The sequence below is a fragment of the Mesoplodon densirostris genome, chromosome 12, assembly GCF_025265405.1.
Source record: "Mesoplodon densirostris isolate mMesDen1 chromosome 12, mMesDen1 primary haplotype, whole genome shotgun sequence".
NCBI classification, from domain to species: Eukaryota; Metazoa; Chordata; class Mammalia; order Artiodactyla; family Ziphiidae; genus Mesoplodon; species Mesoplodon densirostris.
The window spans coordinates 88,774,159-89,062,516 of NC_082672.1; the positions used below are offsets into that span (position 1 = coordinate 88,774,159).

The window sequence follows — 288,358 nt, forward strand, 5'->3', positions numbered from 1 at the left end:
CTTCTGATGCAATTCCTTTGGATAGGGTAATGCCATGTGCAGGGAGGCTTCGATCTAAGTTACCTGGATCAATAATGATGATGTGGGAGAGGAAGGATTATCTTGATTGAGATAAAACAGTCGAGACCCATGTCAGATTCCAGGTGAGGAGTCAATTCCCTACAGATAATAGAGGTGCCACACAGTGGTGATGGGAAAGAAAGAATGGTGGGGAGGTACCCACATACAGTTTCCAAAAGTATGCTTTGTCTCTGACCTTTTCTCTGTGCTCCAGACTTAAATTTCCAACTATATATTTGACATCTCCTTATGATATAATCAAACTAGCACTCTCAACTCTCTGCTACCCCCATCTCCCCTCAAGAAATCCACTTTTTTCTCCAATATTCCCTTGTCAGTAAATGGAACCACTACCACTTTGCAAAAGACCAAAATTTAGGGATTTTCTTTGTCTTCTTGCTCTTCCTTACCCCGTAATCTACTCCACCAACAAGTCCTCTTGGTCCTATGTCCCAATTATATATTGAAGCTACTTATTTCTCTCTCTCCCTCCACTGTCACCTTTTAGATTCAAGTCGTCCCTATCTCTTGCCTCAACTACTTCAGTCACCAACCAACTGTTGTCCTGATTTCTTTCTTGCCCTCTTATTATCCATTCTCTACACAACCTCCAGAAGTGGTCTTTCCAAAGTATCAGATCATTGCCTTTCTAAAGGCTCTTCAATGTCATTGCCATTTTTTTTTTTTTTTTTTTTTTGGCAGTATGCGGGCCTCTCACTGTTGTGGCCTCTCGCGTTGCGGAGCACAGGCTCCGGACGCGCAGGCTCAGCGGCCATGGCTCACAGGCCCAGCCACTCCTCAGCATGTGGGATCCTCCCGGACCGGGGCACGAACCCGCGTCCCATGCATCGGCAGGTGGACTCTCAACCACTGCGCCACCAGGGAAGCCCCTCATTGCCATTTTTAAATCCCTTCAGTGGCTTCTCAACCTATTTAGATGAAAACCTCAACTCTTTATATGGAGGCCCTACCACATCTGGCTCAGGCCTACCTCTCCATCATGATCTCATACCACTTCCCCTGTTCTCAATGCTCCACACACAGGCCTTTTTCACAGGCTGCACATGGTAAGCCTGTATCTACTCTCACTGTTGAATTCTCAGACCCCAACAGCCCATTCTTTGACCACAGCTTCTTATCCTCCTAGTCCCCTCCCTCTTGCTTCAGTCACTCCTTATGTCCTCCAGGCCCTGACTCTTCCCTGATCCACAGTGTATCCATCCCTCTACCTGCTCTTCCTTCCTGTCCAGCCAAGACAACATAGAGAAGATTATACAACCATGCAAATTAGTGCCATTGTCTGATATGATCTTAGGCATTGACTCTGCCCAACACACTCTTCGACAGTCTTATTCACGTCCGAAGACAGATCCTCTTTCATCCCCTTCGTAATTGTCATCAATCCTCAGTCATCCCCTCTCTCATCATCTAGCTTCTTAAGCCACACACACACAAAAAAGCTCCCTCAGTCTACTGCCGTTTTACCCACAAAATAAGATGTCGCTCTATCTATTTTTAATTGTTTCTACCTTATCACAGAAAGAGGCTTTTTAGTTTGGATGATGTCTGCTGTAAGTACCAAAATATTAAAATGAATGGGGTCTAAACAGCAAGGAAATATAAACCTTCACATCACAAGAAGTCTGGAGTTTCAGGGCTGGTTCAGTAGTTTATGTCATCAAGGACCCAACTCCCTTCCATCTTCCCACACTTCATTCCTCATCAGGTTGGCCTTCCTCTTTAGGTATCACCTCCTCACTCAACACAGTCCAAAGGCAGAAAGGTTAGTATTGAGATCTCTTCATGTATCTGTCGACTTAAAAAATATTCACAACCTAGACGTTGAGAGTGACGTTTTATTGGCGTGACTTTTTAGGACTTCAGGCCCGGAAGGCAGCATCTCAAGTGACCCCAAGAGAGGTGCTCCGAGGAGGTGAGGGGGAGCCGTGTCATACTGTTTGTTTTATGACAAAGGGCAGGTAGTCTGAACGTCAAAAGATTATTGTTAATTACAGAAAACCAGATATCCCAAGTTAAATTTAGAGCTTCTCTATATATGGGAAGATGCAAGAGTCTGGGCTCGCTGAAATTATTCCTTTGATAGGCACCTCAGCTATCTGGGGCCAGTGTCCTGTATTTGCACATCCTGAGTTTCCTCAGGGCCCACTGTGGGGAGGGGCTGCAGTCTGATGGCTGCTAGATGGCAGGTATTCTTTCCTTCCTGAGTTTCCTCAGGGCTCACTGGCTCACATTAAAGGGCTGCAATCACTGGTGACTGTGACATCCTTTGTTTACTGATATGGCAGCCAACATTCCATCTATCATATCTCTTTCTTCAAAAGGAACAAATCCTCCCCAGGAGCAGCCAGGTATACTGTACCCAGGGTCCATCACCAGGAATGGATCACATGCATTGTATGCTGGTCAATGTTTAACCATTAGCTCTCCATGAAAATGCAAATAACCCCCAATAACTTATCTTCAGTCAAAACTTCTTTTTTTCCTTTTAATTCCAGATCTACATATCCAACTATCTTTTATATATTTACATATTAAGATCTCCCAAGCATCTCCAAAGCTACTGCTGCTGCTTTGCTAGTGTCCATGGCTGACATCAGTTATCCAGACGAGATTGTTGAGAGTCATATTACACCCTTCCGTTTCCTCTACCCTTATTCCAAGGAAAACCCAGTATTGCGAGTCTCCCTCCTAAATATCTCCCAAATCCTTACTCAGGTGCTGGATCCATGTTCAGGTACTCATCGCCTCTTTCTGGACCATTGCAATAGCCTGAGTGTTCTCTGTGTCTCTAGATTTTCTTGCACACGTTTAATCTGTCCTATCCAATTTTTCTAGAGAGGTATTCCTTTTTTTCTTTTTTAAATTTATTTACTTATTTATTTATTTTTGGCTGCGTTGGCTCTTCGTTGCTGCTGGTGTGGTTTCTCTAGTTGGCAGCAAGCCGGGGCTACTCTTTGTTGCAGTGAGCGGGCTTCTCATCATGGTGGCTTCTCTTGTTGCGGAGCATGGGCTCTAGGAGCGCGGGCTTCAGTAGTTGTGGCTCGCGGGCTATAGAGCGCAAGCTCAGTAGTTGTGGTGCACAGGCTTAGTTGCTCTGTGGCATGTGGGATCTTCCCAGACCAGGACTCGAACCCATGTTCCCTGCATTGTCAGGCAGATTCTTTTTTTTTTTTAACATCTTTATTGGAGTATAATTGCTTTACAATGGTGTGTTAGTTTCTGCTTTATAACAAAGTGAATCAGTTATACATATACATATGTTCCCATATCTCTTGTGCCTCCCTCCCTCCCACCCTCCCTATCCCACCCCTCTAGGTGGTCAAAAAGCACCGAGCTGATCTCCCTGTGCTATGCGGCTGCTTCCCACTAGCTATCTACCTTACGTTTGGTTGTGTATATATGTCCATACCGCTCGCTCACTTTGTCCCAGCTTACCCTTCCCCCTCCCCATATCCTCAACTCCATTCTCAAGTAGACCTGTGTCTTTATTCCTGTCTTACCCCTAGGTTCTTCATGACATTTTTTTTACTTAAATTCCATATATATGTGTTAGTATACGGTATTTGTATTTCTCTTTCTGCCTTACTTCACTCTGTATGACAGACTCTAGGTCCATCCACCTCATTACAAATAGCTCAATTTCATTTATGGCTGAGTAATATTCCATTGTATATATGTGCCACATCTTCTTTATCCATTCATCCGATGATGGACACTTAGGTTGTTTCCATCTCCTGGCTATTGTAAATAGAGCTTCAATGAACATTTTGGTACATGACTCTTTTTGAATTATGGTTTTCTCAGGGTATGCCCAGTAGTGGGATTGCTGGGTCATATGGCAGTTCCATTTTTAGTTTTTTAAGGAACCTCCATACTGTTCTCCATAGTGGCTGTACCAATACACATTCCCACCAACAGTGCAAGAGTGTTCCCTTTTCTCCACACCCTCTCCAGCATTTATTGTTTCTAGATTTTTTGATAATGGCCATTCTGACTGGTGTGAGATGATATCTCATTGTAGTTTTGATTTGCATTTCTCTAATGAGTAATGATGTTGAGCATTCTTTCATGTGTTTGTTGGCAGTCTGTATATCTTCTTTGGAGAAATGTCTATTTAGGTCTTCTGCCCATTTTTGGATTGGGTTGTTTGTTTTTTTGCTACTGAGCTGCATGAGCTGTTTATAAATTTTGGAGATTAATCCTTTGTCAGTTGCTTCATTTGAAAATATTTTCTCCCATTCTGAGGGTTGTATTTTGGTTGTTTATGGTTTCCTTTGCTGTGCAAAAGCTTTGAAGTTTCATTAGGTCCCATTTGTTTATCTTTGTTTTTATTTCCATTTCTCTAGGAGGTGGGTCCAAAAGGATCTTGCTGTGATTTATGTCATAGAGTGTTCTGCCTATGTTTTCCTCTAAGAGTTTGATAGTTTCTGGACTTACATTTAGGTCTTTAATCCATTTTGAGCTTATTTTTGTGTATGGTGTTAGGGAATGATCTAATCTCATACTTTTACATGTCCCTGTCCAGTTTTCCCAGCACCACTTATTGAAGAGGCTGTCCTTTCTCCACTGTACATTCCTGCCTCCTTTATCAAAGACAAGTTGGCCATATGTGCGTGGGTTTATCTCTGGGCTTTCTATCCTGTTCCGTTGATCTTTATTTCTGTTTTTGTGCCAGTACCATACTGTCTTGATTACTGTAGCTTTGTAGTATAGTCTAAAGTCGGGGAGCCTGATTCTTCCAGCTCTGTTTTTCGTTCTCAAGATTGCTTTGGCTATTCGGGGTTTTTTGTGTTTCCATACAAATTGTGAAATTTTTTGTTCTAGTTCTGTGAAAAATGCCAGTGGTAGTTTGATAGGGATTGCATTGAATCTGTAGATTGCTTTGGGTAGAGTCATTTTCACAATGTTGATTCTTCCAATCCAAGAACATGGTATATCTCTCCATCTATTTGTATCATCTTTAATTTCTTTCATCAGTGTCTTATAATTTTCTGCATACAGGTCTTTTGTCTCCTTAGGTAGGTTTATTCCTAGATATTTTATTCTTTTTGTTGCAGTCATAAATGTGAGTGTTTTCTTAATTTCACTTTCAGATTTTTCATCATTAGTATATAGGAATGCCAGAGATTTTTGTGCATTAATTTTGTATCCTGCTACTTTACCAAATTCATTGATTAGCTCTAGTAGTTTTCTGGTAGCATCTTTAGGATTCTCTATGTATGTATAGTATCATGTCATCTGCAAATAGTGACAGCTTTACTTCTTCTTTTCTGATTTGGATTCCTTTTATTGCCTTTTCTTCTTTGATTGCTGTGGGTAAAACTTCCAAAACTATGTTAAATAAGAGTGGTGAGAGTGGGCAACCTTGTCTTGTTCCTGATCTTAGTGGAAATGCTTTCAGTTTTTCACCATTGAGGACGATGTTGGCTGTGGGTTTGTCATATATGGCCTTTATTATGTTGAGGAAAGTTCCCTCTATGCCTACTTTCTGGAGGGTTTTTATCATAAATGGGTATTAAATTTTGTCATAAGCTTTCTCTGCATCTATTGAGATGACCATATGGTTTTTCTCCTTCAATTTGTTAATATGGTATATCACATTGATTGATTTGCATATATTGAAGAATTCTTGCATTCCTGGAATAAACCCCACTTGATCATGGTGTATGATCCTTTTAATGTGCTGTTGGATTCTGTTTGCTAGTATTTTGTTAAGGATTTTTGCATGTATGTTCATCAGTGATATTGGCCTGTAGTTTTCTTTCTTTGTGACATCTTTGTCTGGTTTTGGTATCAGAGTGATGGTGGCCTCGTAGAAAGAATTTGGGAGTGTTCCTCCCTCTGTTGTATTTTGGAAGAGTTTGAGAAGGGTAGGTGTTAGCTCTTCTCTAAATGTTTGATAGAATTCACCTGTCAGGCAGATTCTTAACCACTGCACCACCAGGGAAGTGCCTAGAGAGGTCTTTCTATTGAACATGTTGGCTCAAAATTCTTCAGTGGCTCTAAATTGCCCAAAGGGTAAATTTGAGCCTCCTCTGATTTATGCCTGTGTGTTCTCATCTTCTGTCTCCCCTTCCTTTCCTCCTCACTCTAATCTTACTCTCTCACCATAGTGAACTGTTTGTACAGAACACATCATACTCTCTCATGCTTCCATTCCTTTGCACACTCTCTTCTCTCTTTCACATGTACTTTCCTCACTTATATACCCAGAGAATTCTCAGTACGTATCTTTGCCACTGTGAAGTCTTCCCTAAGTCAGAGAAAATACGGGCTTCTCCTATATTCTGACTGCCCTTTACATATATCGTTATGAAAGGAATTTCTCATTATATTATAATTCTTGGTTTGTAAACTTTTTAAGGACAAGAACAGTTTCATCCCTGTAACCCCTCTGCCCAGGACACACTAAGATTAAATAAAAGCTTGTTGAAAAATAAAATAAACAAATATATTAATACTGAATCTCTAGAATAATAATTGGTGCTGTTCTAAAGAGAACAGAGGTTGATTTAGCAAAACATTGCTGTAATGAGTCCCAGATCAAGAATGCCAGTCTTGTAAAGATCAAATAACTCTACTCATCTCCTTGCCAGCTAGCCATCAACTTTTTGCCAACAATATGGGAATATTGGTAAAAATGTGTCTACTGTGCAAAAAATCAACTGCATGGGGACTTCCCTGGTGGTGCAGTGATTAAGAATCTGCCTCCCAGGGCTTCCCTGGTGGCGCAGTGGTTGGAAGTCTGCCTGCCGATGCAGGGGACACGGGTTTGTGCCCCGGTCCAGGAAGATCCCACATGCCGCGGAGCGGCTAGGCCCGTGAGCCATGGCTGCTGAGCCTGCACGTCCGGAGCCTGTGCTCCTCAATGGGAGAGGCCACAACAGTGAGAGGCCCGCGTACCGCAAAAAGAAAAAGAAAAAGAATCCGCCTCCCAATGCAGGGAACACGGGTTTGATCTCTGGTCTGGGAAGATCCCACATGCTGTGGAGCAGCTAAGCCCGTGCACCACAACTACTGAGCCTGTGCTCTAGAGCCCACGTGCCACAACTACTGAGCCTGCGAGCCTAGAGCCTGTGCTTCGCAACAAGAGAAGCCATGGCAGTGAGAAGCCCATGCACCACAACGAAGAGTAGCCCCCTTTCACTGCAACTAGAGAAAGCCCATGCACAGCAACAAAGACCCAACTCAGCCAAAAATAAATAAATTAATTAAAAAAAAATAAACTGCATGTTCTATTGATAATAGGACATTATTATGTACAGTGGAAAGCACATAAAAACATATTTTGAGATAAAATCAGGTATGCAAAACACTTCTAGAAGCTAATTCATCCATTTCCTTTCATCTAAGTTGGTATTAGGCCAATTATATTAAGATATATCTCATTTTTAATCTTTTATAAACCCCTGCAACCTTCCAGTATGAAATTTTTCTATTCTACATTTGGAACCTCCATGCTGAAGGGACTGCTGATTCTCTACTATTGTGCCTTGATTTTTTTTTATTGCTTGGAGAGCAGGTTTGGAAAAAAATATGACTACTTCTATTTGATAATGTTTTGCTTGAGATGAAAGGATAAGATTGGCCCAGATGGTCATTGGATGTGGGTCTGGAGCTTAAATTTACCCGTTTCTGTTGCTATCCATAGTAAATGATGTCACTGAAAAAGTTCGTGAATGACGGGGTTTGGGTGAGTTTGTGTTTCTATCATGTAGACTTTTCTCTCTTTCTTTGTATCCTAAAAATTTTAGGTTACAATTTCTAACTAAAATCGGAATCTTTTAGTGTGTAAACATTAACAGTGACTCAAGATAGTTGCGTACAAAGTGATGGATTGACCTTCTATATAATTTTCTCAGAAAGCACACATCAAAAATCATGTAGTTATTGGGACTTCCCTGGTGGTCCAGGGGCTAAGACTCCGCATTCCCAATGCAGGGGGCCCGGATTCGATCCCTGGTCAGGGAACTAGATCCCATGTGCCGCAACTAAGAGTTCACATGCCACAACTAAAGATCCTTCATGCCACAACTAAACACCTGGCACAGCCAAATAAATAAATAAATAATTTTAAAAATCATATAGTTATTAAATTCAGCCTTAATTAAATAAGTCTTCAAATTATTTGGAATTTAGAAAGAATGGAAGTATGAATGTATTGATGGAATAAATAAAGAACAAGAGGGCCTCCCTGGTGGCGCAAGTGGTTGAGAGTCCGCCTGCCGATGCAGGGGATACGGGTTCGTGCCCCGGTCTGGGAGGATCCCATATGCCGCGGAGCGGCTGGGCCCGTGAGCCATGGCCGCTGAGCCTGTGCGTCCGGAGCCTGTGCGTCCGGAGCCTGTGCTCCGCAACGGGGGAGGCCACAACAGTGAGAGGCCCGCATACCGCAAAAAAAAATAAATAAATAAATAAAAAAAATAAAGAACAAGAGTTGAAGCCTGAGCGTTTCTTTAAAATATCTTCAGGAATCCTTCAAAAGGTCTCAGATTGCTCAGAAATAAAGTAATTTATGGTCAGATCATTTTAAAACTAAAATTGCTAATCTACTTAGTGAAAAGTTTATAGCCTCACTAGTTACCATTTTGGCTTACTTTAACCTGAGCTAGGGCCACCTAAGAAATAGTCTCCATTGCCATCAGAGTTGAAATTAAAATTAAATAGATGAAATGTGTGTTAAGTTCTTATCAATAGAGTTTTTTAAATTATAGGCACTTTGAAAGAAACAAAATCTTAACAAAATTTTATTATAATCCAGTAGGGAATATGAAAAAAAAAAAAAAACATGACTCTGACCCTTTATCTTTTCTCTACCCTGAATTCCCCTGAGATGGAGATAGTTATTCAGTCTTTTCTTCTTTCTGACAGAACTGTCCCTAGATGGATATGCTCCCATGGCAAGCCATGGGAAGCAAATGTATGGATACCAAGGGGTAAGGGGGGGGGGGAATGAATTGGGAGATTGGGATTGACATACATACACTACTATGTGTAAAATAAATAACTAATGAGAACGTACTATTATAGCACAGGGAACTCTACTCAGTGCTCTGTGGTGACCTAAATGGGAAGGAAGCCCAAAAAAGAGGGGATATGTGTATACGTATAGCTGACTCACTTTGCTGTACAGCAGAAACCAACACAACATTGTAAAGCAACTATCCTCTGATTAAAAAAAAAAAAAAGAAAAAAGAAAGAAATGCCATAGGATTCATGCACTATAGTCTCCTTGTTGGGGGCTGAAAAGGGATTCATGGGAAGAATTCAGGCTGAGGGGAGGTGAGAATGAAGAGAAGGAGAGGAGGAGAGCCCCCTAGAGAAGCTCATAAATATGCAGACAGAAACTCACAAACCCCACCACGAGGGACAAACTGGCACCCTGCCCAGAGCTACATAGCATCCTTTGTGTCTTCTTTCTGCACTGTCCAGGGGAGACACCACGTACATAATACTGTTCACTGGTGGCTGCGCAAGGGTGTGGGATGGGAAAAGAAGAGGGTACTAGACATTGTTTTTTGCGGATTTAAACTTTATTTAAATATTAGTGTATACAATTTAAATATGTCCAGTATAACACTCATTAAGTTTTTTTCGCTTAATGTTTTTAAGATTTATTCATATCAACATGTGAAGCTCTAGTTCACTTATTTTAGTTTCTATATTGTTCTATAGAGAAGAATGGACATTTATGTTGTTTCCAATTTTTTTCTTACAAACTGTTGTAATTAGCCATTTTATATATATGTGTCTGTGTGTATTACATATGTATAATCTCCTTATACACATGCTACAAGAATTTCTCATAGCTTATACAAGTGAAGTGGATCAATTATAGCCTAAGCACAATTCTTCGACTTTACCAAGTCCTGATATGGCAATTTGCGCTCCTCTCTGGAGGTACCGGAATGCGCATTGCTCTGCCATCACTCAGGACTTTCTGACTATAACATTTTGCTTATCTTTTGAGTCTGAAGTGCATCTCATTGCTGACTGCGTTTGCATTTATCAGAGTAGCATGAGCTTGAGCAGCTGCATATTTGCTTTATTTGTTTTTCAAAAGTATGCAGTTAAAGTGTACTCATTAAACAGTTGAAGAAAGAAAACTCAGGAAGAGAAAGGTCACCTATAGGAAAGGTTCTTGGGATAGAGGGTCTCTATTGTTATTGCCAAGGGAAATGGAGACACAGGGCACGGCAGAAAGAAAGACAAATTATTCTAGTAGGGGAAGGTGGGAATCAGTTCAGAAGCGGCTCATAGGAGGAGCTGTGCATCAGGAGATGTGGATGCTTGTGCGAGGCTGGTGTTGGCATTCCACAGAGGTTACTAAGACTCCACGGACAGGCATTTGAATCTGAGGTAACTGAGGAATCCTCAGAGCAAATTTAACCTATGATCCATCACCCTGTTGGACCAGCTGGGGTTAGAAACACATTTCCATCCTGCTTTCCAGACCCCATCTCCATAAGAAGTTAATTTGCATCACACAAGCCAGTCTTCTGGCTTTGACAGAGACATTTCATTTTTTAAAAATTAGCCCAAATATTTATAGCTTGACTAAGCTAATTTAAAACACACAGCAAAAGCGTGCTATGCCTCACGTTCACTGGGCTGCAGCTGTGGAGTGGCCGTGCATCTCGAAGCCAGCGATGACCTGTCAGGGCCACTCAACTAAGAGCCACACTTTCTAATCATCAGGACCGCTGCTCAGGTCACCTAGGACCTCTTGCTCGCTAGGTGACCATCCAGCGTGGCTGCCACTGTTTCCTGTCACTTGTCCTTCAGAACCTAAACTTTTGAGGCATTTGGGCCTGGAGCAACAGTCTGAGTGCATCTCAGATTGAGGCATGTCATGTCCTGACCCAACAAAATATTTTACAGTCCATGTCCTAATCCAGGAAAAGCTGAGTCTTACCCTTGTATAAACCTGAAAGTTTGCCCTGAAAAATGAAAGCAATGAAATCAAACAATTGGGAAAAGATAGCCTTTGTTCTGCCGAGAAGATTCCACATATGCTCCAGGGCTGTAGGCAGCCCCGGCCAGCAGGAGTCACAGCCAACATCTGAGGGCAGCCAAGGCTGCCCAGAGCACCTGAACCAGACACCAGCCATTTCTGCATCTTCTCCTTGGTGCTTCAGTGGAAGCAGGAATTATTATGAGCTTCTTTAATATTAAGAGAGACACCCAAATGTTCACAGATCTCCAGAGAATAGGAATATCAGTGTAGGTATACTGGACAAACTCTTATTTTTCTGATTAAACTAGTTAAATTCCAACTGGAAAAACTTTTGTCAGACATTAGAAAGGGCATGCAAGGAGAAATTTTTTTTTAAAAATTTTTAATGGATTCACTTTGCTGTACACCTGAAACTAACACAACATTGTAAATCAACTCTACCCTCCCCCCAAATTTTTTTAATTTAAAAATTTTAAAATTTAAAAACCAAAAGATTTTTTCTGCTCTGAAATGTCACATGAAGAAAATAAAACCGGAGGAAGGGAGCAGAAGGGGGCCATTAGGAAATGGGAGTGACCAGCAAAGAGCCACGTTTGTTTTGAATAGTTCTTGAAGCAGATGTTGACTTCACAGCCTGCATTTAATTCACACGTGCCTCCCGATAAAAGCAAAGAGAGCAAAATGACCAAGTCCAACACTTCATCACCATCAAGGAATATGCAAATTACGGTCTTAAAATAAGGCTTGGGAGAGGCCTGGGCAGCTTCACCCACATGAAGGCCATTTCTTTGCTCTGTTCTTATTGTCTGAGTATGCTCAGCGCCGGTGAAGTGAGCCTGGAGTTCCTACCAAGTGCAGTGTAGTGACTCATGACATTTAACAGATGAGGAAGGGCCTCTCCAGAAATGAGCCACTGGGCTGAGACTGGGCAGAAAATAGCCTGAAATGAGTCACACCATGTAAGACGGTACAAAAGATGATTCACCAGGTCCCAAGGAAAATAAACAGGAGGGGATGCTTGTGTACCCAGGGAAACTCGGTCCCGGCGGGCCAAGTTTATTGGTCTGCATCACACCGGAGCCTGTCACCAGTCCCTGGGCTGCTGCTGGGGGCGTGCCGGGCCGGGACAGCGAGCAGCACCTCCTGGGGTGGTGGCACCGCAGGGGTGGCTGCTCTTCGGTCCGAGATCTTTGAGGCCGGGGGATGCATCTGCACTCAGTGCACTGAAGAGGGTGGTGTGAAATGATTTATCCAGAAGGTCGCACCGCTGGCATCAGAGAAAACATTTGGAATCATTTTCGATGTGTGTTACCTAGAGGCAGCATTCTCTCCCCAGTGCTGGGTGTAAACCATTCCTGTCATTTCGGACTCTCTATTGAAACCTGTTTCTCCTAGAATGTCTCTGTCTTGGAAGTAGCATGCGACCCCCCTATAAAATGGAAGAGAATTTGAAGCATATAAGTCACCCGTTCTTCTGTCTCCCTCTCTCTGTACACACACACACACACACACACACACACACACACACACACACACACAGCCCTCTCTTTTAAGGAAAAAAAAAATTTCAGGACAGAATAAAGAATGCATGGAAGCGAGAGGGATGTGCTTCCCAGGACGGGGAGGGGCTGCTGGCTGGAGCCTGCCGACAGCTCCCAGGCGAGTGGCGCTGCCTGACTCATGCAGAAGCCCCAGGGACATCACCGGTTTCCTCAGTCACCCTTTAGGAGAAGAGAGACAGCAAACGTGATATTATAAACGTTCCCACGAATCATAGTCTTACTGGGTCCAAGGGAACCACAGGCTTACCCGGCTTCTCACCGTGCTGGAGAGTAAATCAGCTGACGAGCCCTACATAGCTAAAGACCTCACAGAAACCGTCTCTCTCTCTCTCACACACACACACACACACACACACACACACACACACACACACACACACACACGAGATGCAAGATCCAATGGGAAAGTTTACAGTCTGATAGAGTGTCCTATTCTATGCTCGAATATTACAGCAAGTTTTGAAAGCTCCCAGTATTTTCTGATGCAATTTAAAAGCAAAGTCAATATGTGACTATTAATACCCTTATCTCAGCTGTAGATCCCATGACTGTTTCAAGAAATTAAAAACCAAGTTTTAGCAGAACTCGGGAAGAGTTCCGGTTTGAAGTCTCCTTGCTGTTGGTAGACGGGGCCTTGCTCGCATCCCTGATGATGATAGCCCGCAGTCACGAGAACACCACGTCTTCCACTCTGCCCACATGGCCTGGATTCTCATGGTGAGGACGCTGCTTCTCACCCAAGCCCTTCAGTGCGCCTGGGGGGAGTTAGCTGAGGAACGGGATGCTATTGCAGGGGGGCCAGGAAAAATGCCTAGGATTCTGCGCAGTTTGTAGCAGTGCTCGTACATGTCTGTAAGCACAGGACAGGCTTAGCGAGCTTTATCTTGTCTGAGTATCCTCCTCCGCCCACCCCATCCCCAGCTCCATGTGGCTCAGAAAGAACATGTGACTAAGTGCAGGCTTCTAGCCCCCTCTCCTAAGGAGCAGCCCAGCAGGGTACGAGCAGCCCTTATCACACTGGCTCAGTGAGAAGTGGGCAGAGTCTTTGGCTGTTCTCTGCTCAAGGCAACAGCCTCTCTGAATACTTCCTTAGAGAGTCCAGACACTCCAGGCTGCTGGGTCTCTTGAGTTTCCAGGGTTTTCTATCAAAGCCTTTTGCAGAAGTGCTGTTACCACTGTGCGCTGAGGTCTCGGTGTTCAGTAGATGCGGCTGGAAGCTTCCACTTGACGTTTTAAGGGATGTGACATAAAGCCACTAGGGAAGCAGGTGGTTCTTTGTCGGAAGTTCTAGATGCCTACATCATACATCACTTCAGGTGTCAGTCTTCTTCTTAAGCCACGTCATCAATGCTTCCAGCCTTAATTAAGGCAAGGAAACCACCTGCAGTCCTCACACTGCAGCTAAGAGCTTTAGCCTTCCTGAGGTTCTGCCATGTTTTTCACCCATATTAAGTGTCGCTGAAACACCTAATCCCCTCACATGGGTCTTAGTGAGGGACTTGCCATCGAGAGGATGTTTTCTGAAAAGTCAAGCCATCATTGACAATCTAGTGTGTCTGAGCATGCACTGGTGAATGCAAATTACTGTTTTGTATCACTTACCACATCAGCAATACTTTGTGATGACGGGCCTGCACATTGACCACAAGATCAACCGCAAAGTCATCTGTGGAATGTCACCACCTCCATAGTGACAAAGATGAGATTGCTCTATTATCCAGCCAAGATGTGCAACACGGGCTCTAGCCTACAACTTGTACTGCTGCTTATAAATATCTTCTGGGTGGAGTTAGGCCAAAGTCAAAGTTACTGTTTCAAAGGTTGTACGAATGCAGGCAGTCCAGTCCCTGCTTGGTCACTAAAATCTTTACTCAATGCTCAGAACCAAGATGGATTCCCTGCTGATGTTCAGAACATACACAAAATCCATATCTTCTCTTCGATTAAAACATGCATTGATTAGCAGAGCCTGGCAATACGTAGTCAGTCACGGAAATTTTTTTTTAAGTACCACAAGATGATTCATAGACAAGAGTCATGAAACCAGGACTCAGAGTCAGATATAAAATGAAGCACAATTCTTCAGCATATATTTTTCCTAATAAAAAATATCTGCCGAGCTCTCCTTTTGCCATAAGAAATAGTTTTGGTTCTTCAGAAAGCTAGTTTACAATACTGGCTATCTCCTGAGGGTTTCCAGTACCCCTGGTCAGGGCTGTGCTTTCTACAGAGGAATCAGGGTGACCTAACAGATGTGTGTGAGGGGGACTCTGAGCTGTGCCCTGGGACTTCCCTGGTGGTGCAGTGGTTAAGACTCTGAGTTTCCAATGCAGGGGGCAGGGGTTCGGTCCCTAGTCAGGGAACTAAGATCCCACATGCCACGCGGTGTGCGAGATTAGCTATGCCCTAGGGCCTGGGCCAGGAATAGCCTGTTTTAGAATAGAAAATAAAAGCGAATTCCCACTTCGAGAGCTCAAAGAGCTTTGCAATTTTAAAAAACTAACTTTGATGGCAACTCACTGAGATAGGGGACAAGAGTTAACCAGATTCTTGTTGGAATATTGCAGTTCTAGGCAGGGGAGGGGATAGTAGGCCAGCCAACAGATTTCAGCACAAGCAACTGGGCTTAAACCTCTTTGCACTAATTTCTGGTCTGTGTGCCACCAGCCTGGCTTCCTGCTGAATTCAGAATCATCTTCCTATGCGTGTAAAAAACTTCTGCTAATTGAAACCCTGGCCTTCATAGACACTACTGTCACTGTTAAAATACAGCCAGGGTGACGCTTGGTACCACTTGATGTTATGTTCTAATGGAAAAATCTATATGAAATATATGCCAAATTTAAAAGCCATAAGGGCAGCTGAACAGGTGCATTTATCACTGCAATGATTATCCACAAATGTTCTGTTGAACTAAGAGCGTGTGTTTCAGTAGCGTCCTACACTAAACCCAAGATTGGGAAGCACTGCTTATTCAGCAGCCAATGAAAACAGGCCTCTCATCTGTGTGGAAACACTGACTATCAAATTGATTTTTTTAATGTCCTCTATGTAAAAGCCAGACGATCACTAGAGATCACATGAGGTCCTAAGAAAGGATTTGGACTGTGTACCCAGTAGCTGACATTTCTAACATTCAAGTAGGGGACTGAGTCACAGCTGTGTATGGGCAGGAGTGTGGAGTTGGGGCAACTGCAGGGCCATGGAGGTGGCCTGGACGAGACGCTCTTCCGGGGATGTGGTGGAAAGGCGGGACGCTGAGTAAGACAACCAGCATTCATTCCTGTGACCATTTACAATATTTTTAAAATAAATTTTATTTATTTATTTATTTATCTTTGGCTGCAGTGGGTCTTCGCTGCTGCGCACGGGCTCTCTCTCGTTGCGGCGAGCGGGAGCTGCTCTTCGTTGCGGTGCGCGGCCTTCTCACTGCGGTGGTTTCTCATCATGGAGCACGGGCTCTAGGCGCGCGGGCTTCAGCAGTTGCAGCACGCGGGCTCAGTAGTTGCAGCACACTGGCTCAGTAGTTGCAGCACACAGGCTTAGTTGCTCCACGGCATGTGGGATCTTCCTGGACCAGGGCTCGAACCCGTGTCCCCTGCATTGGCAGGCGGATTCTCAACCGGTGTGCCACCAGGTAAGCCCCACATGACCATTTACAATTAATGAGAACACACGCTCAACCTGTTGGCCCAGCCCCATCTCCTGGGGGGCAGGGATGGAAGGAAAGAGCAGGTAACACTACGGTTTACTATCTTGGAAAGTGAACAAGAGACCTACTTGGTCAGGGAAATTTTTAAGTCCAGATACTTAAATGTACTGACATAGATTTTTTTTTTTTTTTTTTTTTTTTTTTGCGGTACGCTGGCCTCTCACTGCTGTGGCCTCTCCCGTTGCAGAGCACAGGCTCCAGATGCACAGGCTCAGCAGCCATGGCTCACGGGCCCAGCCGCTCCGCAGCATGTGGGATCTTCCCGAACAGGGGCACGAACCCGTGTCCCCTGCATCGGCAGGCAGACTCCCAACCACTGCGCCACCAGGGAAGCCCTGACATAGCTTTTTGGGGGGATTGCGTTGCGATTATTTTGAAAGCTCTTTCTTGTTCAAAGAAGCATGGACAGTGTCCATGAAGCACATCGACACTCAAAACCCTCCCTCTGTCCAAGAAACAGAATGACTTCAGGTCACCGTATGTGGTTTGATTCTGCCTAAGTGTAACCTTAATCTTGGTAAAGCAGTATCTCAGTTCTATAAGAAGAGGTACAGTGCTTTGCAAATTGGAAACATGTTTAAGAAAGGCAGTGGTAAAGGAAAGGAGGTGAAGCCTAGGATTCCTTGGAAGAGAAAGTGCCCTAATTCTCTTTGTGCTTTGACCCTCGCTTGATTTCTGTCTGCATTCTCTGGCGCCTCCCCGTGAGGGGTCTGTCTGAGATCCAGGGCTCTTTTGACAGTCTGTGCACTTTACCTGCCTCTGGACCCCACGCTGCAGGACTTGGTGATGAGTCACACAGACAGCACAGGACCCACTGGCTCAGATTCCCTCTGCCACCAAAGCTCCTGGGGTCTGCCGAATCTCAGGCTACCCATTCCCTTCTCTAATTTGGCCTCATTTTCAGGATGGGATCTCTGTCTACATTTTCCTTTAATTTTTGTCAGTTAATTACCCATTCTAGTAGACTCTTCACCCTCAAAGACAGACACTACATCCTGAGCCTGAGTTAATGGAGTTGGCGCCATGACGGTCTCACCAAACCGTGTCTGGGGCCTGCCCCGTCCTCTCAACCAGACATGGGGAGATCATCCAGGGTCACAGCTCTTGTTTGTTGGCTCCAAGAGCCCGAGTTCTCAGTCTCTGCACTACTGTTTACTCACTTAGCTGCAGGACTATCTAACTTGTCTCCAAGATGGTGGCAATAATCCCTCTCATCCCACATGCACTTTTTTTTTAACTTTTGTATTTTGAAATATAGATTCACAAGAAGTTGCAAAAATGATAGAGTCCCATGTAGCCTTCAACCAACTTCCCCAAAGTATGATATCAGAAGTATAGCTATAGTATGACATCACAATTATAGGACAGTAGATAGTGATGTAGAGCAATATCAAAACCAGGAAATCGACATTGGTATATTACCGTTAATCGGACTATAGACCTTACTCAGTTTCCATCATTTTTTAACCTGTATTGATGTGTGTGTGTGGGTATGTATAGTTCTATACCATTTCATACCATGTATAGATTCACATAATGATCACCACAGTCAAGACGCACAACCGTTCCATCACCAGAAAAGCACTCCTCTGCGCTGCCTCTTTGTAGCTGTGCCCCCCCTCTCCTAACCACCCCCTTCCCACCCCAAGCTTCTGTCCTCGGCCTACCATTAATCTGTTCTCCATCTCTATACTTTTATCACTTTGAGAATCTTTTTTAATATTTATTTGTGTATTTTTGGCTGCATTTGGGTCTTAGTTTTTTATGAAGATTAAATGAGATAACGTATATGAAAATACTCAGTTTAATAAGTAGTGATTCAATTATGGGATCGAATTATGAATCATAAACCAATGCAAAATGTATATTTTAATATAAAACAGTTCAGATTTTTCCTATTGCTTCACAGTTGTCTTTGGTGACATACTGCCCAGTTTTCTGGGCTTGTTATTGTACATTCTGCCAAAGAATTACAGTGGCTGCATTTGTGAACTCTCCTTCTCCAATTAATGCTGTTTTGATAAGTCAGCATTTTTGCTGCTTATAATACGCTATGTTCTTTACATGAACTAGCAGTCTCTAATATTCCCATTAGGTAGGAATTAGTCTTCTTAATGTATAGGTGAGAACCCAGGCCTCAGAGAGGTAAAATGACTGGCTAGTTTGTCTAATTCCAGAGCTTCTATATCTAACTTTGATGCCAGTGTGATTCAGATATTCTCCATAGAACTCCAGTCCCTAGGGATATTGCTAAAAGAAAAGAAAAAGAGTTCATTGATTAAATGAATTTAATATACATGTTAAAATGAAGCATGTTATAAAAGTTCCTTCTTGAGAGTTTTCAATGCATAGTAGCAAACTAAAGGTTCTGAGAAGTCCTGTGGTCTTTAACCCAGCATTTCCCAAATTAAATTAGCCACTGGGCTTTTTAGAAATATATAGAACTATCAACACCCCTCAGAATTAGCATTCCATAGAAAACATTTTAGGGAACTCTGCTCTGAGCATACATTTCTGCCCTATTTTTAAATGTTTGCTATTTCTGTAAACTGCCTAATCCTGTTGTGATACCAAACTGCTTCAGCCTCACAAGAACTCTACAAATAGTTCATTTATATAGCGTTATAGCATCTTACTGATGAAAGTAATAATCCTATGGCAAACTTAGTGAAATTATATATATAATATATATATATATATATTATATATATATGTCTTTGGTTTCTACCCTAGAAGAATAGCAAGTTTACACCAACAACTCTGAGGGCAAATGATGTTAAAGAGAAAATAAACCTTCTTTCTAAGAAGTCTGCTTTTCACCTTGAATGGTGTACAGTTCCAAAAAGTTTAAGAGAAGGTCATTTGGAGGTCTCTATTTAACTAATGCAAAATAAATGTATAATATACAACCAAAGAGCAAATTTATTTTCTTTCTTTAAATTAATTATTTATTCATTTATTCATTTATTTATTTATTTGGCTGCGTTGGGTCTTAGTTGTGGCACGCAGGATCTTCGTTGTGGCACATGGGCTCTAGAGCGCACAGGCTCAGTAGTTGCAGCGCACAGGCTCTCTAGTTGTGGCGCTCGGACTCCAGAGCGTGCGGGCTCAGTAGTTGCGGCACACGGGCTCTCTAGTTGTGGCACGTGGGCTCTACAGCATGCAGGCTTAGTTGCCCCGCGGCATGTGGGATCTTAGTTCCCTGACCAGGGATCGAACCCGCGTCCCTGTCCCCTGCATTGGAAGGTGGATTATTAACCACTGGACCACCAGGGAAGTCCCAAATTTATTTTCTTTAAATCTCAGCCACTACCTTTAATTATAGTGCTTATTTCCAATATCCCTTCTTATAGGTTCTTAGAACATACTACATTATATTACTTCCTGCCACTCATCACTCAAACATCAGTCCCTAGGCAGGAGGGCTACATGCTATTCCCTGTCCTTGAATTCTACTCTCTATTTAAACAAATGCTTGGTAATGAGTGTGATGTTGATGGTTTTAGATACATAGTTATGGACTTACATCTAATATGAACCCATACTAAATGGCTCTTTGCCTCTAAAAGTTTTCCCTTTCTAATGACGCAAAATGAGTCTAATACACTATTCTATTTTATGGTAACAGAATCAGAGTAATGAGCAAACCCAGGCTGGTCACTGCTATGTTATTCTTAGAAGGTAAAGGAAAATTCATCTTTTCACTCCAGCTTAATGTTATTTCCATTTCACTGGGATTGAAAATAAAAGGAATATACTAGAATTACAAAACTTCAGTGTTTTTCTATTTTTTTTTCTTATGAGCACATCAGCTTTGACTTCTTGAAATTAAGAAATTGATCACAAGGTAATTTTCTAGCAATCAGCACAAGCTGGTCTACAGACAAGTCACAAGATGGAGCTTGATCTTACGGAAATTAAGGAGGTGATACACAGAGATTAAACTGAGGGGTTAAATCAGTGCACTTAAAGATGATCCAATGACACAGCCTTTCAATTTGTCAACATTTTGCTTTTGATGATGCTGGGAAAGAGTAAGCAGAAAGCATGAAGCCAAAACTTCAGGATCAGGTCGGCAGCCTGAATTTGTACACAACAAACCACAGGGCAGTTATCGATGTGGAAAATCCGATGATCTTCAGCAGGCCTGTCACGGAAGGCAGGTTTCTCTCCCAGAAGGTGTGGGTGATTTCTACAGCTGGAACATCCTCTGATTCAGGTTCTTGGGCCCATATGTCTTTCTTTGCCGCCTTCCCCAAAGCATTCAAGACCTCTCTAGCTGCCCGTTCTCCGGCCTCTACTGCTCCTTGCATGTGACCGCGCCACTATGTGGCAGTCTTCGTGCCAGCAAAGTAAATCCTGCCTACGGGCTGGCGAATCACCCTTCCGTACTGAGCCATGATCCCAGGGGGGAAGTAGGCAGTGTAGCAGCCCCCGGAGTACCCCTCCTCACACCAGTTCTTCTCTTCATAGCGCACTGTTGTAAAGCTTCTTGGGATCCTGGTCCTTTGGCAGCTCACAGATTCTCCTCTTCCTTAGTTCTTTATGGACCTCAGGAAGGCGGTCAGCTTTTCGAGCAAGGATGAAGCCCATGAGGGTGGGCAGCGATCCATCTAGCTTGGTGTCATCCAGGGTTATTGAAATCGGAGCTTCCTTATCTTCGATGATCATACAGCCGCAGTAATCCTTTTTCTTCCAAAAGGCCTCCTTGTAATACGTCATGCACTTAATGATAGCCCCCACTGGAAGACGCTGGATTAACTGGTTTCTCTCTGAAGGATGCTCTGGTCTGAAGTGTATCTTGGAAGTCAAAGTTGGAGGGATGGCGCTAATTACGTATCGGCACTCATAAAGTTGATGATCCAACATCTCTATCATGATGTTGTCACCTGACTGGTCCACATAGGTGACAGGACACCCCAGCTTCACTCTATCCCCGAGGAGGTGCATTATCCGCTCGCTTGCCTGACCAGATCCGCCTACAGACTTCCGTTCCTGGCCCCGTTGGTAATGGAGAATATCCGAGTGGTGCCTCCACACTGCTTCACATACCACAAGAACCACAGGGCAGACATCTTGTGGGGTTCAGAGGTCACACTGATATTCACAAAGAGAGATGCAAACTGCCTAGCAGTCCTGTCTCCCCTCACAATCACTGTGGTTCATGCCTCATGATACCACCCTTTCACACCATCCACTCTTCCTGTAACATCCATTTTTCTATTTTTACTAATAAGTGTGATACAATTCACAACTTAAAAATTCTAAACTAGTATGCCATCTGTTGCTATGAATATGAAAGATAGTGCCTCATTTGGAGACTTTTATTACATTAAAGCATGAAATGTGGACTCGTGAACTCCCAGTAACCTGTAAAAATCTCTAATTTCTAATTTTGGAACACCTTTAGGATTCACATGCTCCCTCTTTTTTTTTAATAGATATTTATTGGAGTATAATTGCTTCACAATACTGTGTTAGTTTCTGTTGCACAACAAAGCAAATCGGCCATACGCATACACATGTCCCCATGTCCCCTCCCTCTTGAGCCTCCCTCCCATCCTCCCTATCCCACCCTCTAGGTCACCGCAAAGCACCGAGCCGATCTCCCTGTGCTCTGCTGCTGCTTCCCACCAGCCAACTGTTTTACATTCGGTCGTGTATACATGTCAATGGTACTCTCACTTCGCCCCAGCTTCCCCCTCCCACCCTGTGTCCTCAAGTCCATTCTTTATGTCTACATCTTTATTCCTGCCCTGCAACTAGGTTCATCAGTACCATTTTTTTTTTTTAGATTCCATATATATGCGTTAGCATACGGAATTTGTTTTCCTCTTTCTGACTTCACTCTGTGTGACAGACTCTAGGTTCATCCACCTCACTACAAATAACTCAATTTAGTTTCTTTTTATGGCTGAGTCATATTCCATTGTATATATGTGCCACATCTTCTTCATCCATTCATCTTTTGATAGACATCTACCTCGGTTCCATGTCCTGTCTATTGTAAATAGTGCTGCAGTGAACATTGTGGTACATGTCTCTTTTTGAATTATGGTTTTCTCAGGGTATATACCCAGCAGTGGGATTACTGGGTCATATGGCAGCTCTGTTTTTAGTTTTTTAAGGAACCTCCATACTGTTTTCCATAGTGGCTGTATCAATGTACATTCCCACCAACAGTGTAGGAGGGTTCCTTTTCACCACACCCTTTCCAGCATTTACTTTTTCTAGCTTTTTTGATGATGGTGATTCTGACCGGCATGAGGTGATACCTCATTGTAGCTTTGATTTGCATTTCTCTAATAATTAGTGATGTTGAGCATCTTTTCATATACCTCTTGGCCATGCCATCTGTATGTCTTCCTTGGTGAAATGTCTCTGTAGGTCTTCTGCCCATTTTTTAAATGGATTGTTTGTTTTTTTGATACTGAGCTCCGTGAGCTGTTTGTATATTTTGGAGATTAATCCTTTGTTGTTTCATTTGTAAACATTTCTCCCATTCTGAGGGTTGTCTTTTTGTCTCGTTTATGGTCTTCTTTGCTGTGCAAAAGCTTTGAAGTTTAATTAAGTCTCATTTGTTGATTTTTGTTTTTATTTCTGTTACTCTGCGAGGTGGGTTAAAAAAGATCGTCCTGTGGTTTATGTCAAAGAGTGTTTTTCCTATGTTTTCCTCTAAAAGTTTTATAGTGTCTGGTCTTACATTTAAGTCTTTAATCCATTTGGAGTTTATTTTTGCATATAGTGTTAGATAGTGTTCTAATTTCATTCTTTTACACGTAGCTGTCCAGTTTTCCCAGCAACACTTATTGAAGAGGCTGTCTTTTCTCCATTGTATGTTCTTACCTCCTTTGTTGTAAATTAGGTGCCCATATGTGTGTGGGTTTATCTCTGGGCATTCTATCCTGTACCATTGATCTATATTTCTGTTTTTGTATCAGTATGATACTGTCTTGATTACTGTAGCTTTGTGGTATAGATTGAAATCGGGGAGCCTGATTCCTCCAACTCTGTTTTCATTTCTCAAGATTGCTTTGGCTCTTCGGGGTATTTTGTGTTTCCATACGAATTGTAAGTTTTTATTATTCTAATTCTGTGAAGAATGCCATTGGTAGTTTGATAGGGATTGCATTGAATCTATAGATTGCTTTGGGTAGTATAGTTATTTTTGAAATATTGATTCTTCCAATCCAAGAACATGGTACATTTCTCCATCTGTTTATGTCATCTTTGATTTCTTTCATCAGTGTTTTGTAGTTTTCTGAGTACAAGTCTTTCACCTCCTTAGGCAGGTTTATTCCTAGGTATTTTATTCTTTTTGTTGCTATGGTAAATGAGAGTGTTTGATTTTTCATTGTTGGTGTATCGGAATGCCAGAAATTTCTGTGCATTAATTTTGTATCCTGCAACCTTACCAGATTCATTGATTAGCTCTAGTAGTTTTCTGATGGCATCTTTAGGATTTTCTATGTATAGTATCATGTCATTGGCAAATAGTGACAGTTTTACTTCTTCTTTTCCAATTTGTATTCCTTTTAGTTCTTTTCCTTCTCTGATTGCTGTGGCTAGGACTTACAAGTGTGTTGAATAAGAGTGGCAAGAGTAGACATCTTGTCTTGTTCCTGATCCTAGTGGAAACTTTCAGTTTTTCACCATTGAGTATGATGCTTGCTGTGGGTTTGTCATATATGGCCTTTATTATGTTGAGGTAGGGTCCCTCTATGCCCATTTCTGGAGAGTTTTAGCATAAATGGGTGTTGGATTTTGTCGAAAGCTTTTTCTGCATCTCTTGAGATGATCATATGGTTTTTCTCCTTCAGTTTGTTAATATGGTTATCACTTTGATTGATTTGCATATATTGAAGAATCCTTGCATTCCTGGGATAAACCCCACTTGATCATGGTGTATGATCCTTTTAATGTGCTGTTGGATTCTGTTTGCTAGTATTTTGTTGAGGATTTTTGCATCTATGTTCATCAGTGATATTGGTCTATAATTTTCTTTTTTTGTGATATCTTTTTCTGGTTTTGCTATCAGGGTGATGGTGGCCTCGTAGAATGAGTTTGGGAGTGTTCCTTCCTCTGAAATTGTTTGGAAGAGTTTGAGAAGGATGGGTGTTAGCTCTTCTCTAAATGTTTGATAGAATTCACCTGTGAAGCCATCTGGTCCTGGGCTTCTGTTGGAAGATTTTTAATTACGGTTTCAATTTAAATACTTGTCATAGTTCTGTTATTGTCTAATTCTTCCTGGTTCAGTCTTGGAAAATTGTACCTTTCCAAGAGTTTGTCCATTTCTTCGTGGTTGTCCATTTTATTGGCATAGAGTTGTTTGTAGTAGTCTCTTATAATCCTTTGCATTTCTGCAGTGTCAGTTGTGATTTCTCCTTTTTCATTTCTAATTTTATTGATTTGCATTCTCCCTTTTTTTCTTATGAGTCTGGCTAAGGGTTTATCAATTTTATCTTCTCAAAGAACCAGCTTTTAGTTTTATGGATCTTTGCTATTGTTTTATTCATTTCTGTTTCATTTATTTCTGCTGTGATCTTTATTCTTTCTTTCCTTCTACTGACTTTGGGTTTTCTTTGTTCTTCTTTCTCTAGTTGCTTTAAGTTTAGGGTTAGATGGTTTATTTGAGATGTTTCTTGTTTCTTGAGATGAGGTTGAATTGCTGTAAACTTCCCTCTGAGAACTGCTTTTGCTGCCTCCCATAGGTTTTGGGTCGTTATTTATCATTGTCATTTGTTTCTATGTATTTTTTCATTTTTTGTTTGATTTCTTCAGTGGTCTCTTGGTTATTTAGTAGTGCACTGTTTAGCCTCCATGTGTTTGTGTTTTTTACAGTTTTTTTTTCCTGGAATTGATTTCCAATCTCATAGCAATGTGGTCAGAAAAAATGCTTGATACGACTTCAATTTTCTTAAATTTTCCGAGGCTTGATTTGTGACCCAAGATGTGATCTATCCTGGAGAACGTTTCATGTGCACTTGAGAAGAAAGTGTATTCTGCCACTTTTTTTTTTTTTTTTTTCTTTTTGCGGTATGTGGGCCTCTCACTGTTGTGGCCTCTCCCGTTGTGGAGCACAGGCTCCGGATGCGCAGGCCCAGCGGCCATGGCTCACGGGCCCAGCCACTCCGCGGCATATGGGATCCTCCCAGACCGGGGCACGAACCCGTATCCCCTGCATCGGCAGGCGGACTCTTAACCATTGCGCCACCAGGGAGGCCCAATTCTGCCACTTTTGGGTGGAATGTTCTATAAATATCAATTAGATCTATCTGGTGTATTGTGTCATTTCAAGCTTGTGTTTCCTTATTTATTTTCTGTTTGATCTGTTCATTGGTGTAAGTGGGGTGTTAAAGTCCCCTACTATTATTGTGTTACTGTCGATTTCTCCTTTCATGTTTGTTAGTATTTGCCTTATGTATTGGGGTGCTCCTATGTTGGGTGCATAAACACTTGTTATTGTTATATCTTCTTCTTGGATTGATCCTTTGATCATTATGTAGTGTCCCTCCTTATCTCTTGTAACAGTCTTTATTTTAAAGTCTATTTTATCTGGTATGAGAATTGCTACTCCAGCTTTCTTTTGATTTCCATTAGCATGGAATATCTTTTTCCATTCCCTCACTTTCAGTCGGTATGCGTCCCTAGGTCTGAAGTGGGACTCTTGTAGACAGAATATATATGGGTCTTGTTTTTGTATCCATTCAGCCAGTCTGTGTCTTTTGGTTGGGGCATTTAATCCATTTACATTCAAGGTTATTATTGATATGTTCCTATTACCATTTTCTTAATTGTTTTTTTTTTTTTTTTTTTTTTTTTTTGCGGTATGCGGGCCTCCCACTGTTGCAGCCTCTCCCGTTGTGGAGCACAGGCTCCGGACGCACAGGCCCAGCGGCCATGGCTCACGGGCCCAGCTGCTCCGCGGCATGTGGGATCCTCCCAGACCGGGGCACGAACCCGTGTCCCCCGTATCGGCAGGGGGACACTCAACCACTTCGCCACCAGGGAAGCCCCTTGGGTTTGTTTTTGTGGGTCTTTTTCTTCTCTTGTGTTTCCCACGTAGAGAAGTTTCTTTAGCATTTGTTGTAATGCTGGTTTGGTGGTGCTGAATTCTCTTAGCTTTGTTTGTCTGAAAAGCTTTTGACTTCTCCATTGAATCTGAATGAGATCCTTGCTGGGTAGAGTAATCTTGGTTGTAGGTTTTTCTCTTTCATCAGTTTAAGTATATCCTGCCACTCCCTTCTGGCCTGCATAATTTCCACTGAAAAATCAGCTGATAACATTATGGGGATTCCTTTGTATGTTATTTTTTTGTTTTTCCCTTGCTGCTTTTAATATTTTTTCTTTGAATTTAAGTTTTATTAGTTTGATTAATATGTGTCTTGGTGTGTTTTTCCTAGGGTTTATCCTGTATGGGACTCTCTGTGCTTCCTGGACTTGTGTGACTATTTCCTTTCCTATATGAGGGAAGTTTTCCACTATAATCTCTTCAAGTATTTTCTCAGACCCTTTCTTTTTCTCTTCTTGTTCTGGGACCCCTATAATTCGAATGTTGGTGTGTTTAGTGTTGTTAGAGAGGTTTCTGAGATTGTCTTCAATTCTTTTCATTCTGTTTTCTTTATTCTGCTCCTTGGCCGTTGTTTCCACCATTTTGTCTTCCAGCTCACTTATTTGTTCTTCTGCCTCTGTTATTCTGTTATTGACTCCTTCTAGCATATTTTTCATTTCACTTATTGTGTTGTTCATCTCTGTTTGTTCTTCAGTTCTTCTAGATCTTTGTTCAACATTTCTTGTGTTTTCTCAATCCATGCTTCCATTCTATTTCCATGATTCTGGATCATCTTTACTATCATGACTCTGAATTTTTTTTTCAGGTAGCTTGCTTATTTCCTCTTCATTTATTTGGTCTTGTAGGTTTTAACCTCACTCCTTCATCGGTGACATATTTTTTTGCTGTCTCTTTTTTTTTTTTTTTTTATGAGTGGGATTGTGTTCCTCTTTTACTGGTTGTTTGGCCTGAGGCTTCCAACCCTGGAGTTTTTAGGCTACTGGGTAGAGCTTTGTGTTGGTGCTGATATGGGGACCTCCGTGAGCCCTCACTCCGATGAATATTCCTTGGGTTCTGAGGTTCTCTGTTAGTCCAGTGGTTCGGACTCAGAGCTCCCACTGCAGGAGCTTCCCCCCAACCCCAGGCTTGCAAATCAAGAACCCGCAAGCCATGTGGGGAGGCAAAAAAAAAAAAGGAAAAAATAAAATTAGACTAGGAACCTAACACACATGTTAGAAAGAACGTAAAAATAAAAATATAGATGAATCAACAACTGGAAGGTACATCAGTACCACAATATTAAAAAAAGAGGAGGAAAAGGAAAAAAGGGGGGCAAGGCCTTGGCTGTGGGGGGCAGGGCCTAAGCAAGGGCGAGGTCTGGGTGGTGGGCAGGGCCAATGCTCAAGACCCACAGGGCTGGAAAAGGCCCTGGAGGCTGTGGGGCGTGGGGCTTAGGCTCAAGGAACAGAAGGGGCCCAGGCATGCCCCCCACCCCGGTCTCAGAGGGCAGGGGACCTCACCTGGGAAACCAGCAGGCCTCCTGGGCTCCAGTGGGCAGGGCAGTTGCCCTCCTCTCCTCTTCTGCTCCTCCTGGATGGCCCCTCCTGCCTGCCTCTCCTGATCTCCCTGGCCACAGGGGCACTGATTTTGTCTGGCCTCCACGTTTCCTCTCCCCTCGGTCCCCCTACATCCTACCAGTTCACTTTGGGGTTCCTCCCGTCTCCTTGGGCATCAGAGTCCCCCACCAGCGGCCAGGCAGGCGCCCTAGTTGTGGGGAGACGCTAACTCCGCGTCTTCCCACACCGCCATCTTGACTCCTCCCCACATGCTCTCTTAAAAGAGCAATTCCAAAGAAGACTCTGCGGCTCAAATCAAACACAAAATTAAAACCAGCTTTAAACGTGCTTAACTTTAATAGAAATCAATGTGAAGGCTTCATAAATTTTAACTGACTTTAATTTCCTGCTTTGTATTTATTTTCTTTACTGATAGTCCATATAGGAAGACCCAGCAATTAATATGATTATTAGAAGAGGGTTTATTCAAATCTGCTGTCTGCTGCTATAAATATATGGCACATATTGGTAACTTATCAGAACCCACAATTTACCTCTTTTCATATAATTAATACATCATAATCGGATTCAGAAGTTTAGTTTTAACAAATCTGAAGTGTACTCAGGAATGGGAACAAGATTTTATATATGTAAATAATCTACATGTTTGTTACATTCCACGATAGATTTACCTTAAAATACCTAATGCAGTTACAGTACATCAGAGTGAAGATAGATGCTTTATACTTGTACGTTTTCTGAAACTGGGGCTTATATTATGAAGGAAACTTGGCTTAATAATTAGAACTTTCATGTTAACCAAGTTTGGGGCACTTATTTTATACAGTCTCAAATTTTAAGATTAAACACAATTTCAATCAATATTTATACTGAGCAAAAATTATGTCTGGTTCTCTTTTCTATAAAACCATCAATCTACTTACTACATTTCTGAGCTTATAGTTAACTTTACAATCTTTAAATTATTATATAAGTAACATACACTTGCAGAGCTTAGAAGTCAAACACTGCTAAAAAGACTTGTGCCAAAAGTGGCCCCTAACCTCAGCTCAGAGGCATCACTTTCAGCTTTTCTGTTCTGTTTTTAATTGTTTACTTTTAAAACCACTTTACTGAGGTGTGATTGATATGTAAAAAGCTGTACGTTTTTAATGTATACAACTTGATGAGTTTGGGAATAAGAACACACCATGAAAACATCACCACCGTCAAGGCTGTTGACAAATCCATCATCTCCCAGTTTCCTCCCACCCCCTTTAACAGTAGTATTTTGCATGTGTATGGTAACAACACATGATCCGCGTGTTTTTAAGTATACAATCATACTGTTAGCTACAGGCACTGTGCTGAATAGATCTCCAGTACTTATTTTTGCAAGGTAAGTTAATTCTGGCCCCTTCCAGTCAACTGGGGAAGGAGCACACACACACACAGACACACACACACACACACACACACACACAATCACTGCAGGGAAAGTGAGGCCGTGCTTTGTGGGCTGCAACATGGCAGTGATCAGTAGAACAGGTGATGAGCCAGTGAGATGCTGGCCTGGGGTCCACCTGATATTGAGATGGCTTGGGCCACGAGCAAGCAACATGCTGAAGATTATTACAAGCCAGTTTCATCAGGTGACCTACAATACCTGGAACTCACCAAAGTGGATGACCAAATCTACTCTGAGTTCTGGGGAAAGTTTGAGAAGCTCAGGATAGATGTATTGGACCCAGAAGAGCTCAAATCAGAACCAGCTGAAAAAGGAAAATAGTTAAAGAACAAGGGCTTCATGTAGTTACAATAAGCTAATAAAAGTGGAGGCCATTCTACTAGAAGTTTCATGGGACCCACACTCATTCTGTCTTCCTACACTGTGGTGCAGTCTTAGAGATAGCTCCTGATTTGATCAAAAGTGAACTTTGTGTTTGCTTCTTGCTTTTCTTTTAATTTAGAGGTGATTTTTCAAGAGAAAGATGAAGATGTCTTTTCTCTATCCTAAAAGTAGAAATCCTAGTGCACGCTAAATTGTGCTTCCAAAGTCTCTGTAAGTTAAAAAAAAAAAAAAAAAGTCAAATCACATTTTTTTCATCATCTCATGTGCAGATGAAGGGATTGAAGACTCCCTTAATATTTTTAGCCAAATCTTAAAAGGTACAAAATATTTGCCATCTATTTCAAATGCCATCTATTTTAAAAGGAGAATATTTGTAGGATTTTATTTTTTAGGAGCTCCAAATACACACTAAATTAAGCTCCATAGCTAAACAAAAATTTTAAGCATTTGGAAAATTGTGTGCATTATAAATTCATATTCACAACCACTTAACAATGTATCCAGTTCTTCATTTTCTATGCAAATTAATTCCAAACTTAATTATACCAGGTATGGAATCCAAAAAGACTATATGCACATAATTAAATGTATAAAAGATAGGTGAAGGGAGACTATAAAACAGAAGACCTGATTACTTGAGAAGTCACAGTCTGTCTTGAATATTTGAAATTGAGTTTGGCCCTATAATTTTTCCCACACAGTCTTAACTTGGGCTATTTAATTTTTATTTTCAAACAAAGAATGGTGCTAGAAATTTTTTTATTGAGGTATAACTGACATAAACATTTTATTAGTTTCAGGTGTACCACAGAATGGTTCAGTATTCACATATACTGAGAAATGATCACCACAATAAATGTAGTTAACATCCGTCACCATACAGTCACAAAAATTTTGTGTAACAGTGCTGTACATAACACCCCATGACTTACTTATTTTATAACAGGAAGTTAGTACCTTTTGAATCCCTTCACCCATTTTGCTCACCCCTCACCTCCCACCTCTGGCAACCACCAATCTGCTCTCTGTCTCTATGAGCTTGGTTTTCTTCTTGTTGTTTTCTGTTTTTCCTAGATTACACATAGTAAGATCATACAGTACTTGTCTTTCCTGTCTGACTTATTTCACTTAGTATAATGCCCTCAAGGTCCTTCCATGTTGTTGCAAATAGCAAGATTTCCTTCTTTTTATGGAATATTCCACTGTGTGTGTATGTGTGTGTGTCTATCACATCTTCTTTATCCATTCATCCATCAGTGGACACTTAGGTTGTTTCCATATCTTCACTATTGTAAATAATGCTGCAATGAGCATGGGGCTGCATATATCTTTTTGAGGTAGTATTTTCATTTTCTTCAGATAAATACCCAGAAGTGGAGTTGCTGGATCATACAGTAGTTCTATTTTTAATTTTTTGAGGAACCTCCATACTGTTTTCCATAGTGGCTGCACCAATTTCACTTATACCAACAATGCACAAGGGTTTCTGTCTCCACATTCTCACCAAAACGTGTTATTTCTTATTTGATAATAGCCATTCCAACAGGTGTGGGATGTCTCATTATGGTCTTGACTTGCATTTCCCTGATGATTAGTGATGTTGAGCACCTTTTCTTTTTTTTTTTTCTTTTTGCGGTATGTGGGCCTCTCACTGTTGTGGCCTCTCCCGTTGCGGAGCACAGGCTCCGGATGCGCAGGCCCAGCGGCCATGGCTCACGGGCCCAGCCGCTCCGCGGCATATGGGATCCTCCCAGACCGGGGCACGAACCCGTATCCCCTGCATCGGCAGGCGGACTCTTAACCACTGCGCCACCAGGGAGGCCCTGAGCACCTTTTCATGGCCGTCTCTATGTAGTCTTTGGAAAAATGTCTCTTCAGGTCCCCTGCCCATTTTTAAATCAATTTTTGTTGTTTGTTTGTTTGTTTTTTGCTAGAGTTGTATGAGTTCTTTTTATGTTTTGGATTATTCCCTTATCAGAAATATAAGTTGGAAATATTTTCTCCAATTTAGTAGGTTGCCTTTCCATTTTGTTGATGGTTTACTTTGCTGTGCAGAAGCTTTTTAGTTTGATGTAGTCCCACTTCTTTGTTTTTGCTTTTGTTGCCTTTGCTCTTGGTGACAAATCCAAAAAGCCATCGCCAAAACCGATGTCCCCCCTAGTTTTATGGTTTCAGGTATTTCATTCAAATCTAATCCATTTTAAATTTTTATATGATGTAAGATAGTCGTCGTTTCATTCTTTTCCCTGTGGCTGTCCAGTTTTCTCAATGCTGTTTATTGAAGACACTATCCCTTCCCCATTATATAATCTTGGCTCCTTTATCATAAATTAATTGGCCATATATGTGTGGGTTTCTGTTCTGTTCCATTGATCTACGTGTCTATTTTTATGCCAATACCATTCTGTTTCAATTACTATAGGCTTAAAATCAGGAAGTGTGATGCCTCCAGCTTTGTTCTTTCTCAATATTTCTTTGGCTATTTGAGTTCTTTGTGGTTCCAAACAAAATTTTAGGTTTGTTCTATTTTTGTGAAAAATGCCATGGGAATTTTGATAGGAATTGCATTGAATCCAAAGATTGCTTCGAGTGATGTGAACATTTTAACAATATTAATTCTTCCAATCCATGTGCACAGAATATCTTCCCATTTGTGTCTTCTTCAGTTTCTTTCATCAGTATTTTAGTTTTAATAGGTCTTTCACCTCCTTGGTTATATTTATCCCAAAGTATTTTATTCCTTTTGATGCAATTATAAAAGGGATTTCCTTAATTCCTCATTCTCATAGTTCTTTATTAATGTATAGATTCACAAGATTTTTATATGTTGATTTGTATACTGCAACTTTACTGAATTCATTTATTCTAACAGTTTTTTGATGGAGTCTTTAGGGTTTTCTGTAAATAATGTGTTACCTGCAAATAGTGAAGTTTTACTTTTTTCCTTTCCAATTTGGGGGCCTTTTATTTATTTATTTAGCCTAACTGCTCTAGGGCTTCCAATACTATGCTGAATATTAAGTGGTGAAAGTTGGCATCCTTGTTTTGTTCCTGATCTTGGAGTAAAAGCTTTTAGCTTTCAACCACTGAGTATGATGTTGGCTCTGGGCTTGTCATAAGTGGCCTTTATTCCCTCTAAACCCACTTTGTTAAGAGTCATCACAAATGAATGTTAGATTTTGTCAAATGCTTTTTATCCATCTATTGAGATGATTTTTATCCTTCATTTTGATTTGCAGATACTGAATCACCCTTGCATCCCTGAAGTAAATTCCACTTCATCATGGTGTATTAGCCTTTTAATGTATTGTTGAATTCAGTTTGATAATATTTTGTTGAGGATTTTTGTTTTTATATTCATCAGGGATATTGGCCTGTAGTTTCTCTTTTTCTGTGGCATCTTTGCCTGGTTTTAGTATCAGAGTAACGTGGCATGCAACAGAATCACCTGGAGGCCTTGCTAAAACATCGATTGTGGGGATCCACTCTACACGTTTTGGATTCCATAGAACTGGAGTGGAGCCTGATAATTTGTATTTCTCTTAAGTTCCCAGTGATGTTGGTTGCTAATGTGGAGACCAAACTGAGAACCACTGATCAATGATTATCCTCAGTTTCTTCCCTGCAGTTTAGGAGAAACAGATAGTACTTCTCTCCTTTCCCACAAGTTTTACTTTGTACTCTTGATTCCATCTTCATCCCCATTCTGCAATTATTTACTCTATTCCCAGCACCTCCAATCTCTTTCTCTATGCATTGAATTCTCACCTTCTGCTTTCTTGATGCACAGACTTCCATTTTTAAAACATAAAACAAGTGACCCATCTATCATTTCTGTGTCTCATGCATCTACCTGTTCACTGCCAAGTTTCTAAATGAAATATCCTTGAATCAAAACCTCTACATTCTCTTACTATTCTCCATTACTCGGATCATCTCTAATCAATTAGAGTCCTAGCAGGAAACAAACAGCACTCTCAACTTGGGTAAATTACTGAAGGACTCTTTATAATGTCGGCAGGATATAGAGAAACTACAATGAATACCGCAGTAACCTGGGCTAGAAATAATGGGAGATCTTTTGCCATTCCTAGAACTGAATGGGTAAAGGGAAACAGAATCTGGAGAGAAAAGTGCTGTGTGGAGAGTGAGCTACCTGATAGGAGCCTGTGAGACGTGTGGCCCATAGCAACACCATGGAGGTAAAGGGCAGAAAACAAAAAAGCTTTATCTTTCCTCCTGTCAATATGCCAGTATTCTGCTAGTGTTCCAAATTGGCTAATGTAACCGGAAGCCAGAGGTTGCCTAACCCTGGCTGGTAAATAAGCTGACTGGTAAAGTCCTAGAGTTCAACTCCACAAGACACAGTAGAGGGGAGAAGAACAGAGAATGGATCTGAGGTGCAAACAGAATATATCCAGCACAGACCACTCCTTTTCTTCTTCAGCATCTATTCTTGTCCTTTATTTAGGCAACAAATTTATGTCTGCAACATAGGAAACAGAGACCTGTAAGCTACCATTTCATAAGAGGTTGATGTCAATTAAGTCATACTCTTCTCCTGAATACAATGGAACTTTCCATATGTTAGATGATAAGACATGTCTCAAATTTAAAGGACTGAAACAATAAAAAATAAGTATTCCAAATTTAACAAAATTATATTAGAAATCAACAACAAAAGGATATTGGGGGAAATTCACAAATATTTTGAAATTAAACAATATAATTTTTAAATAATCCATGGTTCAAAGAAGAAATCAAGAGGAAATTAGAAAGTATTTTGAACTGAATGAAAATGAAAACACAACATATAAAAGTTTATGTAATGCAGCTAAAGCAGTGCTTACCAGCAAATTTACAGCTTTAAATGCCTATGTTTTGGAAAGAAGAAAGACCTTATATCAATAATCTAAGCTTAAACAGCCAGAAAAAGAACAGCAAATTAAAGCTAAAGCAAGAAGGAAAAAAGGAAATAATAAAGATCAGGGTTGAAACAAGGGGGATGCAGGCAAACTAGGGAAAGATCAAAAGGATCCATAACGTTGGTTCTTTGAACAGAACAATAAAATTGATATGATCAAAGAAAAAAAGAGAAATGGACTACCAAAATCAAGAATGAAAGTGGGGACCTCACCACCAACTCTACACAAATTAAAAGGATTAGAAGTAAATGCTATGAACAACTTTATGCCAACAAACTAGACAATTTAGATGAACTGGAAAAATTCCTAGACACACAAATTACTGAAACTGACTCAAGAAGACAGAAAATCTCAAAAGACTTACATATAACATGTAAAGAGAAAGAAACTGAATTAATAATTTAAAACCTTTCCACAAGGAAAAGTCCATAACCAGATGGCTTCACTGGTTCATTCTATCAAATATTTAAATAATACCAATCATTTATCAACATCCAGAACACAGAGGAAAAGGGACTACTTCTTAAATCACTCCATAAGGCCATTATTAAACTAATTCTAAAGCTAGAAAAAGAGAGCACAAGAAAACCCACAGACCAATATGATGAATTATAGAAACAGAAATCCTCCATGAAATACTAGCGAATCAAATCCATCACCTCTTTCCAAGAGACTGTTAATGGTCCATTGCTTGACTTACTGGTATATCACTAAAGTAAACCTTTTTGTCTTGTGTTAGAGTTCAAGATTTTGAAGATTTAAATACACACAAATACACACAAGAAAGAAAAAAGTGCCTAGCCTATGCCTTCAAACTATAAGTAATAGTAAAAGTAAAAGACAAACAGAAAAACAAAAATAATGGCAGAATTTGACAAGTTCCCTAAAAGATATAAAGTGTTAAGAGAGAATGGGAACATAATTGATCCATGTATACTAATACTTTATTTTGGTTTACTTTTGAGGAGGTATGAGAAGGAAAAAACAAAAAGTTTATAAGGAAAATAAAATTGGGGTTGCCTTTATCATGGACGGGTAGAATTTCAATAGGTGAAGAGAAAGAAAAATTTAGGTAGAGATCTACACAAGCAAAGCTTGAAGCCTATTTGGGAGAAACATCAGGTCAGGTTTGGCTCCACCACTGTGTATAGATTTTTTAAAAAAAGAAAAAGAAAAAGAAATCACTGGAAGCCCAAGCTGAGGGAATATGAACTTAAAGTGTAGAGGGAGTAACTTAAGTTTTCAGAGCAGGAAGATATGCTTTGGGGGTATAAGTTTGAGAGTTAAGAATTTAATGGTCTTGGACCAGGAAACAGAGAATGGGGTGGCAGTTAAGGGACTCAACAATTAAGGGACTTAAGCAGTTAAGTGGACCACTTTCTCGACCTTTCAGGAGTTGGCGAGGTCAAAACTATTTTCATAACATGTTACCTGCCTTTTTCAATCTCAGTCTTTCAAGTTTCCAGACACTATGACATTTGTTTTCACAACAGATTAAATGTGGAAGCAGATATGAGAATGTAGGAGTCCTCTATTAAACCAGACAGTAAAGGCCTAAACCTGAAATACTGAGTTACATATTTTCATATATATGAAAATATAAAACAAGCTCACTCTTCTAATTTTGTTTTGTAAAACAGTTACATTTTCATTAAAAATTTTATTTATGTTAGTATGTGTTGGCTTATGATTTTTAAATGAACTAAATTTTAAAGTTTGTTCTAATTTGCAATACATTATATGTGATAGATATGTAATGAATATAAAACAAAAGCTCTTTGGGGTCCTCAATAATTTAGTCAGTATAAAGGGATCCTGACACCAAAAAGTTTGAGAACTTTCAGAAAAACTCTAGGACCTAAAACAGAGTAGTAGTAATGTGAATGAAATGAAAAAAATTAGATAAAAGATATTGCAGAGACAGAACTGACAGGAGTTGGACAATAAATGTGGGGACAAAATGGGGAAAGAGACAAAGAAACCAAAAGTTTAGCCTTAATGATTTAGGAGAATGACAGACTAAGAGATAAGGAAATAAAAAAAGATCAGAGAGTTTGGAAAAGGCAAGAATCCAGTTTTGACACAAATAGCCAAGCAGCCAAGTAGAGACATACAAGAAAATGAAATATATATAGGGTCTAAAATATAGTTTGATGGTCATGTGTATAGGAAAGACCAGGTTGTTTTGGCATCTTACATGATTGAACATCACCTCAAGCAAAAAAGATATACATCAACATTACCATGAATATCTTGGATACACTTGTCCCCAATTCCCTGGTGGGAGGTTGCTGCAGTTTCTTCTGAAAATAGCTCTTAAATTGGTAATTCTGGAAGCTTCTGGGTTATATGTATTTTTACTAAGTGCTTTTTAATATTTTCTTAGTCTTGGCTAAATTGCTACAGACATTAGTGATTTCTAAGAGGCAGTCTGGTGTAGTTGTAGGTGGACCAGACTGAAAAGACAGAAGATTTCAATCTCATTAGTCACTTTCTCTGGAGTTCATGCTCTTCAATTTATATAATAAAGCAAATATACAGGGTCAATCTACAAGGACTTCCCTGGTGGCGCAGTCCTGATTCATAAGAATCTGCCTGCCAATGCAGGGGACATGGGTTCAGTCCCTGGTCCAGGAAAATCCTACACGCGGTGGAGCAGCTAAGCCTGTGCGCCACAACTACTGAGCCTGCGCTCTAGAGCCCGCAAGCCACGACTACTGAGCCCACGTGCCACAACTATTGAAGCCTGTGCTCCATAACAAGAGAAGCCACCTCAGTGAGAAGCCCGTGCACCACAATGAACAATAGCCCCCACTCGCCACAACTAGAGAAAGCCGGCGCACAGCAACGAAGACCCAACGCAGCCAAAAACATAAAGTTTTATGAATCAGCTGTCAACCCCCTTATCATGAACTAAAAAATACAACCCAGCCTCCAAAAGAGTATAGAACCAACCAAGATATTAACTAGCAATACCTTTCTCAACTATCTGTTGTTGTTCCTCTATAAAGATTGTCTACAATTTATTTTAAAAGCCACCTCTTTAGACTTTACGAGAAGTCCTGAACCCTAGTATTTTGTCAACAAATACGACTTTACCTGACTGGTCTTGACTTTGCAAATGTTAAGCATATTCTGCTCTGACACCTCTACCCCCAATCCCAATTCCCCATCCGATCAACACCTTTCTAAGCTAAGGAGTTCTATGATTGTTCTGGTCAATCTTAAAAACCTCTTCATCCTACTGATCCCTTAAATTGCCCATTTCTAGAGTCTTAAGACTTTCTTGAAGTCATGCGATTAAAGATGAGTTAATTATTGTAGGCAGAATAATGTTAAGGAAAAAACCCATCACTTTCCTGGGCTTTTTGGTCACAATGTATCAGGTTGCTATCTTCATGTAGTTTATAGCAGTGCTTACCTTTCATTTTACTAGCAAAAGAACTTTTTTCTCCCAAATGAAGTTTTATATAATACCCCACTATATAAAACAGGTCGTAAAGTGCAACTGCTCTGAATGAGGTTTGTGAAGACCTAAAACCCCAGACTTGGTCAACCCTGGCCCCTCCTTCACATCCCACTCACCAAAGGCCCTTAGGGTGCTTTCCAGGCAGCATGGGGTACACCAGGAAAATCATCACTTTATGGCATCTTTAAAGATGCCAAGAAGCATGGAAGAATCAAAGGTTCAAATGAAATAAATCAATTACTTCAGAAGATCTCTTTACAGCAACATCCATAAAACATTATAAAATTAATTGCTTCTCAATTTACTCAAACATACAGGTGCACTTGAGGAAAACTGCCCTTTTTAAAGTAGTTAAGGAATGGATACAGCATCAACTTCAACAAATACTGGCTACAATATATGATATTAGGAGGAATCATTAGTAATTCCTCCTATAACAGATGTCAATATAGTATAAGATATCAAACACACAGTAACAGTGAAATGGATCAAGATTATTTTTTATTGCACATTTGCTTACAAGTTTGCTGCTTTGGGTGGAGCTAAAGCTCAAGTGCTGAGTTAATTTCAGCCATATTTTCGTCAACCTAATTATAGCAGTGATTTGCCTGTATGTTCCCCTTGGCTTACTATTTCTCAGAAACATTAACTTTCCCAATTTGTCTAGGTGCTGGAGCACAGATTTAACATTTGTTTTTTAAAATATTTAACCACTCAAAAACAACCCAAACAGCATACTGTAAAGAGAACAATGTTTATGTCTATTCATATAACCCAGGCTCAGAGAATTTCTGATTATATAACATTGTAAAGGTAACTGTAAACCAACCTTCTTCCAAACTATTCATTCTTATATGTATAATTAAGCATTTATTTTAGAAAACTGTAACACTTTCAGAAATGGATTCTGTCACAATAAGGCTTTTATAAGGTCTCCTCTCCCCATCCAAAAACAATCCCCACAATGACTCCAAATCTTATAAGAAACTATTATCTTAGACTAAGCTGCTCAGAATAGTATTCTTATTTCCTTTCCACCATACTCCACAGTTCAATGCAAAATGGAGAATGTGCTGTTGAAACCGAAATAAAATGGCATTCAAGCAGCTCAAGCTTTAAAAATCAGGCCAGAACGTTCAAAGCCTGATGAAAAAGACGCAAGAATGGAGGCATAACTACTATAGCAAACACAAAATTTTGGCCATTGATGGATCAAAAGTAATGGCTGACACTCCTACTTTAAGCTCATCAATGTCACACTAAAAAAAAAAAAAAAAAAAAAAAGATATTTGGCAAAAATCTTCTAAATTATTTATCCCAAATTCTCAAATGGAAAGTTAATTTTTAATGCATCACTCTTAAATTTTACACTTCAATCACTCATGTTTTCCTTTTAAGACTATTCAGAAAAATAGTTCTATTTAAACTTAACCTAGTGTTTCCTCTCACACATTTTTACACAAAAGGTTACTAAAATCACAATTCTGAGGGATTTCTTCTTAATCATACAAACAGTATATGCTTAAAGTTTAGTAAAGAAATTAAATCCTTTCTTATTCTACCTAGAATGATCTGTTACCAAATTTGTAAGAACTCTTTTTCCATAGCATTTATTTATAACAGTCACAACTTATGAAAATTGTATCTCAACTCCATGGTGAACTAGCATCCATGCTTATTCCACATAGGTACTGCCAGTGGTCCCTGTGGTGTCCTTTCAACAATGACAAACTCATCAGGGTTGCCAAATGCTTCATAGAAAATCAATAAATCTTGTATCGCATGCTCCTCAATCTGAAAGGAGGAAGGAAAAAAGAGAAGTTGCTTTACTCCTTCAATTATAAACCGAGCAGGATTCTATTAGCTTTCCAATTTCCTTTTGTGGAACTACCACTTTCTATGCATACAAGACAGTGGAATAGGTATCCTGCTATCCCCTTCAAAAGGAGAAGGGTTGAGGCCTGAGTTAGAATAATCAGATACCCACCTTCCCTTGATTTTAATCTAGAGCAAGGAAAAAGAAACTGAAGATAGCTGTTGGAATCCATTCATTCCAATTGCTCATCCTGTGAGATACTTTCTGTTGTTGTACAAGTCTAGTTCTTTAAGCTCTTTAGGACAACTATGAGTCTTGTCTGTTTCCTAAGCCTGGCTCTCTGGTTTTCAGCTAAGTCTGTGGAATCTCAGTGTCTCTCAAATAAGTTCTCTTCTCCTTAAGTTAGCCTGACTTAGTGTCTGTGGCTTACAACCTAAGAACTCTTACTGATACAGAAGCCAGGTGTAGAGCTAGATAATGCCAAGTTCTCTACTGGTCACTTTTAAGAACAGTCCAAAGCATCACCAGTGCTAAAAATATTAGCTTTAGCACAATTTATTAGTTGTAAATTAATTATCCTGAATACCTTCAATTAATACTTGCTGAATGCTTCAGTTTTGTTTTACATTGCACTCACATTTTAATGTGATAAATACATGCACCTCTGCAAAGCAAACAGAGAATTTTCTTAAGACCTAAGAATGAAATGTAGTACAGTTCTTACCCTAAATTAAACCCAAATAAGCATGTTATTTACCTGAATCAAAGCCAAGGGTTTTTCTCGACTTCTGATAAGAGCTGCTTCCTGCTGTAGCTCTTCTTCTACAATAGATGCAAAAGTGACTGGGGCTAGCAGGGAAGGAGCAGGCAATGAAGAACATAGCCAGGGACTGAAAGAAAAGGAATTATAAGTTTTCATTCATCTTGCCAAATTTTTGCACACAAAATCTCCTCTGAAATACTCTTTAACAGTGATACGTTTTTTCCTTGTGACCTATAATATAAGGGGACCTGGAAGCTTTTGTATTCAACTTACAGAATGACAAAGTGACAAATAGAAACAAGGAGAACTAATATTTTATTTGGATTGGTACTGTAGAGAAAACTTTGGAAACACCAAAAAGTGGAATGGAGCAAAGCTATATAACTAAACAGAAAGGTAACTCAAACTGTGGAGCAGAAAGTATTCAGATAATACATTCTACTCGATATCCTACTATTCCCAATTTCTTAATATTCTCTCTCAGTGCTAAAAAGCAGTCTAGCTTTGAGGTCCCAAAGCTAATCAATTAACCTTACTTGGGACTATCTAGAAGTGGTACATCTGAAACATGGTTGCCTTCTGGTCCTGGGGAACCATGAGTAGAACATCTGCAAAACAAGAAAAACTGAAGATTAAAGCTTCTAGTACCATTAGTAAAATCGCTTATTAATAGAAATACAGAGGAGGAATTGCAAGGCCCTGACTCAGAAGACAAATTAATATATGCGATCAGACTTACCTTTAAAATTGTAAGTAAAGAACAAAAAAATCTGTAGGTGGTTATAAAATCTTGTGTATAAAATACCATGGGGAAAGATCTTGCAAGAAATGGTCTGTTTTTCAGAAACAGAGACACAGATGTAGAAAACAAACTTACGGTTACCAAGGGGGAAACGGGGTGGCAGAGGAATAAATTGGGAGACTGGGATTGACATACACACACTACTATATATAAAATAGATAATTAATAAGGACCTACTGTATAGCACAGGGAACTCTACTCAGTACTCTGTAATGGCCTACACGGGAAAAGAATCTAAGAAAGAGTGGATATATGTATATGTATAACTGATTCACTTCGCTATACACCTGAAACTAACACAACACTGTAAATCAACTATACTCCCCCCCTCAAAAAAAATGGTCTGTTTTTTCTAATAATATTCATATAGCCAATTTACTGTAATCAAACATATGTTAGGACATATAGACAACTTTGTGAAGAATGTTTTATATTGGTAACATTTATGAATAAGAGTGACACATTAGCACTGAGTTTCAAAATATATAGAAACAAGATAATTAGCAGCCAAATTTTGTGACTATAATATAGCCTAAATTTTGTAAGCAAGAAAAATACAGTAAATACTCCGATACTCTAGGGATTATAGATAGGACAGAAATTTTTTTTATTGAAGTACAGTTGATTTACAATGTTGTGTTAATTACTGCTGTACAGCAAAGTCATTCAGTTATACGTTTGTATATACACACACACACACACACACACACATTCCTTTTTTTAAAATGTTCTTTTCCATTATGGTTTATCATAGGACATTGAATATAGTTCCCTGTGCTATACTGTAGGAGCTTGTTGTTTATCCATTCCATATACAATAGCTTACATCTGCTAAACCCAACCTCCCACTCCATCCTTTCCCCAGCCCCCTCGGCAACCACCAGTCTGTTCCCTCTGTCAGTGATCCTATTTCTTAGGTTCATTTGTGTCATATTTTAGAGTCCACATATATGTGGTATCATACGGTATTTGTCTTTCTTGTTCTGGCTTGCTTCACTTAGCATGATCATCTCTAGGTCCATCCATGTTGTTGTAAATGGCATTATTTCATTCTTGTTTATGGCTGAGTAATAGTCCATTGTTTATATATTCCACTTCTTTATCCATTCATCTGTCGATGGACATTTAGGTTGCTTCCTGTACTGCTGTACTGTACTGCTATGAAACTAGGGGTGCATGCATCTTTCTGAATTACAGTTTTGTCTGGATATATACCCAGGAGTGGGATTGCTGGATCATATGTAATTCTATTTTTAATTTTCTGAGGAACCTCCATACTGTTTTCCACAGTGGCTCCACCAGTTTACATTCCTACCCACAGTGTAGTAGGGTCCCTTTTTTTCCACATCCTCTCCAGCATTTATCTGTAGACCTTTTAATGATGGCCATTCTGACTGGTGTAAGGTGGTACCTCATTGTAGTTTTGATTTGCATTTCTCCAATAATTAGCGATGTTGAGCATCTTTTCATGTACCTATTGGCCGTCTGTATGCCTTATTTGGAGAAATGTCTCTTTAGGTCTTCTGCCCATTTTTGGATAGGGTCGTTTTGTTGTTGAGTTGTATGAGCTGTTTGTATATTTTGGAAATTAAGCCCTGTCAGTCTCATAGTTTGCAAATATTTTTTCCCACTCTTTAGGCTGTCCTTTTTTTTTTTTTTAATGGTTTCCTGTGCTATGCAAAAGCTTGTACGTTTGATTAGGTCCCATTTGTTTATTTTTGTTTTTATTTCTATTGCCTTGGGAGACTGACCTAAGGAAACACTGGTACGATTTATGTCAGAGAATGTTTTGCCTATGTTCTCTTCTAGGAGGTTTTATTGTCATGTCTTATATTTAAGTCTTTAAGCCATTTTGAGTTTATTTTTGTGTATGGCGAGAGGGTGTTCTAACTTCATGAGTTACATGTGGCTGATAGGACAGAAACTTAAGACACAATCTGCCTTCTAAGAACTCACAAACTAGATCAGGAAACAACATATAAAATGACATAATACAACAGAAAAGAATTTAAGAAAACAAAAGGTCTTCTGACTGACTATAAGGACTATAAAAACCATGGAGAAGACAGTAAAAGGGCTATAGAATGAGGGGGGCGGTGGTAAGAAGCATTCCTGTAAGGAGAAGAATTAACAAAGGAACTACAGAGCGTGGCCTAAATGTGGAATTCTATGCTTAGAAAAATACCTAGAAATTACTTAGATTAATCCAATGCCCTCTTTTCAGCAATAAGCAAATTTAGGTCCAGCTGGGTTTAACAACAGAAAGTCAAACAGCAAGTGAACAAACAGGGCCTAAAATACTGACTTCCTGATTCATTTATGCACATTTATTAGGTTTGTTTCAGCACTATGGTACTGAAAATCAGGCTGATTAAAACTCAGTCCCCTCCACTAAAAAAAACTCTGGTAAAAGAGACTTTAAAAGGTATTTAAGAATGATAAAGCAATGTGAGAGTATATAATTAATATTTATACCAATATGTACCAAGTACTATGGATTCACAGGAGAAATTAACAATATGGAGGAGGGTATAAACTCTTGGCTTCACTGAGGAAATGACATTAAAGCTGAGAGGAGTGGCACTGAGATAGGGTTTTGGTCATACAAATACATGGAACAGTATAAGATTTTGTTGGCTTAAGTAAAGGTAGGTTGTTCTCTTCAATAAACTGAATGATTGGATTAAGAGATTAGGAGGGAAATAAAGTTAAAATGAAATAGTAGGGTCAGAGTACAAATACATTAAGAACTAAAATGATTAAACCTGATGTGTGAGTGGGCAAACAAATTTACTGAGAGTATTTTCATCTCTCATTTAATCTTTGTAATACTCCGTGAAGAAAGCATGCATTATTTCCATTATACTGATTAGTAAACTAATACTCAAAGAATATTCAATAATTTGCCTGACTCGCAAATTGGGGAAATGCTAAGGACAGAACTCACATCCAGGCCTTTTTCACTCAGAATACAGTGTACTTTCTATACACTATGGTGTAGAATACAGTCCATTAAAAATGTCGTCTCATTCTTTAAGGACTGGTTCAAATATCACCTTTCCTCTTTTTAGAGCACTTCAATTACTGTTCTAAAACTTCACACACATCTGTCTTAACTGCTAGACTAGTCTCTCAAGGTACAGGACTCTGTTTCTTTCATCTTTGTATCTCAGTGTCCAGCAAAACACCTGGAACATAGTTGTTTGTAAAAAAAAAAAAAAAAAGTAATTAGAGAATAAATAACTGAAGCAGAAAGCCAAAGGATTTAAAATATGGGACAGAATAAAAGCAGAGTTTTTCTTTAAAAAATTCCTCATTCTTTCGAATTACTAATAACTTCTTCCTTCCAGATGTGGGTACTGGAATACAAAATGAAATGAAAATGGGTACTCATTAGGTTCTTAGTTTTAATGAAGTGCTATGACTTGAATCCTGCTGGATACCTGACCTATGACATCCAAAAAAATAAGGGAAGTCTCCAGGATGAAGTAAAAGACTTAAAGCCAGAAGAAAAATGAAGCCAAGGAGATGAACTAGAAAGCTGTTGGGATAAACCTGTTAGGAAATGATGAGAATCTAAACTAAAATGACTATAAAATAAACGGGAAAATTCTATGTTCTAATGGTATAGATAACTACCTTGGACAGGCTAAATGCAAATCCCCTTGGTTAAGTTCCTTGAAAGGTCCTTAAGTCAGGGCTGGAGATTAGAGGCCTTCTAGGACAATAAATTATAACATAGCATAACAAAACAGATAATGACTAAACTGGTGCTCAAAAATCATCCTGGTGTCTAGGGATCAGCTAAAGTGTTTTGACACGTTCAAAGAAATGCAAAAATCATGTAGAACCAATTATTTTTTCATTGTTAAGTAAGAAGCAGCAACTATAAGCCCTATCTTTGAAAATGATGTCACTGGCAAACAGAACTGAATATAAGGACTAAAGTATCTTGTATAGGCCTTGTTAAATCAAAGCCAAACAATCAGAGCTTAAGCATAACAATTTTATCTATGTAACATTCTGTAGTTCATAAAGTACTTTCATATGATAGGCATTACTGTTCTCGTTTCAGAAAGGTTCACAGAGGGCTGCTGTAAGCATTAGACTTAAATCTGTTTCATAAGATGTTAGAATTCTTTCCATTAATGATTTTCCTATGGATAATCTCATTAATTATAAATTTACTTAAACAGCTATAAGTCTGTCAAAATTTCATCTTACAATGAAGCAAAATTGCCAAATAAAACAGAGCTATGACTAAACAAATATAAAAACAGTATAAGCTTTCCAAAAATAAATAGCATTATTAAGCCTTAGGTATTTGCAACACAAACAGACATCCCAATAGATAATCCATATAAAATTTAGCCTTCTGAAAATAAAACCAACATAAAAGAGCTGGCTAAAATCTTTCAAAGATTTTTGTTCAAACTGAAGAATATTAATCTTGCCAAATTTAGACTTCAAGAGAAAAACTAAATTACTTTTTGCTCACATAGTTGACTATTTTAAAAAAGAATTTTATATTATCCCAGTTACAAAGATTTTATATAAAATTAGAGCTGATATAATGATTCTGTCTCACACATAGTTTTTCTTACTAATTAGAAACACAAGATCACATTTTCTGCCTAGAATTACATAAGGAGGTATTTAAGTGAAAGGAAAATGAAAGAAAACACATTAAAATGAAAAAGAACACAGAAGTAACAATAAACAAACAGAAACGGCATTAATCCTTCTTTTCACATCAATAAGTAACAACACTGCCATTCTTCTAGTTCCCTAGCCTTGGGGCGGGGGGGGGGGGAATATCACATTTCCTACAATTAAAACAAGAATTTATTATTTGTGGAATTTCCTGAGATGAGCCCTCCACCCCTGTCACCCTGACTCCCTAAAGAATCATAAGCATTCTTGTCTTCTTGCTTTAATTCCCACCATTTCATCTGTTTATGCTGCCGTTTCTCCTCTCTTCCTTTAAAAATCCCATCCTGTGTTCAAAAGCTAGTAGCAATGAAGTGGATCGATATTTTTCTAACACTATTCATATGGCCATAAATATAACGATCAAATATTTGCGACTGAATAGGAAACGTGTTTATGAACGTAATACTCAAGCCTTTCCTCCTCAATGAAGTTTTTCCAGACAACTCTAGCCCACTGTCATTTTTCCTTCTCTGAACCACTCATACAGCACTTAGTCATATATTGCTTTGGGACTTCTTTAACACTGTTATATTATACTGCAATTTTATTCTTGTTCTGTCAGTTAAATTCTGTGTGTGCATAGACTTACCAACTTGATTTCAAACATAGTTAAGGATGCACCTGTGTATTATACTTCTTTTATATATACCCAAGAGAAGCCAGCAGAATACTGTACGTATGTCAAGTGTCCCATAATTTGCTGAGTTAATATTTTACTTTATCTGTTATGTTTTATTATTTCCTTAAAAAAAAGCTCTCCTATGATAACATATTTTCTATGATGAAATTAAAAATGAAACCCAAGCTGTTTTCTTTCTCAGTGATCAGATGATAACAAACAGCTATTTAAAACATTAACTTCCACTTGCCAAACACCCAAGCTATGGAGAGCATGATACTATCAGATAGCATACTATCACACACTCCTTTAACTAAAATTTGCAAAGCAGTCTAACAGCACAGACCAGTTTTCACAATTAAGAGCCTGATGGTATAGCACACCCTAGCGATCAAGTATGAAACCACATATCCTTAAAATTTTTAAAGTTCCACGACAAATAAAAGTATTTATCCAAAGAAAATAAATTTTAAAAAATACATTCAATTTAAAATGTAAAAATATTACAAAAACAATTGTAACATTCATACCTTAACATTTATACATCTAAGGCATACAATATAACTCATTACATTAGAAGTAAATGGTACTTGAAACAGCTACAATTTTTTTTCATTTATTCTTCTCCTCATTCACCAGATGCTCACTGAGCACCTACCACATGCTAGGAAACATTCTAATCAGTGATGAGCAAAGATCAATCTTCCTCACTCTCATTGAACATACAGCTAAAAATTGAGACATTAAAATACTTGTATTTGAAAACATTAAACAAAGAATCACACCAATAGTAAGTTTACAGTAATTCCCCCCTTATCCACAGGAACACATTCCAAATCCTCTAGTGGATGCCTGAAACTGCAGACAGTACTGAACCCTATACATACCATGTTTTTTCTTATACGTACATACCTATGATAAAGTTTCATTTATAAATTAGGCACAATAAGAAAGTTACAACAATAATAAAATAGAACAATTATAACATATTGTAATAAAAGTTATATGAATGTGGTCTCTAGCTCTTTCAAAATATCTTGTACAAATATAATGCCTTTTCCATCTTAACTAGGAACTTACGCACTGTGGCCGTAACTTCTACATTCTGAGGTATGATAGCAAAACTGACATGAATTTCTTTTTCCTTCTTCATAATGTCATGGATAGAAGACTCATTTGTATCACAGATCTTAGCAACCTAAGGATACAGTTTTTTTCCTCTCATTAGGTTGAGAACTTTCAATTTTTTCACTTAAAGGAAGCACTTTATGGCTTCTCTTTGGCATATCTGAATTGTCAACATCACTACTCTTGTGCTTTGGGGCCATTATTAAGTAAAATAAAGGTTACCTGAACAAGCACTGTGATACCCTGACAATCGATCTGATAACTCAGATGGCTATTAAGTGACTAACAGGCAGGATACGCTGGACAAAGGGATGATTCACGTCCCAGGTAAGATGGAGCAGGATGGCGAGAGATTTCATCACACTACTCGACAGCATCCAGTTTAAAACTTAAAAATTGTTTATTTCTGGAATTTTCCATTTAATATTTTCAGACTACAGTTGACAACGGGTAACCAGAACCACGGAAAGGAAAACCGCAGATAAGGAGGGACTACTCTAACTGTGCTAAGTGTGATGAGTGAGAAGCGCTATGAAGATGTAATAACAGGAAACTGACCCAGTAAGAGAATACGAGAAGTCAGACTTCTTCAAATACAACTGAACAGAGATCCGAGGAGAGTCGACTATTCAAAGGGTAAGTAAGTGGGAAGAAGTAACTGGTATTTGAGAAACTAAGAGAAGGCCAAGGTGGCTAAAATACAGAGATCATATTAAAAGGTAAAGCTAAAGAGGCTGGCAGGGGCTAGACTATGTGGGCCTTGAAGGCCATATAAGAACCCTAGCCTAGCTTTTATCCTACGAGGTTAAGATTTGCATTAAAAAAAAAAAACAAACCACCACACACACTAGCTCAATATATTGTAGAGGAGGAAGAAAGGCTACGACAAGACCAGTTAGGAGGCTTACTCAGATGGCCCAGGTGAAAGATCACAGTAGTCTGAATGAGGGTGATGGCAGTGGAGATGAGGTTTAATACATAGATCTGAGAAATATTTAAGAGATAAAACTGTCATGTCCTGCTGAAAGAATGGAAATTGCTGAAGAAGATGGACATGTCAAAGACTTGCAAATGACATTTACCGAGGAAGAGAAATCAAGAATAGGCTGGTTTTATGTTTTGTCTGTGTTTTTGTTTGATTTGGTTTTATGATAAGGCTAGGAGGAAAACATTGTTTGGTTGTGGACATAAAGTTTAAGGTATTTCTGAACATTGGTGATATCAAGAAGGCAGATGGAGAACAGAGGTGGACAGGCAGTTTAACTTTGAGTCTTTAGGGTATAGCTGGTAACTCAACATAGAAGCTCAGGAAATATCAGCATAGAAAGAATATAAGTGAAATGAGAAGACGACCTATAAGTGAACTTCAAGTACGACGAGTCATGTAAAAAGTCCGTGGTGTTGGCAATATGGAGGTCACTGCTGAACTTATTAGCCTGAACTGTTTGTTTAGTAATGGGATTGGAAGCCAGAATGGATTGAGAAGTGAGAGGGTGCTGACAGCTCTTTTGAGAAATCTGGCTGTGAAGGAAACAGGAAATTGGTAACAATAGGACAATTGCTAGAAAACACGTGGGGGATAAGTAGGGGATCGATTACCCCACCCATTCCACGTGTGAGAGACCTGCGCATATTCAAAACTAGACGGGAAAAAATCTACTTAGAAGGAAACCGCGTAAGAAAAAGAGAGGGATATTTAATAGTTGAAGCCTTCAGAAGTGGAAAGGGGTTAAGATACAAGGTACAGGTATAAATCCTAGCCTTAGATGGGAAGGATAACTCTTCTACTGTAAAACAAGAAAGGAAGATAAGATGAATACAAATAGAAGCAGATTTGTGTCTTGAAGTAGAAAAAATAAAGAAGTTATGTCTTTCTATTTAAAAGCATGGTCTACAGGACAACACTCATCATATAACTTACCATATAACTTACGTTTTTTCTTCTATTTCAGAAGACTATTCATTTTTTAAAAAATATAATAGATGTAGGGTCATTACAGAGGATGATAAACAACCAATTAAAATTTTTTTCTAATTAAAAATTTGAATAGAAAAACCTCATGAGATGTGTATACATATGTAATGCTACATTTATGAAATAAATATATATAAAATATATATGTATAAGTGTGTGTATGTTTACAAGGAGCACTCAAATGTAGTTTGGACATGGAATGCCAAGGAGTTGACACGTTAATTTTGAATGTAAAAAAATATATAAAAATCTACCTCATAAATCTTTAAAGATTATTTCAGGATACAGAACCACCACAGCACATTTTAAGGTAGGAAAATGATTATTACCTTACAACTTTTGCAGCCTGGGAACTTTCAATTCCTTTAAAACAAACTTTTTTGACATGATCTCCTGAGCTTTGGCCAGTAATAGATTTTTTTTCTTCTAGTAAGAAATCCCGGAATGACTTGGATGAAACTGAATGTAGAGAAGATGCCCTGTAAAAAAATCAATAGAGATCATGTAAAAAACACTCCTTTTTGCTGGAAGTGGCAAGGGGATAATGGAGAGAATATATACCAAAAATTTTACAATGATATAATTACAGTTTTCAATGTGATGTTGGATCCCTGCTGTCAACTGTAGACTAATCAAAACTGTGTGATAAGAAAAAAACAATCAATGGAGACCAACACTGGTGATAACCCAGATGGTGAAGTAAAAACAGCTATTATAACTATGCCTCTGGTAACAACAAAAAATATGGTCAGAATAAATTAATAAGAAAATCTGTATAGACCTATACCTCTTTTAAAAATTGAATTAATCCCACCAGCTTTTTATTGTAGAAATGAACAAAGTGATTCTATAATTTATATGGGAATACAAAAACCTAGATTAGCCAAAGTCGTCGTAAAAAAGAGATACAAAACTGGAAGAAGATAAAACAAGGTACAGTAATCAAGACAGTGGGGTATTAAGGATCAATGGAACAGATTAGAGAACCCAGTAATAGACCCTCATGTAGACAATCATTTTACTTTCAATAACAGAACTGCCAAAGCAACCCAGTGGGAAGAATGTTTTCTATAATAAACAAATGGTTTATAGAAGGAAAAAAACCCTTGACCTTTACTTCACACCATACCCCAAAATTATTTCAAGATGAATTATAGAACTAACATAAAAGCTAAATATCCTGGAAGAAAACAGAAGACTATCTTCGTAACTCAGTGGTAAGCAAAGGTTTCTTATTAAGAAAACAGAAAATATTTGTAAAACATACATCTGGCAAAGGACTTCTACCCAGACTCTCAAAAGAAATCCTAAGGACTTCCCTGGTGGTGCAGTGGTTAAGAATCCACCTACCAACGCAGGGGACACGGGTTCAAGCCCTGGTCTGGGCAGATCCCATGTGCTTCTGAGCAACTGGGCCCGTGCGCCACAACTACTGAGCCTGCACTCTGGAGCCTGTGCGCCACAACTCTGAGCCTGCTCACCACAATGCTGAAGCCCGTGCACACTAGAGCCCACATGCCGCAACTACTGAGCCCACACACCACAACTACTGAAGCCCGCGTGCTCTAGGGAAGGTGTGCTGCAACTGCTGAAGCCCACGCACCTATAGGCCGTGCTGCACAACAACAGAAGCCACCGCAATGCAAAGCCCACACACTGCAACAAAGAGTAGGCCCTGCTCGCCACAACTAGAGAAAGACCACGTGCAGCAATGAAGACCCAACACAGCCAAAAAAAAAAAAAAAAAAAAAGAAATCCTAGACCTAAAAAAACACAAATATAGAAGACAAGGCAATTTCAAAAGGCATACAGAAAGGATCTGAATAGACACTTCACAGAGGAAGAGGAGAAACCACTACACGCCCACCCAAACAGGTGAAATTAATTGACAACACCAAATGTTGGCAAGGATGTGAAACAACCAACAGTCTCATAAATTTTGCTGGGAGGATAAAATGATACAAATGCTGTGGAAAAGATCTGGCAGGTTTTTTTTAAAAGTAAACAAACATGCATTTTCTGTAAAATCCAGCAATTCTACTCCCTAATGTTTACCCAAGAGAAGTTAAAATATATGTCTACAAAAAGGACTAAACAAGAATGGTCAGAGCAGCTTTATTCTTAAGAGCCAAAAACTGGAAAAAGTCCAGGTGTCCATCAACAGGAGTAAACACAAATTATGGTATATTCATACCTTGGAATACTACTAAGTAATAAAAAGGAATAAACTGTTGGTATACACAATCCAAATAAATCTGAAAAACATGCTGAGTGAAAGAAGCCAGACACAAAAGTATATTATGTTTCATTCTAATTACATAAACTTCTAGAACAGACAAAACTCAACTACAGTCAAAAAAGAAAAACCACAACAATGGTTGACACTGGGGTGAGAGGGGGGGCAAAGATAAAAAGAGAACTTTTTGAAGAAAATTTTCTGGGATAATGGTAATGCTCACCAATTTACTAAAAAGGTAATAAACAATGACCAAGTGGGCTTTATTTAATGCAAGGTTGTTCTAACACTCAAAAAAATTAATATATTTCATCACATAAAGGAGAAAAATCCTATGGAAAAGTTCTATGATCCAGTCAATGGATGCATCAAAAAAATTAAATATTTAGGGATACAATTAACAAAACTTGGATGGACATGATACATATATTTAAAACTATAAAAGACTGCTGAGAGATTTTAAAGAGAATCTAAAGGATACCATGTTCATTCTTAGGGGACTCAATGACCCAATATTGATAACCTGTCAATACTCTTCAATTCATCTACAGATTCAAAGCAACACCCAACAAATCCCAGTAGGCTTTTTTTTTTTTTTTTGACAAGTCAAATCTAAGACTTATTTAAACATGGTCAAAACTAAAAATAGAAAAAATAATTTTGAAAAAAAGAACAAAATCAGAGGAATTATACTATCTGATTTCAACACTTCTTATAGAAGCTATCATCAAAAGCACATACATATAGGTCAAACAGAACTGAGTAGAGTCCAGAATTAGACCCACACACACATCATGGTCAACTGACTTCCAGCAAAAGTGCCAAGTAATAAAATGGAGCAAGAACAATCTTTTCAACAAATTGTGCTGGAACAACTAGATATCTGTATGAGAAAAAAAAAGAATAAACAAAAACCTTGATCTCTACCTTACCCACATATAAAAAGAAAATCACAAACCCAATCACAAAAGCTAAACTTAGGAAACAGCTAGATCAAAACAAAAAAGTTTTGTAACCTTAGAGTCAAAGACATAAAAAGCCCTAACTTCCAATGAAAACAAACCAAAAAAATGGATGTAATGGGTTTTACCAAAATTAAAAACTTCTGCTCCTCCAAAGACAATGTTATTAAGAAATGAAAAACCAAAATACAGACTGGGAGATAATATCCACAAAACATATCCAAAAACATCCTTATTTTCAGAATATAGACTCTCAGAATTCTAGATTAACAAAATAGCCCAATAAAAGGCAAAAGATCTGAAAAGACATTTCAGAGATATGAAAATAGCCAATAAGTCCCTGAGAAATACAAAATAAACCACACCTACTAGAAGACCTAAAATTAAAAAGATTAAATATACGAAGTGTTGGAAAGGATGTGGAATAATGGGAACTTTTACATGCTACTAGTAGGAATGTCCAATGGCATGACCATTTTGGAAAACTGTTTGGTACTTTTCCTAGGAAGTCAAACATTCACTTAACATACGAACCAGCAATTCCAATCCTAAGCATTTACTCAAGAGAAATAATAACATACGACTTATATATAAATAACTTTTTTCATAAAAATAAACTCAGTATTTCTCAACAATAAGAAAGGAAGAAATTATTGATACATGCAACAACATGGATGAAGCTCTAAACCTTTATGTTGAATGAAGGAAGCCAGACACAAAAGAGAGCATACTGTACTTACGTGCCATTTACAAGTAGTTCCAGAACAGGCAAAAACTAAGCTATAGTGATAGAAATTTCATCAATGGTAGCCGGGGGCATGGGTAGAGGGTGGGGGTTGGTCAAGATAGTGGGATGGTGGAAATATTTTTCTTAATTGGAGTGGTGATTACACAGGTGATACATTTGTCAAAACTCCCACTGTACCCTTGAAATTAGTGCATTTTACTGTATGTAAATTATACCTCGGTAAAGTTATTTCAAAAAAACAGAATACACAATGAAATCTACTGCACTCCTTCTGAATGACTAAAACAAGTTTTTATGGAAAGGAAGTGGAAAAAGGTCAACTCACATAACACTAGTGAGAGTGTTTAGTGGTATCTACTAGAAATGAATATATGCATATCCTGCAACCCGGTAATTTTATTCCTAGTTATATACGCAACAGAAATGCCAATATGTTCAACAAAGACGTGAACTAGAGTATCTACAGCAGCACTAACCCTAACAACAGTAAAACAACAAAGCTACTAAAATGCCAGCAAGAACTGAATGAGTGAAATAAACTGTGGTATATTTACACAATGGAGTATCAGACAGTACTCATCAAAATTTCATAAATATAATGTTGAGCAAAAGAAGCTAGAAACAATAATGATTGTGTGTGTGTGTGTGTGTGTGTGTGTGTGTGTGTGTATTAAAAAGGGAGAGATTACTCCGTGGAAGTAGAAGTCAGGATAGGGGACTTCTGAGATGCCGGTAGTGTTACTTCTTGATCTGAGTGCTGGTTGCACAAGACGTGTTCAGTTTGTGAAAATACAACAACCTACACACTTATGATAACTGCACTCCTAACTATACATTATGTTTCAATAAAAAGTACTTAAAAATTTAAATCTAATTTTACATGGAGAACATAGAGGAAATAAAAATTAAGTTGATCTAAATAATCAAATATACACAAAACTAATCACACCCAGTATAGGTGTAGTACTTTGAGAATTAGTTGAGTGGAATGCACTTTAGAATATCTACCAAAAAACAGTATACAAATTAAAAATCACCTTTACAGATTAATTTAGCTTCCAAAGATTGCATGCTCAGATTGCTATGGTATTAGAATCTTTTTATTCAACAATGTTTTACTGCAATCAAAAATGTAAAAAGGATTTGCAGGGTAGTAGTCAGGGTCAGGCACACAGGCTCTATGGCTGCTACTGCTGTAGGTTCAAATCTTGGCTCTGTCACATACCAGCTTTGACCTTGGGGAGATACTAACCTCTGAGCTTCAGTTTCCTCATCAGTAACATGGAGATACTGATACCATCTCCTTCCTTACAATGCTTATTATGAGGATCAAATGTTAACCTATGGTAAAATACTTAAACAGTACCTGATGCTATGTTAAGTCTGTTACTATCCACAATTTTCACAGCATTTAACATAACTAATTTAAGAGAAAAAGAAGACAGTGAGAACACAGAAATTCTGACATGAAGAAATATAGTCAGTTCATAGGCATAATATCTTTCCTTCCTGAAGTTTAACTTAGAAAAACTGATTCAGAAATGTAACCTTTAGCTATGATTTTGTATACTAGAACTACACTGTAACCTTAGCATCATTTTCAGAAACCCTTAATAAGTCAAAATTATGAATAACAACATGAGCAATTTCCTAGTATAATATTAATTTCTTCTATTTTATTTACTCAGAATACAGAATAAATATTTTATTTACTCAGAAAACGAAATGAACACAAATGCTAACCAGTTAATTCCCCAAAAAGTTAAATTCATACTTTGAAGAAACCATAAAATCCAAACCCAGATTAAATTCATAAACTATTTGGGGTTCCCCATAAAAAATTAGCAAGGCCTTCTAATATCCTGTATCTTGTCTGAATAACTCATCTGTACCTGATTCTGACCTAACCACCAAAACACTTTTACATGCATCATCTCATTTAACCCTTACAATAACAATCCTTAAAGATAAGTATTTTCATTACTACCTAAGTTTAAAAGAAGAGTACAACCAAAGGTGAGGGATCTGAATGATCCTAAGATCACCAGAGATAAGGCAGAACTGGGATCCAAACCCAGTTCTTAATGATCACAAAACTCACGCTTGGCCATCTAGTCTATCACTGGCTTCAGTAAGAAATGAAAACAATACTCCTTGTAAAGTGCCGAAGATGACACAGATGGGAGGAAAATAATGGTGATTCACACTGTTTTGTTATCATATGAACTAAGCATCCATTCATAACAAAATCAGCTAAAAACTTTTACCAAATTTTTATCTACTCAATAATTAAGTCAATACAAACTGCCTCACATAAAATTTTTCTAAGGAAAAAAACTAACCAATAACTTAATACATGTTAAAGAAATCAGTTAATCATGTGAACATACTACAGATTAAGTTACAATTTATTTAGTACATAATAAATGGTTGACATTTATACATTTGATTATACAACACTGAAGGTGCTAGGCTAAATGTGTTTCATTTATTAACTCAGTGTACTCTTCACAGTACCCCTGTGAAATACTGTGTTTAGCCCTATTTATGAACAAGGAGACAGAAAAAGATTAAATAACTGATCTGACAGAGAAAGATTAAATAACTTATCTGAATTCACACTGCTACCAGGTAACAGATTCACAATGTCAAGCTCAGGCAAGGCTCCCTCCAGAACCCAGGAGATCACTATAAGATCACCATATCAAGATCACTGTACTCTACTACTGTGTCCACATTTAAAAACCATTTACCCTATGTAAAATCTTAAATCATAGAAGGGAAATTTTCTTTACAGATTTACCAGAAACATGACCTACTACAGTATTCACGTGAAAGATATTTCTTCAAAAGGAGCTTACCTGACTTTACCACATAATTTTCTCCAAAGCACATACATATGCAGAACACTGAAAAATTAAATACAAAGAACCACTCTCCGTTTCCTTACCAACTCCTTTCTGCTCCCGAAAACACACATACCTGAAGGTTTCTACTGGCAAACAACGTAACTACGGTGGAAAGTACAGTGTCTCATTAGTCATTAGGGAACACTGCTGGCGAATACTCTGCCAAAGAAATCCGCTGAATGTCTTTTGTAAGTAGTTCATGTCTCTAAATACAGAAACTTCACAATGATCTGTGTAAGAACCACACGGTGTCAGATTCATCTTAGTGGTAATTTGGGAACTTCTAGATGTGGTAAATAATATACACACTAAAAATTTTTATTTCTTTAATGGCTACTTAGGATAACGTCTCCTTAAGAATAAATACAGGTAACAATGCTTACAAGACATCTTAAACTCACGTGTTCATGAACCATGCACAGTGGTTACCTATAAGATGTCTTATGCAGACTTCTTTAAATGAGCTCTGTTATTCTTTCCACTGATCATGCCATACTTTGAAACAGTGTTTGATTTCCAACGATTTTACTTTCCTAACTCAAAGGTTCTGGCTCTTTTCCATTTTAGCAGCCAGAGAAACTTAATGAAGAAGCATCTGTAGCCACATAAAAAAATTAATCAAGATTTTGTTCCTCAACTAAAGCAGCTGTGAAATTTTTGCTTTAATGAATAAAATTTCTAGCTCTAAAAAGTTAAATAATTGAAATTAGTTTATAATTTATAGGTTAGCTCTAAATGGAATTTGGAGAATTTACATTCATACATCAAGCCAGGCCACAAAGATTGTGCATTCTTCCACTCAAGATGACTGGTGAGAAATGTTGTATTATTTCTCCAAGTAAAATAAAGGATAATGAAAAGTGACCAACTCCCATGTACACTTGGCGTTTTCACATTAGATTTAAAAGTCAACTGGTTAGAACTTCACTGTAATGCAAAAACCAGTTATCTTTCATATTTAACACTGACACAAGGTGCGTGAATGTATGAACAAACTAAGTAAAATTCCTTACCACGACCAGAAGCAAACTTAGAGGGCTAATGTGTGATTTGCTAATGAACGGCACATTAACCTCATTATTAAGATAAACACAGTATAAAAACACCTTCTAATAAATAAATAAATAAAATCGCATTAGACGATTCATCAGGATGAAGATGTCCCTTTGAGAAGTATTTAAAAAAGATAAATCACTACAGTAATGAATATAGTCCATAAATACAATCTGTAAATCAGATTAAAATGCTAATTTCAGATTAATTTTCTACTCTTTTCAAAGCTGGGCAAAGTTTAAATTCTACCAACTTTCTATAAACCAATATTTACAAGAGATATTCTCAGGAAAACAAATCTATTACTATTTTATTTCTTTAAGCATATACCACATATATTTACAACCTATGTGTAACTGATTAAAAATGAAGTGATATACTAAACCTGCAGCCTTCTAAGAATTCAAGAAAGAAAATTCAACAACCTAAAAATGACTATTTCCATTTATACTAAATATACATCATAATTCAAGAATACCAAACATCAACCATTTTACATAAATATGTTCTTAAAAGTTCTAACAAGGGACTTCCCTGGTGGTGCAGTGGTTAAGACTCCATGCTCCCAATGCAGGGAGCCCGGGTTCAATCCCTGGTCAGGGAACTAGATCCCACATGCATGCATGCCACAACTAAGAGTTCGCATGTCACAACTAAGCAGCCCGCAAGCCACAACTAAGACCTGGCACAGCCAAATAAATAAATATAAATATTAAAAAAAAAAAGTTCTAACAAATGTTTTCTGATCCCTGTCATTAATTTATATGCATATATTATATACATATATACTTATATATGTAGAATTATATACATGTATTGACATATGTTACATACATATATTCTACTAAGTTAACTCAGCCCACTATTTATTTAATAACTCAAACAGTACATAAATTCAGAAGAATTTAGCAGAAATGAACTTTAAAAGATCCTTCAGATACCAAAAATTTGGTCTCATAAAGTGATAAAAAGGGTATAAATGATTGATTTTATGACAATTCAGATATCTCTCACTTTCATAAAAATTCAGAATAAATTACCTATAATTGGTCAGTTAGATAAATTTCTTTGGTTCCGTAAAATACATAAGATCCATTATTCATTTGTTTGTATTTAGATTTTCCAGTCGCATTTTCATCAACTAAATATATAATAAACATCACTTATAATTCAGTCACCAAATTACTTTTCAAAGAAAAATACCCTGATTATATTTTTGGCCAAATTTTATAGCATTCTTCCCCCCACGTTCCTAGAATTCTCCTTAATATGCCATAATATATTTCTTTTGAAATTTAGACAGTCTCTTCAACGTAGGAGTCTGAGTTCATATTGCTAATGATGGCTAGGGAAAATTTTTTCCTAAACCTGAAAATCAAAGTCTGAAGTTTCAGATAAATGATTACTCTAATCCTTTCCTCTAAAATCCCATGTTGAATGAACAAGAGAATAATCAGAAAGACATAAACCCACACAGGCAAAAGAATAAGGCATTAAGACAATGGCAAACTAAAAGTAATAATACACTATTGGAGGATAGAACAGGGCCAGAATGAACCTTGATGTAGTGGAGATAAAGAAAACCTGTCATCAAGTGGAGTGGGGGTAGAGTGTGAAGCTCGGAACCCTGAAAAGTCTCCTACGTTGGAGACATCTTAAGTATCAAATCCCGAAGTAGCCATGCAGATGAAAACAGGAATACTGGCTCAAGGTTTACTTGTGGAGTGGCAGAGAATGCCAGATGCCCCCCCACATCTCCACGTGGTCAGATGACTGTACTTCCTTCACCTTGGTAGGAGGAGGATTTGATTGAAAATCACCAGTATACAGAGGCAGGTAGGACTAAACTGCTGTGTTTAAAATCTATATACTAAATGATGAGATATGTGAGAATCTAGACCAAATTGTGAGAACCTCAGTCCCAGGCCTAACTGCCTCACCCTGATCAGCTTCCAGAAGGCTGGCAACCAAATACAAAAATTAAAAGGCTTCTCCTTAGAGAAACTGACAGACCAAGGAGAAAAAACACAGAGACAGTGGTGCGGGGGTCCTCTAAGGGCACCGCTGGGTCACCCTGCAGTCGCACCCATCAGTCAACCTGTCCCACACGGGCACACAGGTTCCAACCAGGACTTAAACAATCCACCAAATAAGACAAAACGTAACGAAAACATACATGAAAAAAGAGTGAATACACATCAATGTAAATCAATGACTATTTTTAACTTTTATAAATGGAATCATATAGGGTTTTTTTTCTGATTGGCTTCTTTTGCTCAATATTACATTGATGAGATTCATTCACACAGTTGTATTTAGTCCTAATTCATTTTCATCATTGTGTAGTACTCTACTATACTAATAAACTATAATTTATCCATTTACTGCTATAGACATTTAGGTTGTTTAGTTTTTGGCTTTTACAAGTAAGGATGATACAAATATTCTGATACATTTGCCTGGTGCACACATACATATATTTCTGTTGGATATATATTAAAGAGTGAAAAAGGTTATAGAGTACAGGTATCTTTAACAGTTGAATATTGAACAGGATACTAATAAAAGGGCACTATTGGCAAATAAGAAAGAGCTCTTGGCAATTAAAGATTTTAGTAATTAAAACATTCAGTAGAAGGGTTGAAGATAAAGTCTGGGAAATGTTCCAGAAAGTATTTAGAATAGGAAGATAATTATATGAACATTAGAAGAGCAAAAGTAGGAAAATTAGGGAAATCCAGGAAGAGCCATATCCAACTAATGCGATTTCTAGAGAAAACAGTACAGAACAAAGTATCAAATAGAATACAAGATGTTCCTAGAACTTAAAGACATGCTTTTCCCAATTAAAAGAGCCCATCAAAGTACCCAGCATAATCTATAAAAAAAGAACCCACGTCAAGGCACATCACTCTGAAATTTTAGAACGCTAGAGATAAAGAAAAAGGGAAAGGGGGGACTTCCCTGGTGGTCCAGTGGTTTAAGAGTCCTCCTTCCAATGCAGGGGACGCAGGTTGGATCCCTGGTTGGGTAACTAAGATTTCCACATGCCCCGGGGCAACTGAGCCCACGTGCTCCGGAGCCTGTGCCACAGCTAGAGAGCCCAGGCGCCGCAAGGAGGAACCTGCATGCCGCAACTAAGACACAATGCAGCCAAATTAATTAATTAAAAAAAAAAAGAAAAGAAAAAGGGAGGAGGGGAGAGGGAGGAAACTGGTAAACATAGTAGGAGTAAGGAATTAGAATGGCATTAGACTTCACAACAGCAATAAGAAAAAGGAACTCTACAAATGATTTGCAACTCAGAATTCTGTTCCAATCTACCAGTCAAGAATGGTGAGAATAAAAACATTTTCAAAGATATAAGAGAGCCCGCCTGCCGATGCAGGGGACAAGGGTTTGTGCCCCGGTCCAGGAAGATCCCACATGCCGCAGAGCGGCTGGGCCCGTGAGCCATGGCCGCTGAGCCTGTGCGTCCGGAGCCTGTGCTCCGCAACGGGAGAGGCCACAACAGTGAGAGGCCCGCGTACCGCAAAAAAAAAAAAAAGAGAAAGAGAGAGATGCCTCCAATAAAAAACAAAAGTAATAAATTACCTGGTATGTTTCATCATAATGGAGAGAGAGAGAGGTATGTTTTAGAGAGTTTTGGGGGGAAAATTAGTGATGAGTACATAGGCAGTACAGGAAAACTGACAGAATTAGTTATTCTAGGGAAAAAACAGAAGAGTGTAAAAAAAGGAAATAAAATCATCCTCACAATATGACTCTGTTGTGAATCTTAATTAACCAGTCATAAAAGAGAAAGTTTGGGGCAGGGCAGGCAACTGCTATCTTTCATGATAAGAATCCTTGAAGTATTACCATACTATTAAATATTTTAAACTATGTGTTTTGATTTAAAGAATTATTTTATTGGGGCTGGAAAGAACTCCTATGTTTGAAATAGATGCTAAACCAAGAGTATTTGTCCAGTAGTTGGATTTCCTAACTTGAGTGATCATTGTTTTGTTCCTTCTTTTGTTCATTTACTTTTTATGTTTAAATAAGGAAACTGGTTGATGGCAGGGCTAAAACTGTATTTACTAATAAGCCCAAAGCTTCCTCATGTGCTTAGCTAATTCTCTCAAATTGCGACATATTTAGTATCTTGAGAGCTAATCAACAAACTTTTTTTTTTTTTGGTCTTTTCCAGACTTTTGTTTAGGGAAAACATAACTCAATATTGTAACAGGGGACTTCCCTGGTGGCACAGTGGTTAAGAATCTGCCTGCCAATGCAGGGGACACAGGTTCGAGCCCTGGTCCAGGAGGATCCCACATGCTGCGGAACAACTAAGCCCGTGCACCACAACTACTGAGCCTGCGCTCTAGAGCCCAAGAGCCACAACTACTGAGCCCGCATGCCACAACTACTGAAGCCCGTGCACCTAGAGCCCGTGCTCCGCAACAAGAGAAGCCACCGCAATGAGAAGCCCACACACCACAACAAAGAGTAGCCCCTGCTCACCACAACTAGAGAAAGCCCGGGCGCAGCAATGAAGACGCAACACAGCCAAAAATATATTTAAAGTAAATAAATAAAATAAATTTATATTTAAAAAATATATTGTAACAGCTACTCCATAAACCCTACAGAGGCAGTGATTTAATCAGTTTTGTATATATTGCCTTATCATCAGAAACTAGAACAGTGCCTTTCATGTAGAGAAGGTGCACAACAAATACCAATGAATTAAAACATTCTACTTGGGCTTCCCTGGTGGCGCAGTGGTTAAGAATCTGCCTGCCGGGCCTCCCTGGTGGCGCAGTGGTTAAGAGTCCGCCTGCCGATGCAGGGGATATGGGTTCGTGCCCCGGTCTGGGAGGATCCCATATGCCGCAGAGCGGCTGGGCCCGTGAGCCATGGCCGCTGGGCCTGCGCATCCGGAGCCTGTGCTCCGCAACGGGAGAGGCCACAACAGTGAGAGGCCCGCATACCGCAAAAAGAAAAAAAAAAAAAGAATCTGCCTGCCAATGCAGGGGACACAGGTTCGAGCCCTGGTCCAGGAAGATCCCACATGCCGCGGAGCAACTAAGCCCGTGAGCCACAACTACTGAGCCTCCACAACGGGAGAGGCCGCGACAGTGAGAGGCCTGCGCACAGCGATGAAGAGCGGCCCCCGCTCGCTGCAACTGGAGAAAGCCCTCGCACAGAAATGAAGACCCAAAACAGCCAAAAATTAAAAAAAAAAAAAAAAAAAATTCTACTAAACCCATTCCCTCAAGTTTTACTCTCTTTTCTTTTTCACTTGGGTTTTCTCACCTCTTGTTTTCTTTTTCTGTGATCATGTTTTAGATTTACTAGTAGGTCTGATATTTAGTCCTATTGGTGGCAATCAAAATAAAATGAGTTGGGCCTCCCTGGTGGCGCAGTGGTTGGGAGTCCGCCTGCCGATGCAGGGGATACGGGTTCGTGCCCTGGTCTGGGAGGATCCCATATGCCGCGGAGCGGCTGGGCCCGTGAGCCATGGCCGCTGGGCCTGCGCGTCCGGAGCCTGTGCTCCGCAACGGGAGAGGCCACAACAGTGAGAGGCCCGCATACCACAAAATAAAATAAAATAAAATAAAAATAAAAAATAAAAAATAAAAAATAAATAAAATGAGTTGCCACTCTCTTCAAAACAATTTACATTTTAATGGGAAAAATATTCCCTCTTACAAATAGAAAAAAGTGGCATTAGAAGTAATGAAGGGATTCCCCCAAACCAAGAGTAGTCTCTAATACCCTCTTCAACGCTTGTGAGAACAACAAGGTTCTACTGATCTTTCCTGCCCTTCATACTATCCATGTATTTTTTCTCCTAAAATTGATTTCCAATTATTATGATATTAGTTACCAAAAAAAGGGAGGATGGGAGGGGAGCAGAAGTACGACCTATTTTTCATATGTCAAAATTGCTATCTGACCTCTTCAGAGATTATTCCTATTAATGTTGCATTATGGGTAAATTCTAATTGAGAAAAGTTATATAACACAATGTTAAGTAAACAGCCCTGCTTAAAAGTGACAATGACACGCTATGATTATAAAAATTTAAAGATATTCATGATGCATACAAGGAATATACAAAGAAATTAGGGTGCTAAAAGAAAGGTGTTTGCTTTTATCAAACTTCTCTATGATATACATTTTTTATAAAAAATGAAAAAATAAGAATGTTCCCTTAAACTGCCTTAGCAATAAACATTAAAATACCAAGAAGAAATTTTATCTACACATATGAAAAAAATTCAAAAATCATGATGCACTTCTCAAAACAAACAAAAAAATAAAGTATTTCCCAAGGTCCAATTTTTAACTTGAAAGCAAAGAGGGGAATGAAATATTTGAAAAGACAGGAAGGAAAAAAAGAAAACACCCAAAGCCAAGAACTACCTTAAAAGCTAATGTACAAAGCTTATTTTAATAAAATTAGAGCATACCATGCATTCGTTGGTTTGGGGGTTTTTGATGGAGCACTCAAAGCTGTTTCCATGCTATTCATTCCTGAATTATTATCTTTGGTAGTCATTGCAATCATTTTTCGTTGCTTCTGAGACAGTTTAACTCCATGAGAAATCATTTTTCTAGAAATTAAGTTAAATTAAACCGATCAGTTTCACCGCTTCTGAGAAACTTTAATTCCATAAGAAATAATTTTGCTAGAAATTAAACCAATTAACATTAATTTCTGCTCAACAAAGGTTACTGGTAATTATATTGCTCTGTGTTTATTTGATGGGATTTTACTATTACTAGATCAAAATGACCACAAGTTTCAACAGTGGCAATATATGTAATTAGTTTATACTATCAAGAATCAAGTAATAGCTACATGGGAGCCCTCCTAATACACTTGCATCACACTTGTAACAGAAACAGATCATTTTAGAGGCAAATTTCTGACATGTAATACCGTATTCCACAAGAGCTAGACTATCAACCCAACTCAGTCTTCAGCATATATTTAAGAAATAATGTTATGGAGGCCAAATTACCTAGAAAAGAGCTTACAACTAACTTTAACATCAAATGCAGAAAAATAATAGGAAAGGTCCAGTAGGTCTTTCCAGTTCTTTAGGGCAGAACTATAACACAACATGGTCTTTCCTTTTACATGATTTTGTAACCAACCCCAAATTTGTCTTTGGTGTAGCTCCACATTTTTGTCTACTTTCTTCTATTTGCATGATGGTTCTGAGATCCATAACAGGAGGGCTTACAGGACTAAAAGACATATAAAAGTTACTTTACAACCCATTCATTTATTCATGAAGTCCAGCACCCAAACATTACTGAAACTGTAAATTATATATAACATCATTAATGAGAGGATAATTTAGGTCTATTTTGTCAGCTGTGGCCAACTTCAAAAAGGATATTTTGAATGAAAGCTACTTTTATATATACATACATAATAATAAAATGCATTGAAAGTCATAATGTTAAGAGATACATGTTTAATAAAATAGTCTAACATTAGTGATTAGAAGATGCTTCCAGGTGTTCCCACAAATATGTTTACTTAGGAAAAAGGTGTCTACTTTCTGAACTATCTTTAGATCATGAAGCAGCATAAACCGGGACATCATCATCTTTATTCCAACTGTGCAAAATACAGCATATTTCAAAATAATTACACAAATGGCCCAGATGACAATATAATTGGTAAGTCAATTAACAGTCTTAGCCTATTATAAACCATACTAGGTAAAAAAGATGAAGCATAAGCTCAATTAGCTCTTTGAAAGAATACTGTATGTTAATTGTACTTATTCCTTCAGTTTTAAAAACTGACTTTTCTAAGTAAAAAAATATGGATAGAATATAGGTTAAAACTACAGCATAACATTAAATGCATAGCCTCTGAAAATTAATTGTAACAACACATTTTGTGAGATCTTAAATACACTTTAATGTGCAAAAAAAAAAGATATAGTAAGCCTACAAATGACAAAATGGTCTTCCTGGGTGGGAGTTTTTACTAATATACACTATCCATTAAAAAAGAAAAAGAAGCTGATATCAAGTCACTGTGTGTGTGTGTGTGTGTGTGTGTGTGTGTGTGTGTGTGTGTGTGTGTGTGTGTGTGTGTGTGTGTGTGTGTGTGTGTGTTACAGAGTATTTTACTAAGTATTCCCTGATGACACTGCAAAGGCAACTAAATTCTGTCTGGAAAAGAGCCTATTTTAGCTGGTTAGTAATTTGTATGCACTTTAGCTGGTAATTTGTATGCATTTAGGTAATTTTCTCTATATTAGAAATTTATATTAATTTTTTAAATGTACGTCATTAAAAAGTTTCACTTGACTAAAAATAAATGATATTTCTCAGACTAACAAGTACAGAACAAAATAAAAATCCTACCTGAAAGAGCCAGAAACCCAACTGGAAGAGCTTGTAGTGTCAATTCTGTTACTGGGAATGGGCTGTGGAGCAGATAGTTTAAGTACTGGTGATTTTTCCCATGGTTTTAAATCTTCCCTAAAGTGTGCAGGAGGTGTACCATTAACATAGGATTTAATTTTCCCCTGGAGGTAAAAAAAAAAAAAAAAAGAAAAAAAAAAGTTAAAAAGTGAGTAATAGCAGGTACCCCTAGCACAGTAGCGAACACATAGTTGGTACTCAGTAAATACTGGTTAAACTATGTTAAAGAGTAAACCCTTACAACAATAATTATCTAGTAGTTTCAATTCAGTTCTTCTACAGTTTAGTATCTTGATCAATTCTCAAACCATGTCAGTGGCTATAACCCAATTATTAAGAGCTTTGGGAATAATTTTTAGGGACATAAGTTTGCATATCAAGTTCTTATTTACCTGAGCATTAAACAGAAATGTTAATAAATAAAAGTTGTTCAAATAAGATATGAAGCAGTAACTTTAAAATTAACATCCATGACTTTAAAATGAAACAAAATGAAGGTCTGATATAAATGTCATACAATTCACTCTGAATATAATTAAAGGACTCTGAATACAATTAAAGCCAAATAATATTGACACTTCAAAAGGGCCCCTAAAACTATTGCTATTACAATAGGTCAAGGAAGTTATTGAAATCACTGCCAGGATAGATTCTTCTACTATTGCCAAACATTCACAGTATGCCTTCAACCTTCTTTTAAACCTCAGCTGTCTTCCAGGCCAACCTAAGTGTAATATGAATTTCCCCCAAACTTCTACCTTACATAGAAAACTTTTTATGATAAACATTGGTTTTCCATCAACCCTTGAGGCCTGGAAGACTCTTAAGAAAGGGTCGATGTTCCGCTGTCTCACAATCTCTAGATGTTCTAACATACTCTGTGGATGTACAGAGGTTAGGAAAACATTACTCTATATCCGGTAAGTTTCACACTCTCCTTCCCTGTAGATTAACAACTACAGAATTAAATGTTAAGAGGTGTCTGAAACATGGCCTCCCCCAGAGCTGACCAGCCTAGGAATTCAGCAGCTTAGTGTCAATTATGCTAGACTAGGAGAAGAACTCCATTCCAGATTGCATTGCTCCAGTTCACACCGTGGCAGAAAGACACTAAACAGATTTTGGTATTAGGCTTACTTTCAAAATCATTTTCCTATGACAATTTTTAGCTGGTGTTAACTGACATTTCACAAAATATATTTCAAGTAATTTAGCTATGAATATATATTTCAATATGCCTATACAGTATTGCTATACTTTACATCAACATTACTTTTATAGCAGAAAGATCAGAAATACAACATCATAAAGGGCTCAAAACTGCAATTAAAGTCTTTAAAACTAGAAATATTAGGCAAATTTGAGAAAACTAACACTACATATATTATGTCATTAATTGTATTTTCTTATAAACCAGCCAGAAGTGTTTTAAAGTTAGAGTAAAAATAAAACTAAACTGTCTATAAGACTAAAATTTGAAGAAAATAGTGCATTAATAAACAAAGACAAACCTCAATCTTATCTGAATGAAATCCTGTTGTGAAATCAGGAGACTGTAAATCTCTAGGACTACCCACTCCTGCATAGCTTCCTTCAGAGTCTGATGTCAACAGTTCTGGAAGAGATTCCACAGAATTGGTCTTACCAGACTTTAGTAATCCTAAAAGGTAAAAAATTTTTCATATTTAAACACATATACAGTAGACATATAGGTATTACATTTAATGAACCAAATAGAACTAAAAGCGTCCATTTATCCAGATTTAGTAACATTTAAATTATAGTCACTGTACTAAAGTCTTAATAATTGAAGCCAACTGAAGAAAGAAATCAGTTGAGGTGAAAAACTGAAATGGAGAATTTTAAAACAACAGTTTTATTCATTTTAATTACACACCAATTAAGCAATAAACCTGAGGAAGATAGTTATTTGGTACCTAATTTAAAAAGTGACTCAGAACATTTTTTCCCCCATAAAGATTAGACAGCAAGACAAAATTAATAAACTCTAGACTCCTCCCTTTTCCTTTTCTCATATGTCTCTGCACCTATGCAAACAAAGGGGGATTAGTCCCAGTCTGTGTGGGAGAAGCATTATAACCTTTCTGCCACTCATCTAAGCCAGCAGACTGTCCAGGTAGCAGAGGCTTTGCAGAAGCCTACTGTGGCCTGTTTGAGGGTTTTCCCTTCTGCAAAATATCTGTGAATTGAGAGCTATTTTCAATTAGCTTATCACCTAAAGCATAAGTTGTTATGAAATGTATATACCATTTGTTCTCTTAGGCAAGCTAAATACCTGTCTCCCTGCTACAGTCTGGTTTCCTGGCTCATTAGCAAATCAGTCATTTCAAGTATAAACAGAGTAAAAAAAAAAACAAACTTTTGCTTAGGTTCATGTGTTTATTTCCACATATTTAAAATGTAGTACAATCTAAACAAAGTGGCAAAATAAATACATTATAAAACATATCTCATAAATTCAGTAAGTGTTGTTTTCTTTAAATGTAAATCACTGTGGGCTTCCCTGGTGGTGCAGTGGTTAAGAATCCGCCTGCCAATGCCGGGGACACGAGTTCAATCCCTGGTCTGGGAAGATCCCACATGCTGTGGAGCAACTAAGCCCGTGCGCCACAACTACTGAGCCTGTGCTCTAGAGCCCACGAGCCACAACTTCTTAAGCCCAGGCGCCTAGAACCCGTGCTCTGCAACAAGAGAAGCCATCGCAGTGAGAAGCCAGCGCACTTCAAGGAAGAGTAGCCCCCGCTCACCATAACTAGAGAAAGCCTGTGCGTGGCAACGAAGACCCACCGCAGCCAAAAATAAATAAATTAAAAAAAAAAAAAAAAAAGTAAATCACTGACAAGATATGTGCCTTTTTTGTTGTTATTGCTAAAATATAATTTGGAATAACATTCAAACTTTTCTCCCCCACAATGTTTTAAATATTTTTAAGAGTAGCATATTTTTATATAAGAGAGTATATTTAATACTGGGATGCTCCCAAAAGTCAATTAGAAACAAATCTAATAAATAAAGAAGACGATTAAAGTGGCCAACAATTATCTTTGATAAAAAAAACATTTTCACAGAATGACTTCTAACTTTAAGGATCAACACAAACAAACGTTAAGCCTTCATACAACTGTCCTTGATGAAATTAGCTTCTCCCAGAATAGGTTACTTTGGCCCCCAGTTAAATTTAACCTTTCAATCATTTTTTGCTTTGGCCACAGAAGGAATAGTGTAGCAGGAAGAATACCGAACAGGAATCAAGAAAATAAATTCTACCTCTGGCTGCTACGACCTGAAATCACTTCAAAGTTTTCTGAGCTTGTTTCCTCAAGTTTAAAGGAAGGGGTGTAAATTAATTCATTATTAAGGTCTCTTCCAGCTCTGAAATGCTAAGACTCTTAACACATGTGCTATCAATAACATTCTTTAAAACAAACCAAATATCTGCTTTTCCCATAAATCTTTTAGGTATTTGGAAAATCACTAGCTCCACGACTGTCTATCCATTTATTCATCCTGCCATCAATCCACCTATGCCGCCTTCTAAGGACTACAGGTAATTCATATAACACAGAGGATGCAAAATCACAAAATTTAAACTTTAAAAAGGTCCTAGGGGGCTTCCCTGGTGGCACAGTGGTTGAGAGTCCGCCTGCCGATGCAGGGGACATGACGGGTTTGTGCCCTGGTTCGGGAGGATCCCACATGCCGCGGAGCGGCTGGGCCCGTGAGCCATGGCCGCTGAGCCTGCGCGTCCGGAGCCTGTGCTCCGCAACGGGAGAGGCCACAGCAGTGAGAGGCCCGCGTACCGGAAAAAAAAAAAAAAAAAAAAAAAAAAGGTCCTAAACTAGGAATCAGGATATGCAGCAAATGAGAAAGACCTATAGACCTATCTTCAGTACTTCATCAATCAATTTAGGTATATTAGCTTTCTTTTTTAATATCTCGTGTGTTATCTAAAATGAGTATTCTTCACGTTATTTATTTATCAGACATGTCAAATACCTCATTTGTACTTTTCAAAGTTGCCTGTATAAGGCTGGCTGACCGTGAAAACACTGCTGATAGAAACTGCACCAGTTTGTGTTACGTCTGTAGACACACCAACTATTTCTGAAAGCCATGCTGTGCTGCCATTCCCTTTTGGTTACACTTCAAATTTTTATCTAAAGAAACTGTTAAAATTTAGGTCATTTAATCTGGATCTAATCAGATGAATCCAGAATGTGGGACAGTCTACAATACCACTGGCCTCAACTTCTGAAAACAAAACAAAACAATACAAAACAAAACAAAACAGAAAGGTGTGGTGGTGCTATTCTACTTAAGAGACTAAAAAGACATTAATAAGCAAAGACAGTGTCAACCCTGATACGACATTAGATTTTTTTTTCTTAATGTTAAAACAGAAAAGGCTATAAAAACATGTTTGGACAATTAGGGAAATCTGAGCACAGACTACAGCTCTAGATAATATTAATGTTAATTGTCTTTCAATGGGATAACGGTATTGTGGTTGTATAGAATAAGGGTTGTATCTCCCTTATGCTTAGGAGATTCATATTAACCTTGGGGGGAAAATGTCATGTCTACAGCTTAGTTCCAAGTGGATCAGGTTAAAAAAACAAGTGTGCGTGTAGAATGTTTGGAGGATGAGGGAACAGAGCATGCAAGACAAAGCCTGCAAGAAAAAGCAGATGTGGTAAGAGGTTAACAAGAGATCTGGATAATGGGTACACAGGTGTGCATGGTATTTTTCTTTCACCTTTTAAGTAACTTAAAAGATTTTCAAAGTTAAAAACTGGGGAAAAAAATTTGAGAAAAACTATATAACCTTACTTTCAAACAGGCTCACATAATGCCTAGATATAAAATGTGTTGTATTTTACTACTGGATTATAACCTCCTTAACACGCATGAATGGAATCCCATGTGGCATCTCACTAGAAGCACTGATATATATGAACTGAATGCACGTGTTAATAGTATCTCTGTCATGTTTTGTCCACCTCTAACCCTCTATGCCTCTAGACAGAGTGGTCTTTCTAAAAACATAAACCTTATCCAATCACACCCTGCCTTAAAAAATCCATCAATAGCTAACTGTAGCCTTCAGATTAAAGTCCAAATTCCTTAGTTTGGCATATAACACCCTCCAAAATCTGACCCTCTCCAACCTATCTCCTATCTGCACCTACCCGATATGGCTGAGCTATGCACAACAAACGTGCAGTCTTTCTACTTCCTCCAGGCTTGAAACACACTGCCCCATTCTCTTAGCATGTCAATCTGCCTCCTTTTCTTGGCTAAATCTCTTCACTCTTCAAGATCCAGCTCAGGTATCACTTTCCTCTAACAGATGTGCCCTGATCTTCTCAGACTAGTTTGTGTGCCCCTTCTGTGATCACAGAGCAAACGTCAATCACAGTACTTATCACAATACATTATCATTTTCTGTGGCCTCCCTAAGACAAGGACTGTTTTCTATTTCTGTAGCCCCAGCAGATGGCATAATAGTATTTAATACATGTTAAATGAATTAGATAAGGAACAGAGACATGAAAGATTAGATCAGAAAATATACCCTAAAATATTTTCCACTAACCTGTAGATGGTGGACTCTGAATAATATCTGAAAGGTTATAACCTCCAGAACTATCTGACCGCCTACGTGGCTTCTTTTTTGCTTTCGTTTTTGTCTTCTTGAACACACTTTCCCTAGGAAAAAAGCAAACATAAAAGTCATTTTTAAAAAATTAAGTTACAGGGCTTCCCTTGTGGCACAGTGGTTAAGAATCCACCTGCCAATGCAGGGGACACGGGTTTGATCCCTGGTCCGGGAAGATCCCACATGCCACAGAGCAACTAAGCTCGTGCGCCACAACTACTGAGCCTGTGCTCTAGAGCCCGTGAGCCACAACTACTGAGCCTGCACACCTAGAGCCCGTGCTCTGCAACGAGAAGCCACTGCAATGAGAAGCCCGAGCACCACAATGAAGAGTAGCCCCCACTCACTGCAACTAGAGAAAGCCCGCATGCAGCAACAAAGACCCAACGCAGCCAAAAATAAATAAATTAAATAAATTTAAAAAAAATTAAGTTACAGATGAAACAGGAGAAGAACTATGCATTTTGAGCAACGGAATACAGCATTTTGGTCAAACAGAAAACACAAAAGAATACATATGTTCTAGTCCCATTTATCTAAGTGGCCCAGAGCAAGTTACTCAATTCCACCAAACTTCAGTGTGATACTATCACTTGTTCTAACCCTAGCATTTCTGTGAAAGTTAGAAACAAGATGGTAAATAAGAAGATACTTTGAAAAGTAAAATACTGTACATGTTCACACACAAGCTATTATAATCTATGACCTGGAACTAGAAATACTTGGTGATAATTTTTAAAGTATTTCAGGGGCTGCTTAATTCCTTGAACTATTATTAATCAGGAAAGAGAAAATAATATTATCTATGAGGACTACAACAGTCTTATTTCACCTAAAAATTATAGATCTCATTATATAATTCATCCACAGTAACACAGGTCAGCTGTGAATACTATTATTCTGTGAAGGATAATGTATTTATGTCAATGTTAATCATTTTATTATAATTTTTAATGTAATAACACATCATACATCCAAGTCAGATATTTATAAACCTCAAGTATTCCAATGGCTACCACCAAACTCTAGAGAAGAGGTTAAAAAATTTTTCTGGAACCAAGAGCAGCTTTTCAGTGAGCTACAATTATACTCATACATATATATACACTCACACATGTATGTAGCAAATGACTTGAACATCCGAAGATTTTATTTTAACAGGTCATTTACCAAGCAGAAGGAAAGTAATTCTATAACCAGCTGATAAATTAGCCTAAAATGCAGACTGGAAATTCTAAGCAGGACTTATTAAATGGTCAACAGTGGGATTGTGTAGAACCTGGGATATTTTATTGAAGGACTCCCAAATGCCAGTCACTGTGGGTCATATCTCTTGAACGAGTAGGGTTCTCTACAGAGAGGGATCTAGAAGAATGGCTAATGAACTCCCCTTGGTTCACCCTCTCTAGAAGGCAAATCTCTCGTCTTCTGCCAAGATGGAGGAGGGGCAATCAATCACTTGGTTCAGGAATACATCAATGCTCTTTGAAAAATTCTCAAAAAAAAAAAATGCTCTTTTCCAAATCCAACCACTTACACTGGTCTTCATAAACCTAGTACCTGTAATTCTTAAGCCTTTCCAGAATTCTGTTTTAGTTTTTTCTGTTCTAAGTCATTACTGCTCGGCAACCACTTTCCAACTTCCAAAACCGTTAACATCTCCTGACTGCCATTTACTCCTTTCCTGTTCTCTTTGCTCTAGCGCAATATGACTTTTTAATTTCTTTACTATAATCTCAGCAGGGTTTGGAAAGGTAGTTAAGATAACTGCACTTATTCGACCCAACATACTTAACCAGAAGGCTACATTCCTTTTGTGTTTATACTTAACTTTGTTATATCTGCAAATATTAATTATGCATTTACTTTGTATTATATCAAGGCTAAAAATGAACATAAATACCTATTTTTTATGTTAGGTTTCTCAATTTTTCTTTCCATATTAATATAAAAGTGCCAACAGTGTCCAAGACTGGGGATGGGGGAAGGAGAAAAGGAAGGGAAAAAAAAAAAAAAAACAGAGCTTACGAATAATTTTGTTCCATATTTATTTCTTCTTTCAAAAAGATATCTCCATCTTCTACATCCAAATAGCTAATGTCTGGTCCATCTTGATATGGTGTAATGATTCTTCTATCCATTGCTGGAATCTATAGAAAAAAAGATATCACTTTTTAAATATAAATACAAAATTTGTAGAGGAAAGACATCAGCTACCTTTCTGTCTCCCCTTCAATCTACAACCAGTAAAACATCCAGAGCTCAACAAAGTTGCCTCTGCCCAACACACTAGGACACCAGAGAATTCCACACATTTGTACATCTAAAGGTGGGTAGGCTGGAACACATACAGGAGAGAGGCAGAACAGATCAAAGAGTGGAGTCTGTGCCTGCAATCCTGGGCCTCTAACCATGGTAGCTGAGCCCACAGCTTCAGGGAACCCAGTACCAGCATGTGAGGTGGTACACTTACAACTCTGGCATCCTGAATGGAGGGGTGCTCACAACCACAGGTAGCTTGGTAGCAGTGGAAGTGGGCCCTGGAACCCAGCCGCCATCCCCCACCATCAACAGTGGCGGAAGCCCACGAACCTTATACGATATCAGACACAGTACAGGCACCTGTGCAACCCTGGCTCCCAACACTCCCATGATCCTCCTCCCCCCACGCAAAGACTGTTACTTAAGGAACCCCACAAACTGGGGAAGAGCCCAACATTCCGATGATGACAGGAGCTCTGGCAGAAGAAAGGCAGTAAGGACCTGGGAGGCACAAGAAGCAATAATGAAGGCACAGAAGCACACCTCTTACAGAGCTGGTGGAGGCTGGAAAGTGCCAACTAGCAAATATAGTCAGAGCCAGCTCAGGTAAGAGAAAACAAACCTGTGTTATAGTGCCACCTACTGGAAAGCAAAAGAAAGGACTCTAACTTCTAACCTGTCATTAACTTCAAATGCACCTGCAGAGGAACAATTTAATTCAAGTACCACATACAACCACAGTAACACTCAACCACAAAAAGAAAATAACAGTTCTCCAGAAACCAAACTAAGTCACAGAATATTTCAATCTAACTGATAGAGAATTCAAAATAGCTGTCATGAAGGAACTCAATAAGCTATAAGAAGTCAGAAAGGCGGTTTAATGAGCTCAGGAATAAAATTAATGAACAGAAGAAATACTTTACCAAAGAGACTGAAACTCTAAAAAAGAACCAAACAAACGCTGGAGTTGAAGAACTCAATAAATGAGATGAAGAATGAATTAGAAAGAAATGGAAATAGAGCAGATCATATGGAGGAGAGAATTAGCAAGCTCAAAGGTAGAAATCTTGAAATGATACAAGTAGAAGAGAAACAGAATATTTAAAAAGTGAGGAAATTTCACAAGACCTATCCAACTCATTTAGGAAGGAAAATATTAGGGTAATGAGTAACCCAGAAGGAGAAGAGAGGGAGAAGGCAAAAGAGAGTTTATTTAAAGAAATAATTTCTGAGAACATCCCAAAGCTGGAAAAGGAACTGGATACACAAGTCCATGAAATTAAAAGAATACCTAATTACCTCAATGCAAAACGACCTTCTCCAAGACATGTAATAAATATTAAAATTGTCAAAAGTCAATGACAAAGACTTTTAAAGGCAGCCAAGAAAAGGATGGTAGCTGGGAATTCCCTGGTGGTCCAGTGGTTAGGACTCAGTGCTTTCACTGCCAAGGCACAGGTTTGATTCCTGGTCAGGGAACTAAGATCCTGCAAGCCATGTGGTGTGGCCAAAAAGTAAAAAAAAAAAAAAAAAAAAAAAGGCTGGTGGTCTACAAAGGAACCTCCACTAGGATAGCAGCAGATGTCTCAGCAGAAACCCAACAGGCCAGGAGGGAGTGAAATGACAATCTCAGAATACTAAAAGATAAAAACCGTCAGCCAAGAATACTCTATCCAGCAAAGACATCGTTCAAACATGAAGGAGAAATAAAGACTCTCACACAGAAGCTGAGGGAGTTCATCAACACAAGACCTGCCTAACAAGACATGCTGAAAGCAGCACTTCTAACTGAAAAAAAAAAAGACAAAGGGACACAAAACTTTGAGCAAGATGATAAAACAGAACCATAAAATTGCAACTCTACGAGAGAATAAAGGTTAAAGGGAGAAAAAAAGAAAGCAGAAAAATAACTATAAGCTATTTCTGTTTGGTAGCAAACTCACATCAAAAGGGAAAATGTGAGAAAACAAAAACATAAAAGAGGATAAAAAAACTCATACAGGTAAATGAAGATAACATACTATTAGCAGAAAAAAGACTTTTATCTGTGAGACGTTTTATACAAAGCTCAGGGCAACCACAAACTTTGTTACAGAGCAGAGACATGAAACATAATAAAAGAAGAAACTAAGAAAAATACCACAGAAAACCTCCAAACCAAAATAACATACAGAAACACAAGGAAAAAGAAACAACAGAGGTATCAAGCAACCAAAAAACCCACAAATCTCAGGACTACATCCTCATCTATCACTAATCCCCTTGAATTTAAATGGACTGAATTCATCAATCAAAAGACAGAGTGGCTGGATGCATTAAAACACAAGACTCTGGGGCCTCCCTGGTGGCGCAAGTGGTTGAGAGTCCGCCTGCCGATGCAGGGGATACGGGTTCGTGCCCCGGTCTGGGAGGATCCCATATGCCGCGGAGCGGCTGGGCCCGTGAGTCATGGCCGCTGAGCCTGCGCGTCCAGAGCCTGCGCGTCCGGAGCCTGTGCTCCGCAGCGGGGGAGGCCACAACAGTGAGAGGCCCGCATACCGCAAAAAAAAAAAAAAAAAAAAAAAAAAACCCACAAGACTCAACCAAATGCTGCTCCAGGAGACGCACCTCAGCTCTGAAGACAAACAGGCTAAATGTGAAGAGATGGAAGATGATACTCCAAGCAAATGGCTGCCAAAAGAAAGCAAGTGTAGCCATCCTTATACCAGACAAAACAGACTTCAAGCCAAAAAGGTAACAAGAGACAAAAAATGGTCAGCATATAATTATAAAGAGGACAACTCATCAAGAAGACATAAAAGTGACTAATGTACATGTACCTAACATAAGAGCACCAAAATATAAACAACAATACTAACATAACCAAAGCAAGGGAACTAACAGCAACAAAATAATTGTAGGGGACATTTAACACCCCACTTACATCAACAGACAGATCATCCAGACAAAAAGTCAACAAGGAAACAGTGGCCTTAACTGAAATGTTAGATCAGATATATTTAACAGATTTAAACAGAACAATGCAGCAAAACACACATTCTTCTCAAATGCTCATGGAACTTTCTCAAGGATAGGCCATAAATCGGGACACAAAAGAAGTCTCAATATAGATTTAAGAAGACTGAAATTCTATCAAACATCTTTTCCGATCACAATGGTATGAGAAACTAGAAATCAAGAACAAGAACACTGGAAAAATGACAGATACGTAAAGATGAACAATATGCTACAGAACAACAATTAGGTCACTGAAGAAATCAAAGGAGAAACAAAAAATTACCTGAAGACAAATGGAAATGAAAATACAATATACCAAAATCTATGGGAAACAGCAAAAGCAGTATTAAGAGTTTGTAGCGATAAAGGCTTACCTCAAGAAACAAGAAAAACTTACACCTAAAGGTACTAGAAAAAGAAGAACAAAGCCTAAAGTCAGTAGAAAGAAGGAAATATAAAGATCAGAGAAGACAGAAGAAAAGATGAATGAAACTAAGAGTTGGTTTTTTGAAAAGACAAACAAAACTAAGAGTCAGTTCTTTGAAAAGATAAAACTGACAAACCATTAGCTAGATTCACTAAGAAAAAAAAGAGAGAAGCCCTGATAAATAAAATTAAAAATGAAAGAGAAAAGAAATTTGATACTACAGAAATATAAAGGATTATAAGAGAATACAAAAATTGGACAACCTAGAAGAAACGGACAAATTCTTAGAATCATACAACCTTCCAGGGCTGAATCATGAATAGAAAATCTGAATAGACCAATCACTAGTACAGAGATTGAAACAGTAATCAAAAAGCTCCCAAAAAACATAGGTCTAGGACAAGACTGCTTCACAGGTGAATTCTACCAATATTCAAAGAAGTTTAATATTTATACTAAAACTATTCCAAAAAACTGAAAAGGAAGGAATGCTTCCTAACTCATTTTACAAGGCCAATATCACCCTGATACCAAAACCAGACAAAGACAACACAAAGAAAGAAAATCACAGGCCAATATATCTGATGGCTGCCAGTTGTAAAAATCCTCAACAACATATTAGCAAAACGAATTAAAAAATACATCAAAAGGATCATACAACATGATCAAGTGGGATTGATACCAGGGATGTAAGGATGGTTCAACAACCTCAAATCGATCAACATGATACAACACATCCACAAAATGAACAAAAATCATGCGATCATCTCAATAGATGCAGAAAAAACATTTGACAACATTCAACACCCATTTATGATAAAAACTCTTGACAGAATGGTGTAGAAGGGATGGTATGTGACAAACCCACAGCTAACATACTCAATGGTTAAGTAGTAAAAGCTATCCCTCTAAGATCAGGAATAAGACAAGGATGCTCAATCTCACCACTCTTATTCAACATAGTATTGGAAGTGCTAGCCAGAGCAATTAGGCAAGAAAAAATAAATAAAAGACATCCAAATTGGAAAAGAAGTAAAACTGTCACTATCTGCAGATGGCATGATTTTTATATACATAGAAAACCCTGAAGATTCTACCAAAAATCTGACACAAATAAATGGAAAGATATGCCAGGCTCAAGGATACGAAGAATTAACATTATCAAAATGTCCATATTACCTAAAGCAATCTAATTCAATACAATCCCTATCAAAATCCCAAAAACATTTTTCACAGAAATAGAACAAAAAATTCTAAAATTTATATGGAACCACAAACGACCCTGAATAGTCAAAGCGATGCTGAGAAAAAAGAACAAAGCTGGAGGTATCATATTTCCTGATTTCAAACTATATTACAAAGCCATTGTAGTCAAAATGGCATGGTATTGGCAGAAAAACAGACGCAAAGATCTCTAAACAGAATTGAAAGCCCAGGAATAAACACTTGCATACATGGACAATTAATTTACAACAAAGGAACAAAGAATACACAATGGAGAAAGGACAGTCTCTTCAATAAATAGTGCTGGGAAGACTGGACAGCCACATGCCAAAAAATTAAATTAGACCATTGTCTCACAATATACACAAAAATTAAGTCAAAGTAGATTAAAGGCTTGAGTGTAAGACCTGAAACCATAAAACTCCTGAAAGAAAACACAGGTGGCATGCTCTTTGATATCAGTCATAGCAATACCTTTTAAAATATGCTTCCTCAGTCAATGAAAACAAAAGGAAAAATAAGTGGGATTACACCAAACTAAAAAGCTTCTGCACAGCAAAGGAAACCATCAATAAAACAAAAAGACAACCTACCAAATGGGAGGAGATATTTGTACATCATATGCCCTAAAATAACTCGTACAACTCAACAACAACAACAAAATTACCTGATTAAAAAACGGACAGAGGAGTTGAACACACATTTTTTCAAAGAAGACATATAGATGGCAAACAGACAGATGAAAAGATGTTCAGCATCACTAATTATCAGGGAAATGCAAATCAAAACCACACTGAGATATCACTGTACACCTGTCAGAATGGCTAGGGTCAAAATGACAAGAAATACCATGTGTTGGCAAGGATGTGGAGAAAAGAGAACCCTCATACACTGCTGGTGAGACTGTAAATTGGTGCAGTCACTACAGAAGACAGTATGGAGATTCCTAAAAAAATTAAGAATAGACTACCATAAGATACCCAGCTATCCCATTTCTGGGTATTCATCCAAAGAATAAAAAACACTTATTTGAAAAGATATATGCTCCCCTATGTTCACTGCAGCATTATTCGCAATAGCCAATATATGGAAACAACCTAAGTGCCCATCAAGGGATGAATGGATAAAGAAAATGTAGTATATGTGTATGTATATATAAATACACACACACACACACATATATATACACATACAATGGAATACTACTCAGCCATGAAAAAAGATGAAATCTTGCCATTTGTAACAACATAGATGGACCATGAGGATATTATGCTAAGTGAAGTAAGTCAGATGGAGAAAGACAAATACTGCATGATTTCACTCATAGATGGAACATAAAACACTAATAAACAAACAAAAACAAAATAAATGAACTAAACCAAAAAAAACCCCCAAACATGTGGCTACAGAGAATAGAGTAGTAGTTACCAGAGAGAGAAGAGGAGTGAGGGGGTGAAACAGATAAAGGGGATCAACTATATGCTGACAATGGAAGTTAAATGTTTGGTGGGGAGCAAGCTGTAGAGTATGCAGAAGTAGAAATACAACAATGTACACATGAAACTTACATAGTGTTATCAATCAATGTTACCTCAATAATAAAATCATTAAAATCCAATTTTTACTGTCCTGATCTTTAGTAAATAAATAACGAAAGACCCCAAAGCATTCAGTAACTTTCATTTATAAAGAAATTTAAATAGATATTAATTTTATCATTAAATATCTTCAATTTTTATTCTCATGTTTACCTGTAGAGCTTGTAAAGAAATCTTATGTCCTCATTTTTAAAAGAGCCTAATGAATCAGAATTCATTAGGAAATTATTCCATTGCAAAGTCTGACCAAATATACTGCTTTAATTGATATTGTAATTGACAAAAACATAAAGCTTACCATTTTTCGGTAAAACACAGAAAGATCCTTCAAAACACCGTCACTTAAAACATCAAGAGACCTAAATAATAAGATATAAAATTCTATCTTAACACTCAAGTTTAATACCTGTTAAGACTTTCAAATATGCAGAGACATTTTATATTGTTGAATAAGGAATATTTTTTTAAAGCATTAATATGCCAGCTGCAACAAATTCTTTTTGGAAGTATGTGTAGTTATATATTTCACATAAACAGCAAACATATTAGACAAACATACTGAAAACTCAAGGAACTCTTATAAAGAAGTGATAGAAAAATATTTTCTATCATAATAGCAAGTATTCAACTTTCATTTTCCACAAATATACTCTTTACTACAGAAGGAGTACTATACTGACAGAACAATGGCCTAACTATCAGGTACCTGAATTCTATCTAGAATTATCACTGCTCCCAATTACCTACATGACCTTGAGCAACTCACTTTCCCTCTCTAGTCTTTAATATCTTCATGTGTAAAATGACGTTTGGGGACTTCCCTGGTGGCGCAGTGGTTAAGAATCCACCTGCCAATGCAGGGGACACAGTTTCGATCCCTGTTCTGGGAAGACCCCACATGCCGCGGAGCAACTAAGCCTGTGCGCCACAACTACTGAGCCTGCGCTCTAGAGCCCGCGAGCCACAACTACTGATGTCCGCACAGTCTAGGGCCCACGTGCTGCAACTTCTGAGCCCACAAACCACAACTACTGAAGCCCACACGCCTAGAGCCCATGCTCTGCAACAAGGAGTGCCCCTGCTCGCCGCAACTAGAAAAAGCCCACACAGCAACAAAGACCCAACGCAGCCCAAAATAAAAATAAATTAAAAAAATAAAATGACATTTGGACTAGTTCAATTGCATTCAAAGGAAATTTTAAGGAACTCTCAGGTTCCAAGGAGGTACTTTGAGGCATCAGTAAAATTTAAATCAAAGTTTACATTCTAAAATGTACTTCAAGCTATTTTTAAAACTAATACAAAGCAACCATATTCAAGTCTGTACCATACTAGTTTTTTAACATTTTGAAGACAATTAACTTGTGATGCTACGTCAATTTTATGCAGCTCTGTTTTCTTAACATCTCTGTGCATGTTTATTTACACTTCTGGCGAACACATATTTGACTAGGAATGGTTACATTTACATAAATCTTTGCTTTAATGCAAGTTATAATGTCTACTCATGTAAAATTATTCACCGCAGTACATGTGCCACCCTTAATAGTTCAGCTGACAAACTTGTCACAACATAATAATGGAACAATAGTAATGTGACACATCATCCTCCAATATCATATTTTAGATAGATTTGACTTGTTTCACACTGTGGTTGATTCTTTTCTGACAAATTAAACAAGTTAATTTGGCAATGCAAGGGGAAAAAATTGCTATGATTAGAATGACTAATGTAATGTAAGCAAAAAAAATAAATGTATTCTGAAACCTCTGCCAGGTTCTGACAATGAAATACCAGAGGCATTTTGAAATGACATTGTCTAATATCCCATAATATTAATTTGCATTTGGAAAGCATTTTTCACAAAATAACAAAGCATTAAATAGCCAAAAGAATTTTCTCTAAATTGAACCCTAAATGGCAATTATTAAGGAATCTGTTAGTGATTCACCTTTTAAAAATGGTAGAAAACTTTTATTTCAAACATGTTTTAGAATTAGTTTCATTAAGCATCATCCTGACTTTGAAAGGTGAGTTACCAAAAAACCGTTACCATTTATAATTAATTATATGGATCAAGGTTTTCTTGATTATTTGACAAAAAAAGTTTCACGGGTTTTCTCATCCTCATGCGAGTATATAAACAGAATCTACTTCGTAAGGTTTTCATGAAAATTAAGTGAATCCATACAACACTTTTAGAATGCCACCTGGCACATACCAATAATTATCATTATTACTATTACTACTACTGTGTAACTATTATTATAGTACTATTATTAGTTATTACTATTAATAACTATTATTATGGCAGAGTTAGCTATTATTACAATTAAAACAAAATACAGCATTACACTAGACACCGACTTTAAAAATGCAACTGACACCAAGAAATCTAATCTGAAATTCCCGTGCTGACCAAAAAGACTTACTTTTCTCATCACTGACTTTATAGCGAGTAAATGTAGTAAAATTGTGACTTTATGCTAAAAAATAAATCTGTAAATTTATTTCATTAAACAATTCCACTGTGGTAGAGAGTCCGCCTGCCGATGCAGGGGACATGGGTTCGTGCCCCGGTCCAGGAAGATCCCACATGCCGCGGTGCGGCTAGGCCCGTGAGCCATGGCCACTGAGCCTGCGCCTCCACAGCCTGTGCTCCACAACGGGAGAGGGCACAACAGTGGGAGGCCCGCGTACCACAAAAAAAAAAAAAAAAAAAAGAAAAAAAAAAAAATTCCACTGCTAAAATAGTTGAAAACAATGGGATTAAATTTCCCAAAATTCCTCTAATTCTAAAATGTCTATGACTCCTAAATCATTAGCATTTATCAAATTCTTTCCATCCAGGTAAACATCAATATAGCATGAAATATTAGCTTATAAAACAGGATACATATATTTAGCTGATTTTTTTCACGTAAAGTGTGTCATTTTTCATAAGAAAAATTTCATTACCATGAAAGCTTCAACACACATATCAGCTTGCCATAAACTAGACCAACTAAATTTTTTCAGGCCATCTGCTGCAGCCTAAGTTTGACCAAAGAATCAATATGTAGTATAGGAAATATCTTAAAAGAGAATAAATACAAAGAGAAAACAGAAATCAACCAGTAACAAACTGTATGCATGCATATATGTGAAGTAATTAAGCGCTGCCTTAATTAGTATTACAGATAGTTTCCAAAAGCCAAGGTAAAAACTACATAGTTACAAATTAGCCTAAACAAGCAAAGATATGAAAACATATACAAATATACTTGTGATAATACTGTCCCACAACCTTCCAACCAGCATGTAAGCACCACTGAGGGCAAGGATATTTTGTCTTTATTTGTTCCCGGTAGTATCTTAGCAATGGCTGGCATATATTAAGCATCCAAATACTGATGGAATGATTAAATCCCCTTACATTTTCACTTTTTCTACAAAGCTGGGATTTATCGTTATTCACTTTTAAATTACTAATATATTTGTTATTATATATAAATAAGTGCTTTTGCAACAGTCTGTATATATCTAACCTACCTTGCTTCAAGTAAAGCTGCCATATTCAGTCCTATAAACTGTAAACAAGATAGTTTCAACTGTTCAGCATTATACATTGCTGCGAATTCCAGTAGCATAGCAGCATTCTTAAGGGTAACTACAAAGGAAAAGATATGCGAAATGAGATGAAAGGCATGTTACTACAGCAAATGAAATATACTTATTTCTCAAGTTGTCAGGTTTGAACATTTAGAAGAAGGAAAACTGAAAGTAGTGTCTTGCCAAAAATAAGTTATACTAGGGCAAATATACAACTCATTTTCCATCCCAATATACCAAAGTAATTTTAAATGACTTGTTCAGAGGAAGTACAAACACATAAAATTTTAAGCAAAAGAAAAAACAGAAGGTGCATTACAGTGTCATCTAAAAGCAAACATGTAAGAATTGACAATCTTCTACCTAACCTTTTCAGAATATTTTTAACTTTCACTGATAAACAACATTCCTTTTCATTTATATAGCACAGAATAGTCATTCTCCTATAAAACTAAAAAAGTATACTTAGGAGTAGGAGAAACTGATGAAATCATTCTACAAAATATATTTATGTTGAGTCATCTATCAGACTTTACGTGGGTATATTTACATATATAAACACATACAAATACTATATATTTAGAAAATAAGTACATTTAAATCTTACCATATTATTGTTCATGCCAGTGCAGAATCTGGCATACTGTACAAAACATGCTAGATTTTGTTACAATCCTTGTTAACCTTATATATGAAGTGCGTTTTGCTAGAGACTGTCCCAGAATATTCTATTTACCTAGCATGTAACTTTGGCTTCCCAAACCCCTCCATTCTTTTTCTTACTTACTCTGAGTCCCAGCCAACAGAGGAACACAACTACTTTCTACACCTGGCTTCCTCTTCTTTGTTCTTTCTCCCTTATAACTCAGGCAAAAGTTATATGCAGACAATAATGATCGCTGCCTCACTCCTCACTAACCTAAAGTTTCAACTGATGATGAACCCAAATTCTCCCATTTCACAGAAATAAAACTGGATCATACAAAAACTTTAGAGTTGTTCAAGAAGATACTCCAGAGCTCAAGAAAAGTGAGTAAATAAGACTCTAGAGCTAAGACAAACTATTAGAAGTACAAATTAGAAAAATTTGACAGAAAATCCCTTCACACTTCCTGAAGAGGCAAAGAAAGAGAACAAAGTTAGATTAGAAAGCCAAGAAACTTTTATATCAGGGTGAGGAGATTTAACCTTTATCCCAGAGTAAGCGATTAAAAATATATGAACAAGGGAAGACATTAACTCCTTCCTACAGAAAGATTAAAGAAGTTAGAAAAGAGAAACAGGACTTAAAAGACCACTATGACACTACACAGAAGGGATGGATAACAGTGATCTCAACTAGCATAGTGACAGTGAGAATAAAAAGGTAGGGGAGGGCTTCCCTGGTGGCTCAGTGGTTCAGAGTCCGCCTGCCGATGCAGGGGACACAGGTTCGTGCCCCGGTCCAGGGAGATCCCACATGCTGCGGAGCAGCTGGGCCCGTGAGCCATGGCCGCTGAGCCTGCGTGTCCGGAGCCTGTGCTCCGCAACGGCCAACAGTGAGAGGCCGGCGTACCGCCAAAAAAAAAAAAAAAAAAAACAACGGTAGGGGAAATGTGGTCAACACAGTTAAGATTAATCAATTTTGACAGCTGCAATTTGGGTATAAAAACAAAATAACAAAAAATAACTTTGGGTTCCAAAGTTGAGAGTTAGGATGACAGCCATGCAATTAACGGAAATAATAAACAGAGAGAGAAAAATAAGAGTTTGAGAGATAAGAGAAGTTTTTGATCAAATATATTAACAGGATGGTTACATAAAATTTCCAGCAAATAGCAGGGTAGCTAAGTGTAGACTTACAGACCAGGGCAAGGGTAAAAAATTTCTGCTTTCAAACTCTCATCTTTCAGATTCCAAAATAAGTTTCATGCCATCTTTATTATTCAAGCTTTTATGGCATTTCCAAAAAATTAATGTATTTCAATTCTAAGATGTTCATGTTTTCACATATTAACATCTCTAAAATAAGGATGTGCTTACAAATGATGACACGAAATAGTTTAAATGTCTTGAATTTTTACTGATACAAAAACATGCATTTTACCATAAACTTCATCAGAAAGTCAATAAAATACAGTAAATCCTGGATCAACCTGAAAACACACTAAGATTCCAATTCAAAAACTCACGTTTTTCACTTAATGCCACTTCACAAATCTCTTTCAATCGAGATATGAGAAGCTGATCAGCCACCACAAGAACGCTACAAACAAAATCCACATTTTGAGATTCTAAAAAAAAAAAAAAAAAAAAGAAAAGAAGCGTCACTCTTTACTATTATTTTGTAAACATTATACCTAAGGGGCAAAAGTTCAAGTAATTAAGACACTACAAACGAGAGAATTATGATGATTATTTTCTAAATGTTGAAATGGCAAGTATGATAAACAGTCATAACATCAAAATATTTCTGTCTTTTCAGTAGAAAGCTGTAAAATAAACACACCCAAAATGCCCTGGTTCATACCAGGACCATAAAATGGGCAACTTGAGTAGATCTTTTTTAGTCTAAAGAACCACTAGAATGCCTGACTTGTTTAAAATCTCCCACTGCTGTTGGACAAACATTTCTCAAACTAATAGAGGGGAAAGTCAAATCTCATCATTAAAGGTAATATACAGGTATATGTCAAATAGATACATATGTTAAAACATATATATACATACGGGGGGTAGAGGGGGCAGGGAAGGACGAAGGGAGAGGTGAATAATGCTCTTAGGCTTCCTTATTTAAAACAAAATTGGTCATCTAAGAGTACTTTTTTTTTAATTATAGAAGTTCCTTAATTTAACATAAACTTGATCCAGTGTACTATTAATGACCCTAAGCAATGCTAGAATCACTGCCAGAATAGTAATATAAATAGGAAAAAAAAAATACCACCACCATAGGAAGAAAAAAATGCTTAAAAAGAAGAAAATGAGAGACTTTCCTGGTGGTCCAGTGGGTAAGACTCTGTGCTCCCAATGCAGGGGGCCCAGGTTCAATCCCCGGTGGGGGAACTAGATCCCACATGTGTGCCACAACTAAGGGTTCACACGTCACAACTAAAAGTCCACACACCACAACTGAGAAGTCTGCATGCCGCAACTAAGAAGTCCACATGCCAACAACTAAAAGATCCCACGTGCTGCAGCTAAGACCCGGCGCAGCCAAAAATAAATAAATAAATAAATAAATAAATAAGCAAAAAGCCCTCAAAATGAAGATGAAATATATGCATTAAAAAAAAAGAAAGTAGAAAAAAACATTTTAAAAGATGAGGGAGAGGTGAAGTCATTGCAAATGGCAGACTAAGAACTACTTCAAAAATTCTCCACAAAAGCAATGAGAATATTACAAAAAATTATCAAAAATCAACTTTTTCAGAATTCTAGAAATTAGCCAAAGGCTTGCAATAACCTAGGGAGCACTGACTCAAAAAACTTGGCGGAATCTTAAGAACAGTAAGCTCTGGGACACTAGCTGCTCCTACTTAGATCCTCCTCTCCTGTCCTCACCTCTCCTCCTCAGTAGTCTTGAAAATCATCAACCCTGCAATCACAGGCAGGTACGAGCAGCTACATCCACTGGAGGAGACAGAACAGTTGTGGAGCAACATTATCAAGAAACTGTCATTATTTGACCTGTCTGGCAGTTACCTGGAAACCCAGCTAGCAGGGGTTTATTTGACCTGACTCAAAGCTTGCCCAGTGTGAACAGCCTCAGAAGAGGGCATTTATTCAAAACAATTAGCAATTACTTAACACCGAAGCTGCCCAAGGCAATAAATAAGGGATAGAGCAAACAAGAAGCAGGTAGGGAAAGAGATATTGTCGTGACTGAATGTTTATGTCCCCTGAAAATTCACATGTTGAAGGTATAATTTCCAGTGTGATTATATCTGGAGACAGGGCCTCTAAGGAACTAATTAAGGTTAAATGCAGTCATAAGGTAGAGCCCTGATCTGATAGGATTAGTGTCTTTCTAAGAAGAGACATCACAGACCTATCATCTCCCCCGACTAATCCTCTTCGTGTGTGTGTGTGTGTGTGTGTGTGTACTCTCTCACTCTCTCTTTCTCCACTCACACTCACACACAAGCACTGAGGAAAGGTCAAGTAAGGACATAACAAGAAGGCAGCCATGTACAAGCCAGGAAGAGAATCCTCACCAGAAACCAACTCTGCTGGACCTTGACCTGAGACATTAGCCTCCAGAACTGTGAATAATAAATTTCAGTCTCTGTTATTCTGTTATGGCAGTCTGAGCTGTGTCCATAAAGGGTTTTGAAAAGTTTTAACATATTCCTATGAATCTAGAAGGTCATACATATGTGGAGGGCTGTGCACATGCCCAGAAAAAATTTAAGAAGGCCCAAAACTCTTACTTCTGGCTGACCTTGAGACTGCAAAAGCAGGAAATGAATCTAAGGCACAGCTGTAAACTGCCCGGCTAAGAAATGAAGCCAGGCCGCCACACACACAAAGAGCCCCTAGGCACAGGCTGGGAGATTTACTGGTTTAGGCATTTAAGGAAAATTCTAATTAGTAGCTGACCACTAAGCTGACCAAGCAGAGACCTCAGTGGTCATATATGACAAAGAATACGAATTTTAAAGGATTAGTTCCAATAAGTCACTAAACAAACAGCAAAAACAAAAATCCCTGGGGAAGGAGGAAAATCTGATTTCAAGAGTTGCTACATATTATTTAGATATGTCCAGTTCTCAATAAAAAAATTATGAAAGATGAAAAGAGGGATGTAAATATATGGTCTATATACAGAAAAAAAGCAGCCAAGAGAATCTGTCCCTGAGAATGCGAAGATGCTGAGCCATTACATATTACAGACTTTAAATCAATTATTTTGAATATGTTCAAAGAACTAAAAAAATCATGCCTAAAAATCTAAAAGAAAGTATAAGAAAAATATCTCATGAAATTAAGACTATCAGTGAGGACAGAAACTATACATCAATTGAGATGATCCAATCAGAGGAACAGAAAGCAAACAAGAATGAATAAAAATACACTGAGTATAAGAGACCTATGGAACACTATCCAGCCTAGATAGATACTTATGGGAGTCCCAGCAGGAAAAAAGAACAGACATAAAGAATATCTGAAGAAATAATGCAGAGGGGGAAAAAAGTAAAAGTGAAGAGGATTTGTATGGAATCAAAGTTAAGTTGTGAATACCAACCAAGATAGGGAGCAACCCCAGTATCCATCAATAGACAAATGGATAAAGATGTGTGCGTGTGTGTGTGTGTGTACCTCACATACAGTGGAATATTACTCAGCCATAAAAAAGAATGAAATTCTGCCATTTGCATCAATGGACCTAGAGGGTATTGTGCTTAATGAAATAAGTCAGAGAGAGATAAATACTTCATGTTATTAATTATATGTGGAATCCTGGAATCTAAAAAAAATAACACAGATGTATATAACAAAACAAAAACAGACGCACAGATACAGATAACAAAAGCAGTTGTTACCAGTGGAGAGAGGGAAGGGGGAGGGGGCAAGATAGGTTTATGGGATTAAGAGTTAGAAACTACTATGTATAAAATAAATAAGCAGGGCTTCCCTGGTGGCGCAGTGGTTGAGAGTCTGCCTGCCGATGCAGGGGACACGGGTTCGTGCCCCGGTCCAGGAAGATCCCACATGCCGTGGAGTGGCTGGGCCCGTGAGCCATGGCCACTGAGCCTGCGCGTCCGGAGCCTGTGCTCCACAATGGGAGAGGCCACAACAGTGAGAGGCCCACGTACCGCAACAAACAAAAAACAAACAAAAACAAACAAAAATAAATAAGCAACATGGATATATATAGTGTACAGCACACAGAAATACAGACATTATTTTGTAACAACTTTAAATGGAGTATAATCAATAAAAATATTCAGCCACTATGCTGTACACCTGAAACTAATATTGTAAATCAACCAAACATCAATTTAAAAAAAAGAAAAAGAAAAAAAGTTGTGGTTTAAAAACAGACTGTTGTAATTATAAAATATGATTACATGTAAGCCTAATGGTAACCACAAAGCAAAAACCTACAGTAGAAACACAAAAGGTAAAGAGAAAGGAACCAAAGCATACCACTACCAAAAAATCATTAAATTACAAAGGAAGACAGCACACACAAGAGGAAGAAGGGAACAAAGGAACTGCAAAAACAGTCAGAAGACAACTGACAAAATTCCAGAAGTACATCCTTACCTACCAATAATTACTTTAAATGTAAATGGATTAAATTCTCCAATCAAAAGCAAAGTAGCTGAATAGATTAAAAAACAAGGTACAACTATATGCTGCCTACAAGAAAATTATTTTACCTTTAAGGACACACACAGGCTGAAAGTGACAGGATGAAAACATATACTCAATGCAAATGTTAACGGTGGGGTGGGCATACTTGTATCACACAAAATATGCTTTAAGTCAAAAACAGTCACATGAGACAAAGAGGTCAGTATATAATGACAAAGGGATCAATACATCAATAAGATATAACAGTTGTTACAGGCATAGAGTTGAAGCACCTAAATATATAAAGGAAACAGTAAAAGAGCTGAAGGCAGAAATAGACATCAGTAAAACAACAGAGGACTTCAATACTCCATATTCAATAGGAATAGATAATCCACACAGAAAATCAATAAGGAAACAGCAGACCTGACCAACAATACATGCCAAATGGCCCTAACAGACATATAGAGAACATGCCATTCAACAACAGCAAAATACACATTCTTCTCAAGTGTACGCAAAACATTCTACAAAACAGACGATATGTGAGGCCACAAAACAAGTCTTAACAATTTAAGAAGACTGAAATCATATCAAGTATCTTCTCTACCAACCACAATGGTATAAATGGTATAAAATCAGAAAAACAGGAGGAAAACTGGAAAATTCACAAATATGTAGAAATTAAACAATATAGTCCTGAACAACCAATATGTCAAAGAAGAAATCAAAGAGAAAGCAAAAAAATATCTTGAGACAAAGGAAAATGGGAAACACAACGTATCAAAATTTACAGGATTAAACAAAAGAAGTTCTAAGAAACACATTTATACTGATAAATGCCTTAAAAAGAAAGATCGCAAAAGAACAACCTTAAGGTTTTTACACAACAAAGAACTATAAAAAGAAAAACAGAGCCCAAAGTTAGGAGAAGAAAGGAAATAATATAGATAGAGAAGGAATCAATGAACCAGACACTAGTAAAACAACAGAAAGGACCAATTAAACTAAGAGTTGGTTATTTGAAAAGATAAACAAAATTAACACACCCTGGGCCTCCCTGGTGGCGCAGTGGTTAAGAGTCCGCCTGCCGATGCAGGGGATACGGGTTCGTGCCCCGGTCTGGGAGGATCCCATATGCCGCGGAGCGGCTGGGCCCGTGAGCCATGGCCGCTGGGCCTGCGCATCCGGAGCCTGTGCTCCGCAACGGGAGAGGCCACAACAGTGAGAGGCCCGCATACCGCAAAAAGAAAAAAAAAAAAAAAAAAAATTAACACACCCTTAAGTAGACTAAGAAAAAAGAAGACTCAAATAAATAATTGTAAATGAAAGAGGAAACATTACCAGTGATATCGCAGAAATACAAACGATCATAAGAGACTACTATGAACTATATGCTAATGAATTGGATAATCTAGAAGAAATGGATCAGTTCCTAGAAACATACCAAAACTGAATCATGAAGAAATAGAAAATGTGAACAGACCAATAACACAGTAAGGAGATTGAATCAATAACTAGAAGTCTCCAAAATAAGTAAAGCCCAAAACTAGAAAGCTTCACAGGTGAATTCTACCAAATATTTAAAGAAACATTAACCTCAATCCTTCTTAAACTCATCCCAAAAATTGAATAGGAGGGAAAACTTCCAAACTCATTTTATGAGGCCAGCATTATCCTGATACCAAAGGCAGACAAGTTCACTACAAGAAAAAAAAATTACAGAACAATATCCCTGATTAACATACATATATATATCCTCAATAAAATACCAGTAAACCAAATTAAACAGCATATTAGAAGGATCATACACCACAGAGTGGGATTTACACCTGTGATGCAAGGATAGTTCAACAATGTGCAAATCAATAAACACGATACACCACGTTAACAGAACATAGGCTAAAAATCATACGATCATCTCAACAGCTGCAGAAAATGAATATGACAAAATTCAACATACATTCATAATAAAAACTCTTAAGAAATTAGGTATATAAGGAATGTACCTCAATACAATAAAGGCCATATATGACAAGCCTAAAGCTAACATCATATTCAACAGTAAACACCTGAAAGCTTTCACCTAAGATCAGGAACAAGACAAGGATGCACACCCTCACCATGTTTATTCAACACAGTATTGGAAGTCCTAGCCACAGCAATGAGACAAGAAATAGAAGGAATCCAAGTTGAATAAGAAGAAGTCAACTGTCATTGTTTGCAGATGACATGACAGTATACATAGAAAAGCCTGAAGACTCCACCAAAATACTCTTAAAAATAATGAAAGAATAAAGTTTCAGGGTACAAAATCAATACACAAACACCTGTTGCATTTCTGTATGCTAACAATGAGCTAACAGAAAGAGAAATTAAGGAAACAATCCCAGGCACAATCGCACACAAAGAATAAAAGACTCAGGAATAAACTGAACCAAGGAGGTGAAAGATCTGCACACCAAAAACTATGAAACACTGAGACAAGAAATTAAATAAGGTACAAATAAATGGAAAGATATCCCATGTTCATGGACTGGAAGAATTGATATTGTTAAAGTGCCCATTCTACCCAAAGCAATCTACATATTCAATGAAATCCTATAAAAATTCCAATGGCATCTTTCACAGAAGTAGAAAAAGTAATCCTAAAATTCATATGGAACCATAAAAGACCATAAATAGCCCAAGCACTACTGAAAAAGTACAACAAAGCTGGAGGCATCACATTTCCTGATTTCCAAATCCTATTACACAGCTACAGTAATCAACACTGTAACGTAATGCCATAAAAACAGACATGTAGACCAATGAGACAGAATACAGAGCCCAGAAATAAACCCTCATATATACAACCAATTAATCTTTGACAAGGGTGTCAAGAATACAAAATGGGGAAAGGACAGTCACTTCAATAAAGGGGATTAGAAAAACTTAATATCCACATGCAAAACAATGAAACTGGACCCACATCTTACACCATAACACAAAAATCAACTCAAAGTGGATTAAAGACTTGAATCTAAGACCTGCAACTATAAAACTCCTAGAAGAAAAAAGGGGAAAAGCTCCCAGACATTGGTCTTAGCAATGATTTTTTAGATGTGACACCAAACCACGTGAAACAAAAGCAAAAGTAAACAAGTGGTATTACATGAAACCAAAAGCACAGCAAAGCAGTCAACAAAATAAAAAGGCAACTTTGGAATGGGAGAAAATATGTGCAAACCGTAACTGATAAGAGATTAATATCCAGAATATATAAGGAACTCCTAAAAATACAATAGCAAAAAAAAAAAAAAAAATTACAGACTTAGAAAACAAACTTATGGTTACCAAAGGGGAAAGGTGTGTGGAGGGATAAATTGGGAGTTTAGGAATAACATATACACACTACTATATTTTAAATAGATAACAAACAAGGACATACATATAGCACAGGGAACTCTGCTCAATATTCTGTAATAACCTAAATGGGAAAAGAATTTGCAAAAGAATAGATACATGTATATGTATAACTGATTCACCTTGCTGTACACTTGCAACAACCTGCAACATTGTAAATCAACTATAGTCCAATACAATATAAAAACTTTTAAAAAAGAAACATAAAAAAAAATTTTTTAACGGGCAAAAGACCTTAATAGACATTTGTCCAAGTAAGACATACAAACGGCCAACAGGTAAATGAGAAGGTGCTCAATGTCATTATTTATCAGGGAAATGAAAATCAAACCCACAGTGAGATGTCACCTTATACCTGTTAGGAAGGCTATTATCAAAAAAACCCAAGATAATAGGTGTTGATGAAGATGGGGAGAAAAGGGAACCCTTGTGCACTGTCGGTGAGAGTGTAAATTGGTGCAGCCACTATGGAGAACAGTATGGAGGTTCCTCAAAAAATTAAAAATAGAACTACCATATGATACAGCAATCCCACTTCTGAGTATTTAGCCAAAGGAACTGAAATCAGGATCTTAAAGATATACCTGCATTTCCAAGTTCACTGCAGCATTATTCACAATAGTTAAAATATAGAAACAGCCTAAATGCCCATCGACAAATGGATAAAGAAAATGTGGTATCGACATACACAGAACACAGAAGCATACCACTCTATGACTAAAGATACCTGGTAAATAAAACATGGGTGTGTTGCCTGACAAAGTATACAAATGAACTGTCTTTATAAATTTCAGTTCAATTATTAGTCTATTTATTTTACTTCAGGTATGTTCACACAGGGGAAAAACAGGCAAGAAAGAACTTTTGTAGACTATCAAAACTATACTCCCTGCTGTCAAGTCCTCATCTTAATCATATAAGTAGCTGGGTATGGAAATGTTAAATCTAATCTCAACCAATATTAATAAGTCTTATATATTCACATAGGTAATGAAAATTTTCTTTTCCATTCTTTTACTATTAGTAACCATCCCTATTTGCTTATTTTAAATTTAAGCCTCTGTTGATGGCTTATTTCAATTAGAGTAGAAAGTAAGATTCACGTGATTTTATCATTTTTAACTATATCTTAAATATCTGAAATGTCTTAACTCTTATTAATACCTTTTATCACCACAGCTTCATCAGTATAGAGGTAGTCCAAAATAACTTTCAGTATGTCAGAATGTATTGGCATTTCCAGAGCTGCACAACTGGAAGCCTAAATAAAATAAAGTAAAATAATTAAACTACAAAATACTACTACATTCTGACTGAGGTTACTGGTATGAAAAACGTTTAACAGGAATCACATCAAATGCAAAACAAGATAACATTTATATAACACAAAGCTAAAATGAGATACATTTAATTTTAAAATGCCTTGTAACATGAAAAAGAATCAAGAAAAATCGAGAAAAAAAGAAACAAACTGGTATTCCAAATACAAGTCCAAATAATAATGGAGAATTTATTTAAGTAACCTTTTTGCAACAATTTTCATTTTGGAATGTTGCTATTTTCCAGCAGGCTTATGCATAAATAAAGTTGAAAACAAAGCAAAAACTGAGTTAAAATATTTTTTAATTTCTTTAGCATATAATTTCCCAAAAGTATAAAGTATAACTACCAGCCTACGTGTTCTCTTTAAATCTTACCTCAATCCATGAGCTACTCAGCATACTATGAAAATATTCTGAAAGAAAAAAAGTTGAGTAAGAATAGTGAAATACCAAAACAAATAAATCAGCAACTAACAAAAGTGTACCTACCAAGTCTAGCACAAAGAACGCATTTATGACAAGGAAATTCCTTTCCATCCACTGATTTCATGGTCACGTCACATAAATAAGAACTGGACAAAAAAAGTTTAATTGAAGAGCAATTTCTTTACATATTTAGCAAATAAGCAATAAGAAAATCCATTATAGGATTTGTTTTAACATTTGATTTTCTCTTAATTAAAGGTGGCAGACAATATACAACTTGAGGGTATACATATAAAGTACTTCATCTCCTTCCACTTTAGGGAAGATAATAAGGCCTTACAATAAAGATATTTGTAAAGGGAACTGAATACAGATAAATATTCAAAGAAGTCTTGCTTTTTATTTTCCTTTTTCAATACAGGCCCGGTGTAATAAGTAACATCATAGTCAAAGGTCTTTAATTCACTTATTTGTACAACCTCTTCTGTGCTAAGCACAGTCTAGATACCGCCACAGTTTTTTTTCTCCAAGACTTTTCACCTACCAAGTACACATACCTAAAAACAAAAACTTTTAATAATAAACATATTTAGAATAGTATATCTATTACGGAAAAAGATTATACTAAAGAAAATAATCTTCATAATGCTGACGAGGCATAATTATATTGGTTTTTGGGTTAACATCATTGCCTACTTATAAAAAAATAAAAAATTCAGGCCAAAAATTTTTTTAATTCCTTTCTTCATTAGAAAGTAATCAGAAAAAAATGAACTGTATCAATGTCTTATTGAGCAGTTAATACTTTCATCCATTTGCCTCAACAGCTCTCCAACATTTCCAGAAATAAAGAAGACTAATAAAGGTAAGAGGGTATTCACATACACATTTTGCTTCACATATGAGTAAAAAGAGCTCTATTTCCACACTTAAGTCTCAAAATCTAGGGATGAAAAGTTTATCTTCATTTCCTAACTTACCATTTTCTCTGACTTAGCTTTGGTTTATTACCAGTTTTCTTGGCAATGACATTAATTTCTTCATTCTCAAATCGGACTCCATCTAACCTATCAAGGATAAAAATTAACAACTGGTGAATATATTCCCCTACAAAAATGAACAACAAAAATCCAACAAATAAGCCCACATCTGAACATAATTATATAATCTGTATCACCTGGAAGAGTATCTCAACTAACTCCCATTCTGTGATAAAGAAATATCATACCTAATATTGAAAATATATTAAACATCATTATGCATAAAGCCCTTCACTGTTTGCAATTAAAAAACATGATATACTACCCTCCCTTGCTCCTGCCCCACAACTAAGGATATACTGCCACAGGCAATATAAATACCTTAAAAACAGAGAATTCCAAAAAATCTGGTTTATAAGATGACAGATACTGTATTAGGCACTTCATACATGCTATATGACCAAACTACACCAACAATATTAGGTCAATATTATCCCTCCCCTTTTGTATACTGAGAAACTGAGGTTCAAGGAAATAAGAAATTTGCCCTAGCTAGTCATAGTAGAGCTAAGAGGCATGTATAGTTCTTTCTAACTGCAAAGACAGTACTCTTTCCAGAATACCACACTGTCTGCCACTCCAGATCCCTGTTATACAAACACCATTGAGAGTTCAAACCCACTAACAGCCTTCCTATCCTTTAATGTTTTAATCCAGGGAATCCCAGAGATAGCTTTCGCAGAAAATGGAGAAAGAGATCCATGCAAAGAAAGATACAAATCCAAAAAATAAAGGGGAGGTGGAGAGAAAAGGAGATGGAGACGGAGACTGAGGGAAAGAGAAAATAAGAGAAGGAAGATGAGGAGGGAATGGGGGGAAGGGAGGGGAGGAGGAGGAGAAGCAGGTCCAAGAACAGAAGCAAGAGCAGTAGCAGCAGTAAATCAAAGCAAAAAAAAAAAAAAAAAAAAAGAATTTCTAAAAGGAGGACATAATGAGGTACATGAACAGATATTAAGGAGGAGTCATACCTACTACTCAAATCACCAAAACCAAATTTCTTTGCAACATTTTGCAACATTTTTACAGGATCATCTTCCCCAACACTTTTTACTTTTTTGGAAGATTTGTTTTTGCTTTTCTGCTTTTCACTAATTGTATGAGCTTGATTACTTTTGTAAACTTCAAATGCTGACTTCTGATTATCTTCATGGGAATTCATTTTATTCAAATGACAATTCAGAGTGCTCTGATATTCTTCTGGTTTTTTGTTTAAATTTATTCTTGGTTTGAAGCCATGAGTTAAAAAGTCACAAGTATCTGTGTATATAAATTGTAAAAGGTATTCAAACAAGTCAGGATGAACCTTCTCTACCACAAAGAGATGGCACCCTGCAGAATCTTCATCTTTCCGGTAAACATCTATAAAGTCTAAAGTAGTACCATCTGAAAGAAACAATTTCTGGAAAAAGTCAGAACGCACTGACAAAATATATTTATGTGCAGGGAAGATTCTATTGCCAACTTGAAATGTCACATCATGGATGTTGTCCATTTCATCCGTTTCCCTCAACAGTTTGCCAAACTCTTCAGAAAAGGATGATGAGGACACAGCTGGAATTTCATAAAGGCTAGAAATGAAACAAAAATTATTTTTACTTTCCAGAAAAAGAAAGCATCCCTAGCCAATTCTCCTTTTAAAGTATAATTTCTTTTTTATTAAACTTAGAAAATTTTAAATTTAGCATTTCCAATAACATAAGAATATTGCTCACACAGTCTTTGATACTGTATCACCCTTTAAATATTTTCTATTCCTTTACGTATTTTTTCCCCTAAACTAAAATGACAAGAATTAAGTGTTCCTTTGAAAGCACTGTTTTCTTTCTACGAGAAAACACCAGAATATAAATTTGAACGACTGTTTCACAGAAATTTTATAAATGATTAAAAATATCACTAAAAACATTCAAAAAGAGTACAGTTTTCAACCTTTTCCTCTTTTATATCCTTTAATTTCACAAGTGGAGAAAAACATATACAGAAAAATGAGTAGATACTTCAGGTCCCAGATCCCAGAATAGGTTAGCAACTTAAGGAAGTAAAGATAAATACACACACAGACATACATCAGTCCACAACCCTGGTCCTTTCAGTACTGTAAGCATGCAATCATACCTTCCCAATCTACATTTTGCCCTTCTAGGTAGGGTGACCAACACCCCTGGTCAGCCTGGGACTGAGGGCTTTCCCAGGAGAATAGACTTTCAGTGCTAAATATGGGACTGACCTGGGCAAAGCAAGAGGAATGATAACCCTGTCTCTAGGACTTTTTCCCTCTTCAATAAGACCCTTGATATTTATCTTAACCTGTCATCTCCGTATCCGTACTAATGTGACAGAAGATTTGCACTGAGATTCTCAATGCCCTCCAGATGAATCTATACTACCTCTTCCTTTATCATTTCTCATTGTATTCAAGAGTCAGATATTTTTATAAACTACATAACAAATATTTATAATCTATTTCTCAGAATCTGAGAACGTAGAGTACATCACAAAGTACTAAAGATATGAATAAATTTTTTGTGTATATGTACATATTATCTTCAATATTTTCAATAAATATTAGTTTACAAACTAAAAGGAACATTCAACATTTCCAATGTAACAAATTCCACCCAAGTTAACCTGGTAACATGATTGTATCAATATGTCTGAAGTCTCTACAAGACTTGACAACAGCTCTTCCATTAAATTTGTTCCAAGAGCTACTGAAAACAGAAAACTCAGTGATTGTTCCTTCTAAAAATGAAATTTAATACATACAAGAGTACCTTGTTTTAGGATCTGACTGCAAGATTGCAAAGTTGCATCCACTTGGATCCGTGCTGACACTAACAGCTCTATGGGCAAAAGTAAGTTTCTCAAGTCGAATTCTTTCATATGCACTATTTATATCAGAGACACAAGACACATCTGGTGAGGAATTATGAAGGTTTGATAAAATCTCTGCTAAAAAGAAAAGAATAAACTTCCATTAATCAAGGCTCTGTTGAAACTGTTAAAATGATTTAGGAGGAAATAGAATAGAAAAACAATTAGGAGAATATGGAAATATCTTTTGTCTGTATTAAGTCCTTCTGGAGAACTACATCTTCCCTCTCTTTAACATAATTTACACCCTATAAATTGGTTGCCTTATAAAGGAAATTTTGGTGGGTCAATTCTCAATTATTCATGATATTATCCTCCAGATTGCAACCAAAGCTGTCTAAAAGGCAAATACAATGTTATACTACCTTTTAAAACTCCTCAGCTTCCATTAAAATTTTATTTGCTCCCTCCCTTCTTCTCCCCCTTCCTTCATTTATTCAGCAAGTATCTGAGTGACCACACTGTGCTACTGTGATAAAGTGCTTCTCAGTGTATCCCTAGTAATACCGTAATGAACCTATAAGATAGGCATGTCCCTACCATCTTGAAGTACAGTGTAGCAGAGAAGGCAGACATTAAACAAGTGATTTTATCATTAAAAGTCAGATCAAAGCTATTTTAAAAAAATATGAAATGTGCATGCAAAGAAATGATTCTGACTGTAGTATGAAAAATGTTTAAAGTAAGCAAAAATAAAGACAAAGCGATCATTTAGGAAACTAAGAGTCCAGAAAAAGAACGAACACTATAGACTATGGTTGTAGCAATGGAACTAGAGAAAGTGAAGATTTCAAAAATATTTGAAATGGAAGTGGCAGAACCTGGTGACCAATGAGATGTAGAGGGTGAGTGAATTTGGAGTGTGAAAGGTACCCATTTACTTAGAAACACTGAAAAGCAGATGCATGAGCATGAGATCAGAATTCAGTTTTAGACCACTAAATATGACTAAGACACAATTCTGAGGACTTGCAACACTTACAAGTCGAACGTGTATTCTAGTTACTCTCTCAAAAATTCACTCTATTTCAGCCTCACAGGGCTTTACTAATCTTCCCGACACTCAGTTATTCTAATTTCTATGCTCTCAAAAAACTTATTACGTGCACACTAGTATTTGTCTCCATGAACTGCAAATATTTATATACATGTCTATTGCCCCTACAAACTCATAGGCTGAGAACAGGGGCCTGTCATATATTTTTGTATCATTAAAACCTAGCCCTATAGCCGGCACATAGTAAATATACCTTAAATGTTTACAGACTTGTGTAATCTATAAAGAAATAAAATATGACAACTCAATAAACTATCCAAAAATCATTCCTTTGTGGCTCTATAATTTTGAAGGATATGTTTATAACTTCCTGAGTAATTATAAATGTTCTTTATATATCTTTTAGCATATAATAACTGATTTATTTATTCAACAGATGACTTAATGAGGGACTATTATGTGTCAGGAAATATGCTGAATGCTAAGTAATACAGAGGAAACTTTGATTCCTCTATAAGGATATAGAGACCTTACATCATGGTCCTTGCCATCTTATAATCTGATAGGAGACCAGCATTAGAAAAATTAATCACAAAGATAAATACATAAAAATAAGTTGCATGATGAAAATACAAAGAGAGTATTAAAAGTAAAACAGGGTTACTAAGTTTAGATTAAGCAATCAGTGAAAACATCTCTGAAGAAGTAAAAATTAAGCTGAGATGTGAAAAATCAGGAAAGGCCCTGGGACTAATCATAGCTGGACAAGACTGAATACCTGAAGGTCAGTGTGTCTGAAGAGTGGTAAGTGAGAGGGAGAGAATTCAAGAGGAGTTCAGAGATGCAGACAAGGGTCAGAGTAGGAGCCATGTAGGCCATGTTCAGGAAGTGAGGAAACCATCAGAGTTTTTAAACACAGGAATATTAGGATCAGAGCTTAAAAGCTCACTCTGGTAAGAGAATAGATAAAAAGAAGCAAGAGTGGAAATAAAAAAACTTATTTTTTGCATTCAATCATGTGATGACTTGGGCTACGGTGGGAGCAATGAGATGTAAAGAGGTAAATGAATTCAAATTTTTCTGGAAGGAAAAAAAAAAAATCAACAGATTACTAATTACAGATGAAAGAAAAAAGCTGCTAACCTAAGTTAAAAACCAATGTTAAATAACCCACAAGTTTGTAAATTTATAATCAGATAATTAAGAATGAACTATATAAGTAATGAATGACTTCTATTTTCAATGGTAGCATCTTAATTAAAGGTCTCCTTTATATTCATCAAGGAATGAATAAAACTTATCTCTAATTATTCAGCAATTGTTTAATAAAACAAGCTGTACTTTTTAAAATTCTCAGTGAACATAAAAACCTTATTCTTCCTGTAATTTTCCTCTAAGTCCTAAGATACTTTATAAAAGTTTAATTTTATATATTCAAACATGTAAAAAAAAAACAAAACAAAAAAACCCATAGCATAAGCCACTCAATTCTCAGTTTGGGGAGTGAAAAAAAAAGTAGCTTGGAAGATGGTTCAAATCCATCTGGGAAGTTTTTTTTTTTTTTTAACTTTATATATCCCTGCCCCTAGAGCCAAGGCTAGAGACTAATGTGCCCGTTACTGATGGGAATGTACCATGACCTCAGGGCATACTAAAAGGTTGAAAACTCCGGATTTTAAGTGGATTGAATTCCCTTTGTTTACCTGCATACACACAACCAAAATCAAAAGAAGAGATATAGGGGTAAAACCTAGTAACACTTGTCAGTTAAACCTAATGATAAATACTTATAAAATTAAACGTTAGCTAAAGGTATGCCATTCACATATATGAACTAACCTTTCTTTTCAGAACTCTTTCTTTTTTCTTCAAACCATTTCCCTCTAAATCCCTCTCCATCTCTTGTGACAAAAAGAATTTCATTTCTACTTAAAGCAATATCAGAAATGAAGACTTGGCGTGGATAGGCCCATCGACACTGCTTCAGAGAACTGTTGACTGATCTCCAGCAAAATACCTAAGGTAAAACCAAATTACAGTGGAATAGAAAGCAATATAGCATCTGAACAGCCAAAAAATGAAATCAAGAGACATTATCTCTAAAAATAAAAGCTCTGATTAGTATGTTTCAATGTTCATTCTTTCATAGTAAAAGATAAACACTATAAAAGTCAAGATGGTGTCTCTTTCAGAAAATACTCAAGCTAATGTGAAGCCTTAAAAATGCTTTAAAGACACTCCTCTTAAGAAGTAATTTTCACTGTTACTTGTTTGGGGCAAACAGATACAATGGAAAGAAAAACAAAAATCTTAACGCTGCAACTTGGAATGTCAGACTTGGTGTAGTATTTACAAGAATATAAACCACCCTATGAAAATCCAAACTTTACTCTCAAGAGGGAAAAAAAAGAGATGTCTGCATAACTCAGGTAAAACAAAGTCTTAGAGACAAAAAAATCATAGAATTCAATGGCTTCCACGTGGTTCTGCAAACCTTAGTGTTCCTGAGAAATGGCTCAGGGGCTGCTGCTCAGGGATGGAGAACGATGAGAGACAGGGTGCTGGGCTTCCCAATCCAGCTCTATCCAGAGCAGCAACCCTTTTATCTGCTTCACAGATTGGTATTCCAAGTATGATTTCATTTGAGCAATTAATACTGCTGATCTTTAAAAGCTCAATCCCCTCATAATTAAGAAACCTAAAGCACAGAATGGTATCTGCCAAGGTCACTCAAAAGCTATGTACACAAAAAGTAGACTATATTGATTAACTGATTCCATCAGACCTTGGTTGTCATTTTTACAGGAAAGTAATTAATTTTACAGGAAGTAAATATCCACGTGTATAAACAAGCTAGATCCGTATTAACGTAAATGAAATAAATCCGGAAGTCAAATGTTTTTATATTCAACTTGTTAAATGCAATTCCATGCCTCTGCTTCCTGCTTTTAGTACAAATTAGATCTCTAAATCTTAAATATAGTTCCCTCAAATAAAATGATCAACCACAGTAGATTTATGCCCGTAATGTACCAGCAGGTGGAGCTTTACAATTAATTCTTCAATTTCTAAAATGTCAAATTTTATAGCACTTTATAAAACCTCAGAAAACTTGCATGTTTTTATTTTATAAACAAAAAGCAGAAAGCAATCCGTGTTTTTCCAGTCACAGTGTAAAATTTTTTCAGTGTTTCTAATGTATAATACATATTTTTTAATTGACAATTTTATCAGAGGAATAAAAATTAGAACTCTATTTACTTAAATGAAAAGAGGTAAGAGAGTCTTTTTTTTTTTTTTTGGCTGCACCGTGCAGCATGCGGAATCTTAGTTTCCCGACCAGGGATTGAACCCATGCCCCCTGCATTGGGAGTGTGGAGTCTTAACCCGTGGACCACCAGGGAAGTCCCAGAAATTCTTTATATAGTGATCTTGAAATATATTACATTTTCTATGATAGTTATGATCTCTGCATATATATTATGTGTACATTTGTTTAAAACCAAATTTGAGAGAAAATTTCCAATTATGTATTTTTAATATTGCCAGCTTAGCTTTTTACTTTTTTTAAGAATAGTTATATATCTCATATCTATGCAATTCAATACCATTTTTTCAGTACTCAATGTATATATCAAATAAGCTATCAAAACGCCTTACTTCCATTTTAAGCACAATAAATGAAACTTTGAACTACAGTTTAACAAGACAGTACTATGCAACATCACTTAAATGTCATCATACTTTCTTTGAAATACCAGCTCCCAACTCTCAATAATTAGTACTGGACATCAAAAACAAGTAGGGAAACAAAAGTCAACAGGAATCATCACTATCATAGCAATACAGTTTTACATTATCAGGTCTCCTACAGCTATCAACTGAGAACAAGATTACTATGCTTTTGTATAAATATATACTCACCCTTCCAGCTCCATCCATTGCAAGAATGCAAATTTTTTCACCCCCATTTTCTTTCAAATGTTCAGGATCAACTTTGTATTCCATATGCCCCCCAGAAACAAGAACCTTTTTCACATTTAGTTGTCTGGGTGAAAAAAAACATTCTAGATTAACATATTCTCTAAAACATACAATCAATTTTAAAGAAATTACTCTTCAAACACTAATTTAGGGTGATTACTGTGAAAGGTGGAGTAAGATGATTTGACCTCTGGTATCCTTAGTTCCTCCTTTTATGAGTTTCCCCGACACAATGACCATTTCTTTCTATAGCAAGTCCTTCCCTCCCCAAAAGTCTCTACCTACCCAGATACACACATTAAATATCTAAAACCTCACTTGCTCATGTACACACATTCTCTCTAGATTAAATAACTGATAAGGCTAAAAGCTCCTAAATATATCTGCATTTTAACAGAAAAAATTTAAGCCTCAAATCAAAACAGAAATCCTTAATTTCAAATATGGACAACTTTAAATAGATACACCTACCATAAAAATCATTAGTATTGCTAATTTAATAACTCATCCACTAGCCAATTCATTATACATTTCATTACATCTACACACGTGATGTGCCTATAGTATTGTGTGAAACCTGCCTGCTATTACTCCAACGATTATCCTCCCTTTCAGATATTTTACCCACGTTTTAAAATGTTTTTCTTTCTTTTTTGTTTAATGTTTTTCTTCTCAAAATTACTATGTTGTAACCAGCTGTAACAAAAGAATTTTCTTAAGTGAAAACCTGGATGTAACTTATATTTATGTAATTTAATGTTATCAGGGCAAATTTTATAAATGTAAAGTAAAAACAAAACCTAACATTCCACAAATCATCTCATGCTCAGAAAGAAACCTACATAGTCAGTTCTAAGAAACATGTATGTTCACATTTTCATGTTTTTATAACTGAAATATGACCTACAATTGATAACCTTCCAGTTGTTACACACAGAAGATAAGTTGTATATATTGATGGTTGACATCCGCTCATGAGCTAACCTCATAGTTGGTATCTGTTCACGAAGTTACCATCTCATTGACATTAGCAAAAGCACATTCTGTTGCATTTCAATTCAAATCCCTGATTACTTTAAAAGTTGGATAGCTACTCTCTAGAATTCCTACACACTCCTGCTTCTACTAACTAAGCTATTGTATCTGCTCAAAGATCTATTTCTCTACTTGTATTTATTACTACAGTTATAATGAAATATTATGTAAACCAATGAAATATTAGTCTGAAAAGAACACTTTCTATAAAAGCTGAATACTTTAAAACGACACAATAAATATGACAAGCAAAAAATGGCTGTCAAATCAGATATGGATTAACCAACTATATAAAATACTGAAAATGTATAAAAAATATAGGATTCTGCCCTTAACTTACTTCACACTTGTTTTTAAGCACTTGCTCCTTAAATCATTCAAAATGAAGTAACAGGTAACACATTATAAGTATTATAAGTATGGTTTATGCACAAAAGACAGAGAACTCCAGTTGGTAGGCCCATCTTAGTGTTATAATTCCCTGCTTTAACTGACTTTTTGATTAGACAGCCAACTGCTTGTTTACTGCATGTTACTAAAACAGGTAACAACTGGCTATACAGACACAAAGATAATAAAATATACCACTTAGGTATAAATACAAGGACTGAGTAGAGGGTCCACAGAATATGATTATTTTTTTAAAATAAATAAGTGTATAATATATAAAAGGCTACACGTGAACCAATGATGATAGTGTCACAAACCAAGAATTATGATTCATCTAGTTCTGTGCACCTGAAGCATAAAAAAAGGGAAACTTATAGGTCATATTTAACCATATGTTATCATAATTCAGAAATACTGTTTAACAACCTACAAAGAACTTTTATATATATTTACTGGATGTCTGCCAAAAGACTAAGATTATCAAAGGCAAAAACTCCTGACTTTCCCACCGTTCAATTTTCTCCATTTGACATTTCAGAGACTGCATAAAGCTGATACTCAGATATTTGCTGGAAGAGCTGAATTGTTATTAAAGTATGTTTCTTTCACAAAAATACACATACTTAGAAGCCATCTTCTTGCACTGATAGTCTGCAAGTAAGTAAATATCTCCCTTTGTGGTAACACAGACAGTTGCCCCATCACTAGCAGCAACCAGAGACACAGTTATGTCCTTATGATGAAGGGCAGAGACTTGACGAGGAGCAGTTACGCACTTTTCTCCATTGGGATCTAGTAAATAACCTAAAAAATTACACAAACAAATCACAAAATATCCGTTTTAAGAATACAATTTATTTTTCAGATACTGTCATCATGGATTTCTTACCCAGCTGTCCACCATTTAGTCCCATAGTGTAAACAGCTTCTCTAGTCCACAGCACTGTATGAAACCTGCCTGCTGCTACTCCAGTGATTGTCCTCCCTTTCAGATATTTTGCTTGCATCTATTCAAAAGACAAATAAGACTTCAGTTTATTATGTACCTATGAACTAACAGAATTTTGCACAAGATCCAGTAGACCAGGGTAGCAAATATATGGCGTTATTTGCTGCCAGTACCCGCCTCGAGTGCTAACGGCATTCATCACTAATATATCTCAGCACTCATACTGACACCCCATCCTCTTCTCAGAATACAAGACATCTTGATGCAGCCACCTTAAGTCAGCAGTTCAAACGTGTAAAGAAAAAAAAACTGACACAGTATAAAAACCAAATCATTAAACTTTTGTTAACAAGCAATATGCAAAACAGGCATTCTCATTCTTATTAAAAACTACGATACTTTTTTTTTTTTTTTTTTTTTTTTTTTTTTTTTTGCGGTACGCGGGCCTCTCGCTGTTGTGGCCTCTCCCGTTGCGGAGCACAGGCTCCGGACGCACAGGCTCAGCGGCCATGGCTCACGGGCCCAGCCGCTCCGCGGCATGTGGGATCTTCCCGGACCGGGGCACGAACCCGCGTCCCCTGCACCGGCAGGCGGACTCTCAGCCACTGAGCCACCAGGGAAGCCCCAAACTATGATACTTTTGAATTTGACACATCCAGAGTATCTCAACAGACACCACTGGCACTTTGAGCCAGATCCTTCTCTGTTGTGGGGACTGTGTTGTGCATCGCAGGAGCTTTAGCAGCATCCCCGGACTCTGCCCACGAGGTGTCGGGAGCACTACTCCCACCCCTACACCCAGCTGTGACAACTAAAAATGTTTCTAGACATTGCCAAATAGCTCCTGGGGGTACAAAACTGTCCCCACTGAAGAATACTGGCTATGTCCATATCAACCCAGAGCTCCACGGTAACCACACACTGAGAATAAAAATGGGAGTAAAATCTACCATTTCTAAAGAAGTCTGCAAAATGATTAAATATCTACAAATTCCACAGTTGGTTGGGGAAAATGGGCCTAAGAAGTACCACAGATTGCAAACTAGCTCTATTATTTGGAGTAATTCCTGTTGATTCATTAGCCATCCAGATGGAAAAGCATTGGATTTTAAAGCTTATTACTAAAAATGTATATCTAATAACCATTTTAAATCCAGAGGATTAAACCAGTGAAGTCTAACACCCAAAATGCAAAATCTTACGAGCTGAGAACACATTTGCTATATGTGATGATTCTAGTAACATATTAATTTAAAGCACCAGTCCTGTGCTGCGTACTAGGTCCCTGAAGTTGAGGAAAGGCCACCCTCTGGTGGTGGTTGTACAAACGGGAAAGGGAAAACAGAACAAAAACAGTTGCTTTTAGACCTATGTTCCCTCACATAAACTTGCCAGGTATGATTTCTGCGCAGAGACAGATCTACCATGAAGCCAATAAGCTTAAGTTTCTGGATGCCTCATTTACATGGCCCATTTTTTACTTATAAAATTTCTGTTTTTTTCTTAAGGAGGGCCTCAAAATTATTTAAGTTTCAAACCCAAAATATCTGGATTCCCCGATGCTTATGAACACTTACAAGTTGAATCTAAGGCAGTTTGCTGCCTAATTTCCCAAGTGCTTTCTTTCTCACTCCAAACGAATGTTCATCTGTACATTACTATGCTTAATTTCTCCTGTGAAAAATAAAACATATACCACTGAAGAAACACACTGTTGAATACAAGTAAAATAAGTTGCTCTGTCAATGCCTTCCATTTTTTTGTCCATATAGGTTTTATACCAATGGTCACCTTATTATTTAAAAAAGAGAAGTTTGGGCTTCCCTGGTGGTGCAGTGGTTGAGAGTGGTTGAGAGTCCGCCTGCCGATGCAGGGGACACAGGTTCGTGCCCCAGTCTGGGAAGATCCCAGATTTCTGGGATTTCTGCGGAGCGGCTGGGCCTGTGAGCCATGGCCGCTGAGCCTGCGCATCCGGAGCCTGTGCTCCACAACGGGAGAGGCCACAACAGCGAGAGGCCTGTGTACCGCAAAAAAAAATAAATAAATAAAATTTAAAAATGATAAAAAATAAAAAGAGAAGTTTACCTGTCTGGGTACATTACAACTGGAAGGTGGAGGAATGATTCCTAATTGATGAAAAATATTTAGACCAAACGTATAAACACATCCATCTTCAGTTAATACAACAGTATGATCCTTAGCAGCTGCCACTTGGGAACAATTATGACCACTCAGTCCTTCCACAAGCCTAGGGACCTACAGAATAAAAGTAACTTTAGTATATTACATTAACCATTTATATAAAGTACAAAATACAAACGGAATCTTATGATCCCACATCCCAAGTGATACGACTGCTATACAGCTGTATCTATCATAGGCAAACTGTACAATTCAGCAAGGGGGAGATAAGTTTAATGGACATTGCTTTATAAGTAAAATACGAAATCCCAGTAAGACATTTCAATAAAACAATTTGATTCAATAAATGATTTTTGAGCACTTATCATTTATCATACACCAAGTGCAAATGTGTCTGGTTTGAATAAAGGGAGCTCTTCAGCCAAAGTATTCATTGGTGTAGTGAAGAAATAAATAAGTATACAGGAATCAATGCAGCCCTTCAATGCATAACCAAATATATGATACCATATTCCTTTAAAGTCATATGTTCTGGGTTCAAATCTTAATTCAGTCATTTACCAGCTATTTGATCTCAAACAAACCTCTTATCTTCTCTCATTTTCTTCATCTGAACACAAAATAATAATAGTATTTTGGATGATAAAAAATCAGCATGAGGAGTAAATGAGTTAGTAAGTACAAAACACAACACTCTGGCTCAGAGTAAACAACTGATAAATGAGTGCTATTATTATTGTCATTGTATATAAAATGAGGATAATAAGGCCTATAACCTCACAGGGCTGTTGTTAGGCTTAAATCAAGGTAATGATATTGCATAGAAAGCATGAACGATGCCTAGAACATAATATACCCTCGAAAAATGGCAGAGACTACCATAGCTCTCTCTCATTTTTAAAGACCTCTTAACTGATGAAGATGCCAGCAGTCCCCTCAAAAAAAACTTACCTTAAAAATAACCTAGTGAGGAAATAACTTTCCTGAATGTAATCATTATTAGGTTTCTTCCAATTAGCACTAAGTTTCAGTAGCGTAAGAGTCAATTTTATGATTATACAATGAAAATATTGGCCCAATTTTCAGACCACAAATATCTTAATGAGAAGTTAAAAATGAATAAAAACTTGGACCCTGGACTACAGGAAGAGTTTTACAATTAGTCTGATTTTTAAAATTTCAACTATGGAAATATTTTAAAGCTTACTTATGTACTCTCCTGACTCCATGTTTGCTATACAATATAATTTTTCTTTGATGCTTTAGAATTTTGCATCATATCTAAATCCTTATTTTGAACACAATATACCAGGAAAGTAACTGATCTTGTAAACTCTATTAGCAGTCAGTATATTATTTTCTCCTTATAGTTGGTTAAAAAATTTTTTAGTTAACTGAAGTTTCCAGTTTATACAATTTTACCAAAGTTACCTAAACTGTATAATGACATTTCAATTACCAAGCATGTCTGTTCATCTCCATGGCCTAATCGTCCTCCAGGACCATGACCACAGGTATAAACTTGCCCTTTCTGAGATAGAAACACTGAGTGAAATTTACAAAGCACCACCTACAGGAAAACAAGAGAACATTATTAAACTTCTGTGAATAAAACATCCTTTATTTTATAAAAAAGAAATAACAGAATATTACTAATTGTTTAAGCTAGATAATGGGTACATTAGGATTCATTATACTGTCCTCTCTACTTTGTACATGTTTAAAGTTTTCCGTAATAAAAATTTATAATATATGGTGGTCTCTTTTAAAACTATGTCTAAAAACACTGACATTAGGGGAAGAAAAGTTTAGAAGGAATTAAGCATGTGTTACCCACAAGAGACTAAACAAAGGAAAATGCAAATCTTAAGTATTCAACTACAAAAAGTAGTAGTCAGTTGTTTTCCAATTTCATAAAATCTCAAACAGCAAGAATTGAACAGAGTAAAATATGAAGCATAAAGATTACCAAATAGTGATTATTACTAAAGAAAATAGTGAAAATGCCTTAAGAGTATTTTTTCAACATCACCTTAAAAACAGGGAGTGGGGGATAAACAGTATGTGCTTTTTATACCTCTGATTTTGTCTAATATATCTTTAATATAATTACATGGCTTTAAATAATTTTACACTAATTTTCAAGCTTTTCTCTTTTCCCCACTTCCTTCCCAGAACTCTCCTTGCCCTCTGACAAACAGTTCCATTTTCATACATTCTTACCAGAAAACAAGGTTACTAAAAGGGTTGAACTGCATCAGCAGAAGGCAATAATAGGAAACCAACAGCAGTTTTAAATATGCATGCACTTACATACGTAACCTGCAGGCCACAACTTTGTTATTTTTCAATGCATCAGTATACTTATTTTACCTTAATACTATCTAAATATCCATTTTTATTTTTAAAAATAATCTGCATTTACATCTCTTATGCCACCCATAAATATTTCTAACTTAGGATATTAAAAAAAGGATTAAGAAATAAAAAATCCTAGAATTATTTTCCAGAAAGTCAGCATCCTTTGGAAAAATAAAATCATGGACTTCCCTGGTGGTGCAGTGGTTAAGAATCCGCCTGCCAATGCAGGGGACACGGGTTCAAGCTCTGGTCCAGGAAGATCCCACATGCCACAGAGCAACTAAGCCCGTGCACCACAACTACTGAGCCTGCACGCCACAACTACTAAAGCCCGCACGCCTAGAGCCTGTGCTCCGCAACAAGAGAAGCCACCGCAATAAGCAGCCCAAGCACCGCAGTGAAGAGTAGCCCCTGTTCACAGTAACTAGAGAAAGCCCGTGCGCAGCAACGGAGACCCAAAGCAGCCAAAAAAAAAAAAAAAAAAAGTTACAAGCTGAATTGCAAGCTCTGTTTACACATATCCCTAAACCACTTGGCGAGTTCTGTAAAACATGTGCCTATGATAATGCAAAAATCACTATCTTATTTAGCTGTACCACAAATACCTGAAAAGTCTAAAAATAAAACCCAAAATTGTATTCAAATGTGTAATACAAAGTTACAATCTGTAAGGGAAAAATTATTTCATGAAACCAGAAGTAATACATTTTGTTCAATTCTATATTCAATATTAGAATGCCATTCTATGTCTGACTTCTAGAAAACAACCAATACCAGAGTGTAAGACCTCCAACTTTAAAACCTCTGAATTTTTTAAGGAGGTAACTGACATGGATTTTCATCTTAATTCTGAGGAATATATTATGCTAACAATCATCATCTCTGTCTCATGGCAGTTAATTCATCTGGTACTATACTACAGAATCAGCCCTTTTTCAGTGAGTAATAGGGCTCTCAATGTAACAGGTACTCAGTAAATATTCCCATTAACTTGCTTCCATTTTTCTTACTGAAATTTACACTGCTTTCCTTCCTCTCAAACCTATCCACAGTGCTTGTGTTTCAATCCTCTTTTTCGTAGTTAAAAAAAAAAAATCCCTTACATCCTTAATTTCTTCACAAAATACTCTCACATCCTTGCCTTAACTGAAATGTAGTTTTCTCTTTGGGTATACTGTTTCATCCTTAACCCTACAAAATGGAATATGCTCAATTCTTCTACAGCACATGTATCTTAGGATCCGAAGGTACAATCAACCCGTTTCCTAATGCCACCATTATTCCTTCACTTTTGTGTAAAAATCTCTGCTCCGGAAAAATCTCACCTCATGAAATCTGACTATATCATGTACTAAGTCAGAAAAGGAAAACAGGTATCTTTCTAAGTGCCTCAACTCTGACCAATCATTAGTGGCTGTTGATGGGTGAATTCTGAGGACCTGTTCAAGTTCAGTTTAAAACAGAGAAAGGAGAGGAGAGAGGAGAGAGGAGAAGAGAGGGGGAGAGAGAGAGAGAGAGAGGGAGGGAGGGACGAAGGGAGAGCAAGAGTATGCTGTGACTGATGGGCGACATCTACCTAAGGCTCTGAACTAGGTGAGGAAGAGCAGCCAGCCCTGCTCTAACAGCTTTGCTCACCCTCACTAGAGACTCTGACCCCAGGCCTATGACTCTGGTCCATCCCAAGTTCCCTCGAGGCCTATGGAGATGGCCAGTCAGCATCCTAGCCTTCAGGACACCACTCTACTCTCTACTTCTCTAGTCACTCTTCATCCCCATGTGGGCTCCTGTTCCTGGCCTCTCAATTGTTAATGTTCTCTTGAGTTTAACTCTTCTATTTCATTTTTTTAAAACTGCTAATTGTGATACATTAATTAATGACTTTTGATGTGAAAAACAGTTTTCTACAGAACCCCAAATATGGTGGCCATATAATATATAATCCAAATATTTGGGGGAATAAAAGGGGAAAGACTAACTATTACATCAGGGAAAAAAAATCACACAGAGATGAACTCAAAAGACATATTCTGAGGTGTATAATCTTCAGGATTCAGAAATTGAGATTTGTAGCTTTAAAAATTAAGTAGAGAATGTTTAGGAGTGGCAAAATTAGCACTTCAGACAGTTAAATTTAACTTGGAAAGAATGTCCGGAGTACAACTGAAATGAAACTCAAGAGGAAGACAGGCTGAGGCTAGAGATATAAATTACACACACACACACACACACACACACAAAGAGAGTTACAGAGAAAGATGAGTATGCCAACAGTAGCAAAATCCACTGACGTGGAATCATCCAGAATAATGATTTAAGGCCAAAGACCAAACCTTTACAATTATCAACTAAAATTTTACAATTACTTATATTTAAGAACTCAGGTTCACTTACCTAAAACTAATAACAAACTTCATTTGAGTATCAACAACAAATTCACTTGAGAAACAATTTGAAGAACTCTAATTAATTAAGTAGAAAGAAAAGCTAGAAAATCAACACAACCTCTACCTTTTTAAAATTAATATCTGTATAATGCCTTCTAACTTCTAACATGTCTTACACAAACATCTCATAGTTTTATGATATTTTACATAGTCTAAATATGATTAAGACTAACAAAATCTAAAAAGAATTAGTAAAGTTCTGTTGATCAATCTCTTCATTCAAATATGTTACTGCACCTTCACCAAAGTTAACATAATCCAAATGAAAAGATACGCTATCAAACACAAAAGTTCTTTTTAATCTCTAAAAGTACTCAGATTGTATTTCAATATACCTGCTTGATATAAACCCCACTCCTAGAGAACAGATCCACCAACTCGGGATGATGTTTGCTATTCTGGCTTCCATGACCCAGGGTGAAATTTGTATTATCTCCCCAAGTGTAGACATCTGTAGGATCTAAAATGAAAATTAGTTTTTATACTCTTTTACATTTTAAACAAGTATCAGTGTAGTTTATTTATAGACATACTCCACTAATCAGTTTACCTCAAACATGATTCTTCACAAAAACTAATTTAATTACCATATTTAGAAAGATATTACCAACCCTCTCTTTTAAATTATGAATCTAATAATTTACTATGTAACTCTAAGAACAGAAATCAGAAAATCCAATTCAGCACAGGCCTGTTCCAATGTAAGCAATCTAACACTTTACCCTTGTTTCTTTAGAAGTTAAAGTTTAACTGCCAAATTATTAAAATATCACCTGCCATATCCACCTAGTTTCCATGAAAATAATACATATAATTATTTAAATGTAAAATGTTATTAAAACATTTAATATATACGGGTTCTAAATGAAGCAAACATGATGTTAGTTCCTATTTCTAGAGAAACATCATCTTCCAATAGTTTGCTCTTGATAGATGCAAAATCACACTAGAGATTGGGCCAATATCCATTAAACTGGGATAAAACTTAATCACAGCTAATTATGATATAAATCTTCATTTTTATTTTGGAAGGCTTATAAAGTTCTTGAATGGAACTGTAACTGTAACTTGCAATATAGTGTCCAAGATAGAAATAAAAATGAAGAACATGTCCTTACTTAGCTTGCTCACTAGTTAAAATGCAAATTAACTAGTGCCCCCATTAAAATCTCTTCTCCTTTTCAGTCAATCTCCATTACCAAAGTTCACAGGGCAAAAAAATTGAAGAGATAAGTGCAATAAGAAGGAACATGTGGGTAGAAGAATCACTTCCTTTCCCCCTCTACCTCAAATGCTGTTACTTTCTGAATGCACATCAATGGCTTTACAGTAGTTACAATTCTAGCTGCCTTCCCTTTTTAGGCTGTGTTTTTACTCTTATACACAGAAATGAACACTGAATCTGAAAAATGTAAAATAAACCAAAGTGCTCTGAAAGAAAACCAAAGTTATCAACCAACATATACCAGTGTAAAAGTTCTTTGCAGATATCCACACAAATTTTCTCAGGTTATTTCTATAACAATAAAATTTCATTAAAATTTTCTAAGCTGTACCTTAATGGAATATATTTGTGGAGTTTTCTTACCGGTATTTCTGAATACTACATGAGCTGGTCTATCCTTCATTACAAGATCCAAAGCTGACAAGCCTTCTTTATCTTGAATATACAGACTAACACCATGCTAAAAAAAAAAGGAAAAAATATGTGTGTGTATATACAGATATATATGTATTTATTTTTAATCATTTACCTATAATCAGTAATTTATCAAAAAGTCAGATGATCAAACCCATAAATACATTAAAAATAAACATTTAATAACAATTATCTCCTGTGCTCATACACATTTATTTCTCACATAAAAGAAAACTAAGAGAAATCGAATATCGAATTCTTGGGGAAATGAAGAAGAACCAGAAAACGTGAACAAATAAAATAACATTTAAAATCAAAATGAAAAAAAAATCAAAATGAACTAGATATGAAAGTTTCCATGGTAAGGCAGGTCAGTTACTGAGAAAGCCCTAACTTTTGGTCTGGGTCTACATGTGTGTGTACACACACATGCTTTCTTTTTTTGTATTTAAAGAGCCAAACTCCACATCCAGCTAAGGGCTGTAAAGATTTCTACACAATGGCAAACAATACTTCTTACTTTTTATATATATGATTTTTAGGATTTACTGTATATAATGTGATCACCTATGCTCCACCTTTTTGCCTTAAATTCCATTACATCTATTACTGACATGAAGACAATTATATTCTTTTATTTCTACTTGTGTGATATATATTTTTATATTTTTCCACTTAAAATTTTCTACTTATATTTTCAGAGCATTGTCTCTTACCACTTATAGTTAGATTGTATCAAAAAAAAAAACCCTGAGAATGCACGTGTGTGTGTGTTTTAAGAATGAATTTAAAGTAATCTGTAGTTTTATATCTCCAGAATTCAAACATGAAACAGAACATTTCCTGTCCCGTTTATTTAAGGCAGTTAGAACACCCTATCCCTAGCACCATATTTACTGCTTTTAAAATATAACTGGAGGAGGGGAGAAACAGACCAATGTTCAATTCATTTTATTATTACTACATACAGTGTTTTAAACATAAAATGTACTCCTTTTCATAAATAACTTTTAATATTTGCTGATAGTTTAATAAGGCATTCAACAATAATTTTAACTCGTGTGAGTGATCACTGCCTCTCCATCTACACACACAGTTTACCTGGGCAGTTACAGGTTGAGATGAACCATGAAGTTTTTAAACTCTAACCACATGTTGGAATACTCTTTTTGGGTTACTTAAGAAAGAGAATCTCCTCTTACCTCGTAACAATGGATTTTAATAAATTAAAATCAAGATGGTTCCAGATGGTTTTAACACTTGATTTCACAAGGGTTGTCAATGAACAAAAATACTCGTTAGTGAGCTAACGAATAAAACAAAATTCAGAAGTGATCTAAGATCTTAATAAATTAAAAAGTGTATGTTGCCTGCTCCTTTCAAAGTTAGATATAATAAACCCGTGTGGGAAGACCTGAGCTTGGCCTTCATAAGGCTAAGAAGGGGAGATTCCAGGGCACAGCGTTCCAAGCTACGAATCTGACAAATAGGGTCCCAGAAACTTAGATCCCTGGAGAGTTTACTTTATCAGTTTTATAAATTTGTCCTAAACTTTATATATTTACCAACTGGACCCTAATGAGACTACATACAGTTGCATCATCCTAAGTAGCCCCAACTGCATAAAGGACTAGGAACCCTTTTTTGCCTTTACAGCTCCCTACATATGGAGGTCTCTGACACTTTCTAATATGCTCACCTTAAACTCTAAAGGTAGTAGCATCAGTGTGTAGTCTAGTCTATCCCATTTATTAAAAGATCAACTCTTTACATATTCCCAAAATAGTAGATAAGTTCATTACCTTATTAAATAGCATCTAAGTATAACCAAAAAACAAACCAACAAACAAGAAAATGATTCTTTTTTTTTCCTATTACAATATCCCTAGCACTTAGATCATTGCCTAATACACATTAGGCACTAAAAAAAAAAAATGTATTCCAAATACCTTACAAACAGTATATCACTTAATCCACACAATCTTATGATTCAGGAAGTTCTTCCATTTACAAATGGGAAAAATTAAAGCAAGTTCTTCCAGGTTAGTAATATAAGTAAACCACCAATATTAAAGAAAAATGGTATAGAGGTAACAGACACAGCAGGACCCTACAAACATAAACATGCCTCCTGTCACAGAATCAAGAAGGTAATGAAAAGCTGCATAAGATATGCTGTTTCTACTCTGGCTTTTGGTAGACAAGAAGTTTCTGCTGAGGTTTTTCATCTTTGGCAATCAGGAAACTGATAGCATGGGTGTTTATTTATTGTACAATTTTAGCACTTAATTTTAAAATTTCATACCTATAAAGTTTTTATCAAATGTAATTCATTTAAAATGTGTTTTTCTGTATAGTCTCTTCTTGCTAGTCCGTAAGACCTTAAATGCTATAGCGCTATCACCAGAAGTGGCACTGACGTGAACACCCCTATCATTGCAGCCCTTCCAATTAAAGGAGTGTTAAACGGGGAAAGAAGTCTGTGCTAAAAAAATGCAGATGGCTTACAGCAACATGCGAATACTAAATGGATAAAAGAGGTTTCTGTGGGAATATTTTTATCAGTGGGAAGCATCCATGTTAAGTGTCTATCACGGATCAGAAGGACTCTGATGATAATAAGACAGTCAAGCCAAGAGCAAGGTGGCCCAAGGCACAATTTCCTGGTTTCACCTAGCCAAGATGGCGAGGATGACTGAGGATTTCTAAAGGGAAATGAAACCCAAAGGGAGGGAAGTTCCAAAATTCAGACCAGAACCGACTTCAAACTGAAGCCCCGAATCCTAACACCGGACTGGCAACCCCGAGGACCTCAGAAAATCCAAGGACACTCTCAAGCTTGAAAGGATTGGCAGTCATCCAATTTTCCAGCAGAAACTGGTGGGAAAGGGTGGGTAGAAGTGGTAGAGCTGACAGAGGCTTTAACTCTTACTAACCCAGCTTTTCCTGTAAAAGAGGTTACAATACGGGAACTAAACTGACACCCAAAGGTTTCAGATATAAGAGGAATTAACAGTACTATTACTAAACTTAAGAAAAGTTTTTCTTCACTGAAACTCCCTGGGGGGGGCGGAATAAGGAAGGTGCCACTATTATGCTCTTTTTATAGATGAAACTGAAGTTCAAGACTTAGTAACTCATCTAAGAGGACTCAGTAAGTAGTAAACCTAGATAGTTTAGCTCCAAAAAAGGATATTTTGCTATTAACACATACTGAAAATTATTTTGATCAGTAAATGTTACCACCTAAAGACCACTATGTAAACAATTTTTCTGAAGTCAAAAACAGACACCAGGACTTCCCTGGTGGCACAGTGGTTAAGAATCTGCCTGCCAATGCAGGGCACACAGGTTCGAGCCCTGGCCCGGCAAGATCCCACATGCCACAGAGGAACTAGACTCGTGCACCACAGCTACTGAGCCTGCACTCTAGAGCCTGTGAGCCACAACTACTGAGCCCACGTGCCACAACTACTGAAGCCCACACACCTAGAGCCCGTGATCCACAACAAGAGAAGCCACCACAATGAGAAGCCCCTGCACCGCAACGAAGAGTAGCGCCCACTCACTGCAACTAGAGAAAGCCCGCACACAAACCATCACCCAACGCAGCCAATCAATCAATCAATCAACCAATAAATAAAATTTAAAACAAAAACAAAAAACAGACACCAAAGATAAAGACAATGAAGATAAGCACCCTAATGCCCTAATGTGACCACAAGTGCCTTGAGGACAGGAACTGCTTTGTTCTTCTCTGGTCCTCCACAAACAACTAAATGCCTATACACAAGCTAATTGTTCAATTTAAAACTCATGACTTCTAACAGTTTTTAATTTGCATTCATTAGTGAAATGACATCCATCGGGGTATATATCAAAACACTTCATATTATTTGGCTAAACAGTACAACAAACCTAGATTTCATCTACTTGATGGGAAATTTAAAATAAACTGATTCTAATTATTTTTTGAGGTAGATTTTTTAAAATAAATTTATTTTATTTATTTTATTTTTGGCTGCGTTGGGTCTTCGTTGCTGCACGCGGGCTTTCTCTAGTTGCGGCGAGCGGGGGCTACTCTTCGTTGCGGTGCGCTGGCTTCTCCTTGTGGTGGCTTCTCTTGTTGCGGAGCACGGGCTCTAGGTGCACGAGCTTCAGTAGTTGTGGCGTGTGGGCTCCAGGCGCGCGGGCTTCAGTAGCTGTGGCGCATGGGCCTAGTTGCTCCACTGCGTGTGGGATCTTCCTGGACCAGGGCTCGAACCCGTGTCCCCTGCATTGGCAGGCAGATTCTTAACCACTGTGCCACCAGGGAAGCCCTGATTCTAATTATTTTTTTAAAGAACTATAAACACTTTACCCTAGCCAAACAAGAATTAAACACACTACTCAAAACACAGTCCCTACATGATTTCAATAACCAGTGCCCTTTTAAAGTAGATAATGATATAGTTATACAAAAGGAAACAATTTCTTAAAAATACTAAAAGATATATAGTACTGAGTAAATGACAAAATGGGATTTACTTCAAAATAACATGCGGTGGAGAAAGTCAGTGGAGACATACATAACACAAAATTGACCAACAGTTCATGATACATTGTAAACTTTGGTGTATGTTTAAACTTTTATATCATAAAAGGTTTAAATTAAAAGGATATATGAGATTTGAATTCTAAAGATGAGTTATAAAAGATATCTAACAACTGATAAGAACTCAAATCTCTTTTGGAAAATAAGTGGAATACATGAAAAAGATTAAGAAAAACACACGCCACACCAAATAGTTTTAAATAAACAAATGACACTTACCTTCAATAGAGACCAAACACAATCAATATGTCCATAAAAAACGCTTCTATGCAAAGCTGTCCATCCTGACTCCTTGTCTTTCACCAATGGATCCACTCCTTTCTCAATTAGCCAATCTAACACTCCTTTCTTTCCACAGGAGGAAACAAGGTGGAGGGCATTTCTGCCAAAGGCATCCTTGATAGTTGCAGCATTGTAACAATGACTGGAGAGAAAGGCCTTAATCTGGTTTTCACTCCCCTTTGTTACCACAGAAAGGACATCCAAAGCATGCTGCAGGGATCGACATTTTGATGTGCAGTCGGGGATGGAAGAATTCATCCTAATTGTTTTAATACAGCTTACTTCTTCTGAACAGTCAGAAAATTTTTAAAAATGAAAAAGCCAGGACACAAAGGTGCTATTCAGAAAGATTTATAGAGAATAAATGGCCTGTTTAGGATTATAATTTAAATCCTCATGGCAGCAGTATAAAACTATATAGATTTGTACAATTTATTTTGGCACTTAAATCCAAAAATTATAAATAGCCCTATCAAGTTTATATCAAACACAAGTTCTTTATTTAAAAAAAAAACCTTTCCACAGTTTATAAATTATTCCTGGAGTCAAGCACCACGGGGGAGGAGGAGGGGAACTCCCCCTCCACACTGTCGGGTCCTTTTAAATATCCATGATTGCAAGTGTGACCTATAAGAGAAGGAGAAAGATAAAGTAAAAAATACACAATCTATCTCTTGCTCAAGTATTTTACAATACAATTACCTCCATATTTAAGTGCCCCTAATTCCTATTTCAAAAACAAACAAGCAAATAAATGAGCCTACCAACTTCTCACTGATAGGATAGTCGCTCCTCCTTCCCGGTGATGTTTTCTCCCGATGGAATGTGTGGCAAAGTTAGAGCTTCACTGACAAAAGCTCGACCTCCTCTCCCAGTTTTGATAAGGGAGGTTAGTTCTGCTCGGCCACAAGCCTGATTGAAAGGTGGCTCCATCCACCTCCACCCGAGAAAGTTGAGGAAGAAAGGGGAGTGGATCCACCTGGCAGCAACCCTCCAGCCTGTCTGCCCGGCTTCTACAAATGTTACCATACAGATAAACTGGAAGGGTCAAAGGGCTCTCACATCCGTGGTATGTCTAAGTTATTTGACTTCACCCACACTTTATTTCAGAATCCAGACATTACGAGTAGACATGTACATGTGGAGTGATGAAGTTAATGCGTTTAATCAGGACTCCCAAAATGGAGGCCACCCCAGTGGCCTCACCCACGTCACAAATCTAAACCTGTCAGTCTGCACCTACAGGACACACCTGTCAAGGACACCTAAAAACAATCAATCCTCCCACTCCAGAAAACAGGACCTGCTCGCCTTGTTAGGAAACCTCCCACCTCCTCGCCAAGCACACCCTGCCTCCGAGCTGCCTCTTCTAACATTCTGTAAGGCTCTCTTGCCCAAAATCCCTTGGAAGATTGCTTCACCGCCAGTGAGCACTGACTGCCCCCCTACCCCGCAATCCATGCGTTGTTTTCCCTTGAACAGAGGACATCCAAGTCGTTACTAAATTGTTTTAATTCTGTCATTTGACAGGAGAGACAGAGAGAAAACGAGAGAGAGGGAGGAGTGGGGGAAGGGAGGAAAGGAGAGAGAAGAGAGATTACTTTGTGCTATTCCTGTGTTTGAAGTGCTTTTCAAGCCCTGGAATTGTAGTCACCTGTCCATTTCAAAGGTAACTTTTAAAAGAAATGCACTTCAAAGCCACCTTGATATTGTTTTTCAGATGGCCACAGTTCTGCATTATCTGCTCTGTTATTGTTGCTAATATCAATAAATTTAACTAACCATGTTAAAAACAAACAAACTTTCCACTAATAGAAAAAATTTTCACGTACTGAGATATGGGGAAGTCATTCTGGCTTATACATGATTTGGCTTGAACTTTATGCTCACTAAAACAGCCTGTCTTATGGCCTGTCAAACGCACATTGTACATCTGCTTTAACCATTAAAAAAGAGTGTAGCTCATCATCCAGTAACACAAAAGGTTAAGTTGCAACCCACTGCAGAAGCCCACTGACAGGACATCCTGAGGGAAATTCAGGATGGGAGAAACAGGATGAAGCATTCTATGCTTTGGATCTACCGGCTCCTAGGTAGGTAAGAAGACCAGATTCTTGCACCTTCCCATACACAGGAAAACACTAAAATCATTAACATGAGATATCTGTTCTTTGTGATTAGCACTAATCTTTTACCAAGATGTATGCTTGACTACATGTATTCAAACACTACAAGTATTTAAAACATACATAAAAAGGAGAAAATTTTTCCTTAATCTATCATCTCCACAAATCATTAAGAGACCAACAGAATAAAAGTCAAAGAATATGACCACATTTCTCAAAAAAAGGGGGGGTGGATTTAAATGGATTTTTAAAAAGAAAGAGACACATCATTCAAAAGAAATGTAAATTAAAACTATAATGAGACACCATTTTTATCTATCAGAATGACAAAGATCAAAAAGGTTGATATTACTATGTATTGACAAGGTTTGAAGAAATAGAAACTCTAACTCCATTGTTGGTGAGTATAAATCAGTACAGTCTTTATGGACAGCAATTTAGTAGTATTTACTAAAATGTAAAAGGCACCTTCCTTTTGACTCAGTTTTACTCCTAAGAATTTAGCCTGTAAAACTATATCCATGTGTGAAATGGCATAAGTACAAGAACATTCATTGCATCACTGCATGGAAAAAACCTAAATAGTTAAAAGATAGTTGTGGCATGTCCACTCAACAGAAGATTATTCATGTATCAAAAAGAATAAAGTAGCTATATATTTTCTAACATGAAATAATCTGCAAGATATATTGTAAAATGTTTCTTAAAACTAGATGTATCTGGGGCCTCCCTGGTGGCGCAGTGGTTGGGAGTCCGCCTGCCGATGCAGGGGATGCGGGTTCGTGCCCCGGTCTGGGAGGATCCCATATGCCGCGGAGCGGCTGGGCCCGTGAGCCATGGCCGCTGGGCCTGCGCATCCGGAGCCTGTGCTCCGCAACGGGAGAGGCCACAACAGTGAGAGGCCCGCATACCGCAAAAAGAAAAAAAAAAAAAAAAAAAAAAAAACTAGATGTATCTGTAATGTCACGTATGAGAAAATGTACATGTAAATATGTTTATGCTTGAATATGCATGAAAGATGTTTAGGAGAATACACAAGAAAATGGTTAATAGTGGTTGCTCTAGGGAAGACCACCAATGGTTGGAGACAGATATGGAAGGCAGACTTACTTTTTACTACTACTAACCTCTTCTGATTGCTTTACCATGTATACGTATACCTACTTTAAAATAAACATCTTAAAAATATAAATAAATGCTAATATATTGATTAGAGAGGCCACAGAAAAGTCTAGAAAACTCAACCATCATACATGAGCCTCTAGCTTTTTTCCAATATGCTAATGTGTCTGCTTTGCCCATTCAGATCTGGAGAAATGAAATATCATTGTCAACTACTTGAAAAGCTACTAGCCTTCAGTTTCTTCACTTCCTGTTAGAAAACTAACCACCAATATAAAATATTAGAAATTTTATATCTAGATTGGACTACTTTAAGCATTTCTCCATCAGCTTTTTATTTATCATCTCCTAATTATCTTCTTCTTTCAATATTTTTGTGCTCTGGATTTTAAATTAGTAGTCAATCCATCTATAATGGCTAGATTTTAAAGCTTTTATAGTAGAAATTCTACATAAATTCTCTACTCCAAGGTATCAAATTAAGTTCCACAAAATACTTTTTTTCATTTTCATTTATTTTAAAAATACAGTCGGTCCTCCATATCTGTATGTTCCACAACCGTGAACTGAACCAAGCTTCAACTGAAAATATTTAAAAATTCCAGAAAGTTCCAAAAAGAATAGCTTGAATTTGCCTCATGCTGGCCAACTATTTACATAGCATTTTCAACTACAGTTGACCCTTGAACAACACAATGACCCTCTTACAGCTGGCTTTCCCTATACTAGGTTCCTTGTATTCACGGTTCAACATCTGCAACTTCAACCAAAGGCGTCCTGTAGTACTGCAGTACACATTTACTGACGAAAATCCGAGTATAAGTGGACCCATGCTCTTCAAACCCATGTTGTTCACGGTTCAACCATATTTTCATAGCACTGACACTGTATCTAGATATTCTAAGTAATCTAGAGATGATTTAAAGTATACTGGAGAATATATGTAGATTATATACAAATACTATGCCATTTTATATAAGGGACTTGAGCATCTGTAGATTTTGGTATCCGTTGGGGTCCTAGAACCAATGCCCCGGTGATACCAAGAGACTACTGTATTTATCTGAATGACAGAGGAAAAACGGTTATAAAACTATTTAGAGCAACACAAGTGAGTTTACATATACGTATAGGAAAAGTTTCTGTGCACCAGCCATAAACATTCCAAATCTGTATTTTCCACTCCCATTTCCAACCACACTAAGTCAGAAATCCTAAACCTAACTAGTTCTTAACTATTCTGATTTCCCCATCTGGAAATGATAGCACAGAAGCAGACAACTCCTAGTCCTTTCTAGCTCCAGTTCTGTTTCTACTAGACTATATATAAATAAGCAAAGTGTTTGGTAGTTAGTTGACATGAAGAAAAAAGTACCAAAGCCTCAAGTAGTTTAAAATGTTTAAACTGGAAAACATGACAGATGGCAAAATAGTCACGTGTAGTTAATTTCATCCCTTTGAGGCTCTAAAATTTTGCCATCTTTGTGTTTTCAGTGTCTTCCTAATACCTGAAAGGAACTACTTATGTGAATAACTCAAACCCTACAGGAAATAATTAAGATACAAGAGAAAAGAATTCCCTAATTTGTTACTATACATAATTTAAACACTTAAAAGGGAAAAAGGAATATTAAATATAAACAAAAGTGATACTATACTATAATATATAATGAGAGCGGCACATACAGAGTACTATGAACATAAATTAGGAAGGGACTAAGTGACTAAGAGCTAAGAGCTAACATTTCTTAGAATCCTACATACTTGGATTCAAATATAGCAATGCCAGCTGTTACCAATTACATAACTCTACAAATTACATAATCTCTCCAAGCCTTCATTTCTTCTTCTGAAAATGGAGACAATGCCACCAACCTCAAAGGGTTACCGTAATGATAAATAAAGCTGCTTATCATGGTACCTGCTACCAAATGTACATTTAACAAATAGCAGCTTTGGGACTTCCCTGGTGGCGCAGTGGTTGAGAGTCCACCTGCCGATGCAGGGGACACGGGTTCGTGCCCCGGTCCGGGAATATCCCACGTGCCGCGGAGCGGCTGGGCCCGTGAGCCATGGCCGCTGAGCCTGCGCGTTCGGAGCCTGTGCTCCGCAATGGGAGAGGCCACAATGGTGAGAGGCCCGCGTACCGCAAAAAAAAAAAAATAGCAGCTTTTATTACTATCATTTCTTCAGTAACAAAGAGATAACAAATTTTTATTCCAAAGTTCATGTTTGGGCTTCAATGTCTCTGCTACTAGTTTCCATGCGTTCTTCTCCTATGAAACCACACACACTAAGGTTACCAATGACCTCCAAATTGCCAAATACTTTTGGTAATGTTACTTGACTTCCCTGCTTTCGAGTCATGACCACGACATTCTCGTAAGGCATCTAGAAAGGAGTACTGAAAGCACAGGGAACCACTGAAGCATATGCATGGGATCTCTCTCCTATCACCTCTTCCAAGGGCATTTTCCCTTCCCCTGACCTTCAAACATTAGGCTTCTCTCAATGTTCCACCTTCAGTCTTCTTTTCCTCTCTAATTCATACTCACCCTGCATAATTTCAATCTCTTCATGTTAACTTTAACCTGTGCTCATAATCCTCAAATCTGTCTCCTGCCCTTACAACTTTCCTAAGTTCCTGGCCCAATGCCTAGCGTTCATCGTCTACATGCTTTCAACAAACTCTTATTGAAGGCAAAGAAAGCAAAGGAAATACTTATTAAGCATGCGATATTTTACATGACGTGATATTTTACATCAAAGAGGTTAAGTAAGCCACCCAAATCACACTATCAGTAAAAGAGGAGTTAGAATTCACACACAGATCTATCTCACAGTAAAGTCCAAGCTATTTCTACAACACTATGCTGCCTCTTCAGTGCAGCTGCAGGTCACAAGGTACTGCGAAAACAAAAATACATAGGACTTAAATATTCTAGATATTCTAGTACAGACTCATGGATAATATTTAGGTGAAAATATAGCTCATTTAACAACTGTATTGACTGAACAAGATTTACTATCTATTACGCAGTCTCTACCATCAGTGGGGCACAGTTTGGTAGAGGAGAATGATTTTTATTTCAGCAAGTACTAAAAACATATGATTAAAACCTACGATAAAGATATAACAAGTGACTCACAGGAATGGGGAGTCAACAAGAGGGATAAAGGGAAGATTCCCCAAAGGAGATGAGGTGAGTATGTGTTTGCCTGATAAATTCAGGGCCAGTGGGCATTTGAGGCCGAAGTAACAGTCCATATAAAAGCACTAAAATCACCTTGGTCCATTCTGAAACTTCTAAGTAGTTCAGAAGACAGAAATGCATAAGGCCTAATATACACACAGGGATGAACTAGATGACAGACAGCCTGAGGTGCCTTTCTTCAGGGATAATGAAAGGGAGCAATTCAGAAACATATTTAGGACCTCGAGTTGACAAGATGTGGTCAACTCCTAGGTTTCTGGCTTGACTACAGATAGAGCAGCCAAGAAGAAGAGTAAAGGGCAAATACTTCGTAAATCAGAAAAATAAAACAAACTGAAAACGAAAGGAACAAACAGAAATTAAAAGAGAAAATGTTTGCTTTATATGTGATGAATACGAAGTGTTGATGAGAAATTGAGGTGGAAGAGTGTAGCTAGCTGCACCGGTGATTGCTAACCTTGCAGACTGGTCCACCACAAAGGCGCCAGCCAGTAGAGGCTGAGCCCTCAACAATGGCTCACAATCCTATTTAACCTTGGTGAAGAGTTCAGTTATCTTCCTAAAACACAAATCTGATCATGCTATTCTCTCACATATCCGAGACCAAAATGAGCCAATATCTATATTTCATGTGTTAATAGCCTTGTGACCTCAGGAAGAGGATGCCAGTTAGACTGGGCAACCACGTAGCACACAAAGTTCAGACTGTGAACTCAGAACACTGAGCTAGTAACCACTAACTAAATGACCCTGGGCATGTAACAGCTGCCTAAGCTTCAATTCTCTCACTTGTAAAAAGGGAATAAAAACTACTTATCTCCTGAGTTGTTCTGAAAAATAAATGAGACAATTCATGCACATGTAAGCACCCAAGAAATGTTACAAAGGAAAAAGGAACATAGTGATATAATATATTGATCAAAAAAAAACCACAATAACTATATCAAAGCCCTTTCTGCTTGGAATGTTTTTACCCAAACCTTTACAGGGCTGCCAAGTTGTCCATGGCTTACAAACATTACATCGACCATCTTTTGAACTTTCACATGGACAAGCATAGTGCTTTACATAAATGAACTAATTTAATCCTCTTTCCAGCCTGTATTGCCCTGTATGTATTAACTAAGAATTGGGTTCCTATTATCTAAAACCTTGGTCAAGTAGCTTAATCTTCCTAATCCTCAATTTCTTCATCTGCAAAATGATGATAACAGAATGATGATAACAACATGCCTTGTGGACCTTGGCATGTGGACCTTGGCAGTGTGGACCCTGACTACACATAAAGATTCTAAGCTCCTTAAGGCAGGGAAGAGAATGCCATACTTACTCACATTTGTCACTAAATATAATATGTATTCAATAAGTAGGCTTACATTTTTAAAGAGCTCTCTAAAATCAAAATATCTTCCCTAAAAACTTGTATCTATATTAACTGTCACAAAGCTACAAATTATAGTGACTCATAATTGACGAATTTAAAAAAATTTAAATTCCTTCTGTAAGCCCTGAAATTAGTTCACATAATTTTAAAACATCAAGACTTACTACTTTAGGAAATTAATAATTTAGCTTTATCAATATTGTATTTTATTTTATTCTGTTTTCTCAATTATTCTCTGGGTACAAAGGATAGAAACTTCAATATTTTATTAGTGCAAAACCCAGTTTCACAATTGAACAATTCCCCAAATTCTAGGAGGCAAGCACATCTCTGGAGGTGGCAAAGAATTACTGCCCTATTAATGATAATAAAGGGACTTCCCTGGCAGTCCAGTGGTTAAGACTCCGCACTTCCACGGCAGGGGGTGCGGGTTCGATCCCTGGTAGGGCAACTAAGATATGGCATGTCACATGGCACGGCCAAGATGATTTAGAAAAAAGAAAGAGAGAAGATAATAAACTAACCTTGACATCATTTATCATAATTAACCAAGTAACACTGAGCTCCTTACGCAATATGGTCTATTGAACTTTATGGTTCCGAAGCATAATGCAGAATTTAGCATACTGAAAGCCCTGGACAAAAGTTGTGTTTTTTTGTTTCTTTAACATTTTTATTGGACTATAATTGCTTTACAATGTTGTGTTAGTTTCTGCTGTATAACAAAGTGAATCAGCTATATGCATACCTATGTGCATATGTATATCCCCATATGCCCTCCCTCTTGCATCTCCCTCCCACCCTCCTTATCCCATCCCTCTAGGTGGTCGCAAAGCACCGTGCTATGTGGCTGCTTCCCACTAGCTATCTATTTTACGTTTGGTAGTGTATATATGTCCATGTCACTCTCTCACTTCGTCCCAGCTTACCTTTCCCCCTCCCCGTGTCCTCAAGTCCATTCTCTACGTCTGCCTGGACACAAGTTTTTAAAAAAATTTTTAAATGGAAGAACCATTTTTTAAATTCCTTGAAGTAAACCGCTTTGACTAAGTATCTGTACTTTCAGCAAATATCTATACTACAATTCTTTTTAGAAAACATCTCTTTCTGCCCTTATCGGCCCTATATCAGTTTCTAAAACCTATTAAAAAATCAAGGAATTTAAAATAAAAAGGGCAGTGAAAAGATCAAGGAGCTATGGAAGGACGTGAATTCGCACATCATGAGCATAGAAACACTACCACTCATAAAAATCACATTCTTTCAGTACTTCTGATAAATCTCGACTTTCAAACGCCCTACTTCCAGGCATGGGAGGGAAAAAAAAAAAAAAAAAAAAGATGCTACATCAATCTCTGCTTCCTGAAAAATATCCTGTCCGGCTAACACCCTTTAAGTTTTACTACCTACGTTGGAAATCCAGAGTCACGGATACCCTGGGTTACTTGTTTCGCTGATGAACTAAAACTTTTTAGAAATCGGCAACATGATACAAGAACAAAAGGCCTCTATCCTGTGTCCCCCATGCCCCCAAGAAAGAACGGGTCCCTTTTCACGTAACAGGTCGATTCACACTGAACATCGTTAGCCTCCCCAGACTGAACTAAAACTTCTGTGACGCCACGAAAGGGATAAGAGACGTGGGCCCCTCGAGGAATGGCTTCAAATTCAAGGCTCCAGGGGAAGTGACAAGAGACAACTATCAGAAACTAGCAGCGCAACGTCGCTGGAGGGCTTGGCAGGCAGGACCGCAAGGTAGCGCGGCGCCCGCACAGACCATTCATTAGCTCCGGGCGGCGACGGGGAGGCGGCCGCCGGGACCCGGGGCACACGGCCGGCCCCGCGCCGCCTCTCGCGGAGCCCGGCAGCCTCGGCGCCGCTGAGTCCCCTCCCCGCGGCCCACCCGGGACACCGTCGCCCGCGGTCACCCGCACCCTCCGGAAAGATAACACTGTCCCGTCGCCCCACGACTCAAGGGACGCTGTTGCCTCTGCCCGTTCCGCACGGTCGGGCCGCGCCGAGCCCTCCCTCACCAGTCGCTAGATGAAAATGCTCCGGTGGTCTCCGCGGGGTGGGCACACGGTCGCGCAGGGATTCATCCTCAGTGAAGGCAGCAGAAGAAAACGAAGGGCGCCAGGGGAGGCCGATCCCCAGGCCCGGGTCAGCTCCGGAAGCGGCTGCAGCAACAGCCGCCGCGTCTACAGACGTCTAGAAGAGGGGGAGGGACGAAGGGCCGGCACGGGCGGGACCCAGGAATAAGGCGGGCGCTGATTGGCTGGTGCTCGTGTATGCCTGTGGAGGATTGGCTGGTGTCTGCCCAGAAGGCCTCGCGAGGCAGCGCCTAAACTGGTCTTTCCCTGGCACCCTAAAGGAACTTGACTCCTCCGGCCTTGGGGCAGCCAGCAGTAGCCTGGGGCGGGGAAAGGCCATGGCCGAGGACTCTAGACCAACGGGGGGTGGTGGAAATGTCCCTCCCGGGGTCAGCAGTCGCCCAAGGAGAAACCTCCCTCTCCCCGCAACTGGAGACTTGGAATGCAGGATAAACCCTGGTGGAGAGACTGAGTTCTGGGGACCTGGACGGATGCCTTGGTCACCACGCAGCAGAAACCACAGGCGTAGGCAACTTGCACCTAAGAGAGTTTCCTCCCGTCGCCCTACGAAAGCCCAGGGCGTCGTCTCAAAGAGACTCAGCCTCGCCTCTCCCCGGCCGCTCCCACCCCCGGATTTTCCGGGGTCACTCCCTGGGTCAGAAGGCGTCACTGCCTTCTTAGATCACTGTGCGGAGCCAGCCGCCGACCCGGGCCAAGCCACTCACCAGGTCACGCTACTCAGTGCCTGATGCCAGGCTCGTACTACGCTTTTTACCCCTTAACTCTGCCTCCAAGGGACGTTTTAAAAATGGTCGGGTGAAAAAAATTAGGGAGGACAGCAAGTAGCCAATAATCGATACTAGGATAGCGAAAAGGAAACATCCTGCCTGGGAATGCCTGAAACAGTAGGCGCCCAGTAAATGTTTGTTCAGGGAGGGTTACTGTAACTCAGAAGAAACAACACTAGGAGTCAGGAGGTGTATGTGCAGGTCTGCCACGTGGTCAGTTATGCATGTCACTTAGTCTCCTTCACCTATAGAACGACGGAGTTGGACTAAGATGTCGTCTTAAGGGCTGCCCATTCAGCGTCACTCTTTCTGGAGCCTGCCTTGCGGAAGCCCAAAGCCACACAGCTCGTTAGTGAAGGGGAAAGGAGAATAGCTCTGCTGCTACCCCTCCCCGTACAGTGTTCTGTCTCTGCCCCTTATTCTAAGTGCCCTACTTCCTTCTTTGATGTGTAACAAAAACTAATTTGTAATGTTAAAATTGAGTGATTTTGAAAATAAGCCATGTACGATGACTTTTATATTCGTGCACAAAGAAGCTATCAACGGCAAGTAAAGTCAGTAACGTAAATGAATGCATCGACCTAAGGTCAAATCTTTTATCAGTCTCTGGACAAGTTAATTCGCTTTTCTGAAGCCTCAGTTTCCTCATTTGTAAAACAGGAGCAATAATGCATTTTATGGTTGTGAAAATGTAATTATATAGAGATATATCGCACTCATCAGAGTGCCTAGCACACAGTAACACTTCCTAAATAGTAGATGTTACTTTTTATAAATAAGTATTTCCTTAGCAGCAGAATTATTCCAATTCCATTCCAATTATTCCATTCCTTTTAACAATAGCCAGTGTCAGGCACTTGTGGTAAGCCATAGGGATACAATAGTGAACAAAACATTTATACACCCAGATAATCCCACACATAATAATTTGCGGGACTTCCCTGGTGGCGCAGTGGTTAAGAATCCGCCTGCCAATGCAGGGAACAAGGGTTCGAGCCCTGGACTGGGAGGATCCCACTATGCCGCGGAGCAACTAAGCCCGGGCGCCACAACTACTGAAGCCCGCACGCCTAGAGACCACAGGCCATAACTACTGAGCCCGCGTACCACAACTACTGAAGCCCGCGTGCCTAGAGCCCGTGCTCTGCAACAAGAGAAGCCACCACAATGAAAAGCCCCCGCACCACAACGAAGAGTAGCCCCTGCTTGCCGCAACTAGAGAAAGCCTGCGAGCAGCAACGAAGACCCAATGCAGCCAAAGATAAATAAATAAAAATAAATCTGTAAAAAAAAAAAGAATTTGCAACTTTTACAGGAACTGCAAATAATACCATGATAAATTTAATCTAACTTCCCAAAGAACTTGAACTAAGACTGGAAGAATGAGTAGGGGATAACCAGATGAAGCGGGAAAGAAAGAACACTGCAAGCCAAGGGATGTGGAATTGCTCCCCATTTTCCTAGAAAATTAGGTGCCTTCAAAGATACTGGTCATTTGCAGGACAGAATATTGAAATGATTAGGAAATAGTACAAATGAAGTACAATTCAATTTCATTTGACACATTGTAGATGTGTTTGGTGAAGGAAGAGATCAAAATTAGCCATTTAAAAAATAATTCTGTTGTGTTTACACATAGAAGAAAGAAGAGATAGAAATATACCAATAACAATGATTATCTCTGTGTGGTGGGTTATGGGTGACTCTTAATTTCTATCATTTTGAATTTGTCATTTTTATTTGCACTTTTGTTACTTGATTAATTAAAAAAATCAAAGTTAAGAAAAAATAACTGACTGGAGTTTCTAAAGTAGGCTTAAAGCAAGAAATAAATCTAAGGACGGTTTTAGAAGATTGCAGTGATTTCGGGGAGAAGTAGGGGAATAGTCCAGGCATCAGGAATGGAGTTTGAGATGAGGCCAAGATAGATCACTGCAGAAGTGTTTAAGCCACACCCTTGCCAATACACTCCCCAAATGCCATTTTTTCCCAGATAAATTAGTCATGCTGTCCTTCATAATCAACATGGATTGTGCTACCACTGAAGTTGTTTAGAGACAAGGAATGCCAGGGCTGTTCCTGCTTCCGCTGGTGACAGAAGAAAGAATATCAGAACTTGTATGTTTGCAATGGACCAAAGCCCAGACCTGTTCAGGTTCTGCAAGAATGGTTATCCATACAGGAAGATCAGCAGGGCAGCTGGCCTACAGATGACTAGAACCTTATTGTTTGGCCTAAGTATCTTTTACTTCAAACTGTCTTCCACGGGAGAACACTTGGCTGGAAGCAGCTTTCGGACATACGCCTCAGCGTGACCATTAGGGAAGATAGCACTGAGCCCTCTGCCTCAAGCACAAAATTCCCAGATGCCCCGATGTACCCTGATATTGGCTCAGATTAGGTGAGGACTCAAGAGTATCCTGATTGACAACCCTCATTAGAGTCCTGTGGTTGAAGCATAGTGACAAGTAGTTTCCCAAAAGAAGACAGGGTACACAGCAGACGAAAAATAGACAACTAAAGGGTGTTTCCATGCCGTTAGCTCCAGGGGCTATGGTCCCAGCTGTGTTCTTCCTATGTAATGATTATCCTTCCAGTTCTCCCTTAGAGGAGGCCACCTCCTCACAAATCTGTGATGCCTTCCCTGATGCCCTTTCCCAACCGTTATCCCGTCTTCTCTACTAGTTCTATAGCTTATTCATATTACTGTGTCACCCTGTGTTGTTTTTAGATTTATTAGTTTCACATGTGGGTGCAGTAAAAGCAAGGGTTCTGAAGGCAAACTGCCTGAATATAAAAGTTTACTCCTATTTTTACTAGCTGTGAGACCTAAGGCACGTTATATAACCCATCTAGGCCTCAGCCTCCTCACCTCTAACACGGGATTAACGGTACTTCCTTCATAAAGGCCTTATGAAGTTTAATGATTTGATATATGTAGAGCTCTTAGTACAGCTGTTAGCATCTAATAAAAGTTGACATCCCTGAACTCTTCTGGATGAATATATTTGCATGAGAGAGTTTTGAGGGGTGGGATTGGGAGACCCAAGGAGTGACCCACAAGATGGCAGTGTTTGAATATAACTTTAGAACTATATAAGCTTGAAAGCAGAATCCACCAATAAATCTAAAAATTCTAGGCAAACACTGGAGAAAGTCAAGACAAATTCAAAGTCTACATGAGACAAGCAAAAATTGTGAGAAATCAAACCAATAAATCTGGCAAGCTTAGCACTCTTTTTATAATCAGAACAAGCTCTATCTCCCCTTTACTGTGAGAATTTGGAGTGCTCTTTTCCCAGCCCATCTTACTGAGAATTGATGGTGTTCCTTCTTTATCTAACTACATGATTAAATCAGGTCCTTGTCACCACTGCTTCCTTAAGAAGAAGAAGAGGGAGTTTGATTTAAAGATTTAAGAAGAAAAGCAAGTTTGATTTAAAGTGGCAGACTGGACACATACTACATGCCACAAATCCCTAGACCTGGCGGAAAAGACATCTTTACAACTGAATTTTAAAATTCATAAATAAGTGCATTGGAAAACAAAAGTTTAGCTATTGATGGTCCAGAACTTAGGGAGATTCCCTGAAAGATGGATAGGAAGCTGGATTGGACAGTAGAAAGTAGGAACCCATAAGATACCATAAGCATATCTTATGGATGGCTATTATAATAGCAGAAAAATAGACTTTGACACAAAAAGTATTACCAGAGATAAAGAGGGATATTTAATAATGATCAGAGGATCAATTTCTCTGGAAGAAATAATGTGTATGTACCTAACCATGAATATGGATGTACCTCATAACAGAACTTCAAAATATATGATGCAAAAACTGACAGAACTAAAAGAAGAAATAGTTGCATAATTATAATCTCAGCAATAAAGACAACAATTGAACAAAAAAATAGAAAATCCATAGGTAATTTGAACAAGATTGTCAACCTCTGTAATGGTTGTGACCTCTATGATGGTTAATTTTATGTGTCAGCTTGACTGGGCCATGAGGTGCCAAGATATTTCGTCAAGTATTATTGTAGCTGTGTCTGTGAAGGTGTTTCTGGATGAGAATAACATTTGAAGTGGTAAACTGAGTAAAGCCGGTTGCCCTCCCTAATGTGGGTGGGCCTCGTCCAAACCTTTAAAGGCCTGAATAGAAGAAAAGGGGTGAATACAGATGGAGCTCCTCCTTCCTGGCTGCCTTAGAGCTGGGATATCCGTTTTTCCCTTCCTTCAGACTTGAACTGAAACATCAGCTCTTCCTGTATCTCTGGCCTTCAGACTGGGACTGGGACTGGAACTACACCATTGGCTCTCCTTGGTCTTCAGCTTGCCTGCCAATTGCAGATGTTGTGACTTGTCAGCCTCAATGATCACTTGACCCAATTCCATATATCTAACCTGTTCTGTTGGTTCTGTTTCTCTAGAGAACACTGACTAATACAACTTCCTTGATGTTTAGCTGTTCTCACATTCAATGACTGCAGAATACATATTCTTTTCAAGTGAACATGGTCCATTCAGCAAAATAGACCATATACTAGATCTTAAAATAAGCCTTAATAGAGTTAAAACACTTGGAATCTAAAGAAAGTTGAATAGTATTTCATACTGAATAAAAATAAAAATACAACATAACATTTGTATGATGCAGATAACGTAGTGCACACATACAGAAATGTATAGCTTTCAATAGTTATGTTAGTAAAGAAGAGCGATCGAAAATCAGTCACCTAAGGTTCCACATTAAGCAGCTAGAAAAAGAAAAGCAAAGTGAATTCAAAGTGCGCAGAAGGAAGAAAATAACAATAATAAGAGCAGAATTCAATTAAATCGAACAGAGAAAAAAAATAGAGAAAATTAGCAAAACTGGAAGTTGTTCTTTGAAACGATCAACAAAATTGATAAGCTCCTCGTCAGTTGTTAAGAAGAAATACAAATTGAGAACTGTCAAGAATTTCAAGGGTTTGAGATTGCACCCTACTTGGAAAGCTAACCAGGTTAGCCTGCCACAGTTTCATGGCTGCTGGCGGACTAAATGGGATTCCTGGGCCAGAGACAGGACTTTATTGCTCATGGCACAGCAAGCAGCATGAGCTTTATGTTTGCATCACTTCCTTTAGGCCCCCAAATCCCTCAAGAATAATATAGGTGTTGCCCAAGTAGACGTTGCAGATGTAGTGAGTTGGCATCCCAGCTAAGGAATTCCAAGCTTAGGGAAACTTAATATTTTAAAATATACTGCAAGCAAACCTGCCTGTTTTTGCTCCTGAAGTAGAAATTATCTTTATTATACTGGGCAGTAAATAAACCTGTCCTCTACTCTGGAGGAAGCCACTGTCACTATTTACCAAGGCTATTTGCTATACCAACAATATCCTTGAGAAGCTAAGTGCTCTCCTCACAAGATGTGCAGAAACATGAAGACGTGTAAGCAGATAGGGTTGGGGGTGGGGGGGTTCCCTGGAGAAAGAGAACCAGGCATAGCTTTCTTGACATAGAGAAGCCATTCTGGGCCTAAGCCATTTTGTGATCTAAGCCTGCACAATGCTTATCCCTAACAGATCTCAGTAATTGAGATTTTAAGGGAACAAAAGCATGCAGGAACAAACAGCTGTTATCAGGCAAGACAAGTGAAAATAACAAAGATAATAAATCAGCTGTAAAGACTCCCAGTTCTGTTACAGTGATAAACGTTAGCCTGAGGCACATTCTTGAGCTCTTTTGCAGAATTCAAACTCCCCCCAGCGCTCAACCACCAGGTCAACTGGAACTAAAGGAATGAAGAGGTTGATGTTGACATTTTCTGATCCTTGTGACTTCAATCAACTAAAGCTTGGACTCTGTTAACCTTTGCCCCAATTCTATGTTGAATTCTCCTCTTCTCAAGCCCCTTCATGAATATGAATACACTGCCCCAACCCCTTCATTGAATATGCATGTACCCTTAGCATTTTTCCTGTTTAGGGAGACAGTGCTTTGGGAAAGATCCCTGGTATTCTCCTTACTTGCTGCAAGTAATAAATCCTTCTTTCTCACATTCTTTGGCTTGGTTGTGTCTTTTGACTCAATAGCCACCAAGAGGCAAACCTAGTTTTCAGGTAACAGAAACCCATGGGTAATAGTCTCTCAATAAGAATCCCAATTACCAGTTAAGGAATGAAAGAGTAATCATCACTACAGACCCTACAGATGTTAGAAGGAAAAATAAGAGACATTAGAAACAACATTACGTTAAAAAATCAGAAGAGTGGTTTGCATTTGAGGAGTTGGGGATAGGGTATGAGAAAACTTTCTGAGGTTGTAGAAACACTTTGTATCTTGACAGGGGTGTGGGTTACAAAGGTGTATGCATTGTCAAAACTCAACAAATATACACTTAAAATGTGTGCATTTCATTGTTTAAATTTTACTTCAAAAGAAAAAAACAGTAAACAATATGAACTTTAGCAATTATGCTGAAACATTTAGGTGTAAATTGACACCTGCAATTTACTATGTAATGCATCAAGAAATACAATTTGTATAAAAAGATGAATAGATGGTAGATATGTGATAAAACAAGTATATTAAAAATGTTTACTGTATAATCTTGGTGGATATATAGTTGTTCACAATGAAATTCTTCCAAATTTGTGGTATGTTTAAAATTTTTAAAACAAAAAATTGGAGGAAAACAGACTTAAAAATTGTATAAATCAATTACAATGTATGGACTTTATTTGGATCATAATTTGGACACATAAGCTGTTAAAAAAAATGATGAGACACTAGGGGAAATGTGAATGCTGGCTGGTTACTTGTTAATTGTTTTTATGCCTGTGTAGGAGATGCTGTCAGTTCCCAGGTCCCATGGTCACTCACCCTTACTACTTAAGGGCATGCTACCCAGAATTCAGCTGTCAGCATCTGCATTTCTTTGCTGAGGGCTTTCTCTGACTGCTGAAACCTTTGCCTGCCCTTGGTTGTCTGCAAATGCTGAGGAGTTAATGCTTGCCAGAGCAGCTTTCTGCCAATGTCTAACTTACAACCTTCCCTTTGTCTCACTTCCCCATTTTCCCTCTTGGGTCCCCCTCTCAAATAGACTATTTGCATTCATATCTTTGTTTTATTATTAGTTTCTGGAGGCACCCAAAGTATGACATTGGGATAATGGCATTTTAGCTATTTTTTTTTAATTCTTCATTTTTGGAGATATAAATTGAAATATTCACAGATAAAATTATATTTGGGGGATTTGTTTCAAAATCAAGTGTTTGTAGGGAGAGCAGGTGGAGTTATGGATGAAAGAAATGACAGAATCATGATACTGTTGAAGCTCAGTGATGGACATGGGTGTTCATTATACATTTCTGTCTACTTTGTATATGTTAGAAATTGTACTAAATGACCAGTAGGGGCTAATGATGATAATGGGAGGTCTGTTAAGAACCTTGGGCACAAACTCTGGCCTGGGCTCTATCAAGCAGACCCACCTGAGAAAGACATTAGTTTAAAAGTTGAGCAGAGAACCTGCACATGATATTCAGAGAAAATTTATTTGTAATACTTCCAAACTAGAAACAACCAGAATGTCTTTCAGTGGGTGAACACTTAAACAAGCTATGGTATATCTGTACCTTGGAACACTACTTGACAATGAAAAGTAACTACCTTTTCACTGTTAACTAACACAATAGTTACAGCTGAAGATCTGAATAGTTAGGATCTGAAGGGTAATATGCTGAGTGAAAAAAAGCCAATCTTAAAAGATCATATATGACTGCATTTACATAACATTCTTGAAATGATAAAAGCATAGAGACAGAGACATTAATGGTTGCAGGGGTTACGGACAATACGCAGTAGGTAGGGTAGCACAAACGAGATTTTTACAGTGATGGACCAGTTTTGTATCTTGTTTTTGGTAGTGGTTACTTGAATCTATACATCTGCGTAGACCTGTACACTCAAACTCACTCACACACATACACATAAATGAATTCATATAAAAGTGACAAAATCTGAATAAGGTCTATGGATGGTACCAACGTCAATCTCCTTTTTTCATTTGTGTTGTAGTTATATAAAATGTAACTATTGGGGGATACTGGGTGAAGTGTATAAGGGACCTCTCTGAACTACTTTTGCAGCTTCCTGGGAATCTATTATTATTGCAAGATAAAAAAGGTTTTCTAAAATAAAGAAATGGAAATAAAGTTTAAAAAAAAAAAGGCATCCAGATTTCAAAGGTAGTTAGGGTGAAGGCCCTAGCACTTGAGTTCCATATCCAGTGTTGACAGTGCAAAAGAACAAGCTTCCATTCCTCTATCCAGAAGCAGAAGGGATACAGTCTTCACTGGAAAACCCAGTAGCCTAGTTAGTACAAGCCCTGTAGCATGTAAACCTGATTATAAGGCCCTCTCAGAAACTGTAAGGTGCCCAACATCTTAATACATTCCTTTTCTGCTTAACTAGACAATGCAGGCTCTGTTTTTTGCAGCTTTGAATGCTGGCTGGTTTTTATTCTGATGGTTTCAACTGCATATCTTAATTTTCTGAGGGATTTGAAGGGGTGATAAACAAAGCTAAAGCGTATCTCTACACACTGAAGCCACTGAGAAATTGATATCATGCTAGAAAGTAATAAGGATATGCAATATTCCTCAAGAATTTCTTTGTTTTGACCCTGATTAGAGCTGCTTGGTTACCTCTAGAAGCAGAGAGAACTGGAGCTTAGGCTGCCTTGCAGCGATTGGTGGCCCTCCCTTTCTGAGGTTTTTTGTTATTCTGAAATCCCTAAGAAGCAAGAATTCTTGCCTGTACTTCTGTGTCCAGAAAATAGATTTTTCTTCTGTAGCTTACTCATGATATGCAGCACTGCCCTCCCTAAACCCCCTGAGTGGCTCATCCTGGTTTTCAGACGGAAGGAAGACTATGCCTGGGAAATCTTCCTGCTTTTAAGTAGAGCTTAAGTGAGGGCTCTGAAAGGGGGATGCTGAACAGAGCTGTACAATTGCCCTATACAGTAAGCAGATCAGGAGTGGACAAGAGGATGGGCAAAGGACCACAGAAGCAAGAGAACAGACTGAAACATGTAGTTCAGAAAAAAGGAGTAAGACTTAGAAAAATTATCTTTTCCTAAGTCAAAGAAGGAAGAAGAGAGCCAGCATCTTTAAGGACTTCATTACTTCCCCTGTTACCTTTATGACTGCTTTGCATTCAATGTGTATGTGGTTTTGGATCCTTACTGGTGTTGGTCGTTTGCACCTAATTTACAAGTTAGGTACCTAGTTTACAAATTAGGTACAGCTTTTAATGTGAAGGAATTCATTTACAAAGTTCACAAGAGCAGAACCAATGAACAACTGCATTTGAATGGAAGTTTTCTTTGGTCCCCAAACAGAAAAGGCCATTTTTATTATACATTTGTTTCTTGATCCCAGTTTTAGGTTTGTGGGTAAAATGTAGCTGAATAAGCACTTTCTAAAAATTTACTTAATTGCCCAATAGACCTGCCCCCAAATGGAGGTGACAGAGAGGATCAACAGAGGTACACGTTGTGACTTGTATAGCAGTTTCTTCTTCACAGCTTTGTTCCTTCTATAGCTTCTAAAACTTCCACCATTAGATATTTAGATTTTTAGATTTTTGACAAAACCCAAAAACAAAACAAAACAAAAAACAGGGAAGTTGGGGGTAGCTTTGGGTCAGCCAAGGTCCACCATTAATTACCAGTATCATTGCCTACTTTTCTCTGGTGCTTTCCAGTTTGGAAGTTACTTTAACATCCTTTGTTTCCGATTATGATTTTGCTTCTTAGCAACAATCTTGAGATTGTAGGGGCTTACATGCTAATCAAAAGGTTTAAAATAAAAAAAGGTGATGCCCAAAGGGGTTAAGTAACTTTTTCAAGGTCACAGAGCTAGTAAAACGATCCCTCGTCACTCACATCAGAAGCAGAGTAAGGCTGCTGCCCTCTCTCAGGCTAGCAGATTAAATGAGAGAAAAGAGCCCTGGGGAATTTCCTCTAATCACCCCACACTAGCTGAATAGCACAGATTACCTTCCACTTCCTCTCAAATCCCATTGCACTTACCATCTGTAAAATTCACCTGAGCTCTTCCTCATATTTTGCCTTGTCTTTCTTTTATGAGTTGAATAAGTGAATGGGTGAATGGTGCACGCGTATGCTTTAACCCCCTCATTATATAGTACAAGTATTAGAAACAGGTACCTAGACTTCTGTATTCTCACAAAATTTACCACAGTGCAATGCTTATAAATAATTTTTATTTGAATTTAACTAAATTAGGTAATAGCATGGAAAATACAGACTTTGGCCCTAAGAAGATAAAATAGAGAAAAGGAAAATTTTAATAAAGGTATACCAGGTACTTTTGTGCCTATGGAGTCTACTACCATCATTTAAATCATCCTTTTGCTAAGATATTTAATTCCCTGACCTTCTTAGTGCACACGTCCACCTCAATTCAATCGTAACACTGGATCAACCTACACATACCCATCACTCTTCTTCACTCCTTACCTTGGCTGGCCTAGAAACAAGATAGCAAGCAACAGAAAGATGAACACACTTGCTTAAATAATGAAAGGTGGGGCTTCCCTGGTGGTGCAGTGGTTGAGAGTCTGCCTGCCGATGCAGGGGACACGGGTTCGTGCCCCGGTCCGGGAAGATCCCACATGCCCCAGAGCAGCTGGGCCCGTGAGCCATGGCCGCTGAACCTGCGCGTCCGGAGCCTGTGCTCCCCAACGGGAGAGGCCACAGCAGTGAGAGGCCCGCGTACCGCAAAAAAAAAAAAAAAAAAAAAAAAAGAAAGGTATTTGGACTGAAAAGCCCGAAGGTAAAACTGCCTTCAAAGGCGGCTTGATCTTACAGCTCAAATGATGTGAGCAAGACCAAGCTTCTCTTTGTCTTTTCACTCTGCTCTCCTCAGGGTTGGCTCTATTCTCGGGCCAGGCCTTCTAATGTGCAGCAGTGCTGCTGAGAATTCTGATGCCGTTCTTGTTCCTGGTCCTTGGTATGTGACCTATTTTTCCCCATTGGAAGCCTTAGGGTTCTAAAATTTCGAAATAATCTTTCTTCCTCCTATCCAGCAAGGAAAAACAAATATGTGTCCCAGTATTCACAGCAAAAGTCCTAGGTCATGTGCCCACCACTGAACCAGTCACTCTGGGCAGGTAATTCAGATAAACGGATCATTTTAAGCTCTCTTCTGTGTTCCCATATTGGAGCTAGAAACGGAACCAATTTCCCTAGAATCCCATGGATCCCAAATAGAAATCAGTAGCTACTGGAAAGGGAGAAATAGATACTAAAGAAATAACTATCACATTCTCCACTTTCCTTTATCTTGACTGATGGATGTTACTAGAAGAACTCCAACAACTGTGTAATTCACAGATGAAAATTTGTGATCTCTAATATCTGCAGGATTCTTGTTACATTAATTGTTCTCCGTCCTTCACAGTTGGCTCTCTACTAAGTGCTTTTCCTTGGCTTAGTGATCAAGTATCTCTCTTCACAAAAACAAAGCTTAACTGGAACCAGTGCCACTTAACTATTACCTTGTTTATCTCCCCTGGCAGCCAAGCACTTGAAGTCTTCACACAGTGGAAACCATAATAAAGTGAGACAAAAGCAAGATCCTTGCTACCCATAAGATATCAATCATCACACCTTCCCAGCTACCACGAGTGATGACTACTTCTTTACCAATCTTCCGTCTAGTCTGCCCTCCCTGCAGATAAGATTTATTGAGATATCTAATCATAGAATTGCTCCCACTTTTGGGTAGTCAGTAAACCCCTATTTCCTTATACTCTCTCCCAAATTACCCAACTAATCCAGTGAAGCTCAAATCCAACAAATAGGTTCATTTCTAAGGCCCCCTTATAGAAACACCCCTTGGTTCCTCATGGTGAGTGTTCATTCTTCTTGCAGTGAGTAATAAAACCAACTTGTTTAAATAAAGGTATGTACCTGGTAGTCTTTGGCTGGAGGTTGTTGGCAGCCCTTACTGTATCCATTGATGTAGTCACTGAAATCCATTAAGTACCCTTCATTTCTCTTCTGAATTACTCCAGCGTCCTGAAAAAAAAAAAGGGTTTCCCTGTTCTCAGTCGTATTTTCTCTAATCTATTCAGAAACTCAGATCTAATCATGTCACCTCCATGAAGGATGAAGCCTAAATATTTTAGCTTAGCCTGTGACACCCTCCTTACAATCACAGCTCCTGTCGTATCAGTCACCACCTCTCCAATTCCATGCACCAGCCATGACGAACTTGCTCGCAGCTCTTCCAAAGCATTTTTCTGAACTCTGGCATGGCCTTTGGACCTCTTCTGATGCCTAGAGAATCTAGCTAATTTTCACTTAATTTTTACTCCTTAAAGACGTGGCTCAAGGACTTCCCTGGTGGCGCAGTGGTTAAGAATCTGCCTGCCGATGCAGGGGACACGGGTTTGAGCCCTGGTCCGGGAAGATGCCACATGCTGCGCAGTAACTAAGCCCGTGCGCCACAACTACTGAAGCCCGCGCGCCTAGAGCCCGTGCTCCGCAACAAGAGAAGCCACCACAATGAGAAACCTGTGCACCACAACGAAGAGTAGCCCCTGCTCGCCGCAACTAGAGAAAGCCCTTGCGCAGCAACGAGACCCAACACAGCCAAAAATAAATAAATAAATAATATAATAAATTTATTTTAAAAAAAAAAGACGTGGCTCAAGCATTTTGTCCTCTGAGAAGCCTTCTCGGATACCTCTGGGAGTCATTGGTTTGTGTTTACTTCTCTCATAGAATGTACTATAATTAATCATCTGTTTTCTCTATGAGGCTACCAACTTCCCAAGGCCCATACCTTGTCTTATTCCTCCTGTTACCCTCCTACAGGGGATCATACCCAGGGTTCTTCCGTAATGTTTGGAAATGAAAGTGGGGAGTGGGGTTAGGGTGCTCAGGGATTGAGAACAGCTTTGTGGATGGGGGTCAGAGATGATGAATGCTTTGCAGTTTATGGGACAATCTGGCACAAAGAATTATCTCCCCCAAAATGCCAATAGCATCTCCATTATAGCACAGGGAACTCTACTCAATGCTCTGCGGTGACCTAAATGGGAAGGAAATCCAAAAGAGAGGGGGTATATGTATACATATAGCTGATTCACTTTGCTGTACAGCAGAAACTAATACAACATTGTAAGGCTACTGTACTCCAATAAAAATTTTAAAAGAAAAAGGAAGAACCACCCTAGGTTCTCAATAGGTATTTATTTGTTGAAGGAATGACTAAATAAACATGAATGAATAAGTAAGGTAACGTAAAAATGAAAGAATAAATTAATGAATAAATGAAGAGGGAGAAAAGTAGGGAGTACTGTATTTGGAGATGCAAGTGTACCCCAAGGGGAGGTATCGATTGGCAAATGCATGCTTTGACAACTTAAAATTTTCCCCTGGTCATATTTGCTGTCTCTTTCCTCCTGGGATTGTGAGGGCAAGGTGCAAACTGAATTGAAAGAATTAATTAAATAAGTGAATAGATTCATATGAAAATATCTGTTGGGAGAGATAAAACCAGGCTATCTTGGTGGGAGGGGGGGATCATTTATTTCGCCTCTGACATTTACCTCACCTTTTTCAAGACAAGACATCTTAATCCTGATTTAAACTTTATATTCAACCATTTAACCTAAGACCCATTACTTGCAGCTTATTGTTGCCGCAAACTAAAATCCCCAGGGAGCAGACACACGTTGTGGTTTTATTACCAATGTAAGTACTGTGTGACTCATCCTTCCTTGAGGGGAATCTCAGCTAGGTAAAACTTTGCCAAGGCTCAACTTTTTCTGGAATAACTTTGTCGTTAAAGACATAGGCACTGAATCAAAAGCTAATTGAATCAAAACCATGGATAGTTTAATCTGGGATTCTAGACCCATTTAGTGCATAAATAATTGGAACCAAGTGTCTTTTATGCAAGGATGCCAACTGTTTCTGGGTCCCAGTGCAATTATTTCTAGTTTTGAAGGCAGTGTTTTAAACTCCCTCAATTTATTCACATACTCTATGACAAAAAAGATTTCAATGTAATACCAATCCATAAAATATTAGCTGATGGTCATGACCTAACCCTTACTTCAAAAAATAAAAGGCATCCTTAAAAATCTTCTTTTTTTTTTTAATCTTAAAAAAAAATTTCTATTCACACTTTTCATGGGAATACTTTTCTAAACTTCTAATTTCCCTGGAGAAAATCACAGCAAAGTCTTCTCATAAGAATGACCAGGAAGGACTTCCGTTCATTTAAATAATTGTAGACCCCGCACTTTAAATGTTCAATTTCTTCATTTACTGGTGGTAAAATGAAATACTGCCCTAGAAGAGAGACAAGGGAATTGTGGGGCTGTAAGTGAGAGATCACAGTCCGTTGAGAGGATCAGAGTAAACTGCTAAACTGAGTGATTTGTAAAGGAATTTAGGGATGAATAGGATTTGGGGGAGCATCTGAAAGCAATCTCTTATTTCCATGATTGCCAACATAATGGAAAATTGTGAAAGACTTTGAAATGTACCCAAAAGATCTGGCTGACTTCAGTGGAAAAACTAGGTGAACTGGCTCATAATATTGGGTTACTGGGCCTTTCATTTGTCTGTGAGCTTTTTTTACAACTCTCTTATTTGTACATAGGTGATAGAAATGCAGATAACTCCTGTTCATAGACAAGACAATCTGTCTGCGGGCAGTCGGGTCCCTCTCCGCTACATACATTCGGTGCACGCCCCGCAAGTAGACTCCTGGTGTCGGAGTCCTAGTGTCCAGGTTGTCAGAAGCACTTCTACTGCCTCTCACTGAGGTCTCTTGTTGCAGAGCTTGATGTCCAAGCAGGCTTGGATGGCTTTTCCTGTGGAACACATATCTGTCCTTCCAAGTTCCTGCCGACACACCAACCTCTCACTCCTGTGTCCCTAACACACAGGAATCACCCTGTCCCTTTTTTGAATATACAAGTTAAACTGTCTCTTTAAGAAGATATAACCACAGACACTGGTTTCTAGACCACGAAGATACAAATATCTCTTTATGTTCATCCCTATCCGTCACCTTCTCTTAGTACCTGAAGCATAAAATTCCCTCTGAGGATGAGAACTCTTACACAGGGGTCATTGGTACCTTCAAGTTCTCAGAGTAGGAAGTTGTCTCGTAAGATGAAATGTTCTTTTGCTTCCTAATTATGTCCATAAAACCCAGGAAATTTTAATAAGAAACCTAGAAAATTTAGAAATATTTTTTGGAATCACAGACATGCTTTAAAAAATAATTAACCATTACTATACTGTTTCCAGTTTTATGAAAATGGAACAACCTTATAGTTGCTGCCAGTCCTGAGTTCATTGTGATAAAAATGGCCCTAGTTCCTGGTTAAAGTCAGCAACCTGTTAGTCCACTCTCTTCAGTAGATGTCTCCTACTGCTGCAGGCAAGAATTTGTTTTAGGTGCTATTTTGTTCATTAATAAAATTATATACCAGAAACTGACCAGTGCCCCAGTACTGTGATGCAAACAGCTTTCCATCAGGAGTGGGATCTGAAAAAGTTATTTCGTAGTGAGGGCACAAAGCCCACGGCCCAGCATCTATGCCTCCTCTATTCACACATCATTGACAAGGGTGGAGCAGAAAGAGATTGTGAGAGGAAGGTCTTAACTATTTTTTTTTTTTTTTTTTTTTTTTTTTTTTTTTTTTTGCGGTACGCGGGCCTCTCACCGCCGTGGCCTCTCCCGTTGCGGAGCGCAGGCTCAGCGGCCATGGCTCACAGGCCCAGCCGCTCCGCGGCATGTGGGATCCTCCCAGACCGGGGCACGAACCCGTGTCCCCTACATCGGCAGGCGGACTCTCAACCACTGCACCACCAGGGAAGCCCGGTCTTAACTATTGAGTCTCATGATTCTACTCTCAGGAGCAGCATAAAATAGTGTCTAATAGGTTACCAGAAAGTTCAAGCACTAAGAGAAACCAGAATGACATAGAAGGCAGGCTTTTCTTACCGTATGCCCAGGAAAACTCTGAGTTAATGCCCACCCAGAGAGAAGAGAAAGAGATGCCAACACAGGCTATGTATTACTTTAATTGAATCTCTGTATGTGATTTGATTAAGACTTTTGAAGCAGGGGTGGGGGGTTGGGGGATGGCGAGGCATATTTAGGGTTGCAAGATAGCACACTCATCACAACCTTGCATCATGCCATGTTCCGGTTATGTAATTATGAAATAATTGAACTGCCCTCATACAATTATATAAACATTAAATGATTACATTTGAGAAATGAACCGCTTGATCCTGCTCAGTTCCTAACCCATAATAAACCTGGCACCACTGGAGAGGGTTGGAAGTGAGACAAAAAGTGAGCACGGCTTGGCATCCTTCCACTCAAATTCCTGTTGTGGAAGGGTGGCCCTTTCAAAGAACACCAGAGACCAAACTGGTATTGAATTTAAAGATCTTTAACAACAACGATCCCAGCAACTACTTCAACTTCACCGCATGTCAATTCTTTTACTTTTTTCATGAAGATTGTTGACATTATTTTTATTTTCATACAGAAGAATTTAAGCCAAAGGTATAAACATTTTCAAGCATTAAGAAACGATAGAGAATAATGCAACAATCATCAATATCATTCACCGGCCTGTTTCACCGCATGTCAATTCTACCAATTCTGACACTGCTGTTAATGCCATCAGCCAAACGGGAGGCTTTGAACTGGGGGAGTAGGGGGATTCGAAAACCAAAGAGATCAAGAGACCACTATCCTGTTTCTGAAAAGGAAAACTCTATAGTTTAGCTGAAATTAAGAACAGGCGTTTTGAGCCCTTTTTAATTGAAACTGCTTTAGACAGGTGTAGCTCATTCAGTTACTCGTTGTAATTAACACAGTAAAAGGATAGTACTGGGCCCCCAAATCCTCTCTCCTGAAACGTTCATTTTCATCATATTCATTTTCACAGTTATGAATATCTTAAGAAGAAAAGATTAAGACCAAAGAAATCCTTTTGTAAGCACCAGGGAACCATGAGAGGAAGACCAAATTTATTTAAGGACAAATTTCCAGACGATGGGTTGTACTGGGATATTTGGGATTTCACCCTCTGACTCAGCAGATACGTATCTCAGCAGACCCTCTATGAGGTCTGAGAGTCATCTGTTCAAGTAACTCCTATTATTTGAAGCATTTTAGACTTGCCCAGCATGTTTTATATTTCAATTCACTTTCGTGTCTATCAGTTTATCCACAAGATCATGACAGAATGAAAGAATGCACAACTGGAAGAGGTCCTGAGAAATGCGTTCGAGGTCTCTGAGGTAAGCACGGTTAAGGACTCACCTCTGTCACCAGTCAGGAAGCAGGTAATGATGGACACATGCAGATCTGATCAGCTTCTCAGTGCTGGTACCAGAGAAGAACCTGGCTATGAAAGGCAGAAGTACTTGAGAAACAGCAGCTTATACCTACAGATCGAGATGGATTCCTGGTCCTGGAAGTATCTCACAAAGCCAAGCCAGCCTCAATTCCAAGTGAGAGATCAGTCTTTGAAAGGGCACGCTGATCCTGGGAAATAACAAATAGATTAGACCATAGTTTCTGATTTGGCTATCATTTTTCTGATTGTTGCTTTCTTCCTATATGTGTGTGGGGGGCAGTTGTTTATTGATTTTGAACTTTGCTAGCATGGGGCCAACTTCTAAAACTCTGGTGTTGTCCACATAGAAGTATATCTCTTTAGTAAATATAACTGATGGAACTTTGTACATATTCATATATTTAACATTTAAAACAGTAGATCTAAGTGAGAAGAGTTGGAAGAGGAGAACGCCTTTGTATTTTAAGTGGCATGATTACTGCAGTTTTCTCAGATTATTAACATTTTTCTCTTCTGAGCAGAATCAGTGTTTTATTTTAGTGAGAAGAAGAGGAGTGGTAAGAAAGCCTAAAGTTAAAATAGCAATGCAGCATCAATGACTCTGGATTTTCAGTTATGTTTTTTGGCTCTCCACAAAGCAGATTAAAACTTAAAATTCTCAGTGACACCAAAAAGGGCCCCCAGGATTGGATATCCTCATAGGAGGTACAACAAAAATAGAATTAAGCCTGGAGATTCCAAACCAGACCCTAAGAGTAGCAGTTGTTTTTCCAGGTTCATTTAAACAATCCCTAGATTGAAACAGAGCTTTTAAACATCTGTGCCACTAGATGGCACTATATAAGCACTTTTATTTTCACTTTTCCCATCTTCCCAAAGAAATAGAAAGGAGGCAAAATATTAGGTAAGGGAATCGATTCAGTCCTTGAAATTGCTATCGTTTATTAATTTAACTAAATCTTTAAATTATAAGCCTAAACACCTTGTAACCGATTTGCCAATACCTTAATTCTCTATCAGCAGGTACAGTTCCATTGATGAGAGATTGGCTCAAAGGCCGCTTTAGATTTGTTATTTGGCAGACAGGAAAGTGAATAAGAAGGCAAGAAAATTGATAATATGTGAGAGGGCAGACAGGAAAAAGAAATACATTTATAAGAAAATGTCTAATCTTGAATTTTCTTTGGTTTCCATTAAAACTTCCAGTACCTCAGAAGATTGTCAGTGTAATGTTCTATCAGTAGTACCATAATTTATTCTTTTGTTACACCATGGGGATTGGAGACGAAAAGGCCCGTGCTAGCAGGAGGCACAGGAGGAGATTATATATGCAAATCATTCCGCAGCTCTTGTACCAGGAGAGGGTTTGTCTTGTAATATTTCTTTTAAGTCACACAGAGAAATCTTTGGTTGGTTGCCAAAAAGCAAAATTGGGAGGTTAAAAAGAAGGGGAAGAAAGGAAGAGACGATTTGAAAGGAGTATGCAAAGCTGTGATGAACAGTCAGATGATGTGTGATAACTGCGGTGTCTATGATTTTTTTTTTTTTTTAAACTGAGAATGGAGGGGATGCAGGGGTGGGTAAGGAATGCACAGCAGTTCGGCGAAGCAAGGTTAAGTGTATTCAGGCCTGGGGAATTGAGGACATCTGGTCATATCCAGACCAAATGTAATCTGCGTGACTGGCAGTGGGTGAGCATAACCCAGGTCACCTGCCCTCCTAACCCAGGTTGGCTGCTTCTTGATTCTCCTTCCCAGGAGCAGTCAGCCACATTCCACAGAGCGGAGGTGCCAGATGCCACTTCTTTCCCCGCAAAAGTCAAGTGGACACTGAGGGAGAGTTTTAAAGACATCAAAGAGCCTGAATGGACAACCGCATCCCTGTAGCTGTCAGTTCTACTGGTCCAGTAAGGTCAGGGAGGATGGAGATGAAGGAGCTGGAAGACGCGGGTGGGGATGGGAGTGAGGGTGGTGGAGGGCTGCTTTGATGAGCTTTCTTCCTCTAGCACAGAGTCCGTAAACTTGGTTTTCTTCCTTTGTATACTTCAGCTTACAAACACTGGCTCCTCTCTGAAAAGGTCACCCTGCTATTCAGGCAGAATTTGTGACTCTCAGTAGCTGGGAAAACCTTGGAACCAAAGAGAACCTATTAGGAGAGAAAAAAACCCAAACTCATCGCTAAGCCAAGATATGGGGAAAAGATTAACCTCTAAAAAAAATGTTTTATGACAACAAGAACACACAAAATTTCTCTTTGATTCATAACCTTAATAAATTCTGCATATCGTCTGCAATAATTCTAAAGTATTCTAAAAACACTTTTATATTAGAAAAGAGTTTCATATTAGTTTAAATTATTTTAGGAAAGAGATGCCCTATTCCACCACTAAAAAGTTATGGAAAAATCAATAAGAAGACTTTCTTTACTCTCACTAATGAAGAAAGAACCTAATAAGGATTGCTGAATTTTGGAGACTGGGGAGTTGAGTTTATACCCACAATAAAACATTAGGCTACTACATCAGAAAAGCCTTGGTTCATTTATTTTGACACAAGTATTCAAAATAATTTAGTTTCCTTGGTAAATGGTCTGTAGACTCTCCCGAAGTGTTGCTAGCTAGAATATTATTAATGGGAATTCACTCAACACATCTCATAATTTTGCTGAGAAATGAGATGTGAACACTGCATTTTATGGGAGCAAAAACTGGAGGAGGGGAGCGGAGAGAGGAACAAGGATAAACAAACAGTGGGTTTGAATTTAACCAGAATTTAACCAGAGCACCAGCAACTGGGAGAAAGAAATCAGGAAACTTGGATTTTGCTATCAATTACTCAGATTCAGCTTAAAAAATAACCTCTGTGGTTAATGAACAGGCTGGGTTGGGGATAGTTCCACATGAACTGTGGGCACATTGCTGGGATTTTCCTAAGCATTCAATGTCATCTAGTTCCCACGTGCTAAATTCATTCACTTCACAAATGTTCCCAATGTCTTCATCCATCTAGTACTTCATTAAGTTTATGCTGGACATCAATTCTAACGTGACCATGATCCCAGCCCTACCCCAGGCTGCATGAGGGGTGCCTATTCCGTGGCCAGGAGCTTGACCAGTTGTCCCAGCTCATGCAGAACTGAGTGGTTTCTTAGGATGTGGGACTTTCATTGCCAAAATGGGGACAGCAGCAGGTAAACTGGGATAGTTGGTCACCCCATCACTGCTACCCCTGAGTAAACTTCTGTTAGAGCTCCTATAAACGGACTGTCATTTTGATTCTCTCATTTGTCTCTCTCACTAGACTAAGTTTCTTGTCTCTCTGTGTCCCTAGCATCTAGCACAGTGCCTGGTACTTAACTGATACACACAAATGTTTGTTCCACGCATAAAAGAATGGAGAAATATATGGGGGGAACGACAACAACCTTCTTTCTTTCCCCACGTAGGGGAGAAACTATCCTTCCTGTGTTTCAATCCTATTATAGAGGGTTTTCAGAGACATAGGGCCATCAGAAGAAGGCAGGGTTTCATCTGTAGCCCAGAGATCTCTCTTCATAAGGAAGAGGCCCAAGGAGCCACCATGAGCTGCGCGCTCTCTCCTCTTTTGTGCAACTCAAGGGTTTTCTCTTTTTTTTTTTTTTTTTTGCGGTATGCCGGCCTCTCACTGCTGTGGCCTCTCCCGCTGCGGAGCACAGGCTCCAGATGCGCAGGCTCAGCGGCCACGGCTCACGGGCCCAGCCGCTCCGCGGCATGTGGGATCTTCCCAGACCGGGGCACGAACCCGTGTCCCTTGCATCAGCAGGTGGACTCTCAACCACTGCGCCACCAGGGAAGCCCAGGGATAGAGGTTTTTGATGTGGACGGTAATAGTACCACATCTGAAGAAAGCAGGTGTTTGAAAAACTGGCTCCCAGTGTATATTAAAGATGGAGGAAGGGGTGGACAGGACATACTGAGAAGGGTATACATTGTGACTAAAAGAGTTTGTGGAACCAACCACCCCTGAAAGCTCCCTTTGGATGAGATACCAGACACGATTTACTCAAAGTTCTCACTTCCTCAAATACCCTAGATTTCAAGATTTGCAGGGAGGACAAGCAAGTATCCAGACCTGTGCCTGATTTTATTTTTATGTCTATTAGTGAGATAGATATGAGTGAATATGATTATATGATCTTTAGGGACTTGGGAGAAAAAAAAATCCAGTCTAGATCACACCTGGAACGCAAAACCCTGGAGAAATTCCAGTTATGAAAAGAAGGACCTTTAAAAGAAGAGAAAGTTTGGGACTTCCCTGGCAGTCCAGTGGTTAAGATGCTGAGCTTCCACTGCAGGTGGCGTGGGTGCAATCCCTGGTCAGGGAACTATAATCCCACATGTTGCTCAGCATGACCAGAAAAAAAATTTAAAAAAAGAAGAAAAGGAAGAAAAATTTATACAATGAGGTACCACTTCACACCAGTCAGAATGGGCATCATTAAAAAGTCTACAAGTGGGCCTCCCTGGTGGCGCAGTGGTTGAGCGTCCGCCTGCCGATGCAGGGGACACGGGTTCGTGCCCCGATCCCGGAGGATCCCACATGCCGCGGAGCGGCTGGGCCCGCGAGCCATGGCCGCGGGGCCTGTGTGTCCGGAGCCTGTGCTCCGCAACGGGAGAGGCCACAGCAGTGAGAGGCCCGCGTACCGCAAAAAAAAAAAAAAAAAAAAAAAAAAAAAAAAAAAAAAAAAAGTCTACAAGTAACAAATGCTGGAGAGGGTGTGGAGAAAAGCGAACCCTCCTACACTGTTGGTGGGAATGTAAGTTGGTGCAGCCACTGTGGAAAACAGTAATGGAGGTTCTCAGAAAGCTAAAAATAGAATTACCATATCATCCAGCAATCCCAATTCCTGGGCATATATCCAGACAAAACTGTAATTCGAAAACATACCTGCATCCCAATGTTCATAGCAGCACTATTCAAAATAGCCAAGAAACGGGGCTTCCCTGGTGGTGCAGTGGTTGAGAGTCCGCCTGGCGATGCAGGGGACACGGGTTCGTGCCCCGGTCCGGGAAGATCCCACATGCCGCGGAGCGGCTGAGCCCGTGAGCCATGGTCGTTGAGCCTGCGCGTCCGGAGCCTGTGCTCCGCAACAGGAGAGGCCACAACAGTGAGAGGCCCACGTACGGCAAAAAAAAAAAAAAAAAAAGCCAAGAAACGGAAACAACCTAAATGTCTATCGACAGATGAATGGATAGAGAAGATGTGGTACATATATACAATGGAATACTACTCAGCCACAAAAATGAATGAAATAATGCCATGTGCAGCAACTTCAATGCAACTAGAGACTATCATACTAAGTGAAGTAAGTCAGAAAAAGAAAGACAAATATCATATGATATCACTTACATGTGGAATCTAAAATATGGCACAAATGAACTTATCTACAAAACAGAAACAGACTCACAGACATAGAGAACAGACTTGTGGTTACCAAGGGGGAGGGGAATAGGGGAGGGATGGATTGGGAGTTCGGGGTTAGTAGATGCAAACTATTACATAGAGAATGGATAAACAACAAGGTCCTACTGTATAACATAGAGAACTATATTTGATATCCTGGGACAAAATATAATGGAAAACACTATAAAAAATAATGTATATATGTGTATAACGTAGTCACTTCGCTGTAAAGCAGAAATTAACACAACACTGTAAATCAACTGTACTTCAATTAAAGAAATAAATAAAGGAAAATAAAAGAATGCAAAGTTGGGAATTCCCTGGTGGTCCACTGGTTAGGACAGTGTGTTCTCACGGCAGAGGGCCCAGGTTTAATCCCTGGTTGGGAAGTAAGAGCCCGCGAGCCGCACGGCATGGCCAAATAAAAAAAATTTTTTTAAAAAGGAAAGTTTGAAAAACATTCTAGGACAGAAAGCCGTATGAATTTTACTAAAAAGTAATTATGTAAATATGTGTGTAGGGGGTTCAGGGTCAAATTTTAGTTGTATTATAATCTTATATGCCAAGAAATAAAGCATCTTTACTTCCCATAACTGGTGTGGGAAGTAAATGAAGGAACAAGAGATAATTTTTTTAATTTAAATTTTAAAGATTGTGTACAATTCTGTGGCAGAGCAAGAGACTCTTTAACTTGCCCATAAAATCACTTCTAGATTAAACAGTTGTGTTCAGGTACACATTTTGTCAATTCAAATGTTAGTTCCCTATTGGTGATGTTCCTCCCTCTTCGTTTTTCTATTCAAGATAGAGTCTGTAGGGGAAAGTACTCTTGGCAATGTGGGCACTTGGCATTTATATGATTTTCTATTGGTCTTTACTATCTGGTGGATAGTCTGAAGTAATCCCTGGACCAGTGTCCACTGACGTGTAACTGGAAAGTCCATTGTACCTCATCAGCAGTGCCCACCCCAAGAGTTGTTCATCCAACTTCTGACTATCTTCCTCTAGAAGGGGAGAGACTTCTTTCTTTTTCTTTCTCTCTGGAAAAATCTTCCTCTACAGCATATCCTTCTTTTTTTCTCATAGCACTAAGCACAGTGGCTCAGCCTCAGTTGTGGGTGAGTTGCCCTCTACACACCTTGGAAGAAACTCTGATTTGTGTCTGCCAAGTATAGCTCTCACTATGGGATCCTTGTCATAATGTAGAAACAGGAATTACTGAGAACCAAATAGCACCAAAACAGTGTCCTTATTACACATATGAATAAACTGGAAAATTGACAACCCTGGATCAATGACTGTAGGACATCTTTACTAGAGCCCATCTAACTCTAATCTTAAATGAAAAAACAGAGTAGGAAACCATTTTTTTTCAGAAAACAAATGGAAAGAAAACAATTCATTTATTTGAATATTTAATGAGTCTCTTCCATGTGATTGCCATGCATTTTGCTGGTTATATGTCCAAAAATTAGACTGAGCAAATGTGAGGAGGGGGGAATCCAAAAGCAAGTTATGATTTCACACACACACACACACACACACACAGATTTGATTTGAAATAACATGTGATCCTCCTACTTTTGACTTCAACCAGAGAAACAACAGAAGCCTATAATTAAGTCTGTATGTTTTGATTCAATACCATAGAATACATGTTCTTTATTTCTATAAGAAAAACTTCTGAAAGGTGAAGAAAACATTGTATCTTGCTAGTCTCTAGAATAATTTTGGAAGTTTTACCCATTTCAAAAACAATATTCAATTATATTTAGTCTTTTAAAACTTCCACGGAAGTTTCCTCTGACAATGCAATCATTAAGTTCCAAGGTTTTAAAAAATCATTAACCTTCTAATATATTTGATAATCACATACTGATATGTACTGTATTAAGTAAACATTAAGAAAAAGCTTTTCTTAATATCCACTTTTCTAATATGCACTTTTGACACTTTTGACTTCTGGGATGAAATAATGTGAACTAAAGATAGTTATCAATTTAATTAAAACTGAGTTTTCTAATATTGAGATTAGTTGACATGGATATCAAAGGCATAGCTGGTTAATTTACATTAACATTGGGACAAGAAAAAATTTTTATAAACAGCATTTATGCCTCTGGTTTTTGAGATCTTTTAATATGGAAAGGGAAAGCAATCAGAAGATAATGGGAAGAACATTGGTTATAACAGCAAGAATTCAACTGAAAAGAACTGAAAGTACAGAGACCTGATTAACCCCAGCTGCACCAAACCACATGGGATGGAACAGATATTAACTCTCACCTTTACTTAGATTTATGCAATTTTCCTGGTTGCTCTGACTGATTCTGCTGCTAGCATGGTTAGTACACTCATTTTATTTAACATAAGTTTGTTCTAGCCATACTCATGCTGCACGTATCAGTGAGGTAAGGAATCGGCCAGTGCAGCTTTCTAAAAACCAGGTAGATTTCTGTGGCAGCTGCCTGTCGATTTCAAACTAAGCTGAACTGAAGAGCTTTGGTTCTCTACCCCTCCCCCCTGCGACCTCACCTCAGTCACTTCACGGTGGACTCACGGTGGACACAGAAGACGGGGAAAAGTCTCTGATCCTTTTCAAACCTATTTTAGGCTCATGGATCAATACATACTGAACACCAACTTGGAGAAACTACAGAGACCTTTACCTTCTTTTATACTTTTCCAATATTGATCTTTCTTTATTTCCTATATTCAGGGAAAGTGTGGGATGGGTAGAAGGCTGCAAGCAAACTGGTCTTATGGAATTAAGATAAAACAAACAACAAGCCTCCGAATGTTGGTGCATCAATGAAAGCGCACAGTAGGCATGAACAGTGTTGGCATCTAGAACTGAGGGAGCTGCTATGCTCTGAAGATCCTTCAGGAGCTATAATTGTGTTGGATATGTCCTAGTAAAATTACAAGGGAGGCAAATTTAGGAGATAGTAATAGCTAAGATTTATTGAGTATTTTCTATGTATCAGGCATTTTCTTACAAGCTTTATTTTATTTAATTTTCACAATCCCATCCTGAGGGAGGTACTATTCATTATCCCCATTTTACAGATAAGGAAGTAAGGCACAGAAGGGTAAATTGTTGGACTTCCCTGGTGGCGCAGTGGTTGAGAATCCACCTGCCAATGCAGGAGACATGAGTTCGATCCCTGGTCCGGGAAGATCCCACATGCCGCGGAGCAACTCAGCACGTGCGCCACAACTACTGAGCCTGCGCTCTAGAGTCCGCAAGCCACACTACCGAGCCTGCGTGCCACAACTACTGAAGCCCACGTGCCTAGAGCCCGTGCTCCACAACAAGAGAAGCCACAATGAGAAGCCTGAGCACCATAACGAAGAGTAGCCCCCGCTCGCCGCAACTAGGGAAAGCCCGCGTGCAGCAACGAAGACCCAACGCAGCCAGAAATAAATAAATAAATAAATTTTTTAAAAAGAAAGGTAAATTGTCTAACATCACATGGTTAGTAAATGGTGGAGTACTTATACTCAGGGCAGACTGATACAAGAGGCCATGCATCTATTTAATCTCTATACAAAGAAGTTGCATAATCATGGTAGACCTCAGTTAACTAAAAAACAAAATGCAGTGCAGGAATAAACCCTGGTTTATTGGCATGTGGTCAGATGATCTTAGACAAAGATATCAAGAACACTCAATGAGAAACAGTCTCTTCAACAAATGGTGCTGGGAAAACTGGATAGCCACATGCAAAAGGATGAAGCTGGACCTTTCTTTATCTTACACCATAAACAAAAATTAATTCAAAGTGGATTAACGACCTAAATGTAATACCCCAAACTATAAAATTCCCAGAAGAAAATACAGGGGAAAGTCTTCATGAAAATGAATTTGGCAATAATTTCTTGGATGTGATACCAAAAGCATAAGCAACAAAAGCAAAAATAGGCAAATGGGACTGCATCAAACTTTAAAACTTCTGTGCATCAAAGGACACAGTCAACAGATTAAAAAGGCAGTCTAGAGAATGGGAGAAAATATTTGCAAATAACATATCTAATAAGGAGTTAATATAAAGAACTCTTAGAACTCAACAACAACAAATAACCCTAAAAAAAATAGGCAAAGGACTTGAAGAGACATTTTCACAAAGATAATATACAAATGACCCACAAGCATATAAAAGATGCTCAACATCACTAATCATTAGAGAAATGCAAATCAAAACCACAGTGAGCTATCACCTCACGCACATTAGGATGGCTACTATTGAAAAAACAAATAATAAGTGTTGATGAGGATATGGAGAGATTAGAACTCTCGTCCACTGTTGGTGGGACTGTATCGTGTTGGCCAAAAAATTCGTTTGGATTTTTCTGTAAGACGTTACGGAAAAATCCGAATGAACTTTATGGCCAACACAATGGAATGGTGCAGCTTGGAAACAGTACAGTGGTTCCTCAAAACGTTAAACACAGAACTATCATATGGTCCAGCAATCTAGGTATAGATCCAAAAGACTTCCAAAACAACTAAAAACAGAGTCTCAAAGAGATATCTGGACACCCGTGTTCACATCAGCACTAGTCACAATAGCCAAGAGGTAGAAGCAACACAAATGTCCATCGATGGATGCATGGATAAACAAAATGTGGCATTTACATACAATGGAATATTATTTAGCCTTAAAAAGGAAAGAAATCTTGTCACATGCCACAGCAAGGATGACTCTTGAGGACACTATGCTAAGTGACATAAGCCAGTTACAAAATGACAAATACTGTATGATCCCACTTATATGAAGTATTTAGAGTAGTCGAAGTCATAGACACAAAAAGTAGAAGGGTAGCTACCAGGCAAGATTGGGGTGGAGGTGGATTTGGGAGTTGTTTAATAGATACAGAGTTTCAGTTTTGCAAGATGAGAAGTTCTGGAAATCTGTTGCATGATGATGTGAATATAGTTAACACTACCAAACTATACAGTTAAAAATGGTTAAGATGGTAAATTTTATGTTTTATATATATATATATATGTATATATATATATATTTTTCTCTACCACAGTGAAAAAAACAAATAAACAAACTGGAGACACTGGCTAGCTGAAAGGCACATACTGACACTTTCCTTCTATGAGTTGTAAGATCTGTTCCTGCTCTGATATTATTTTAAAATACCTCGAATTGTGCACGAGAGCCCCTATCTCTTTGCAGAACCTTTCTCTACAGTCATCAGTGTCCACAATCTCCAGAGCATTTTATGACCTATCAATCCTATCCCGTAGTACTATTCAGAGTCTCAATTCTTCTGAGTCCATAATCTAACAACTTTGCAAATAATAGGGAGTCTCGGATTTATCAGATAAACCAATTCTGTTAACATACTATCTCACTGAAACAATACCACATTCCTTAATCCAGATATATATGTGTATCCATAAGGATACCCTCAGATAATAAAACTATATCTGATGAAAGAAATGTCCTATTGAAGGAAATGTCTTGTTGAGGAAGGGGGGCAGGAAGGAAGAGTTTTGCCCCTCAAATAACTGAGTGGCTTCTCAGTCAACCAAAAGGAATATTAGGCCAGAGAAACAAAACAGTGTGCCTGGAAGGGACAACACAATACTTAGGGATTCAGGGAAGACAGCAAAGCCAGGAATGTTTCCAGGAGAGCTGAGAATAGAGTCTAGTTGTTGGTCAATTCATTTATGTCTCATTAATATTCAACATTGACTGGATTGTATTACTTTCTTTCCCCACTGATGTCAGGTCATGATTATTGGAGCTGGGTTTTCCCCTCCCATTTGTGCATGCCCCAGGACATCTCCCAAAATGAGACTGTCACACAGGGATGTACTTCAAGGGAACAGCAGAAGAATGAGAAAGATAGTAAGGACGCTGGAAGACCCAGTGTGGAGTGGGCATTACTCTGCCCAAGGTGAAAAAGCTCTAACAGAGAGAGACAAGATGGTGGTCACTAGCAAAGATCTCTCCTTTAGCAACAGCGTAGAGAGATCTCATATCTCTCCAGGTTCCACAGGCAACTTTTTCTCCTGTTCAGTGGCTTCCCAGAAGGTGATGAATTAATAGATTACAGCCAGAGAAATGGAGCAAGGGCTTCTAGACAGGACAGATGATGATTCCACAGGCTCAAAGCAAAGAGGGAACTGAATCAGTACGATATTTCAGCAAGGGCTCTGCTAAACTTTAAAGTTCTTGCTTTTGTGTTAAATGAAGATCAACCGTCAATCTCTCTCCAGTGTTCTGTGTAATGCAAAGTCACATCATTCAATGACAGATTTTTTCTGGTAAACTTTTTTTTCTTTTATCTCTGCCAGAATAGCAAGGTTGTATATTCTTAGCATAATAAATGGATATACATGCACATATATGGAGACCATTTTTCATTTATAAACAAATGAATTGGGTTCTAGAAGTTCACATTTGAATCAGTTGACTGGAACTTGGAATGACTGTATGTATAAAAATATTGTTAGAATTTAATGCTTTTAAATTGATGCTCTCATGAGACACAAGGAGTTCTTACAGAAAAATACAAGAGTAATAGTCTTTCCCCAATTCTCAGGGTAATGTAATTATTGGATATTGTTTTCTTGGTTTTAAGAGTTTTCCCCATATATTCTCTCTCAATAATAAAAGAACATCTGAGAGCTTATTGCGAGTTCAGTGTTTTGAATACATCATCTTATTTAATCTTCACAAGGATGCTATTTCATAGATAGAAAAAGTCAAATGACTAATTTCCCCACAGGCTACTCCAGTAAGTGGAAGAGCTAGGGTAGTGGATTTAAACCTGTTCAGAAATTATTTCACATTTCTCCCACTGAGGGTTATGTCCCCTTCCCTAGAAACTGGGCTGACCTTAGTGACTCACTTGTAACTAACAGATCCAGTGGAAGTGACAATGTGTGTGACTTCTGAGGCAAGGTCAGAACAGGTCATGCAGCTTCTACCGGGCTCTTTTGTGATGCTTGTTTTGGTAGAAGCTAACTGGCATGGGAGAAATCTGACCATCCTGAGACCTCCATGCTAGAGAGGCCACATATAGGCAACCTGGTCATCAGCCCAGCACATCAGGGAGCCATTTACATTTCCAGCACATGGAGAGGGTGTGGAGAAAAGGGAACCCTCCTACACTGTTGGTGGGAATGTAAATTGGTGCAGCCACTATGGAGAACAGTATGGAGGTTCCTTAAAAAAACTAAAAGTAGAATTACCATATGACACATTAATCCCACTCCTGGGCATATATCTGGAAAAGATGAAAACTCCAATTCGAAAAGATACATGCACCCCAATGTGCATAGCAGCACTATTTACAATAGCCAAGGCATGGAAGCAACCTAAATGTCCATCAACAGAGGAATGGATAAAGAATATGTGGTACATATATACACTGGAATAGTACTCAGCCATAAAAAAGAAAGAAATAATGCCATATGCAGCAACATGGATGGACCTAAGTCAGAGAAAGACAAATATCACGATAACACTTATATGTGTAATCCAAAAAAAATGATACAAATGAGCTTATTTACAAAACAGAAATAGACTCACAGACTTAGAAAACAAACTTATGGTTACCAAAGGGGGAAGGGGGGGGATAAATTAGCCTGGGATTAACAGGTAAACACTACTATATGTAAAATAGATAACAAACAAGGACCTAGTGTATAGCACATGGAACTATACTTGATATCTTGTAATAACCCTAATGGAAAAGAATATGGAAAAGAATAGATATATATACACAATATATATACAAATAACTGAATCACTTTGCTATACACTTGAAACTAATACAACATTGTAAATTAACTATACTTCATTAAAAAAAAATTTCTAGCATAGCCAAACTTTCAGTTGCCTGCAGCCCCAGTCTGACTGCACATACATGAGAGACTCCAAGTGAGAACTACCTGGTTGCTGTGTTAAAGTTAGGGTGACTGTTAAGCAGTAATAACAAGCAGAACAGCCAGTAATAGAATCCAGGTCTGCTGGACCCTAACACTCATCTTAAGCTACACATCTCACTACTTTCCTTAAACCTTTGATACTGTTACTACTCTTCCATAACAAAATCTAGTATGAGATTCAATGTAGTATATATAATTATATATTTAGGCTATTTATCAATAATTAAATTTATAATACCCATAGCTCTTTTAGTTCTGAAAAAATTTCCCTGAATTTTATTCTCTCTTAAACCAGAAAATCACTACCTTACATATAACGGTAAAGCTCTCATTCACTCCAACCAACATTTACTAAGTACGTACTATATGCCAGGCAGTATAAAAACTGCCGTACGTACAAAAATGAATTAATATGAGCCTCATCCTCTTGTCAATGATGGGAGGCTGGCAGAAAATGGGGAAAGATGTACATATCAACAAACTGGACAACAAAATAAGAAGAGTTCTGTAATGGGGGAGAGCACAGAGGAGATGCTAGTTGAGTAGTCTAAAAGTTGAGCTTCTAAGGTGACTGGAGGAAGGAGAGGTGGAGAACAGAGAAGGGAAAGGACCCCTTGGTCTAGTTCATCTCCTAACCTCAAGTTCTTACTCCAAGACTCTCTGAGTACCAACCAGTCAGAGAAAGATGGTCTCCTGGAAAAGCAGCTCTGGAGGGATGTTGAGCTTGAGAGAACCCAGAGGTAGACATTGGATGCTATTGTGTCAGGAGAGTTTCTGAATTAAAGATTGACTATATTCAGTCTACCGGGCATTGACTTTGGATAAAGACATTTCTCTTTTTTTCCCTAGAAAATAATCGTAATGGTTCTTACTCTTAAACTGATTTTTTGTTTCAGAGTAACGGCTATGGAGATTCCTGATTTCCCTGCTGGGAGAAAAAAAAAAAAAAAGGCTTCAGGGACAGAAATTATCGTTATTCTGGTAGTATAGTTCTACACATTAATAATAAGGAAAACATCTCTCTGTCTTTGTTCAAGCAGTATGCTCTGCTCAAGGGAGCTACTTTTAACACATTGTATCTCTTGCTTAATGGGGTAGCTAGCAACTTTTTCTGATATGCTTGTCTCATTCATTTAGCCTCCCCCAGACAGGGACTGCCCTATTTGTTTATTTAGTTAGTTAAGTTAGTAATTTTTGTGCCCATTTTTATTGTCTTACATTTTATTTGTCTGCTCAGCCTCCTTCTGTTTTGGGAACTGTCTCTTTTGGGAACAGTTGGGGCTGTCGATGAGATGACCTCACCTGTCCTACTAGGAGTGAACCTGTGACTCAGACTGGCCAATAAGAGTATTACGTTCCCCCTCAAACACTGTGATTGGTCCAAGGATGGGCATGTGATCCAAGCTGCACCAGGAAGTCTTTCAAGAACTGATATGGATGGTCAGGGAGAGAGGCTTACTTACTTAGTTTGAGGCCATGCAGGAGTATGTAAACCTGGTGCTGTCAGGACTCATGTTCTCCATTATGTAGGCACAACCAGTCTGCAAATTAAAACCAACACACACACACACACACACACACACACACACACACACACACACACAGAAAAATTAGTAAATGAATGAATGCAGAGAATGATTCCTGGAAACTTCATTTAAGCACTTGGTTCTGTGCAGGAAGCCACTAACCCTTGAACTTTTAGGTGAAATAAGTCAATTTTTATTTTTCTGACTTAAGCTAGAAATTGAATTGGGTTTCTGTCACTTCTAGCCAAGAGTCCTGGATAATAAAATTTATCCTTGTATATAGATTCTCTTTTGGGGATCCTGGACCCAATTCCAACATGTGTGTTGGGGGGTGAGGGGCTTCCTGAACAACACCAAGCAATTCTCAGATACCAGCAGGCTGTCTGAGAATTCAACTCAGTTCTGATGTCTATTTACCCGGCGATAGCATCAGATTCCACAGGTTAAGGGTTCGGTCCCACCAGACACCCTGTATCCCCCCAACCTCCTCCAACCAACACACACAGACACACTCACTCCAGATACCAGTCACAAGCTCAGGCTGATACCTGTGCTTCTGACTGACTAGCTATAGATCAGAGGTTCCCAAGGCTCCCTGCTTGGGTTCGATTAATTTGCTAGAGTGGCTCACAGAACTCAGAGAAATATGTTATTTACTAGATTACTGGTCTATTATAAAAGGGTATAACTCAGGAACAGCCAGATGGAAGAGATACAGAGGACAAGGTATGGGTAAAGGGCACGGGTTTCCTTGCCCCTCCAGGATGACACTCTCCCAGCATCTCTATGTGTTGGTTCACCAACCCAGAAGCTCTCTGAACCCTGTCCTTCCGGTTTTTTTATGGAGGCTTCATTACATAGGCATGATTGACTAAATCACTGGCCACTGGCAATTGATTCAACCTCCAGGAAGTTGAACTAAGAGTTCCTATTCTCTTATCAAGTGGTTGGTTCTCCTGGCAACCAGCCCCCATCCAAGGTGCTTCCCCAAATCACCTCATTTACACAACAAAAGACACCTTTATCACTTTCAACACTTAGGACAAGGGTTGCCAGAACTGTAAGCCACGAACTGTGGATGAAGACCAAATATAATGAGAAATACGTTTCAGTCATCTGAATGACCAAATATATTTCTTATAAATCACAATATCACAGATTCATAACTCTGGAGACAACTTTAACCATCCATACGATATACCATCTCACTACTCTCCTTCCAAATTCCCTGACATACTCAATCCATGTGGTGTGATTATTAACTGCAAAGGCTTTGAACACAGACAAAACTGGGTTTTGATGTCAGCTCTACCATGTACAAGTTGTGTGTCTTTGGGCAAACCAATGATTTCCTCAAACCTGTTTTCTCTGTAAAATAGAGATATTTTAGCATGCATCTCCCATATTTATTTTGAGGTGAATAATGTAAAGCACCCAGCTCAGGACCTCTTCCACAGGCTATCCTGGACACTAAAAATGTGAAGGAGGGGCTTGCGCAACATGCACGTCCAAGGGTGCTTCTTTCCTTTATTCCTCAGGTCACGTCAAAGTGAACTTTACAGAGGACAGTATTCTCTTAGACATTTCATAATGCTCTCTGACATCACAGCACACCCTGGGGACTTGCAGGTCAGAGCCATACCCTCACGCTATGACTGCGCCCAGGAGTCAAGGTGGTCACTGACCCAGCTAGAGAGTTGGACTGAAACGAAGCCTCTTCTAGAAATTCTTCCATCACTCTCTTGGCAACTGCAGACAGAACCAGATGAAGGAGCACTGGGCAGTGGGCCAAGCTGGCTGGAAGTCCCTAGGGGTTGATACTGCAGCCTCCAGTCTCTGAAAAGAACCAAGGACATCCCCTCAAATTAGTATTCAGCACCGAGGAAAGCATCAACACTGCATCCTTTTCCCCAGCTTTTGGTAATCTTTTTTGCCTCACTGATTTCAAAGAGGAATGTAAACTCTTGTCATGGTTGGTTGAGAGCTTGAGTTTAGAGGCAATGAAAAAGAATTTAAAGTTGGAAAGTGTACCTCCTCAACTGTGTTTGAATTCTCCCAGTGCTGGACTCAACTTCTGGATTGGTTGTTGCAGGTTAGTTTGACGCTTCGAAAACTGCTTTACTGTTTCTTATAATAGAGAGTGTTTCGAGCTAATCCGTGGTGCAAAGGAGGCAGGAATCTTGGCAACAAGACCAAGGTGAATACCACTCAGATACTTCCCTTACACCTTGCTCTGCCCATAACTCACACCTTTCCCCAGGAATGGGGAAGGAGGAGAGGCCTAACCTCTGTCTCCACAACAGCCTTCCAGGGTATTAGGAGGGGACAATTTCAATGTGAAACGAAGTTTGACTGCAGTTGCTTCTGCCTTCCAGGAAGTGGCCAGCAGTGGTCAAGCTGTCCTTCATCCGCCTCAGTTTCCGTTTTCAAAGTTACCCCAAATAAATATACAATCTATTCTGGTGATTTTCCATCAACTGACCCCACCCCACCTGTTCTGGGCCACAGGTGAGGAATCCTGCAGACTCCTTTGTCAGGGATCCCTTGCCCTCTAGCTTCTTCTTTTTTTTAAAAAAAATTAATTATTTATTTTTGGCTGCGTTGGGTCTTCGCTGCTGTGTGTGGGCTTAGTCGAGGTGAGCGGGGGCTATTCTTTGTTGCAGTGCACGTGCTTCTCATCGTGGTGGCTTCTCTTGCTGTGGAGCATGGGCTCTAGGTGCCCAGGCTTCAGTAGTTGTGGCTTGCGGGCTCAGTAGTTGTGGCTCGCGGGCTCCAGAGGGCAGGTTCAGTAGTTGTGGCACACAGGCTTAGTTGCCCCGCAGCATGTGGGATCTTCCCGGATCAGGGATCGAACCCACATCCCCTGCATTGGCAAGCAGATCCTTAACCACTATGCCATCAGGGAAGTCCTGCCCTCTAGCTTCTGGTTGGGTTCAGCCCCTGGGAAGCATCTGCAGGAGCTCAGAGGGAAAGAGGAAGGCAAGATCAAGGTACGTCTTCCTCTCCTCCCTCCCAGCTTTGGGGCCTGTAACCCCTGAGATAACACCTCTTACTGAAACTGAGCAGGGCCCTGTGGGGCTCCTGGGCACAAAAGCCTTCCTGTGTCCCCCATTTCTTGATTACAGGAGATAGGCTTCATTCAGCCTCCATGACCTTCCCAGAGTTCCAACAGGCAAGTTCAAACAGATGCTAATTAGGGAAGGGAGGGGATGCAGAGACAAGGGAGGAGCCGTCAAGAAACAATAGTGCAACCTTGGGGCAGGGCCCTGGTTCCCCCTCAAGGGATATATCAACACATAATATCTTTGAGCTGTTTTGCAGATACTGAAACCCCCAGCAGGTGGGAGAAGTTAACAGTACACTGCCCACCAGCACGCAGACCCCAGACAGGTTGTAACCAGAAGGTTGACGATGCTGACTCCCACTTACCTCACCACCAACCAATCAGAAGAATGTCCATGAGTTGACCACGCCCCCTGTGAACCAGTACTATAAAACTCCTCACTACCCCCTCCAGGTCAGGACACACAGTGTTGAGGGCAGGAGCCTGTTGTGGCCCCCTTTGCCTGGCAAAGCAATAAAGCTGTTCTTTTCTACTTCACCCAAAACTCTGTCTCTGAGATTTAATTCAGTGTTGGGGTACAGAGGCCAGATTCGCCATCATTACTGGCTCTTCCCCAGCTCCAACTGTCAGGAACACAGAGACACCTCTTCCCTCCCTCGCTCCTTCAGACCTGGGGGGGTTGATGGCTTCCTACTGTCCTTGTCCCGGGGACCACAAGGTTCCTTGTTGGTTTCTCTAACCCACCCACACCTCTGGAAACAGTCCCTTAATTAAATTCTCTTCACTTCAAGCCCTTTGAGTGGAATTTTGATTTCTGCCAGGACTTTGACTGATACACAATTAAGTTAAAAACAGCTTGTTTGCTATGCAAGCACAATTTCAAGACAAATTTTCTCAGTTCCCTTTCAATTAGACTAAATCTACAAAGTCCCTTCTACACAGAACTTCTGGAACTCCCATGAGAAATGTCATAATTCAATCCTGGGGTAGATGGTTCTTTTCAGGAAAACATCGTAAGATGTTTATCTTGGTTAAGGAAGGCCCCCTTGTCATTTGCCTGGGGGGAGGGGGAGAGAGATGGAGAGAGAGAGAGCTTATTTGTATTTCTGCAGGAAACCTTGAAGAGAGGAGTGAATAAATGAGTAAAGGGCCTGGGAAACAGGAAGAAAGGAAAGCAAGCAGGGTCATGGAAGAGAGGAAGGAACCTCACGGTCTGGCAGGAGACAGGCAGTGAGAAATTCTCAATGGTGGGAAATGGCCCAAAAGTGTCAGGAAGAGTGATGTCTGGAATTGTTTAAGGTTATTTTGTGTTCTGTGTTGAAATGACTGCTGCTGTGTTCTCTTTGCCCTCTCTTCTCCTACCACACCTTCCCTCCCTCAAAAGATCAATACAAGTCAGCTACAAGTAACAGCTTTGTGAAACTAATGCTCCGGGGGGCATGAAGAAGAGAGGAGGTCCAAGGTGGACCCCTTGAAAGAAAATGGAGCTTTGTTCATACTGAGAGGGATGTTAGGAGGAAGTAAGTGTGGAAAAGCAGGCAGCTGGGAACCCTAAGGAGAACTGAACTCCTCAGAGGTGTTGGGGGTAGAGACAGGACTTCTTTCATTTTGGATGTAAAATGATATAAAATGAAATAGCTCCAGAAGTTTGGAGAGTTTAAGGACATCTTGGCTGGAGCAGTTGGGCTACACTTGAATACTATTATTTCATTAATACTGCAGCCCATTGGGATGGACTCCAGAAGGCAGGAGTTATGGGACTATGGTCATGGGAAGCTTATATGAATCACTGAGAACAAATACGGACAATAAGATTAAGATTAACCATCCATGAAAGTGTGTTTCTGAGTTTGAAATGTTTAAATAGAATTTCTGAAGTAGCAAGTGAATGCATGGGTGTTTACACTGACATTCTAAGTGCTTAGAATGTACCTGACACAAAGTAATTGCTATGTTAGTGTGCTTGGTGTTTTACTTTTTCAGATGAGAAACTTCCATTAACAAATAACTTCTTGATAGGACCATACAATTACAGTAGGATAGACCGACAGAGATAGATGGGTAGATAGATGGATGGGTGGATAGTTAGAAGGGTGGATAGATAGATTTAAAATATTAGGGCTTCCCTGGTGGCGCAGTGGTTAAGAATCTGCCTGCCGATGCAGGGGACACGGGTTCGAGCCCTGGTCCGGGAAGATCACACGCGCCACGGAGAAACTAAGCCCGTGTGCCACAACTACTGAGCCTGAGCTCTAGAGCCCACAAGCCACAACTACTGAGCCCATGTGCCACAACTATTGAAGCCTGCGCACCTAGAGCCTGTGCTCTGCAACAGGAGAAGCCACCGCAATGAGAAGCCTGCACAACGCAAGGAAGAGTAGCCTCCACTCGCCGCAACTAGAGAAAGCCCATGCACAGCAACAAAGAGCCAATGCAGCCAAAAATAAAACTTAAAAAATAAGATAAGATATTAAACAAATAATAGTTCTTATTTTACTGCTGTTGTGACCTTGGCTTCACTGCTCAAAGAGTGGCCCTCCTTTTGTTCTTTGCACATAAGTTGTACCTTCTGATTCTCATAAAGGTCATGCAGCTACATAATTTAAGACATCCAGGTTTAACTCAAGAGCACGAGTGTAACTGTGTGTTTATAGTCTATTGAAAGCACCACTTATGGAAGAGATAACATGAGATTCACAGGAAAGCAACCACAGTAAGTGTTATTTTTGTCTACTGTGTGCAGGACCACATTTCAAACACTTTAGATACATTTGATACTTAGAGCTACCTTCCTATTATTACCCCATTTCACAGTGGAGGAAATTGAGGCACAGAGAAGTTAATTAACTTGTTGGAGATTTCACAGCTAGTAAGTAGCAGGGCCAGGATTCAAACCAAGATAGGTTGATTCCAGAGCTGAAGCTCTCAATGACTAAGTTACCTAATCTGAAAGCCAGAAATAACCAGCCAGGTAAACATTCCACCTTGGTCCATCTCCCTAAATATTTTATTGTCATTTTGGGGGGCACAATTCTAAAACTGCATAAAATATACTAATTCTATATCACTGAATATGGGAAGGATATCATCTAATAGGGGTCTATTCATTCTTTCCACAAGTATTTAGTGAGCACCTACTAAGCACCAGAGACTCTTCTAGGAAGTGGGGCAGTAGCTGTGAACAGGTGGACAGAAATCCATCCTTCATGGAGTGTAGATTCTAATGAAGTGGATATGGACAAGGAACAAAATAAGCATCAATATTATGAAGAAAAATAAAGTGGAAAAGGATGAATAGACAGGGAAGGCCTCCGCAAGAGGGCTGTTCATTTGTTTAGGAGGCCATGGGGAAGGAAAGGACATCTATGTTCTTTACTTCCATTCTCCTTTCCACCAAGATGACGCGTGAGCTTGAGTGGGAGTGAGGTCACCCCAGGAGCCTGCTTACCATAAGTCTAGAAATACACTCTTCAACCAACGCAAAGACAGAATGTTGCTATTATGTTGTTGCTGTTCCTCGTCAAAAGCGTTTTTTAGGTCCTTTTAGGTTGCTGAGCCTTCCCAGGCAGTGCTACCCTGTGCTGTCTGTAGTTCTTGAAAGATCCTTCTAAGCCAGAGCAGCTCCTTCACCAGATCAACTCTCCACTCAAGTGATGTGGAGATTTGCACTTTGCCCAATGCTGGGCAAGTCAGGGTCCTCTCACAAGGGATGTTTGGTTTATCAAGAGATGATTGGATTCCCTGAGGCTTGATCTCAAACTTGTCTGAAGTTGAGACATTGACTGATGAGATTTTCCCTTCTCTTTCTAGTTTGTGTGTTTGTGCTAAAAAGGCAATACAGAACCTACAGAGACAATCACTATAGAAATATAAACCCATGGTAGGAGCTAACGCTGATCAAGCATGGGTTTTCCAGGGATTCACACATATGATCTCACCTAGACACTCTGAATGACAGTTCGCACACCAGGATAAATAAAATTCGAGCAAAATCCCCAGCATGAAAAGAAGATATTTTAATTCACCAAAGGGTTTATTTCCACTCCTGAAAAAATCTTCAGAAATCCTAAATGGTTACCATTTACCTTTTTTCTCTCTGCTGCTTGAGGAAGGCCATTTCCTCGTTCCTAAAACAGAACCCCGACCTACTTGCCTGGTTTTGAATATTACAGAAAACATAAGCTAGGGGCTTCCCTGGTGGCGCAGTGGTTGAGAGTCCACCTGCTGATGCAGAGGACATGGGTTCGTGCCCCGGTCCGGGAAGATCCCATATGCCGCGGAACGGCTGGGCCCGTGGGCCATGGCCGCTGAGCCTGCGCGTCCGGAGCCTGTGCTCCGCAACGGGAGAGACCACAACAGTGAGAGGCCCGCGTACCACAAAAAAAAAAAAAAAAAAAAGACCCATAAGCTAGAGACTCATTGTAACGGGTGATGCTGTGACTGAGGGGCATTTTTATGCAACAGTTCTCATAGTCAGTGCTTGACTTCAGTCTGTTCAAACAGGAAACCAGGGTGACAATGTCAGCAGAGAGATGTATTCTCCAGGAGCACCCAGATTGCACCTTTCTTCCCTCCACACCTGTTTCCTCCGCATCCAAAACAAGGTAGCAATGATCACGTTCCACTGCCACCCTTCCCTCCCCTCTTCTACGGTTTACTCCTGGCTTCTCAGTCGTTCTCAAGCTTTAGAGGAATTCGGGATCCCCATGGAGGCCACTAGACACATTCCTGAATCCCTCCTCCCATTCTACAGATTTTTTTTTAGGAATATTATTTTCCCCCAGCTTCATTGATATATAATTGGCATATAACACTGTGTAAGTTCAACGGGTACAAGGTGATGATTTAATATATGTATATCTTGTAAAATGATTACTGCAGTCAGGAAGTTAACATGCCCGATACCTCACAGAATTATCATTGTGTGTGTGTGTGTGTGTGTGTGTGGTGAGAATTTTACAGTACTGTTAACTATGGTCACCTTGCTGTACATTAGATTCCGTCCTAAAGATTTTGATTTAAGAGGCTTGGGTCAAGGCTCAAGATAATGCTTTTGTTTGTTTGTTTTTTTCTCGGTTGTGCCACGTGGCATGCAGGACCTTAGTTCCCCGACCAGGGATTGAACCCCGGCCCTGGCAGTGAGAGTACTGAGTCCTAACCACTGGACCGTGAGGGAATTCCCAAGATTCTACATTTTATGTATTTTTAAAAAATAAATTTATCTATTTATTTATTTTTGACTGCATTGGGTCTTTGTTGCTGTGCGTGGGCTTTCTCTAGTTGTGGTGAGCAGGGGCTACTCTTTGTTGTGGTGCATGGGCTTCTCATTGCGGTGGCTTCTCTTGTTATGGAGCATGGGCTCTAGGTGTGTGGGCTTCAGTAGTTGTGGCACGCGGGCTCTAGAGCTCAGGCTCAGTAGTTGTGATGCATGGGCTTAGTTGCTCCGCGGCATGTGGGATCTTCCCGGACCAGGGCTCAAACCCATGTCCCCTGCATTGTCAGGCAGATTCTTAACCACTGCGCCACCAGGGAAGCCCAGATTCTGCATTTTAAATAAGCATTCCACATGATTCTGTTAGAAGGAAGTTTGAGTACCACGATTTGAAAACCAGTGTTAGTGGAATCAAAATAATGTCTCAGGAGAGGATCTACATAGAATTTTGGATTTCAGGTATGTTCAGTGTAGAAAGAAGACTAAACCTGAGACCTGTAGAGACATAGCATTATGGGATGTTTGGGCTGCGACAGAAGATCAGTCTAGTCTCAGGCCTTCATTTCACCCACGAGGAGACACAGGCTCTGGGAAGTTAGGTGATATGCCCCGGGGTTTATGTCATGTGTGTTCAGAATCAGGGCTAAAAATAAGGTCTCCACTCCCATTCAGGTTTTCTCTTCTCCATCTTACATTCTAAGATGAAGTAAAATCAAGGGGATTAATTAGGAAAAATTCTTTTGTCTTTTGCAACCTTTTGTAGGGCTCTAGAGTTTTTCTAATTGTCTCTCAAAATATAACTCCGGTCTATTTAAACACTTTGGAAGGGTAACAAAGGAGCTGACTTCCACAAAAGCAGAAAAGAGCACGTAAAAAATACAGCTGGTAGAGGACAAGCTTACCTCTGCAAAGAGATTCTAAACAATGTTTTTATGCTTCAAATACCTGTAATTAGACCCCTCTGTATAACCACTCCAGTCTCCTTTTGGCTTTTCCACATATGATCTTTCTTTGTGCTTCAGCACAGCAAGGTCAAACAGTGTCTGACTGATGCACACAGGATGAGCAAGGTGCACGTGTCATGACTGCTAATACAAGTGGCATCATTATTTTCAAGAACCAGATATTAAGCACCAACTACGCCAACACGGAAAAACAATCCTTGGACCCTCGCATGTCAAATGCTTCTCCATTTTGATAAAATAAAAATTGGTTTCACAGTTGTGCTGCTAAGCAGTTTTGCAGAAAATTTGTAGCTTTTAAACACAGCCAGTGATTTCCATGTGGAAAAAAGACAATCCTAAGTAATATATAAAATTATTATATAAATGGTATTGGCCTGATTGCTTAGAATATCCAGCATCCCAGATATTCTCTTCTGCAAAGGAAAGGATTCGTCAGAAGGGAAACTGCACATTCAGAACTTGAAATCTGACTTTCTTGAAGGAAGAAAAGTCTCCACTCTCTCCACAACAGACAGTGGAACATACTAGAATAGAAGGAACGCTGGTGTCAGGTCCAGGTGACAGAAGACCTGGCTTGGCTAGTATGACAGTCTTCATTTCAGTTGCTCATGTGCCCAAATGAGGCTTTTCCAGCCTATCAGACAGGCTGTCATGAGGCTTCCATGAGTTTATATGTAAGATGATTAAACAAATATTGCTATGTAGTAACTCAGACATTCATTCACAGTGAAATAGTATATATATATGTATATATATGTAGTATATATATGAACATTATAACACGTGGTTTATGGAGGAAATGGTGACAATATTTACCATTATATAATCCCTATTTCTGGTGAAAGAGCAACACAACCTTTTGCAAGCCCAGCCTTGCATAAAGCATGACTGTAAGGTTATTCTGGGCTCCCGCAGGGGCTTGGAAGCAGCTTGTAGGTGCTGACTTGCTCCAACGTCCAAATCTCCAATTCAAGAGGGAATTAAGCCAAGTATCAAGAGAGAGAGAGGCATGTCTGCAGGGGAGGGAAACACGAGTAGAGATAAATGAGAGTTACACTCTCCCTGCTAGTTTATCAGTTCCTTGTACATAAGTCCAAACTGAACATTTTCTCTAAGTGGATCACGCACTGCAAGATCTTTGCCTCTGCAATTTGTCAAATCAAATTCACTGAATGAGAAAAGTCAACAGCTGTGGTCTGAGTGCCACTTAGTCATAATCAGAGTTTGGAGCTGGAAGGGATGCATTTTTAGGAAGCTTCTTAGGTGATTCTGATACCTAACCAAGTTTGGGAATCAAATTCAGATTTGGGAATTGAATTTAGCAGTTCTCAATCTCTGTTAGAAGCAACAGTGAATTAAAAAAAATTACCCAGGGCTTCCCTGGTGGCGCAGTGGTTGAGACTCCGCCTGCCGATGCAGGAGACACGGGTTCGTGCCCCGGTCCGGAGGATCCCACATGCCGCGGAGCGGCCCGTGAGACATGGCTGCTGAGCCTGCGTGTCCGGAGCCTGTGCTCCGCAACGGGAGAGGCCACAACAGTGAGAGGCCCACGTACCGCAAAAAAATAAAACACTACTATAAAATGTTTCAAATATGAAACTTCACTTTGCTATACGTAATTTTATAGTATTCATTTTTATTTTTTTCTCTTTTTGGAGTTTATTATATGTTTATCAAGGTAATAAATTTAATAATTTAAGAGTCAGAAAACATTACAAGGCTTATAATAGAACACAGCTCTCTCCTGCTTTATCCCTTTGCGTTCCCAATCTCTGCTCCCCACAGGAAATCTTTCAACTATCTTAGTGCTTTCTACTGGTATTATTTGATATGATATGCTCATACTATTATTTCAAGATTTTTCAATATTGGACATTCCCTGTTGATTTTTTATCAAAAAAGGGTATTTATCACAATTATACCTGCCCTGCCCGTTCCTGGAGATAACTGGGGATATACCAGTGGATAAGACAAAGTCCCCATACTTATGAACTTACATTCTAGTATGAAAAGGTAAAAAGTAGACAACATTTCTTGGATAATTCCAGAAAGTGGGATCCATGATATGAAGACGATTAAGAGGAGAAGAGGGGGCTTCCCTGGGGGCGCAGTGGTTGAGAGTCCACCTGCCAATGCAGAGGATGCGGGTTCGTGCCCCGGTCCGGGAAGATCCCACATGCCGGGGAGCGGCTGGGCCCGCGAGACATGGCCGCTGAGCCTGCACGTCCGGAGCCTGTGCTCCGCAACGGGAGAGGCCACAACAGTGAGAGGTCCATGAACCGCAAAAAAAAAAAAAAAAAAAAAAGAATAAGGAGAAGAGGAAAGGATCCATGTCCCCTTCCTCCATTCACTGAGTATATTGAGAGCCCTAATGAAATGTTTGATGCTTTCATTGGTATAATTAGATAAATATGACTCAACACTGATGCATAAATTATACTATGATTACCCTTCATTTATTGTACAACTATTTTCTCTGAGTCTGAAATGGCCTCATCATTGCATCTGCTTAGTGTTTCATGTATTGAAAACTAATTCATTCCTAAATATGCTGCCAGAACTAGAAAACTTTTCTCAATAAAATCAAATACTACAGCTGATCTCTCAGTTTCTCCCTCTTCCTCCTCTTCTTCCTCTTTCATTATTCCTTCCAGAGACCCATGTCCTCTTGCTCCAGTCCCGTCTGGGACCTTTCCAGGCCTGCAGCACAGCTGTCACCCTGGGACCTCTTTTATCATCCCCCAGGATTTCCCTCTGCTCTCTCCTCGGCGCAGCTCCTTTCCTGGACACCTCATTCTACACCTCCTTGATTTAGTCCTCCAGTAGCTTCTGGAGAAAGAGTGCACAGGAAGTGAATGTGTGCAGCCTGACATGACTGAAATGCTTTCATTCTACTCTCATCCTTGATGGAGAGCCTGGTATAGTATTCTAGGTTGGAAATTATTTTTCCTTAGAAATCTGGAAGGATTGCTCCATTGCTAACTGGTGTTCAGTAGTGCTCTTGAGAACTCTGATGCCATTCTTGTTCCCAGTCCTTGGTGTGTGACCTATCTTTTCCCATTGGGAGACTTAGGGTTTTAAAATTGCAGAATAACTGGGCTTTCACAAGATCTTTTTTTTTTTTTTCTGGAGAGGCAAAAATGTGTGGTGACTAGGAGCACAGATTCTAGAGCCAGACTGCTAGATCTGTCACTTAACTAGCTCTCTAACTTTGGAAGGTACTCAACTTTTCTATGCCTCTGTTGGCTGTAAAATATTCTGTAAGATGTTATGGAAACACCTGAATGAACTTTTTGGCCAACCCAATAGTAATACTTCAAAATGTTTAGAACAGTGCTGGGCACAAAAGCCCTCTGTAAACATTAGCCATTATTATTATTATTATTAACTTATTGTTTATTGTGCTGGATATTTAGTAGACTATTTTAATTTGGAAACTCAAATTTTCACAGTTGGCACATCTGCCTGTGTTATTTCTTATCTATGTATGTATGTACGTATTTTATTTTGGCTGCACCGGGTCTTAGTTGTGGCATGCGGGATCTTGTTGCGGCATGCAGGATCTTTCAGTTCCAGCATGTGGACTTCTTCGTTGCAGCATGCAAACTCTTAGTTGCGGCATGCGTGCAGGATCTAGTTTTCCGATCAGGGATGGAACCCGGCCCCCTGCACTGGGAGCACAGAGTCTTACCCACTGGACCACCAGGGAAGTCCCTGCCTGTGTTATTTCTTTGGTAACTTCCTTCCTTTCTTTTTTATAACTTCCTTCTTTTCATTTTTTCACACTTTATTTCTGGAATCCTTGTTATTAATCAAATTTTCTCAATGTTATATTTCAATCCATCTGCTATCATACTTTAAATATCCAATATCTGGGCTTCCCTGGTGGCACAGTGGTTGAGAGTCCACCTGCCGATGCAGGGGATGTGGGTTCGTGCCCCAGTCCGGGAGGATCCCACATGCCGCGGAGCGGCTGGGCCCGTGAGCCATGGCCACTGAGCCTGCATGTCTGGAGCCTGTGCTCCACAGGGGGAGAGGCCACAACAACGGGAGAGGCCCATGTACCGCGCAAAAAAAAAAAAAAAAATCCAATATATTTGTCTTACATTTTGAATGTACATATGTGGGTATATATACATACACACATACGTATATTTATGTATATATAATATACACATATGTGTACTATATATGTATGTATTATATATGTATGTATAGTATTTTATATATATATATATATAAAGTTTTTAAACAGATGCAGTATTTTTTCTTTCTGAGGATATTTGTAATAAGGTTTGCTTTTATTGTTAAAATTTTTCTCTGCTTTTTTTCTAGCTGTTATGTTGAAGGATTTTCTTTGGTGATTCTTGACTGTCTATTCATACTTGAAGTGAGGCTTTTAAGCTGTAGGACTTGTCAACCAGTGAGCTTTGCTGTGGGGAGATTGGGTCAGGGTGGGAATTCCCTGAAAAGACAGATGGGCCCCTGTAAATGTCAGTTTCTATAGGTCTCTGATTTTGACCTGGTCAGCGTTTTCTAGTCTCTTTCCTGAAAGTATAGCCGGGCTACAGTGTTCCAGAAGCTGAGATGTGGCAGGGGTGGAAGGGAACAGTTTTTCATGCAGATTCTCACACAATCCCCTTGTTTTTAACAAATGAGACAGAATTAAACTTAAAAGCTAGGGGCTTCCTTGGTGGCACAGTGGTTAAGAATCCGCCTGCCAAAGCAGGAGACACGGGTTCGAGCCCTGGTCTGGGAAGATCACACATGCCGTGGAGCAACTAAGTCTGTGTGCCACAACTACTGAGCTTATGCTCTAGAGCCCATGAGCCATAACTACTGAGCCCCTGTGACACAATTACTGAAGCCCGTATGCCACAACTACTGAAGCCTGCACCCCTAGAGCCTGTGCTCTGCAACAAGAGACGCCATCACAATGAGAAGCTCTCGCACTGCAACGAAGAGTAGCCCCCACTCGCCGCAACTAGAGAAAGCCCACGCCCAGCAATGAAAACCTAACGCAGCCAATAAATGAATAAATTAATTAAATAAATCTATAAAAAATAAACTTAAAAGCTTTTGCACGGTAAAGGAAATCACACACAAAATGAAAAGACAACCTACAGATTGGGAGAAAATATTTACAAACAATGCAACAGACAAGGAATTGATTTCCAAAATATACAAACAGCTCAATATCAAAAAAACAAACAACCCAATCAAAAAATGGGCAGAAGACCTAAATAGATATTTCTCCAAAGAAGACATACTGCTGGACAATAGACATGGGAAAAGGTGCTCAACTTCACTAATTATTAGAGAAATGCAAATCAAAACTACAATGAGGTATCACCTCACATTGGTCAGAATGGCCATCATCAAAAAGCCTACAAATAATAAATGCTGGAGAGGGTGTGGAGAAAAGGGGACCCTCCTACACGGTTGGTGGGAATGTAAATTGGTGTAGCTACTACAATGGAGAACAGTATGGAGGTTCCTTAAAAATCTAAAAATAGAATTACCATATGACATGTTAATCCCACTCCTGAGCATATATCCAGAAAAGATGAAAACTCTAATTTGAAAAGATACATGCACCCCAATGTTCATTGTAGCACTATTTACAATAGCCAAGACATGGAAGCAACCTAAATGTCCATTGACAGATAAATGGATAAAGAAAATGTGGTACATATATACAATGGAATACTACTCAGCCATAAAAAAGAATGAAATAATACCATTTGCAGCAACATAGATGGACCTAGAGATTATCATTCCAAGTGAAGTTAAGTCAAAAAGAGAAAGACAAATACCATATAATATCACTTATATGTGGAATCTTAAAAAAATTATACAAACGAACTTATTTACAAAATAGAAATAGACTGTCAGACACAGAAAACAAACTTATAGTTACCAAAGGTGAAAGGGGAGGGAGGGATAAATTAGGAATTTGGGATTAACAGGTATACCCTACTATATATAAAATAGGTAAACAACAAGGACCAACTATTTAGCACAGGGAACTATACTCAATATCTCGTAATAAACTATAATGGAAACGAATCTGAAAAATATATATATGTATACGTATAACTGAATCACTTTACCGTATACCTGAATCATTGTAAATCAACCATACTTCAAAAAAAAAAAATCCCCCTTGTTTTTAGAATGGTGTCTCCTGGTCCAATATCTCTACTCTCTCTAGGGTGGATCTAGGTTTTGTGGGGCCTCAAGCTTATATCATTTGGAGGGTGCTCTTCTGGACAAAAAAACATAAAATTATGAAGCACAATTAAATACAAGGCCTTGGAAGGGACCTGTGCATGGGGAGCCTGAGGCCTAGGCTTCAGTAGCTTCATGGTTGGGTTGGCTCTTCATCTTGCTTCTTGCAGATGCTGGAGGCATATGCCTGATGTTATTGGCTGAAGAGGGCATCTGGAGGTCTTATTGTTACTTATCATCTTTCATCTAATTCTCTACTTTTTAGCCGCATCCCGCACCCTGGTTCTTTGGGAATAATCAGTATCTTACCATCCTGGAGCTTTATGGCATTTACAGTTCAGTTGGTACACTTCTTGCTGGGGCATCTCTCACTGCAGGCAGCTGGGCTTCCACTTTCTCTGCTGAGCTAAGTCTCATCACTCAGCCATCTACTTTCCACCTTCTAGAACCTTGTGGATACCTCTTAGCTGCTATTATTACCCACCTTGTTCTCTTTGTCATAGTGGATTTATTCCTTTTTTATTCCGTTGAGGCCATTTACGTGGGGTTTTAGGAGAGTATAGAGATAAACAGGCTCAATTTGCCATGATTAATTGGAAGCCTTATTCTGTCCTTAGATAGTTTTATATTTGTCTTAACTTTATTGCTTTATTTTAGTCACTTAAATAAGTTTATTATAAAACTAAACATTAGTCGTACTACATATGTGAAACTTAAATACCTCAATGTTCTCATAATCTGGTATTTTTTGAGCCAATAAATCAACACTTGTTGGCCCAATGAGCTAGTGTGCTCTCATATTAATCAAATTGAATATTCTGTAAAGGAGAACATACCAGAGATTGTCTACAATTTTTTAAAACAAAATTACAAAATGATTCATATTACCAAAGGAGTCTACCAAAAAATCCCTATGTTTTATGAAAAAATACTTTGTCTAGTTTATTTTTCTACATGACGTTCAATAAATGTTTGTTAAATAAATAAATGCTCCCAGAAAGTCCTATCTCATCCACTCAGATGACTTCATTTCTATCAGAGTATTTCCTTTCCCAAATTACTCTCCAAACTCTTAGCAAATGAGATGTGGAAATATTTATGGTAACGTTTTCCAAACTCCGCTCCTTGGAATCTCAGATTTGCAAGAATACTAATATACAGTATCTAAGAAAACAATGTACAGTCAAGTACACTTTATAAACTCTGATTTCAGTAAAGTTCAATAAATTTCTTTATGTCAAGGACTTCTTAGGGTCTTAACTATGATAATATGCATTGTGAATCTTTAAGTGTGGGATAATTACAAGTATTTCTCAAATAGATTGTATTACCAATCCTGTTTAGACAGCATATGATTTATGCCTTCCAGAGAAAATTGCATCAAAATACAATTTAGAACATTTTTTGCCAACAGTATATTTCCTAATTCTGGACTTGTAAAAGACAGGTCCTGAGAAGGAGTTTTTTTTCCTCCCATTAAAAATTCTATTCTACATCTTGATTTCTCAGGATTACCCTGTCTTGAAACTCTCTGGAATATCAGGGCAACTGTCTTCCCACAGGATCTAAATGATGCAGAGTCCAATACAGCCTGTGTCAGAGAACTTTTGATGTTAGAGTTACAGGGGGAAAAGCAGAAATGAATAGCAGATAATATTGGGATGGTACAACCCAAGAGAGGCCATCCAAGGAGTCCTGAACTGAATATCTTGCTCATACCTTAGGATCAGGGTTAATTTTAAGGAGAGTCAGGTAGAGAAAGAGAACACACCAAGGGTGATCATTAAGCACTCTCCTTTCTCTCTCTGCCCGTCAGCGTTTCCCAAACTTTCTCTCTGTATGTGTTAAACATCCACATTTTATGGCCAGAGCCTCCAGTTCACTGAATCAGAGTCTCTGGAGAAGGGGGTGAAGAATCTGTATGCAGAAAAATTGATTCTCAGGACTGGCAGGTGTAGGAAATACTGCACTTAGAACCACAATGATAGGGCTTGCTGGCCACTCCTGAGCGTGACCTCACTCTGCTCTCAGATCCATGATAATCCTGTTGGAGAAAGCGAACTCACCCTCTGCCGTATGTATCTGGTTTGCTTGAGATTCTGACTGCATAATTTCTGAGCCCAGTCTCTCATCCTGGTTCTGATTTCTGGCTCTCTATTTAATACTTTGGATTGGCATGCAACTGAATGAATAAGCTTGCCAGGGCAGCTCAGAAGAAAAGATCTGAATACCTTCTCCTAATATTTGAGGGAACTGAATATGTTAAATAGATTCACGGTAACTAAAGAACAGCTGTGGAAGGGGATTTAAAAAATTGGTTAACACAGAATTCAAAAGTACAAAAAAAGTAATAACTAAAAACTATGATTCTTCTATATTGTTTCTACCAGCTCTACTGTTCTTGTGCTTGGAAGCTACTAGTATCTTATGAACCCTTCTGGAGATACTCTAATGCGTTTATAAACATTTATGTATATGTGTGTACACGTTTCTTTTACACAAAGGTGCTATAGACTCTGCTCTGCACCCTGCTTTGAGAAAATTAGGTGAAAATCCAATTTGTCTTGGAGATTTTTATAGATTGAATTGGGTCCCCAAAAAGAGATGTTGAATTCCTAACCCCCAGCATCTTAGAAAGTGACCTTATTTGGAAATAAAGTCATTGTGGATGTAAAGAAAGTTAAGAAGAGGTCATACTGGAGTGGGTTGGGCCCTTAATCCTATGTGACTGGTGTCCTTATAAAAGGAGGACGCAGACGCACAGTGAGAATGTGATGTGATGACCGACATCGGAGGCAGATACTGGAGTGATGCAGCTGTAAGCCCAGGAATGCCAAGGCTTGCTACAAGCCATCAGAAGCTAAGAACAGACAAGGAACAATCCTCTCCTATAAGTTTCAGAGGGAGCAGGGTTATGCCGACACCTTGATTTTGGACTTCTAGCATCCAGAACTGTGATATAATACATTTCCATCGTTTCAAGTCACACAGTTTGTAGCACTTTTTTCAGCAGTCCTAGATCTTCCCAAATCAATAGAGAGCTGCTTCATTCTATTTGGCAGCTGCATTAGTATTCCATTGTATGGCTGGACCATATTTATTTTTCTTTTTAATTAATTAATTAATTAATTTCGCCGCACCACATGGTTTGCGAGATCTTAGTTCCCAGACCAGGGATGGAACCCGGGCCACGGCAGTGAAAGCGCCAAGTCCTAACCACTGGACCACCAGGGAAATCCCTGGACCATAATTTATTCAATTCTCTATTGATGAACATTTTCAAACAACTTTGCCATTAAAAACAATGCAAACCATCATCCGATGAATGGATAAAGAAGATGTGGCACATATATACAATGGAATATTACTCAGCCATACAAAGAAACGAAATTGAGCTATTTGTAATGAGGTGGATGGACCTAGAGTCTGTCATACAGAGTGAAGTAAGTCAGAAAGAGAAAGACAAATACCGTATGCTAACACATATATATGGAATTTAGGGGGAAAATGTCATGAAGAACCTAGGGGTAAAACAGGAATAAAGACACAGACCTACTTGAGAATGGACTTGAGGATATGGGAAGGGGGAAGGGTAAGCTGTGACAAAGTTGAGAGAGGCGTGGACATATATACACTACCAAATGTAAGGTAGATAGCTAGTGGGAAGCAGCCGCATAGCACAGGGAGATCAGCTCGGTGCTTTGTGACCACCTAGAGGGGTGGGATAGGGAGGGTGGGAGGGAAGGAGACGCAAGAGGGAAGAGATATGGGAACATATGTATATGTATAACTGATTCAATTTGTTATAAAGCAGAAACTAATTTAAAAAAATTGAAAAAAAATGCAAACCGAATAACTACATATATATATATATATATATATATATATATATATATATATATATATATATATATATATATATGTCATTTCACACAAATGTGAGACTATCCTGAGCTAAATACACAGGAGCGATGGATGCTTAAATTGAAATAAGATGTTTTGTACGTGAACAAGTAAGAAATGATTATGACTTGAGTAACCTTAAGTTTCCACAAACAGAGTATAATAAAATTGTGCTTAAGCCACTAATGATGCTAAACGGCAGGGCTATGTCCTCACTTCTCACCCATCCCTCTCCCTAACTGTCCACCTGCTGTGTGACCTTTTAGACAAGACTCCCTTCTCTCCTCTGGATCTCTGCTGCACTTGAGATTTTAGTATGTTTTTCTTTTTTTTTTTATTCAAGTATAGTTGATTTACAATGTTGTGTTAATTTCTGCTGTACAGCAAAGTGATTCAGTTATATATATATGTGTATACATACATTCTTTTAAAAAATATTTTATTGGACTGTATTTGCTTTACAGTGTTGTTAGTTTCTACTGTACCACAAACTGAATCAGCTATACGTATACATATATCCCCAATTTTTTGGATTTCCTTCCCATTTAGGTCACCACAGAGCACTGAGTAGAGTTCCCTGTGCTATATAGTAGGTTCTCATGAGTTATGTATTTTATACATAGTATCAATAGTGTATATATGTCAATCCCAATCTCCCAATTCATCCCACCCCTTATATACATTCTTTTTAATATTCTTTTCCATTATGGTTTATCACAGGATATTGATACAGTTCCCTGTCCTATACAGTAGGATCTTGTTGTTTGAGTTTTTAGCATTTTAACGCTAAGTTCTTACAGTAGATACGAGAATCAAATTAAAAAAAAAAACTTTGTGAAAGCAATCGCCCTACGTAAAGACAGGAATTGCTATTGTTTTTTCCTGTTGCGATAACTTTATATTCCCTTCATCCATACTCTATTCTCAATAACACACACACACACACACACACACACACAGTTGCACTGGGTAATATCTGTTTCTCACGTTTGTTGTCATGTATTTAGTAGTTTCTTACTGTCTCTTCTTTATATTTGCCCACAACAGTTAGCATACTGTCTTTTCTACAAACATTATGCGCCACCAAGGAAGCCCCTGGGGATACATTTTTTAACCTGCGCATTTTAAAGAAATCAGTACAAGAGGACTCCCCTGGTGGCTCAGTGGTTAAGAATCCGCCTGCTAATGCAGGGGACATGGGTTCGAGCCCTGGTCCGGGAAGATCCCACTTGCTGCGGAGCAACTAAGCCCGTGTGCCACAACTACTGAGCCTGTGCTCTAGAGCCCGCAAGCCATGACTACTGAGCCCACGTGCCACAACTGCTGAGCCCATGTGCCAGAACTGCTGAAGTCCGCGCTCCTAGAGCCTGTGCTCTGCAACAAGAGAAGCCACCACAATGAGAAGCCCGCGCACCGCAAGCAAGAGTAGCCCCCGCTCGCTGCAACTAGAGAAAGCCCGCACGCAGCAACAGAGACCCAATGCAGCCAAAAAAAAAAAAAAATTCAGTACAAGATACATTTAGTTGTCACAGATAATCCATGACAAGAGCCACACAAAGGAAGGAGGTAATTTCACCTTGATTTCCTAGATCATGAAGACTTTTCTTTCTAGAAAGGGTTTCGGATCAGGACTCTGGTCACATGGTTGTTATTCTTAGTATCCTCAGCCTTGTCGCCTGCCAAGAATTGTCAGAGCTAAGAGGAGGCTGTTGTTTATATGATATAATTGGTAAAGCGCTAGGAAGAGTCCTAAGTCTTCACACATCTCCCCTACAGCATTCCAAAGTACTTAAAATTCCTACCTTCAAGTTAATGCTCTCTTGCTCAAATGTAAACGGCCTGAAGGGATATCATAACAAAGCATTATCAGTCATCAGAAACTCAGAATTGGTCTATTAGATTCTTTTCCTACTGACTCTATTTTTTTTTTTTTTTACATCTTTATTGGAGTATAATTGCTTTACAATGGTGTGTTAGTTTCTGCTTCATAACAAAGTGAATCAGTTATACATATACATATGTTCCCATATCTCTTCCCTCTTGCATCTCCCTCCCTCCCACCCTCCCTATCCCACCCCTCCAGGGGGTCACAAAGCACTGAGCTGATCTCCCTGTGCTATGCGACTGCTTCCCACTAGCTATCTATTTTACATTTGGTAGTGTATATATGTCCATGCCACCCTCTCACTTCATTCCAGCTTACCCTTCCCCCTCCCCATATCCTCAAGTCCATTCTCTAGTAGGTCTGTGTCTTTATTCCTGTCTTACCCCTAGGTTATTCATGACCTTTTTTTTTTTTTTCTTAAATTCCTGCTGACTCTAGACGGCCAAGAAGAAAGTAAAATCCAACCAGGAAGCTTTCACTGAAGCCAGCCTTGTGCTCTTGCTGCCGTCATGAGAGAGAGAAGTCAGGCCAGATACACATCCCTCATCACTCTTTCCACTGACCAGGAGACCAGAGCTCTTTTGCAAAGAGGAACTACTGGGATTGGAGAGGTCTAGAGAATTGGTCTACAAGGATCTTCTTCACTTGCTTGCAGTCAACTGTCATGAAGAGGTAGCTGTTAAGTTTTTCTAAACTTTCAGCATGACAAGTTGATGACTCTGGAAGTCAAAATGGTTCATCACATTCTTCAATACATAATGTTGGAAGTGCCTATGTTTTGAACCAAGCTATGTAATGTGATGAACGTATTCTGTACTGTCCTCTGTTTTCCCTTTTCACCGTTTCTTTGATCACTGTGGGTCCACTGATCTCCATCTATTGCCAGAGGCTATTTGACTTCCTTGATGAATATTTATGGCTAAAAAAGTAGTCACTACTTTCCAATGGGTCTTACCTACTGATACTAGTCCCCAAGCCTGGGATCTGCTTGGGAACTGACCGCCTGTTTTGTTGAGATAGTTGTTGTCTTTCTCTCTCTCTCTCATCTTTTCAAGTCTCACAAGACTAGAAAAACTGTTGGAAGGAGGTGATCTAGGTAGACCTGCCCAGATTCTTAGCCATGACTTTCAAGAATTCACATTCATTTCAGGAGCAGTAAAGAATTGCAAATAGAAAAATCTGAAAGTGCTCCATGGAAGAAATACTTACTTTGCTTGAGAACAGCCAACATATTGCAGGTGGTTTCATAAATTAGGTTCACGCACAGATGTTTCCACTCAAATATTGCTTTCTGTTTTTTATTTATTGAACTTGTCATATTATCTCTTTGTGAAATTGATCTGTTATGAGAAAATTTTATCTAAATAAAGAACTCTCCACTTCTTATAATAGTATTTTTATTCAGTTACTGGCTCGTTCTCCTCTGCCTAAAAACATGAGCAAGCCTCTCTCCATCCTAAAATTTTTAAACATCCCTTCGTGGGCACTATTTCCTACTCAAGTGAATGTTTCACATCTCTCCTTCTCTTTCTGGTAGACTTCTTGAGAAGCCTCCTTGTCCTAACTTCCCATTTTCTCCTTAACTGATTGTAATAATATCATTAATAATAATAATAGTTAATATTCGTTGAATGAATGATGTCTGTGTGCCAGGTACTATGCACCTTACACGTATTATCTCATTTAAATCTTCCAAGCATCTGATGAGGTGGTATCATCAGCAGCCCTATTTACACAGATGAGAACACTGAGGCTTAGAGAGTATTTGTATGTTGCTCAGCAAATCAGACAATGAGTGAGTGGCAACACAAAAACTCTAGTTTCCTCCTGGAGATGCTGTCTAAATCATTGCTACAATGCACAATGCATACTGTCTCTACCAACTCACTGCAGCCAGTTATAGCCTAATCATCATATCCATGGGTTTATTTTCAGTCTTGACTCTACTTAATCTTCCCACAGCAGTTGCCACTGTTGGACCTTTGGACCTTCCTACATCCTTCATTTCCATGGTAGTACACTCTGCTGTTGCTTCCACATTTCTAAATATCCTTTCTGACTTCCTGATTTGTCCTCCCATTCTCTCTTAAATGTTGGGCTTACCTGACTTTCTATTTTCCTTTAAATGTCTCCCCTGGGTGATCTCAATGACTCCTATGTCCTTAACAATCACCTCAACTCAAATTCCACTGTCCCTTTCTCCTGAGCTCCAGGTTCATCTCTACATATAGGCACTAGAAACATACAAATCAATTTTATTATCTTTCATTTAAAGCCTGTTCCTCCCTCTGCATTTCCTCTGTCATTTAAAACATAGATTACTGGGCTTTCCTGGTGGCGCAGTGGTTGAGAGGCCGCCTGCCGATGCAGGGGACGTGGGTTTGTGCCCCGGTCTGGGAAGATCCCACATGCCGCAGAGCGGCTGGGCCCGTGAGCCATGGCCGCTGAGCCTGCCCGTCCGGAGCCTGTGCTCCGCAATGGGAGAGGCCACAGCAGTGAGAGGCCCGCGTACCACAAAAACAAACAAACAAACAAAAAACATAGAGTATCTAAACATACAAACTGAAGTATGGGGTTGGGGGGAAGGTTTTTTTTTTTAAAAACATTTTTCTCTTCATGCCCACATTTAATTGGTTATTATATCTAGTGTATTCCAACTTTTTAATTTAAAAATTCGTCCACTCATTTCCATTACCATTCCTGCTGCTTTAACTCAGACTCTCACCCCAAGTATTGTGTACTGTACTTTATTGTAGCCCCTACAATAGTTAGCCCAATTTTGTACACAGATATAGACATCAGGCATTTGTTCAGTGATAGATGAGTATCTATTCAACACGTCACACTTCATGAAGATTATGCTACTGTCTAATACTTATACAGAACTTGCTCTCATCAGACATAATTCTAAATTAATCTTCACAAATTTTTTTTGAAGTAGGTAGAATTATTATTCCCATTTTATAGATGGAGAAACAGAGAAAGGAACTGACCTGCCCAAGTTTATGCAGCTAATAAATGGCAGAGCCGGAATTAGATCACAGTTTGGCTTCAGATTCATGCTCATCACCATTGTGTTTCCTTGTTTCCTTTTGCTCTGCTTCTTTGTATTACACTGAGGTCCTAAATATTTTTCCATTATAGCTATGACAGACAATACTTACGAAATTCCCCAACTTAGAGATCTAGATGTGGAACTAAATTCACACTCTCAGCTTCCTCCAACCTCTCATGTAATCCTAGAGCAATTCAGGACCAAAATTAGTTCAGAGTTTTGAAGGAAAACTGGATTTTAAAGTAGGGCCACTGGCCCAACAACATGCAAGATGCAAACAATCAGCATTGGTTCCTATAACTCAAAGCAAAATTAGACCTCGGGCGTAGGACCTGCACCTCTTGGTGACTGTTAGCGCTGCCACATTGGACCATGGGTAGCACCGAGTTGAAAAGCCAAAGCTATAAGGCAGGACAAAATATAGTATGGAGCTGCCATTGGGACAAAGTGAGGAGATGGTCTAGAAGACCCAGGGAGCGAAGGTAAAAGGAAAGTCCATGTGGAGGAATGGATTAATGTCAATACACATAAAGGGGTCAAGAATACAAAGAAACTGAGAACCAAGTTGGGTCATGGGACGATGGGGCTGAGCCCAGAGCAGCAACGTGCTCTTCATCACACTGTGTATCTCCCTATGCTACTCCCTCCCTGTGCTTCCGGGAGTCAACAATGGAACCAAGTGGGACAGAGAGCAGCCAGAAGAGAATGTGTGGAGGACAAGTGTGCCTTTGGAACCAGGGTAAAATCACTTCAGATTTCTTACTCTCTGTGGTAGAGTGGATAGGTTTTTGAACTGAGTATCAGAAGACCTGCATTATAACTTGATTCTACAATCAGTTGGAAATGTGACCCTGGAAAAGCGCCTTAAACTCTCTGGAGCTCACTTTTCTCCTTTGTAAAATTAGGCTTCAACACGGTGGCCTCTGACAGTAATACAGTTACAGAGTTTAGTATCCTTTACACAGTGGTCTTGACACTTCTTTGAACATGGGCTCTCTTCAGTAAAGAAATCTGAGCAAGTACCTCCATTTAGGAATGTGCTGCCTGGACAGATTTACTGTAAGTTATTTAGAAATATATAAATTTGTCCGTGTACCACTTTACTAATATATTAAGTATGCTATGAAACACAAAAATAGAAACATAAAAGCCCTAGCTGCCTACTGTTCGTTTATTGATTAAAGAAACAAAATAGGTAAATGTCAAGTGCGATGTATCATATTATCATTTAGAATCTCAGGGCATAGCATACAGGTAGGGTGACGTTTATCATTACCATGGATGCAAATGCCTATTTAAAATAGTTGTAGACAATTTTGATTTTTTTTTTGTCCACGTCTTATTAGACCTGATGAGATTGCCATTACTTTTATATGGCAATTTGGCTGACAAAGAGCTCTTTCTTGGGTTCAGAAAAGTGTCAGGAACGTCAGTTTCTTGTTCACTGGCTCTTACAGGTTAGCATTAGCTTCATTATGAAGTTTCTTTGCAGAAATCTTTTCAAAACATGTATCCATTAAATAAGCATTAGTTAACTAGATCACATAGCACATACATTCACTTCACCTGACTTCCTGGGTTCCCTCAATAGCAGCCCCTGAGGGGAGGACTGAATGCAACTTGTTTTCTTGGGAGCTTGGCTCCCGGAAGCACAGGGAGGGAGTAGCATAGTGAGATACACAGTGTGATAAAGAGCACGTTGCTGCTCTGGGCTCAACCCCAGTAGTGACCTTTTGAGAAGCCACGTGAGACAGACCTCAGAGTCCTCGTTCCCGGATGAGGGCACGGCAAGGGTACTTAGCCAGCAACTTCCATTCCCCGTTGGTTGATGGATGTCGCTGGCGGCTTTACATACCCTTCACTTCTGGGTGGCAACTGTGCTTGGCAGAGACAATTCCCATGGTGCTGGAGAATCAGGAGGAAGAAGAGAGATGTTGGTGCTAGAGGTGGGAAGCTTTTAGCTTGCTGCCAACTGTGCACCGCGCCTAAGGTGAACTCAGGTGGGCCCAGGCAAGTAGGGGGTGTGGTATCTGCAGTATCTGCTACACCTGGTGATGGTTATGATTAAGGTTAGGATTGGGACACTCTGAAAAATTGAAGCAAACAAAGAAAGGAAAACACCAGCGTCTACTTCTCCCCCTCCTTCCTCAGGAGGTACTAACATATGTTGGCTATCTGTGTATTAAATACTGATAATAAAGTATAACTGCTTTAACATTTTTAGACAATATATGTAAAATGTAAGTCCTAATATTTTCTTTCCACATTTAGAAGGTCATCTTGTATTCCTCTTGGGAGCCTGCCAGGTGTGGCAGGCCCCAGCAACCTTTATGCATCCAATGCCAAATTGTGGGTTTCTGCATGTTCTCCAAGGCCAAGTGTCAGAATATTCTGGAGACCTCTGGAGGGCGCTGAAACATCAAGGAGCCCTCTTACAGAAGTACTTCAGTGACCTGCCGACTATTCAAGAAAATGGACTAGAGGAAGACAATGATATCCACATATAAGTTGATCTATAGGACATGTTTCATTATTATGTTATTGATGTTTATCATCATGGTGAAGCTAAAATTTTCTCTAAACACATTTTTGGCATTGTCACGGTTCTATACTTGAAGTTAGAGAAATTAATTGAACAATTTGACATTCAAATGACATTGATTAGTTAACTCCTATATGCTAAATCTCTGGAAAAAGTGGTATGGGTTATGAAAAGATGAGTAAAGTCAGTTTCTTACTTACAGTATAATAGGGGGAGTAAATACTGCAGATAAGTAACCATAAAGCAAGGTGGAACGTGATAAGATCCATAAGAAAAATACCAAGGGCTGTGAAAATTCTAAGATAGAAAAATTATTTCTGCACCAAGAAATTTATTTTTGCTTGTGGTAATAGCTAAGCCCAGCCCAAATTCCATGCCCTGGAAATTTCATTAAACATGGCCCACTTCCTAGTCCACTAGGTGAAGTTTAATAACAAGCAGAGTTGGGCTTAGAAAAGACAGACAGATGGGCCTTTAACTCAGTGATAACTGCACTGGGCTCTAAAAATGCTCTCAAGAGACAAAGCAGAATACTTCTCTAACTCTTAATTATAAAAGACCTAGCATCATGTGGTCTGTCTTTAAGCCACAAACTTTTAGGAATATGAAAGGACCATTGGAAACAAAAATTGTGCAATATTTGTATGGACAATATATTGCTGCAGTTTTCTTGAGCATGAAAACATTTTTCTCAATAAAGATTTTATTATAAAATGGAACCATTATGTGTCTTTTTTTCTTAACCAAAAGTCAATTTGTAATGAGATTATACACATGAAAGAATTTATAACATGTTTTAATAGGAAATCAAGTTCAGGAAAGTTATTGACAATTGTAATAAATAATATTTCATGCTCAAATAACTAGAAACTCTGTACTTTTCATAGAAGGTACAACTTGTGATCCAATAAGTACATTTTTTGATTCTGTCCAAAGACTAAAAAAAAAAGTTATGATGAATTGCCTGTGATAACATCTATTTGTCACACTGGCCATATAGAACATATATTAGACAGCACTTTTTTTTTTTTTTACATCTTTATTGGAGTATAATTGCTTAACAATGGTGTGTTAGTTTCTGCTTTATAACAAAATGAATCAGTTATACATATACATATGTTCCCATATCCCCTCCCTCTTGCGTCTCCCTCCCACCCTCCCTATCCCACCCCTCCAGGCGGTCACAAAGCACCGAGCTGATCTCCCTGTGCTATGTGGCTGCTTCCCACTAGCTATCTACCTCACATTTGGTAATGTATATACGTCCATGCCTCTCTGTCGCTTTGTCACAGCTTACCCTTCCCCCTCCCCATATCCTCAAGGCCATTCTCTAGTAGGTCTGTGTCTTTATTCCTGTCTTACCCCTAAGTTCTTCATGACATTTTTTTTCTTAAATTCCATATATATGTGTCAGCATACAGTATTTGTCTTTCTCTTTCTGACTTACTTCACTCTGTATGACAGACTCTACGTCCATCCACCTCATTACAAATAGCTCAGTTTCGTTTCTTTTTATGGCTGAGTAATATTCCATTGTATATATGTGCCACATCTTCTTTATCCATTCATCCGATGATGGACACTTAGGTTGTTTCCATCTCCGGGCTATTGTAAATAGGGCTGCTATGAACCTTTTGGTACATGTCTCTTTTTGAATTATGGTTTTCTCAGGGTATATGCCTAGTAGTGGGATTGCTGGGTCATATGGTAGTTCTATTTGTAGTTTTTTAAGGAACCTCCATACCGTTCTCCATAGTGGCTGTACCAATTCACATTCCCACCAGCAGTGCAAGAGTGTTCCCTTTTCTCCACACCCTCTCCAGCATTTATTGTTTCTAGATTTTTTGATGATGGCCATTCTGACTGGTATGAGATGATATCTCATTGTAGTTTTGATTTGCATTTCTCTAATGATTAAAGGTGTTGAGCATCCTTTCATGTGTTTGTTGGCTGTCTGTATATCTTCTTTGGAGAAATGTCTATTTAGGTCTTCTGCCCATTTTTGGATTGGGTTGTTTGTTTTCTTGTTATTGAGCTGCATGAGCTGCTTATAAATTTTGGAGATTAATCCTTTGTCAGTTGCTTCATTTGCAAATATTTTCTCCCATTCTAAAGGTTGTCTTTTGGTCATGTTTATGGTTTCCTTTACGGTGCAAAAGCTTTTAAGTTTCATTAGGTCCCATGTGTTTATTTTTGTCTTTATTTCCATTTCTCTAGGAGGTGGGTCAAAAAGGATCTTGCTGTGATTTATGTCATAGAGTGTTCTGCCTATCTTTGATAGTGTCTGGCCTTACATTTAGGTCTTTAATCCGTTTTGAGCTTATTTTTGTGTATGGCATTAGGGAGTGATCTAATTTCATACTTGTACATGTTCCTGTCCAGTTTTCCCAGCACCACTTATTGAAGAGACTGTCCTTTCTCCACTGTACATTCCTGCCTCCTTTATCAAAGGTAAGGTGACCATATGTGCGTGGGTTTATCTCTGGGCTTTCTATCCTGTTCCATCGATCTATCTTTCTGTTTTTGTGCCAGTACCACACTGTCTTGATTACTGTAGCTTTGTAGTATAGTCTGAAGTCAGGGAGCCTGATTCCTCCAGCTCCATTTTTCGTTCTCAAGATTTCTTTGGCTATTTGGGGTCTTTTGTGTTTCCATACAAATTGTGAAATTTTTTGTACTAGTTCTGTGAAAAATGCCAGTGGTAGTTTGATAGGGATTGCATTGAATCTGTAGATTGCTTTGGGTAGTAGAGTCATTTTCACAATGTTGATTCTTCCAATCCAAGAACATGGTATATATCTCCATCTATTTGTATCATCTTTAATTTCTTTCATCAGTGTCTTATAATTTTCTGCATACAGGTCTTTTGTCTCCTTAGGTAGGTTTATTTGTAGATATTTTATTCTTTTTCTTGCAATGGTAAATGGGAGTGTTTTCTTGATTTCACTTTCAGATTTTTCATCATTAGTATATAGGAATGCCAGAGATTTCTGTGCATTAATTTTGTATCCTGCTACTTTACCAAATTCATTGATTAGCTCTAGTAGTTTTCTGCTAGCAGCTTTAGGATTCTCTATGTATAGTATCATGTCATCTGCAAACAGTGACAGCTTTACTTCTTCTTTTCCGATTTGGATTCCTTTTATTTCCTTTTCTTCTGATTGCTGTGGCTAAAACTTCCAAAACTATGTTGAATAAGAGTGGTGAGAGTGGGCAGCCTTGTCTTGTTCCTGATCTTAGTGGAAATGGTTTCAGTTTTTCACCATTGAGGACGATGTTGGCCATGGGTTTGTCATATATGGCCTTTATTATGTTGAGGAAAGTTCCCTCTATGTCTACTTTCTGCAGGGTTTTTATCATAAATGGGTGTTGAATTTTGTCGAAAGCTTTCTCTGCATCTATTGAGATGATCATATGGTTTTTCTCCTTCGATTTGTTAATATGGTGTATCACATTGATTGATTTGCATATATTGAAGAATCCTTGCATTCCCGGAATAAACCCCACTTGATCATGGTGTATGATCCTTTTAATGTGCTGTTGGATTCTGTTTGCTAGTATTTTCTTGAGGAATTTTGCATCTATGTTCATCAGTGATATTGGCCTGTAGTTTGCTTTCTTTGTGACATCCTTGTCTGGTTTTGGTTGCAAGGTGATGGTGGCCTCATAGAGTGCTTTGGGAGTGTTCCTCCCTCTGCTATGTTTTGGAAGAGTTTGAGAAGGATAGGTGTTAGTTCTTCTCTAAATGTTTGATAGAATTCACCTGTGAAGCCATCTGGTCTTGGGCTTTTGTTTGCTGGAAGATTTTTTATCACAGTTTCAATTTCAGTGCTTGTGATTGGTCTGTTCATATTTTCTATTTCTTCCTGATTCAGTCTTGGCAGGTTGTGCATTTCTAAGAATTTGTCCATTTCTTCCAGGTTGTCCATTTTATTGGCATAGAGTTGCTTGTAGTAATCTCTCATGATCTTTTGTATTTCTGCAGTGTCCGTTGTTACTTCTCCTTTTTCATTTCTAATTCTATTGAGTCTTCTCCCTTTTTTTCTTGATGAGTCTGGCTAATGGTTTATCAATTTTGTTTATCTTCTCAAAGAACCAGCTTTTAGTTTTATTGATCTTTGCTATCGTTTCCTTCATTTCTTTTTTATTTCTTTCTGATCTGATCTTTATGATTTCTTTCCTTCTGCTAACTTTGGGTGTTCTTGTTCTTCTTTTGCTAATTGCTTTAGGTGAAAGGTTAGGTTGTTTATTCGAGATGTTTCCTGTTTCTTAAGGTGGGATTGTATTGCTATAAACTTCCCTCTTAGAACTGCTTTTGCTGCATCCCATAGGTTTTGGGTCGTCGTGTCTCCATTGTCATTTGTTTCTAGGTATTTTTTAATTTCCTCTTTGATTTCTTCAGTGATCACTTTGTTATTAAATAGTGTATTGTTTAGCCTCCATGTGTTTGTATTTTTTACAGATCTTTTCCTGTAATTGATATCTAGTCTCATAGCATTGTGGTCAGAAAAGATACTTCATACAATTTCAATTTTCTTAAATTTACCAAGGCTTGATTTGTGACCCAAGATATGATCTATCCTAGAGAATGTTCCATGAGCACTTGAGAAAAATGTGTATTCCATTGTTGTTGGATGGAATGTCCTATAAATATCAAGTCCAACTTCTTTAATGTATCATTTAAAGCTTGTGTTTCCTTACTTATTTTCATTTTGGATGATCTGTCCATTGGTGAAAGTGGGGTGTTAAAGTCCCATACTATGAATGTGTTACTGTCGATTTCCTCTTTTATGGCTGTTAGGATTTGCCTTATGTATTGAGGTGCTCCTATGTTGGGTGCATAAATATTTACCATTGTTATATCTTCTTCTTGGATCGATCCCTTGATCATTATGTAGTGTCCTTCTTTGTCTCTTCTAATAGTCTTTATTTTAAAGTCTATTTTGTCTGATATGAGAATTGCTACTCCAGCTTTCTTTTGGTTTCCATTTGCATGGAATATCTTTTTCCATCCCCTTACTTTCAGTCTGTATGTGTCTCTAGGTCTGAAGTGGGTCTCTTGTAGACAGCATATATATGGGTCTTGTTTTTGTATCCATTCAGCCAATCTGTGTCTCTTGGTGGGAGCATTAATCCATTTACATTTAAGGTAATTATCGATATGTATGTTCCTATTCCCATTTTCTTAATTGCTTTGGGTTTGTTATTGTAGGTCTTTTCCTTCTGTTGTGTTTCTTGCCTAGAGAAGTTCCTTTAGCATTTGTTGTAAAGCTGGTTTGGTGGTGCTGAACTCTCTCAGCTTTTGCTTGTCTGTAGACATTTTAATTTCTCCATCAAATCTGAATGAGATCCTTGCTGGGTAGAGTAATCTTGGTTGCAGGTTTTTCTCCTTCATCACTTTAAATATGTCCTGCCAGTCCCTTCTGGCTTGCAGTGTTTCTGCTGAAAGATCAGCTGTTAACCTTATGGGGATTCCCTTGTGTGTTATTTGTTGTTTTTCCCTTGCTGCTTTTAATATGTTTTCTTTGTATTTAATTTTTGACAGTTTGATTAATATGTGTCTTGGCATATTTCTCCTTGGATTTATCCTGTGTGGGACTCTCTGTGCCTCCTGAACTTGACTATTTCCTTTCCCATATTAGGGAAGTTTTCAACTATAATCTCTTCAAATATTTTCTCAGTCCCTTTCTTTTTCTCTTCTTCTTCTGGAACCCCTATAATTCGAATGTTGGTGTGTTTAATGTTGTCCCAGAGGTCTCTGAGACTGTCCTCAGTTCTTTTTTCTTTCTTATGCTCTGCAGTAGTTATTTCCACTATTTTATCTTCCACCTCACTTATCCGTTCTTCTGCCTCAGTTATTCTGCTATTGATCCCATCTAGAGTATTTTTCATTTCATTTATTGTGTTTTTAATCGATGCTTGATTTATCTTTAGTTCTTCTAGGTCCTTGTTAACTGTTTCTTGCATTTTGTCTATTCTATTTCCAAGATTTTGGATCATCTTTACTATCATTATTCTGAATTCTTTTTCAGGTAGACTGCCTATTTCCTCTTCATTTATTAGGTCTGGTGGGTTTTTGTCTTGCTCCTTCTCCTGCTGTGTGATTTTCTGTCTTCTCATTTTTCTTATCTTACTGTGTTTGGGGTCTCCTTTTTGCAGGCTGCAGGTTCGTAGTTCCCGTTGTTTTTAGTGTCTGTCCCCAGTGGCTAAGGTTGGTTCAGTGGGTTGTGTAGGCTTCCTGGTGGAGGGGACTAGTGCCTGTGTTCTGGTGGATGAGGCTGGATCTTGTCTTTCTGGTGGGCAGGTCCACGTCTGGTGGTGTGTTTTGGGGTGTCTGTGGACTTTTTATGATTTTAGGCAGCCTCTCTGCTAATGGGTGGCATTGTGTTCCTGTCTTGCTAGTTGTTTGGCATAGGGTGTCCAGCACTGTAGCTTGCTGGTCGTTGAGTGAAGCTGGGTGGTGTTGAGATGGAGATCTCTGGAACATTTTCACCGTTTGATATTATGTGGAGCTGGGAGGTCTCTTGTGGACCCGTGTCCTGAAGTTGTCTCTCCTACCTCAGAGGCACAGCACTGACTCCTGGCTCCTCAATTTGGGATGATTCGTTGTCTATTCATGTATTCCACAGATGCAGGGTACATCAAGTTGATTGTGGAGCTTTAATCCGCTGCTTCTGAGGCTGCTGGGAGAGATTTCCCTTTTTCTTCTTTGTTCTCACAGCTCCCAGGTCTCAGCTTTGGATTTGGCCCTGCCTCTCCGTGTAGGTCGCCGGAGGGCATCTGTTCTTCACTCAGACAGGACAGGGTTAAAGCAGCAGCCGCTTCGGGGACTCTGGCTCACTCAGGCCGGCGGGGAGGGAGGGGCACGGAGTGCGGGGCGAGCCTGCAGCGGCAGAGGCCGGTGTGACGTTGCACCAGCCCGAGGTGCGCCGTGCGTTCTTCCGGGTAAGTTGTCCCTGTATCCCGGGACCCTGGCAGTGGCGGGCTGCACAGGCTCCCGGGAAGGGAGGTGTGGAGAGTGACCTGTGCTCGCACACAGGCCTCGTGGCGGCTGCAGCAGCCCCAGCGTCCCACGCCCGTCTCTGGGGTCCGCGCTTTCAGCCGCAGCTCGCGCCCATCTGTGGAGCTCCTTTAAGCAGCGCTCTTAATCCCCTCTCCTCATGCACCAGGAAACAAAGAGGGAAGAAAAAGTCTCTTGCCTCTTTGGCAGGTCCAGACTTTTCCCAGGACTCCCTCCAGGTTAACTGTGGTGCTTTAGCCCCTTCAGGTTGTGTTCACGCCGCCAACCCCGTCCTCTCCCTGTGCTCCGACCGAAGCCCGAGCCTCAGCTCCCAGCGCCGCCCGCCCGCTCTGGCGGGCGAGTAGACAAGCCTCTTGGGCTGGTGAGAGCCGGTTGGCACTGATCCTCTGTGGGGGAATCTCTCCGCTTTGCCCTACCCAGGTACGGGGGGAGTTTCTTGTCTTTTGGGAGGTCTGAGGTCTTCTGCCAGCGTTCAGTAGGTGTTCTGTAGGAGTTGTTCCACGTGTAGCTGTATTTCTGGTGTACCTGTGGGGAGGAAGTTGATCTCCACGTCTTACTCTTCCGCCATCTTCCCCAGAAGTCTCGACAACTCTTTGAAAACACATTTCAGTCACTACTTCCAAACTAGTATTTACGTGTAATTATATATAATTATATTTTAATTAATTAAATACAATTTTAATATAATTATGTATAATTATAATTATATATATTTTATTTACGTGGATCTGATAAGCTTTCTTTCAATTTCAAAATTTCTCAAAAAAATAATTTCTCATAACACCAACTTATTGAAGTACCAAGCTAAATTCCATTGTTTGAGGCAATGAATATCCCAATATTGAATCTATATCATGAAAAGTCTATTATTATTTTTTAACTTATTTTTCCACACAGAGTAACTAGTTTTTTTCTTTAGGAAAGAGTAAGAGAAACATCAGTTTGCATTAAAAGTGCTGTGATATAATTTCTAAACCTTTTTTTCTGAAAACTTAAAAACTTATTCTAAAATTCCTATTAGCTAGGAAGGTATTAGATTGATTATTTAGGTATTTCAAACTACACCAAGATTGAAGTAGATGACTGAGAGCTTTTAATTAGTTTGTAATTTATCCATCCAACCACCCATGTAGTCCTTCAATAGGTGCTTTCCTTGACACTGAAGATAAAAAGAAGATAGGACTACAGTCTGATGTGGAAGTCAACCATGTAAACTATTATCATACATGAGGTGTCGTAACTCACATGGGTAGTGAAGAGGATGGAGGAGTACATGCTATCTGAGGCCAACACGTTTCAAGAAGAAGGTGATATTAAGCCAAGTATAAGAGAATGAGTCAGTTTACCAGGCAGGCAAAGAAAATGTGTGTGGAAAGTCCTCTGAGCAGACTGTTGAATATTCAGAAAATAGAAATAAAGAAAAAATATGACAGTTTTAGGGAACCATAAACTGATTGCTATTGCAGGAGAAAGGGATACAAAGAGTGCTTTGAGGCAAGTGGTAGGATGGGCTGTCAATATTACACTAAAGGGTAATTACCTTATTCTGGAGGTAATGAGGTACCTTCAGGGCATTGAGCAGAGAATGAACTGCTCAGAAGTTTGCCTTTAGAAAGACCCCTCCAGTGACAGTATGAAGGATGAGTTAGAAAAAGGAGGGACTGGAAGTACCAGGTTTTGAACATGTATTTCTATTCTCCATATGGAATGTCTTCTGTCCTTCCAGATCCACCTATGTTCATATCAAGTTCTTTAATCTGTGAGATTGAAAGTTTAACACTTCCACAAAGCTCTCCCAGGACTCTCTTATTTATGGTCATTATTATGTTTGAAACTTACTCGTCCAATGATGTTCCTTTTTTTTTTTAATTGGAGTATAGTTGCATTACAATGTTGTGTTAGTTTCTGCTGTACAGCAAAGTGAATCAGCTATACATATACATATATCACCTCTTCCTTGGATTTCCTTCCCATTTAGGTCACCACAGAGCACTGAGTAGAGTTCCCTGTGCTATACAGCAGGTTCTCATTAGTTATCTATTTTACACATAGTATCAATAGTGTATATATGTCAATCCCAATCTCCCAATTCATCCCACCTCCACAATGGTGTTTCTTTTTAATTAAAAAATTTTTGTTATGAGTTTTAAGTTTTGACACATAATTTACGTGCCAAATAGTTGATCCATTTGAAGTACACAATTAAATGTTTTTTTAGTATGTTCATAGAGTTATGCAACCATTACCAAATTAAAGCAATTTTAGAACATTTCCATCACCTCCCCAAAGACATCCGTACCCATTAGCAGACCCTCCCTATTTCCTCCACTACCAGTTCCAGCCCTGGACAACCACTAATCTACTTTCTGTCTCTAAAGATTTGCCTATTCTTGATGTTTCATATAAATGGAATCATACAATATATGGTCTCTTTTAACCGGCTTTTTTTCATGTAGCATAATATTTATAAGATTCATTCATGTTATACCGTGTATTAGTACTTCATTTATTTTTATTATCAAATAATATACCATTTACTGACATTTTTATTGTCAAATAATGTACCATTATAATGTTGACATTATTATAAACAAATGTACCATACTTATCATTTGCCAGTTGTTAGATATTTGGGAACAATGCTCAAACTGTCCAAATAATGTTCAAGGTGTGAAAACACTTTTTGGCTAGTAAGCATAATGCTATGAACATTCATTTGCAAGTTTTGGTGTGGACATATGTATTCTTTTCCTTGGATATTTACCTAGCCATGCGACTGCTGAGTCACGTGGTAACCTTTTACTTAACATTTTGAGCAGTTGTCAAACTGTTTTGCACAGCAGCTGCACCATTTAACATTCCCAGCAACAATGTACAAGGACTCCAATTTCTCCAAATCCTCACCAATGCTTGGCATTACTTGCCTTTTTTTATTATAGCCATCCTAGTGAGGGTGAAGTACTATCTCACTGTGGTTTTGTTATTCATTTTCCTAAGAGCTAATGATATTGAGCACCTTTTCAAAGGCTTATTGACTATCTGTATTGATATATCTTCTTTGGAGAAATGTCAATTCAGATACATTGCCCATTTAAAAAGTAGGTTTGTCTTCTTGTTATTGAGTTGTAAGAGTTCCTTGCATATTCTAGATATAAATCTGTTATCAGATACATGATTTCTATATGAAGAACGGATAAGTGACCTGGAAGACAGAATGGTGGAATACACTGCTGCAGAAAAGAATAAAGAAAAAACAATAAAAAGAAATGAAGACAGCATAAGAGACCTCTGGGACAACATTAAACACAACAACATTAGCATATTAGGGGTCCCAAAAGGAGAAGAGAGAGAGAAAGGACCCGAGAAAATATTTGAAGAGATTATAGTCAAAAACTTACCTAACATGGGAAAGGAAAGAGCCACCCAAGTCCAGGAAGTACAGAGAGTCCCACACAGGATAAACACAAGGAGAAACATGTGAAGACACATAGTAATCAAACTGGCAAAAATTAAAGACAAAGAAAAATTATTGAAAGCAGCAAGAGAAAAATGACAAATAACATACAAGGAAAATCCCATAAGGTTAAAAGCTGATTTCTTAGCAGAACCTCCACAAGCCAGAAGGCAGTGGCATGATATACGTAAAGTGATGAAAGGGAAGAACCTACAACCAAGATTACTCTACCCAGCAAGGATCTCATTCAGATTCGATGGAGAAATCAAAAGCTTTACAGACAAGCAAAAGCTAAGAGAATTCAGCACCACCAAACCAGCTCTACAACAAATGCTAAAGGAAGTTCTCTAAGTGGGAAACACAGGAAAAGGACCTACAAAAACAAACCCATAAAAATTAAGAAAATGGTCATAGGGACATATATATCGATAATTACCTTAAACATGAATGGATTAAATGCTCCAACCAAAAGACACAGGCTTGCTGAATGGATACAAAAACAAGACACATATATCTGCTGTCTACAAGAGACCCACTTCAGACATAGGGACACACACAAACAAAGTGAGAGGATGGAAAAAGATATTCCATGCAAATGGAAATCAAAAGAAAGCTGGAGTAGCAATACTCATATCAGATAAAATAGACATTAAAATAAAGAATGCTACAGGAGACAAGGAAGGACTCTACAAGACAATCAAAGGATCAATCCAAGAAGAAGATATAACAATTATAAATATATATGCACCCAACACAGGAGCACCTCAATACATAAGGCAACTGCTAACAGCTATAAAAGAGGAAATTGACAGTAAAACAAAATAGTGGGAGACTTTAACACCTCACTTACACCAATAGGCAGATCATCCAAAATGAAAATAAATAAGGAAACAGAAGCTTTAAATGACACAATAGATCAGATAGATTTAATTGATATTTACAGGACATTCCATCCAAAAACAGAAGATTACACTTTCTCCTCAAGTGCCCACGGAACATTCTCCAGGATAGATCATATCTTGGGTCACAAATCAAGTCTCAGTAAATTTAAGAAAACTGAAATCATATCAAGCATCTTTTCTGACCACAACACTATGAGATTAGAAATGAATTACAAGGGAAAAAATGTAAAAAACACAAACACATGTAGGCTAAATAATACATTACTAAATAACCAAGAGATCACTGAAGAAATCAAAGAGGAAAACAAAGAATACCTAGAGGCAAATGACAATGAAAACACGATGACCCAAAACCTATGGGATAGAGAAAAAGCAGTTGTAAGAGGGAAGTTTATAGCTATACAAGCCTACCTCAAGAAACAAGAAAAATCTCAAATAAACAATCTAATCTTACACCTAAAGGAACTAGAGAAAGAAGAAAAAACAAAACCCAAAGTTAGCAGAAGGAAAGAAATCATAAAGATCAGAGCAGAAATAAATGAAATACAAACAAAGAAAACAGTAGCAGAGATCAATAAAACTAAAAGCGGTTCTTTGAGAAGATAAACAAAATTGATAAACCATTAGCCAGACTCATCAAGAAAAAGAGAGAGAGGACTCAAATCAATAAAATTAGAAATGAAAAAGGAGTAGCTACAACAAAAACTGCAGAAATACAAAGCATCCTAAGAGACTACTACAAGCAACTCTATGCCAATAAAATGGACCATCTGGAAGAAATGGACACATTCTTAGAAAGGTATAACCTTCCAAGACTGAAACAGGAAGAAATAGAAAATATGAACAGACCAATCACAAGTAATGAAATTGAAACTGTGATTAAAAATCTGCCAACAAACAAAAGTCCAGGACCAGATGGCTTCACAGGTGAATTCTATCAAACATTTAGAGAAGAGCTAACACCCATCCTTCTCAAACTCTTCCAAAAAATTGCAGAGGAAGGAACACTCCCAAACTCATTCTATGAGGCCACCATCACCCTGATACCAAAACCAGACAAAGATACTACAAAAAAAGAAAATTACAGACTAATATCACTGATGAATATAGATGCAAAAATCCTCAACAAAATACTAGCAAACAGAATCCAACAACATATTAAAAGGATCATACACCATGAGCAAGTGGGATTTATCCTAGGGATGCAAGGATTCTTCAATATATGCAAATCAATCAATGTGATACACCATATTAACAAATTGAAGAATAAAACCATATGATCATCTCAATAGATGCAGAAAAAGCTTTTGGCAAAATTCAACACTCACTTATGATAAAAACTCTCCAAAGAGTGGGCATAGAGGGAACCTAAACCTACCTTAACATAATAAAGGCCATATACGACAAATCCACAGCAAACATCATCCTCAATGGTGAAAAACTGAAAGCATTTCCTCTAAGATCAGGAACAAGACAAGGATGTCCACTCTCACCACGATTATCCAACATAGTTTTGGAAGTCCTAGCCATGACAATCAGAGAAGAAAAAGAAATAAAAGGAATACAAATCGGAAAAGAAGTAAAACTGTCACTGTTTGCAGATGACATGATACTATACATAGAGAATCCTAGAGATGCCACCAGAAAACTACTAGACCTAATCAATGCATTTGGTAAAGTTGAAGGATACAAATTTAATGCACAGAAATCTCTTGCATTCCTATACACTAATGATGGAAAATATGAAAGAGAAATTAAGGAAATGCTCGCACTTGCCATTGCAGCAAAAAGAATAAAATACCTAGGAATAAACCTACCTAAGGAAGTAAAAGACCTGTACTCAGAAAACTATAAGACACTGATGAAAGAAATTCAAGATGATACCAACAGATGGAGAGGTATACCACGTTCTTGGATTGGAAGAATCAATATTGTGAAATGACTATACTACCCAAAGCAATCTACAGATTCAATGCAATCCCTATCAAATTACCAATGGCATTTTTTACGGAACTAGAACAAAAAATCTTAAAATTTGTATGGAGACACAAAAGACCCCTTATAGCCAAAGTGGTCTTGAGGGGAAAAAAAAATGGAGTAGGAGGAATCAGACTTCCTGACTTCAGACTATACTACAAAGCTACAGTAATCAAGACAATATGGTACTGGCACAAAAACAGAGATATAGATCAATGGAACAGGATAGAAAGCCCAGAGATAAACCCACGCACCTGTGGTCAACTAATCTATGACAAAGGAGGCAAGGATATACAATGGAGAAAAGACAGTCTCTTCAATAAATGATGCTGGGAAAACTGGACAGCTACATGTAAAAGAATGAAATTAGAACACTCCGTAACACCAGACACAAAAATAAACTCAAAATGGATTAGAGACCTAAATGTAAGACCAGACATTAAAAAACTCTTAGAGGAAAACATAGGAAGAACACTCTTTGACATAAATCACAGCAACATCTTCTTTTGATCCACCTCCTAGAGTAATGGAAATAAAAACAAAAACAAACAAATGGGACCTAATGAAACTTCAAAGCTTTTGCAAAACAAAGGAAACCATAAACAAGATGAAAAGACAACCCTCAGAATGGGAGAAAATATTTGCAAATGAATCAACAGACAAGGATTAATCTCAAAAATATATAAATAGCTCATGCAGCTCAATATTAAAAAAACAAACAACCTAATCCAAAAATGGGCAGAAGACCTAAATAGACATTTCTCCAAAGAAGACATACAGATGGCCAAGAAGCACATGAAAAGCTGCTCAATATCAACCAATTATTAGAGAAATGCAAATCAAAACTACAGTGAGGTATCACCTCACACCAGTTAGAATGGGCATCATCAGGAAATCTACAAACAAAAAATGCTGGAGAGGGTGTGGAGAAAAAGGAACCCTCTTCCACTGTTGGTGGGAATGTAAATTGATACAGCCACTATGGAGACCAGTATGGAGGTTCCTTAAAAAACTAAAAAAAGAATTACCATGTGACCCAGCAATCCCACTACTGGGCATATACCTAGAGAAGATCATAATTCAAAAAGACACATGCACCCCAATGTTCATTACAGCAGTATTTACAATAGCCAGGTCATGGAAGCAAGCTAAATGCCCATTGACAGATAAATGGATAAAGAAGATGTGGTGCATATATACAATGGAATATTACTCAGCCATAAAAAGGAACGAAATTGAGTCATTTGTTGAGACGTGGATGCATCTAGAGACTGTCATACAGAGTGAAGTAAATCAGAAAAACCAATATCGCATATTAACGCATATATGTGGAACCTAGAAAAATGGTAGATGAACCGGTTTGCAGGGAAGAAACTGAGACACAGACGTAGAGAACAAATGTTTGGACACCAAGGGGGGAAAGTGGTGGGTGTGGGTGGGTGTGGGTGTGTGATGAACTGGGCGATTGGGATTGACATGAATACACTGATGTGTATAAAATTGATGACTAATAAGAACCCGGTGTATACAAAAATTTAAAAAAATAAAAGACTGTCCCTAACCCAACGTCACAAAGGTATACTCCTGTTTTTTCTAAGAGTTTTTTAGTTTTAGCTCTTACATTTACTTCTATGATCCTGTTAACCTGGAGTTAACTTTTTTGTACATATGTAAGGAAGGAGACCAACTTCATTTCATTTGCATGTGGATATCTAGTTGTCCCAGCACCATTTGTTGAAAGATATTTCTTTCCCTGTTGAATGGTCTTGGTATCCTTATCAAAAACCAACCAAACTTAAAGGTGAGGGTTTATATATGGACTCTCAGTTCTATTTCACTGATCTGTAAGTCTATCCTCATGCCATCACCACACTTTTTTTTTTTAATTGGAGTATAGTTGACTTACAATGTTGTGTTAATATCTCCTGTACAACAAAGTGATTCAGTTATACATATATATACATTCTTTTTTATATTCTTTTCCATTATGGTTTATCACAGGATACTGAATACAGTTCCCTGTGCTATACAGTAGGACCCTGTTGTTTATCCATTGTATACCTAATAGTTTGCATTTGCTAACCCCAAACTCCCACTCTGTCCCTCCCACACTCCCCTTCCCCGTTGGCAACCACAGATCTATTCTCTATGTCTGCATCACCATATTCTCTTGATTAAAGCAGCTGTAATAATGATATTACATACATTATGTACCGTGGTCATATATTACAACCATGGTACATAATAGGTACCATGGTCATATAGGTCATATATAACTCATATAGGTCATATATTATGTAATATGATCTGAAGTTGTCAGGTGTGTAAGTCCTCCAACTTTGTTCTTTTTCAAGATTATTTTGGCTATTCTGGGTCCCTTGCATTTCTTTAATACTTTTAGGATCAACTTGTCAATTTCTATTAAAAAATCTCAAATAACAATTTAATAGGATTGTTTTGAATCAGTAGATCAATTTGTGGAATATTGCCATCTTAATATTAAGTCTTGTAATACGTGAACAAAGGATTTCTATCTGTTTATTTAGGTCTCCTTAAGTTCTTTCAGCAATATTTGGTAGATTTTCCCACTAGATTTATTGGGATATAATTGAGGTATAAAATTATATATATTTAAAGTATACAATGTGATGATCTATGTATACATTGTGAAATCATTACCACAATCAACACATCCATCACCTCCCATAATTACTTTTTTTTTATGGTGTGTAAGATCTACTCACATAGTCACCATCCCATACATTTGCTCCTCATAACTTATTCATCTTATAACAATAAGTCTGTACCCTTTGACCAACCCTATTTCCCCTCCCCTCAGTCCCTGGCAAACACCATCCTACTCTGTGTCTATAAATTTAATTTTTTTTGATTCCATATATAAGTGATACCATATAGTATTTGTCTTTTTCTGTCTGGCTTATTTCACTTAGCATAATGCCCTCCAGGTTTATCTATGTTGCCACAAATATCAGGATTTCCTTTTACTTTATGGCTAAATAATATTCCCTTGTGTATATATACCATATTTTATTTATTTATACACTGATAAACTGGTAGGCTGTTTACATCTTGGTTACTGTGAATAAAGCTGCAATGATCATGGGAGTGTAGATATCTCTTCGAGATACTGATTTCATTTTCTTCGACTATATACCAAGAAGTCGGATACTGGGATCATATATTTCCATTTTTAATTATTTGAGGAACCTGCATATTGTTTTCCATAATGGCTGCACCAATTTACATTCCCACCAACAGTGTACAAGGGCTCCCTTTTCTCCACATCCTTACTAGGACCTGTTATCTCTTATCTTTTTGATAAAAGCTAACTAATGTGAAGTGATATCTCATTGTGGTTTTGATTCGCATTTTTCTGATGATTAGTGATGTTGAGCACTGTTCATGTACCTATTGGTCATTTGTATGTCCTCTTTGCAAAAATGTCTACTTAGGTCCTTTGCCAAGAATTTAATCAAAATTGCTATTGTTACTGTTTGACGTGTTTCCATTTTCATTTTAAGAATATATTTTTGCTTTCCCCTTTTGATCTTTTCTTTGACCCACTGATTGTTCAGGAGTGCATAATTTGCACATATTTGTAAAATTTCTAGCTTTCTTCCTGTTACTGATTTCTGGTTTCATACTATTGTGTTTGGAAAAAAATACTTGGCATGATTTCAGTCTTCTTAAGTTTGTTATGTCTTATTTGGTCTAACATATGATCTCTCCCAGAGATGTTCCATGTGGGCCTGAAAGAAACTGTATTCTATTGCTTTTGGATGGAATATTCTGTATTTATCTTTTATGTCCATTAGGTCAAAAGTGTAGTACAAGTCCAATGTTTCCCTATTACTTTTCTGTCTGGATGATTTCTCCGTTGTCGAAAGTGGGGTATTGAAGTCCCTGACTATTATTGCATTGCCATCTATTTCTCCCTTCAGATCTGTTAAAATTTGCTTAATATGACTAGGTGCCCCAATGAGGGTGCATATATATTTACAAATGTTATATTCTATGGACGAATTGATCCCTTTATCATAATATAATGACCTCCTTTGTCTCTTGTTAGAGTTTTTGACTTAAAGTCTATTTTTTCTGATGTAAGTGTAGCTGTCTCTGCTCTCTTTTGATTTCCATTTACATGGAATGTCTTTTTTTCGTCCCTTCCCTGTCAGCCTGAAATGAGTCCTTAAACCTGAAATGAGTCTTCTGTAGGCATCATATAGTTGGATCTTGTTCTTATTTTATCCATTCAGTGACTCTATGTCTTTTGATTGGAAAATTTAATTTATTTACATTTAAAGTAATTGTTGATAGCTAAGGACTTACTATTGCCATCTTGTTAATGCTTTTTTGGAATGTTTTGTAGTTCCTTTGTTCCTTTCTTTCTTGCTGTCTTTGTGATTTGATGATTTTATGTACTGGTATACTTTGATTCCTTTCTCTTTCTCTTTTCTCTATCTATCATGGGTTTTTGCTTTGTGGTAACCATGAGGTTTACATAAAACCTCTTACAGTGATTAACAGTCTATTTTAAGATGATAAGTTAACTTCAGTTGCTTAACTTAAGTTACAAAACTCTACCCTTTTACTTCCTCCTCCCATTTTATATTTTTGATGTTAAAATTTACTATTTTAATGTTGTGTATTCATTAAAATTACTGTAACTATAGTTATTTTTAATATTTTTGTCTTTTAACTTTTATCCTAGAGTTAAGGGATTTACATATCATCAGCAAAATGTCAGAGTATTCTGAACTTGACTATATACTTACTTTTACCAGTGTGTTTTGCATTTTCATATGTTGTCATGTTACTAATTAGTGTCCTTTCATTTCAGTGTGAAGAAATCCCTTTAGCATTTCTTGAAGGCAGGGGTAGTGGTAATGAACTCTCTCAGCTTTAGTTTGTCTGAGAAAGTCTTTAATTTTCCTTCATTTCTGAAGGACAGCTTTACTGTGCGAAGTGTTCCTATTGGCATTTTTTTTTTCTTTCAGCACTTTGAATATATCATCTCACTCTCCCCTGGCCTGCAAGGTTTCTGCTGCAAGGTTGCTGCAACGTTTCTGCTGCAAAATCCACTCATAGTTTGATGGGGGTTCCATTGTACGAGAGGAGTTTCTTCCCTCTTGATGCTTTCAAATCCTCTATTTGTCTTTGACTTTTGACAGTTTTATGACACTGTGATTCTTCTTTTGGTTGAATCTCTATGGGGATTTATGTGCCTTAGGTAGCTGGATGCCCATATCTCTGCCCAGACTTGGGAAATTTTCAGGCATTATTTATTTAAAAAGCCTTCTGATCCCTTCTCTCTCTCTTCTCCTTCTGGGACTCCCAAACTGCAAATATTGTTTCTTTGATGGTGCCCCATAACTCATGTAGGCTTTCTCCACTCTTTTTTTCTCATCTGACTGGATAATTTTAAATGAATTTTCTTTCAATTCATAGGTTCTTTCTTCTGCTTTGGTCAAGTCTGCTTTGATTCTCTGTATTCCATTTTCATTTTGTTCATTGTATCCTTCAGCTCCAGAATTTATGTTTGGTTCTTTTTAATGATTTCTATCTTTCTGCTTACTCTGTTTGTTCATATATTTCTTTCCTGATTTCACAGAGTTGTATCTCTGCTGAGCTTCCTTAAAACATTTTTTTCTCAATTTTTTTGGGTCAGGGAATATGTAGATCTCCATTTCCATGTGGTCAGTTACTGAAGGATTATTGAGTTCCTTTGGTGCTGTAATGTTTCCTTGATTTTTCATGTTCCTTGAAGTCTTATTTATTTATCTATCTATCTATCTATCTATCTATCTATTTATTTATTTTTGGCCATGTTGGGTCTTTGTTGCTGTGTGTGGGCTTTCTCTAGTTGTGGCGAGCAGGGGCTACTCTTCATTGCGGTGCGCAGGCTTCTCATTGCGGTGGCTTCTCTTGTTGTGGAGCATGGGCTCTAGGTGCGCGGGTTTCAGTAGCTGTGGCTCACGGGCTCAGTAGCTGTGGCTCACGGGCTTAGTTGCTCTGTGGCATGTGGCATATTCCTGGATCAGGGCTCGAACCCGTGTCCCCTGCATTGGCAGGCAGATTCTTAACCACTGCACCACCAGGGAAGTCTCTCCTTGAAGTCTTGCATTGCTGTCTTCCTGATTTTCAGATGTTAAACCAACCTGCATTCCTGTGTGTAAATCCCACTTGGTCATGATGTATGATCCTTTTTCTATGTTGCTGAATTTGATTTGGTAGTATTTTTAAAATAATTTTGAATTTATGTTTATATGAGCTATTGGTCTGTATTTTTTTCTTGTGATGTCTTTGTCTGGTTTTCATATCAAGGCAATATTGGCATCATTGAATGAATTAAGAAGTGTTCCCAAGACCTAAATAGACATTTCTCCAAAAAAGACATATAGATGGTTAACAGGCACGTGAAAAGATGCTCAACATCACTAATTCTTAGAGATATGCAAATCAAAACTACCATGAGGTATCACCTCACACCAGTCAGAATGGCCATCATCAAAAAGTCTACAAATAATAAATGATGGACAGGGTGTGGAGAAAAGGGGACCCTCCTACACTGTTGGTGGGAATGTGAATTGGTGTAGTCACTGTGGAGAATAGTATGGAGGTTCCTTAAAAATCTAAAAATAGGGCTTCCCTGGTGGCGCAGTGGTTGAGAGTCCACCTGCTGATGCAGGGGACATGGGTTCGGGCCCCGCTCCGGGAAGATCCCACATGCCGCGGAGCGGCTGGGCCCGTGGGCCATGGCTGCTGAGCCTGCGTGTCCGGAGCCTGTGCTCCACAACGGGAGAGGCCACAACAGTGAGAGGCCCGTGTACCACCAAAAAAAAAAAAAAATCTAAAAATAGAGTTATAATATGATACTGTAATCCCACTCCTGCGCATATATCTGGAGAAAACTCTAATTCAAAAAGATACATGCACCCCAGTGTTCACTGCAGCACTATTTACAATAGCCAAGACATGGAAGCAACCTAAATGTCCATCGACAGATGAATGGATAACGAAGATGTGGTTTATATACACAATGGAATATTAATCTCCCATAAAAAAGAATGAAATAATGCCATTTGCAGCAACATGGATGGACCTAGAGATTATATCAAGTGAAATAAATCACACAGAGAAAGATAAATATCATATAATATCACTTATATGTGGAATCTAAAAAAAAAAGATAAAAGTGAACTTATTTACAAAACAGAAACAGACTCACAGACATAGAAAACAAACTTACTCTTACCAAAGGGGAAAGGGGAGGGAATAAATTAGGAGTTTTTGGTTAACAGATACACACTACTATATGTAAAATAGATAAACAACAAGGGCCCACTATACAGCACAGGGAACTATATTCAATATCTTGTAATAACATATACATATATATATATATATAAATTACTTTACTGAATACCTGAAACTAACACAACATTATAAATCAACTATACTTCAATAAAAAAAGAAATGTTACCTTCTTTTCTATTTTTGGAAAAATCTGTAAAATATTAGAACTCTTATTTAAGTGTTTGGTAGAAACTACCTGTGATGTTGTCTAGTCATTGGCTTTCCTTTGTAGGAAGTTTTTCTGATTACTAACTAAGTCTCTTTACTTGTTAGAAGTCTATTCAGACTTTCTATTTCTTTCTGAGTCAGATTTAGTAGCTTGTGTCTTTTTAGAAAATGTTCTATTCATCTAAATTATCTAATTTGCTGGTACACGCTTGTTCATAGCATTATTTCATAATTCTTTTTATTTTTGTAAGGTTGATAATGTGTCCTCTTCCATTTCTGATTTTAGTAATTTGAGTCTTTTTTTTAAATAGATCTTTATTGGAGTATAATTGCTTCACAATACTGTGTTAGTTTCTGTTGCACAACAAAGCGAATCATCCATATGCATATATATGTCCCCATATCCCCTCCCTCTTGAGCCTCCTCCCATCCTCCCTCTCCCACCCTTCCAGATCATCGCAAAGCACCGAGAAGATCTCTCTGTGCTATGCTGCTGCTTCCCACCAGCCAGCTATTTTACATTCAGTAGTGTATATATATCGATGCTACTCTCACTTCACCCCAGCTTCGTCCTCCCACTCCATGTCCTCAGGTCCATTTTCTATGTCTACCTCTTTATTCCTGCCCTGCAACTAGGTTCATCAGTACTATTTTTTTCTTTAGATTCCATATATATGCATTAGCATACAGTATTTGAGGGTTTTTTTGGGGTTTTTTGCAGTACGCGGGCCTCTCACTGTTGTGGCCTCTTCCGTTGCGGCGCACAGGCTCCGGACACGCAGGCTCAGCAGCCATGGCTCACGGGCCCAGCTGCTCCGCGGCATGTGGGATCTTCCCGGACCGGGGCACAAACCCATGTCCCCTGCATCGGCAGGTGGACTCTCAACCACTGCGCCACCAGGGAAGCCCCGGTATTTGTTTTTCTCTTTCTGACTTACTTCACTCTGTATGACAGTGAGTCTTTCTTTTTAGTTTAACTAAAGTTTTGCCAATTTTGTTGATCTTCTTGAAGAACCAACTTTAGATTTTGTTGATTTGCTTTATTTTTTATCTATTTCAATTATTTCAGTTCTAATCATTATTATTTCTCCCTTATCCTTGCTTTGGGTTTAATTTGCTCTTCTTAAATGGAATGTTAAATCATTGTTTGAGATTGTTTCTTTTCTTTTTTTTTTCCATGTAGGCATTTATAGCTATAAATTTCCCCCTAAGAACTGCTTTAGTTGCATCTCATAAGTTTTAATAGGTTGTATCTTCATTTTCATTCATCCTAAAATATTTTCTAATTTTTCTTTTGATTTCTTCTTTGACCCATTGGTTATTTAGTGGTGTACTGTTTAATTTTTTCATTATTTGTGAATATCCCAAATTTCTTTTTGTTATTAATTTTTAACCTCTCTCCACTGTGATCAGAGAAATACTTCTACAATTACAATCCCTTTAAATTTACTGAGGATTGTTTTATAGCCTAGCATATAGTCTATCCTGAGCATATACTCAGACAAATGTGTATTCTGCTGTTGTTGGGTGGAATATTCTAAATATGGCTGTTAGATCTATTTTGCATATAATGTTCAAGTTTTCCATTTCCTTTTTTGATACTCTACTTAGATGTTCTATCCATTATGGGGGGGTATTGAACTCTTCAACTATTTTTGTCAAATTGTCTATTTTTCCTTTCAATTCTGTTTGTTTTGCTTCATGTATTTCAGAGCTTTGATGCTATGGGCATATATGTTTATAATTATTATAACATTCTGATGATTTGACACTTTTATTATAAAATGCCCTCTTTATCTCTAGTACCATTTTCTTTCCATTTTAAAGTCTATTGTATTTGATATTATTATAGTTATTCCAGCTTTCCTTGGTTGCTGTTTGTATGATATACCTTTTTCCACTCTTTTACCTTCAGTCTATTTGTATCTTTGAATCTAAAGTGTTTCTCCTGTAGACAGTATATAGTTGGATCATGTTTGTTATCCAGTTTGACAATTTCTGCCTTGTAACTGGATTATTTAATCCATTTGCATTTAATATTATTATTGATATAACTGGATTTATGTCTGCCATTTAAATTTTTGTTTTCTATTGTCTAATGTCTTTTCTGTTTCTGTTCCCCCTACTGCTCTATTTTGAATTAAGGGAATATTTTCTAGAGTAATATTTTAATTACTTTTTCACTATTTTTAAACTTATTTTGTTAGTGATTGCTCTAGGGCTTACTATATACATATCATCAAAATCTATTGATACTTCAGATTTATACAAACTTAATTACAATGTGATATAGAAACATTAACTTCTATGCAATGCTATTCTCTCTTTCTCCTTTCCCACTATCATTGTTATACATGATACACGTATATATGTTAGTAAACCACCAATAGTACTAGCTTGTATAATTTTATGTGTATTAAACAGGCTGAGAAAAAAATGAGAACAAGTTTATATTTACAGAGTTTGTTATAGTAACCTTACTGTTTACTGTTTTTGGTTTTCTAGGTATGTTCCAAGGATTCAAGTTACCATCAGGGGTCATTTCCTTAGCTCAACACAGCTTTGCTCCCATCTACTTTTTTGCTGCTGTTATTGACAGATATATTACATTTCTATATGTTCTGGCCCAACAGTACAATTATATATATAGTATTTTATACAATTGTGTTTTAAACCAGTTAAAAGAAATAAGAAGAAACATTCATTTATACTATCTTTTATAGCTAAAATGAATTATTTTATTAATTGAATAAAGTAAGTTTAAAATAAATTAAGTGTTATAGACTGAATGACTGTGTGGCTCCCCCCACCCACCCCCAATTCCTAATTCATATGCTGAAGCCCTAAAGCCCAATGTGATAGTATTGGAAGGTGAGGCCTTTGGGAGGTGATTAGGTTTAGATGAAGTCATTAGGGTGAGGCTCCCATGAGGTTAGAGTTCTTATAAGAAGAGGAAGAAACACCAGAGATTCCTCTCTCTGCCGCACACAAAGAAGTGATCATGTGAGCATATAGCAGAGATGGTGGCTGCCTATAAGCCAAGACAAGAGGCCTCAGAATGTAACCTACCCTGCCAACACGTAGATTTTGGACTTCCCAGACTCCAGAACTGTGAGAAAAAACATTTATATTGTTTAAGTCACCCAGTTTATGGCATTTTGCTATGGCAGCCTGAGGTAAGCCATTAAGTTAACAATTAAATTCAAGTAGGAATAGTTTTTGAAGCCATCTCTAAGATTTGTTCTGACCTCAGGAGGGCTCTTCTTAGCTCTCTCTTTCAATGACTCCCTGGTGAACTGGCTGGACTATGGTTCTGCTTGTTGTTTTTAATTATAGGAGCTTTTTTTTTTTGCATGTACCCTTAATTTAATAAGTGTTAGTTTCTTTAAGATATATAAATCAATTGAGAAAATTTTTTTAAAACCCATTAGAACTAAATGGGCAAAAGATATGAACAGATGGATTTAAAAAGGAAATACAAATGGTTTTTAAACATATGAAAAGATTGTCAACCTCATTTATAATTAAAAAATACATATTAGAGCTATGCAAAAATTATATTTTCATGTGCAAGACTGGCAAAGATAAAAAAAAATGATAACATAGTCCCAGCATTGCTGATGGGAATATACATTGTTACAATAATCTCCAAACAGTGCTTCACAATACCTATCAAAATTATAAAAGCCCATATTTTTTTAACCATGAAGTTCACTTCTAAGGATTTATGCTAGAGCTATACTGGCATATGTGAAAGATGACATGTGTACTCAGTCATTGCTGCATTGCTTGTAATAGCAAAAAGCTGAAAATCTCTTAATAGGGGTTGTTGAAATAAATCATGGTATATCAGTTTGTGGTAGATTGTAGCACTAGCTCCATTTCTTCAGCCCATCCTCTATACAAGCCCCTGACATTTTACTTTGCAGCATTCGGTCACTGTGCACCTGAGGGGTCTAATTCCTTATTCCTTGGCTTTAGCATTTGATTTTGCTTTGGCTGACAGAGTGGTGACAGGTGTGATGCCAGCTGTATCTTAAAAGGGACTTATATGGATTAAGCTTGCTTGCTCTCGTGCTTCTACTGCCTTGGCTATTCCACTGGTCTTGGGAGGAAGGTAATAGCCATTTGGAGCAGAACTGTCTTCAGATAAGGTGTTTCAGTCAAGCCCAACCTAGAATAGAGCCCACCAATCAAATCAATTTGCAGAAGCGTGAGCCAGCCCAGATTAGCAGAGGTTGCCAACCAAGCCCAACCCAAATGATCCAATCCTCAGCCAACCTACAGATGCATAAGCTATGCTTATAAAGAATTGTTTTAAGCCACTGAGTTTGGAGGTGGTTAATTACACAGCAATAGGTAGCTAATAAACAGTCTAGTGAACACCATCTGCCCATTATTACCCTAAGAATGAAGAATCTCTGAGTCTCATTGTTCAATTAAACATAGTGCAGAACAATGTGTAGTGTTCAGTTATTTGTGAAAAGGAATTTGCATACACGTGCATAAGATCTAACTGGAAAGATATACACAGAAACCTGAAAAAAGTCGGCTGTCTATGGAGACGTTAACTGGATAGCTGAGGGACAGGATTGGAAGGAGATTTCCCCTTGTATTACCTTCCTGTCACTTTTGAATTTTCAACTGTTTAAATGCATTATATATTTCAAAAAAGAAATTATTTTTAAAAACTGAGGCTACTCATAGAGCTCCAAATTCTTCTAGCATCTAATAAAGCAGAAAAAATTCTGAAATCAGTTAAATTTTTCTTCCCTCGCCCAGTGCCAATTTTGCTTCGATAATTGTAGGATTCTTTACTATTTCCTTAAATCAGGAGTTTCAATGATGTTTGTCTAGGTGTAGAACTCTAATTTATTATTATTTCTTCATAGCTAGAATATATATGTAAAGAACTCTTAAAACTCAATTGTAGGGCTTCCCTGTGGCTCAGTGGTTGAGAGTCCGCCTGCCGATGCAGGGGATGCGGGTTTGTGCCCCGGTCCCACATGCCGCGGAGCGGCTGGGCCCGTGAGCCATGGCTGCTGAGCCTGTGCATCCGAAGCCTGTGCTCCTCAACGGGAGAGGCCACAACAGTGAGAGGCCCGCATACCGCAAAAAAAAAAAAAAAAAAACCTCAATTGTAAGAAGATAAATGGCTCAATAAAAATGGACAAATGAATTGATCAGACTCTTCATGAAAGAAGATACACAGGTAGCAAATATACACATTAAAAGATGCTCAACATCATAGCAACAACTAAAAGCAAAATTAGATACCACTACACGTTTTAGAATATCTAAAGTTAAAAAAATCTAACGATATCAAGTGTTGGAAGGATGTGGAGCAACTGGAAGTCTTCTTCACTGAGGGGAGAATTGTAAAATGGTATAACCACTTTGGAAACTAGTTTGGCATTCCTGAAAAAGTTAAAAATGAATCTACCATATGACCTATCCATTCCACCTCTTGATATTTACCCAAGAGAAATGAAAGCATTTGCCCAAAGACTTGAATGTGAATGTTTATCGCAGCTTCATATGTGATAGCCCCAAACTGGGAAAAGCTCAAATGTCCATCAATAGGTAAAGGGATAAACAAATTGTCCTATATCTACATCATAGCATACTACTTAGTAAAGAAATGAAAATCAATTATTGATACTCATAACAACATGTATAAATCCCAAATTAATTATGCTGAGTGAAAAGAAGCCAGATAAAAAAGAGCACATACTGTATGATTCCATTTACATAAAATTCTAGAAAATTCAAACTAATCTATAGTGACAGAAATCAAATTAATGGTTGCCTGGGCATGGGTTGGGGTGAGGGTGACATGTGGATAGAGAGATTATAAAAGGTCATGAGAAAACTTTTCAGGGTTATATGTCAATTTTCTTGAATGATGGTTTCAAGAATGTGTGTATATGTCAAAACTTATCAATTTGTTCACTTTAATTATATACAAAAGAAAACTGAAAAAGAAACCAAATATTAGGATTTGTAAAGCTGAGTAGTAGACACAAGCTTTTGTTATACAATCCTCTGTTGTTATGTGTTTTCTATATTTAATAACAAAATATTTTAATTCAATTAAAAAAGAAAACTAGATTTCCCACACTTGAGTTAATTGATTTAATAAACTGATGGAAACAATAAGTTTCCATGAAAACAAGGCTTTTGTCTGATTAATTCACCATTGCATCCTCAGTTCTCAGGACAGTGCCTAGAAGCACTTATGCCCTCCAAAGTTAATTAATCTAACAAATAATGAATAAACTCAATTTATTCATAACTACTGATTATTTTCTTATTTTAAGGAAGATTTCCAATTCCTTAGATTAAAGTTTCAAAGTTATGGAACAATTTTAATGATTGCCTGTACTGTGGAGGGTGCCAAGAGAATAGGAAACCTTCAGTATATACATAATTGCTTGTATTCAGGCAGCTTGCAACACCAAAGCCCTACTACTTGTTGATGGGTGGTACCCTGATTATTGAACACTTACTGGTCAGTGGCTGTGCCATACTAGTTGTAACCTATTTTGAATATCACATCTTTGCAAATGTCATCACACCAATATTTTGTGGGTTCAAGTACCTCCTGATGTCACACATTCCTCCAGCAGGCTTTTGTTCAAGTTCAATAATAGGGATCCTCTGACATGCCTTTTGCACCCAACTCCTTTATTCTACCATTTTAAATGAATTAAAATATTTTGTTATTAAATATAGAAAACACACACTCAACACCCACCCACTGTTCAGGCCATATGATTTGATGCTGGCTTGATTTTGTCTCTCTAGTTAAACTCTTTAACTTCATTCTTTTTTTCACTGCCAAGGTAATGTGATAAAATTCTATTCCAAAATACACAATATTTTCAGCCTTCTCTTCCTGGACTTTTATATGGGGAGCTAAACCAGATCTGATAAATATTCACTTATTGGCTTTGAATATTTCAAGCAGCGCTAGCAGGAAACTTATTGACCTATGTGCTTTAGCTCACTGGATAAGACTTGTAAAATAGATTAGAGACACCTGGGTCATATATCTGAGCTTTGGCCCAAGTCTATCTGCTGAACCTCTGCCATGGACATGCAATAGATTGCCTGTCAATGTGCCAGGATTAGAAAATTTTTAAGGAAAATTTCTGGCTTTGGCGGTGGCTCTGTTTGGAAGACAAAGTGAATTCCATACAAAAAAGCCACATTAGTAAACATTTATTGAACTGTATTAAATTTAATTGAAATTAATTAAATTTGAATGGTAGCTACAATTGCAACTGTTCCCATTGCTTGGCTGAATTCCAGTTTTGGTTTAGAACCCAATTTGGGCAAGGACTAGAGAAATGGAAAATCTTCAGTGTCAACTTCAAAGTTGAATTAATTTACATTAGAAAAGGAGTATTAGGTAACACTGCTGATTTAAATATTTATGACAATTTCTTTTGAAAAGACAATAATTTCAACCAAATAAGCCAGGTCTTCTTCAAGCAAATAAATTCACTGTTCCATCCTTTACTCTAGGTATTTTTCAGCTTCCTTACAGTCAAACTTGACTCTTCAATCTAGGGTTATTAGGATTTCTCTTGGGCATCATTTAAAATAGAGAAACTGGGCCTCCCTGGTGGCGCAAGTGGTTGAGAGTCCGCCTGCCGATGCAGGGGATACGGGTTCGTGCCCCGGTCTGGGAGGATCCCATATGCCGCGGAGCGGCTGGGCCCGTGAGCCATGGCCGCTGAGCCTGTGCGTCCAGAGCCTGCGCGTCCGGAGCCTGTGCTCCGCAACGGGGGAGGCCACAACAGTGAGAGGCCCGCATACCGCAAAAAAAAAAAAAATAAAAAAAATAAAAAAAATAAAAATAAAATAGAGAAACTATTATGTTACATGTTTTAGAATTATAAATGCCTGTATTCTTGCCTCCATATTGAATAAATCACCAAGATTTATAGATTCTACCTCTTAAGTATCTATACAGGTTACTTTCAAACTTTTTAAAACAAGTATTTTAAAAGCCCCTTTATATAAAGCATACCTTCACACAAAATTTAAAATATATATTATACCAACTATAATATAAGAGAGAAATAAAAGGAGCATAATTAAATGTTAACTAACATGTAGTATAACATATAATAACTATACTAGACGATCTAATGAAGTAGTAATTTACTTCCACCTACTTATAAACAGGCTAGGATTTAAGAGAAATTAGACAAAGATTCAAATGAATAGTGAAAAGATAATAGTTTGTCTTTACATTAGACATTTTGAAATAAGAATTGCTGTACATGCAATAAATACAAATGCACATTGATACAGTTGGGTTGTATTAGTGTCTCAAATAGCATGAGTGGCATAGCTGTAAGAGATAAAATTTTGGTAGAGTCCCAAACAAAACAATATTTTTTCTTCAATGAACATGGTAGCTGCATTCCTGGAAAATTCAGTGTATATTAAAACCATTTTATAACTATTTGCAATTTAAATGTAGAATGGAGTTGTTTCTAGGCTGAGATGATTATAATCAGGTTTTTCACCTAAAAGAATGCCTAGATGGATACTTGAAAGTCATGTGGGAAGCAGAGTAATTTTTCATTGTATGATATTGTCTCTCTAATTGCAGGATAGCTAACATCCCTGTCCTCTACACACTAAAGGCCAAGTAGCTCTCCCCAATGATTGTGGCAACAGAAAATGCCTCCACAAATATCCAAAATGCCCACTAGGGGCAGTGTCACCCTGTTGAGAACCACTGGTCTATAAAATCTGTTCCTGCCTTGTCAATCTTTTAACACTGCTTTAGTTTAGTTCTTCAACAGGCATCACTTGGATCTCCCAATTTCTCTCCCTGCCCTCAGTCTCTCTGCCTATAACTTACCCTTCAAACAGATTGCAGAGGTGATCTTTGTAAAATGCACATCTGATCACGTCGTTCCCCTGCTAAATATCTTCACAGGCTCCCCAGCTCTATAGGATGAAATCAAGCTTTTTCCAATAGAGGGCAGTAATCTGATCCCACCGTGTTTCAAATCTGGCCTTGTACCACTCTCTCCAATGCGTGCTGTGCTCTTCCCCATGTAGTCTCTAAACCTGAACAAGTTCTCTTAAGTCTTTTCACCAACTTGCCAATCTTTTGTCTAGCAAGTTCCTACTAATACTTCAAAATGCAATTCACGCATTACTTGCCCCATGAAGTCTTCTCTAGTCTCCCCACTCCACCACGACCCTTGCAGTCACCATGTTTTGTAACTGTTAGGTAATCTGCCTTCACCACTAGACTGTGAGTTATCTGAAGGCAGGGATTTTTATCCTATTTACCTCTGTACCCCAAGAACATCAAATAGGTGGAAGGCATACAGTAACGACTTAAAAAGTTAAATACACTTAAAGTTGAATAATCCTGTAATGTTCACTATTTGGAAAGTTCTGAAGATTGCTATATAATTGTTTTATTTACGTTTCAAGGTTTTCTCATCCTTGAAGAATCACATATTTACATCCAGTTTAATCTTTCCAATTTTACAGCCTTTTAGCTTGTTCTTTCTTTAGTATTTATTTAATTTCTATAAATCCTGAAATGTCTTCGCTATATTTTCTTTTACTAGCTCCAACCCCCATTGTACTGACTCATGAAACAAATATGTCCTTCTCAACCCATTCCCTAGTTAATATTTTACTTAGTTTATATATCTCAGACAAGAAGCTTATTTCTTTCACAAATGATTTGAAATCAGCACATGAGAAGAGTTTTCTTTTTAATCATTAGCAATTAAAATATATTTTCCCTCCCTGGGCTTCCCTGGTGACGCAGTGGTTGAGAGTCCCCCTGCCGATGCAGGGGACACGGGTTCGTGCCCCGGTCTGGGAGGATCCCACATGCCGCGGAGCGGCTGGGCCCGTGAACCATGGCCGCTGAGCCTGCGCGTCTGGAGCCTGTGCTCCGCAACGGGAGAGGCCTCATCAGTGAGAGGCCTGCATACCACAAAAAATATATATATATATATATATATATTTTCCCCCAAAATTTACTGTCAAGTTGATTGTTCTGGTTTTAAGTGTTGGTTCATGGTTTTACGACATGTGTGTTCGACATTCACCAATGTTTGATTTTGTTTTAGAAATTTTTTAGACTTGAGAGTGTTCACCTTTATCAACTCCTTTGCTAATTTAAGGCAGAGACCAAAATTAACTAGTCTTAAATAACCTTGATGTTTGTCCATGCTGCACCACATGGTTTCTCTCTTCCAGTTAATATGAGGGTAGCCATAATCGCCCATCATTTAAAAATATACATTATTCCTTGCCTTTCCAGGATTTAGCAGCAATATCTCAAAAATTTACTAATGACTCTCCTTTGGGTCATTAGAAGAAAAACGGTTCCTATAGAAACAATGTGCTAAATAAATAGTAGTGCAGAGACATTTTCCTGGAGGCTACAAAATGACCTATGAAATACACTAGATTGTTTCTTCTCCATTAGGACATTCAGATCCTTCTTTTATTTTATTTTGGAATGGAAGAATAAATGGGGGAAAATGTGCTCTGAAGTGCTCTGTTCTGCTTTAGAGCATGTAAATAGCATCATGCACAAAAAAATTTTCAAGCTGTCAAGAGTAAAGCAAGTATGATAATTCTGGATAATTAGATGCTGAAGACAATCAAAATAGAACTGATCCTAGTAAGCTTTTCTCACTTGAAGGAAACTTCTTTAAAAAGTAGTTACTGATCTTAATGTCTTTCAATAGGGCAGTTAAAAAATGTGGTAAAACAATCCACAGTACAGAATATTTTGCAGTCTATAAAATAAAGAAGAAAGCATACCTATATGTATGGACACAGAACGATATATGGTTGTTTTAAAAACTAAAAAAATCATGAATAATACATATACTATGATCCCATTCATGTAAAAAGTAGCAAAAACAGAAGTAAAATATGTACAAAGAGAGAGACTGGAGAGATACACATATTCAACTGCCTTCAATGTTCTGCACTGAAAGCTCTTGTTTCTGTGTTTCTTCCACCAGGTTATGAACTCCTTTGTCAGCAGACCAAATACAGGATGTCAGGTTAAGTTAGAATTTCAGGTAAAGAACAAAATTTTTTAGTGTAAGTACATCCCAAATACTGCGTGGGACATATTCATACTAAAATATCATTCATTGTGTATCTGAAATTCAAGTTTAGCTGAGTGTCCTGTATTTTTACTTGCTAAATCTGGCAATTCTACTTGAAGGAGACCTTAGACTATTCATCTTTGGATTCCTATCACTAACACAGTTACAGGGATATGGTGGGTGCACAATAAATGGCGAGAGGGCGAGTAATTAAGAAGAACACAATAATAACAGGCAACTTTGCCTGTTATCTCAATTCTCATGGAAATGCCATAACGTTTTATTAGTGGTCCTATTTTACAGATTAAGAAACAGAGGTATACAGAAGCCACACAATGAGTAAGTGGTAGAGCTAAAAATGACCCCAAATTTCTGAGTCCTGATTCAGCAGCCATAACCAACTGCCAGCTGCAGAAAGTAGAAGAAAATCAGGAGAAAGAGAACCAGGGGAGAGGCTTTGGTTCTGCCTAAGTGATACAGACTAGGACTTTGCACAAACTCCTCAATTTTACCTAGAGGCAGAATGTGAGATATTTACGAAAAGCAGACAAATCTGGGCCTGGTCCCTACCTCCACCACACATTAGAACAAGTTATATAATTTATTCCTGCCTCAGTTTTTCTCCTCTTTAAAACTGCAGTGAGAGAACCTACCTGAGTACTGATGGGAACAACAAAAGAGATAATTTCTGTAAAGTGATCAGCACAGGGATTGGCAAGTAAAGGACACTGTCAATGCTAGCTATCCTCAGTTCAGAGCCGCAGTTTTTTCATTTGTAAAACAGAATAATAACACGAATAACAAGACAATAGTACTAATGGTATCTATATTGCCGAGTTGACTCTAAGATTGGATGAAAATGTATCTTTCTAAATTCTAAAGTGCTTCTCACTCTCCTAAACAGAGCAGAACCAGAATTAATATCATGCCAGAGCATTACTACAGTTTTTTTCCCATGAGTAATTAATTTTGTTTAAAAATTATCATACAGTAAAACTGATTCTTTTCGGTGTACAAAGTTCTATGAATTTTGACACATGTATAGATTTATGTAACCACCACCACCATCGGGATAGAGAACATCACTACAGCTTTTCATATTCTTTTGTCAAAGTGTTTCACATTCGTGTTAAAAAACACTTTTAAAAACAAGAAAGAGATTTAGATAAACGTGCTGAAGATACAAGTGAACAAAACTGGCCTTTTGCACAAATGGTTGCATTCTCCAACCCCTCCAGGTCTTGTCTGGGTCATTTTGGCTATTGGCTCTGCAGACTATCTCTTCCCATAAAAGTAATAAGGAATCAACTTGAGAGTTGGGGTCTTTTTTCACACTAAAGGCACACGTCACAGGCACAAACTTCGGCATTCTTTATTCGATCCTTTTCCTATTACCAGACCTTAATTTCCCCAAACTGTTTTCTCTAATTGCCATTTTCTTTCTAAAATGAACAAGCCTTGAATAACCAGCACCTTCTCATCTTTTCAGGGAAATTATTTGATCGGGAGAAGGAGATACAGAGTCATTGAGAGAGCAAGGATTGAGCTTGCAGGACCCCAAACCTCTCCGATGTAACAACTCCCCCCTATACTCAGTCATTGAGTCTCCTTTCCCGACTTCAGCCTCTCGGTTCCCTGCCTACCTGGCGCCTCCTGGGGCGTTAGACATTGGTACCAAACTTCTGCTCTCCCCAGGCGGCCTCCCTCCCACTCCCACCCCGTGAGCTCTCCCATCTTAAGTGACTTGCACTGACACATCGCTGTCACATCTGGTGAGCGGGGCGGGTCCGCTTTCCGGGTGACTCACGTCCTCTCTGTATGCCTTTTGTTTCTAGGACGCTTTGGCGGCCGTTTTTTTCCTTCTGCTTTTAATTTGGGGAAGGGAAAAGCTCATGAATCAAGAGTGAATCTCTTCGCCACCAATCTCCACCCCCCCTTCTTCTTAAAGTTAGCTGTCTCGCTTCACAAGTTCCGTAACTTATCCGGAGAAGCGCGGGGGCGGGACAGGTAGGGACGCGTTAATTACACCTAAATCTGAAGTTGGCAGTCTAATGCTATCACTTTGGTGGGAAGACTCGCGAAACTCCCTTGCAGGCTGCTGGGCGTTTTACCGCTGCCGCCGTGCGTTGTCAGCTCCCTTCTTTACGCTGCTGCTTCGCGTTGCTCTGTCACGCCTCAATCTACCCGGTTACTGCCATAAATGCCCGAATCAGGACGAATTCCACGAGATTCACCAGCGGTTTTGTTCCTGTCCAAGGTAAGTCCAGTATGCAAAACGAGGAACCACCACAGGATGTCGGGGAAGGGGGAGAAGAAGGGATTCCCTCACCTTTTCCGGTGCATTCCTCGTCAGTTTCCACCAGGAGGAGGTGCGCAGCGCAGACTCCCCCCTCGCCTCCTTTATTCAATCCCCCCACCGAGGTCCGCGGAGGCTGGCCGCGCGGCCGGAGCAGCCACTCCGGCAGGCCTGCCCTCCTCCGCCCCCCGGATTGGTTTTTCCCAGCTGCGGAGGTTGGGCCTGGGGCTGGGGTGCGAGGAGAGTCGGCACGCAGCTCGGACCCGAGAAGTCCCCGCGACTCTGGTGGGACTGGGAGTTGTCTCGGGAGGTGGCGGGCGGACGCGCGGAGGTGAGAGGTGGGGAGCCAGCGGAGAAGGCGGGTCCGGGGCCCCTCCCCGCCCTCGGGCAGGAGAGGAGCGCAGGTCCGGGTTCCGCCGTCGCTTTGTTCGCGGCCTCTCCCCTCCCTTTCGGAGATGACTGGAACGCCCTCGGATCCGAGGGGCTGGCGGGGGCGCGGGCTTGGCGCCAGCTATACGCTCCTCCACTTAATCCGAGAGGGTTCTGAGAGATGAAAATACTCCTGTAACATGAAACTTCCCTCTCATCCTCACCTGGGCTGGGAGGAGAAGTCCGGGCGGGGGGCGGAGACCCCGGAAGGCAGGTCGTCTGCGGAGACGGTGGGGGGAAGGACCTGGGAGAGTGAGAAGTTTGGCCGGGAGGCGCTGGGGATTAGGCGAGAAGTTCGATGCGGGGGAGCGGGGCGGGCGGGGGGGGGGGGGGACGAGTCGGATCGGGAAAGGAGGAGGGCGGGAGTTGCAAGGGTATATATAGTAGGGGCCGCAGCAGAAGGAAGCCTTTGCGCTCCGGCATCTCGGGTCGCGCGCCCCTCTCCCGGGGTACGGATCTGCGTGGCGCACTGGAGGAGGCGAGGCTCGGACGGGCTTAAAGGAGGGAGGTCTCGGGTGCCGAGTGGGGACGACTTGGCTGGCAGAAGCCGGTTCCTGCACTCGGGGGGAGCTGCGGGCGCCGCTGCTCCTCACGCTTCTCTCCCGCTTGTCCCAGGTCGCGCCGCGGATCCTGCGCGAGGCGCCAACAAAAGAGGCGAGGAGGTGCCACCCGGGGGCGGCTGCTGGAAGAGGCGCGGAAGGAGGAGCGCGGCGCTGAGCGTCCAGACCCGCCGTGCGTACTTTCTGGAGGGAAGGGGCGGGGGACTCGGCCCCGGGAGGGGGACGCCCGGCGGCGAGGGGGTTAGCCAAGTTCCTGCGGCGGCGGCGGCGGCCCTCCTCAGCTTCCACAAGACGAAAGTTTTCTCCAGACGCTTCCGGCTGGCCCGCGCCCTCCGGGCCCAACCTCCCGAACCTTCGGAGCGGGCAGCGTCCCAGCCCAGCTCCGGGGAGACCTGAGCCGCGATGCCTGGGGGGTGCTCCCGGGGCCCCGCCGCCGGGGACGGGAGGCTGCGGCTGGCGCGGCTGGCGCTGGTCCTCCTGGGCTGGGTCTCGTCGTCCTCCCTCCCCTCCTCTGCGTCCTCGTCCGCCTCCTCGGCGTTCCCGGTCTTCGCGGCGTCCGCCCAGCCCCAGCTGCCGGACCGATGCCCCCCGGCGTGCGAGTGCTCCGAGGCGGCGCGCACCGTCAAGTGCGTGAACCGCAACCTGACCGAGGTGCCCGCGGACCTGCCCCCCTACGTGCGCAACCTCTTCCTCACCGGCAATCAGCTGGCAGTGCTCCCCGCCGGGGCCTTCGCCCGCCGGCCGCCGCTGGCCGAGCTGGCCGCTCTCAACCTCAGCGGCAGCCACCTGGAGGAGGTGCGCGCCGGCGCCTTCGAGCATCTGCCCAGCCTGCGCCAGCTCGACCTCAGCCACAACCCGCTGGCCGACCTCAGCCCCTTCGCCTTCTCGGGCGGCAACGCCAGCGTCGCGGCCCCCAGTCCCCTGGTGGAACTGATCCTGAACCGCATCGTGCCCCCTGCGGCCGAGCGGCAGAACCGGAGCTTTGAGGGTGCGGTGGCCGCGGCCCTGCGAGCGGGCCACGCGCTGCGCGGGCTGCGCCGCCTGGAGCTGGTCAGCAACCGCCTCCTCTACCTGCCCCGCGACGTCCTGACCCAGCTGCCCGGCCTCAGGCACCTGGACCTGCGCAACAACTCGCTGGTGAGCCTGACCTACGTGTCCTTCCGCAACCTGACACACCTGGAAAGCCTCCACCTGGAGAACAACGCCCTCAAGGTCCTGCACAACGGCACCCTGGCAGAGCTGCAAAGCCTGCCCCACGTCAGGGTCTTCCTGGACGACAATCCCTGGGTCTGTGACTGCCACATGGCGGACATGGTGGCCTGGCTCAAGGAGACAGAGGTAGTGCAGGGCAAAGCCAGGCTCACCTGTGCATTCCCGGAAAAAATGAGGAATCGGGTCCTCTTGGAACTCAACAGCTCCGACCTGGACTGTGACCCTATCCTTCCTCCATCCCTGCAGACGTCTTATGTCTTCCTGGGTATTGTTTTAGCCCTGATAGGCGCCATTTTCCTACTGGTTTTGTATTTGAACCGCAAAGGGATAAAAAAGTGGATGCATAACATCAGAGATGCCTGCAGGGATCACATGGAAGGGTATCATTACAGATATGAAATCAACGCGGACCCCAGGTTAACAAACCTCAGTTCTAATTCGGATGTCTGAGAACCACGCGAGGACAGCACAAGGACAGCTATGCATGAGATGTAGACTTCAGCTTCTGTCCTGTCCTAGGCTTGCTGCACCTCCACCCTCCACTGTAGCCGCCACTGACCTTGACTGAAAGCAGTGAAGGGCATCTGCTCCCTTCTTATGTAAAGTTTCTTGGTGTGTTCTGCTACTGTAAGACAAGGGACAACTGTGCTTAGTGTTTTATCCTCTCCCTTTTCTGGGAAATCAACACGTCTGGAGGGATGTTTTCAAGTTTCAGCATGAACATGGCCTCCTGGCTGTCTGTTTCTCTTAGTACAGTTCAAGGTTATCAAGTGTACTCCCACAGATAGCATTCAACAAAAGCTGCCTCAACTTTTTTGAGAAAAAGACGTATTTCATAAATATCAGTTTTATTCTCATGTACCAAAATTGTGGAGAGAATGATTGCATTCCATAAACTGCCCGCAGACCTTAGCAAGCTCTTCAAAGTAACTCCATAGCACACAGGAGCGCCTGCATCTGAGAGCATGCTTACATTTTCCTGTTCTGCATTATTACAAAAAATAACTTGCAACTTCAGATAACTTCTTTGACAAGTTACTTTTTTGATTGCAGTTTATATGAAACTGGGCTGACGTTCTTTTATAAACTGCATCAAGATCCAGCGAACTAAATTGTTCAAAAAAAAATTCAATAAAGATTCTTAAAAGAATTACAGTTGTGTTCAAGTTTCCTATTTGAAAAAAAGATTAGGGGCAGTGATATTAAATGGTCTTGGTTCTGATGATAATTAAGGTATTAGTTATTATAGCTGAGAATGAAACGGGAGCAGTGTCTTTATACAGACAGACTTTGGAGATAGTTTTGAGATGGTGGATCCTTTCAGGGTTTACATAGAGAATTTGAATATTCATGTGAAAGTTAATGCTATTCATTAAACAATTTTGTAAAAGCATTATAAAGTTGGTAAGAGGGAGAGTTTTGTATGATAAGCAGTTCACAGTGTGGGGCTTTTTGTAGACTAATTAAGTTGTTAGGACAGGACAAAATTATTTATGTAATAAAACTCTCCACGTGAAATGGTTCTGTGCATTTCTAGAGTACGAAACAAATATAATGCAAATAAATGTATGAAAATGAAGTGTCTTAAGACACAGAATATTCTAAAATAAAAGATTTCAAAGAGTAACTTTAAAAAGTTATAAGGTCATAATGTAAATTGGAACTTAGATTTTCCTGAGAATATATTTTTTTAATGCTTAAAATGGAACCTATAGGGTTGATAGTTTGATTATCAGAGACTCTGCTAATGTGTTTAAAAAAAATTGTTATGGTAGGATATGAATTTGAGGAAATAACCAGAGATAACTGTCTAGGTTTACAAACGAGTGTCTCAACTAATCATAGGTTCTTATGTTCAGTTCAGCACTTAAGAATTTGGGGACATTTTGATTTTAGCTAAACTCTATGTTAGTATATACACCTTTGTGAAGAATAAATCACACTTAGGTGTAAATAAAAGCAATTGGTTAATCAAGTGATATTGTCAATAATAGACAAGATTTTTTTTCAGAGTTTATTATTTGCCAAGTAAGTTTAAAAGTAAATTCCATTAATCTCTAAACTCTTACATAAAGTGACTTTTAATTTAGCCATTATTGCTTAATTTAAAGTGTAGGTAAACTTGTGTCAGTAGGTCTTAGGGCCCTTCTTTCCCTTTAAAATGATCATGTTCTGGAGTGTTTTATATTTGAAATAAAATTTAGGTTTCCATACTTTCATAAATGAAATAGGATTAGATAGTACTTTAGTTCTAGAAATCTTTTTTACAATAGAAGCATAGAAAGCTTTTCCCTCTTTGAGTTAAATTCAGAAGTTTTCAAAATAGAGCTAAAAATATCTGAATCTGTTCCTTGTTTAGATTAGATTAGACAGACAGAATATGATGTTTTAATTTTAACTATATTAAGTTTCCTAAGGCTTATTTTATGAAATAGTATGCATTATTTTGGGGTTACACGTCAGATCCTATAATTACCTAAGAAAAGGTTAAATATATGGTACTTAATATTATTCCATTAAACATTTTAAGTGTTCACCAGGAATTCATAAACTGGCTGGCTGCCACTATTTCCTAAGGGTGATGCCAAAACATAGCCAAAAAATAGCGAAAACATCTAATAAATAAAAGCACACCATCTTAGGAATACACTGCCATTGGGCTTTCATTGGTAAGTCTGCTGATATTGTAGAAAACAACAAATTGTAATATTTATAGAGTCTCCGTTTGGAAGAATGATTTCTCCTTCATCATGTGATAATCTAACAGTTAAAAACTGAGCTCTATCTAACATCCGGGAAAGCGGTAGATTTGTCAGTCTAGCTTTTCTCATCATCAACTCACTGAAGCAGAATCTGATACAGTGAAGCTGAGTTTTTGACCATTAGGTGATGGCTTTTTTGAAATTTATGATTTCCTGCTTCTTTTTCAGCCCCTTGCTTCTTCCTTTGTATAAACTTCCCAATTTTATATCATATCACTGCTTGCTCTTCCCCAGTACATGGAAATAGACATTGTTAAGGTAAAAAATGTTACTGCTTGAAAACATTTGTTATTGGGTAGTCATAATACTCGAAGTCTATAAGCTTATAAGGCATTCCGAGTTCCTTGGCAGATAGGTGCTATGTAAATCCAATAAGGATTATAGGCAAAAAGAAAATGAAAGTATTGCTTTAAGTGCACTTGTTTTAAACACTGTTCCTTAGTACCATTATGCATTATTGATCCTAGAAACCTACAAATAGTCCATTTTTCAAAATTATTTTGGTTGGTGATACATTTTATTACTCAGCAAAGGTTTCAGCAGAAAACACCATTTATCCTTTATAAGTTTCATTTGAAGAAAGTTAGAAAAACACTTAAAAATTTAAGTACTTGATAAATCCCTCAATTTAAAAAGCTATTAAAATATCCAATAAATTTCAGTTTAAAGTGGCAAGAATTTAGGCTAATACAGCTATTTGACCCTGAATTGTAACTCGCCCTTTTCAATGTAACAATTCAGTTTTAATATATGTATCATCAATTTTGCTGCCCCATGCGTCTCAATGGTGACCCATGAGGCACATTTATACCTTATAACTGATAGATCTTTCTTATAAAATAAGGATTCTTTGAAGCACATTTGATAACATTTTTAAAGAAAAAAGAGCTACTTAAATTGATACTATCGATAATAGACAAGATTTTCTTTTTTTTTTTCCTCAGAGGTGGACAAAGGATTGGTTGAAATAAATGGTACATTCTTTTAAAATACCTTGATTGGCAGCAAATGTGGATTATGCTCATCTCAATATTTAATCGGAAATAAGTTACAGCTTTGTTTTCTGACTTTTTAATTAAAGTGGGTGGAAAAAAGAAGGTCCCAAATGAACTATGATTGTTTCCTTAGGGATTCCGTTTGACTCAGTCCCTTTTGGACTAATGTTCCAAATAGGAGGCTTACCTTCTTTAGGACATCAGAGGCTTTGCAGCTCTAGCTTGGGAATCTTTCCTATCATTTCTGCTGGTTTGCAAGTTAAAACCAGTTTGGCCCATGCTTTCTTTCTGCTCCAAAATCCAGCCTTCAGAGAGCAGCACCCTGCAGTGAAGACAGACATTTTTCAGATGAGATTCAAGTTTCACTTTTACACTTGTGCAAGGATCTTTCACAGTAAAGGAGAGGGAAGGAGGAAATTATATTTCTAGATCATATATGAAAAATACCTTGATGTATTTTTAAAATCTTTCAGTAATACTGCAGCACTGCACTAGAAAATGATTAGTTTAAGAAAATATATTCTGTATTGTCTAGGTGATCCTGTCTTTTAGGAGGAGAAAAACAGCTCCTTGAGGATGTTTTGTACAGGTATTTTTCCATCCCTAGTAACGTTTGATTAAAAATGCAGGCTGGATTTATGTTTTGTTTTATCTTTTTTTTTTTTTTTTTTTTCTTTTTTTTTTTGCGGTATGCGGGCCTCTCACTGTTGTGGCCTCTCCCGTTGCGGAGCACAGGCTCCGGATGCGCAGGCCCAGCGGCCATGGCTCACGGGCCCAGCCGCTCCGCGGCATGTGGGATCCTCCCAGACCGGGGCACGAACCCGTATCCCCTGCATCGGCAGGCGGACTCTTAACCACTGCGCCACCAGGGAGGCCCTGTTTTGTTTTATCTTAAAACATTTTAGCAGCTCTAATTTTGTCATGGGTTAAAAAAATCTAGATTTAATAACATTTAATATATGATTTATGTATTTTTGACAAGAAAAAGAATTCTTAGTATTTCAAAATTGTATGGGCTCTTAAATGTGTCAAGCCCAGTTTCCCATTCTACAAATGAAAACCTGATAATTGTGACATGTTAAATAGCAACAACCAGGACTAGATCTCAGGGTTCCAGTCTCCCTTTCTAGTTCTTTTTTTGCCACATGGTGGTATTGCTAATTACCTACCTTGAGACCTTTGAAATTCTCTTGTTTAATTTAAAAAAAAAGGCAATTGACGTGAATTTGTTTTATTGCTTTTGCTTTGTGCTCAAACATTCACTACATTTGTTTAAGATTCACTTTCAGTGCATTCAAAAAATTAGTGTCAGACCCCGGAATATGCTTACATAAAGTTCCTCTGAGTCCACAGTATAATAGGAAATATTTCGGAAATTTAACGGTGATATTTCTTTGGAAGAGGAAGAAACTCTGGAAAGCTGTGCGAGCCTGTGTAATTCTATCTTAAAAGATGAGTTAGGGCTTCCCTGGTGGCGGAGTGGTTGAGAGTCTGCCCGCCGATGCAGGGGACACAGGTTCGTGCCCCGGTCCGGGAGGATCCCACATGCCGCAGAGCGGCTGGTCCCGTGAGCCATGGCTGCTGAGCCTGCGCTCCACAATGGGAGAGGCCACAACAGTGAGAGGCCCGCGTATCGCAAAAAAAAAAAAAAAAAGAGATGAGTTAGCTCAGCTGGTGAGAACATCAAACAAATGAGACCAAGTTCACAGGCCATGAAGTCGGTCAGTCACCAGGTGAGCAGTCAGCTTTGCATGCTCTGTTTGGCTCTCCCGGCTGGCACCCACTCCGGGTGCAGGCTATCACCCATTCTCTGAGGACCGAGACCAAACAGGGAATCCAAATAGACGGAAATCCATCATCACCCTGGAAAACCAGTGGACTGACGGGCCAAACCCCTGCAGCTCTGCTGCTGCTGTGCCAGTTCACTGTCTCTACATATACAGGACCAAACTCATGACAGTCCCTATGTCCTGTAGCATGCATGCCACAGATCACAAAAGGTTTCTCATCTTATGTGAATTTTGAGAAAAATCTTATCATCGGTGCCTTTTCATGTGTCACGTGGGAAATTCATTAGGTTTGCTTGGCTACTGAAAATGAAAATGTGGTATAAGATTCAGGATCATGGTCACCATGTCACAAACCTGTATGTAAGTGTTTATAAAAACAGAAATGCAGTTTAGCTGACATTTTCTGATAATAGGATTTATTGGTGGTTCCCATTTGGACTTGGTGAATGTAAGGATACATTTGCTTTTAAGGAAGCCAAAGCTTAAAATATAACCAACTATAATATTTTTTGTGAAAAGTAAATATTTGAGAATACGTTTTCAAGAACCTGAAGATGTTATCAAGATAGGCTTTTTTAAAGTGGAAGTTTACAGTTCTCCTGACCTCCCTTTTGCCCCCTGCAGTCCTATTTGTACAACTTTGTGTTTTCTTCCCCTAAAGAGAACCATGATACATAACATTTCAAGGTGACGACTTGCACACAGGAGAACTGGACTGACTGAAACATCAGGTCAGTTTACAAACGTTCCTTTCTATGTGCAATGCAGATTCTCTGAGTTTGACAATACAGCTAGTTAAATGCCTTCAAGGAAGACTTTCATCTTTCAATTAGACACATTCTGTAGTTATTCTTATAGATCATGGCAAACACATGACTATCAAACATTTAAAGGACATATTTTTAAATTAACTCATGTTTCTCATAGATTATTTACAAATACAGTGAGGACAAACACCACGAATAATCCTATCACTAAGGAAAAGTGCCTTAATGTCGAGATAAACTGCTTGCTGCTGGCATCACGCTGTACCTGCCTTTCCACTCACAATGGTGTGATCATCCCCCCTACCATTAAAAACTATTTTAATAGTTTAAAGTACTGCAGACAATCACATATTTTACACACATAGGATGTTTCTTGCTAATGTTCTCATAAGCATTGTTATACCTACCTGTGTTTCTACGTCTCCCATATTTTTCCCTTAAAGTAGATCCTTGAATGAGAATTACTGCAGCAGAGGGTAATCTTTTTCTTCTAAACTCTAAAAATATTTTTGATGTCTATTTAAGAATATTAAATGTAGAACAACATCGTTCACTATATGATTTTCTTAAACAAAGTACTGAATGCTCTGTGGACAGGATTTTGAACAGAAAGAAACTTTAAGTTGCTAATTAACTTGTCACCGTTTTTGATCCACAAATGTCTACTCTCTGTTAAAATACCAAAAGTAGAAGATAGCTAAGTCCATAACCCAGTTATAAGAGTGTGTATGTGTGTGTTGCAGGGTTGGGAGAGGTGATATGGGGTGTGGAAGAACCTCTGGGAAACTAGTTACAAGTTAGCAAGCAGTTTTTAAGACAAACCTATGTTTTCCTGAATTCTATTCTCTTTTTAGATGATTTGTGTGTGTTCTTAGAATTAATTTACATTCATGCATGTGATCTAACTGTGCTAATCTTACTGTTAATCTGCTTTAAAATTTCAGTGAAGTCCTATGAACCATTTATTCAGTTCACTCAATAGATATTTATTCAATGTTTTGTATATACCAGACACTGTTGTTGCATTGGAGTAAAAAATGAGTTTCTGACATAAAATTGCTTCTGATCCTGTTGAGAGGATAAACAATGATAATAGCTAACGTTTTATTGAGTTCTTAGTATGAATCAGATACTAGACAAAACCCTTCATGTGTAAGATCTTATTCTCATTGGAAGAGAAAATTGAGGTTTAGAGATGCTAGGTGACTTGCCCAAGGACAACCAGGTAGCAAGAATGAGATGTGGGATTTTTTGGGGGGTCTGTTTCCAGGACCTGTGTTGTCAACCCCTGAGCTTCAGGAGCAATAAGATGTGAATGACTTTGTTATAGGGTAGAATGTGATAAAGCACAGCCAGAGATTCAAACTGTGTGATATGGGGTTCAAAGCAGGGAGAGAGCTTGTCTAAATTGGAAGATTCAGAAAATCGTTCATGGAGGATTGGCTTTTAAGATGATTTTGAAGAAGGGCCGATAGAGACAGTGGGTAGAAGAGAAAGCTCAGGACAGAGCATAAGCAAAGAGAATGGAGGCAATTAAAGACCAGGTGTGTTCTGGGAACAATAGTATTTGAAGCATGATGTTTATCAAGGAGAATAGTGGAGAGTGAGGCTAGAAAGATAAATCTGTAGTTACGATCAATAGTTTCTGTTTAATTCAGCGGCCAGTGGGGGAGTTATTGGAGGTCTATGAGCAGGGGAGTGATACGCATAGATGTGGCCATCCCCTAGTGGGTGAGATCCACATCCCCTCCCCAGATAAGTTTGGATATCAAGCCTGATGACACCACACATGCATAAAGAGGGTAGCAAAAGGTTTATTACTCCCATATGGGATTTTCTGGGAGGGTAGAGCTTGGCTTTGTTTTTCATTGTGATTAGGGGGTGGGACCAGAGTGAGAGTTGGGGTATCTGTGGTTTTAACTACCCAGCAGGTGCCAAGGGATGAAGCTCATGGGGCTTCTTATGAGCTTGGCCCAATGTGGGACAGAAAGTTGCGGGGGAAGGTATGGGCTTGAAAGCTGTCAGTACATCACAGATGAAATCAGACTCAATTATAATTCACCACTGATGTTTGACTGATGATGTGCTATGTCTCATTTAATTGATGTTGAACTTATTTAAGTAAGCTATTATGGCTCTCTGAGGCTTACAGCATGTGGCCATTAGTAAGGTGAAAGCTCCGTTGAATGTCTCGTTCTAGAGTCTATGGTATGTGTTTTGAGAAGTGAAATGCATGCTTTGGTCACCATCAGTAATGTCTGGAACTCTGAAAGGGATAAGCAATGTCTTGAGGAGGCCTTTTATTTTGGCTCTAGTATGGGCAAACTTTATGTGGACCTTGATGTTTATCTTAGGTATCTACAGGGCAATCAACTCCTTGGATAAGGAGTTGTTGCCATTGGCCAGACTAAACGGACAGATAATTGGTAATGCTTCCAGATTCTGTAAAAACATGCACTTTGGACCAATTTTTGATCAAGCATTTTCCATCACTAAGATGACTGCATGAAGTTTGGCCAGCTGTGCTGACCCTTGAATCTTGTCCTTGATCTAGGCTGACTTGGTTAGGTGGTGGATAGCAGCAGCTTGCTAGGAGGCTCCATCACATGTTATGGTGACCTTATCACAGATAAAGTAAAGTAATCACACTCACACACACACACACACACACACACACACACACTCTCTCTCTCTCTCTCTCTCTCTCTCTCTCTCTCTCTCTCCAGGTGGCCAGCAGATCTCCCCGCTCTTTCCCCTTTGGAAACCATAAATTTGTTTTCTATGTCTGTAAGTCTGTTTCTGTTTTGTAAATAAGTTAATTTGCATCATTTTTTTAAGATTCCACATATAAGTGATATCATATGGTGTTTGTCTTTCTCTAACATACTTCACTTAGTATGATAATCTCCAGGTCCATCCATGTTGCTGCAAATAGCATTATTTCATTCTTTTTAATGGCTCAGTGATATGCCATTGTATATATGTACCACATCTTCATTATCCATTCATCTGTTGATGGACATTTAGGTTGCTTCCATATCTTGCCTATTGTAAATAGTGCTGCTATGAACATTTGGGTGCATGTATCCTTTCAAATTAAAGTTTTCTCTGGATATATGCCCAGGAGCAGGATTGCAGGATCATATGGTAACTCTATTTTTAGTTTTTTAAGGAACCTTCATACTGTTCTCCATAGTGGCTGCACCAATTTACATTCCCACCAACAGTGTAGGAGGGTTCCCTGTTCTCCACACCCTCTCCAGCATTTATTATTTGTAGGCTTTTTGATGACGGCCATTCTAAGCGGTGTGAGGTGATACCTCATTTTGGTTTTGACTTACATTCCCCTAATAATTAGTGATATTGAGCATCTTTTCATGTGCCTCTTGGCCAACTGTATGTCTTCTTTGGAGAGATATCTATTTGTTCTTCTGCCCATTTTTCAGTTGGGTTGTTTGTTATTTTGATATTGAGTTGTATGAGCTATTTGCAAATTTTGGAAATTAATCCCTTGTTGGTCGTATTGTTTGCAAATATTTTCTCCCATTCTGTGGGTTGTTTTGTTTATGGTTTCCTTTGCTGTGCAAAAACTTTTAAGCTTAATTAGGTCCCATTTGTTTATTTTTTGTTTTTGTTTCCATTACTTTACTAGATGGATCCAAAAATATGTTGCTGCAATTTATGTCTAAGAATGTCCTGCCTATTTTTTCCTCTAGAAGTTTTAGAGAATCCGGTCTTACATTTAGGTCTATAATCCATTTTGAGTTTATTTTGAATATGGTGTTAGAGAATGTTCTAATTTCGTTGTTACATGTAGCTGTCCAGTTTTCCCAGCACCACTTATTGAAGAGACTATCTTTTAACCATTGTATATTTTTGCTTCCTTTGTCATAGATTGACCATAACTGCATGGGTTTATTTCTGGGCTTTCTATCCTGTTCCATTGATCTAGGTGTTTATTTTTGTACCAGTACCATACTGTTTTGATGACTGTAGTTTTGTAGTATTGTCTGCAGTCAGGGAGCATGATTCCTCCATCTCCGTTCTTCTTTCTCAAGATGGTTTGGCTATTCAGGGTCTTTTGTGTTTCCATACAAACTAAAAATTTTTTGTTCCAGTTCTGTGAAAAATACCATTGATAATTTGATAGGGATTGCATTGAATCTGTAGATTGCCTTAGGTAGTATGGTAATTTTAACAATATTGATTCTTCCAATCCAAGATCACAGTACATCTTTCCATCTGCTTGTGTCATTATCAGTGTCTTTCATCAGTGTCTTATAATTTTCATAGTACATGTTTTCTGCCTCCTTAGGTAGGTTTATTCCTACCTAAGGAGGCAAATGTATTGGGATCCCCAGCTATAATTGTTTAAATGTATTGGGATCCCCAGCTATAACTGTAACTTGGGCACCAGTATTGATTAAGGCCTTTAAGGCCAATGGGTGCATCTTAGCTGATGTTAAACTTAATTTAGAACCAGTGTTGTAGAGGCACAAAAGCCAATCAGTGCTCTGTTGGATAAATTATTTTAGTATATTCTGGATTCACAATTGGGTCAAATTGCTGAACTCTGTTTCATTTCTGATACCTCCCCCTATAGAAAAGTCCCCCATACCTATACTTGGTGGTTACTGGATATACTTTGGAGGGTTCTACTTTACTCTGCTCATATTTATAAGCTTCTTCCTACAGAGAGTCCCAACTCAGTACTGTCAGGGTTAGAGGCCCCTCCACGATGATTACTGCTTTAATGGGTTGAGAGACACTGATCTTAAGTCAGTTTTGAAATAACTCTTTGTCATGTTGATAAATCTCTGCACTCAATAGAACCCATAGTCTTTGTTGGTCCATTTTGCAGTTATCCAACAGAGTAATGGCATCCTTGGCCCTTCAAAAAAAATTTTTAAGTATAGTTGACAAGCAATATTGTATTAGTTTCAGGTATACAACATAGTGGTTTGACATTTATGTACATGACACACTTCTTATTCGTTTGCCCAGATGTGAGGCAACAAATGGAGAGGGAGGAGTGGGGCTTGAAAGTATCAGAGAACAAACATCAAAAATGGAGTCAGACTCTTATTGTTTTGCTCCAGGAAGACTTGTCTGGCAGTGATGTAGGGAGAGACAGAAGATACATGGCTGTTTCAATAGTTAAGGTAAGATGATATTTTATATTAATTTTTATCTCACAAATCAAAAAGAAAAAGTTTCCCTGATCAAGTCTAAAGAAGGTGCCACTATTTAGTGTGTCAATTCTTAGGGCCAGCTGGTTTTGACCTTTGAATGAATGAATGAACAAATGGAGGAGACTGGCTCTCTCTAACAGCCAGGGTACTTCATACTCTGTCCTTTCTTCATCTTTTCTATCCTTCGATTTGTGTTCTAATGAGAAATGAATTCACCAGAGAGACTGCTTGAGCAAATCTGCAATCTTAATAATTTAATACTGGCTAATCAAGTTAAGTGTTGGGTGGTATTATGTTCTAATAGTCCTGAGAGTAATTTGGTCACATACAGGTAGGGAGTTTTAAATTAGCTTTTTACTGTTAACTGCAGAGACATTTTGTATTATGTAAGAAGGTGCTTTGGCATCAAGTGCTATATTAACATAAATTATTTTGTCCTCTTAATGGGAGAGTGTAGTAGGGACTATTTCATAGATGAGGAAACCGAGGCACTTTGGAAGTTAAATAATCTGCCCATTGTTCACATAGCTAGTAAGTGGTAGAGCTAAGATTTGCAAGCCAGGATCCTAGAATTTGAATCTGGCTCCAAAGTCCACTTCTTAACCACTGTGCTATATTGCTTCTCTTCTCACACGTACCATGATAATCACGATGCTATACATTCTTAGGGAAATTAAGACTATATATAACAGGTTTCTCTTTAACAAGTATGGTATTTGGGGTTATGGATAAGTCACCAAATAATTTCAGTTTCAAAGTCCTTAGGTTTTCACTTTTTGATGTTAAAGTATAAACACAAAATCACTACATTTCAATGGTATTTAATGTATGTGAAGAAATGGTAAATATAAGGCCCCGAATAAGATATTGTATATGGAAGAGAGCAATGTGAGAATTCCATTTGCAAATCTGAAATGGAAAAAAAAAATCACAATAGCTTAAAAAAACAGCACTTTCTTTAAGACAAATAGTATCACTATTTTACTTTCAATATCTAGATGGGTTCATAGACTTCCTTTGTGGCTTTGAATCAGTTTTATGCGATTGGCTGCATCCATTCTGGGGAAATGTTTTCTACAAAGTGAAACTTAGTTTTGAAAATCAGTATAATAAGACCAATGTAGAGAAATCAGACAGTTCAAGCCTTCTCTTCAATGTTTGGACCTTAATTATCTGATCTGAGGTCTGTGTTTATCATTTGAATCAGAGTGGTTGTAAAATTCTCCCTGTTAGAGTTTAGAATAATTTATCCTGTCTTTTCAGCTTAATCTTGGCTGGACAGTTGCCCTCTGGGTGGAGAAACTGAGAACAAGTGCTCCTGCCCTTCTTGTGTATCTTCCAGGGTGTTAATCCCACTGTTCTCAGCAAGGCCCAGCTTCAGGGATTCCTCTGCTGTCTACGTAAACCCTCCCTGACGTGCGCTGTGATGAGGATATTTTTCAAGCCGTCTGCATCTTCGTGTACAAACCAGCTTATTTTAACTGACTCTGTTGGTCGCATCAGCAAAATAACCTCTCCGTGCAAAGAAACAACTTTTCCAATTAAATTGACATTTAGAATAAATACAAAATGCATTTTTAGGTTGCCTCTTCTTCCCCTACACTTGACTGTTTTGCTTGTGCAGGTTGCCACAGTGTTAGCCAGATGATCTTTAATAAAAGATATAGCAACATAAATAAAAAGCAAAGAACCATTAAATCAGATTTTTCCATATGTCTCATCTACCCCCTGGAGGGAGGTAAGTTGCTTTTTCCTTGGGAAAGCCTCACTCAATCCTACGACTTTGTGTTCAGAAAAAATGGCATTTAACTAAACACAGTCAGCAATGTTGACGCTTAGGATGTTTGACAATTTGTTACTATCCCTTGTTTTGCTTGAGAAACTCAATATGCAGCCAACATTTTGCCAAGAGAAATGAGTGCAGAGAGTTGATGGTACTTGACTGGATGGAATTAGTTTGGGCCCATCTTCAAACTGAATCGAGTTCCAAGCTGGGTTGAGGCTTAACTCAAGAGGACTTTCCTAATGGCCTGACCAGCTCCAAAGGCTCTGGCAGTACCATAGTCTGCAGGGTAGATCGAGTGCATTAATTTGGATTAGGCTTAGTTGTCAATGGCGGAAAACTCAGTAGAAGTAAATTTACTTCTTTATCTTACAAGTTCGTAGATTTGAAGTCCAGAGGTGATATGGCAGCCTTGCTCCATGAAATCCTCAGGAACTCACAATGCTCCTAGTACATTTCTCTGTCCCTGGTAGGCAGCCTTGATCCTTTTGGTTTAAGTTGGCTTGAGTCTGGGATCCCTTTAAGATGAGCCCTTGGGAGTCTTCCTTCATCCAGTAGCTAGTGGACCAGTCTTGAGAAAACAGCACACTTGCCAGGATGTTTTTTTGCTTGTTTTTGTTTTGTCAGCAGAGAGGATAAGGTCAGCCTCTCTCTATTTTAAATTTTGTTTCCGACTGTTACCTCTGTACTTTGCTCATTGAAAAGCAGCATTTGTATTCATTGCAAATGTGGTGAAAGCTCTATTTTTTTTTTTTTTTTTTGGAGGCAGACATGATGTTTCTTTTTCCCCCTGTAGCTAAAGTGAATCATCTAACTGTCGTTCAAATTAGTGAGGTTTTCAGTTCAGGAAATATTTATTCAACACTTTCTAAGGGTCAAGGACTATGCTAGAGGATATGGGAATAAAAGATGAACAAGACAGGATTGATGCATTCTCATAGTGGAAAAGAGGCAAGCATACAGATAACTCGAATACAAAGCAAAATGTGAATATAAAAGCTACACAGTGTTATGCAAAACCAAAGGAGAGGTAACTTTTACTGGATGACTCAGAGAGGGCTTCATGGAGTCAACGTCGTTAGATCTGGGCTTTGGAGGACTAGAGACAACCGTTGGTCACCATTCCCATCCTCCTCCTGGACAGTACAGCCCATCTCCCGTTTTAGAGGCTGAAAGTACTAGATGATTGTATTTCTTGCCTTCTTTGAAGCTAGAGAATGAGTATGGATGATTCCTTTTAATTAGCACCTTAGCAGAGGTTTGCTAAGTGCATGCTGGAAAAGCTTTTCCTTTCCTTAAAAAAGGTATATGAGAGGAACTCCTTGCTTCCTCTCTGTTGACATAGGAAGGAATGCCTGGAGCAGTGGCAACTATCTTGTGACTATAAGGAAACAAGCCTCAAGACAATGCCAACATGCTAAAGACAGCAAAGTAGAATGAATGAAAGCACATGGTTCTTTCTCAGAACTTCTTGCTATGTAAGATAATAAATGTCTGTATCGTTTAAAGGAGTTAGTTGAGTATTCTGCTACCAGAAGCTATAAGCATCTTACCTGAGAGAGTGGGATTTTCCCAGTCAGTTTGGGGTTATGGTAGGTGGTGGGGTAGGGTGAAGTGGTGCTGAAGAGAGAATATCCCAGTCAACAGAAACAGTGTGAACAAAAGTGTGGAAAGGAAAAACCCAGGTTATATTAGGGAAATAGCAAGTGGTTTGTTTGGAGCCAAGAGAAGAGAGGATGGCGAGTTATGGGAGGTAACTGGTAAGATAGTTTAGGACAAGAGCATGGAAGGCTTTGTAGGAATATTTAAGAGCTTAGAACTTATTCAAAAGAAACAGTGAGCAGTTGAAGGTTTTTGTGTAGGGAGAACTGTAATCAAAACTATGCTTTTTTTGAAGAATATCACACACACACACGCACACACATACTTTCTCATGGTTACATTTTTTTCCTTTTGAATTTTCTCCGTCCTGTCATCAAGAACATATCACTTACAAAGACAAAAAGAGGAACAGATTTTTATGCATTTTATACCACTGCTGGTTAACTTTGCATAACTCCTTAACAATTACAATTGCATAAGGTAGTTTCCCTTTAATTAACTGACTCCCATTTAAGCATCTTTAAAATGAAAAGATGTGATTTTTATGGACATTTGCAGATGAGAAGAACTCTTATCAGAGATGCTCATTCTATTTTAATGTGCATTTATTTTGTAGTTTTACCAGGAGTTGAAGCAATTTAATCAACATCAGTTCCTTTACCCTCATACCACTACTTACCCTTCAGGTTTTTTCCTGAAATGAATTTTTTTTAAAGGACTGAAGATGATGCATTATAATATTTAAACAAGTACAAAATATGTAATTGGCTTATGTAAGTGAACCAAATAAATCTGACTTCATGATTTGGCAGTAAAATGTTATATCATAGCTCTAAATTATTATTTAGATAATACGTTCTTCAGGAAACAAGCATATTATTCATTAGGAGTTTCCATTTATTTCAGAAAGTGAAGGCAGATTATGTCAGAGTAAACAATTACTCTTCCTTAGTAAAAACTGAGCAAACCTCAACTTGGCTTTGGATTTCTAGAAAGACAATAGCAATACAGTAGATGTTACTCTTGTTCTGAACAAAGCTTTTTAGAATTTTGCCAGACGATTTAAAGCATAATTCTGTTTTCATAAATTCTGAAAATACCACATATAAGGCACAAAGTATTTGATAAATGAGGGCAAAATAATAAACTTGGCCCAGACAAAACTAGCTGTTGCTGTTTGGTTTGCCATCAAGAATTATTCTCTTATTTTGTAACATAATTTGTTTGTTACACATTGTTTGGGACCATTGTAATGAACCTCCAACTGTATGGGAGAATTTCTAGAAAAAAAATTAAAGTCATGCTAGAAGTCTGTTATACTAGCATCAGTTGATTTTTAAAAATATTTTAAATGTTTAAAATTTAGAATTAAAAAAACATTTTTGACTTAACTTTAATAATTAGTTCTGAAAATTAAAAAACCCATCTCTCCTTTATAAGAAAGATGTGTAGCTGTGTTTCAGATCAATGTTTCTCAAACTGTAGTGTGCACGTGAATCATCTAGAGGGCAGTTGTCTGGGATGGAGCCTGAGATTCTGTATCACTAACAACCTCAATGCTGATGCTTCTGGTCCACTGACTACATTTTGAATAACTTGGTTTTAGAGGAACAGAAAAAAGAATTGCTCCTGTTACCAAGCTCCTGTTACCAAACCAGAAAAATGTATTCTGCAAACTATCTGATAGATCAATTTAATCACATGTAAATTGGTCATGAAATGCTGTGATCAGGAAAGGCCATCATTCAATACTCAGCTATTTGCAACTGCAAAAATGCATGAAATTTTAACTTAGTTACATTTTCTAAAATGTTTTTCTTTTGTGCCCTGAATCACTCTATAGCCCTGATGTTCTTCCACAATGGGTTTAAACTAGTCTAGGCTGCAGACTCCAAACATCAAATACAAGCTCATATTTTGGATCTGTGTGTGGAAGGAAACTTGGAATTCGTCTTTTCCAAGTCTTTGAACATATTTAAGTGCAGTCATTTTCATTAAATACTCTTAGCAAGTAATTAATGCTCTGTTTGGAGCTACACGTGAGCTCGTCTTCCAAATGCTGGATTTGTGTTTGATACCATTTTGCAGACATTCAGGCTAGTTACTGGTCATTTCATAAACACTCATGAAGTGGGAAAGGAAGGAATTTAGGCAGAACTAATCCCGTAGCTAATAACAGATGAGATATAACTATACAAAGGTTGTGTTGTTTTTTTTTTTTTAAATATTGAACTCTGGGCATTTAACAGAAAGCTATTTCTGCAAAGCTGATTTTCCCCCCACCCCTTGACTAAAATCATCTTGCACAAGTAAAGGTGAAGGGAAGTAAATATTTATCTCACTGGTTAGGTGCAGGCAGGCATGGGTGCAGGGTACGCTGTGTAGGACTCCTTCCCCTGCACAGAACTAACCCTCCAGGCAGCTCCTGAGGACAGGGAGCCAGATGCAAATTAGGTTTTTTTTGAAAACTGGCAGTTTTCTCTGCCTTACCTGTGGATGTCAGCAAACTACTCATTAAATATATTTCTGTCAATGTTCATTTGTCATATTTCGTCTTTTTTAAAGATCAAGTCTGAGGTCAGCGATGAGTACCACAAATCTTAACTGGAAGTGATACCTAAATTATAAGCTACAAGAATGCCAGACTCTGGTAAGTCAGTTACTGGCCTAAAGATATTTTCATTTCACTTGAAATTCTCAAATTGTTAGTTTCCTCACTAGCATGTACATCTCAGTTTCTATAGTAGGAAAAATTCCCTAATTAAAAATGAGAAGTAATAAGAAATAAACATCCAAGAAAGAAAGAACGGAAATGCCATTATACAATAAGCCAAGAGATATTATGACCGAAGATGTATGGTATCTGATACACAATTGCCTCCTCATTAAATGCCAGAACATTTAGTGATACTTTAGTGTACAGCATTTAAAAACAAATTTTAGGGCTTCCCTGGTGGCGCAGTGGTTGAGAGTCCGCCTGCCGATGCAGGGGACATGGGTTTGTGCCCTGGTCCGGGAAGATCCCACATGCTGTGGAGCGGCTAGGCCCGTGAGCCATGCCCGCTGGACCTGCGCGTCCGGAGCCTGTGCTCCGCAACGGGAGAGGCCACAGCAGTGAGAGGCCTGCATAATGCAAAAAAAAAAAAAAAAAAAAAAAAAAAAAAATTTACATTAATCTAAAGTGGGGGGAAAAACAGGGTACAGAACCGTAAAAATTCTGTGTAATTGATATGATCACTATAAACAAAAATGCATAGAAAAATATCTAAAATGCTGTCCCTGATGATCTTTGATTGATGGTCTCATGGGTATCACTTGCTTTTCTTTTTTTATTGAAGTACGGTAAGTCCACTAATACAAACCTTCAAGTTTCAGGCTTTCCAAGATGTGAATGTGGGCTTCCCTGGTGGCGCAGTGGTTGAGAGTCCGCCTGCCGATGCAGGGGACACAGGTTCGTGCCCCGGTCCAGGAAGATCCCACATGCCTCGGAGCGGCTGGGCCCGTGAGCCATGGCTGCTGAGCCTGCGCTCCGCAACGGGAGAAGCCACCTCACGTACCACCAAAAAAAAAAAAAAAAAAAAAGATGCGAACGTGCATTTGCATGTCCAATCATGTAAGTTCGCTCCCGTGTCTGGCGTGCACTGTCACGTGAGTGCATCCTCTACAAGTGGCTGTGCTTTTGCATACTTTACTGTACAATACTATATAGGGTACAGCAGTACAGTATCTTTATTTCAAGCCCAGGGATGTCCAAAAGCAAGCATCAAAGCAGCGGTGATGTAGCTGGTACTGCAAAGGTAGTACCAGCTTACAAACAAATTGGACTTACGAACATACTCTCGGAACAGAATTGTTCCTGTTATAGTTGATTTACAATGTTGTGTTAGTTTCTGGAATACAGCAAAGTGATTCAGTCATCTATTTGTCTATCTATTCTTTTTCAGATCCTTTTCCATTATAGGTTATTACAAGGTATTGAGTATAGTTCCCTGTGCTCTACAGTAGGACCTGGTTGTTTATTTTGTTTATAGTAGTGTCCTTTGGTAACCATAAGTTTGTTTTCTAGTGCACAGCATTTTTAACCCCAGTTACCACCCTTCTTCCTCCCCACATCAAAGCGATTTAACCTAAGTTGAGCATTCAACGAGTATCTACGCTGTAGCAGGCATTATCCAAAACAGCATCTCACCCACGCTAACCCTCCTTCTGGAACAGAGCCCTGCACCTCCCCGTCCCCTTCCTAGTCTATGGCTTTGTATCATGGGAAGTCCCAAGCAAGCTTTTGGTAACCAGTGCTATACAGACATGAACAGATGGTGTCAGCCAGAGAACCACATCACCGACATCCATTCAGATGCTCTCTTGGTCCCGACTAGGCTTCATAACAAGTATTCTCAGACTGCCAGAGGGGGAAGAGAACCTAGCCAAGTGCTCCATTACACCTGTGAAGCCGGCTAAGATGAAGAACTGTGGGGTAACATTTTGATTCATTAAAAATACTTCACTTTAACGGGGAGATCAGCTCGGTGCTTTGTGACTGCCTGGAGGGGTGGGATGGGGAGGGTGGGAGGGAGGGAGATGCATGAGGGAAGGGATGTGGGAACGGATGTATATGTATGACTGATTCACTTTGTTATAAAGCAGAAACTAATAAAAAAATTTAATAAAAAAAAAGAAAGGAAAGAAATGCTGTTAGACTATGACATGCCTTCACTTGTAAGATGTGCTCCAATTTCAGGTATATGTAACAAAATGTGCATCTTAGAATTGATAATGTTATCTGCTTTTTTTAAATTAAAAAAAAAAAAAGAGTCGTGTACCACAATATTCATTGCAGCTCTATTTACAATAGCCAGGACATGGAAGCAACCTGAGTGTCCATCGACAGATGAATGGATAAAGAAGATGTGGCACATATATACAATGGAATATTACTCAGCCATAAAAAGAAACAAAATTGAGTTATTTTTAGTGAGGTGGATGGACCTAGAGTCTGTCATACAGAGTGAAGTAAGTCAGAAAGAGAAAAACAAATACCGTATGCTAACATATATATGTGGAATCTTAAATATATATATATATATATATATATATATATATATATATATATATATATATATATATATATATATATATGTATGTATGCTTCTGAAGAACCTACGGGCAGGACAGGAATAAAGATGCAGACGTAGAGAATGGACTTGAGGACACGGGGAAGGGGAAGGGGAAGCTGGGACAAAGTGAAAGAGTGGCATCGACATATATACACTACCAAATGTAAAATAGATAGCTAGTGGGAAGCAGCCGCATAGCACAGGGAGATCAGCTCAGTGCTTTGTGATCACCTAGAGGGGTGGGATAGGGAGGGTAGGAGGGAGATGCAAGAGGGCAGGGATATGGGGATATATGCATACATATAGCTGATTCACTTTGTTATACAACAGCAACTAACACAACAATGTAAAGCAATTATACTCCAATAAAGATGTTAAAAAAAAATACTTCGCTTTATAAAACTGCCTCAGGATAAAAGTACAAAACTTAAACCATTAATTAATAGGCATAAAACAACAATGATAATTAAGATCTCATCAAAACCTCCTAGAGGAAGCCAGAGTAAACAAAAGGCAATTAGAGATGGTATTGAAATTGTGAGTATGTTTCATCACAAGTTTTCACTTCTTTTATTAAGAAGATATGGGGGTTTGCCCTAGATTTAATTTTACATCAATTTATCTTTCAGTGTTTACAGTGTTGGTCAAAAGATCAAGACTGTATTGAGGATGATACCAAACTATTCTCTGTCCACTGATTTTCTGAGCTTTTAATACCACCAATAACAGCCCATATTATGGTTCCTACCCAGGGAACCCTAAAGCATTTAGAGGTGCAATCCAAGAGATGCTGTGTAAAACCAAAATGATGGCTTGGGACTATTATTAGCCTTATTTTGAGAAGGAGTAAGTGACTCCAAAGGTTTAAGAATCATGTTCTCGGGCTTCCCTGGTGGCGCAGTCGTTGAGAATCTGCCTGCTAATGCAGGGGACACGGGTTCGAGCCCTGGTCTGGGAAAATCCCACATGCCGTGGAGCAACTGGGCCCGTGAGCCACAAGTACTGAGCCTGCGTGTCTGGAGCCTGTGCTCCTCAACAAGAGAGGCCGCGATAGTGAGAGGCCCATGCACCGCGATGAAGAGTGGCCCCCGCTTGCTGCAACTAGAGAAAGCCCTCGCACAGAAACGAAGACCCAACACAGCCAAAAATAAAAAAAAAAAAAAAAAAAAAAAAAGAATCATGCTCTCTTGGCAGGAGTGGGCAAGAGAACCTTCACTGATCTGATACCAGAACTGCAACAGGCTACAGACACTTGAGCTCCTCCAGGAAAGACGTTTCTTTCTGCTTTTCTGAGCAGATCTGATTTAGCCACATTTTGGTGTAGAATGCTATCTGTTCAAGAAGTTCCAAATAACACTAGGAGAATCTGCTTGACGGTGTATTCTGTGTACGTGTGTGCAAGGACATCTGTGCACGTGAGTGTGTTTCCACCCCCAACTCTCCTGCTCTGAACCACCAGGCAGAGCTGGTGCAGTGACATTTCCTGCCCGTATAGTTCCCTCTTGTGCTTTCAGACTTTATCAACACTTCTCTTTATCTTGGATTACTTCTCCGGAGTCACTTAAAACGAACTGGAAAATTAGAGGACTATTTTAACATTAACAAAGTGGTATTTCCTCATGAAAGCAAACAAGAGCGAATCTTTTCATTTTCTTTGGCTGTCAGTTACAAGATGAGGTGGAACGGAGTAACAGAAATTAGCTTAATGGAAAAACAATGTATCTTTTAGAGCAGCTTTGCAGTTAGAAGATACCAAGTCCAAATTTCAGTGTGTTTATAGATATACACATACATTTATTTATTGCAAACAAATAAGATGCCGACCCATGAGGAACAGGAGGCTTAATACATTTGCGAACTCCTCTATATCCTTGATATATCACTACTGTTGATTTATAATAAAGGAGGAAAACATCTGGCAGGCTGGATAATATTTCTGAAGATTCATTTTATGTAGAGTGAAATTTTATATGGTGTATTTTCCTTTATGTTCCGGTGTTTTTGCAAAATAGTAAAATAATACAAATTGAATGCAGTTTTTTTTTTTTCTAGGAAGAATAATTGTGTATTTTTCCGTTACTGCTTAGCATTGGGAAAATTGTACCTCCTGGGGATAAAGTGTTAATAACAATGGTAAATGTCTACATTTAGTAAAAGGGGTTCATTTACATTGCACAAAAATCCTTATTTGGATGAAGCTTTTACATAGGGTAGTTGTTTCTGAATAATTGGTTTCTTCCCTGGTGTTTAAGCAGCTCTTCATTGGACCCTCCTAACACTTTCAAAAGTGATTGAACTCACTGTGACACTTACTGTTTAAAATATGCACATTTCAAAAAACAAAACTGAGCTAGCCTGTTCTAGGAGGCGCAAACATTTAATAATATATTTTTGGAAAAAAATGTTTTTTCCTAGTTGAAAGTCATAGCAATTTATACTACATACACGTTTTAAAAATTATTTTCTAATTATGTTCAATAAACAAATGTACATCTTCAAGAAATCAGTATTAAAAAATATCCATTGTATATCATTTCCCCCAATATTTAGAGTATATTTGTTTCCCTTTTTCTAAAAGTTAATCTAATTTATATTTCCTTTTAAAATAATTGTTTCGGAAAATTGCCAAAATTGAAATATTTGTTCAGATAAAATGTGTACTAGGTGAGTACATGAAGTCAGTGGGTAGCTTATTTATATTACTTAATTCCACACTGATTGTGGAATTCCATACTTACGCATCTAATGTCATTTTCCTGGACCATCATAACATTTCCGTGTGGAAGAGGTGAAAAAATATTTATTACAATTCCAAAGATGAAAGAAACTTCAGAATAATGCATGGTTACATTTTTTTCCTGGCAGTAGCAAATGAATATTGGCTTAACTGTTTTATTTGAAGCTTTCATGAATAGCATGAGAAATATTTGATCGTCTCTAAAGAAAATGCATCTTCTTATCAAACCCACATAATTAAAGCAGGAGACCCAGTGTTTCCATATCTCCCACCTACTAGCTCCAGGGACAGATTCTCCTACGTTTATTTTCATTTAGATGACAAAGGGCATGCATTTCAGTGTGAATTTTGGACAGGGAGAAGATCTCAGAAATTGTGTGCTGACTTCAACTACTGCAGCATTCCATTTGTATTTTGAGTATTGCAGAATCTTGGATCATGTGAACGGGGAACCAAATTTGGAGAAGCAGTCACAAAGTGCGATGAAGAACTTGGATTATGGCATCCAAGAGGACTAGTTTCAAATCTTGGTCTCTCTTGCTTCCTATTGAACATAAGCAAGTGGCTTTTGTGAGTCCTGATTTTCTCCTTTATAAGGTAGGTCTTATAGTGGTATTTACCTCAAAGTGTCAACACAGTCAAATGAAATAGTTCATGTAAAATGCTTGGCACACAAAAGTAAACAATAAGTGGTATATGTTGTTGTATCAGTTTCCTCTGCCGCCGACCTGATATGCTCAGTGATGACTTAGATCATACACTTACATTTCACCTAATTAGAAAATTATGCAGTTTTTTTCAGTTGTGATAATTGAAAATTTTAAGAGTACTAATGCCTTTATGTAATACATTTATTACATCATATAATAATAGTTTACTTGTTCTCAGTTTAACTGATTCCTGTGTAGGATGATAAAGAGGGTAGAACTATCTCATGATCCTCACTTTTCAGTGGGGAAACCGAAGCAAAGAAAAATTAAGTGAATTGACTAAAGTTACACAATCCATAGCAAAAATAGGAAGTTGAGTATTTATATTAAAATTCCAAAAATTCAGAACTTTTATTTGAACAGAAGAAAGCGAACTTATATCATAAATTATGTAATTGTACACTATATATGTAATTGATTCTATAAAGATATTTAACACATTGATTTCGAAAGCACAGAGTTTTCCTTTGCAGTTGAGTTTTCATGCTAATAGTGGAAAAGGTTTTCATACACTTTAACTGTATTTGAATTTATTTCTAGAATACTGGCAGAAAAAAAAAACTTACTTTTGAATGATGGAAAAGTCTTCCAAAATATGGCAAAGGAAAAAAATCTTTTTTCATGGCACTTAATGCCAAGTTAATGCTTAGCTTAGCTCCTGATACACGTTTCGTGTTTCTTGAGGGCTTTGACACTGCTGTAGTCATCATGCATATTCTTATACAGACATCACATCCTTTATATTTTGTATAAAATTCTATTCTCTGGCCATATATAAATTGTCATTTTGCTATTCACAATTTTTTTACATACAATTTCTCACTTTTGATTTCACCAGGATGCACATTTATTTGCCATTTTATTTAAAAATGTCCTGCAAGACAAAGTATTCTTGCTGATAATAAGTACCTGACAGATTAAAACAATAATATGGTGGCCCAACTCCCTAGTCTATTATTCAAAGATCTTTTCACCTAATTAACCAACCACCATCTGCAGACGTGTGAGAAGAATTTCTCTAATTTTATTCCATCTTCCTTTGAGATAGAGAGATGAATGCCTGCTGATTTTATCATTTTAAAGAGTTCAGTGATTTTATCATAAGAGAATTCATAAATCCAGCCAACTTGATTAGTCTGTTTATCCCATAGCTCTAGGTCTCCTATATTCACATATGCCATTTCAGACTTCCAAGGAGTAGAAAGATCTCACAAAAGAAAAACTTTTACATTATTTAAACAGCGTAGTATCCACGAAATAAACAGTATACTCTTCTCGGCTCACCAAGCAGGTACTTCTTTGCCCTCTCTGGGTCCCCGGTGAGCTGCAACTCATTAAACTCAGATGCATTTGGACATCAGAACCCCTCTCTAATAAGGAAAGGGGTCACCTCAAGGAGAAATTCAGAACTGCCGGGCCGATCCACCTCCCACCAGAAACCTGCTTTAATGAGCATGTTCTCGCTTCGCAGGGCAATCCTCATGCTCTCACTTTGCTCTCAGGCAGAACACCTGGGATTCTTCAGCCTTGCCATGTGTGGAGAACAGCCCAAAATAGGCCTGCTAAGACTTCCAAGATGGATTGCTAGACTCTGTGAGTCACCTCCGAAACCTGAAGCTCTGTGCTCTGTGATTTCTGTTTGCATCATTAAGATGAGGAATTTCAGCAAAGCTCACCACAATTACTTGTAGCTAATCTTAGCAGATATAAAAGCAAGTGTTTTCTTTTTCCAATCCATACACATACAAAGGGCAAATAAAACCCAGGGTTGTATAACCCTTTCACAGCTACTTTCCTCAGCAAAATGCTCATCAACAAAAGCTTTTGTGTATAAATAAATACAGTGTTCCACTAAAAATGAGAAATATATTTCCCAACTTGATACGGTTTTGAACATTTACCTTTACATGCAATGCCAGAAAAGAATGATTAGACCTGGAATATCAAGCATACAGATTTCACACTGGGTCTTCATAACAGGGAGACAGGTCAGGCTCTGGAAGGACCCATGGGTCAGCTGGCATTCTCGTGAGACTAGAGCACGAACCCAGTTGGGATCGACAGAATACAGAGAACTAGAGTTACCATGCAAAGGCTGTGCTTTACCAAAGTGAACTCCAGTACCCACAGCCTGTGTTTTCCCCATATTTTATGATTAAAGAGACATATTAATGCTAGTGGGCTTTGTTTTGGTATATGTACCAATAGCAAAGTGAGAGGTAGAACCTGGAAGTAACTTGGAAACAGAAAAAGGATGATGTAAGTTAATGGCCTAATAAATATGGATTCAATGATCATTCACATCTAGGTTGCCTCTTATTTAAAGAAGAAGCATATACACTGTTATGTAACTTAATACCTCAAACAGATTTAAAGGTCATAGCAGGTTGGACTGCTTGGGTATACATGTACTCTGGCAAGCAAGAAAAAAGGAAAAGTGAAAGAAAGAAGAATGCGGAAAAAAAAAAGAGATGGGAAGTACAAAGTAGGAAAGGAAAAGCAGAGAAAGGAGAGGCACGGAAATGGTGATTTTTGGTGCCACAGACTGCCTATGCCAGGTCCAAAAGATACACAAAGGAAAATGTCTGAATAAATTAAGCCACCACCTCTCAATTACTTAGGACATAGGGAGAAAGGGAGAACATGGTGAAGGAAATGAAGATAAAAATTTAAAAAGCTAATTTCAGCTGGTGGTTTCAATTTGCCCTAATGATCTAAGCACATTTTTCAGAGCTTAAAGTGTTTATGTCAGGTTCATGGAATTACACTCTTTAATGCCTCACATTCATGTCCAGATGATAAATGATGACCTACATTTCCAACACACCCTTAGCCAATGTTCTCAAATCACTTTAGCAATATTTGCCCTCACAAACTTTAAGAGTACCAAGCATTGGTTTGTAGAAAGGAGAAAACAGACTCAAATAAATAAGTGAAATCAGTCAGTTGTTGTTCAAGATTCCATTGTGAAGGCTGGGGCTGAGTGAAAATACAGATCAACTCATTCTGTTCACACATGCTATCTTATATCCTTCTTACTTTCTACCAAAGTTATTGGTTCCCAGACTGGGCAAAGCTGTAATTTTAGAAACTTCTAAAGAGTACAGGAATTCTTTTAGACCGAATGTGACTCACAATACAAACACATGAGCCATTGTTTGGTTCTGTAAGTTCCAAGACAGTGCAGGTTTGGTCAGAAATGTAATTACCTTAAGGGCAGACAGTCTAAATAATAACTGGAAGAGGAGGTGTTTTTATAGAACGTAGTTTATGGGGGTGTAGGATACACGCCCCCAGAAACCAGGTTTCTGACCTCTTTCAGGAGAGAACATTTTCTTGAAGTTTGAAAGGGTACAAGGAGCAGGACACTGATTGGTTCTTACTTCTCTGAGGGAACTGGCAGGAGACTGGTGTCTGGAATCAGCTGGCCAACACTGTGAGAGCCAGTTGTTCAATTTTCAGGAATTTTGTGAGACAGTTTTTAATTAGAGCTATTAATAAAAATTATATTAAATAAGCTTTCAATTAAATAAGTAATAGTAAAAAGATAGGTAATAAATACTCAGAATTCATCACTTCCTAATTATTTTATTGTATTTTACCAGTATCTGTACTGTTGAGGTTATTTATGTCTATCATATCTGTATGGTAGGAATGCTATAAAGAGCATGCTTCTACGCATCTCTTTCTGATTTCACTTTCAATAACTTCATGTTGGTAACCTGAAGTAGCCAATGGTGAGAGTATCGACACAAGGGAAACCGGCAAGCAGCAGGGCTAATGATTTGTTGTTTTGTTGATTGTCTAGACCAGGGTTCAGAAAACTAGGGCCTGCCCATCACGTATCTTTATAAATAAAGTTTTATTGGAATACAGTATTGCCCATTCACTTATGTATTGTCTATGGCTACTTTCACACTACAATGGAAGAGCTGAATTGTTTTGAAAGTGACAGTGTGGCTTACAAAGTGTAAAATATTTAGTATCAGGTCCATGATATAAGTTGGCCTACCCCTCATCTAGACTTAAAAAAGTGATGAGGAAAACGTTGATAATGCAAATTAAACTAAAAGCATGTTGTTGTTTGCAATTGTTACATTGTGAATAGCACAAAAAACTGAGGGAAGAATCCTTCAGTATTGGAAAACTATTATCTGATTCAGCAAAATAATCACTCACATTCTTGATAAGTGAGTGAAATTTCAACATAAATATGCTAAACTAAGACAAATTTTAGTGTAATGAATATAATCTGTATGGGATTGAGAAACAGTTAACCTAAAACAATAAATAAAACAGCAAGTTATTTCACCAGCAAAATAGGTTTATTCGGGAGCAGCAAACGATTGCAATTTGGGATGTACAAATATGGCAATCCACATGCAAGTCCAGCAAAACAAAGGAGAGGAAACTCTTCTATAGAAGAGAAGGGGAAGTTGGGAGGGGCCGTTAAAAACAAAAAGTCCACTGAAGGAAACTGGGAGTTTGAAGTACAGTGGTTTTTCATTGGCTGAGCTGTTGACAGGCAAGGAGAAAAAAAATCCTTCTTCCTCCTTCTGGTGGTAGTAAAGTAGTGTCACTTCCTGCCAGAGATGCAAAGTACGTCTCTCTCCGTTGGGATCTGTAGTGGTGTTGAGTGGTATATGCATGACAGCTCCCCCTTCTGGCCTCCCACCTCCATTTTAGTGAGATTTTCCTTTATTAATTTTCCCATTTCTCCCTTTTGATCAAGACCTTTCTCTGAAAGCACTGCTGATCAAGAGTCTGTTTGTTTGTTTTAACTAGCATGCAGTGGCTTTTTATCTCTCAATGCCAGGAAGGACCTTTCCTGGGTGTCATGTCCCTCATCAGAGGGAAAGTGCACAGACAGGAGACCTATTGTTGTCACATTTGAGTAATAAGGAAGGGTAAGAGGGATTTGTCTCAGACATCTTTCTAAAGTCTGTACCTTATTCATCTAAGGGTCACAAGGATGGCTCAACATAACGTAGATCAATCAATGTAATATACCACATCAACAAAAGAAAAGACAAAAACCACATGATCATCTTAATAGATGCAGAAAAAGCATTTTATAAAATTCCACATCCATTCATGATAAAACCTCTTACCATTTATGACAAACCCACAGCCATCATAATACTCAATGGTGAAATGCTGAAAGCCTTCCCACTAAAATCTGGAACAACAAAGGAATGCCCATTCTCACCACTTTTATTCAACATAGTATTGGAAGTCCTGGCCACAGCAATCAGACAAGAAATAAAAGGTATCCAAATTGGAAGGGAAGATGTAAAATTGTCATTATATGCAGATGATACGACACTATATATAGAAAACCTTAAAAATTCCTCACAAAAATTAGTCAAACTGATAAACGAATTCAGCGAGGTAGCAGGAAACAAGATTAATATACAGAAATTGATTGCATTTCTTTACACTAACAATGAAATATCAGAAAGCGAATGTAAAAAAAAAATCCCTCTTAAAATCACATCAAAAAAAATACTTAGGAATAAACCTGACCAAGGAGGTGAAAGACTTATAGGCTGAGAACTATAAAACATTAATAAAGGAAACTGAAGATGATTCAAAGAAATGGAAAGATATCCCATGCTCTTGAAGAGTACTGTTAAAATGGCCATACTACCCAAAGCAATCTACAGATTTAATGTGATCCCTATCAAATTACCCATGCCATTTTTCACAGAACTAAAACAAATAATCCTAAAATTTATATGGAACCATAAAAGACCTAGAATTGCCAAAGCAATCCTGAGAAAAAAGAATAAAGCAGGAGATATAAGCCTCCCAGACTTCAGACTATACTACAAAGCTACAGTAATCAAAACAGCATAGCACAAAAACAGACATATGGATCAATGTAACAGAATAGAGAGCCTGGGGGAAAACCTACACACCTACTGTCAATTTATCTTCAACAAAGGAGGCAAGAATATACAATGGAGAAAAGAGTCTCTTCAGCAAGTGGTGTTGGGAAAGCTAGACAGCCACATGTAAATCAATGAAGTTAATTCCTCACATCCTACACAAATATAAACTCAAAATGGCTTAAAGACTTAAACATAAGACATGACACCATGTAACACTTAGAAGAGAACATAGGCAGAACATTATCTGACATAAATTGTACTAGTGTTTCCTTTGGTCAGTCTCCCAAGGCAAAAGACATAAAAGCAAAAATAAACAAATGGGACCTAATCAAACTTACAAGCTTTTGTATAGCAAAGGAAACCATAAACAAAATGAAAAGACAACCTATGGATTGGGAGAAAATATTTGCAAATGATGTGACCAACAAGTGCTTAATTTCCAAAATACACAAACAGCTCATACAACTCAATAACAAAAAACCAAACAACCCAATCGAAAAATTGGCAGAAGACCTAAATAGAGATTTCTCCAAAGAAGACATACAGATGGCCAACAGGCACATGAAAAGATGCTCAACATTGCTAATTATTAGAGAAATCCAAATCAAAACCACAATGAGGTACCACCTCATACCACTCGGAATGGTCCTCATCAAAAAGTCTACAAACAACAAATGCTGGAGAGGGTGTGGAGAACAGGGAACCCTCCTACAGTGTTGGTGGGAATGCAAATTGGTGGAGCCACTATGGAAAACAGTATGGCAGTTCCTCAAAAAACTAAAAACAGAGTTACCACATGATCCTGCAATTTCACTCCTGGGCATATATCCACAGAAAACTTTAATTTGAAATGATATTTGTACCCCAATGTTCACTGCAGCACTATTTACAATAGCCAAGACAAGGAAGCAACCTAAATGTCCATCGACAGATGAATGGATAAAGAAGATGTGGTATATTTATACAATGGAATATTACTCAGCCATAAAAAGAATAAAATAATGCCATTTGCGCCAACATGGATGGACCTAGAGCTTATCATATTCAGTGAAAGAGAAAGACAAATACCATATGATATCACTTTTATGTAGAATCTAAAATATGACACAAATGAACATAACTATGAAACAGAAACAGAGAACAGACTTGTGGTTACCAAGGGGGTGGGAGAATGGGGGAGGGACTGATTGGGAGCTTGGGGTTAGCAAATGCAAACTATTATATATAGAATGGATTAATAACAAAATCCTACTGTAGAGCACAGGGAACTATATTCAATATCCTGTGATAAACCATAAGGAAAAGAACATAAAAAAAGAATGTATATATGTAACTGAGTCACTTTGCTGTACAGCAGAAATTAACACAACACTGTAAATCAACTATACTTCAATAAGATACATTTTAAAAATAAAGTCTGTATCTAAGAAGAGTGAATATAGAGAGGACACACTAAAAACTTAAGGAATTAAAGAAATGCTTTGGGAAGATGTATTGTAGGAATAAACAGGAGGTAATTAAACAGTATTGTTATCTCAAAAGAAACTGTTTGGAACTAAATGTTTTCTCAGTATTATAGCCTATAGGCTGCAAAGTCAGAGACTATGAGTTCAGATAAGAATCCAGAAGGTTGGTTAGCAGTACCTGATAGGGGTCTTTCCAGCGAGGTTGAAGAGAGCCCTTCTGGAGATGTCTTTTCCAATAGATGGAATATCCAGGTTGCAAGATGTGATGCTTAAGGTCTTCATTTCCTGAGAGCACAATGTGAAAAGATTACTCTAACAAAACATTGTTATTTTTAACAGAAGCAATTAGGCCTGTGCAATATCGAAGTATATCTTCTTTTGTCAATGGTGGGTCAAAAGAAGCAGAAGCCAATTGCATTGGGTGTCTTATGGTTATCTCAAAGAGTGAGAGTTTATAAGTTCCAAAAGGAGTGGATCTGAGAGTTAGAAGGACCAATGTCAATGCTTTTCGCCAGGGTATTTGGAAGGTCTCTATGAATTTTGCCAAGTGGGTCTTTTTTAAAAAAATTTATTTAAGTATAGTTGATTCACAAAGTTGTGTTAGTTTTAGGTGTATACCAAAGTTATTCAGTTCATGTATATATATATATCTTTTTCAGATTATTTTCCCTTATAGGTTATTACAAAATATTGAGTATGGGACTCCCCTAATGGCACAATGGTTAAGAATCTGCCTGCAAATGCAGGGGACGCGGGTTCGAGCCCTGGTCTGGGAAGATTCCACATGCTGCAGAGCAACTAAGCCCATGCGCCACGACTGCTCAGCCTGCACTCTAGAGTCCGCAAGCCACAACTACTGAAGCCCGTGCGCCTAGAGCCCGTGCTCCCCAATGAGAAGCCACCGCAATGAGAAGCCCGTGCACCACAACAAAGAGTAGCCCCCACTCGCCACAACTAGAGAAAGCCACCCACAGCAATGAAGAACCAATGCAGCCAAAAAAAAAAAAAAAAACTGAGTATAGTTCCATGAGCTAATGATTAGAGAAATGTAAATCAATTGGGCCTTAATACTGGCCTTAGTACATTTGACTAACCCTAAGGATTAAGGATGTAGCATAGTGAAAGTGTTGTAAAACTGGCCCAAAGCACAGATTTGTCATAGTACCTGGCCAGTAAAATGGGTTCCTTAATCATTTTGAAGTTCAAGAGGAGTTCCCCAGGTAGGAATAATATTTTCTAACATAATTTTAGCCACAGAAGAAGCAGTAGCCTGTCTATAAGGGAAAGCTTTGATCCAGTGAGAAAACATACATACCATGAGTAAAACATATTTATATTTATATCCATGAGATGGGGGCAGCTGTATGAAATCCATTTGCCAAACCTTGAATGGCCCATTCAGCATTTCAAAATACCCAGGAGCAGTGCAACGAGGTTTCCCCGGATTGTATTCTGGACAGGGGGACAAGCAAGGGAGGCACTCTCTGTGTCTTTATTAGTATTTCCCCAACCAGATTGGTTCATGAATACTATCATTTTGTCAGTGGACTAATGGTTCAATGCATGTACAATCGCAAGAAGTGGGAATCTTAGAATTCCTGGTGGGACCAGTTTGTTATTTAACCTGAACCAGAGTTCTTTTTATCAAACCAACAGTTATTAGATCTCCAATATTGTTTTTCCTTTTCTGGGATCAAATGTTGGGCATTTCTCATCAATTTTTCTAGACTGTTATTTTGGGGAGCAGCCCTTTGGACCATAACAGAAATTTGGCCATTAATTCCTTTGAGAGCAGCATTTTGGGCACAAATATCAGCAAGGTGGTTTCTTTTAGCCTCTAGGGAGTCAAGCCTGGCACGCCCAGGAATCTCAATAATAGCCAAGGCTTCTGGGTAGAGTATGGCATCTAATGGATTTTGGATATAAGAGCCATTTAAAATTTCTTCCCCATTAGAGGTAGGAAACCTCGTTGTTTCCACGGCATCCCAAAGTCGTGGGCTGCTCCAAAGGCATACTGACTATTGCTATAAATGTTTGTCATTTTGCCCTTGGCTAAATTATAAGCCCAAGTAAGAGTGTATCATGCAGAGTGAAGTAAGTCAGAGACAGAAAAACAAATAATGTATGCTAACACACATATATGGAATCTAAAAAAAAAATGGTTCTGAGGAACCTAGGGGCAGGACAGGTATAGAGACGCAGACATAGAGGATGGACTTGTGGATGCGGGGAGCGGGAGGGGTGGGCTGGGACGAGATGAGAGAGTGGCATGGACATAGATACACTAGTAAATGTAAACTAGATAGCTAGTGGGAAGCAGCCGTAGAGCACAGGGAGATCAGCTGGGTGCTTTGTGACCACCTAGAGGGGTGGGATAGGGAGGGTGGGAGGGAGGGAGACGCTGGTGGGAGGAGATATGGGGATGTGTGTCCATGTATAGCTGATTCGTTTTGTTGAGCAGAGGCTCCATTGTGGAGCGGTTATGCTCCAATAAAGATGTTAAAAAAAAAAAAGTGTATAATGAAGCGAGTTGGGCCAAAGTAGCCATTGGTAAAGGTGCTGCCGCAGTGATATCAAAAGGAGTTGCAACAGCTTATCCAGCACTCTAGTTACCATTTTCTCCCTTTAAATGAGAATCATCTGTAAACCACGCAAAATCTGCATTGGTTAGAGGAATCTCCTGTAGATTATTACCAGGTGTCAGACTATAATACCCTTATGGGTCAACGATGGTCCCCGTGTTTGGAGATGAGTACTCAAAGGGCATTCCCTTCCTTCTCACATATAAAAGGGAAAAGGGAAGCTGATAGTTAGACTATCCAAGGGCAGGTGGTCTCAATAAGCTTTTCTTTAAGCCTTCAGAAGCTGTGTCATCCTGACCTCCCCAATTAATGGGGTCAGGTTTGCTGGGTTTCAATAAACCATATAGGGGCTGAGCCATAAGAGAGAAATTTGAAACCCAGTTTCAACAGTAACCAGCTAGCCTAAGAAAACCTTGTAATTGGTTCTTAGTTTTAGGTTTGTAGACGTTCAGGGTGCCATGACGGCTATCAGGATCCCAACGCAGCCACCATTCTAAGATCAGGTGCTCTCAATATCGAACCTGAGTTTGCGCAGACTGCAGCTTTTCTTTGGAGATTTTATGTCCCTTTTGACCTTAAGTCAAACGTTTTAGTAATTGGGTGCTGTCTTCCTGTGAGGAGATTTGAGAAGGAGAGCATCTATATGTTGTAAATCATCTATATACTGTAACTAAGTAGAACCCGCAGAAGACTTTATACCAGCTTTCAAGGTTTGTGAAAAGTAAAACGGACTTTCTGTGAAATCCTGGGGCATTATTCTCCAGGTGTTGCCATCTTTCCCAAGTGAAGGCAAAAAGATATTGACTTGCCTTACCAGCTAGAATACTAAAGAATGCACTACATCAATCAAGTACAGTGAAAATTTGGTCCCAGTGGGAGTGGATGTCAGTAGAAACAACAGGGTGTCCAGGGATCATGGCGTTGTGTATTGCTCAGGGGTCCTGGACACACCTCCACCCTCGGCCCTTGGGTTTTCTCACAGGTAAAACAGGAGTATTACAGGGATTACTGCAAAGGATGATGATGCCCTGAGCCTTGAAATCTTCTGTTATGGGCTTTATTCTTTGAAGGGCTTCTTTACTTATAGGGTATTGACTAATTCTGGGGAGAGATTCTGAGATCTATTTGAATCTTTTGTGGGAGGCGCACTGTGAATTTTTCCATTATTAGAGATTTTGCCCATAAGGGTGGTGATGATAGCTGATTCAATAGGGAAAAATGATCAGTGTTTCCAGAACCAGCTCCTGTACTGTCAAAGGCAGAGAAAAAGATGTCAGTTAATGAACATCTCTTGGTTAATTCTCTTGGTTGGCTAATTTGATGGTTTCTGTTCAATTCTAGAATATTTTCCCCTTTTGGAAGAAAGAAATCCTGGCATGATACTTTTCCAAGAAGTCTAAGCCTAATAAATGGATAGGGGCAGAGGCGCTAAGGAGAAAGGGTGTGCATCTCTCAAGGGACCTAAACAAAACGGAATCGGTTCAGAGAGAGGAACCTCTTGAGGTTCATGGGAGACACCCCCTATTTGAACTGTTTTAGTGCTATGAGGCAGGGGCTGCTTCATAGCAGTGGGTTGAGCACCAAGTGGTGTGGCTCCAGTGTCAATTAGGACAGAGAGAGATTCATTCCACATCTGGAGAGTTGTTTCCTCTGAGCTAAGGAGGATTGGGAAAAGCAACTGGAGTGGCTCAGAAGTCTGTCACTGAGAAATGGGAAGACATTGGAAAGGCCGGTTAGAAAGCTAAAGATACCTGAAACATTTACATTTGTAACAACCATTTGTCCAATGTCCTGGCTCTTTGCAATAATAGCAGAAACTAGAAGGTTTTGCTTCTGTTTAGGGAACTTCATTTGCCAGAGTTGAAGATTAAGAATTTTAGCAGTCTTGGGCTTCCCTGGTGGCGCAGTGGTTGAGAGTCCGCCTGCCGATTCAGGGGACGCGGGTTCGTGCCCCGGTCCGGGAAGATCCCACATGCCGCGGAGCGGCTGGGCCCGTGAGCCGTGTCCGCTGAGCCTGCGCGTCCGGAGCCTGTGCTCCGCAACGGGAGAGGCCACAACAGTGAGAGGCCCGCGTACCGCAAAAAATAAAAAAAATAAAAAGAATTTTAGCAGTCTTCTGGCGACGCTTCTAGGGTTTGAGTCTGCTGATTTGCCAAATTAACTAAATCTGGAGTGAACATAGTTTCCCATTCCATCCTGGTCCTTTCAACTAAAAGAGAAAGGTCCTGATTAAGCCCATTAATAAACATGGAGTTAAAGCCTAACCCAGTGGACTTTAAACATCTGAAGAAAGACAGGATTTTCTTTAAAAATAATCTGAAGTCAACTACAATAGTCACGGAAAGTGTCATCGGATTTTTGTGCGCAAGCCTGAATTTTGTTCCCATCGACGGGCTTAGGAAAGGCTGCTGTAATTGCTCAATGGGGGTTTTCAGCGAGTGCCGCAGCCTCTTGACAAGTTAGGGGTTTGCCTTTCTAATCCCTTCCAGTATGTTCCCGTTGGGCTAGTTTCATCCAGCGTTTGGCTTGACCCTCACCAGCAAGCATGTGGACTAACTCATATAAATCTGAGAAACCACGTTGGGAGGTTTGAATAACTCTGTGAAATTCTTCAGCAGACATATGGTGGGGAGGTCCTCGGTTACTTTAGGGAACTCTTTAACTGTAGCTCACAGTTTGGCCTTAGTCCAGGGAACCTAAGTACTTGGGGGTTTATTTGGATCCTCAGAAGATTTAACACTAAAGGGGCAGTTTCTGCTAAGTTCAGAGAAGGAGGAAAATGGCACTAGAGGTGGAGCCTGAGACAGAGGAACCCGGGAGACAAACGCGAGGCTTTGGAAGGCATTTTGTCTTTCTTTAATAGCTCACCTCAATTAATTTAATTATCGTATTCTGCACAGAGGCAATTTTTAGACTCCTGATAATGGTTGGAAGCCTCAAAATACCAATCAAAATAAACATCCAATTGAGTTTGGATATTTCAGAGCCATGGCTGTGTAACAGATTTTAAGAAAGGTAAGTTTGGAGAGTTCAAAAGTGCCCCAGAATGGCCATCAATGTTCTAAGTTACTTTTGGTTAAGTCATAAATCAAATAAACACGAGAAGGGACCACGGTTTTTAAACTAAAATTGGCTGGGGCCTTGGGCGGGGGGGTGACCTCAAAACATTTAGATAACTGGGATCCAATTTTTCAGAGGTTTTTCCCTAGAGCGAAGAATAATTCTTAAATAGCCTGCAGGCCAAATACCAGCACAGTTACAGTAGGAACTGCCTGATTTCAAAAGAGACGGAAGTGTGAGTACTCACAGCCAAAACAAGGCCTTAACAAATAAAGGACAAAGGCTTTAAACAGCCTCAGTAAAGGCTGAAGAGCTTCAAAATGCAAAAAGAGCGGAGCTTGGATCCAGCAAAAACACTTACCCTCAGATTTCAGGGTCAGCAAGAAAGCAGGAGTTGCGTGGGCTCCAAGGTAGCGACACCTGTTTGTTCACCAGCCTCGGAGTTCTCAGCGTTCTTCTCTGGATCTCTGTGGGACCTCCATGTAACGTTAACTTAAAACAATAAAGCAGCAAGTTATTTACCAACAAAACGCGTTTATTTGGGAGCAGCAAAAAATGTAACTTGGGGCACGCAACTACGGCAAACCACATGCAGGTCTGGTGAAGCGCAAGAGGGGAAACTCTTAAAGAGAAGGGGAACTTGGGTGGGGCTGTCCTAAACAAAAAGTCCATTGGAGTAAAGTGAAAGCTCAAAGTATAGTGGCTTTTCATTGGCTCAGTTGTGACAGTCTCTCATTGGCTGGGCTGTTGTCAGGCGGGAGAAAAATCTTTCTTCCTCCTTCTGGTGGTAGTAAAGTAGCATCATTTCCTGCCAGAGAGGTAAAGTACCTCTCTTCCCGTTGGGATCTGTATTGACATGAGAGCTTCTCCCTCTGGCCTCCTAACTCCATTTTAGTGAGGTTTTACTTTATTAATTTTCACACAGTTTAACAGTAGATCATGTCAGATTTAATGACAAATTTTATTGGGAAAGGAGTTAGTGGATCACCTTACACCCATGAGAATGGCTACTATCAAAAAACCAGAAAATAAGTGTTGGTGAGAATGTGGAGAAGTGGGAGAACACTTTTGCACTGCTGGTGGGAATGTAAAATGGTGCAGCCACTATGGAAAAAAGCATGACAGTTCCGATTCATAGAAACAAAAAGTAGAAGAGTGGTTGCCAGGATTTAGGGAGAGAGAAGAATGAGGAGGTGTTGTTCAATGGGTATAGAGATTCCGTTTTGCAAGATGAAAACGTTGTGGAGATTAGTTGCCCGACAGTGTGAATATGCTTAATACTATTTAACTATACACTTAAAAATGGTTAAGATGGTAACTTTTGTGTTATATGTGTTACCGCAATTTAAAAAAGAGTTAGTGGATTGAGATACAATGCCATTAGTCAAATCATGGTTGAATTGCAACCATGGGTTGGCTATGGATAGAAGAATTGAGGAAAATCAAAACATCCAGTGAGAATCAGTGGGTCATATGGCATTTACCTTAAAGAGTATTGCATATTTCATTATCATTTGTAGACCATGTGTTACTTATCCTTTATATGAGTAAAGAGTTGAATACAATTACGTATAAATATATGCAGAAACATTTTTGTGCCCAGAGAGCTGGCTGTTTACATTTACCAGCACACCACTGTCAGGACTGGGCTCCCAGCCATGAAGTGAAGTCTGGGCTGGTGGAAGGACCTTGGCCTGGGTCAGGCGTCTGGGCTCTACTTCAGACTTCTCCACTAACTATATGGACAACTTGCTTAGGCTCTCGAGTCTCAGTTTCTGCATCTGTTAAATGAGAGCCCGACTGGGTACCCTGATGATTTTCTGCTGTAAAAGTCTATGACCATATCAGATTGTAAACTCCATGAAAGTAGGGGCTGTTTCTCATCTTCGCATTTCTAAAAGCACTTAGCACAGTTCTTTGCACACTCAACTAATGTCTGTCAAATTAAGTGAGCAAGTAGAATTTTTCTCAAAATGTTGGTGATTCCTAAAGATGACAATGGCTTATGTTTCCTTTATTATCATGCAGAAGCTGCTTTATCTCATTGAATCCTTTCAACTCTATGCAGTAGGAACAGTTATTAACCCCACTTATACAAACAAAGTAAAAGAGAGTCCCAAAATCTCACAACTAGTAAATGACAAACTAGGATTGGAACTCGAGTCTGTCTCATTTTACAAAGCCTCTTAACCACTGCCCTACGCTGCTTCATATCACGAATTAAGGTCTTCTCCACAATTCTAATCACGGGGAAGCCCTCTGCAATGCTAGAAAGTGAACTGACAAGCAATTCTTTACATCCCTTCACTGCAACCCCAGAATTGTTATCATCTGTGTCTGTAATTAGTGATTTAGTGAGAATCACTTGTAGTTCCTCTAAAATGCAAATTTCTGAGCCCCACCCTAGACCTATTCAATCAGAATTTCTGGGATGAGGCAAGAAAGCTGCATTTTTATCTGAACTATTATGATTTGAGGGTCCCGAACATTTGGGAGAAGCACTGGCCTAGAGCAGGGACTTTCAAACACTTTAAACCACAATTCACTTAACAAAACATTTTACATTGTGACCCAGCACTCACATACATATTCCAACAGAAATGTGAGCATTTTGGGACTTCCCTCGTTGCTCAGTGGTTAAGACTCCATGCTCCCAATGCAGGGGGCCTGCGTTCGATCCCTGGTCAGGGAACTAGATCCCACATGCATGCTGCAACTGAGAGTTCACATGCCACAACGTAGGAGGCTGCAAGCCGCAACTAAGACCTAGCACAGCCAAATAAATTTTTTAAAAAAAGGAGCATTTTGATTTTTTTATTATGTGCTTTTATTCTATACATGTTCAAAAGCCAACATGTGCAAGGCCATTTAGCGAAATGCCACCACGGGTTTTGCAGTTTGTAATTTTAAAAAACAATAGTCAAAAGCTGCTGTATCTCATAAATTATGCAATAAGAGGTTTTGAGTAAGATTGAAAAATAGGAGTAAAGCTACATTCCCAGCAGGAAAAATACTGCTTGACATCTCAAAAAATTAGTTCTCCCTCCCAGCTTTATTGAGGTATAACTAACAAATAAAATTGTATAAAGCATACATTATGATGATTGCTACACATAAACTTTGTAAAATGATTACCACAATCAGATTAATAAAACAACCATCACTTCAGGGCAATTATAATGTTATAATAAAAGAGGCATCTAATCAGAGTGGAGGAGTCAGGTAAGGCTGTCCTGAGGAGGTGGTATTTGAGCTAAGTCTCAAAGGGTGAGGAAAAGCAGAAAGAGGGCTTCCCTGGTGGTGCAGTGGTTGAGAGTCTGCCTGCTGATGCAAGGGACACGGGTTCGTGCCCTGGTCCGGGAAGATCCCACATGCCGCGGAGCGGCTGGGCCCATGAGCCATGGCCGCTGAGCCTGTGCGTCCGGAGCCTGTGCTCCGCAACGGGAGAGGCCACAACAGTGAGAGGCCCGCGTACCTCAAAAAAAAAAAAGGCAGAAAGAAGCCGAAGAAGGGGGAAGTAGGACATTCCTGTTAGGTTGGGTGTCCCTGAAAACAGAGTCTGCTATAAGGACTCAGGACTAGGTAGTTCTGTTGAAGTATGATCCCAAGAAGCTCGAGTGAGGCAGAGAAAGAAGAGAAAGTCAATAAAGGTGGTGTTTTGAGTTCATTACAACTGTGGACCACTGGGACTTTATTCCAGTGAGGACTTTTGAAGGAACATGTAAAATGTACTGAAGAATTGCCTCTCTCAAGGACAAGTGCTAGGGCAAGGGCATCTCTCCATTGACCCCAGTCCTTACTGGAATATGGTGTGTGTGCGTGCACGTGTGTGCTGTGATGGAAGTGTTAAATTGACTCTCTTATTTTCTAATGGGTAAACACCCTCATTCTTTGAAGCCAGTGACAAATGGGTGTAGTTGAGGGATTCAAACTATCTTGTACCATTTTCCAAATGTTCTTTATTTCAAGTGAGAGTTGAGGGCAGCCAAATTTTTCATAGTCTACTTCAATTTGGTTAGATTCTTTCCACAGTCTCATGTAGGTAATACATCCAATCTCAGTTTTTAGTGTTGTGAATGTTCATTTCTTTCTATGTTCTCTGTTTTAGTGGAAAGTTAAAATGACCTCAACAAGGACTGGTCTTCTGACAGTTTGAACCCTTGTATCAGTACAGTGTGTTTACCCTACCAAGCATTAGTGTCAGGAGAAATGCTAACATCATCTCCAAAAGGAACATTTGTGGAAATCAACTTTTGCTTGACATGAACATTTTTAGAACTGCTTCTCAGGTTCTGTTATTCCTAGTTTTTATGAGTGCAAGAAACTAATCAGGAGAGTTATATTAATTTATTCATGATCAGTAAACAATAGAGACCAAACTGAATCTCATAATTGTAAAGTTAAAAAGAACACTGTGTACTAACACAAGAAAAATATGTGGATAGGAAAACGATTTACTAATTTAAAAGCAAAATATAAAATTTAGGAAATTTATCAATAAAATGTGATTTTCTCATAATTATCTCTCAAATTACATAATCAGATTAGAATAACTTTCTTTGTAATAAAGTAATTTGTAATAGAAGCTAATCTCTGGATTAAAAAAATGAGTTTTAGTGAAGAGAGATAAATCATTGCTGGAAATATTATTCAAATATTAACTTGTTTTTATTCTTTATATTTTCCAGATTTTATTTTCAAAGTGGCTAATTTATAGTATTTTCCCCAAACATTACAATTTGTCATTTCTTATTCTTTCAAAGTTGGCATGCTGAGATTGGTTTTTAACAGATTCACCTCGTTACTTCAAAATGAAAAAGGGTTTAGGTGCAAACAGCTTCTTCAAAGTACAGGTTTATGAGATTTAAGAGCTTTTTAAAACAGCACTGACAAGAAAAATACTCTAAATAATAATTGAAAAATATATGAGAATACTCTATCACTAGTACGTATTTTAAAGTCCAAATTTATTTTTTCTTTTCTTGGAACTTTTGAGTAAATCCATTTTTTGTGGATATCATAGTCTTAAATAATTAAAGTATATTTTTCAGGGGTAAAAACCTTTGACTTCATTGGAGCCTCTGTCTCATGGAATTAGGTTTAAGGCTGTAACTACTCAGAAATAATCATTTACACAATTCACTGACCTCTTTATCAAAAGACACCTTTTAAATGCACATCATGACACTGTAGAGAATAAACATGCAAGTACTGTCAAATCTATTCTAAAAATGGAGGCACTGAATTACAGATTATAATTAGAATGAGAGACTAAATGATATTTAGTGCCATTTGCAAGGCTTACTTCTTGAAATCCATGCCTGGCAAATGATTACTGTCATATGTTTAGTATCTATTTGTTTTTTTAAAATACATCTTTATTGGAGTATAATTGCTTCACAATGCTGTGCTAGTTTCTGCTGTACAACAAAGTGAATCAGCCATATGCACACATATATCCCCATATCCCCACCCTCTTGCGTCTCCCTCCCACCCTCCCTATCCCACCCCTCTAGGTCATGGCAAAGCACCGAGCTGATCTCCCTGTGCTATGCTTCTGCTTCCCACTAGCTATCCATTTTACATTTGGTAGTGTATATATGCCCATGCCACTCTCTCACTTCGTCCCAGCTTACCCTTCCCTCTCCCCGTGTCCTCAAGTCCATTCTCTATGTCTACATCTTTATTCCTACCTTTTTATTTTTAGATTCCATATATATGCATCAGCATACGGTATTTGTTTTTCTCTTTCTGACTTCACTCTGTATGACAGACTCTAGGTCCATCCACCTCACTACAAATAACTCAATTTCGTTTCTTTTTATAGCTGAGTAATATTCCATTGTATATATGTGCCACATCTTCTTTATCCATTCATCTGTTGATGGACATTTAGATTAATATCTATTTGAATACAAGGATCCAATCATTTTGCATACCCAGACTTCAGGGCCACCTTCCCCCAAGGTACATAGTCAGCGTGCTATTAACTATTGATGTTTCCATGATCACTAGCAGCATCTGTTCCTCAATGTTTTCAACATGACATTGGAGAAATATTAGAACTTCAAACTTAGAATAAACTTCTAAAATTATATGTGTGGAGTGCTTTTCCATTTAAAAACCAGGTAGATATGCATAGTACTGATAAATGTTTAGCAATCAGCTCTCTAGTGGGAAAAAAGCCCTGATTTAAAGCATTTGTAATTCCAAGCTTCCAATATAATGACTTCACTGAATGCAGTGTTGCTTATATAATATTTCCACCATACTGATTACCAACACACCTACATAACCTTAGGAGCAGGGTAATAGTAAAATACTTATGAAGTGATGAGTTTGAATATTTATTGCCTTTGTTTTTAATATAGTTTATTTAATTGTAAATTTATGTAATTTAATATTTATTATCAACTGTGTTTAAAAAAAACAGGCTTACGAAGGTCTTAAAAATTTAACAAGCAGCTCACGTGAGCTGGTATGAGCCAGCTCCTGCATACCACTGGGCTATAAAGATATTATTATTGCTGATTTATAGATGAGGACACTGGGGCTGAAGAGAGGGAAAAAAAGTTAACATTTATTGACCACACAGTGTTGGACACAATAATCAATCATAACTCACATAACCCTCAAAACAACTCAGTGAGGCAAGAAGTATTATTCTGGTTTTACAGATGCAAAAACAGAATTTTCCTAATGTCATAATGCTATTAAGTGACAAAATCAGAATTAGAGCCCAGTTTCTCTGACTTAGGATTCTCACTTTTTTTATGCCCCCTATTTCTTGCCCACATAAACTATGGAAGAATACCACTGGCTATCAGATCAGGCACTGTGAGATACAGCAATGGATCATTTGCCTTTTAAAATTCTACTTTTTAGTGGTGACTGTGGCTATAGATTTCAAAAATCACAATATATAAACAGTGGAAAATTAATACTGTCTGCATTGATTTGATTTCAGAATTAAAGATACTGGTTTTAAAATTTTAGTAACTAAAAAGCTTGGGTAAAAATAAGGCTAAGAAAGAATAGAGAGAAATATATCCTAGTACAGTAGTTATAATATCAAACAGTATGACGTAATGATGAGTGGAGAGTGTAACAGAACCGAAATTGTAAATAATTACTTTTTGAGTACTCAGGATTATGAGGAACAATGCTCAGTATGGAGATGAGACAGATATTCAATAAAACAAGGTCTAAAGTGAATCATTATTCAAGATCAATAACTTACTTTTTTATTGTATGTTGCTTTTAATTGGACATCACAACAAAAAGAAATCAACATAAAACAAGCTGACATCCCTTGTCACTGACAGATTCTTTGCAATTGCTTTGAAGATTAATGTACGTGATATCATCACATAATATTAAAAAGGCTCCAAAAGCCTTAGTCCAAAGGCTGTAAGAAAATAAAGATTTAAAATAACATTAAAATATTCTAATTATGATTAAAGTACCTTGCAAGAATAATGAAAATATATTTAGAAGTGAAAGATCTACCTTTCAAGAAGTCTCATTGTGGGCCTCCCTGGTGGCGCAGTGGTTGGGAGTCCGCCTGCCGATGCAGGGGATACGGGTTCGTGCCCCGGTCTGGGAGGATCCCATGTGCCGCGGAGCGGCTGGGCCCGTGAGCCATGGCCGCTGGGCCTGCGCGTCCGGAGCCTGTGCTCCGCAACGGGAGAGGCCACGGCAGTGAGGGGCCCGCATACCGCAAAAAAAAACAAAAAACAAACAAACAAAAAAGAAGTCTCATTGTAAGCACAATATTCATTCAAATTAACTATTTTTTTTGAAGCCATGTAAGGTTTGTGAGAAATTTCTGTGCAAATATTACGGTATTCACAAATAAAAGTTGTAATGCATTGTATTTAAAAAAAAAACAGGTTTGTGTATTTCACATAGCATGGATAAGATCAAGAAGTTTACAACCACGAAGTTCCAAATCTCTTTGTGCGACAGGAACTAAGACAGGCCTGGGGCCTTGGACCCTTTGTGGCAGTGCTGCAGTACTTGCACATGGACACACCTCTCCTTGAGCAACAAAATACAAAGAAACTGTATGGGACTAAAAATAACTGCATGCGTGCTCAGTGGGGGCAAATTATGGACAAAAAGATACAAAAGACCAAAATACTTAACTGCCACTTCTGAAGAGTCGGGAGCAAAAACAGGGTGTCGGGAGCAAAAGCAGAGTACTGCACATGCCCACTGAACTCAACGCCACCTGAAGGATGGGCAAAACACCTAAGACACCCCTCCGGCCTAACCCTTGGACACACCCCTACCCTGACCTCATATAAGGAACAAGCTCTCCCCACCCACCTTAGCGAGCGAGCAAGGGAACCTGCTGTTTGTTCTCACTCCCCCTGCTGCAGCAGGGGCCCCAATAAAAAGCCTTGCCTGAATTTCTTGTCTGGCCTCTAGTCAATTTCTATTGATTGGGGAAGGCCAAGAACCCTGGTGGGTATCAGATTTATACTCAGTTGAGGACTGAAAAGTGCTTTGCATTCTGAATGTTGAAAGGTGTTCTGGTATGATAAACTATTGTACTTCTTTTTAATCACCTGTCTTCTCTAAGTTATTAAACTTCCATCATAATTGATTTTCTTCTTTCAAAATTATATCACCAAAAGTGACATTTGAAACAAGCACTGAATTTAAACAGAGATTTCCTTGTTTTCTGTCGCTGCCCTTTCTGGTGGTTGCTGGGAGAAGAATGGCCTCTGGGGGGATTCACAGAGTTGTTTCTAAATGGGAAGCTCCCTGCCCTTTTCCAGGGCACCAGCAGCTCTTCCTGGCGGTGCCACCAGCGTGAGTGGTCTCAGAAGGGGTTTGAAAGACTGGGCCTTATCCCTTGTCTCATCCCTCTGCCTGCTGACTTGAAGCTTGAAAAACAACAAGTGAGAGGGACAAATGGCCATTACCTGCCCTCCCAGACGTGTCCCACAAGGACAATGCCTGACTGTGGAGCTGAACGTGCTTCCAATGAAACAGAAACAGAACCAAATCAAACTAAAATTGTTAAATTAATTAAATTATTTACAAATAAATAAACTAGGAAAGCAAGGCACTCATGCCCAAAACATGAAAACATGAGAACATAGAGCTAGACTTTATCTTGATGTGTTTCTAGTATCTTTACACATGGCATTTTTGTTTCACTAATAATTTATGAAGTTGTATCTAATATGTTATGAGATCACTTATATATGGAATCTAAGAAAATTATATAAATGAACTTATTTACAAAACAGAAACAGACACACAGACTTAGAGAACAAGCTTATGGTTACCAAAGGGGTAATGTGGGAGGAGGGATAAATTAGGAGGTTGAGATTAGCATACACACACTACTGTATAAAATAGATAATCAACAAGGACCTACTGTATAATGCAGGGAACTCAATATTCTGTAATGACCTATATGGGAAAAGAATCTGTAAAGGAATAGATCTATGTATATGTATTACTGAATCAGTTTGCTGTATACCTGAAACTAACACAACATTGTAAATCCAATGTAAAACTATACTCCAATATAAAATAAAAATTTTAGAAAACCAATTTAGATTCTTATTTTAACAGTGCTCTAATTGTTCTATACTGTAAAATTCATTATAAGGCAGACTTAGATATCTTGTGCAAGGACAGTAAGTAATCACTGGAAGTATAAGAAAACCTAATAAAAACACTTTAACATTTAGCGTGGTCCTCCACTATGAATTTGTGACAATGCACAGATTAGATGTATATTGCAAGGTTTATGCTACTGCATCTCAATGTCACCATTACTTCTCTGTATTTTTGGTCCATGGTTCAGAAATCTAAGCCAGGATAGCCGATATCTGAGTTATGGTCTGGTGATTCAGCCAAAAAAACATCAAAGATGTTTCCTTCCACTATTCCTTGCCTTTTCCATTATCTGTCCCCTGCCTTATTCTTTGCACTATTAAAATGTAATAGAGACCCGGGGAAAATTTATCTCTTTTTAAGCATGACTCATATATTTGTCTGAGGGCATAGGCATTATAGTGATAGGTGCTTCCAAAGAACTTAGAGATAAAATGAGGCATCTAAATCAATGTTCAGAACACCAGAACCATTATTACCTGATAGGAGAGAGAAGCAGGTCAGAGTTGGGAACATTTTTCTTAGGATTAAAAAAAAAAAACAGAAGAAAATACTCTTGTGTTTTTGCTGACGGCAGCAAATTCTTTTGGAAAGGAGGCTAGACTATGAGAGTAGGGTGTGGGGACCAAGAATAAGACCTTGACCCAGCCCAGCCTACCGGGTATAAGCCTCCAGTTCTGCCAATTGTATCGAATAAAAGAATATATAGTTTTTCCGATCAGACCCCTATGAGGATTAAATAAATATTTCTTAATTTAATAGAGTAGATTCCCACCTGGGTGACTGTGATATTTCATAATTGTCATTATTGATGATGTATTTGTTCATCAGGTGTTAGATGTAATACTATGGCAGACATATTGGAAGTAGGGGACTTTCATTAGTTGGATTTGTAACTGGTTCTCAGAGATGAATTTGTCAATATTTATTATTCCAGTTCAGTAAAAAAAAAAAAAAAACCCACAGTTATGTATATTGATATATGTGAAATATACTTTCTCCTTGAAGAAAACTATGTGGACATGTTTTACCTTGAAGAATTTCTAGTATAAATTGTTTAGATTTTTTTTATGCTCCACTGGTCCAAAATTTGAGAGTAATACATTTAAATTCCAGCAAACCACCCCCCCGCAAAAGCCACTTATTAAAACTACTCAATAAAATCTATAATGATAATAGCATTCTGTTTTCTAATTTTATATAGAGAAACATCTCTGAAAAAGATAATTACTCTCTGGACTAAAATTTCACATTTTCTAGCATGGGTAGGTATTTAGAGTAGGTATTTGATACATCTAGAGTAGGTATTTGATACATTTTTTTAAATAAATGAAAACATATACAAAGAGATCCAATTTGATCCCTGATTCCAGAATTTAATATTTGTTACTTAAATTTAAACTTTAAAATTCAAATTTTAATTTAATATACTTTATGAGATGAAAACAGACAATACCAACAATTTATAAAATAACGTTAGATCTCTCTTTTTTTTAAAATTTATTTTACTTATTTATTTTTGGCTGTAATGGGTCTTTGTTGCTGCTCATGGGCTTTCTCTAGTTGCGGCAAGCAGGGGCTACTCTTCGTTGTGGTGCGTGGGCTTCTCACTGTGGTGGCTTCTCTTGTTGCGGAGCATCGGCTCTAGGTGTGCGGACTTCAGTAGTTGCAGCATGAGGGCTCAGTAGTTGTGGCTTGCAGGCTCTAGAGCGCAGGCTCAGTAGTTGTGGTGCATAGGCTTAGTTGCTCTGCAGCATGTGTGATCTTCCCGGACCAGGGCTTAAAACTGTGTCCCCTGCATTGGCAGGCGGATTCTTTTTTTCTTTTTTTTTTTTCAGAAGATGTTTGGGGTAGGAGTTTATTAATTAATTTATTAATTTTTGCTGTGTTGGGTCCTCGTTTCTGTGCAAGGGCTTTCTCTAGTTGTGGCAAGCAGGGGCCACTCTTCATCGCGGTGCGCGGGCCTCTCACTATCGCAGCCTCTCTTGTTGCAGAGCACAGGCTCCAGACGCACAGGCACAGTAGTTGTGGCTCACGGGCCTAGTTGCTCCGTGGCATGTGGGATCCTCCCAGACCAGGGCTCAAACCCATGTCCCCTGCATTAGCAGGCAGATTCTCAACCACTGTGCCACCAGGGAAGCCCCAGATCTCTTTCTGAGAAAACCACATTAGACTTTAAGCTACATTAGAGCAGAGGCTGTCTCTCTTGTTTGATGTGCTCACCCAAGTGTCCTGAACAATGCCAGGCACACAGTAGGTTCACAGTAAGGATATTTGTTGTCACTGAAGCTCTTTAACTGGATTAAAGAAAACAATTTGTCTTCACACCTAAAAATAAAAGATAGGGTATACTATTTTTTTATTTCTCATTTTTAAAATTTTATTTTATATTGGAGTATATCCGATTAACTATGTTGTGATAGTTTCAGGTGCACAGCTAAGTGACTCAACCATACATAGACATGTATCCATTCTACCCCAGACTAAGATGGGATATGCTTTTGCTCTATTTTCTCATCCCTTCTTGTGGCAACATGGATTTTTGTGAGGTTACTGAATGCATTTAATCTAGATAGATTTTTTTATTCCTAGCACTCTGGGTTATTGAATTTTCAAAGTTATTGAGTTTTCAAAGTACTTAGACCACTCTAAGAAGTGTATGTTAGGAAATGACATTAACAAGTATACAAGGCGAATAGACATTTTTTGGTTCAAAGAAATTTTCAAAAAAATTTTTCTTTTTTGCGGTACGCGGGCCTCTCACTGTTGCGGCCTCTCCTGTTGCGGAGCACAGGCTCCGGACACGCAGCCTCAGCAGCCATGGCTCATGGGTCCAGCCGCTCTGCGGCACGTGGGATCTTCCTGGACCGGGGCACTGAACCCGTGTCACCTGCATCGGCAGGTGGACTCTCAACCACTGCACCACCAGGGAAGCCCCTTCAAAGATTTTTAAAGACTATTTTTACTTTAGATTTAAGAATGGTTCATTCAGTGTTTGGATTATTTTAAATTTTGACTTGTTTCTCTTTGCTTAGGGAAAATAATTAACATAATAACAGTAGCTATAACAATAACAACCCACCTACCATCTACTGAGTGATCGCAATGGGCCAGGCACTGTCCTGAGCACTTCACAGGTACTGACATGGTAGCCGTCAGAGCAATCATGCAACTGAGCATGAAAGTTACCTCCATTTCATAGATGAGGAAACAGGCAGAGAGAAAGTAAGTGACTTGCTCAAGTTTGCACAGCAGGCAAGTGCCAAAGCCAAGCTGTGAACCCAGGCTGTGTGTCTTCCACCCTCATTAGCTGACGAAATCACAGCCTTTATAAACTTTATAAATTATATCATGTGAATTATATACGAGTTATATACATGGTATAGGATTAGCGCTCTGATTCAATGAATGATTATTCAAGGACTACTTAAAAACTGTTTTCCCTTGAGTAAGCATAATCACAAATAATAAAGTTGCCAAGAATTCAAAAAAAAATTTCATATCCTTTGGTTCTTCTGTCGGTCACGGAAACAGAAACCCCTCCAGGTATTTTAAACAGAGGGGTCTTAATACAGTGAGCTGGTTACATAAGGTGTTGGAAAGACTGGAGATGCAAAAAGAAGGTGATGTGGTTATCCACAGGCATGTGACAACACTTCAAGGTTGAGTCTGGGAGTAAAGAGGAAATGCTGTCACCCGAACCCACACTCTCTGTAGGTAGGTTTGCCAGAGCACCCGCTGATGCTGTGGGATCACTGGGACCACAACAGTCACTACCTTGCAGAAAGCCAGGAGCCCAGGAGCTGGCAGTCATCTCCCACCACAGCTTCCTCTGGAACCAGATCCAAGGCTGCTGGAGTTCTTACTGCTGCTGCTCCCTCGGAAACCGCGCTTTTAGAGCAGGGAGCGCGGAGCCCACACACACTACTGCTGCTGCTACTGCCTGGGACGCTGCCAGAAGCAGAAAAGGCAAAGAAAAGTGGCTGATCCCTTTCTGCCACCTCACAGCTCCTTCCAGCAACTCCCACTGAGAGGAATAACTTGCAGTCACCTGGCCAGAGTGTCTGGGAAATAGAAGTGGCAGAGTTCCAACCCCCAGTGATGCAGGTCAGAGTTCAGAGCCATCAGGCAACTTTCGTTGTGGAATTTTGTTTGTTTAGAGGCAACAGAAACCATTTAAAAAATGAACCTAGGGGCTCCCTTGGTGGCGCAGCGCTTGGGAGTCCGCCTGCCGATGCAGGGGACAAGGGTTCGTGCCCCGGTCCGGGAAGATCCCACATGCCGCGGAGCGGCTGGGCCCATGAGCCATGGTGGCTGAGCGTGTGCATCTGGAGCCTGTGCTCCGCAGCAGGAGAGGCCACACAGTGAGAGGCCTGCATACCGTTAAAAAAAATATATATACATATATATATATATATATATATATATATACAGATGTACATACTACTCAATAATGAAATAACAGCTGGCGTTATTAGTTGCCAACAATAGATCCACTGTATTTAGTTTAAGTAAGAGAGTAAGTCATTAAAGATTATTTTGGATAGTCCACAGAGTAGCTGAGAGGGCTGAATGACGTCAAGGGTACTCAACTGGGTAAAATGCCCACAATTTACAGCAGAGCTCCTCCAGCAAAGACCCCATTGCTATATCTGGGCACAGACACCATGCTGTGCACTGCTGACACTAGACATTAAACACCCACATCTCCTTCACTGTTTAAACCCAAGTGCCTCCCACTGTCCATGCTCTTCAAAGAATGAATTCTACTTGGTGTCTCTGTCCTCACATTTCTCCCTTTGGAATCAGAGTCTTGCATGATGTCTTTACTATATGCTTATCATCAAGGGAGGCTGGGAAAAGTAAGTGTTTGACCTGTACCTTGGGGAGATGGTATCCATAATGTCATTCAGTCCTGGGACAAGCCACTGTTTGCCAAGTACCTGACATAATGACTTACATGGCCACTAACATTTGTTGAATACTTACTATATGCCAGCCACAGTTTTTATCACTTTACAGATATTTACGATACTCTATAATTTCCATTTTACAAATGAGAAAGCTGAGGCACAAACGGATTTTTTTTTTTTAGTTTCATATGGTGATCAACTTTTTTATTTTGCCCGAAGTCAATGTAAAACCACTTAAGTCACTTTTTTTTAAATTAATTAATTTATTTATTTATTTTTGGCTGTGTTGGGTCTTCATTTCTGTGCGAGGGCTCTCTCTAGTTGCGGCGAGCTGGGGGCCACTCTTCAATCGCAGTGCGTGGGCCTCTCTTGTTGCGGAGCACAGGCTCCAGACACGCAGGCTCAGTAGTTGTGGCTCACGGGCCCAGTTGCTCCGCGGCATGTGGGATCTTCCCAGACCAGGGCTCGAACCCATGTCCCCTGCATTAGCAGGCAGATTCTCAACCACTGTGCCACCAGGGAAGACCCAAAGGGATCTTTTTAATCAGCTCATGGTTCCATAGCTACCAAGTGCCAGATCCAGGATTTGAACTTAGGTTTCCTGGTTTCCGAGTCTGAGCTCTTAACCACTCAACTATACTGTATAGGGTAAGTGCTCAGTAAACAATAGCAATTTCTGTTTATCTTTTTTTCCTTTTTTTTTCTTTTTGCTGGAGCTTAGGGCATAAAGAGAGGAGAGGTCAGAGGACGCTGGAGGATGGCTAGGTCAGGAAGGAGCTTGGAGTCATGTTGAGGAGTCAGTATGGACTTCATCCTGCTAAGCAGTGGTTCTCAAATCCAGCATTATATTGAGATCACCTGAGCTGAAGCAGTGGCTGTAGAATTCAGATCACTGACTAATTCCCTAAATGTATAAACAGGGAGAAGACAAGAGGACCAAACAGAGAATTCTCTTTGTTTTGTTTTTAAACTTAAAAAAATATGTATAGGAAGAAGAGTCCAGAAAACTGACTGAAAAAGACTGGTTAGAAAGGTGAGAGGAGTAACAAGGGAATGTTATTCTAGAATTTGGGAGAGAGCACTTACAGAGGATGAAATTAGCCAGGAGCATCAAATACTGCAGGGAGGTCAAATAAGAGAATAAAAAACTGGCCTTTAAATTTAGAAACTTGGAGGTGATTGGAATCCTCTTAGCAAGAGTAATTTCAGTAGAGTAGTGGAAGTAGCAGCAAATTGCAAAAGGTTGAGGGATGCAAAGGAGGATGTGTAGACAGGAAGGGAGGAGTCAAAATGGGTCCAGGGTAGGCTTTTAATTAAGGTGGGAGAAACGTGAACATTGTTAATATGATGCTGAAGGAAGGATCCAATTGAGAGGAGGTTGATGATACAGGAAAAAGAAGAGATAATTGAGAATATAAAGACTTTGAGTAATTGAGAGCAGATAGGATCTAAAGAACAGAAAGAAGGACCAGCTTTAGGCATAAATTTCTTGCTCTAGGACATGAGGAAAAGATGGCATAGTTATAGATAAGTACATCTTTGTGGGGAAAGGAGTGTGAGAAAGATTGCTCCTGAAAGACATCGTTTTTATCTGAAATGTGAGGAAATATCTGCTGAGAGAGAAGAGATGAGGGATGGGATGTGATGTCTGGAGAGAATGGTGGGTGTTAGGGGCAGCTCCTGAAGGGAACGGGAAGGAGAGCTAACCAAAGGGTGACCCAGGAAGCTCAGCTGAGGGGAGAGGCAGTATATTTTTACCATGATGTTCTGCATTAGTTCTCAGGAGTCTGGGCATAGGAGCATGGAAGGCAAATGAGAGTTTTGAGACAGATCTTCAGTTAGCAGGGCTGGAGCAGAGGGGATTGATTCTAACAAGAAATCTGTGGAAATGATGTGCCATAAAGCCTAGACTGGATTAGAAGGAATTTGGACAGGGAAGTGGCTGGCATTGGGGGGGGGCGGTGCGTGACGACATGTGAGAGAATAGAGCTGGTCAGAACATTGGAAACTGAAGTGAATTCAAAGCTAAAATGTATCAGGAACAAGAGTGAGATTTTTAGAAAGATGAGGGCTGTGATCAGAGTAGAATATGAAGGTGTTTCAGGCGGTGGTGGCTCAGGGAATGGAGTGACTGAAGAGGATCAAAGGAAGAGGATGCTGGAGATAAGAAGCTCAAAGTTGGGATGTCTCAGGAATATTTACAGCTATAACTTAAGACCTAAAATTACTTTATAAATGAATTTTTCATTTGTCCCGAGCCATGAGGGTTTATTTCTTCCCACAACTCAGCAAAAGGGAGGGTGGGATTACTTTGGTGAGTATTTCTTTTTTTTTTAATTAATTAATTTATTTTTTGGCTGCATTGGGTCTTCGTTGCTGCGCGCAGGCTTTCTCTAGTTGTGGCGAGTGGGGTCTACTCTTTGTTGTGGTGCCCGGGCTTCTCATTGCGGTGGCTTCTCTTGTTGCAGAGCACGGGCTCTAGGCGTGAGGGCTTCAGTAGTTGTGTCACGTGGGCTCTAGAGTGCAGGCTCAGTAGTTGTGGCGCATGGGCTTAGTTGCTCCACTGCATGTGGGATCTTCCCGGATCAGGGCTCGAACCCGTGTCCTCTGCATTGGCAGGCGGATTCTTAACCACTGTGCCACTAGGGAAGCCCGGTGAGTATCTCTTGATTGTCAACTTTGACCTGTTAAGTGTTCTTTCATCAGCAATGTTACTCTGCAAAAATGTTCATTGTTGTTTTCAGTAGGGCAGACTAACTCATGAAACAAATAAACCCCAAAACGTATTGTAGCCCAACCAAGATAGAAGAAATGATAGAGACTATGTTTCAGCTCACAAATCAGGAAGAGATATGATTAGAGCTTTTTTGGTTTTTACAAACAGGATGGGATTAATAAAATAGGGATAAATTATACTGTGTTCTTTTAAAAAAATTTTTCAGTTTCTGGAAAGGAATCTTCAGAAGGCTAGAAATGCATGTAGGATCACTCAGTGGTGTGATAACACACATGTCAAAGACGGAGGTGAGGCAATACTGGCTGAGGACAGATAACAGGATGGATGGGCCTAAGGAGAGGTGAAGAGACACTTGCAATGCAATGCAAGGCACTTTCACTGAAGCAAGCGTGGTTCCAGTCTCAAGATCAACTTCACCATCATGGAACCCACTGTCTTCCTCTGAACAAACGCCTCTTCCTCTGACTTCCTTATTTCTGTTAATGGACCTCTGAATCTTCTAATCTGCTAGACTTAAACACTGGAAGTAATTTCCTTTTATGCTTCTTACACCTTTATAAGTCCTGCACACACCTCATACGTCATCAAGACCTCTTCATTTATCCTTCGTCACATCTTCAACAGCCTGAAGAATGACCTGTCAGGCTCATGACACCCCAGTCCTGGCAGAGGGAGCAGGGCCTTTCTGCCTTAGCAGTCCTAACAGGCAGCCACATGGGTTACCTTGGAGATGGCTGGCATCGCCCTAGGAATGCTTCTGTGGACTGGGTTATAAGACTCCACTTTCACAAGGATCTGCCCCCTTTCAACCCTGGGATAAGATTCTGTAAAATGCAATGCAACTACATGCCATTTTAAAAAGGCAAAGCAGCAATACAGGGCTTTGTTTTACAGATTCAAAGCTTATAGGAAGCGTACAAGTCCTAGATCCTAAATAGTATTTGACACACACACACAAACATGTACATTCACATACACAAACTCTTTTTGAAAATACTCATTTAAAAATGAGTGTCTTTACTCTGCTATATAGTCAAACCACAAACCAAAGAGGTACTCCTTATTGAGCACCGTTCTAACTCAGAGATGTTCCTGTCTATACTAGTTAGGGCAGGCTAACTGGTGCAACATAAACTCCCCAATGTCTCATGGGACAAATAAGAAAGAAGTTTATTACTTGTTCATATGAAGCCCCAAATGGGTTTTCCTTGTTGATAGATGGCTGTCTTTCAAGCAATGATACAGGAACCCAGGTTCTTTCTATCTGTGCCTCTACCCTCTTTAATATGTGTCTTCAAAGATCAGCTTCAAGCCAGTGAAAGGAAACAAGTGTGAAGGACTGATTGCACAGGGAAGACTTTTCCAGGGCTGGAAGTGGCACACAGGACTTCCATTCACATTCAATCGCTAGAATGCAGTCATACGGGAAATTTCACCTGTGTGTTCAGGAAGATGAGACGTGAGGTCAGCAAACAGTTATCAGTGTTTTCCACCACGGTGTAGCAATTGGACTGATGTGGTGAATTTACAGGAACAAAAACTGCCCTCCTGTTTCCAGCCTGGTGATGGGGACACAAGGGACCACTGGCCGAGGAACAGGTCAGGCCTTTACATGAACAGAAAGCCAGGGGTTACACTTAAGGGGGATATCTCCACTACACATTCTAATAAAGTCTCTTCATTGTCTAAAACACACCAAAAGGAAGTTTTCTTAAGTGAACACACTCTTCAGTAATACAAAGTTGGCAAGTTGACAGGTAGAGCTGTGGGCAGGAGCAGTTTGAAGGAATTAGGCAAGAAGCCCAGACCAAAGCAGCGAAGCCCAGGCAAAACTCCAAGAATCCCAGGACGATGCCGGTGCGAGGAATCGGATAAGCGAAGAGATATCGAGAAGCCATAGAAGCCTTGGAGCAGAGAAAAATTGGAGTCAGCAACCTTGACGCTGAGACCTGGCCTTGCCATTTACTAGCTGACACAGGAGAAGCCGCTTAACCTCTCTGCGTTTGTTTTTCATCTGTCAATTTAGGGTAATAATATCTACTTCACAACGATTCAATGGAGAATCAAAGGCAATAACGTGTGTGAAAACTCATGAAGCCTGGCAAAAAGAGAAAGAGGGCTAATTTTAACTCTATTTCTATTTTCATAAGCTTAGGGTTTTGAAGAATGCTGTTTAGGAAGGAGAAGACTTGGAACCCGTTTTATGTATGTCAGTCCCTAGTCATGAATCAGAAGGAGAGTGAGAAGAACTAGCTTGTGTAAAAGGCTATCGTTTGGGCTGGGGAGGCTTTACATATTCAGTTTCCTTTATAAAGTCCTGTCTTACTGCATGACTGCCTTCCTCCCTTTCCATCTGTTTTTCTTCCCTTTTTTCTTCCTTCCTTCCTTCCTTCCCTCCCTCATTTTTCTTCCTTTTTTTCCTCCATCTAGTTTCTTTGTTAGGTAAGCCTAGACATTGAGGAGGGTGAAACCAATTTCATATAAAAGTGTTCTAGACAGGAGTTTGCTAAGGTAGGGTTTTAAGGATTGAATCAATAATAGAAACAGAAAGGATGCATTGCTCGTGGATGTGTTCTTTGGTGCAACTCTGGGAAAAAAATGTGTAGTATGTACCCTCAAGGTGAAAATTCCTTTTGACCTGCATTAACTCTTCTGGGTAAACATCCAAAGAAATAATCAGAAAAATAAAAGTCTTATGAGCAAGGATGTCCATCCATCATAGTTTTATTCACAGCAGTGAAAAATTTGAAACAGGCTAACTGCTCAACATTAGACACATTCTAAATTAAACTAGGTTATAGCCACACAATAAAATATGTAATTAATAAAAATTGTGTTTATGACGTGTTTCAGTAATATGGAGAGTATCATGATAAAAGAGCAAATGAAACAGGTAGATTACAAAGTGAGCACAACCATATCAAAACTGCAGGCAGGAAAAGCCTAGGAGGTAATGCATCACAGTGGCAATAGCTGCTGTTCATAGGTAGGTGAATACAAGTGCTTTTTTTCTTCTTTCTACTTTTCTGTATTGTCTCTATATGTGTAATGAACCTGTATTATTTTTTCATTTGAAAATACAAAGTCAAAAACAAAGAACCAAAAAAAACCCCTCAAACATGGGCTTCCCTGGTGGCACAGTGGTTGAGAGTCCGCCTGCCGATGCAGGGGACACGGGTTCGTGTCCCAGTCCAGGAGGATCCCACATGCCGTGGAGTGGCTAGGCCCGTGAGCCATGGCCGCTGAGCCTGCACGTCTGGAGCCTGTGCTCTGCAACGGGAGAGGCCACAACAGTGAGAGGCCCGCGTACTGCAAAAAAAAAAAAAAAAAAAAAACCTCAAACAAATAAAGAAAATACAAAGTCAACTTCAGTTTCTGGGAAAGTTGTTGATACTAACTTGCCTCATTTTAGCCTAGTGCTACTGAACAAAGAGATGGTGTAATTAACAGCAAATCAAGTTCCCTTTGTGCATCATAATGTAAATTACACTTTCAGAAGTGAATAAAATGTATCTATCTTTCTCTCTATATATAGATATATAGGTACCCATACTAATATGTAATATGGGTTTTAACATTAACCATTTCCTCTCTCATAAGTCATAGTTTTGCTTTATAGGATTTAATTGGTAAGAATAAAATGTAAATTATTGGTGCAATATTTTCAGTCCCTGTCATCATGACGGCACAGGTTCCATAGTCTGACTCACAGGGTTGGCATGTATCACAAGGATTGTGTTGGAGTCTGTCAGGGTGAGAATGAACTTCTCTTAGAGTTGACTTGATAATTATTAACTCTGGCTACTGGTAGCCATGATAGCCAAAGAAGTCTACCTTCTTTGTTGGCTGTGGTGATGGGGGCTACAGATAATGAAAATATTTGGATGATCATTATAGACATTGACAAACATCATGACCTCACAGATGTTCCTGGGAGTCTGGCTGGGTCCATTGCAACCCACAGTGGGAGATGAAAGAAACTTAATGCAGCCTCACTCAAATGTCCATTTAATTAAAAAGTATTGATTTAGAGTGAAGCTCTTGAAAGTTCCAGGGAAGATTTAAATGCATTGAGGAGTCACTGCTAGCTGAGAAGAGATGAATAGATTATCAGGCAAATGAGTCATTAAAAGTTGGTCCAGAAAGTCAAAAAGGTTGACAGTGTTCATATGATTTTATGGTATTAGAAAATATTGCTAAACAGATAGGGAGAGTTGGCCAAGGAATAGCAAAATATGATTTTCTCTATTCAACCCAATACAAAATTTTGTAAACCATAGAAAGTGGATATGGAGAGTTCCTATCTTAATATTGACAGTTTTATTTGGATTCACTGAAAGGTATACTGGCTTCTACAGCCTGGTAAAATGGCATTCAATATTAAAATTACAGTACTGAAAACCATAAAGTTTACCCATGAGGCTGAATATGACAGATTTAGAATGGGCCAGGAAAATATAACACAGCTGACAGGGAAAAAAATATGACCTGAATCTGAATTTCCTGCCCCTGCAAATAAAGGTGCAGTCCGAGTCCAGGAAACATTATGGTCTATTTATGATAATAGGAATTTGTAGGTGTCTGGCTTCCGGTGACCCTCTCTGGTATTTGGCATCAATATTAGTCCAGGCACAAAGCTGTGTTTTATTTCCTTGCAGAGCTTTCATGATGAAATTGAAGACGCTGATTTGTGATCACCATGCTAGAGCAATCTCAACACACGGACGTTGTGCTTTGTTTTATTTAAAGGACCTGCATCAGAGATTTCTATTTTGCATTATGTTCAAAACCTCCAGCAATGTTTCTCAAACTTCAGAGTACATAAGAATCCCTTGGGTTTTTAGAAAAATGCAGATTCAGGAATAAGCAAAATTCATCTACATGAAGGAAGTCAGAATAGTGGTTATCTTTGCAGGGGTAATGACGACAAGGGGCATGGGGGAAGTTTCTGGGGTATGTAAAATGCAGTAGATGTGTAAAATGTACTAAACACTACACTTAGGAACTGTACATGTACCAAATGTGTCTGATTCTGCAGTTATCATTTTTAAAGCCAAAAATAGAGTACAATTTAAAAATAAAGATTCTTAGTTCATGCTTCAGTAAAAAAAAAAAAAATGCTTTAAGGACTGGACCCATTGTAATAAGCCTGGGCCCACAGTTGGCTGGAATGAACTTGTCAACCAAACATCAGACATGAGGAACCGGAAAAGGTAGACAAATTGTAACTTTGCTTCTCACCATATTGAGTGCTACCCACACCTATTTTTAGAGCAAGCAAAATCTCAGCTGGTGCTTTCTGTGGTAATTCAGAAACTCTAACTCTCCGCAAAGCATCCAGATTTGTCACATCTTAAAGGTTTTGTCTTTGTGTGGCTAAAGAAACAATAACTGAGGTATAATTCTTAGAATTACAGAGTTAGGGTGCCTAGGAAAGATGACCTTTTTAAGATTACCTTTTCTCTCTTGTCCACTTACCATGTTGAGGCCTGCTGTGAAATAGAAACAGCTCTTATTCACTATCTAACTGAAAGAATCTATTGGTTCAGACTTAACCTCAGTAGAATGGAAGTATTTTCCCACCATTTCTTTGCTCAACCCTGCCATGTGTTTCATGGAACTCTTCAGGAGGCCCAAGGACTCCAGAAGTTTATTCCTTGCAGGCGTGAGTTTCTGTTCAGTCACCAGAGGATATAGTTTGGGTACTTCTTTTTTTTTTGGAAATTTATTTATTTATTTTTGGCTGCGTTGGGTCTTCGTTGCTGTGCACGGGCTTTCTCTAGTTGTGGTGAGCAGGGGTGGTACGTGGGCTTCTCATTGCGGTGGTTTCTCTTGTTGTGGAGAAGCTCTGGGCATGTGGGCTTCAGTAGTTGTGGAGCACAGGCTTAGTTGTTCCATGGCATGTGGGATCTTCCCGGACCAGGGCTTGAACCCATGTCCCCTGCATTGGCAGGCAGATTCTTAACCACTGCACCACCAGGGAAGTCTAGTTTGGGTATTTCTTGCTGGCAACACTCTCCTCAAGTCTGTCACAAATCTTATTGCCCATCTGTGGAATAAGCTTCCAGAGGGAAGTCACCGAAAGTATAACAAGTGACAGATGGAACATTCTCCTAAGCTAAATGGAAAAGTGATCAATCATCCCCCACACCGTTGCTGAGTTATAGACAGTGGAAATCATGTAACGTGTCAGGCCCACCTTGATAAATTCCCCTTGTTAACCAGCCAGAGAACCCCCAGTAATGAACAGGGAAGGGAAAGCACACAAAGTGACCCCAGGACTAACTTTTTAATTTCTCCCAGTTATGAACTCTTTTGCCTGCAGATGTTAAACAGTTGCTAATTTCTTCCAGTCTTTAACATGACTGGGCTCCTAGTCATAAAACAAAAAGAAAAGATGCCAGTGGAGATAAAATCCTTGTGCATATGATCAGCCAGCTACAACCAGACCGGATGCCTGAGAAACAGCACGGGCTGAACTGAGTCACGGCAAAGGAATCAGTGTTTAGTTATCTAGTTGAGCTCATGTTGGTCTAGTTTTCTCATACCCTGCCTAAACAGAAACATCAAAGAAACAACAAGATACCAGAAACTAGCACTGCTTCAGAAGAAGATGCTGTCTTTAATTTGCTCATTTATTCAACAAATATTTATGGGATGCCTACCATTGGCCAGATATTGTTTTAGGCTCTGGGGGTACAACAATAAGCAAGAGACCAAAAAAGGAAGTCCTCTTCTCATACTCTATGAAATGATTTATGATTCATAATGTGAAAATTATTATGGTACTGATGATGAAATGGATGAAATAATACATAGTAGCTTAAATATGTTTTAAAGGGAGAAGGAATATGATAAGAAAATATTTTTCTCAAGCTCTAAAATAGAGCTTTTCTCCCAAATTTTAAGTAAAATGAAGGAAATCTCAGGATTGTTAAACTATGTTATTATTATTATTATAAATACTGTACTCAGAAGAAAATAGAGGTGACTTCTAAACACATGCAAGTAGATGAATATAGGTGCAGATCTAAGGTATATAGTCACCTGCAGGTTTCCCCAGGCCTTCACCATGAGTACCTGTTGGACTTCCTCAAACCCATTAGGTAAACCAACCAAAAAATAGAAAACTGGAGGCTCATTCCTTCTTGCTCAGAGTTACCGTAGGATCCTGCAATCCCAATCCTGGGCATATATCCAGAGAAAACTTTAATTCAAAAAGATACATGCACCCCAGTGTTCATTGCAGCACTATTTACAATAGCCAAGACATGAAAACAACCAAACTTCCATCAACAGATGAATGAATACAGAAGATATATACAATGGAATACTACTCAGCCATAAAAAAGAATGAAATAATGCTATTTGCAGCAACATGGATGGACCTAGAGATTATCATCCTAAGTGAAGTAAGTCAGAAAGAGAAAGATAAACCCCAAATGATATCACTTATATGTGGAATCTAAGATATGACACAAATGAACTTATTTATGAAACAGAAACAGACTCAAAGATCTAGAGAACAGACTTGTGGTTGCCAAGGGGGAAGGGATGGGGAAGGGATTGACTGGGATTTTGGGACTAGCAGATGCAAACTATTATATATAGGAGGGATAAACAACAAGGTCCTACTGTAGAGCACAGGGAACTCTATTCAGTATTCTGGAACAAACCATAATGGAAAAGAATACGAAAAAGAATATATATATGTATATATCTGAATCACTTTGCTGTACACCAGAAACTAACACAACATTGCAAATCAACTATACTTCAATAAAATAAATTTTTTAAAATTAAATTCCTCAGTTCCATGATCTATGTATATTTATATCAAATCAGAAAGTTCTATTTGATAGCGCTGTTCTAGGGAGTTAGATCTCTCTCTCATTTGCCCTTTGTAAGACAGAGAGACTGG

General features: G+C 38.8%; 2 protein-coding genes and 1 pseudogene across 10 annotated transcripts; 1 reads left to right on the plus strand and 2 right to left on the minus strand.

Annotated features, from left to right (window-relative positions):
* Nucleotides 1-20,379: 20,379 nt before the first annotated feature.
* On the minus strand, nucleotides 20,380-29,170 carry LOC132499888 (amine oxidase [flavin-containing] A-like; annotated as a pseudogene).
* Nucleotides 29,171-38,649: 9,479 nt separating this feature from the next.
* IBTK (inhibitor of Bruton tyrosine kinase) lies at nucleotides 38,650-225,005 on the minus strand. 9 transcript variants are annotated; one of them, XM_060115365.1, is made up of 34 exons: nucleotides 224,527-225,005; nucleotides 165,004-165,154; nucleotides 163,256-163,333; nucleotides 150,158-150,578; nucleotides 148,397-148,621; nucleotides 142,996-143,103; nucleotides 120,221-120,910; nucleotides 115,357-115,453; nucleotides 114,104-114,228; nucleotides 110,423-110,533; nucleotides 108,907-109,077; nucleotides 106,762-106,879; nucleotides 106,496-106,676; nucleotides 104,388-104,511; nucleotides 102,303-102,480; nucleotides 99,367-99,544; nucleotides 97,561-98,160; nucleotides 96,533-96,619; nucleotides 95,616-95,698; nucleotides 95,502-95,539; nucleotides 94,969-95,065; nucleotides 86,289-86,390; nucleotides 84,058-84,175; nucleotides 80,824-80,884; nucleotides 74,043-74,164; nucleotides 71,952-72,064; nucleotides 67,846-67,994; nucleotides 66,275-66,438; nucleotides 65,042-65,134; nucleotides 64,351-64,494; nucleotides 50,311-50,460; nucleotides 41,281-41,352; nucleotides 40,739-40,871; nucleotides 38,650-39,959 (listed from the first exon to the last, which is right to left on the minus strand). In XM_060115365.1, the coding sequence occupies exons 7-34, from the start codon at nucleotides 120,539-120,541 to the stop codon at nucleotides 39,828-39,830; spliced, it is 4,062 nt and encodes a 1,353-aa protein (XP_059971348.1). In that variant the 5' UTR covers nucleotides 120,542-120,910; nucleotides 142,996-143,103; nucleotides 148,397-148,621; nucleotides 150,158-150,578; nucleotides 163,256-163,333; nucleotides 165,004-165,154; nucleotides 224,527-225,005; the 3' UTR covers nucleotides 38,650-39,827. The 9 variants fall into 9 exon arrangements, with proteins under 9 accessions (XP_059971348.1, XP_059971347.1, XP_059971353.1 ...); XM_060115364.1 differs by having other exon boundaries at nucleotides 150,145-150,578; XM_060115370.1 differs by lacking the exon at nucleotides 150,158-150,578 and having other exon boundaries at nucleotides 99,367-99,541.
* TPBG (trophoblast glycoprotein) lies at nucleotides 224,923-227,844 on the plus strand. The gene is given in 3 exon segments (XM_060115372.1): nucleotides 224,923-225,136; nucleotides 225,538-225,619; nucleotides 225,621-227,844. Coding segments are annotated over 3 exon segments (1,680 nt in total). The 5' UTR covers nucleotides 224,923-225,062; the 3' UTR covers nucleotides 227,145-227,844.
* Nucleotides 227,845-288,358: the final 60,514 nt, after the last annotated feature.

Bases quoted from the DNA above. Each gene is read 5' to 3' on its own strand.
- IBTK (XM_060115369.1), bottom strand. From the start codon at position 120,541: ATGAATTCTTCCATCCCCGACTGCACATCAAAATGTCGATCCCTGCAG. The intron at 102,481-104,387 runs GTGAGTATATAT...GTTTTACCTTAG, and splicing joins CAATGGATGGAGCTGGAAGG to GTATTTTGCTGGAGATCAGT. The intron at 65,135-66,274 runs GTAGGATTTTTA...TATGTCTTTTAG, and splicing joins TGGGTTTCTGGCTCTTTCAG to TCCTGTAAGCCCTCCTGTTA.